This window comes from Staurois parvus, unplaced genomic scaffold (genome assembly GCF_062004578.1).
Source record: "Staurois parvus isolate SC_StPar_1 unplaced genomic scaffold, SC_StPar_1.0 ptg000436l, whole genome shotgun sequence".
NCBI classification, from domain to species: domain Eukaryota; kingdom Metazoa; phylum Chordata; class Amphibia; order Anura; family Ranidae; genus Staurois; species Staurois parvus.
This window is the reverse complement of record NW_028318232.1, coordinates 4,748,463-5,011,968: the sequence shown is the minus strand read 5'-3', so window position 1 is coordinate 5,011,968 and position 263,506 is coordinate 4,748,463. Positions and strand designations below refer to the sequence as shown.

The following is a 263,506-nucleotide window of genomic DNA, read 5'->3' as shown; positions in this document are numbered from 1 at the left end:
GCAAATTTTAAAGTAAGTCCTTTAAAATAAGGTGCTCTAAATACGGATATATACATTGTTACAATGAAGGAAATAAGTATTTGATCCCCTGCTGACTTTGAATATTTGCCCATGCACAAAGAAATGATCAGTCTAAAAATCGAATGGTAGGTGTATTGTAACACAGAGAGACAGAATAGCCACAAAAAATTCAAAAGAAATGCATGTCTAACAAATTATTCACTGATTTGCATGTCCATGAGGGAAATAAGTATTTGATCCCCTATCATTCAGCAGGATTTCTGGCTACCAGATGTCTTTCATACAGGTAACAAGCTGAGATTAGAAGCAGTCTCTTAAAAGGAGTGCTGTTAATCTCATTGTGTTACCTGTATAAAAGACACCTGTCCACAGGAGCAATCAAACAATCAGATTCCAAACTCTCCACCATGGCAAAGACCAAAGAGCTGTTCAAGGATGTCAGGGACAAGATTATAGACCTACACAAGGCTGGACTGGGCTACCAAGCTATCGCCAAGTAGGTTGGTGAGAAGCTGACAACAGTTGGTGCAATCATTTGAAAATGGAAGAAACACAAAACAACTGTCAATCTCCCTAGGTCTGGTGCACCATGCAAGATCTCACCCCGTGGAGTGTCAACAATCATGAGAACAGTGAGGAATCATCCCAGAACCACACATGAGGATCTTGTCAATGATCTCCAGGCAGCTGGGACCACAGTCACCAAGAAAACAATTGGTAACACACTACACCGACAAGGATTGAAATCCTGTAGTGCCCCCAAGGTCCCTCAGCTCAAGAAAGTACATGTCCAGGCCGTCTGAAGTTTGCCACTGAACATCTGAATGATGCAGAGGAGGACTGGTTGAAAGTATTGTGGTCAGATGAGACCAAAATCGAGTTCTTTGGCATCAACTCAACTCGCCGTGTTTGGATGAGGAGGAATGCTGCCTATGACCCCAAGAACACCATCCCAACTGTCAAACATGGTGGTGGAAACATTCTGCTTTGGGGTTGTTTTTCTGCTAAGGGGACAGGACAACTGCACCGCATCAAAAAGACAATGGAAAGGCAATGTACCATCAACTCTTGGGTGAGAACCTTCTTCCCTCAGCCAAGGCATTGAAACTGGGTCGTGGATGGATGTTCCAACATGACAATGACCCAAAACACACGGCCAAGGCAACAAAGGAGTGGCTCAAGAAGAAGCACATTAAGGTCCTGGAGTGGCCTAGCCAGTCTCCAGACCTTAATCCAATTGAAAATCTGCGGAGAGAGCTGAAAGTTTGAGTTGCCAAACGTCAGCCACCAAACCTTAATGACTTGGAGAGGTTCTGCCAAGAGGAGTAGGCCAAAATCCCACCTGAGATATGTGCAAACCTGGTGGTCAACTACAGGAAACGTCTGACCTCTGTAATTGCCAACAAGGGATTTGCCACCAAGTACTAAGTGATGTTTTGTGAAGGGGATCAAATACTTATTTCCCTCATGAACATGCAAATCAGTGCATAATTTGTTAGACATGCATTTCTGTTGAATTTTTTGTTGCTATTCTGTCTTTCAGTGTTACAATACACCTACCATTCGATTTTTAGACTGATCATTTCTTTGTGAGTGGGCAAACATTAAAAATCAGCAGGGGATCAAATACTTATTTCTTTCCCTGTATATCTGACACACAGCGATCCTTTAGCCACCACATTTGATACACCTGAAGGAGTGGTAATAAAACTTTCCTTGGTAGATAATCATAATGAAATAGATTCCCAGGTTTGATTTTCCTCAACTCTCCCTGATTGATTCCGGGTGGGACTGCTATGTAGAGTATGGAGACACATATGTATGGGCAATTTGTGCACACATATTGGGGTCAATGTAGACAACAGCCAGTTAGCCTGTCAGAATGTCTTTAGGAGTGTGGGAGGAGACCAAAGTACACAGAGGAAACACAAATTTGAAGCTGGGCCTATAGTTTAAGTAGATGCAGAGTAGTGTAGAATTCAGGTGGTGGTTGGTGTTCCTGTAAAAACATTTCACCCTAATTAAAAAAAAAAAAAACGAAAAAAAAAGTTTTTCTTTAGTGTTAGGTCAGATCACTAGGGATCATGGATTTACCTGTTCAGAAATCTATAACGGGCTACAGTATATGGGTGTTGTTGTTAGTTATGGAATGTTGGACTGACAGCGTTAGCAACACACCTGCCTTGATGTCAACCAGAAGCATGTTGGAGAAAGGAGACAAAAGCTTTTGACAGCAGCAACCGTCAGTAAACACTTTGCCACAGATCAGAAGCTGAACTGTTGGTGCAAGTTCCACCTGCTCTAAAGGTCAATTACCTGAATTGTTCCCTCTACTATCATGGTCAAGTACCTGAACTGTCATGATGGTCAAGTCAAAAATTCCATCTACCATGGTGGTCAAGCGTATGCATGTCTATGACTTGTGGACTGTAATAGTCTGGAGGATAAAATGGACGTTGTATTCCACAGTTCTTTGAGTTCTACAGCATTGCAATTGCTGTACTGCAGCTGCAATCTGATCATCGGATGTCTAAGACTCTGTTGTCCAGATATGGAGAACTGTGACAAGCTTCTATGCTTCTAAACTCTTGGAAGTCTGATGTTCATGTCTGCTCCTGTGCTTTCGAATTCTTGCATGGAAAAGTTTGGTGTTCTTTTGTCAGTCCAACTTGTAGGGATTTTTTTTTATATTTTTTGAATTTTGGATATTTTTATATTTTTCAGCCTTAACATAGCCAAATGAGATTTTCTGTGTAGGTAAATCAGATAGGGTAAGTAGGCATCTACATTTTTCATTTAAGGCAAATTTAACCGGGGGGGGGGGGGGGTGGAAGAACAAAATTATTTATTTACAATAATTAGCTGCTCTCTGTTTTTGTTTTTTTTTTGTAATTCCTTTATTTATAAATTCTTTGCAAAGTGGCCAAAATACGTACAATATGCAGTACAGAAAAGTTATATAGCAAATGGAAGTATATGGCCGAACATAACCAATAATCAAATAAACACACAGCAAACCGAGATAGACATGAAAAAGGTAAAGTCAAGTGCATGGTACTGTGTGGCCCCGACCGGATGGTATGCCAATGGTCTAAATACAGGTACCAACAACACAGGCCACACAGCCAACCGGCCAACCAAAGAGCGCAGACATGTGGAATTGAGAACCCACCAGGTTGGGAAAACAACAATAAAAAAAATTTATGGTTACACAGGGGAGTCACAAAAAAAAAGGGAAAAAGGAAAAAAAACAGGGTGCAGAGGGAAGAAGAAAGGGGCAAAAGGGAAAAGGCGGGTGTAGTAGGGGAAAGAAACCAGGAAAAAAGGGGGAAAGAAAAAGAAGCGTGAAAAAAAAGGACCAGACAGGAAAGGACCAATAAAAGAAAAAGGCAGAGAAGGTAGAAAAGGTTAACGAATCAGCCCTCCCATCCCGGGGACCGGATCAGCAACCAAACCAAGACAAGCCAGACATCCAAGCCCTTCAGTCTGACTCAGAGGACGCCTAAAGATAAGAGTCAGTATAGACAAAACATTGCCATGGTCTCCAAGTGTCTCGAAAAACGTCCCCTCGATCATACAGAGAGACTGAAAGGTCCTCCATATCGCGCAGCTCATTAAATTTAGATAACCAAAAGGACCTCATAGGTGGGTGCATAGATCCCCAGCACAGGGGAATACAAGCCTTGGCCATGTTGAGCAATTGAATCATGAGAGAGGCCTCATATTTTTTAATGGGGCGGTCTACAAGGTGCAGCAAGCATACTGCTGGATCACAAGCCACATCGACACTCGTCAGATCCTTAATGGTGCTAGCCACCATTTGCCAAAAGGGTTTGATTTTAGGGCAGGCCCTGAATATATGCAGTATCGTACTGTGGTCAGTGCTGCATCTCCAACACAGGTCCGAAACTTGCGGGAAAATGTGGTGTAGGGACACTATAGTATCTGGTCAGGATCTTATAACCAGTTTCCTGGACCCTGGAGGCAATGGATGACTTCTGCGCAAAGTGAAGAATTCTCTCTGTGTCCGTGAGGTGGATGCCCAGATCACCCTCCCAATGGGTAAGAAAAGTAGGTGTAAAGTCGTCCTGAGGACTACTCAGGGCAGAATAAAGAGTTGAAAGACAATGCCGAATGGGTTCTCTCTTATGGCAGATATTCTCCAACACTGTAAGATGGTGGCTGATCCCCGGGGAGTGGGAGCAACACCAAAAGGAAATGGTGAAGTCGTAGACTGTTCCAAAAGGCCAGCGGGGGATCCTCAGCCGTCAACAGAGCAGAGGGAGTGAGATTGCCATCCATATCCAGGAAGTCAAAAAGATGTAAGTGTCCCGAAACCACCAGGCGTTGGAACTGGGGGTCCTACAGACCTGATGGAAATTCAGGGTTCTTCAAGACAGGGAGAATGGGGAAGGGCAACGGAGAGAGGGAGGAGTTACGAAAGGTCTCTCGAGACACCAGTAAAGTGTGGGGTGGACCGTCAGAGCCCTAGGTAATTTCTACAGAATCCAAGGCCAGATTTTGGCAGTACCCCAAGAATCTTCCAGCTCCAAAGCCACCCAAATTTATTTTCATTATGGCAATGCCAATCTACCAGTCTCGTCAAGTGGGCTGCTCTGTAATAAGCCCCGAAGGTCCGGAAGGCCAAGCCCCCCATGATGCTTGGGCAGATGTAAGAGCCGAAGCTGGAGAAGGGGGTTTCCGATGGAACCAAACTAAATCTCTGAAGAGGGCATGCATCCTCTTGAAAAATAGGGGTGGCAAACGAATGGTAAGAGCCTGGAGAAGGTAGAGGATCCGGCTGGGGAAGCAGAGTCATTTTAAATGCATTACAGCGCCCAAACCACATGAGGGCAAGGGAATACCAACGCAACAGGTCCAATCTCATATACTGCAAAAGCAATTCAAAATGAGCCAAATAGAGAGCAGCCGGGTCAGGAGTATGTGGACCCCCAAATAGCAAATGGAATCAGAAGCCCCTTGTAAAGGGAACAGAGGGCGAAGATGACTCACCACATCATCCGGCACCGAGATATTAAGAACTGCGGATTTTGAAAAGATAATCTTGAAAAAAAGGACAAGGAGCCAAAACACACAAAAAGCATTTACCAGGGATGGCAAGGAAGTAAGCGGATCAGTTAAAAAGATCAAATTGTCTGTGAAAGCTGCCACTTTGAGGGCCCATGAAGGCTTCACAAAGCCAGGGATGCTGGAATCTCGCCGAATTGTGCAAAGGAAAGGTTTTAACAAGAGCACTAAGATTAGTGGGGAGAGCGGGCAGCCTTGTCGGGTGCCATTCGTAATGACAAAGAAGTCGGACCTAGTTGCATTAACCTTAACAGCAGCGGAAGGACAAGAATAAAGAGAGGAGATCCATGATAACATGGTTGGCCCAACGCCAATATATCGTAGGGTAGCTAGGAAAAATTGCCAAATAACCCGATCAAAGGCCTTCTCTGCATCCGTAGACAGCAAAAGAAGGGGGTGGCGAGAGGTCCTGGCTGCATGAATAAGGTTAAGAACTCTAGTCGTGTTGTCTCGGTTCCCGTAGAGCAGTGGTTCTCAACATTTCTAATGCCGCGACCCTTTAATACAGTTCCTCATGTTGTGGTGACCCCCAACCATAAAATTAGTTGTGTTGCTACTTCATAACTGTAATTTTGCAGTGGGAGGACTAGTGCCAAATCACTGATATCAGTGGGATGAATAGTGTCCCATCGTTGGTATCAGTGGGAGGAATAGTGCCCCATCATTGGTATCAGTGGGAGGAATAGTGCCCCATCATTGGTATCAGTGGGAGGAATAGTGCCCCATCATTGGTATCAGTGGGAGGAATAGTGCCCCATCATTGGTATCAGTGGGAGGAACAGTGCCCCATCATTGGTATCAGTGGGAGGAATAGTGTCCCATCTTTGGTGTCATTGGGAGTAATAGTGCCACATCGTTGGTGTCAGTGGGAGGAATAGTGCCCCATCACTGATATCAGTGGGAGGAATAGTGCCACATCACTGATGTCAGTGGGAGGAATAGTGTCCCATCATTGGTTTCAGTGGGAGGAATAGTGCCCCATCATTGGTGTCAGTGTGGGAGGAATAGTGCCATCATTGATGTCAGTGTGTGTGTGTGTGTGGGGGGGGGGGAATAGTGCCCCATTATTGGTGTCAGTGGGAGGGGTAGTGCCACATCACTGATGTCAGTGGGAGGAATAGTGTCCCAGCATTGATGTCTGTGGGAGGAATAGTGTCCCATCATTGGTGTCTGTGGGAGGAATAGTGTCCCATCATTGGTATCAGTGGGAGGAATAGTGTCCCATCTTTGGTGTCAGTGGGAGGAATAGTGCCCCATCCTTGGTATCAGTGGGAGGAATAGTGCCCCATCATTGGTGTCAGTGGGAGGAATAGTGCCCCTTCATTGGTGTCAGTGGGAGGAATAGTGCCCCATCATTGGTATCAGTGGGAGGAATAGTGTCCCATCATTGGTATCAGTGGGAGGAATAGTGTCCCATCATTGGTATCAGTGGGAGGAATAGTGTCCCATCATTGGTATCAGTGGGAGGAATAGTGTCCCATCTTTGGTATCAGTGGGAGGAATAGTGCCCCTTCATTGGTATCAGTGGGAGGAATAGTGTCCCATCTTTGGTATCAGTGGGAGGAATAGTGCCCCATCATTGGTGTCTGTGGTAGGAATAGTGTCCCATCTTTGGTATCAGTGGGAGGAATAGTGCCCCTTCATTGGTATCAGTGGGAGGAATAGTGCCCCATCATTGGTGTCAGTGTGGGAGGAATAGTGCCCCATCATTGATGTCAGTGTGGTGGCGGGGGGGGGAATAGTGTCCCATCCTTGGTGTCAGTGGGGGGAGGAATAGTGCCCCATCCTTGGTGTCAGTGGGGGGAGGAATAGTGCCCCATCCTTGGTGTCAGTGGGGGGAGGAATAGTGTCCCATCCTTGGTGTCAGTGGGGGGAGGAATAGTGTCCCATCCTTGGTGTCAGTGGGGGGAGGAATAGTGTCCCATCCTTGGTGTCAGTGGGGGGAGGAATAGTGTCCCATCCTTGGTGTCAGTGGGGGGGAGGAATAGTGTCCCATCGTTGGTGTCAGTGGGGGGAGGAATAGTGCCCCATCGTTGGTGTCAGTGGGGGGAGGAATAGTGCCCCATCGTTGGTGTCAGTGGGGGGAGGAATAGTGCCCCATCGTTGGTGTCAGTGGGGGGAGGAATAGTGCCCCATCGTTGGTGTCAGTGGGGGGAGGAATAGTGCCCCATCGTTGGTGTCAGTGGGGGGAGGAATAGTGCCCCATCGTTGGTGTCAGTGGGGGGAGGAATAGTGCCCCATCGTTGGTGTCAGTGGGGGGAGGAATAGTGCCCCATCGTTGGTGTCAGTGGGGGGAGGAATAGTGTCCCATCGTTGGTGTCAGTGGGGGGAGGAATAGTGCCTCATTGTTGGTGTATGTGTGGGAGAAATAGTGCCCCATCATTGGTATTAGTGACACCAATGATGGGGCACTATTCCTCCCACTGACACCAATGATACTTACCTTGCTGACCCCTGCTCCAGCCTGGGCTCGCTCCCTCCCTCTCCCATCTACAGCAGCAACAAAATTTGCACAGTACAAACACTTACCGATCAGCTGTCTTCCTTCTCTGGCCGCTCTCCTCTTCACTCGCTCCGGCAGCTCCCTTACTCAGTCTTCTTTGATCTACGCGCACTGCCGCTCGGCTCCTCCTCTCCAAGCTCCACCTCCTTGCCTGTGATTGGCCGCCTGTGTGCCTCTCCTGAGCTACAGTTCCGGTGGCCAATCACCGGCGAGGAGGCAGAGCTGTTGAGTGATCCCGGAGGTGTGGCCAGGTGACAGGGGCAGCATGTCATCACGCCCACACATCGCCTAAGACAGATAGAGGAGCGGTGTCTCGGTTCCTAAGACCATCGGAAATATGTGTTTTCCGATGGTCTTAGGCAACCCCACAGGTTGAGAACCGCTGCCATAGAGGAACAAACCCTGCCTGATCCCGATGGATGAGAGAAGAGAGATGAGGGAGCAATTAGCCAAAATCCTGGCAAACAATTTCAGATCCGAGTTCAATAGACCGATCGGTCTATAATTCCCACACCTGGAGGAGTCTTTACTCTCTTTAGGTAAAAGAGATATGTACGCCCTGAGGGTGTCACGCGGCATGTGTTGCCCCTGGACAATAGAGTTGAGAGCCAGGACCAAGTGGGGGGAAAGAACATCAAAAAAAGTCTTATAACAGGTCGGGGTAAAGCCATCAGGGCTGGGAGCCTTCTTGGGCTTCAACTGGGCCAATGCCACTCCGAGTTCCTCTATCATGATTGGCGCCTCCATCTCTGCACAAAGCTCCGGGGCAAGGGACGGCATGCCTGAGGCTGAAATGTAGGAAAGGAGCGAGGGCAACACCTGTGAAGGGGGGGGGGGGTATCTGCAGAGGAGAGACCTAGGTTGTATAGATCATGGTAGAATCTATGTAATTCAGCAGCCGTATTGGTGGATGTGGTCAATTTCTTTCCCGAGGAAGTTTAAATGTGTGGAATATTAGTTCGGGTCCGAGGGCCTCTGAGAGCCCTTGCCAACAAAGTGCCTGGATTATTGGAGAATCCATACATAGAGCGACGGGCCCACGCTAACGTTTGCTTTGTCTTGAGATAGAGAAGAGACTGCAAGTCCTCATGAACTCTAGAGAGTTCAAGGTAGGTGGCCTGTGCTAAGGACTCTTTATGAGAGCCATCAAGCCTCCTCAAGTCCTGCAGAAGACTGTCAATTTGTCGAGAGCGCTCCCACTTAAGATGCGCACCAACCTGGATCAGATGTCCCGAACCACCGGTTTGTGTGCTTCCCACACTATAAGCTGGTTATCCACCGAGTCATTATTGATCATATACAAAGGTATACTGCACATCCTGAATCAATCACTTCAGCAATAAGAACTGACCCAATGGATCCAACTGCACCGAGACATACGACCAGGGCACCGAACCCCCAATCAAAATACTGACGCCTTTCGAATTTAGAGATGGGGAGGAACTGTGATACACCCACGGGAAGTCCCGATTGGTTAATTTTGGAATATGATCACATTTAAAGTGCGTTTCCTGGAGAAAGGCAATTTGAGTCTCTTTTTGAGGTCAGTCAGCAGCCACGAACGTTTCTCCGGGGTATTGAGACCCCTGGTATTAAGAGTGGTGATCTTCAGGGAGCCCATGGCCGAAAGAGGACTCAAGCAACTATCAAGTAGGTAGAAGGGCCGAGAACAGGTGCCCGAGGATGGGAGAGACAACCGCAGAACAAAGGAAGAAAGGGGAGAAACGGAGCCCCCAGAAATTAAAGTAAGGAAGAAAAAGAAAGAAAGAAAAAGAAAAGGGCAAGAATAAGGGAGGGAGAAGTAAAGAGAGGGAATACGAGTGGGGAAAGAGAAATGCCCAAAGAAGGGGAAAAGAGGAGAGAAGAATAGGAAGGAGACCGAGAATAAAAGGTGAAGCGGGAGAGATGGGAGGGGTGAGCGGGGAGGGAAAGAAAAGGAAAGGGAAAGAAGGGAGGTAGAATGGGAAATATCTACAATGAAAGACAAAATCCTGGGAGAGTGAGCAAGGCACCTCCACAAGGATCGGCCCTATGGGGAGTCAAATCAGAACCCTAGGCGAGTGAGGCCAGAGAAAAAAAAAGAAGATAGGAAGAAACACCAAAGATAAGAATGAAGGAGTTCCACAGACAAAGGACCAAAAATAACAAAGTATAAAACATAGACATGAGCCAAACCGCCCCAAACCACCACAGGTTAGGGACATAAAAGCACATCGGTCCTCAACCACTGGAGAAGAGGAGAGGACGCCACCAAGCCTGCCAAGGGCGCAAAAATTGTGAAGCAGCCCCGTCAACAATGTGGGGCGACCAATCCTCAACCCAAGGGCTCAAGAGGACTAAAAACACCCTCCCACCCATCAAACCAGGTACCAGACTGCATAATACGAGATCAAAAATAAATAAGGCTATATAATGAATAAATCAACATCATAGCAACAGAATAATAACATGGAAGCTGAAGAGGATGGCTGCCAGGAACCCCCCCCCCCCCCAAGGCGCCCCCCACACACTGAAAAGAGCGGTGGTAAGCCAAACAACATTACAGCCACACCATGGCAGAAATGACTGACAAGGTGTCATGACTGTCAGGGCGGGCATCAGAGGAACAAAAGGGAGAGAGAGGGGTCCCCCCACAGCCAAACCAAGATATTATACCATAGATCATTAATAAGCATGAGTAACAATATCCCCACCCTCGTAACAGAGAAGGCAGAGCAGCAGGACAGTAGAACTAGGAGGTGAACAGCCCCACATATGCAACCCCTGGGAGCAGAGGCCACCATTATAAAGTAAGAAAAAAAAAAAAGTCTGAGTTTTGTTGACTCATGCTTACAAAAAGAGCCCCCCTGTATACAAAAAACAAATGGGGAAGGGAGTAGGAGACCCCCTCACCCAACTTCTGGCTAGCTATAATAAACTTAAGTCAAGTCTGTAGCAGCAGCACAGCTAATCAATACACAGAAGAAGCAGCTGTGGGCCTAAGAGGTCTCCTAACAGATTCCTGGCTGGAAGCTCTGGACCATGGCGTCCGAATCCTCTGTGGCCGTGGAAATGAAGCAGGTGGTATGTTCGGGGTATAATAGAGAGTCAAGCCAATTTGGCTCCTCAACAGCAGATATGCTCAGGAAAGCGAACAATTCGCACAGCTGATCCGGGGAGCAAAGGGAAAAGTCAAACCCCGACTTGCGGATGATGAAGTGAAATGGATGGCCCCACCGGTACGTTGCCTCAGCCTCACGGATCACCTCCAACAGGTTCCGAAGCATCCCCGCATTACGGGGATGTATGGAAAGATCAAGGTATATCTCGTGGCACCATCAAAGTCTATGGGACCTGCAGTCCAAGTGCGACACAGTATTTCTTCCTTTATAGTGTAAAAATTAACCCTACAGAGGACATCTCTGGCAGGGAGCAGAGGGGCTGATTTAGCTTGATATATAGGAGGCTGAGAGGGTCCCAAGATATGGTGCACCCGGTCAAGTTCTAACTCTTTGGGGCTTTTCCAGTAATTGATTGAGAATGGCAATAACAGTAGCATGTAGATTCGCCCAAGTGGTAGCCTCAGGGATCAACGCAGCCAGAGATTGTTGCAGCGATTACGGGTTTCCTCATCATCTAAATGGAGGTGGGCATCTATGAGATGGCGCCTAAAGGCCTGCTGATTAGCCTCAATGGCGGACAATCTTGCCTCAGTAGTAGTAGAGAAACTTTCCAGATCTGTCACCCTCTCCCCCACAGCGTCCACTTGCTGACATAAGTCATGTAGTTCACGGGACAGGGCATTAACAATAGAAGTTGCCATGGCCTGATGGTATTGTTTAGTTGGTCCACCATGAGGGCCCGAACAGATCTCACCATATGTCCATTTTCTTCTCCCTCCCCATCTGCGGGTAGTGGAGAGTCCTCCGGGGAGAGGGAGGGTGGGTGAGGAGATCGAGGAGGCTGGTCCGGTGGGCGCCGGGTTCCCCAAAATAGAAGGGGCACATCCCGACTGCGAGGGCTTCTTGGCCGCGGCCGAGCCAGCAGAGCTAGGCTGCGATGGCGCCATCATGGAGGAGGCCACGGGAGAAGAGAGAGAGAGCAGGCGAAGAAAATAGTGGGTGATCTCTCCCCCCCGTATGCTCCCAGCGGTATGAAGCCTCCGGTCCCAAGGAATGTGAGAGCAGCCCCCCCCCCTCTACTGTTGACATGTTGCCTTTATGTACAGTTGGAGGCATCATTGTATGACACCAAGCTGTGCAGTGGAATAACGTCCTTACAGGATGTCTTCAACTTACAAGCTGACCTCAATGCACTGTTTAAATTGGGCAACTATCTGGAAAATGAGGTTTAATGTTGATAAATGTAAGGTTATGCACTTGGGGGCTAAGAATATGCATGCATCATACATACTAGGGGGGAGTACAACTGGGGAAATCAATGGTGGAGAAGGATCTGGGGGCTCTGGTAGATCACAAGCTTAATAAATGGCATGCAATGCCAAGCTGCAGTTTCTAAAGCAAGCAAAATCCTCTCTTGTATTAAAAGAGGTATAGACTGCAGAGAGAGAGATATCATATAACCCCTGTACAAATCATTAGTAAGACCTCATCTGGAATATGCAGTTTAGTTTTGGGCACCAATTCACTAAAAGAGCATTGGGGAACTGGAGAAAATACAGATAAGGGCAACCAAACTGATAAGAGGCATGGAGGAGCTCAGCTATGAAGAAAGATTAGAGGAACTGAATTTATTCTCTCTTGAGAATAGGAGATTAGGGGGGGGGGGATATGAGCAACATGTATAAATACATCAATGGTTCATATAGTGAACTCGGTGTAGAGCTATTCACCCTGAGGTCATCACAGAGGAAAAGAAATTTAATCTCCAAACACGGAAAGGTTTCTTAACAGTGAGAGCTGTGAAAATGTGGAATAGACTCCCTCAAGAGTTGGTTTTGGCCAGCTCAACTGATTGCTTTAAAAAAGGCTTGGATTCTTTCCTAGATACACAGAATATAACTGGATACTAACATTTATAGGTAAAGTTGATCCAGAGAACATTCGATTGCCTCTCGGGGGATCAGGAAGTAATTTTTTTCCCTGCAGGAGCAAATTGGATCATGCTTGGCTGGATTTTTTTTTTTGCCTTCCTCTGGATCAACTGTGGGTATAGGATTATAACTTTTGTTTTTTTTTTTTAAATGGTTGAACTGAATGGACTTTTGTCTTTTTTCAGCCAGACTAACTATGTAACTAACTATGTAACTACGTATATATTTGTGAGCCAGGGTATGGAGTGATGGGGAAATTGTATATTTTATATTTCCTTATTAATGTTGGCCTCACATATGTTTAAGAACGCCTCCAAGCCTTGGTTAAAGAGCTATACGAGGACAAGGTCTGATTACCTTAAATAACAAAGGAATATAACTATTTGGAAATGCCAAACCACTGCTTTCCTTTTTGTTTGCATGGGGGGTGGGTTGTTAATTGCTTACACACAAGTCCAGTATATAATGCACAGCTAGACTGGAAATATTTGTCTCATCTCAGAGCTGCAATAAGCATTACTTGTATCTGTCATTACTTGTAATAAATGTTTTACTTATAAGTATTTGTGTGATCCTAACAAAACAGGTACCCAGTTCTCAGAGCGGGCCCAGCCTGTACTAGGAAGCTGTCATGTATGTGGAAGCTTCCCACATTGCACTGTATCCCTGGCTGCATTTAGCTGTGTGCTGAGAGATTCCCCAGCTGAAAGCTGAATGTAAATTGGATCCAGCTGATGTCATTACCAATAGCAATGCGGATATCCGGTAAATATCTTGTCACTGGGTGGGTGTAGCCTGATGGGGATCTGGGAGACTACCAACCCATCAGGCCTACTGTATGTTTGATTGGCAGCACACAACAGTGTTGGAATCCAAAAGCTGTATTAGACCGAATAGCGGCTATGGATCTCCCCACCTCTTTGTGCTCAAAATTCATGCAGAGCTGGTGGGTCCAAGAGACCAAGTCTCTCGGTTCCCCTCAGACTCCCCCCGCCCAGTACAAAACTGCTCAAACATGTGTCCGCAGTGTGAAGGATGCAGTAGCCTACCAGGGAATGTAGGAGGATCTAGTGACTGAAATTTAAATGGCATCTAGCCACTTGAAGACTGCAATAAGTACATTTATGTCAGTACTTCCAAGTGATTATACCAGGATAATGCCGGGTATTTTGTTTTGATTTCTGTGGGTGATTGGCTTTTTTATGTAAAGCCATCCTAGCGGCTAATTAGCTGGATTGCTTTTACAGGAAGAAAGGTCGCCCCCCGCGCTTTTAAAGCGTTGCCTATGAAGATTTTGCAATACCATAGTTTGGTGTCATTCCGTGAGCGTGCACGATTTTAAAGCGTGACATGTTAGGTATCTATTTACTTGGCGTAACACCATCTTTTATAATTAACCAAAAATTGGGTATTATGTTTGTGTGTATTAAAATTCATTAAAGCCATATTTTATTCAATAAATTTGCAATAAAAAAACTGCTTCTCAAATACTGTGTAACATAAAAAAATTGCAAAACCCAACATATTATTCTCTAGGGCGTCTGCTAATATATACACTCACTGGCCTCTTTGTTAGGTACATCTGTTCAATTAGTTGGTAACACAAACTGCTAATCAGCTAATCATGGCATGGCAGCAACTCAATGTATTTAGGCATCTAGACATGATGAAGACGACTTGCTAAAGTTCAAACCGAGCATCAGAATGGGGAAAAAAGGGGAATTTACTGACTTTTAACGTGGCATGGTTGTTGGTGCCAGATGGGCTGATCTGAGTATTTCAAAAACTGCTGATCTACTGGGATTTTCACACACAACCATCTCTAGGGTTTACAGAGAATGGTCCGAAAAAGAGAAAATATCCAGTGAGCGGCAGTTGTGAGTACAAAAATGCCTTGTTGATCAGAGGAGAATGGGCAGACTGGTTTGAGATGATAGAAAAACAGCAACTCAAATAACCACTTGTTACAACCAAGGTATGCAGGATACCATCTCTGAACGCTCATGTTGAACCTTAAATCAGATGGGCTACAGCAGCAAAATACCACTCCGGGTGCCAATCCTGTCAGCTAAGAACAGGAAACAGAGGCTACAATTCGCACTGACTCACCAAAATTGGACAATAGAAGATTGGAAAAATGTTGCCTGGTTTGATGAGTCTCGATTTCCGCTGCAACATTCAGTTTGCAGGGTCAGATTTTTGTGTAAACATGAAAGCATGTATCTATCCTGCCTTGTATCAATGGTTCAGGCTGGTGGTGTAATTGTATGGGGGATATTTTCTTGACACACTTTGGGCCACTTAGTACCAATTAAGCATCTTTTAAACACCACAGCCTGAGTATTGTTGCTGACCATGTCCATCCCTTTATGACTACAGTGTACCCATCTTCTGCTGGCTACTTCCAGCAGGATAATGCACCAAGTCACAAAGCTCAAATCATCTCAAACGGTTTTCTTGAACGAGACAATGAGTTCACTGTACTCTACTGGCCTCCATATTCACCAGATCTCAATCTAGTAGAGCATCTTTGGGATGTGGTGAAAAGGGAAATATGAATCATGGATGTGCAGCCGAAAAATCTGCAGCAACTGCGTGATGCTACCATGTCAATGTGGACCAAAATCTCTGAGGAATGTTTCCAACACCTTGTTGAATCTATGCTTCGAAGAATTAAGACAGTTCTGAAGGCAAAAGGGGGTCCAACCATGTACTAGCAAGGTGTATCTAATAAAGTGGCCGGTGAGTGTGTGTATGTATGTATACAGTTGCAAGAAAAAGTATGTGAACCCCTTGGGATTACGTGGAGTTTTGCATGAATTGGGCATAAAATGTGCTCTGAACGTCATCTAAGTCACAACAATAGAAGAACACAGTCTGCTGAACATAATACTACACAAACATTAGATGTTGCCATGGTTTAATTGCACATAACATGTAAACATTCACAGTGCAGGGAGGAAAAAGTATGTGAGACCCTAGCTTAATGACTTGTCCCAGAGCTAATTGGAGCCAGGAGTGAGCCAACCTTGACTCCAATCAGTGTGATGATATTGGATGTATTGCTGACAGCTGTCCTGCCCTTAAAAAACACACACCTGTTTTGGGTTTACTGGTTTCAAGAAGCACTGTCTGATGTGAACCATGCCTCGCAGAAAAGAGCTCTCAGAAGACCTACGATCAAGAATTGTTGACTTGCATGAAGCTGGAAAGGGTTACAAAAGTATCTCCAAAAGCCTTGATGTTCATGTGTCCACGGTAAGACAGACTGTCTACAAATGGAGAAAGTTTAGCACTGTTGCTACTCTCCCTAGGCGCGGTCGTCATGTAAAAATGACTGCAAGAGCACAGCGCAGAATGCTGCATGAGGTAAAGAACAATCCCAGAGTGTCAGCTAAAGACCTACAGAAATCTCTGGCACATGCTAACATTTTTGTTGACACATCTACAATAAGGAAAACATTAAACAAGAATGGAGTACATGGGAGTACACCACGGAGGAAGCCATTGCTGTCCAAAAAGAATATTGCAGCACGTTTGAAGTTTGCAAAAGAGCACCTGGATGTTCCACAGCACTACTGGCAAAATATACTGTGGACAGATGAAACCAAGATTGAGTTGTTTGGGAAGAACACACAACACTATGTGTGGAGAAAAAAAGGCACAGCACACCAACATCAAAACCTCATCCCCACTGTAAAACATGGCGGAGGGAGCATCATGGTTTGGGGCTGCTTTGCTGCCTCAGGGCCTGGACGGATTGTTGTCATTGATGGGAAAATGAATTCCAGAGTTTATCAAGACATTTTGCAGGAAAATGTACGACCATCTGTCCGCCAACTGAAGCTCCGCAGAGGATGGGTGATGCAACAGGACAATGACCCAAAGCATACAAGTAATTCAGCAAAACAATGGCTGCAACAGCACAGAATACGCCTTCTGCAGTGGCCCAGTCAGAGTCCTGACCTCAACCCAATTGAAATGCTGTGGCATGACCTTAAGAGAGCGATTCACACCAGACATCCCAATAATATTGCTACACTGAAACAGTTTTGTGAAGAGGAGTGGTCCAAAATTACTCCAGATCGTTGTGCAGGTCTGATCTGCAACTACAGGAAACGTTTGGTTGAGGTTATTGCTGCCAAAGGAGGGTCAACCAGTTATTAAGTCCAAAGGTTCACATACTTTTTCCTCCCTGCACTGTGAATGTTTACATGTTATTTGCAATTAAACCATGGCAACATCTAATGTTTGTGTAGTATTATGTTCAGCAGACTGTGTTCTTCTATTGTTGTGACTTAGATGACGTTCAGAGCACATTTTATGCCCAATTCATGCAAAACTCCACGTAATCCCAAGGGGTTCACATACTTTTTCTTGCAACTGTATATATATAAGTGCACAACGGTGATCAGGGACGTACTGAACTGCATACTGGGATGATTGGATTATTGGCTGCAATGCACATATATGGTAATGATTTTGTTGTTACTCAAAATATGATTTTTTTTCTGCAGTGCTTGATACTATGTTGCAAGTAGTAGTGGTTAATGATTTAACCCTTCATTTACTGATATATGTGGAGCTGTAAAATGACATCATAGTAAATTCTACAGAAACGATGGAAACATTACTGTCAAGGTCCTACCTTTCCCCAGAGATTATGCTGCTCCATGTGCTGGCATCCATCTTAGGTTTCTGCAAACCATGGTGGGAGCCTTTTATGCTTTCAGGCCTCTGCGGTCCATCCCCCAGAGGGGCGTGGTTGATCACATTTAAGCCTGTTGTTTGCACTTGCTCTTTGCATTTGTGTCCTGTATGATTGTGTTGCAACAAGTTCTTGTTCTACTCTCGTGGCTCTCCTGGAAACCGACTTGGCTTTGACTAAGACTATTCTCAGCCCTATCCCTTTATCTGACCTCCCGTTGCTGAACCCGGCTTGTGACCTATGTATTCTTGCCTACCGTCCGGTACTGTCTGTCCCGCTGTTATCGACCCAGCCTGTCCGACTATGCTATCGTTTTCCATCTGGTTCCCACCAGCTATATGCCATTGGCGGCGGCCATTACTGCAGCTGGGGTTACTCGGGGGCCGCGACCTGGTCCCTGGCTGTGTCAAGTCCATCCCCACCATCAGGGGCCCTGGTGAAAGGCAGCCTTGGGCTTAGACTCCGCACCCTGAGGGACTCCGGTCTGTGGGTGGTGGCTGTCGTCAGTCGGTGCGTGACCCTACCATTAGGCCTGCCTGTCCATTCCACCGCTCCTGCCCTGACAATTACTCAAATTAATAGGAATAGATTTACTGATTTCATACAGTACATGTAGTTAGGTCCATATATAATTGGACACAGGCACAATTTTGTTTTTTTTTCAGGTATTTACCAACACATATTCAAGCTATAGTTATATAATGGATATGGGCTGAAAGTGCACACTCTCTGGTTTAATTTGAGGTTATGTACATCCAAATTGGAGGAAGGGTTTAGGAATTACAGCTCTTAGCAGTAGCCATCCCCCCTTTTTCAAGGGACCAAAAGTACCGTATTTTTCGCTCCATAAGACGCACCTGACCATAAGACGCGCCTAGGTTTTAGAGGAGAAAAACAACAAAAAAAAACATTTTTTGAACCAATGGACTGCAGACATAGTACAGGAAGTGACCAGACACTGCGGAAACAGTACAGGAGATGACCAGAGACTGCAGACAGTACAGGAGATGGACCAGAGACTGCGGACACAGTACAGGAGATGGACCAGAGACTGCGGCCACAGTACAGGAGATGGACCAGAGACTGCGGGCACAGTACAGGAGATGGACCAGATACTGCGGACACAGTACAGGGGATGACCAGAGGCTGCGGACACAGTACAGGAGATGACCAGAGGCTGCGGACACAGTACAGGAGATGACCAGAGGCTGCGGACACAGTACAGGAGATGACCAGAGGCTGCGGACACAGTACAGGAGATGACCATAGACTGCGGACACAGTACAGGAGATGACCAGAGACTGCGGACACAGTACAGGAGATGACCAGAGACTGCGGACACAGTACAGGAGATGACCAGAGACTGCGGACACAGTACAGGAGATGACCAGAGACTGCGGACACAGTACAGGAGATGACCAGAGACTGCGGACACAGTACAGGAGATGACCAGAGACTGCGGACACAGTACAGGAGATGACCACAGACTGACATTTTCCCCCCTTTTTTGGGGGGAAAAAAGTGCGTCTTATGGAGCAAAAAATACGGTAATTGGAAAATTTTATATAATCATAAATAAAATGTTCATTTTTAATATTTTGTTGAGAATCCCTTACTGGAAATGACTGCCTGAAGTCTGGAACCCATGGACATTACCAAAGACTGGGTTTCCTCCTTTCTGATGCTTTGCCAGACTCTAACTGCAGCTGTCTTCAGTTGTTCTTTGTTTATGGGTCATTCTGCCTTTATGTTCTCCTTCAGCAAGTGAAATGCATGCACAATTGGGTTGAGATCAGGTGATTGACTCAGCCATTGCAGAATATTCACCTTCTTTTCCTTCAATAGCTCCTGGGTTGCTTTTGCAGTGTGTTTTGGATCATTGTCCATCTGAACTCTGAAGCGCCGTCCAATCAACTTTGCTGCATTTGACTGAATCTGGGCTGACAGTATATCTCTATACACTGCAGAATTCATCCGGCTGCTTCTGTCACATCATCAATAAACACCAATGACCCAGTGCCACTGGAAGCCATGCATCACACTGCCTCCACCATGTTTTACAGATGACGTTGTGTGCTTTGGATCATGAGCTATTCCAAGCCTTCTCCACACTTTTTTCTTCCCATCATTCTGGTACAGAATAATCTTAGTTTCATCCATCCAAAGAATGCTTTTGCAGAACCGGTCTGGCTTTTTTAGATGTTTTTTGGCAAAGTCTAATTTGGCTTTTCTATTCTTCAGGCTTATAAATGGTTTGCACCTTGTGGTGAACCCTCTGTATTTGCTCTTGTGAAGTCTTCTCTTGATTGTAGACTTTGACAATGATACGCCCACCTCCTGGAGAGTGTCCTTCACTTGTCTGAATGTTGTGAATGGGTTTTTCTTTACCATAGAGAGGATCCTGCGATCATCCACCACTGTTGTCTTCCGTGGACGTCCATACCTTTTTATGGTGCTGAGCTCACCAGTGCGTTCTTCTTTCCTCAGAATGTACCAAACTGTTGATTTGGCCACTCCTAATGTTGCTGCTATTTCTCTGATGGATTTGTTTCATTTTTGAAGCCTTACAATGACCCATTTCACTTGCATGGACAGCTCCTTTGAACGGATGATGTTAGTTCACAGCAATAGATTCCAAACGCAAATACAACACTTTGAATTAACTCCAGACCTTTTACCTGCTTAATTGATGAAGAAATAAAAAAGGAGTAGCCCACACCTGGCCATAAAACAGCCTTTGATTCAATTGTCCAATTACTTTTGGTCCCTTGAAAAAGGGGGGATGGCTACTCTTAACTGTAATTCCTAAATCCTTCCTCCAATTTGGATTCACATATCCTCAAATTAAACCTGAGAGTGTGCACTTTCAGCCCATATCCATTATAGAACTATAGCTTGAATATGTTTTGGTAAATACCTGAAAAAAACTAAAATTGTGCCTGTGTCCAAATATATATGGACCTAACTGTATGTGTAAAGCACTACATTTTGAACTGTTTTATTAGGAACCTGGAAAATAATGTTTAAAAAATGAAGATTAAAAAAATGTAGAACAAAAATTACAAACGCCAAGGAAAAAATTAATGCATTTCTGATAATAATGTGGTTAATATTGATCTGCATGGGGATTATGGCTGGAATAGAATGGTTACACATCCCATACAAATAAAATTTCACCTTTTTAGATACAAATATGGATAACATTAATTTTATATATGGGGATTATGGGGGGAATATCATGGTAACTCTTAACCTATTTTGGATAAGCAAATGCATAGAATTAGTTTTCTACGTGAGGATTATGGGTGCATTTTTGTGGATACACATGCAAGGATCATATTTCATCTATTTCTGAAAAGATTATAGATATAGTTATATTTCTACATGGGGATTATGGGTGGAATGTCAAGGTTAAACATGCCTAGGAACACATTTGACCTCTTTCTGATAAGAATATGAAAATAGATATTTGTCTACATGGGGATTATGGGTAAAATAGCATGGTTAAACATGCCTAGGAACACATTTGACCTCCTTCTGATAAGAATATGAGAATAGCTATATTTCTACACGGGTATTATGACTGAAATATTGTTTAACATGCCTAGGAACACATTTGACCCCTTATTTTTCTACATGGGGATTATGGGTGGAATATCATGGTAAACATTCATAGGAACACAGTTGATCCCTTTCTTATAAGAACATGACAATTAGAGATGAGCGAATCGAACATGACGAAGTGGAATTCGTTCCGAAGATTTGGAAAAATTCTATTCGCGACGAATCCGAAGATTAGCAAACTTCGGATGCACGAATCGAATTTTCCCAAAAATGGCGGCGACATGTGTGGCGACGGAGAAAATGGACAGAGAAGATGGGGCGGGGATCTCTGGGAAGGCGCGCAGACAAGGCGCGCTGACCCATAATGCATTCATGACATGTGATCGCATTAGCCAATCAGCAGCCAGCCAGCACTGTGTAATGGTGGAGCTATAAATCGCAGCCTCCGGTCATTCAAGAGAGACAGACCTGTGTGTATTAAGGGACAGAGTTAGGGCCACAGAATCGTTACTCAGGGACACAGAATCGTTACTCAGGGACACAGAATCGTTACTTAGGGCCACAGCTATCAAAGAATCGAAAATTTAAAGTGACATACACCCTTTTTTTTTTTGGTGGCTGTCGTGCACAGTTGGTGCTGCAGTTTGCCGATTGTGCAAAATAAACTGACTTTCTGCTTCACAACCACTATTGTACGTTCAAAGAGTTAAATCCATTTACACGCCAGCTGGCGGTAATATTTTTTGGGTGATTAGTGCATTCCAGTGACCTAAACGTACAGTTTCCAGCCAACGGCAAGCTGCAATTGACCGATTGTGCTAAATAAACTGACTTTCTGCTTCACAACCACTATTGTACGTTCAAAGAGTTAAATCCATATACACACCGGGTGGCGGTAATATTTTTAGGGTGATTAGTGCATTCCAGTGACATAAACGTACAGTTTCCAGCCAACGGCAAGCTGCAATTGACCGATTGTGCTAAATAAACTGACTTTCTGCTTCACAACCACTATTGTACGTTCAAAGAGTTAAATCCATTTACACGCCGGCTGGCGGTAATATTTTTTGGGTGATTAGTGCATTCCAGTGACATAAACGTACAGTTTCCAGCCAACGGCAAGCTGCAATTGACCGATTGTGCTAAATAAACTGACTTTCTGCTTCACAACCACTATTGTACGTTCAAAGAGTTAAATCCATTTACACGCCGGCTGGCGGTAATATTTTTTGGGTGATTAGTGCATTCCAGTGACATAAACGTACAGTTTACAGCCAACGGCAAGCTGCAATTGACCGATTGTGTACAATAAACTGACTTTCTGCTTCACAACCACTATTGTACTTTCAAAGAGTTAAATCCATTTACACGCCGGCTGGCGGTAATATTTTTTGGGTGATTAGTGCATTCCAGTGACATAAACGTACAGTTTCCAGCCAACGGCAAGCTGCAATTGACCGATTGTGCTAAATAAACTGACTTTCTGCTTCACAACCACTATTGTACGTTCAAAGAGTTAAATCTGGTTTTATTTTTGGGGTGCTTATTGAATTAAAGAGTATGTCAGACAACACGCAGAGGAGTGGCAGAGGAGGCAATGTTTCAGGAGCGAGCAGACGTGGCAGCAGAGGAAGGGGTCGAGGCAGCACTAGTCGCAGCCAGAGGCCAGTGCTCCCGGTGTCATCCAGCGGTCGTGTCTCCACCGACAACCCTGCCGTCATCGATTGGTTGACTCGGTCGTCTTCCTCTTCCCAGGTCACCTCTGACACCTACAGCCAACGGTCGGTGGGTACGTCAGACACAACCGTTAGTTGGCATGGCCCGGGAGCAAGCCCACTGAAATCACGTGTCCTCGACCTGCCCCTGTCCTTTGGTGTTCCCTCACCAAGCGAAGTATCGCATGCTGTGGGCTCAGCCCCACTGTACAGTGAGGAAGAGCTAACAGAGGGCGGTCAGGAACGGGGGGAGACATCCGCCTCTTCAGCAGCCAGGCGAAGAAGTACGGGCGAGGAGAGTGGCTCGGTAGCCGGTCTAGAGACAGGTCTGTCTCCTGACCCACACGCAGCCGAGGGGGCTAGTAGTGACACGGAGACCCTAATTGATGATGATGAGGCTGATCGCACTTGGCAGCCTCGTCGTCATCAGGCTATTGCTTCCGCATCATCAGGAGAAGAGGGTGCCAGCTTGGCAGCGAGCAAAACAGTCGGTGGGTTGCCCAGGAGGCAGCAGGGTCGCAGCAGTGTCAGTGGAGGCAAACGGCCACGGAGTAGAGCACCAGCTCCACTGCAGCCTACCACCACGGCCAGTAGTGGTGCCGGTGTGCACGGAGGAAGTAGCAGTCAGCCAGTGAGGAGTAGCGGGGGCAAAGTTTCCTACTCGGCGGTGTGGCAATTTTTCGTCAAGCCGCCCGAGGAAGTAAACGTAGCCGTATGTCGACTATGTGGCCAGAAAGTCAAGCATGGCCAGGGGGCCAATGTTGGGACTACAGCGTTGCGTCAGCATATGCAGCGTCGCCATTCGGTGGCCTGGGAAAACCGTGATAAAGATACGGCGGTTCTGCCTGCCCCAGCCCCCGCTCCATCACCCGCTCCGTTACTTGCTCCGTCACCCGACGTCAATTGCCCTCTATCAGCCAGTCAAGGCTCCAACACCTCTGCTGAGGGGAGTTGTCGCTCGTTGGCATCTTCCGCTCGTTCAGATGCTCCTTCTCCTGCTACTCCTCTTCACGGATTCCGTCAGCAGTCTTTCTTGGAATCCGTTTCCAAGAGACAACAGTTTGCGAGCACGCACCCGACGGTGCAGAAGCTGAACGTCCTCCTGTCCAAGTTGCTGGTGCTGCAGTCCCTCCCTTTCCAAGTGGTGGACTCAGCACCTTTCCGAGAAATGATGGCTTGTGCCGAGCCGCGGTGGAGAGTGCCAAGCCGGCATTTCTTTGCCGAAAAGGCAGTGCCAGCCCTGCATTCACATGTAGAAGAGATGGTGGGCCAGTCTTTGAGCATGTCGGTCTCTGCCAAAGTGCACGGCAGCGCCGACGTGTGGAGCTGTAACTACGGTCAGGGACAGTACATGTCATTTACGGCCCACTGGGTGAACGTGGTGCCGGCACAGCCGCACCAGCAACTTGGACAGGTCACGCCGCTTTTGCCTCCACGTTTGCACGTCCTTGGTCCAGCAAAGATGTCCGCCTCTACCACCTCTTCTTCCGCCGTGTCCTCAGCCGCCACCCCCGTGCCAAGTCCCATTACCCGACCGGCATATCACATGTGCAGGGCGCAACGGTGTCACGCTGTGCTGCACCTGGTATGCCTTGGCGAACGTAGTCACACAGGGGAGGAACTTCTGAGTGTAATGAACAGAGAAATCGACAGATGGCTGTCTCCGCGCAAACTGAAAATCGGAACCATGTTGACCGACAACGGAAAGAACATGGTGTCTGCTCTGCGTCAAGGAAGGTTGTGCCATGTGCCATGCATGGCTCACGTGTTCAATCTGGTTGTCAAGCGGTTCCTAAAATCCACCATCCCACTGCAAGACATCCTTAAAATATCACGTAAACTTTGCATGCATTTCAGCCATTCCTACACCGCAAAGCACACCCTCCTTGAGCTGCAGCGGCAGAACGGAATTCCACAGCATCGCCTGATCTGCGACGTTGCAACAAGGTGGAATTCAACCCTACATATGTTAGACCGCCTTTACGAACAGCGAAAAGCCATCACCGATTTCCTGACGTTACAAGCGGATAAAGGTACTCCCCTGTGTAACTTAGATGTCAGCCATTGGCAGCTCATGCGTGACACCTGCCGCTTGCTCAGGCCCTTTGAGGAGGCCACGCTATTTGTGAGTCGGCAGGACTATGGGATGAACGACGTCATTCCTCTGTTGCACGTCCTGGAACAAATGCTGTTAACAATGGCTGGTCAGGGTGCGGTAGACGTGGCGCACAGATCTCAACGCCACATGACCCCTGTGGGGGCAGGACAGGAAGAAGAGGAGGAGGTAGAGGAGGACATTGGTGCTCAGGAATTATTGAGTGAAATGGGTGGTTTTTCCACTCAGCGGACAGGAGTGGAGGAGCAGGAGCATCTGGTAGAGGAGGAGGAGGAGACAGAGGACCCAGACGCACCGTGGCAGTATGCTGTGGAGATGGAGGCAGGGAGTCCCTCTCATTCCTTGGCACAAATGGCCCATAGCATGCTCGGTTGCTTGCGTAGCGACAGCCGAATAATAACCATCAGACAGAGGGATGACTTTTGGCTGTCCACCTTGTTGGACCCTCGCTACCGTTCAAAAATGGTGGCCTTTTTCACACCTGCTGAGAGGGAGGCCAAAATAAAGTACTATAAAAACCACCTATGTAGTCAGTTGGTCTCTGCCTTTCTGCGCCAACGTCCATCCTCAGACACTGTGGGCCCTGTGCGCTCGCGTTCCGCTGCCATGGCAGCAGGGGAGGGGTGGGGTGGTAGGAGCAGTGGCAGCTCCACCAGCAGCGGCTGCCTCAGTCTGCAGTCGATGATGAGTAGCTTTCTTCACCAGCGCAGTGAGGAAACTACTAACCAGCCGCAGCAGCAGCAGCAGCATGAGGTGGACCTGGAGCAGGACCTCAAACAACAGGCTTGGGCCTACTTGGACAGCACCCTGCCAACCGAGGTAGACAATCCCCTTGACTACTGGGCAACGAAACTTGACCTTTGGCCCCAACTAGCTGAATTTGCCCTTGAAAGGCTGTCATGCCCGGCCAGTAGCGTGGCATCGGAGCGCGTGTTTAGTGTGGCAGGAGGTATTGTAACTCCGCGGAGGACACGACTGTCCACCCAAAGTGTGGAGAGACTCACGTTTGTGAAAATGAATCAGGCGTGGATTAGTCTGGATTTCAAACCACCAGTTCCTGACACAACTGACTAAATCCGCCATGAATCATGCCCCAAACATGTTATTAGGGACAAATGGAAGACCTCCACCTGATCCGTACATTTGTATATATATTTTATTGAGAGGCTGCTGGTCGGCCGACTCATGTTTTGCACATTTTTAATGACTTATACTCTGCAGGTCGGGCCCCTCATGAATTGGGGTTTTTAAATTATTTATACTTCGCTGGACGACCGTCACATGAATTGAACCTTTTTAATGACTTATACTCTGCTGGTCGGGCCCCTCATGAATTGGTGTTTTTAAATTATTTATATGTCGCTGGACGACTGTCACATGAATTTAAACTTTTTAATTATTTATAGTCGACCAGTTCCAGACCGATGGAATAGCAATTTTTTTAAATATTTATTTGACACGTGTTGTCCATCTCATCAATGAGGTGGACTGTTTATTTATTGGCCACGGTTTGGCCCCCTCCTGTTTCTTACATTGTTAACTTGTTGTATCGGTCACGGTTTGGCCACATGTTTGGTTGTCTTGTTAAGATTTTCTGTAATGTACACAGTTACGCTTGACTTGTCGACTTTCCACAATCTACTAAGGTATAGCATCGCATCAAAGTTTTTTTTTTTTTTTTTTGGTCTAAACCATTTCTTATAATGTCAATTTGTAGGATACGCCGCTGTAAGGCGACCTACTTTTTTGTCACTGTGTAGACATCTATTTATAGGCCGATGTTTGGCCAGAAAGATATATTTAGTAATAACCTAGCCGTTCAAGCCGCTCACTGAACACCTCGGGAATTGCTTTGTATATCTGTCACCTTAGGGGCCGCTGTCTGGCGACATAATTTTTTGTCACTGTGTAGACATCTATTTATAGGCCGATGTTTGGCCACAAAAATATATTTAGTAATAACCTAGCCGTTCAGGCCGCTCCCTGAACACCTCGGGAATTGCTTTGTATATCTGTCGCCTTAGAGGCCGCTGTCTGAACAGCTCATGAATTGCTTTCTATATGTGTCACCTTTGAGGCCGCTGGCTGGACAGCTGATGAATTGATTTGTATATATGTACTTATTGTCCGCTGTCCAGACAGCTCATGAATTACTTTTTGTATATAGCCTTCCAAACCACTCTCAGAATAAGTCATGATATTCATGCTGTGTATAGCCTTATAGGCCAATGGTCAATCAAGTCATGATTGTTATAGTGTGTATAGCCTTATAGGCCGCTGTCTTTACAACTTTATAATTCCATGCAGTATATAGCCCTATCGGCCACTTTCTGGCATCCAGTTGCTGTAGCCCCCATCACCACACTGTGCCACGGGCCCCTGTACCGCCTTCTCATACTGCTGCCAGATCCATCCTCTGTCATGTGCGTCTTTGTCGTCTGCTCACGCTGCTGGGTTCCAGTTTTAAACCTAGGCCTGTGTATGGCTTCCGAATACTGCTGCCTCCACCACCACCCTGCGCCATGTGCCTCTGTCGTCTGCTCACGCTGCTGACGGCTTCCGCTTTTTAACCTAGGCCTGTGTATGGCTTCCGAATACTGCTGCCTCCACCGCCACCCTGCGCCATGTGCCTCTGTCGTCTGCTCACGCTGCTGACGGCTTCCGCTTTTTAAACTAGTCCTGTGTATGTCTTCCGAATACTGCTGCCTCCACCGCCACCCTGCGCCACTTTCGGGTCTCCTCACACTGCTGCCAGGTCCATACTGATTCATGGCCCCCTGTACCGGCTCCTCATGAACGTGGTTCAGCGGGTTTGCATCGCTTAACGGCAAATCGTTGACAAACGCTGGGACGTTCAGTGTTGTGCGCATTAAGCCAGACACCAAAGGGCAGCACAGACCTGTTATTACTCGCTCAAGCATGGCTGAACAAAACCAGTCTCTACCACAAATTGGACCCAGACCTGCCCAGGGTCTCGTAACTAGATTGCACGGAGGAGTAGAGTCCGTTATCGGAATTAAATAGACAAAACGCCACACCAAAAAGAGTGGCCATTTCCAACACTTATTCCAGAAAGAGGAACAACCCGTTTCATATACGGCCCGTAGACGTTTCACGTCTGCCCCATTCAGTCGATTTAAGACGCAAGCTCCACTTCCTGTGGTCTCTGACCGTCGATATACCTTTAAGTGTCAGCTTTGAAGCTATATTCCCTCCGGAGCACTGACACTGGTGCCCTTCCGTCAACATGCCTTTAAGTTTCAGTTTTCAACCATATTCCCCACAGAAGCCAAACTCTTGGGTATCCCAGAAGCTGCTCAGCGGGTCAGGGCAATAAAGCTCCCGGTTCGCAGGTTGTTCCATCTTATGGATGTAAGTACGACGGTATATGATCTTCTTCGCACCCACGGCATCACCTCATAGAATCTCTGCATTGCATCTGCAATCACAACGCTGACTTCCCGGATCGCCACTCAGCCATTGGACTCTTGATAGTCGTCTCCCCACGCTGCTGCTGGGGGGACTTTTTAACATAGGCCTCTGTATGGCCTTTAATTGAAGCTGCTTACGCTCCGCCACTCTGCCATGGGCCTCTTGGGTATCCCAGAAGCTGCTCAGCGGGTCAGGGCAATAAAGCTCCCGGTTCGCAGGTTGTTCCGTCTTATGGATGGAAGTACGACGGTATATGATCTTCTTCGCACCCACGGCATCACCTCATAGAATCTCTGCATTGCATCTGCAATCACAACGCTGACTTCCCGGATCGCCACTCAGCCATTGGACTCTTGATAGTCGTCTCCCCACACTGCTGCTGGGGGGACTTTTTAACATAGGCCTGTGTATGGCCTTCAATTGAAGCTGCTTCTGCTCCGCCACTCTGCCATTGGACTCTTGATAGTCGTCTCCCCACACTGCTGCTGGGGGGACTTTTTAACATAGGCCTGTGTATGGCCTTCAATTTAAGCTGCTTCTGCTCCGCCACTCTGCCATTGGACTCTTGATAGTCGTCTCCCCACACTGCTGCTGGGGGGACTTTTTAACATAGGCCTCTGTATGGCCTTCAATTTAAGCTGCTTACGCTTCGCCACTCTGCCATGGGCCCCTGTACCACCTCCTCTTGCTGCTGCCAGGTCCAGAGTGTGTCATGGGTCCCTGTACGGCCTCCCATTGCTGCTGACTTCATCGCCAGACTCTGCCATGTGCCACTTTCAGGTCTCCTTACACTGTTGGTGGGTTCCATTTTGTGATAGGGTGCTGTATGGCCTTCCATTGCTGCTGCCTCCACCGCCACGTGCCTCTGTCGTCTGCTCACGCTGCTGACGGCTTCCGCTTTTTAACCGAGGCCTGTGTTTGGCTTCCGAATACTGCTGCATCCACCGCCACCCTGCGCCATGTGTCTCTGTCGTCTGCTCACGCTGCTGACGGCTTCCGCTATTTAACCTAGGCCTGTGTATGGCTTCAGAATAATGCTGCCTACACCGCCACCCTGCGCCATGTGCCTCTGTCGTCTGCTCACGCTGCTGCCAGGTCCATACTGATTCATGGCCCCCTGTACCGGCTCCTCATGAACGTGGTTCAGCGGGTTTGCATCACTTAACGGCAAATCGTTGACAAACGCTGGGACGTTCAGTGTTGTGCGCATTAAGCCAGACACCAAAGGGCAGCACAGACCTGTTATTACTCGCTCAAGCATGGCTGAACAAAACCAGTCTCTACCACAAATTGGACCCAGACCTGCCCAGGGTCTCGTAAGTAGATTGCACGGAGGAGTAGAGTTCGTTATTGGAATTAACTGTGAGGGACTTTTAAACCTAGGCCTGTGTATGGCCTTCAATTGAAGCTGCTTCTGCTCCGCCACTCTGCCATTGGACTCTTGATAGTCGTCTCCCCACGCTGCTGCTGGGGGGACTTTTTAACATAGGCCTCTGTATGGCCTTCAATTTTAGCTGCTTACGCTCCGCCACTCTGCCATGGGCCCCTGCACCGACTCCTCATGCTGCTGCCAGGCCCGTAATCTGTCATGGGCCCCTGTACCGCCTCCTCATGCTGCTGCCAGGTCCAGAGTGTCTCATGGGTCCCTGTACGGCCTCCCATTGCTGCTGTCTCCATCGCCACACTCTGCCATGTGCCACTTTCAGGTCTCCTCACACTGCTGGTGGGTTCCATTTTGTCATAGGGTGCTGTATGGCCTCCCATTGCTGCTGCCTCCACCGCCACACTGTGGCTCCACACTCTGGTTTTGGCCCCGTGACTGCCCAAATGAGTGAAGTGTGCGGTGATTCTAAGATCGACGGCACTCATCTGCATGTCATACTGACTGACAGTATTATTTCTCTTCCCCAGCAGACTCCAAGGGTATTTAAATTAAAGGTACAGTGTTCTGCACTAATATAAAGGCTCTCTGAAGCCTAGAAACACCCTTTTTATAAGTTAAATTCGCAGCGAATATATTCGGCTCGAAGCGAATTTATTCGGCGAATTCGGCGAATCAGCCGAACCGAATTTTTGAATAATTCGCTCATCTCTAATGACAATGGCTATTTTTCTGCATGGGGATTATGGGTGGAGTATTGTGGATACACATGCCAAGGACCATATTTGATTTATTTCTGAAATAATTATAGGTATAGTTATTTTTATACATGGGGATTATGGGTGGACTATCATGGTTAAACATGCCTAGGAACACATTTGACCTGTTTCTGATAAAAATGTGAGAATAGCTTTTTTTTCTACATGGGGATTATGGGTGGATTATTGTGGATACGTATGGCAAGAACCATATTTTACCTATTTCTGAAAAAAATATGGGCATAATTATTTTTCTACATGGGGATTATGGGTGGAATATCATGGTAAACATGCCTAGGAACACATTTGACCCCTTTCTAAAAAGAACGTGACAATAGCTTTTTTTCTGCATATGGATTATGGGTGGATTACTGTGGATACACATGCCAAGGACCATATTTGACCTATTTCCGAAATAATTATAGGTATAGTTATTTTCTACATGGGTAACATGGGTGGAATAACATGGTAAACATGCCAAGGAACAAATTTATTTTTCTACATGGGGATTATGGGTGGATGATTACAGATACATATACCAAGGACCATGTTTTACATGTTTCTCCTAAGAATTTGGGTATAGTTATTTTTATATATGGGGATTATGGATGGAATATCATGGTTAAACTTGCCTATTAACACATTTGAACCCTTTCTGATAAGAATATGAGAATAGCTATTTTTCTACATGGGGATTATGAATGGAATATTGTTTTTAACATGCATAGGAACACATTTTTTACCCCTTTCTGATAAAAAATATAATAGTTATTTTTCTACATGGGGATTATGGGTGTATGATTATGTATACGTATGGCAAGAACCATATTTTACCTGTTTGTGAAAAAATTATGGGCACAATTATTTTTCTACATGGGGATTATGGGTGGAATATCATGGTAACTCTTAACCTATTTCGGATAAGCAAATGCATATAATTATTTTTCTACATGGGGATTATGGGTGCATTTTTGTTGATACACATGCCAAGGATCATATTTCATCTATTTCTGAAAAGATTATGGGTATAGTTATTTTTCTACATGGGGATTATGGGTGGAATAGCATGGTTAAACATGCCTAGGAACACAGTTGACCTCTTTCTGATAAGAATATGAAAATAGATATTTGTCTACATGGGGATTATGGGTAAAATATCATGGTTAACCTCTTGCCAACCGCGCATAGCCGAATGACGGATTCACCGCGGCCGGCCAGTTCTGGGTGGACGTCATATGACGTCCTCCCAGAACGCGCTCTCCTGCGCGCCCCAGGGGGCGCGCACCCGGCGATCTCCGTGATCGCTGTGTCCTACGGACACAGCTGATCACGTGATGTGGTAAAAGGCCAATCACAGCGCCCTTTTACCACGTGATCAGCGGTGTCCAATGACACGCTGATCACAGGGAAATGCAAGTGCCGGTTCTCGGCTGCACTTTCCTCACGCTGTCAGATCATGAGGAAAGTACTGCCGAGAACCGGCAGTTGTCAGAGCGGGGATCGGCACCGATCATCAGTGCCCCGATGATCGGTGCCCAGCAGTGACACCCGCAAGTTCTGCCCAGCAGTGCGCCCACTAGCTCCGCCCACCCGTGCCCCCACCTGTGCCCAGCAGTGCACCTACCTGTGCCCAGAAGTGCCACCTACATGTGCCCAGCAGTGCCACCCACCTGTGCCCACCCACCTGTGCCCACCAGTGCCACCCACCTGTGCCACCCACCTGTGCCCACCCACCAGTGCTGCCCACCAGTGCCGCCCACCAGTGCAGCCCAGCAGTGCTGCCAGTCAGTGCCACCAGTCAGTGCCCAGGGGTTGTGCCAGTCAGTGCCGCCAGTCAGTGCACAGCAGTGATGCCAGTCAGTGCCGTCTATCAGTACCCATAATCAGTGTCACCTATCAGTGCTGCATATCAGTGCCGCCTATCCGTGACCCCTAATTAGTGCTGTCTATCAGTGCCGCCTATCCGTGCCACCTCATTAGTACTGCCTATCAGTGCCCTTTAGTGCTGCCTATCAGTGCCCATCAGTGCCGCCTATCAGTGCCCATCAGTGCTGCCTCATCAACGCACATCAGTGAAGGAGAAAAAATACCTGTTTGAAAAATTTTATAAAAGAAACAAATAAACTTTTTTTTTTTTCAAATTTTTTGCACTTTTTTTATTTATAGCGCAAAAAGTAAAGTGCCCAGTGGCGATTAAATACCACCAAAAGAAAGCTCTATTTGTAAGAAAAAAATGATCAAAATTTCATATGGGTACAATGTTGCATGACCGCGCAATTGTCAAAGTGCGGCAGCGCTGAAAGCTGAAAATTGGCCTGGTAAGGAAGGGGGTATAAGTGCCTGGTAGGCAAGTGGTTAAACATGCCTAGGAACACATTTGACCTCCTTCTGATAAGAATATGAGAATAGCTATATTTCTACATGGGTATTATGACTGAAATATTGTTTAACATGCCTAGGAACACATTTGACCCCTTTCTGATAAAAACATGATAAAAGTTATTTTTCTACATGGGGATTATGGGTGGGTTATTGTGGAAACACATGCCAAGGACTACATTTGACCTATTTCTGAAATAATTATAGGTAAAGTTATTTTCTACATGGGTAATATGGGTGGAATATCATGGTAAACATGCCTAGGAACACATTTGATTTGTTTCTGATAAGAATTGGAGAATAGCCATTGTTCTACATGGGGATTATGTGTGTATTATTGCAGATACACATGGCAAGAACCATATTTGACATATTTCTGAAACAATTATGGGCATAATTATTTTCTACATGGGGATTATGGGTGGAATATCATGGTCAAACATGCCTAGGAATATATTTGACCTGTTTCTGATAATATGAGAATAGTTACTTTTCTGCATGGGGATTATGGGTGAATGATTGCAGATACATATGCCAAGGACCATATTTGACTTGTTTCTCCTACGAATTTGGGTATAGTTATTTTTCTATATGGGGATGAAGGATGGTATATCATGGTTAAGCATGCTTAGGAACACATTTGACCCCTTTTTGAGTTATTTTTAGAGATGAGCGAATCGAACTTGGCGAAGTGGAATTCGTTTCGAAGATTAGGAAAAATTTGATTCCGCCGAATCCGAAAATTAGCAGACTTCGGATGCGCGAATCGAAATTTTCCAAAAATGGCGGCGACATGTGTGGCGACGGAGCGGGGATCTCTGGGAAGGCGCGCAGACAAGGCGCGCTGACCCATAATGCATTCATTCATGACATGTGATCGCATTAGCCAATCAGCAGCCAGCCAGCCAGCACTATGTAATGGTCAAGCTATAAATTGCGGCCATCTTAGAATTCTCCATTAGCCTCCGGTCATTCAAGAGAGACAGACCTCTCTGTATTAGGGACAGAGTTAGGGCCAAAGAGACTTTAGGGCCACAGAATCGTTACTCAGGGACACAGAACTGTTACTCAGGGACACAGAATTGTTACTCAGGGAAAGACACAGAATTGTTACTCAGGGACACAGAATTGTTACTCAGGGACAGACACAGAATTGTTACTCAGGGACACAGAATTGTTACTCAGGGACAGACACAGAATTGTTACTGAGGGACACAGAATTGTTACTGAGGGACACAGAATTGTTACTCAGGGACACAGAATTGTTACTCAGGGACACAGAACTGTTACTCAGGGACACAGAATTGTTACTCAGGGACACAGAATTGTTACTCAGGGACACAGAATTGTTACTCAGGGACACAGAATTGTTACTGAGGAACACAGAATTGTTACTGAGGGACACAGAATTGTTACTGAGGGACACAGAATTGTTACTGAGGGACAGACACAGAATTGTTACTGAGGGACACAGAAGTGTTACTGAGGGACACAGAAGTGTTACTGAGGGACACAGAAGTGTTACTCAGGGACACAGAAGTGTTACTCAGGGACACAGAAGTGTTACTCAGGGACACAGAAGTGTTACTCAGGGACACAGAACTTTTACTCAGGGAAACAGAACTGTTACTCAGGGACACAGAACTGTTACTCAGGGACACAGAACTGTTACTCAGGGACACAGAACTGTTACTCAGGGACACAGAACTGTTACTCAGGGACAGACACAGAATTGTTACTGAAATATTGAAATATGAAATATTACTAGGGACACAGAATTATTACTGAGGGACACAGAATTGTTACTGAGGGACACAGAATTGTTACTCAGGGACACAGAATTGTTACTCAGGGACACAGAACTGTTACTCAGGGACACAGAACTGTTACTCAGGGACACAGAACTGTTACTCAGGGACACAGAATTGTTACTCAGGGACACAGAATTGTTACTCAGGGACAGACACAGAATTGTTACTGAGGGACACAGAATTGTTACTCAGGGACAGACACAGAATTGTTACTGAGGGACACAGAATTGTTACTGAGGGACACAGAATTGTTACTGAGGGACAGACACAGAATTGTTACTGAGGGACAGACACAGAATTGTTACTCAGGGACACAGAATTGTTACTCAGGGACACAGAATTGTTACTCAGGGACACAGAACTGTTACTCAGGGACACAGAACTGTTACTCAGGGACACAGAACTGTTACTCAGGGACAGACACAGAACTGTTACTCAGGGACAGACACAGAATTGTTACTCAGGGACACAGAATTGTTACTCAGGGACACAGAATTGTTACTCAGGGACACAGAATTGTTACTCAGGGACAGACACAGAATTGTTACTCAGGGACACAGAATTGTTACTCAGGGACACAGAACTGTTACTCAGGGACACAGAATTGTTACTCAGGGACAGACACAGAATTGTTACTGAGGGACACAGAATTGTTACTCAGGGACACAGAATTGTTACTCAGGGACAGACACAGAATTGTTACTCAGGGACACAGAATTGTTACTCAGGGACAGACACAGAATTGTTACTCAGGGACACAGAATTGTTACTCAGGGACACAGAATTGTTACTCAGGGACAGACACAGAATTGTTACTCAGGGACAGACACAGAATTGTTACTCAGGGACACAGAATTGTTACTCAGGGACAGACACAGAATTGTTACTGAGGGACACAGAATTGTTACTGAGGGACACAGAATTGTTACTGAGGGACAGACACAGAATTGTTACTGAGGGACACAGAATTGTTACTCAGGGACAGACACAGAATTGTTACTCAGGGACACAGAATCGTTGAATTAAAGAGTATGTCAGACAACACGCAGAGGAGTGGCAGAGGAGGCAATGTTTCAGGAGCGAGCAGACGTGGCAGCAGAGGAAGGGGTCGAGGCAGCACTAGTCGCAGCCAGAGGCCAGTGCTCCCGGTGTCATCCAGCGATCGTGTCTCCACCGACAACCCTGCCGTCATCGATTGGTTGGCTCGGTCGTCTTCCTCTTCCCAGGTCACCTCTGACACCTACAGCCAACGGTCGGTGGGTACGTCAGACACAACCGTTAGTTGGCATGGCCCGGGAGCAAGCCCACTGAAATCACGTGTCCTCTACCTGCCCCTGTCCTTTGGTGTTCCCTCACCAAGCGAAGTATCGCATGCTGTGGGCTCAGCCCCACTGTACAGTGAGGAAGAGCTAACAGAGGGCGGTCAGGAACAGGGGGAGACAGCCGCCTCTTCAGCAGCCAGGCAAAGAAGTACTGGCGAGGAGAGTGGCTCGGTAGCCGGTCTAGAGACAGGTCTGTCTCCTGACCCACACGCAGCCGAGGGGGCTAGTAGTGAGGCGGAGACCCTAATTGATGATGATGAGGCTGATCGCACTTGGCAGCCTCGTCGTCATCAGGCTATTGCTTCCGCATCATCAGGAGAAGAGGGTGCCAGCTTGGCAGCGAGCAAAACAGTCGGTGGGTTGCCCAGGAGGCAGCAGGGTCGCAGCAGTGTCAGTGGAGGCAAACGGCCACGGAGTAGAGCACCAGCTCAACTGCAGCCTACCACCACGGCCAGTAGTGGTGCCGGTGTACACGGAGGAAGTAGCAGGCAGCCAGTGAGGAGTAGCGGGGGCAAAGTTTCCTACTCGGCGGTGTGGCAATTTTTCGTCAAGCCGCCCGAGGAAGTAAACGTAGCCGTATGTCGACTATGTGGCCAGAAAGTCAAGCGTGGCCAGGGGGCCCATGTCTCCATCGCCACACTCTGCCATGTGCCACTTTCAGGTCTCCTCACACTGCTGGTGGGTTCCATTTTGTCATAGGGTGCTGGCAGATTACGGGCCTCCCATTGCTGCTGCCAGGCCCGTAATCTGTCATGGGCCCCTGTACCGCCTCCTCATGCTGCTGCCAGGCCCGTAATCTGTCATGGGTCCCTGTACGGCCTCCCATTGCTGCTGTCTCTATCGCCACACTCTGCCATGTACCACTTTCAGGTCTCCTCACACTGCTAGTGGGTTCCATTTTGTCATAGGGTGCTGGCAGATTACGGGCCTCCCATTGCTGCTGCCAGGCCCGTAATCTGTCATGGGCCCCTGTACCGCCTCCTCATGCTGCTGCCAGGTCCAGAGTGTGTCATGGGTCCCTGTACGGCCTCCCATTGCTGCTGTCTCCATCGCCACACTCTGCCATGTGCCACTTTCAGGTCTCCTCACACTGCTGGTGGGTTCCATTTTGTCATAGGGTGCTGGCAGATTACGGGCCTCCCATTGCTGCTGCCAGGCCCGTAATCTGCCATGGGCCCCCGTACCGACTCCTCATGCTGTGACGTTGCAACAAGGTGGAATTCAACCCTACATATGTTAGACCGCCTTTACGAACAGCGAAAGGCCATCACCGATTTCCTGATGTTACAAGCGGATAAAGGTACTCCCCTGTGTAACTTAGATGTCAGCCATTGGCAGCTCATGCGTGACACCTGCCGCTTGCTCAGGCCCTTTGAGGAGGCCACGCTATTCGTGAGTCGGCAGGACTATGGGATGAACGTCGTCATTCCTCTGTTGCACGTCCTGGAACAAATGCTGTTAACAATGGCTGGTCAGGGTGCGGTAGACGTGGCGCACAGATCTCAACGCCACATGACCCCTGTGGGGGCAGGACAGGAAGAAGAGGAGGAGGTAGAGGAGGACATTGGTGCTCAGGAATTATTGAGTGAAATGGGTGGTTTTTCCACTCAGCGGACAGGAGTGGAGGAGCAGGAGCATCTGGTAGAGGAGGAGGAGGAGACAGAGGACCCAGACGCACCGTGGCAGTATGCTATGGAGATGGAGGCAGGGAGTCCCTCGCATTCCTTGGCACAAATGGCCCATAGCATGCTCGGTTGCTTGCGTAGCGACAGCCGAATAATAACCATCAGACAGAGGGATGACTTTTGGCTGTCCACCTTGTTGGACCCTCGCTACCGTTCAAAAATGGTGGCCTTTTTCACACCTGCTGAGAGGGAGGCCAAAATAACGTACTATAAAAACCACCTATGTAGTCAGTTGGTCTCTGCCTTTCTGCGCCAACGTCCATCCTCAGACACTGTGGGCCCTGTGCGCTCGCGTTCCGCTGCCATGGCAGCAGGGGAGGGGTGGGGTGGTAGGAGCAGTGGCAGCTCCACCAGCAGCGGCTGCCTCAGTCTGCAGTCGATGATGAGTAGCTTTCTTCACCAGCGCAGTGAGGAAACTACTAACCAGCCGCAGCAGCAGCAGCATCAGGTGGACCTGGAGCAGGACCTCAAACAACAGGCTTGGGCCTACTTGGATAGCACCCTGCCAACCGAGGTAGACAATCCCCTTGACTACTGGGCAACGAAACTTGACCTTTGGCACCAACTAGCTGAATTTGCCCTTGAAAGGCTGTCATGCTCGGCCAGTAGCGTGGCATCGGAGCGCGTTTAGTGCGGCAGGAGGTATTGTAACTCCGCGGAGGACACGACTGTCCACCCAAAGTGTGGAGAGACTCACGTTTGTGAAAATGAATCAGGCGTGGATTAGTCTGGATTTCAAACCACCAGTTCCTGACACAACTGACTAAATCCGCCATGAATCATGCCCCAAACATGTTATTTTTAACATAGGCCTCTGTATGGCCTTCAATTTAAGCTGCTTACGCTTCGCCACTCTGCCATGGGCCCCTGTACCGCCTCCTCATGCTGCTGTCAGGTCCAGAGTGTCTCATGGGTCCCTGTACGGCCTCCCATTGCTGCTGTCTCCATCGCCACACTCTGCCATGTGCCACTTTCAGGTCTCCTCACACTGCTGGTGGGTTCCATTTTGTCATAGGGTGCTGGCAGATTACGGGCCTCCCATTGCTGCTGCCAGGCCCGTAATCTGCCATGGGCCCCCGTACCGCCTCCTCATGCTGCTGCCAGGTCCAGAGTGTCTCATGGGTCCCTGTACGGCCTCCCATTGCTGCTGTCTCCATTGCCACACTCTGCCATGTGCCACTTTCAGGTCTCCTCACACTGCTGGTGGGTTCCATTTTGTCATAGGGTGCTGGCAGATTACGGGCCTCCCATTGCTGCTGCCAGGCCCGTAATCTGTCATGGGCCCCTGTACCGCCTCCTCATGCTGCTGCCAGGCCCGTAATCTGTCATGGGTCCCTGTACGGCCTCCCATTGCTGCTGTCTCCATCGCCACACTCTGCCATGTGCCACTTTCAGGTCTCCTCGCACTGCTGGTGGGTTCCATTTGTCATAGGGTGCTGGCAGATTACGGGCCTCCCATTGCTGCTGCCAGGCCCGTAATCTGCTATGGGCCCCCGTACCGACTCCTCATGCTGCTGCCAGGCCCGTAATCTGTCATGGGCCCCTGTACCGCCTCCTCATGCTGCTGCCAGGTCCAGAGTGTGTCATGGGTCCCTGTACGGCCTCCCATTGCTGCTGTCTCCATCGCCACACTCTGCCATGTGCCACTTTCAGGTCTCCTCACACTGCTGGTGGGTTCCATTTTGTCATAGGGTGCTGGCAGATTACGGGCCTCCCATTGCTGCTGCCAGGCCCGTAATCTGTCATGGGCCCCTGTACCGCCTCCTCATGCTGCTGCCAGGCCCGTAATCTGTCATGGGTCCCTGTACGGCCTCCCATTGCTGCTGTCTCCATCGCCACACTCTGCCATGTACCACTTTCAGGTCTCCTCACACTGCTAGTGGGTTCCATTTTGTCATAGGGTGCTGGCAGATTACGGGCCTCCCATTGCTGCTGCCAGGCCCGTAATCTGTCATGGGCCCCTGTACCGCCTCCTCATGCTGCTGCCAGGTCCAGAGTGTCTCATGGGTCCCTGTACGGCCTCCCATTGCTGCTGTCTCCATCGCCACACTCTGCCATGTGCCACTTTCAGGTCTCCTCACACTGCTGGTGGGTTCCATTTTGTCATAGGGTGCTGGCAGATTACGGGCCTCCCATTGCTGCTGCCAGGCCCGTAATCTGTCATGGGCCCCTGTACCGCCTCCTCATGCTGCTGCCAGGTCCAGAGTCTCTCATGGGTCCCTGTACGGCCTCCCATTGCTGCTGTCTCCATCGCCACACTCTGCCATGTGCCACTTTCAGGTCTCCTCACACTGCTGGTGGGTTCCATTTTGTCATAGGGTGCTGGCAGATTACGGGCCTCCCATTGCTGCTGCCAGGCCCGTAATCTGCCATGGGCCCCCGTACCGCCTCCTCATGCTGCTGCCAGGTCCAGAGTGTCTCATGGGTCCCTGTACGGCCTCCCATTGCTGCTGTCTCCATTGCCACACTCTGCCATGTGCCACTTTCAGGTCTCCTCACACTGCTGGTGGGTTCCATTTTGTCATAGGGTGCTGGCAGATTACGGGCCTCCCATTGCTGCTGCCAGGCCCGTAATCTGCCATGGGCCCCCGTACCGACTCCTCATGCTGCTGCCAGGCCCGTAATCTGCCATGGGCCCCCGTACCGCCTCCTCATGCTGCTGCCAGGTCCAGAGTGTCTCATGGGTCCCTGTACGGCCTCCCATTGCTGCTGTCTCCATCGCCACACTCTGCCATGTGCCCCTTTCAGGTCTCCTCACACTGCTGGTGGGTTCCATTTTGTCATAGGGTGCTGGCAGATTACGGGCCTCCCATTGCTGCTGCCAGGCCCGTAATTGCCATGGGCCCCCGTACCGACTCCTCATGCTGCTGCCAGGCCCGTAATCTGTCATGGGCCCCTGTACCGCCTCCTCATGCTGCTGCCAGGTCCAGAGTCTCTCATGGGTCCCTGTACGGCCTCCCATTGCTGCTGTCTCCATCGCCACACTCTGCCATGTGCCACTTTCAGGTCTCCTCACACTGCTGGTGGGTTCCATTTTGTCATAGGGTGCTGGCAGATTACGGGCCTCCCATTGCTGCTGCCAGGCCCGTAATCTGCCATGGGCCCCCGTACCGACTCCTCATGCTGCTGCCAGGCCCGTAATCTGTCATGGGCCCCTGTACCGCCTCCTCATGCTGCTGCCAGGTCCAGAGTGTCTCATGGGTCCCTGTATGGCCTCCCATTGCTGCTGTCTCCATCGCCACACTCTGCCATGTGCCACTTTCAGGTCTCCTCACACTGCTGGTGGGTTCCATTTTGTCATAGGGTGCTGGCAGATTACGGGCCTCCCATTGCTGCTGCCAGGCCCGTAATCTGCCATGGGCCCCCATACCGACTCCTCATGCTGCTGCCAGGCCCGTAATCTGCCATGGGCCCCCGTACTGCCTCCTCATGCTGCTGCCAGGTCCAGAGTGTCTCATGGGTCCCTGTACGGCCTCCCATTGCTGCTGTCTCCATCGCCACACTCTGCCATGTGCCACTTTCAGGTCTCCTCACACTGCTGGTGGGTTCCATTTTGTCATAGGGTGCTGGCAGATTACGGGCCTCCCATTGCTGCTGCCAGGCCCGTAATCTGCCATGGTCCCCCGTACCGACTCCTCATGCTGCTGCCAGGCCCGTAATCTGTCATGGGCCCCTGTACCGCCTCCTCATGCTGCTGCCAGGTCCAGAGTGTCTCATGGGTCCCTGTACGGCCTCCCATTGCTGCTGTCTCCATCGCCACACTCTGCCATGTGCCACTTTCAGGTCTCCTCACACTGCTGGTGGGTTCCATTTTGTCATAGGGTGCTGTATGGCCTCCCATTGCTGCTGCCTCCACCGCCACACTGTGGCTCCACACTCTGGTTTTGGCCCCGTGACTGCCCAAATGAGTGAAGTGTGCGGTGATTCTAAGATCGACGGCACTCATCTGCATGTCATACTGACTGACAGTATTATTTCTCTTCCCCAGCAGACTCCAAGGGCATTTAAATTAAGGGTACAGTGTTCTGCACTAATATAAAGGCTCTCTGAAGCCTAGAAACACCCTTTTTATAAGTTAATTTTGCAGCGAATATATTCGCCTCAAATCGAATTTATTCCTCGAATCAGCCGAATCGAATTTTTGAATACTTCGCTCATCTCTAGTTATTTTCTACAAAGGGATTATGGGGTGGAATATTGCTTGTTAATATGCCTAAAAACACATTTTACCCCTTTCTGATAAAAAAATATGAGAATAGGGGGAATATCATGGTAACTCTTAACCTATTTCGGATAAGCAAATGCATAGAATTAGTTTTCTACGTGAGGATTATGGGTGCATTTTTGTGGATACACATGCAAGGATCATATTTCATCTATTTCTGAAATGATTATAGATATAGTTATATTTCTACATGGGGATTATGGGTGGAATGTCAAGGTTAAACATGCCTAGGAACACATTTGACCTCTTTCTGATAAGAATATGAAAATAGATATTTGTCTACATGGGATTATGGGTGTAATATCATGCTTAAACATGCCTAGCAACACATTTGACTTGTTTCTGATAAGAATATGAGAATAGGGGGATTATGGGTGTATTATCATTTTAGTTACACATGCCAAGGGCCATATTTGACATCTTTCTCCTAAGAAAATGGATATAGTTATTTTTATATATGGGGATTATGGGTGGAATATCATGGTTAAACATGCCTAGAAACACATTTGCCCCTCTCTGATAAAAATATGAAAATAGATATTTTTCTACATGGGTTTGTTTTGGTGGATAAACATGCCAAGGTCCATTTTTGACCTATTTCTGAAATGATTATGGGTTTAGTTAGATTTATACATGGAGATTATGGGTGGAATATCATGGCTAAACATACTTAGGAACACATTTGACTTGTTTCTGATAAGAATATGAGAACAATTATTTTTTTTACATGGGTATTATGGGTGTATTTACATGCCAAGGACTGTATTTAACCTGTTTCTCATAAGAATATGGGTATAGTTGCTTTTCTACATGGGGATTATGGGTGGAATATCATGGTTAAACATAGGAACACATTTGACCTGTTTATGATGATATTAGAATAGTTATTTTTCTACATGGGGATTATGGGTGAATGATTGTGGATACACATGCCAAGGACCATATTTGACCAGTTTCCCATAACAATATGGGTATAGTTATTTTTCTACATGGAATTATGGGTGGAATATCATGTGTAAACATGCCTAGCAACACATTTGACTTGTTTCTGATAAGAATATGAGAATAGTTATTTTTCTACATGGGGATTATGGGTGGATTTTTATGAACACACATGCCAAGGACCATATTTGACCTATTTCTGAAAGGATTATGGGTATAGTTATTTTTCTACATGGAGGGATTGTAGGTGCATTATTGTGGATACATATGCCAAGGACTATATTTGACCTATTTCTGATAACAACATATTTTTCCACATGGGGAAAATAAGTAGAATATCACGTTTACACATCCCACATAATACATTTTACCATTTTAGATAAGAATATGGGTAAAATTACTTTTATTTATTGGGATTATGGGAGCAATATCATGGGTACACATCCAGCATAAAATATATAACCCGTTTCTTATAGGATTATGGGAATTATTATTATTGTACATGTTTTATATTGCGCCAACAGTTTGCACAGTATTTCACAACATGAGGGCAGACAGTACACTTAGAAATACAATTCAATACAGGTGGAATCAGAGGGCCTTGCTCCTTAGAGTTTACAATCTAAAAGGGACAGATAGGTGATACAAAAGGTAATAATGGGGGGGGGGAATGAGCTGATGCATAAAATAAATGTATAGTTAAGTGGAGGAAGAGCAGGCTTCTCTGAAAAAAAAAAGCCTAAAAGTGGAATATAATTTTTTTTTATGTGGGGATTATGGGTAGAGTATCATGGTTACACATCCCACGTAATATACAGTCATGGAAAAAATATTGGCACCCCTGCATTTGTCAGATAATGCACCACTTCACCCAGAATTTTGTTGCAATGGCAAATGTGGCATTCTCATGTGTTTCTTTTGTTTGTATTGGTACGACACAAAAAAGTGGAGAAACAAAAAGCCAAATCTAACACATTCCACACAAAACTCCATAAATGGACTGAACAAAATTATCTGTACCCTCAAATTAGTATTTAGCAGCACACCCCTTTGAAAATATAACTGAACTCAATATGCTTCCTGTAACCATCAATGAGTTTCTTACATCTCTCTACTGGAATTTTGGACCACTCTTCTTTTGCCAACTGCTCCAGGTATCTCAGATTGGAATGGTTCCTTTTCCCATTTGCTGTTTTGAGATCTCTCCACAGGTGCTCTATGGGAATGAGATCTGGACTCATTGCTTGCTAGTTCATTATTCTCCAGTGGTTTGTTTGAAACCATTTCTGGGTGCTTTTTGACGTATGCTTTGGGTCATTGTCCTGCAGTAAGACCCATGACCCCTGACGGAGACCCAACTTTCTGATACTGGGCTCTACATTGCAACCAAGAATTCTTTGGTAGACTTCAGATTTCATAATGCCATGCACACAGTCAAGATATCCAGTGCTTGAAGAAGAAAAGCAACCCTAAAACATCAGTGACCCCCCACCATTGTGACGGTAGGGACTGTATTCTTTTCTTTAAAGGCCTCATTACTCTTTCTGAAAACAGTAAAATGATGGGCTTTACCAAAAAGGTGTAATTTTGTTTTGTCATTCTCCCAAAAGGGCTTTGGCTTCCTCAGGTAAGTTTTGGCAAAACCCAATCTGGCTTTTTTTAGGTTTCTGTGACAGCAGTGGGAACTTCCTGGGTCTCCTATCATAGCGTCTCTTTTCATTCAGATGGCGATGTATAGTACGAGCTGACAGTTGTACCCTCAGCTTGAATTTGTCTGGAAGTTGATCGATGTACTTTAGCCACCAATCGAACAATCCTTTGTTCAATCTTTGATAATTTTTTCTCTCTCAACCATTTCCAGGGAGATTAGTTACATTGCCTTGGCATTGTAGCTAATGGTCCAGGGATCATTAATGCTCCAGGATCATTAAAATCTCTGGAGATGGACTTGCAACCTTGAAATTGGCCATGCTCTTCCACAATTTTTGTTCTCCAACCCTCAGATACCATTTTAAGTGGTTGCCGGTGAGATTGCTATATTTTCAGCACCTGTTAATTGATACAGGTGAGTTTAATTACAAATTACAGGAGCATTACAAACTTGGAATGCAATTATTTCTTACAATTTTAAGAAAGTGCCAATAATTTTGTCCAGTCCATTTTTTAAGGTTTGGCGTGGAATGTGTCAGATTCGGGTTTTTGTTTCTCCACTTTTTTGTGTCATACCAACACAAACAAGTGGAAATAAACATGAGAATGCCTAAACATTTGTAGTTGCAATGATTTTCAGGGCAAAGGGGTCAATGGGTCAAAGGTGTTACTAGACATGTATAACCATGATTTTCCACTCATAATCCCCATGTAGACAAATACCTATACCCATATTCTTATCAGAAAAAAAGTCAAATGTGTTCCTAGGCATGTTTCACCATTATATTCCACCCATAGTCCTCATGTATAGAAATAGCAATACCCATAATAATTTCAGAAATAGTCCAAATATGGTCTTTGGTATGTGTATCCTCAATATTCCACCCATAATCCCATTGCAGAAAGATAACTATTCTCATATTCTTATTAGAAAAAGGTCACATATATTCCTTGGCATGTGCATGTACAATCATCCACCCATTATCCCCATGTAGAAAAATAGCTAATCTCAAATTCTTATCAGAAACAAGTCAAATATGTTCCTAGGCATGTTTAGCCATGATATTCCACCCATAATCTCCATGTATAAATATAACTAAACCCATAATCATTTCAGAAATAGGTCAAAAATGGACCTTGGCATGTTTATCCACCAAAACAAACCCATGTAGAAAAATATCTATTTTCATATTTTTATCAGAAAAGGGTCAAATGTGTTTCTAGGCATGTTTAACCATAATATTCCACCCATAATCCCCAAGTAGAAAATAACTATGCCCATATTTCTTTTCAGAAATAGGTCAAATATGGTTCTTGCCATGTGTATCCACAATAATACCCCCATAATTCCCATGTAGAAAAAATACTATTCTCACATTTTTATCAGAAACAGGTCAAATGTGTTCCTAGGCATGTTTAACCATGATAGTCCACCCATAATCCCCATGTATAAAAATAACTATACCTATAATTATTTCAGAAATAAGTCAAATATGGTCCTTGGCATGTGTATCCACAATACTCCACCCATAATCCCCATGCAGAAAAATAGCCATTGTCATGTTCTTATAAGAAAGGGATCAACTGTGTTCCTATGAATGTTTACCATGATATTCCACCCATAATCCCCATGTAGAAAAATAATGCCAATAATTTTTTCATAAATTGGTAAAATATGGTTCTTGCCATAAGTATCCAGAATAATACACCCATAATCTCCATGTAGAAAAATAACTATGTTTTTTTTTTATCAGAAAGAGGTTTAATGTGTTCCTAGGCATGTTAAACAATATTCCACTCATAATCCCCATGTAGAAAAATAGCTTTTCCCATATTCCTATCAGAAACAAGTCAAATGTGTACCTTGGCCTGTTTACCATAATATTCTACACATATTATCCATGTACAAAATAACTATATAATTATTTGAGAAATACAGTCATGTCCATAAATATTGGGACATTGACACAATTCTAACATTTTTGGCTCTATACACCACCACAATGGATTTGTAATGAAACGAACAAGATGTGCTTTAAATGCAGACTGTCAGCTTTAATTTGAGGGTATTTACATCCAAATCAGGTGAACAGTGTAGGAATTACAACAGTTTGCATATGTGCCTCCCACTTGTTAAGGGACCAAAAGTAATGGGACAATTGGCTTCTCAGCTGTTCCATGGCCAGGTGTGTGTTATTCCCTCATTATCCCAATTACAATGAGCAGATAAAAGGTCCAGAGTTTGTTTCAAGTGAGCTATTTGCATTTGGAATCTGTTGCTGTCAACTCTCAAGATGAGATCCAAAGAGCTGTCACTATCAGTGAAGCAAGCCATCATTAGGCTGAAAAAACAAAACAAACCCATAAGAGATAGCAAAAACATTAGGCGTGGCCAAAACAACTGTTTGGAACATTCTTAAAAAGAAGGAACACACTGGTGAGCTAGGCAACACCAAAAGACCCGGAAGACCACGGAAAACAACTGTGGTGGATGACCGAAGAATTCTTTCCCTGGTGAAGAAAACACCCTTCACAACAGTTGGCCAGATCAAGAACACTCTCCAGGAGGTAGGTGTATGTGTGTAAAGTCAACAATCAAGAGAAGACTTCACCAGAGTGAATACAGAGGGTTCACCACAAGATGTAAACCATTGGTGAGCCTCAAAAACAGGAAGGCCAGATTAGAGTTTGCCAAACGACATCTAAAAAAGCCTTCACAGTTCTGGAACAACATCCTATGGGCAGATGAGACCAAGATCAACTTCTACCAGAGTGATGAGAAGAGAAGAGTATGGAGAATGAAAGGAACTGCTCATGATCCTAAGCAATATTATCTGCTCATATTCAGCCAAATGCTTCAGAACTCATTGGACGCCACTTCACAGTGCAGATGGACAATGACCCAAAGCATACTGCAAAAGCAACCAAAGAGTTTTTTAAGGGAAAGAAGTGGAATGTTATGCAATAGCCAAGTCAATCACCTGACCTGAATCCGATTGAGCATGCATTTCACTTGCTGAAGACAAAACTGAAGGGAAAATGCCCCAAGAACAAGCAGGAACTGAAGACAGTTGCAGAAGAGGCCTGGCAGAGCATCACCAGGGATGAAACCCAGCATCTGGTGAAGTCTATGCGTTCCATACTTCAGGCTGTAATTGACTGCAAAGGATTTGCAACCAAGTATTAAAAAAGTAAAAGTTTGATTTATCATTATTATTCTGTCCCATTACTTTTGGTCCCTTAACAAGTGGGAGGCACATATGCAAACTGTTGTAATTCCTACACCGCTCATTTGACCTCTTTCTGATAATATAAGAATGGTTATTTTTCTGCATGGGGATTATGAGTGGATGATTGTGAACACACATGCCAAGGACCATATTTGACCTACAGTCAGGACCATAAATATTGGGACATTGGCACAATTCTAACATTTTTGGCTCTATACACCACCACAATGGATTTGAAATGAAACGAACAAGATGTGCTTTAACTGCAGACTGTCAGCTTTAATTTGAGGGTATTTACATCCAAATCATTCTTATATTATCAGAAAGAGGTCAAATGTGTTCCTAGGCATGTTTAACCATGGTAATTCACCCATAATCTCCATGTAAAAAAATAACTATACACATAATCATTTCAGAAATAGGTAAATATGATCCTCGGCATGTATATCCACAATAACCCACCCATAATCCAATGTAGAAAAATAGCTATTTTCATATTACACTGTTCAACAGGTAAAAAGATTTGGGCATAAAATTAGCTAATCTTACATAATTTTGGGGTGCTGAAAATGAAAATGACCCTAAAAAATGTTGATTGGCTCTAGTTTCCATGATATATTCACTAGAGATGAGCGAGTTATTCAAAAATTCGATTTGGCTGATTCGCCGAATTTTCGGAATAAATTCGATTCGATGCGAATTTATTCGATTCGATGCGAATTTATTCGATTCGATGCGAATTTATTCTCTGAGAATTTAACTTATTAAAAGGGTTTCTAGGCTTCAGAGAGCCTTTATATTAGTGCAGAACACTGTACCTTTAATTGAAATGCCCTTGGAGTCTGCTGGGGAAGAGAAATAATACTGTCAGTCAGTATGACATGCAGATGAGTGCCGTCGATCTTAGAATCACCGCACACTTCACTCATTTGGGCAGTCACGGGGCACGACGAAGAAGATGAAGAAGAAGAAGAAGAAGAAGAATGAAAAGAAGAAGAATGAAAAGAAGAAGAAGAAGAATGAAAAGAAGAAGAAGAAGAATGAAAAGAAGAAGAAGAATGAAAAGAAGAAGAAGAAGAAGAATGAAAAGAAGAAGAAGAAGAATGAAAAGAAGAAGAAGAAGAATGAAAAGAAGAAGAAGAAGAAGAAGAATGAAAAGAAGAATGAAAAGAAGAAGAAGAAGAATGAAAAGAAGAAGAAGAAGAATGAAAAGAAGAAGAAGAAGAAGAATGAAAAGAAGAAGAAGAAGAAGAATGAAAAGAAGAAGAAGAAGAAGAATGAAAAGAAGAATGAAAAGAAGAAGAAGAAGAATGAAAAGAAGAAGAAGAATGAAAAGAAGAAGAAGAAGAAGAATGAAAAGAAGAAGAAGAAGAATGAAAAGAAGAAGAAGAAGAAGAATGAAAAGAAGAAGAAGAAGAATGAAAAGAAGAAGAAGAAGAAGAAGAATGAAAAGAAGAAGAAGAATGAAAAGAAGAAGAAGAAGAAGAATGAAAAGAAGAAGAAGAAGAAGAATGAAAAGAAGAATGAAAAGAAGAATGAAAAGAAGAATGAAAAGAAGAAGAATGAAAAGAAGAAGAATGAAAAGAAGAAGAAGAAGAATGAAAAGAAGAAGAAGAATGAAAAGAAGAAGAAGAATGAAAAGAAGAAGAAAAAGAATGAAAAGAAGAATGAAAAGAAGAAGAAGAAGAATGAAAAGAAGAAGAAGAAGAATGAAAAGAAGAAGAATGAAAAGAAGAAGAATGAAAAGAAGAAGAAGAAGAAGTAGGATGAGGATGAAGAAGAAGAAGAAGTAGAAGAAGAAGAAGAAGTAGGATGAGGATGAAGAAGAAGAAGAAGTAGGATGAGGATGAAGAAGAAGAAGTAGGATGAGGATGAAGAAGAAGAAGTAGGATGAGGATGAAGAAGAAGAAGTAGGATGAGGATGAAGAAGAAGAAGGATGAGGATGAAGAAGAAGAAGAAGTAGGATGAGGATGAAGAAGTAGAAGAAGAAGTAGGATGAGGATGAAGAAGTAGAAGAAGAAGTAGGATGAGGATGAAGAAGAATTCCATTCCAGCAAAAAGTGTATCTGCAGAGAGCTCCGCTATTTCTGACAGTTCTCTGACAGTTCCTTCACATTTACAGCGGTTGAAACATTGTATCTATTTGTTTCCGAATAAAAACATCTGTATCCTAAATGGAAACAAATAGATACAATGTTTCAACTGCTGTAAATGTGAAGGAACTGTCAGAGAACTTTCAGAAATAGCGGAGCTCTCTGCAGGGACACTTTTTGCCGGCTGTAGAAGGGATGAAAATCGGCGGATCGGGGAAAATTCGATTCGTGCATCCGAAGTTTGCTAATATTCGGATTCGACGCGAATCGAATTTTTCCTAATATTCGAAACGAATTCCACTTCGCCAGGTTCGATTCGCTCATCTCTAATATTCACCCATCTAATGACGTAAGCCATTCAAAATTATGATGCAACTTCAGCTGCATATTGCGCAATTGATACTGGTGACCAATAGAAAATTGCATGTATACTGAGATGATGCAATATTAGCCTTTAATTGCATCACTTCACTGCATAAAAGCTGCAGTATCTGTAGCTGATTGTAGTTCGACAGCGTCTTTACATTTCGTTTTATGCTTATATAGGCTACTCAGTAATGCCTCGAACTTGTGTGAATAAAGCAGATAATTTCTGCTATATCTGCGGTGAAATAACTTTTATCTCACAAAAAAGGAGGATAACAGGAATGATTAAGAAAGCCTACAACTTGTATTTTGGCTGCAAGATAGGAGACCAGGACAAGAGCTGGGCACCACATATATGCTGCAATTCTTGTGGGACGGCACTGGAGCAATGGTTGAATGGAAAAAAGGCATCTATGCCTTTCGCTGTGCCAATGATTTGGAGAGAGCCAACAGATCATGTTAGTAATTGCTACTTTTGTAGGGTGCCTCCAATTGTAAAAGGGCTAAATAAGAAGAAAAAGTTATCTGTGCACTATCCAAATATTCCATCGGCAATACGTCCAGTTCCTCATGGAGAGGGGCTACCAATTCCTAAAGCACCAGAATCCTTCGTGGTTGAGTCAAGTGAGGAAGAACCTGAAGCGTGTAGTCACGTGCAGTTGTAAGAGATAGCCCTGTCCTCGAATACAAGAGAAAAGCCAAGAGAAGCAAAACCGACACAAACTGAAGACAAAACTAGTGAGAATCCTAAGTATTAAAATGATTCAACTTAGCTTATGGCTATAATTTTTCTTGGTAATCCTATGCAATATATTATGCCATTTAGGCTTTGTTATGTAGTCAATATCACTTGCTTTATATTTGTGGAAAGACATCTATCTATATAATTATTGTGCATTATGTAGTCATTACGCCTATAGTAGAAAACTTTCCGTTTACAGAAAAACTAGAGCCAATTGACAAATTTCATTGTTATATTTGAACTCAGAATGTGAAATTCATTAAGAAATGGATCCTTTTGTTTCCAAAACTGGCAAAAAATAAAAATTTGTTGAACAGTGTTATCAGAAAGGGGTCAAATGTGTTCCTAGGCATGTTTAACCATGAAATCCAACCCATAATCCCCATGTAGAAAAATAATTATACCCATAATCTTTTCAGAAATAGATGAAATATGATGCTTAGCATGTGTATCCACAAAAATGCACCCATAATCCCCATGTAGGAAAATACATACAGTTGTGACCAAAATTATTCAACCCCCACTGAAATTGAGTGTTTTGGCCAGTTTGACATTGCTTTTGATCATTCAGTCATCTTGCTTACATTTACATTAAAGAGGCACTTGTAGGTCAGACAAATATAACATAACAGTTATAATGAAATAACCACAAATGTCTTTTCTGTGCTCACAGCATTATCAGTTTTATTCAACCCCCAAGTGACATTCAATCTTAGTACTTAGTACAGCATCCTTTTACAGTTATAACAGCTTTTAAACGTGAAGCATAGCTTGACACAAGTGTCTTGCAGCGATCTACGGGTATCTTCGCCCATTCTTCATGGGCAAAGGCCTCCAGTTCAGTCACATTCTTAGGCTTGCGCACTGCAACTGCTTTCTTTAAGTCCCACCAGAGGTTCTCAATCGGATTTAAGTCTGGTGACTGCGATGGCCACTCCAAAATGTTCCAGCCTTTCCTCTGCAACCATGCTCTAGTGGACTTGGAGGTATGCTTGGGATCATTGTCCTGTTGAAAGGTCCAACGTCTCCCAAGCCTCAGGTGTGTGACGGACTGCATCACGTTTCCATCCAATATCTCCTGGTACTGAAGAGAATTCATGGTACCTTGCACACGCTGAAGCTTCCCTGTACCTGCAGAAGCAAAACAGCCCCAAAGCATGATTGACCCTCCACCATGCTTCACAGTAGGCAAGGTGTTCTTTTCATCATAGGCCTTGTTCTTCCTCCTCCAAACATAGCGTTGATCCATGGGCCCAAACAGTTCTAATTTTGTTTCATCAGTCCACAGAACACTATCCCACAACTTTTGTGGTTTGTCCACATGGCTTTTGGCATACTGCAGTCGACTCTTCTTATTCTTTGGAGACAGCAAGGGGGTACGCCTGGGAGTTCTGGCACGGAGGCCTTCATTACGCAGTGTGCGTCTTATTGTCTGGGCTGAAACTTCTGTACCCACATCTGACAAATCTTTTCTCAGTTCCTCAGCAGTCACACGGGGACTTCTCTCCACTCTACGCTTCAGGTAGCGCACAGCAGTCGAAGTCAGCATCTTCTTTCTGCCACGACCAGGTAGCGTTTCAACAGTGCCCTTTGCCTTGAATTTGCGAATGATGCTTCCTAAGGTGTCTCTTGGTATGTTTAACATCTTTGCAATCTTCTTATAGCCATTGCCCTTCCTGTGAAGAGAAATCACCTCTTCTCTTGTCTTCCTGGACCATTCTCTTGCCTTCACCATGTTTGTAACCACACCAGTAAATGTCTAGAAGGAGCTGAGTATCACAGTCATTTTAAAGCTGCCTAATTGGTGCTTATTATGCTTGATTGCTGCTCGGTGACATCCACAGGTGTTTTCAATACCTGATGGAAAGCACCTGTATGAACCTCTGTTCTTCAGAGTGGTAGTCTTTAAGGGGTTGAATAATTGTGGCAATGAAGAAACCACATAAGAACCATTTACTACTGTATTACATAAACAATTGATGTCATTTTAGTTGCATTTGGGTAGTTACAACGTCCTTGTAGGATTTGATTCTGAATACAATTCCAAATGTACACTATAGTCCCTAAACCCCTTTACAGCATTGGGGGTTGAATAATTTTGGTCACAACTGTATATGCATTTGCTTATCCGAAATAGGTTAAGAGTTACATGAATAATATAAATACTTGTGAGCTACTAAGTGGTATTAAAAAAATAAATTAATACTAACAACTATAATAGTGGTGCCTCAACACTAATACACATATCCATAAAACTGTGCAAAATTGATTAAAAATAAATTTGATGTGTGTCACGCTCCACCTACTAATTATATCCATGAAATAAATATATACTTCCTACACCTAACATGAATAGTACTAAAACTAATATATTAATAAATAAATCACTCTAAAAATGTATATTTGTGATATAATAAAATTGTATATATATACACCAATGTGCTAATCAGTAAATGCAATAAAAATGTGCCAAACTGACAATAAAGATTCCAATATTGAGAAATGTGCAAAAAATTATTATTCAATGTGCAATAAGTGCAAGGATAATAAAAAAATTATAAAAATGTGCAATTTGTGCTAAGGATGAAGTTTAAAAAAAAAAAAGTCCACTCTGTGATGCTAATCTTGCTGTGCAGAAAAATTATTGCGCTCACCTCACTTATAGCCAAACCGTTAAGTAAGGCTAAAAATGCTTTTTGTCCTTAATTGGACCAGATGGTATTTTTCATGCTGAAAAATAGTGTATCAGGATGATGATGGATGGACTGTAATGACACCCTTCTCCCACTGGGGTCTCCTGGACTCTCTCCTGGCCTCACTGGATGGAAAGGGTTTTCTCCCCTTGTCCTGCAGGGGTCTGTATACTGCCTCCACCTCTCCGTATATTAAGTTATCATGTAAAGAAATAGATACATAGCGCCTTATCCCTTATAGAATGCTTTATTTAAAACTGTTAAATTGCGCACTCACATGATATAAATATGATAAAGCTCTGTATGAAAACGTATGCCTCAGTGTGTGCTCAAGCACACTGTCTGTACTCGCTGTACTGTCGATCTGAATGGTATTGTGACGTCAGAGCCCCTCCCCTACGCGTTACGCCACCGGGTCACGTGGCTTCATCAGGGGGATTCAATAGGACGCCACAACGCTGGTATCCTTATATAGGGTATCCAGGCGCAATTTTGCCGAAGTCCGCATCAGCGCGGCCATCTTTTTGGGGCCAAATACCGCTGTTAATATACCGACAATGCATAACAGTTATGCATTGTACATATTACATACGGAAAAATCTATATACTAAATACACATCCTCTTATTACTCTGAACTGATGTCACTGGTACTGGTAAGAGTTACCATGATATTCCCCCCATAAATAAAAGTAATTTTACCCATATTTTTATCTAAAAAAGTGAAATTGAATTTGTATGGGATGTGTAACCATTATATTCCAGCCATAATCCCCATGCAGATCAATATTAACCACATTGTTATCAGAAATGCATTACTTTTTTCCTTGGCGTTTGTAATTTTTAATCTTAATTTTTTGTTCATCTTCATTTTTTAAACATTTTCTAGGTTCCTAATAAAACAGTTCAAAATTTAGTGCTTTACACATACAGTTAGGTCCATATATATTTGGACACAGGCACAATTTTTTTTTTTTTTTCAGGTATTTACCAAAACATCCAAGCTATAAAAGTTATGGACGTCCACTGACAACAGTCGTGGATGATCGCAGGATCCTCTCTATGGTAAAGAAAAACCTATTCACAACATCCAGAAAAATGAAGGACACTCTCCAGAAGGTGGGCGTATCATTGTCAAAGTCTACAATCAAGAGAAGACTTCACGAGAGCAAATACAGAGGGTTCACCACAAGGTGCAAACCATTCAAAAGCTTGAAGAACAGAAAAGCCAGATTAGACTTTGCCAAAAAACACCCAAAAAGCCAGACTGGTTCTGGAAAAGTATTCTTTGGACGGATGAAACTAAGATTAATGTGTACCAAAATGATGGGAAGAAAAAAGTGTGGAGAAGGCTTGGAACAGCTCATGATCCAAAGCACACAACGTCATCTGTAAAACATGGTGGAGGCAGTGTGATGGCATGGGCATGCATGGCTTCCAATGGTACTGAAAAAAAAACTAAAATTGTGCCTGTGTCCAAACATACAGATGAAAGTCAAAAAATTTGAATACCGTGCAAAAGTTCATTTATTTCAGTAATGCAACTTAAAAGGTGAAACTAATATATGAGACTCATTACATGCAAAGCAAGATAGTTCAAGCTTTGATTTGTCATAATTGTGATGATTATGGCTTACAGCCCATGAAAACCCCAAATCCACAATCTCAGAAAATTAGAATATTACATGCAATCAATAAAACAAGGATTGTACATAGCACAATATCGGACCTCTGAAAAGTATAAGCATGCATATGTAACGCAGTACTTGGTTTGGGCCCCTTTTGCAGCAATTACTGCCTCAATGTGGCGTGGCATGGAAGCTATCAGCCTGTGGCACTGCTGAGGTGTTATGGAAGACCAGGATGCTTCAATAGCGGCCTTCAGCTCTTCTGCATTGTTCGGTCTCATGTCTCATCTTTCTCTTGGCAATGCCAAGGCGAGTTTGCTGGCCAATCAAGCACAGTAATCCCACGGTCATTGAACCAGATTTTGGTGCTTTTGTCAGTGTGGGCAGGTGCCAAGTCCTGCTGGAAAATGAAGTCAGCATCCCCATAAAGCCCGTCTGCGGAAGGAAGCATGAAGTGCTCCAAAATCTCCTGGTAGACGGCTGCATTGACCCTGGACTTAATGAAGCACAGTGGACCAACACCAGCAGGTTACATGGCTCCCCAAATCAACACAGACTGTGGAAACTTCACACTGGACTCCCTTTGCAGGTGTTATGGCTTAATGAGCTGATTAGAGTGGGACACTTTGAGCCTAGAATATTGCACCTTTTCACAATATTCTCATTTTCTGAGATTGTGGATTTGGGGTTTTCATGAGCTGTAAGCCATAATCATCACAATTATGAGAAATCACGGCTTGAACTATCTTGCTTTGCATGTAATGAGTCTATCTCATATATTAGTTTCACGTTTTAAGTTGCATTACTGAAATAAATGAACTTTTGCACGATATTCTAATTTTTTCGAGTTTCACCTGTATATGGACCTAACTACATGCACTGTATGAAATCAGTAAGTCTATTCCTATTAATATATTGAGTAATGTTTCCATTATGTCTGCATAATTTACTATGATGCCATTTTAGAGCTGCACATATCAGTAAGTGAAGAGTTAAACATTAACCAATACTACCTGCAACAAAGTATCAAGCACTGCAGAAAAGAAAATCATATTTTGAGCAACAACCAAATCCTTACCATGTATGTGTGTAAAATATACTGACACCCAGTGAGAGTGCTGAGCATTGCAGCCAATAATCCCATCATTCCCACATGCAGTTTAGTATGTCCCTGGAGATCAATCTCAGTGCACAGCAATCAGGCCCTCGCAAGGGCGGACTGACCATTTGGAAACTCGGGCACTGCCAGAGGGCCGGGGTCAGTAGGGGGACCCATGAAATGCCACTGGTACCTTTTTCATAGGCTTTTTTGAGTTTGGGCAAGGACACAGGGGCCCCATGATCCCTTATTGCCCAGGGGCCCCATGAGCTGTCAGTCCGCCCCTGAGCCCTCCTATATATAAATATATCTTTGGGGGTTCCAAGTCATTTTCTAGCAAAAATTACCGATTTTTACATGTAAAAAAAAAATGTCAAAAAAAGACCTGGTCTCAAAGTGGCTCGGCCACCCTTGAAGATTCCCTCCATATGCCCTGAATACGCCCTTTTCTCATGCTCTGTATTTTACACACACATGGCTTCCACTCAGCTCCATCAAGTTTCCCAGCCTCTTCCCCACATTCCCGGCTCTATCCATCAGTCTCCTATCCTCCGCCTTCCCGGCAGCTCTGCGGAGCGACTAGTGAGCGCGCACTACACCTGCTCACAGGGCTACGTGCACGAGCCAATGGGCTGGTTCGTGTACCGGTCATGTGACCGTGACATCGGCGGAGGTCCTAGAGCGCTGTGAGTTGTGGAGTCAGAATGGCGGCGGATGGAGACTTCCTGCTGAGATACCGAGCGGTGTCCAACAAGCTAAAGAAGTGCGTTGTTCCCACTAGGAGTGTTTTATCTGTTGTAGTCCCGGGGAGAGCAGGCCAAGACGCCGACAATGGTTCCCTGCTCCCTATATGTGCCTTGACATCCCTGCATTGTGATCTCTAGGGGTGACAGTAGCAGACCTATCAGAGGAATTTCTGACATCTACTACAGTCAGGGTTCTACTCTTCTGAATGGGATGTTATGCAGACCAGTGGCGTCCCGCGGGGGGTGCGTCCTCACCTATTGACTCCTAATGCACGGGGTGACACCGGACCCTCTCCACGAAAAGGTAAGTTGTAAAGCAAGTCAACAATCCCCGCAGGATGGATCGGATCTGCGGATTGGGGAGCATAGTGGATTGGACTCTGATCCGTTATGCTCAGTCCGCAGATCCGAACCATCCTGCGGGGATCGTCGGCATGCAACCTATACGGGGTGACACCGGACCCTCTCCACTAAAAGGTAAGTTGTAAAGCAAGCCAACAATCCCCGCAGGATGGATCGGATCTGCGGATTGGGGAGCATAGTGGATTGGACTCTGATCCGTTATGCTCAGTCCGCAGATCCGATCCATCCTGCGGGGATCGTCGGCATGCAACCTATACGGGGTGACACCGGACCCGCTCCACTAAAAGGTAAGTTGTAAAGCAAGCCGACAATCCCCGCAGGATGGATTGGATCAGCGCATTGGGGAGCATAATGAATCAGAGTCCAATTCATTATGCTCAATCCGCAGATCCAATCCATTTTGCAGGGATCGTCACAGGGAGTGTCGCCAAGTGTTATCGCACCGGGTGACACCAAACCTAGGGACGCCCCTGATGCAGACCATACATAATACAATCTGATTGTTAAGTCTCAGTCTTTGTACACGTTACAGTCTGACCGTACGACCGACTTTTCTACAAAAACTCTGTAATGGGAGGAAACACCTTAAAGAGGAGCTCCAGTCTTCCCCCGAAAAATTATAAGTCAGCAGCTACAAATACTGTAGCTGCTGACTGTAATATAAGGACACTTCCCTGTCCAGGGATGCAACGATGTCCTCGTCTGAGCTGATACGTCATCAGGTGCAGGAGCCGGCAACTGGGGTAAAGGAAAGTGGCAATGAAGCCTTCTAGCTTCACAACTGGTTTCCTACTACGCATACACGCATGTGACTGGACCTGCATTTTTCTGGGACCTGTATGTGGCCCAGCAAGCTGCTGGGGGAAGGAGGAGGGGCCAAAAGGTAGCTGCGGGATGCTACCTGGAAGTGAGAATGGGTACCTGTCAAAGCCAGGTACCCACCCCAAAAAGTGCCAAATGTGGGAGGGGTGGAGGCAAACAAGCAGAGCTCCTTTTTGGTGAAGTTCCACTTTATCCCTGGTTCACACTGATGCAATGCGAAATTTGCAGCGTTTTCTGTGCGAATTCCGCACCGCATAAGAATCGCACTCCGTTCATGTTAACAGCACCCTGAAAGCGGTCCCGGAAACGCAGTGTGATGTGCAGAATCGGATTGCATAGGTGTGAATACGCATGCGATATGATCCTAGTGTGGACCAAAAAAAGGGTCCTGCACGTTTTTGGTGCGATTAGAGCCATACAAAATGTATGGCTCCAATTGCACCACACACAAATCACATGTGATTTGCACAGGAATGCGGTGCGGTTACTGTGCGAATCACGTGATATACTGCATCGCATATTTGTGAACCCAGGCTTAAATTGGTTGTCAAGGCAGAAAGATTTTACCTTTCTGCATTAAGGTAAAAACACCTCCTGCATGCAGCTTCCCCCTCAGCTCCCCCGCCCAATCTTGATCCAGCGATGTGCACAAGGGCAGAGTTTTCCTCAGCTCTCTCTCTCCTCATTGGCTCAGATAGAGCAATGGGAGCTAGTGGCTCCTGCTGCTGTCAACCACAGCCAGTGATGATAGAGCGAGCGGTCAATAAACACACAAGGCTGGTTCAGGAGTGAGCCGCATGAGGGCGAACATGGAGGAAAATTGGGTCTGCTCTGTGCAAAACCATTACACAGAGCATTTACAATCACTTAAAATATCCAATCAGATAGATTCTTGTTATACGTAGTTGTTGGTAGATCTAAATGAGATTATTAAATCAGATTGTAAAGTGTGTGGCGAGCTTCAGATCTACCAAAAGCTAAATAGTGCCAGGGCCTTCTTGATTTGATACCACCTGAATTGATTGTGCAGGTTTGTCTTCATATTACATAGTTTAGTAACTGTAAAGAATATTATACAATCAGATTGTATAGTGTATGGCCAGATTTCAGCAGATCATATCTGCGTCACTGGTATTTATTGTAGGGATCTGAACTCATTCTAGATGACCATTTTGATTTTGCAAACTTCTTTCACTTCAACTGATTTTTTTTTTTTCCCACCAGTGTAACTTGATGAAATCACCTTCATGCATTTTGGTTTTCCTGTTTTTCATTATAGGAGATTTCTCCGCAAGCCGAATGTTGCTGAAGCCAGTGAGCAGTTTGGTGAGTAATGTCTTGTGTTTTACATGATTAGTAATCAGTAGTACAGATAACACAGAATGTTTCACGTGTTTATGTTTCCATAACTATTCTATAAAGCCCTCCTCTGGGCACTTTTATAAAATGGGCCACAGTTATAGTAAAATGACAAGGTATTGTACAATATCAAATGTTTTATTTTTTTTTAAAATAGATATTAGTTCTATTCCCTGTGTCATTGTTTGCCTCACTTTGTAATGGCAGATTGATTCTCCTAGGTCCATGTATTCATTTACCTAGCTTGTCCCTATTTTCAAAAGGGACAGGCAACTTTTCTTCATAGTCACATTGGTTAAATTACTACAACTTGAAAGTGCAAAATCTGCAATTTATATTTGCTAAAATGATTGCACTTCCATGTTCTGTATTGTGGAAGACCAGATAAAATGAATGCAAGCTCCTGGGTTTAGTAACACTTTAAGTTTTGACAAAAAAAATCCCCCAAAAAACTGGAAGCTGATTGGCTTCTATGCAGAGGTGCACCAGATTTTGCACTCTCCGGTTTTCGTTAACCAACCCCACTGTGTCCAATCCATGCCTTGCCATTTTCTCTGCTTTGCATCACAAATGTGGCAGTGCTAATGTGATAGAACTATGATCTCTCCGGAACTTGCTCTGCCTGTTTGTGTCTGTGTCAGAATTATTAGTTCTCACCTTCACAAGCACTAGACTGAGAGATCCAGGGATTGTGGAATACATAGTTTCTTCACGGGACATGTCAGTTGTTAAACTACAAACTAGGACAACAGGATATTACTTCTATATAGTTCAACTTGTAATTAAACAAGCACAGTCAGCGCTCAGGTCCACAGGGAATAATCCATAGAGTTCACAAAGCAGGTAGATGGATGGCAAGAAAGATGGATGAGAGAAACACACTCTGCCCGGCAGCTCCTAGCCAGTGGATCTGGGTAATCCCTCACAAGCATACAAAGGAAACAGAGCAGGGTGCCAGATTAGTGTATACTTAAAACAACACTTTAATTCCATATCTCACTTAGTGAGATATGGAATTAAAGTATTATTTTTAACTATACACTAATCTGGCGCCCTGCTCTGTTTTCTTTGTATTACTTTTATTACTTTGAGTGTGGAGAAACCACTATAGTTGGATTACCTTATACTTACAAGAAAGCAGTTCTTCAGTGTGGAAAAAAAAAAATAAAAGTCAGCAGCTACAAATATTGTAGCTGCTGACTTTTAATAAAAGGACACTTATCTTTCCAGGGATCTAGCACCATCATCACCCAGGCTAGTTCTTTACTAGTCTTTGGGTTCCCGGCGCCGCCATCCTAAATGTGGGCAGTCGGCTATACTGCTTGTGGCTTCACAGCTAGCTGCCTACTGTGCCTGGTCCCCCAGTCTTGTGGGACCTATGACGTATCCCAGAAAACTGTGGGGAGGAAGGGGGGGAGGAGAACTTCTACTTGGATCCAAGCTAAAGTGGGAGCAGGTAGCTGTCAAAACTAGGTACCCTCTCACCTCTTCCCCCCCCCCCCCCCCCCCGTAAAAAAAAAATAGCATGCCAAATACGGTAGAGGAGGACTCCCCTTTTGAGTGAAGTTCTGCTTTAAGGACTATCCGTAATTTTCTTTCACATCCCTTTATATATGTGGTATTGAGTTTTATATTGAGCTCCAGGTTTAACTTGGCCTGCTTAGTTCCATTTACGTTACTTTTGTTCTTAAACTACAGACAGAGATCATGCATTAACCTGTGCAGTCCCACACTGCGTGCCTCATGTTGGAATGGTACCAGCTGATTGGCGTAGAGCAAATGTAGTCCAGTGAGTAGTGATAAATGATTCATTCTCTGAGTGATCTACAGTTGTGAGTGGTGGACCCCAGTGCTCTGTCTTGGGCCAATGCTGATTAGTTTGTTTATTAATAATGTAGAGGTTGGAATTAAAGTGATTCTAAAGGCTTATTTTTTCTTAAGAAAAAAATAACAAACATGTCTATACTTACCGTCCGTGTGCAGTGGTTTGGCACAGCACAGCCTGGATCCTCCTCTTATGGGGTCCTCCGCAGGCTCTCCTGGCCCCTCCTTCTTGTCGGGTGCCCCCACAGCAAGCAGCTTGCTATGGGGGCACCCGCTGCTTTGTGTTTCCATTCACGCACAGAGACGGAGCTCAGCCCTGTCCCCTCTCTCTTCTCATTGGTTCACTGGCTGTGATTGACAGCAGTGAGAGCCAATGGCTCCCGCTTCCATCTCAGCCAATGAGAAGAGGGAGTCCTGGGATAGCCGAGACTCCAGTGCACATCGCTGGATTGAGAGGGGGCTTAGGTGAGTATTAGGGGGGACTGGGGGTGATGCTGCACACAGAAACTCTTTTACCTTCATGCATAGAATGCATGAAGGTAAAAAAACATTCAGCCTTTAGAAACACTTTAAGAGCTCAGTTTTAGTGTTTGCTGATGACACGAAATTACACAGGGAAATTATATCAGCAAAGGATATATCATTACAGAAAGATCCTAAAGTGGATGTTCAGTCAAAAGCTAACTAAGGCTAAACTTACTCCCACCCCTACTCTAAGTCTTTTCTATCTAACCCTGTAAAGAAAAGATCCGTATACTTGCCTATTCTGAAACTGCTCTGGTCCGACCCTATGATCAGCTGTCAGCGACAGCAACCATTGTAAGCGATCTCTCCTTTACAAAGAAGCCGCAGCTGAGAGTCATGTGACTGAACCGGAGCGTCTTCAGAATAGGTAAGTGTACAGACCTTTTCTTTACAGAGTTAGATAGAATAGGCTTAGAATTGAGGTTGTGAGTAGGGTTTAGCCTTGGTTAGATTCTGACTGAACTTCCACTTTAATACGATAGGGAGTTGGCAGTTGAGGTTCAATATCAAGAAATGTAAAGTTATGCGCTTGGGTGCCAAATATACACATGAATGAAAACTATACTTTAGGAGGGGCTCCCCTGGATGACTCAGTGAAGGAAAAGGATCTGGGGGTACTTGTAAATCACAGTCTTAGTATTTTTTTCTGCTGACTTTGTATGCTATTTCTGTCAGGCATTAAAAAGGGCATACATCCCAGAGCTAAATCAATAATTCTACCCCTTTACAAAACCCTGGTTCAGCCTCATTCTGAATATGCAGTTCCGTTTTGGTCTCCAATACTTAGGAAAGATGTTGTTGAATTAGAAAGGGTTCAGTGAAGGGCAACAAACTTAATATGGAGGATGGAGAAAATCAGTTATGAGGATCGATTACACAGATTAGCTGTTCACTCTGGAGAATAGGTGCTTAACCACCTCAGTATCGCCATACGTATGTATACAGTGTCGTATTGAGATGGGTATACTGGGATCATGGTTGAGGCTACAACCGTGATCCCGGTATCATTTTTTACATTTGACGTTTCTCTTTTTTTGGTAAAAGCAATCTGAGCAGCTACACATCTGCTGGATCACCTCTATAGGCAATGGCGGTTACTGCCGCCACCTTTCCCAGGCTCTCCCATCCAATTGGGGATCTCGGGACCTCTCTGACCGGCAGCATCTAGTGCACTGTACAGAGAGAGGGCAACTGACATGTTCCTCTCTCTCTCTATAAGATCAGAAACAGGAAGCAACAAGGATTTAGTCACTTTCGGTTTTTCTTTACAAGCTGTTACCAGCTTGTGAAGTAAGGTTAAACTGGCATCCTTCAAAGGCATTTAAAGTGTTGCTTATACAGTATCTCCCAGAAGTGAAGTACACCCCTCACGTTTTTGTAAATATTTTATATCTTTTCATGTGACAACACTGAAGAAATTACACTTTGCTACAATGTGCAGTAGTGAGTGTACAGCTTGTATAACAGTGTAAATTTGCTGTCCCCTCAAAATAACTCAACACGTCCATTAATGTCAAAACCACTGGCAACAAAAATGAGTAAACCCCTTGCCAAGACCCTGAAACTGAGCTGCAGCATGGTGGCCAAGACCATACAGTGGTTTAACAGGACAGGTTCCACTCCGAACAGGCCTTTCCATGGTCAACCAAAGATGTTGAGTGCACATGCTCAGCGTCATATCCAGAGGTTGTCTTTGGGAAATAGACATATGAGTGCTGCCAGCATTGCTGTAGAGGTTGAGGGGGTAGGGGGTCATCCTGTTCCACAGTAATGCACAATTTTAAGCAAAACGTTTGGTATCTGTTTACTTGTAAGTAATATTTTTGTATTTTTTCCAACAGAATAGCATTTGAAAAACCCCTGCGCAAATATTGTGTGACAAACAAAAGCATAACACCCACCATTTTATTCTCTATGGCTTTTGCTTAAAAATATATTTACTATAATTATTTATGTTCAGGGGTTCTAAGTAATTTTCTAAAACAAAAATGCAGATTTTTACATGTTTGACAGAAGCAATTGAGTACTGTCCGTGATACTGTTTTTATTTGCACTAACATACAATTTTGAGGACAAGCTTTCGGGGAATGTCCCCTTCTTCAAGGTCCAAGCAGTACTGTTACAAAGTTTTATCAGAATGTTAGAAGAGATGTGGGGATTGAGAAAGAAAAAAAAAAGCAGAAAGAAACACAAGCCGAAAGGTTAGCCTAGAGATAAGACACAGCAAAGCAAAAGCAAAGATGGGGGGGCGGGGGAGAATAACACTCACAGAGGGAGTCATAAAAATGTCAGATAATGATTGAGGAATCCTATGTCCAAATTAAGGCCGTTCTCTTGTGTCAAATAGAATTATCATTCTTAGTTCAAAAGTTTTTCTTTCCTGAATGGATTTGAAATTTCCTTTAAGAACTAAAACATTGAGGTCTTCCATAATGTGGTCTGGTTGTGCGAAATGGTGTCCCACAGGTGTGCAAAGGTCATCTTTTTTTATGTTCCTTGATGGTATGTCTGTGCAAATTCATCCTTGTTTGCAACTTCTGTCCTGTTTTGCCAACATAAGATCCTTTGCTACACTTTCTGCATCTGTTAGTGGGTTTCCTGTATATTGAGGTGTGAAGGGTATCATCCCTAATGTATACTGTGGTGTCTAGGAAGTTGACGTGTGTGGGAGTATTCCATTTTTAGTTTGATTGATGGATGAAATAAAAAACGCTGCAAACTGTGCAACAAAATCAATCCATCAAAAAGTGTCAGACACTCAAAATGGATCTTCAATATCTCCGGATCATACAGCTGCACCTGCAGTAATGTTGTGCACCTTATCCAGTGCAGAAAGTGTAGCAAAGGATCTTATGTTACCGTGTTTTTTTCAGGACAATTGGGCTTTCATTTGGTGGTAAATGGTAATGGATATCTCCTGATTTTTTTTTTTTTTTATTCTCAAAGGAAAACTGACCCAAAATAGTAAAAAAAAAAAATCATTTTTTTATTTAGCTGTGTGTTTCTTGTTACTAGCATAACCTACCACCAAAGAACAATATTTTTTTTTTTTTAATCCTGACCTTTGTCTCTGACATTTTGACATTGACCCAAACAATAACCCTGGCACTGAACTAGATCAAACCTTGATCTAGGTATTTTTTTCTTTATTTTTTATTTTATTTTTTTTATATTTATTTATCTTTTTTTTTTTTCTTTAACAAACATTTCTTTTTCTCTCTATGCCATGAGTTAGAGAGATACAATGTATCTCTCTTCTCCATTTATAGAGAGAGAGAAAAAACAAGGGGGCCGGGCTGCACAGTGACTGATCACTGTGATAGCCAATTAGAGGCTATCACAGCGATCATGTGACCCGAAATTGGGAGTCCCGGGTCCCGATTGTTAGAACGAGACCTGGGGCTCTCAGTGACACCATGGTCTTTTGCTGGGAGCGTGCAGTGCAGCGTGCTCTCCGCACAAAGACAGGTACGCAAATATGTGGCCCCACGGAAAAAAGCCCAGTTCCGTGAGGACACATATTTGTGTGACGGTGTCAAGGGGTTGAAGGAGCTGCAGGAATATCTGGCAAGTACTGGCTGTGTGTTACATGTGACAACAATCTCCCATATTCTTCATATGTCTGGGCTATGGGGTAGAGTGGCAAGATGGAAGCCTTTTCTTATGAAGAAAAACATCCAAGCCCGGCTAAATTTTGCCAAAACACATCTGAAGTCTCCCAAAAGCATGAGGGAAAATGTGTTATGATCTGATGAAACCAAAGTTGAACTTTGTGGCCATAATTCCAAAAGATATGTTTGGTGCAAAAACAGCACTGCACATCACCAAAAGAACACCATACCCACAGTGGAACATGGTGGTGGCAGCATCATGCTTTGGGGCTGTTTTTCTTCAGCTGGAACTGGGGTCTTAGTGAGGGTAGAGGGAATTATGAACAGTTCCAAATACCAGTCAATATTGGCACAAAACCTTCAGGCTTCTACTAGAAAGCTGAACCTGAAGCGGAGCAGTGACCCAAAGCATACATCCAAATCAACAAAGGAATGCCTTTACTAGAAGAAGGTTAAAGTTTTGGAATGGCCCAGCCAGAACCTAGACCTGAATCCATTGAATATCTGTGGGGTGATCTGAAGAGGGCTGTGCACAGGAGATGCCCTCACAATCTGATAGATTTGGAGTGTTTTTGCAAGGAAGAGTGGGCAAATATTGCCAAGTCAAGATGTGCCATGCTGATAGACTCATACCCAAAAAGACTTAGTGCTGTAATAAAATCAAAAGGTGCTTCAACAAAGTATTAAGGGTGTGCACACTTATACAACCACATTACTTTAGTTTTATTTTTACTTCCCTCTACCTAAAAGATTTCAGTTTGTTGTTCAACTGAATTGTTCAGTTTATAAGTTACATTAACGGTGGAAAAAGTTATGAATTATTGATCTTTGTCTCATTTTTTTACATCACAGACACCTGACATTTTAACAGGGGTGTGTAGACTTTTTATATCAACTGTACATTCCACATTAATAATTTTGCTACCAAAATTAGCGTGTGCGGTAAATTGCCTTCAGCATTGTCCCTCCTTTTTCTTGCTTGAGGCTGCCATTTTGTTGAAGTCTAGAGCAGTCATTTCCTTATTGGATACTCTTCCCCCCCCTCCTTGGTCTCAAAATCTATTTGTCACCTTAAATTAAAATATGTACTTTTCCAGCCTTGACTGTATGTCTTGGCTCAGTTAGAGAGGAAGGCTGACAGAAGCTTTAGTGCCTAAGTTCACAGGCTGCCATGAGGGAGAAAGGAGATAATATCAGAGAGATAAGATAAGAAACTATCCTTGTAAGTTTAACTGTTTTATGTCTCCATGGCAGCAGAGTTTGTCCTGTCACCTCTCCTAGTTTTCTTTTATCCCTCCCCAATCTGTGTTCCGCCACACAATCTGTGTCATTTCTGTTGCTTTCTTTCCCCTTCAGCAACAGCAAATCTTAAAGCTGTCAGCTGATTGGCCTCTAGTGACTCTAATTTTAGGCACAATGCCAAGAATGGAGAGCAACTGAGCATATGCAGAGCAGGGTGAGACAGTGTATTACTGGATTTTAATCAATATAGAAACTTATATCTAATGTTTTGCATAGCTATACCTGCAAAAGGGACCAGCCTGAAGCGATCTATCAGGACTTAATTTCCTGAGTAAAGTTCCACTTTAAAGCGGCACTAAACCCACAGACTTACCGGTTTCCCAAAACCCTTAAATTCAACGCATGCCATGAATGTTAACTGTTGTAATTACTAGGATGCTTATGTTATCTCTCAGCTCAACTGTCAAGCTGTCCCATGGCTGGAATCATAACTGACCATGTGCAGCACCATGTCTAATAAAGATCCAACAGAGGCAAAGATGGCAGCTTCCTTGGCTGTAAAGGAAGTGAACGTATTGTTCAGTTGACTCCATTACAATGTACAAATATATCAAATGTGATTTCACTAACTGTAATAAACTGTTTAGTCTGAGGTCAAGTGAGTGAAGAGGGCACATGGCCAAAATTTTAGGTTAGAAGAAAAAAGATTTATATTGTGGGAAAGTGTTCTTTACTGTTAGAGCAGGGGAAATGTGGAACTCCCCCCCCCCCTTCCCCCCAGGAGGTGGTAATAGTTGAGATTGTTTACAACTTCAAAATATTTTACAGGTCTTGCTCAGGAAGCAGAATATACAATGGGAATAGTTTGAGAGTAAAAAACACACACAGATTGACCTGTGTCTTTTTCAACCTTTTAAACCAGGTAATTGTGCTTGAAGACAAACAGAAACTTCTGACACAGGAATGTGAAGATTTACTCTACTATAGGCTGTGCGTATAGGGCAACAAATTACACCATGAAACTAGATTTTATGCACATCTTACACTGGTGAAAACACAAGGTGCAGGAGGCGTTTATAATGCCTTTAAAAAAGCAGATCAGGGTTCAATACCCCCTCCCCTCTCTCCAGAATTGTTTCCTGCTGTAACTCCATTTCACCACTAGAAGTCACCACAATGTCTATGCTCAGATGGTAAGGGCCCATTCACATAGCCTAGCCCAGGGGTAGGCAACCTGCGGCTCTCTAGCTTTTGTGGAACTACATTTCCCATGAGGCATTGCAAAGATTACAAAACTGACAGTTACAGCTATGACTTGCAGAGGCATGATGGAACTTGTAGTCCTGCGGCTCTCAGGTTGCCTACCCCTGGCCTAGCCCAATGCAGTCCCAACTTATATCCAATTCAAAAAACCCTGTTCCTTATCATGGCATTTCACATCACTGCTCTGCAGTGGTGTATGATGCAGAAAAGCTCACGTAACGTTTCAATAAAGTTCTAAGAATAAAAGGTTAAAGTATGATGTGCTATTTACATTGGCACCACAGTCTTCACATCGCACACCAGTGCCTATTTGGCAGTGTGCATTGCTGGTGTGTTGTAGCTGTGTGTTCAGCTTTTTTCCAGAGTTGATGACTGACTGATTTCCATGTGCATTTTTCTGTTAGGTCAGCTGGCAAAGGAGCTTAAACAGCAGGACTGTCTTCAGTATGCTGGGTTCTGTAACTTGGCAATGGCCCGGTGAGTTTTGCTTCTACAAATACAAGTTTGTACTTGATTCTATAGAAACTGTTCATCAGATAGTACAGTGGACATCTTTGCTACATCTTCAGAAATCATAGTTGCAGGATAAGTTGCCTAAAAAAGGCTATTGTTTTCAATGAATGTTGAAAATTGATATTTGGACTTTTTTTTAGAAGATATAAATAAATTTGAATATTTCATCTATTAAAGAAAACAAGATAAAATATCAGAAGCATTGTTGGCTAAATGTTGGGGAATGACTTTCATGAATAAATCGAGCACATATTTAATTACAATACACAGGTAGACTAATGTCCAGTTTAATTAAATGCGTATTCACACTTGAACAATTTGTTGCAATGTCTGAACACACATTAAAGTCATATTAAAGGATATTAAAAAGAAACAAACATGTCATACTTACCTGCTCTGTGCAGTGGTTTTGCACAGAGTAGCCCTGATCCTCCACTTCCTGGATCCCCTGTCGGCGCTCCTGGTCCCTCCCTCCTACTGAGTGCCACCAGAGGAAGCAGCTTGCTATGGGGGCACCCAAGCAGGCTAATTCCTGAGCCACTGCTCTATGTATCCATTCACACACAGAGCCGCGGTTTTGCCCCACTCTTTCCTCACTGGCTTACTAGCTATTTTAGCCAGTGAGGAGGGAGAGTCCCTGGAGAGCCAAGGCTTTCATGCACAACGCTGGATTGCGATGGGGCTCAGATAAGTATTGGGTGGGGGGGGGGGGGGGGGGGCACTGCTGCACACTGAAGGTTTTTTTTACCTTCATGCATAGAACACAAAAAGTTGCAATGAAAATACAATTCCATGCCAGGTAAAATAATAGTAACATCTAGGTCATCAATAGCATAATGAAGTTACATAAAACAGTGCAGTACTAGAGCGAATCCAAGAAATAAGCATTGATATGGATATTGCAGGCAATAAGATAAAATCCAATGGCAAACAGTAATATAAGAAAGGCATACGCTTTCACATAATGTATGCTTAACAATCAGTTTCTCCAAGAACTAGGGAGAGTGATGCCATAAGGGACTTCAGGGGAAGGGGGAAGGAATAAGGGATAAGGAATAACAGAGGAGCAGGAGAACCTGATAGTATGGGAGCAAGGTGTCTCTTAAGAGATGGGGGAGGGATGAGGGGAGGTGGGGGAAGATTAAGGAGCTGGAATAAAATTGGAGAATGAGAAAGAGAAGAGGATGGAGAAAGGAAAGAGACCAGGGTAATGGTGAAGGAAAGTCAAGGGACACCCCTCTCCCAGGCGAGAATCCGGGGGAGGAGGGGAATCACAGTGGTGGACATCTCATTGAGATGGGCATTGTGTAAATAAAATAGTGCCATGGTCTCCAAGTTTCAGTGAACAACTCCTCTGTGTTGCACAGCGTAGCTGTGAGGTCTTCCATGTCCCATAGTTCACTTATGCAAACCATAGAGCTTTTGTCAGCTGGATAACATCTCTCCAGCAAAAGGGAATACAGGCCTTAGCAGCATTCAGAAGTTGTATAGCAAGGGAGGCCTTGTACTTTTTAACAGGTCTCTCTGTCAGGTGCAGCATGTAAGCCTGCGGGTTGTCACGCAAGTTGCTAAATGGTATCAGTCACCCCCTGCCGAAATGGCTTAATTTTCAGACATTGCCAAAAAATGTGGATCATAGAGCCATCTTCTGTGCCACAGTGCCAGCATCAGCTGGAGACCTTGGGGGAGATACGGTGAAGCATGGCAGGGACCTTGTAACATCTGGTAAGGATTTTGTAGCTAGTCTCCTGAACTCTTGTGGCAATGGAGGATTTTTGGGTGAAATACAGGATTTTCTCTCTTTGCTTTGCCGTGAGTTGTAAGCCTAGATCAGTTTCCTATTTGGTGAGGAAGGATGGCACAACGTCTTCCCCTGGATAGATCAGTGAAGCATAGATCTGAGAAAGGGAATGATGTACAGGTTCCCTCCTGTAACACAAGGGCCCTAGTCCCGTGAGTGGCCATAAGATGCAAGGAGAGAGGGAACACTGATGAAGAAAGTACCGTAGTTGAAGCCCACCCCAGAAATCTAAGGGAGGTTCGGCAAGTTGGGTGAGCTCTGTAGAGGTTAGGGCACCCTCAGAGTTTAGAATGTCTTTCAGGTGAGTATAGCCTGAAGTTTTCAGGCAAAGAAATTACGGATTGTTGAGACCTGGGGTGAATTCGGGGTTGTGCAGGATGGGAATTATAGGTGAAGGTTGTGGACTGAGGAGTTATGGAACATCTCCTGTGAGATCAGAAGAGTACTACCAAGGGTATGGTGTGCACAGAGATCTATGGGCAATAGAGAGGATATCCATGGCCAACCCAGTGCCCTGTGAATCCTCTAATTCCATGGTAACCCAGTGCTTGACTTCTCCATGGCAGTGCCAGTCAACCAACCTGGTAAGATGGGTTGCACGGTAGTGAGAGAGCTTAGGTAAGGAGAGGCGCTGCAAGGCAAGACGGGGTTTCTTCGGGGACCAAACAAAATTCCTGAAATGGAAGCTAATTATTAGAAATCAGTTTGAATTAAAAGTGTTCATATAACTCAAACCTTTTTTTTCTAGCTTGGATAAAGCGAGTAAGGGTTACAAACCTCATTAACTGCATCTACGGGCAAAATGTAAAATCATTTATTAATTTCCTCATCGAATTTCATTTATTTATAGCTTACTGCTATTAATCAGAATAATTTTAACGTTAAAAATACACAGAGCCTGCCTTCTGAACTACAGAGGTGCTGAGAGGAGGAGTTTCAGGAGGCCTAGTCAGTACTAGAATCAGTGTTTTCAGGCTGCAAGGTACCATGGGATATGTAGTCATGGAAATTGAAGTAAAGTAAACCAAAGAAATGGGCAGAGAAGTGACAAATCATGCAGGGAATCCAGGAAATTGTGGAAAGAGATGGTTAGCAGACAGGCAGAACTCACAACATAAAAGGAGATTTTTCAAGCAAGCTTATATTGGATTTCAAAAATAACTATTGTTTGTACTTTTTATAATTCTGATGTTAAAAAATAAAAGTGTATGCTGTGACTATGGATCTCCTTTAAAGGAGAAGTACAGCCAAAGCTCTTTTGGCTGTACTTCTGTGGATTACAGGAGTGTAGTCCATTCCAGTGACCCGTTTTCAGCTGACAGAGGGCTGAAGCCCGCTGTTGGCTCACGTCACTCAGCCGGTCCAGGATGGGGAAAGATCCAAACTTCAAAGTCAGGATCCAACCCAGAGTCTGGAGCGGCACCTGGCTCAACCTCCTAGTGATCTGCTAAGAGCCTGAGCCAGCCGCTCCCTCCTCCTCCACAGCCCAGTGCTCCAGTGAGCGCAGGGGGGGGGGGGGGGGCAAAGCAGAAAATGGTGACTGACAGTCCCACAGTCAGATCAGTGGTGAAAAGTTCTCATACTTACAGCCGGCAGGGGACAGATGCAGCATCGGATAGATGCTGCATCCTCCAGGTAGGTATGATTGGGCAAAAAATAAAATACCACACTTCTCTTTTAAGTTTCTATTGTTGTGTCCCCAGTAGGCGTTGTCACCTAGTGACCATTGTCACCAAAATAGAAATAGAAATCTATAATTTTACAGAACAAGAGGGGAGGAAGTGAATGGAAATCTCCCTATTAAGAAAAAAAAATCTGACAGATTGTAACCCTTCTCTACTCTATCCAAAATAAAAACATACATTGCCTATAAACTGAAAGTGTCACCGAACCTATTATTAAAAAAATAAACGATATTGCATACCATAGATTCTGTTTGTCTGTGTCCCTCTAAAAAAAGTATTGGCCAACACCTACCAAAGTGGTAGTAAACCTAAAAACACAAATGCAGGGGTGTGGAAATTTTTGAAAAAAACTATTTGTCCAGTGACTAAATCTGGGTCCCAATCTACTTGTCCCGTATGACAATCTACTTGTCCAGATAAAAAAAAAAACAAACATTTTTGCCAAAACCGTATTTAAATCTCAGGTGCTTTTAGGAATGTCTGCGGCTTTATGGCGACTTAAACATTTAATTTTTTTTAACATTGCGCTGTATATCTCCTCCTCCAAGGGAGAGACCTTGCAGTGTAATGAGCACCGACTGGGTGCTCCTCAGGAATGGATAGTGTCGGGCTTATCCTTTATCACTGCCTTTTTTGCAGACGTTTAAAAAATCATTTTAGGCTTGAAGATTACACAAAACCCCCAAACATATTTTTTGAAAGCAGAGATCCTAGAGAATAAAATAGTGGTAGTTCCAATTTTTCATACCGCACAATATTACCGCAAAGGTCTAGGAAATGCCAAATTTCAGTAAAAAAATACACTTGTTAATTTTAGGGCACAAAAAAGCAATACGTTACCCTATTTTTTGGTAAGATATAAAAGATGAGGTTGCACCAAGTAGATATCCAACATGTCAAATCTTAAATTTGCATGCACTTGTGAAATGGCAACAAACTTCAGTACCCTAAATTTTCTATAGGCGACTTTTTTAAAATTCTTATAGATCATCAGTATAATGTTATGGAGGAGGTCTTTTGCTAGAATTATTGCTCTCATTCTGTATGCACGGCAAAACAGTGGATATAAAAAGTCTAAACACCCCTATTTAATGTGACCTATAAACTGTACAACTCAGTTGAAAAACAAACTGAAATCTTTGCGGGGGAGTAAACATAAAAAACTAAAATAATGCAGTTGCATAAGTGTGCACACCCTCATAACTGGGGATGTAGCTGTGTTCATAATTAAGCAATTACATTCAAAATCATGTTTAATAGGAGTCAGTACACACCTGCCATCATTTAAAGTGCCTCTGATTAACCCCAAATAAAGTTCAGCTGTTTTAGTTGGTCTCTCGTGACATTTTCTTAGTTGCATCCTACAGCAAAAGCCATGGTCTGCAGAGACCTTCCAAAGCATCAAAGGGATCTCATTGTTAAAAGGTATAAGTCAGGAGAAGGGTACAAAAGAATTTCCAAGGCATTATATATACCATGGAACACAGTGAAGACAATCATCATAAAGTGGAGAAAATATGGTGCAACAGTGACATTACCAAGAACTGGACATCGATCCAAAATTGATGAAAAGACGAGAAGAAAACTGGTCTGGGAGGCTGCCAAGAGGACTACAACAACATTAAAGGAGCTGCAGGAATATCTGGCAAGTACTGGCTTTGGTACATGTAACAACAATTTCCCATATTCTTCATATGTTTGGGCTAGGGGGTAGAATGGCAAGATGGAAGCCTGGCTATATTTTGCAGAAACATATCTGAAGTCTCCCCAAAGCATGTGGGAAAATGTGTTATGGTCTGATGAAACCAAGGTTGAACTTTTTGGCCATAATTCCAAAAGATATGTTTGGCGCAAAAACAACACTGCACATCACCAAAAAACACCATACCCACAGTGAAGCATGGTGATGGCAGCATTATACTTTGGGGCTGTTTTTCTTCAACTGAAACTGGGGCCTTAGTCAAGGTAGAGGGAATTATGAACAGTTCCAAATACCAGTCAATATTGGCACAAAACCTTCAGGCTTCTGCTAGAAAGCTGAACATGAAGAGGAACTTCATCTTTTCACCACGACCACTACCCAAAGCATACATCCAAATCAACAAAGAAATGGCTTCACCAGAAGAGATTAATGTTGTGGAATGACCCAGTCAGAGCCCAGACCTGAATCCGATTGAAAATCTGTGGAGTGATCTGAAGAGGGCTGTGCACAGGAGATGCTCTCGCAATCTGACAGATTTGGAGTGTTTTTGCAAGGAAGAGTGGGCAAATATTGCCAATTCAAGATGTGCCATGCTGATAGACTCATACCCAAAAAGACTGAGTTCTGTAATAAAATCAAAAGGTGCTTCAACAAAGTATTAGTTTAAGGGTGTGCACACTTATGCAGCCATATTAGTTTCGTTTTTTATTTTTACTTCTCTCCACCTAAAAGATTTCAGTTTGTTGTTCAACTACAGTTGTACAGTTACATTAAAGGTGGAAAATTTTCTGAAATGATTGATCTTTGTCTAATTTTTTTACATCACAGAAAACTGATATTTTAACGTTTTCATGCATAGGCACCCCAGTGCGTGCTTTTTACGTTTCTACGTGCATATATGTAGGGGGTGGGAAGGGCTTCAAATTTTTTTTGTTCGAGGGATGTTATGTGCTTGGGTGTTAATTTTTGGTGACAGGTCTCTTTATTGAGACAGCCAGGGTCTAAAAGACCTTCATGTCTCCCCTGAGTGTAATTCAGTGTACATCACACTGCATTACATTCTTTCCTAGCCTCAATGGCTGGGAAATCTGTAAACGGGAACCCAGAAGTGACGTCATAACGTTACGTCCGAGTTAGGACAAGAAGGGGAAGGGAGTGGACGTGTCCGCTCTCCTCCCTCCTCTCTAGCCACCGGTGAATGTCGAACCAGTCCTGGCCCACAGATGGGCAAGCAGAGCCTGGGAGACATAGCGGGAAGGGGGAGGTTTGTATGGGACGGGGTGGAGGCTGGCACCATAGTGGGCTGTGTGAAAGGAATCGGCCGCCCAAATGCTTTCACCTGACAGGTGAGCCCTGCTGGTTTCCCGAAGCAGGGCTAAAGGTTAACAAAACTACCTGCACGGTGCCCGGAACTACATGTTCCAGGCATCGGGCATCGGAAATTTAAGGAATTTTTCTTTATTTTATGTTTATCCAGCCAGTAATACAATTCCTGTCTTAGCATGTCGGCATTCTAGATAAAGCGGTAAAGCAGATAACATTGGACAGCAGCATGGGTCAGCATGATGGAAGAATAATATTAAGCTGCCCATACAAGGAACACAATTCTACTGGCTCAGCAGTAACCAGCTGAATTTTTAACTATGTATGGGCACAGTGCTTGTACAGAAGTCGATCTACCAGTTAACTTCTGTACAACTGCATTGCAGGCAAATTTTCTCTCTATCGGCACGAGCAGCTTCACTGACTTATTAACTGTTTACTGTCCTCCACTAATCTTGAGCAGTTAAAAACGATACTAAAAATTAATTTTATTTTGTAAAATAATAAACATGTTATACTTACTTGCTCTGTGTGGTGGTTTTGCAAAGAGCCGCCCGGATCCTCCTCTTCTCGGGTGCCCTGCCGGCGATCCTGGCTGCTCCTTTCTGTCGGGTGCCCCCATAGCAAGCAGGTGTGTTCCTGAGCAGCTGCTCTGTGTGTCCATTCACACACGGAGCCGCGGCTTGGCCCCATCCCCTCTCTATTTCATTGGCTGACTGACTGTGATTGACAGCAGCTCCCGCTTGCTGTCTCAGTCAATGAGGAGGCAGAGGCCCGGGACAGCCGAGGCTGTCGTGCACATCACTGGATTGCGATGGGGCTCAGGTAAGTATTGAGGGGGCTGTTGGGGGGGTGCTGCACACAGGTTTTTTACCTTCATGCATAAAGTTAAAAAAAACCTTCAGCCTTTGTAACCACTTTATCTGTTTGTAGGAAATTTTTTATTTTGGAAATTGGATTTGCTGCTGCCTTCTGTCACTTGGTTGTACTTTCAAAGAAGGATTACTGACTTGATCTTGCAGAGCTGGTTTAGGTAGAGTGGAGCAGCCCAGCAATACTATCCAATTTTACATTGGGTTCAGGCATAACGATGTCTGCAGTCTCTGACCATTCCTTGTATTATGTCTGCAGTCTCTGACCATTTCTTGTAATATGTCTGCAGTCTCTGACCATTTCTTGTATGATATCTGCAGTCTCTGACCGTCTCTTGTAGTATGTCTGCAGTCTCTGACCGTCTCTTGTAGTATGTCTGCAGTCTCTGACCGTCTCTTGTAATATGTCTGCAGTCTCTGACCGTCTCTTGTAGTATGTCTGCAGTCTCTGACCATCTCTTGTGTGTCTGCAGTCTGCAGACATACTACAAGAGACAGTCAGAGACTGCAGACACACAAGAGATGGTCAGAGACTGCAGACATACTACAAGAGACAGTCAGAGTCTCTGACCGTCTCTTGTGTGTCTGCAGTCTCTGACCGTCTCTTGTAGCATGTCTGCAGTCTCTGACCGTCTCTTGTGTGTCTGCAGTCTCTGACCATCTCCATTTCATGCGTATTTAGGGGTGAAATTAGGGGTGGAGCAGTGTAGGGGTTGGGTGGCACAACTGGTGCTGAGTAACTCTTAAGGCCTGGCTAGTAGCTTTGGACTTGAAATTTTCAGCCCTGTTTTTAAAATTTCATTGTACCATAGTTAATAGAACTGGATATCTTGTTTTATGCTGACAGGATTTTTTTCATGACTTCTGATCCAGAATTTCTGCTGAGACTGATTAGTTCATTTTTGTGGATTCTGTGTTAGGTCTCGCTCACACAGTCATACTTGAGCGTACACCCTTGTGAAGGCTATATTTCATCTGCACAGGTGTTCCGTGCATCCGCGTGCTGGTGTGAACTGGCCCCTAGCCAGTACGAACGGATCTTACAGCGGAGGGGGGGGGGGGTTACACACAATTCAGTGGCTACAGCCACAGGAATTGTGTATAAAACTGACAGGCATACTCCTGCCTGTCAGGTGGAAGCAGTCGGTGGCTGCGCTGCTGCCCAATTGCTTCCACACACCCTGGTAATGGCACTCCCCTGTGTACACCCACCTCTGCCATGTATTCCTAGCTCTGCTTGCCCGTCTGCAGGCCCAGGGACAACATGGCGGGTGCCGGTGAGTGAACAGGAGATAGGACAGTGCACGTGTGTCTCCCTTTCTTGCCGTGACCTGGAAAGCAACGTGTATGAAGTCACTTCCGGGTGAACCTGTCGCTTTTTTCACTATTCCAGCCGGGGAGGAATGTGATGCAATGGGATGTGCATTGCTATATATTCAGTGGAGCCCAGAGGAGACATTGCAAAAATATAAAGCCACACCCAAGCACATAACATTCCTCCCCCCCCCCAAAAAAAAAATGTTGAGCGCCTCTGCCCCATCCCCCCTATTCCACGGGTGCACACAAATTTAAGGTTTGATGTGTATCTATTACTCGGCGCAACCTCGTCTTTTATATTTTACCAAAAATTTTGATAATGTAGTGAATTTGTTTTGCATAAAACAAAGGGGCGCCATCCCAAACCATCAAATTTAATAAAGGGAAAGCAGCTCTTTACAGTGTGAAAACACTGTGTAAAAAAAAATCATCAATAATAAAAAGGCTCTATTCCCACTTAAATAATTCTCAATGCAACTCAAAATAATATATAAATACAAATCTTCATAGAGGCAATAATCACATGCTTTATGTATTTATATATTATTTTGAGTTGTATTGAGCATTATTTCACTGTAATTGGGAATAGCGCCTTTTTTTTTTTAGTGATGATTTGTTGCATTTGCTTGCCCTAAAATTCACTTTTAGTGTGTTTTTTTTTTTTTACTGAAATTTTGCATTTCGTAGACCTTTCACAATATCGTGTGGCATAAGAAATTGGAACAACTACTGTTTTATTCTCTTTCAGAAAATATATAATGTTTCGGGGTTTTGTGTAATATTCAGGCCTAAAATTATTTTTTAAATGTGTGCAAAAAATGCAATTAGGGCTCTGGCAGTGAAAGGATTAAACATAATGTTTGTTACATTTTTAGCATTTTTTAATTGTCAGTGATATATTGTTTGATACAGGTGTGAACAAACATTGTTTAATGCACCGGGAGAAGCCATGGCTCTGACCGAAGCTGCCCGCCTGTTCCTGCAAGAGGAAAAGGAGACTCAACGTTTACGATGCCCTGGTTTTGAGGAGCATTTGCAGGCAGCTATCAACTGCTACAGCTTTGCTATCAAGGTAGACTGTTGATGTTTTTCTGGGTCAGACTGCAGCTCTTCGTTTTTACCAACCATTCAATTCTTGCTAGTTTTATACATTTGCACCATTTTTCACATTCCAGGCTAGGAGGCTAGAAAAACCTAATGCATATGTCATTATCTCTGTAAACATTTCAAGAAATTTAAAATGGGCCATGTTGTGTGTGCTTTGAATTGATTTCAATTGGATTTCAATTGAATTTCATTTTTATATTTCCATTCTTTGTTTGAGCCATGTCCTTTATATATACTTGTCATTTAAAGTGGTTTAAAGTCAAACGGCACTTAAAATGTGACATTTTTATTTTTTTTTTCTTGGGGCGGGTACCTATTTCTGACAGGTAACTGCTCCACTTCTGCTCAGATCACCTAGGCCCGCCCACAACCTCCTTGATAATGTCACAGGTCCCAGGAGGCTGTGGGTCCACTTGAGAAAGTGCAGCACTATTCATGCATATGCAATGGGAAACCAGCTGTGAAGCACCAACAAATCATAGCTGGCTTCCCTTATCCAAAATGGCAGCACCGGGGACCTGAAGACTGGTGAAGAACAGTTTTGGGTGAGAACAGCGCTTGATCACTGGACTAGTTAAGTGCATGTGCAATAAAAGTCAGCTGCTACACCTTTACTAAGTACATGTTTGTATTTTGTCTTTTGCTAAAAATAAAAATTATTGAAAAGAAAGGTCAGCAGCTACAGTATTTATAGATACAGACTTTTATTTTTTTTTTCCCGAGCAAAGTTCCACTTTCAAGTATAACTAAAAGCAAAACATTTTTTTTTTCGTTTTGGATGGAGTGGAGAGAGATTACTGTCTGTGGCCCATTAAGCAAATTCACCCTCTCTATTTGCCCTGCTTACCATTATCACTGAAAGTGAAAGTAAAGAAAATCCCAAATTTTGGGTTGTCCCCAGAAAAGTAATAGAGGGGAATTAGCTTCGCTTTAAGTAATATGTGAGATTTAGGAACACTGTAATCCAGGAGCAAGATAAATCCAGAGGTGTGAAAAATGTAACCGAATGCAAACTGGTTACCAGGCCATATTCAGGGATGTAGACTGTCATTAGAAACAAAACACAACTTTTGTTTAGGCCAGATTTCTTAACATACTTTTGCATTTATCCTTTCCAGGTATACATCGAACTGAATCAGCCTGTGATGGCAGCTAGCTTATGTTTAGAACTGGGAAATGCATTAAAGGTATTTCACACTCAAGCTTTCTTTGGTATTTTTTATTTAATTGCCCATCATTGATATTGTTGGTTTTAGAGAGTCGGTATACTTTCAGGACTTAGCCTCTTGCTTATCCCTGCAGACTGCACACCCTGTATTCTTGAAGCAACTGCTTCTGGTCACCACTAGAGGGCGCTGAAGGGAAGAAAAGCAGCAGGCTGCTCATTTATCCCAATACAAAGTCTGTTTCTTGCCTGCCCTTTGGCTCCTCTAGTAAATTCCTGTGTATCAACAAATCATGTACCTTGGAGTTTACAGGCTGCAAACGCAAGTATAAACAATGTGTACTCAACGTGCCCTTATTTATTATGTTCAGTGCTTTCTCTTTCCTTTAAATTCTTAACAGCACACCACAATACACACTATTTGTTGCAGTGTAGAAAAAATGTGACATGGCCTCTTTTTTTTTTCTCTGTTGGCCCTGTGACTTTTTTTTTTCAATGGGATGCATAAATGCAACGCATGCCTTAATGAACACTTTTGTATGCATACCCTCTCACCCCTTCAGCTCTTTGGACCTGTCTAGTATGTCCAGAGGTTAAAAGATGTTCACGGGTGCAGTAGCAGCTGTGAGAATATTTTAGTTTTGTTCATCTGGATCACAGCTTTTCTTTAATGACCCGGGCAGCTATAAAGCCACTCATTAGCTTTCACTTAACCTGCGGGTGGCAGATTTAAAAAGTGTTTAAAAATGCACAATACACTAAATTGTATGCTCTAAACTGAGGAGCTGTAAAGGCATTTAAGGCTGCATTCACACAGGCATTTAGCCATACTGCACATCCCAGCAGTAAGAACCTACTGATTGACAGCTATATATGGATAGCTGTAGCTGCTGAGTTTGCACAGTGCAATGACAAGCTGTCTGTGGCTGCAACTATTTATGAAGTTGATCCATTGCAGGTAATCACTGGCTCTGCAAACAGTTATGAATAGCTGTGGCTTCTGACAGCCAGTCATTGCATTGTACGAGTTTGGTAGGTTCAGCTATTCATATAGAGCTGTCAATCCAAGCTGCAGGAATCCGTAAGACTGATAATTTTGGGTACTTTTTGACATTTTGCAGGTGCATGTAGTTTTGAGGCTTATCTATTTACTCAGAGCTAACTGATCTTTTATTTTATACAAAAAGAATTGGGGCTCATATTGTATTTGTGTGCACTAAAATGTATTTTAGTGTATGTTTTTCCTGATAATATAGATTTGATAAACAGTTATGCAAATATCTTGCCACATAAAATTGCAACAAATGTCTTTATATTCCACAGGGCTTTTGTGTTTATATAATCTAAAATGTTCTGGGGTTTTAAATAATTTTATAGCCAAAAATGTAGATTTTAAAATGTGTGTGAAAAATTAAAACAATTCGTCGAGAGGGGAGGTGGTTAATTTATGGGAATGTTTGTACTGTGTTTTCTGTTTAGTGGAATACAATATATGATATTCAGTCTGTTAAGTTTAAGGGTTGTGACAAAATGAATATTTTTGTTTTAAGGATATGAACAAGCTGGGCGAAGCTTTAGTTTATTTCCAACGGGCAGCAGAGTTACAAACACAGGTTCCTATCGAATGCCTTCTCTCTCTGGGATATGTGGCATCTTGTAAAATATTGACACGTGAGTAGAAATATTGTTTGTTTGCTCCCAGTAAAGCACACCAGTGCATACCAGCACTAGAATAGAGTATTTATCCATGGCTTGACTAATTCCTTTAAGGCTGGTCATCTGGTAAGTATATTTTTCAGGTACTTTTTTTTTTTTTTTTTTTTTAGCAGTGCTAGTTTTGTTACATTTCAATTGCTTGCTGCAGTGTGAACCATAAACTGCAGTATTTGATCAAATGATTTTATGGTTTGTGAGTTGTATGAAAATACAACAGTTACATTTTATATTTTATTCTGTTCATAAATGTATGCTGCTGTAGTAACATTGTTGTCAATTAAATAAAACTATAATAAAGTGGCTCAGGACAAGAACACATTGGGGTTGGTTTACTAAAGGCAATCCAGACTGTTGACTTTGCAAGAAAAGTTTCCACTGAGCTTAATAAATTAGGTAATGCTCTGCTGGCTTCCATCACCCAATCATGTGGAAACAAAAATGCTGTTTTCTTTATCGTACATCACGGGACAGAGAGCAAGCTATAATAATGACTGTGGGTTATATGCCGCCCTTTAGGTGAATGGACACTTGCGGACCAATGAAACAGGAAGTCCTCCCCCATATAATCCCTCCTACAATGGAAGTTTTTTCGCTAGTTTCTGTAAGATGGATGTTCACTGAACATATGCTGCATATGCTCTGTGAAGCATACTGGGAGGTCTGGAATTATTCTACTGAGAGTCAAGGGCCTCAGTCGGATCCATTTGAATAGCTTTTAGCCAAAACGGATGGTACCCGAGCCTTGCTGGATAAGGAGAAGAATCCTTGGGGTTTTGCTTGTAATGCGGTTTTTCTACAGCGCTGGAAGGGGAAGTCGGCCACAATGTTTACATAGAATGCTGTTTGTACATGTGAGCTGCTGCAGTCTCTGCTACCTCTGCTGCTACCGCTGCTGGACCCTGAAAGGGTTGGCCAGGACACAGGGCAGGTTATTCTAAGGGCACGTGAGTACTTTCCTGGGAGGGTCGGCCAGTTAGGCAGGAGGATTGTGTACATGCTAACTCCTTTTTTCAGTGGACCGCATTGGAGTGTGTTGCTTCACTTTATGCAGGTCTATTGTAAATGCTGTGTTTTGATTAAATTCTTACACAGTTCTTGTAACGCTAGTGGAGGTAATGTCACCCAGAAAGCAGTGTGGTGGAGGCACAGCAAGAAGGGGTGCAAATGTACCACCGCCAGGTCCTGTGGAGGCTAGTCGAAGATCCGCTGTGTTATCTTCTCCTGAAAGACCAGGGGCAACAGGTCAGTCTGAGCTGCTGCGTTTATCCAGCATTGTTGCTACTACCGGTCCGTCTGCTTTGGTGTGCGTAACTAAGGAGGATCTTTCAACAGCCTTGGCACGGTTAGAAGACAAGATTGCTGGGATGGTTTCATCGGTGGTTTCAAGGTGGTAAGAAGCGGGAAAGATCCCCTTCTTTGGACCCACCAGTTCTTGAACAAGAGTGAGTGGAACCTGAGAATGAAGATGCAGTAGAAGATCTTGAAGAGGGTCAGGCAATTGATTCTCTGTCAGAGGAGTCGCAGCTTGATGAGAAGCAGGGGGTTTCTGTTTCTCAGTCACAGAAGTTATTAGTTAAGACCCTTACTGATATGGTCCAGTCAGGTTTCAAGTTACCCCAGTAGAGGCATCTGAGGTCTATTATTCCTCTTTGGGATCACTAAAGCCACCTCAAAGTATTCAAGCTTTTCCGGTGCACCCTCTTTTGTATCACGTTATGTATGCTGACTGGGAGCACCCAGACAGAGGTTTTTCTTCCGCCTAATAGATTCTCCGTTTTGTATCCTATGGAGGAGAAGTTTGTCAGAAAGTGGGGCATGGCGGGGGTGGACACAGCTTTGTCTTCCCTGAATAAGCATTTAACTTGCCCTGTGGATAATGCTCAGGTGTTTAAGGATCCGCAGATAAAAAATTAGAATTGCTCCTCAAAACTTCTTTTTCCCTGGCACGGGCTGCTGCACAACAAGCAGTTGCTGCTATCAGTATCTGTCAGAGTCTGAATGAACATTTCAAATAGGTGGTTTAAAGACCATCTATTTTGGAGGAGAATACGGCTGTGGATTTTGCAGATTTACCCACAGGCCTTGTGTTTTGCAGTTGATGTCCTTAAGGATTCAATTCAGCAGATCTCTCGCATGGCCCTTCTTTCGGTACACACGCGCAGGGTATGTGGTTGAAGAGTTAGGCAGCAGAACTTACATGACAAAAAATGTTGGCAGGTTTTCCCTTTCATGGAGCATGTTTGTTTGGAGAGGACCTAGACAAATAGATCCAGAAGATCTCAGGGTGAAAAAAATATGCTTTTACCCTTTAAGAGAAAGTCCAAACGCACAACCTTTAAGGTGCCAGTCACTTCTGTAGTTGGTGCTTCTTTCATTACGCAAGCATTTCACAGTACACAGGGCACTGCATCTAGGGGAAAATTTCAGGGCCAGAAGAAACCCTGGGTGCAGAATCCTTCCAGGTCAGAATCAAAGTCCACTTCATTGTGAAGGGGCACCCCCACTTGTGCGGGTGGGGGGAATACTTTTGTTTTTTTCAGAGATCTGGGAAGAGCTGATCCAGGACAAATTGATCACTGCTACAGTTGCTCAGAGGTGCAAACCGGAATTTCTTAAGGTCCAGTGTATTCACAAATCCACTGACTGGCTGTTGTCCCAAGGTGTGATTGTGAAGGTTCAAGCGGATGAAAGGTTCCAGGAATTTTATTCAAACCTATTCACAGTTCCAAAGCCATATGGGGATGTAAGACCTATTCTAGACTTAAAGGGGTTGAACCGGTTCTTAAAGATTTGTTCATTTCGGATGGAGTCAGTCCGGTCAGTAGCTGCATTTTTACAAAAGGGAGACTTTCTAGCATCCATAGACATCATGGACATATACCTGCATGTGCCAATATTTCCAGCTCATCAAAGGTTTCTGCAGTTTGCAATAGAAACTTGACATTTTCAGTTTATTGCACTACCTTTTGGGCCAGCCACAGCTCTGTTTACTAAGATTTTGGCTCCAGTTCTGGGGCTGCACAGAACTCAAGAATATTGATTTTAGGTTTTCTGGATGATCTACTGCTCAGGGGTCAGTCTGGTCCACGCCTGAGAAAAAAATGTGGCTCTTGCGATCCATGCTCTGAAACACTTGGGCTGGGTGCTCACCTTCGAGAAGTCAGCCCTGGAGCCAGTACAGAGTCTAGAGTATTTGGGATTGATCCTAGACACTGTTCAGTCAAAGGTGTTTCTATCTGCAGGAAAGGGCCACACCCTGAGTGATCAGGTTTGGAGTTTGAGGAGCAAGAAGTATCCTTCTCTGCATGAGGTTAATGGGGAAGATGGTATCCTCATTCAAGGCAGTGCCCTATGCGCAGTTCCACTTAAGGCTTTGCATGGGACAAAAAGATTCTAGCACTGGATTACCACATGTTTGTCCTCCCGGGTGCTGCAAAGCTTGAATTGGTGGTTGGAAGCTCAGAATTTGGAAAAGGGAAGATCTTTCCCACCAGTGATTTGAAAGCTGGTAACAACCAATGCCAGCCTCTCAGGTTGGGTGGCTGTTCTAGAAGGGACCAAAAATCCAGAGGATGTGGTCGCTGCAAGAAAAGATCCTTCCTATCAATATCCTGGAGCTTCGGGCGGTGCGGCTTGCCCTGAGATATTGGATGACCAGGCTTCAGGGTCCAGTCCGACAATGCTACAGCAGTGGCATACATCAACCACCAAGGCGGTACCAAGAGCTGGAGAGCTCGGGAAGGTAGATCAGATTCTGGCTTGGGCAGAAGGGCATGTTCCAATTCTGTTAGCAGTATTCATTCCAGGGATAGAGAATTGGCAGGCGAACTACCTCAGTCATCAGGGGTTGTTTCTGGGGGAATGGGCTCTGCATCCCGAGGTGTTCTCGGCAATCTGCCAGTGTTGGGGGTACCTGGATGTAGATCTATTGGTGTCCAGGTTCAAGACCAAATGTGGACAGGTTTGTGTCTAGGACCCTCTTGCAGTAGGGGTAGATGACTTGATGATACCGTGGGATCAGTTTTTCCTAAGATATGCTTTCCCCCCGATTCAGCTAATCCCACGGCTATTACGCAGAATTTGAGACAAGGTGGTTTCCGGTGATATTAGTGCACCAACCTGGCCCAGGAGGTGTTGTTACGTAGACATTGTCAGGCTAGCAGAGGGCGATCCATGGCCTCTGCCAGATCGGTCAGACCTGCTGTCTCAGGGACATATATTGCCCCCAGCTTTACGGTCGCTGAATTTGACGGCATGGCTGTTGAGAAATATGTGATCGGGAGAATTTTTTCTTTTCTCCAATCAGGAGTAGAAAAAAAGTTGGCTGTTGGTATTATTTAGGGTCAGGTTTCAGCCTTAGCTGTTTTCTCCCAAGGACCGATTGCTTCTCACTCTTTGTTTCGTTCTTTTTTCAGGGAGTGATGTGTACTGTTTCTCCTGTCAGACAGACCCTGTGTCCTTGGGACCTGAACTTGGTCTTGGCAGTTTTACAGAAACCACCATTTCAACCTATCCGGGAGATTCCGTTAGTTCTGCTAACTGAAAAGGTTCTGTTTTTGATGGCAATCACTGCAAGAAGGGCATCGGAGTTGTCAGCTCTTTCTTGTAGGGAACCATTTTTGATTTTACAAAAAAGGATAAGGTGCCAAGCGTGGTTTCTAGTTTTCATCTTAATTAGGCCATTGTTCTGCCTTCATTATTTCCTAGGCCTCGGTCTGCAAAAGAAAGATCTTTGCATGCCCTGGATGTGGTTTGGGCAATAAGGGTCTTTTTGAGAATGACAGTGAGCAGATTAGAAAGGCTGATTCCTTGTTTATTTTGCCAGTAGGACCCAGGAGAGGACAGGCGGCATCCAAATCAACAATTTCTAAGTGGATTCGTCAGTTAATCATTCAAGCCTATGGTTTGGAGAGCAAGGTTCCACTCTTTCGGGTGACAGCACACTCTACCAGCAGTGTGGAGGCATCTTGGGCTATCCACCACCAGGCGTTAGTTGCTCAGGTTTGCAAGGCTGCTACATGGTCTTCGGTTCATACAGTCACAAGGTTTTACCAGGTGGATGTCAGAGCCATGGAGGATTCTGCCTTTGGCCGCAGTGTTTTACAAACAGCTGAATAGCTCCTTGTAAACGGTGGTTATTGTGATGTCACCTACCCAACAAAGTTATTGCTTTGGGACGTTCCACATAGTCATTATTATGGACTGCTCTGTGTCCCGTGATGTACGATAAAGAAAATAGATTTTTTTTCTACATACTTATCTGTAAAATCCATTTCTTGGAGTACGTCATGGGACCTAGGGGTCCCTTCCCTCTTTCTGTATTTTCATTCTTTGCTTTGAACCCCGGTGTAGGAGGGGTTATATGGAGGAGGACTTCCTGTTTGATTGGTTGACCAGTGTCCATTCACCTATAGGTGGCATGTAACCCACGTAGTCATTTTTGCCTGCTTTGTGTCCCGTGATGTACTCCAAGAAATGGATTTTACAGGTAAGTATGTAGAGAAAAATCCAATTTTTTTTGGGGTGGGGGGGAATTTTCTATAGTAGACATTGACACATCGAAATAGTACAATAGAAATAATAAAACCTGGGCAAATAGAAACAATAAAACGGACAAAGTTTGCCTAGTACACATCAATGCCCAGTGACAAGAGCCATTGCCAAAGGGGGGGTGCATGAAGGTATTAAACCCCTGGGGCTCCATTAGTAAAACAAGGTAGAGGCACTAGCTGGGAGTGCTGCTTGTTGATTAAAGTGTGTGCCTCAGTACAAAAGAGAAGTGGGGGATGCTCTTCAGTAGATGGTGAGAATGTAAAAAAGGAGGGGGGATAGAGGGGTAAGGTTGGGTATAGGTTGAGGAAGAAAGACCAGGAGAGGAGAGGATAGTTGAAGAGAGAATTTGACTAGGGAGGGAAGAGAGAGAGTGAAAGAGGGACCAGTCATGAATGACTGTCCCAAGTGGGTCTGGAGCTGGTCATAGCAATAGTGAGTAGCGGGGTTGATTACATCGAGAGTAGGGTATGATCTATGCTCAGGCAATCATTGTAGGATATCCATGGATCCCAAACCTTCACACTTGTGGTGTGAGAGCCCTCCAGAATGTAAGTAAGTTTCTCATGGACCATGGTGTCCATAAATCATTGTTGAACCTTGGTGAAGTTCAAAAATGTTTGACGCCAGGCCCTGGCTATTATCTGCCTGGCTACCAGGAACAAGAACTCCATCAGCTTCCTCTGCTTAGTAGAGATTTTCGGGATTGACCTATGTAGTAGGGCATCCCATGGATTGTGGGCCAGGGAGGTGTTTAAAATTGCTCTGATCATGGCGTATACCCGTGTCCAGAAGCAGGTTGCTTTGGGGCTGGACCACCAAATGTAGAGAAAGGTGCCTTGCTCCCTCCAATCAAGAAAACACATTGTGGGGAAGCAAACTCTGCTAAAATGTTTTGTGAGCATTTGTGGGAGGCAAACCATATCTTGTTCCATGCATTTTGGTAATTTACGGGGGCCTAAAGAGTCAAGGAGGGAGGTATGAAGATCAGAAACCATACCCTTCAAATGGGGTCTTTGCAGCAAAGGTTCTTAAAGGGGGTCAGGCATTTGGGATGTCTTGAGTGATATCTGAGTAGGCTGCAAATATGCAAATTTATTTGGACATATCTAAAGGCGTCATTTGCGGGCAATAGCCAGTGATCCTGGGGATACTGAAAGGATTTGATCCTGTCAAGGGCAAGGAGTTTGTAGATGTATTTAGTGCCTCTTGTGTGCCACCAGTGAAAGGCCAATTGGTTTCTGGCCTGGGAGGAATTGAGAGGTATCCAGGATGCCCATGAGAAGCAAATGGGGGGAGATCAGTATCATGTATTTGATTAGGTCCCATTGGCAGAAAGAATGTAGTAAAGATGGATTAGGGAGCTTGGATCTATGACAATGAGGGATACATAGGAGAATGTAAATGGGAAGTGGGGAGCAATCAGCCCTTACCAAATTCAGTTGACATATCACTGGCAGTGTGAAGGGGGGTGCAATTTGAGCCACAAAGTAGTAAAGCTTGAGGTTAAGTACCACCAGGGCTCCCGCCACTTCATGCTGTTAAAGGACTGGAACAGAAAGTCAGGACCTGCAATGAAGCCAAATGAAGTGAGGAAATTTACATTGTTCAATTCTCAAAATGCGGCCAGGTATGGGAACTGAAAAGGCCCTAAAGTAGTAAAGAAAAATGCAGTTTTTTTCTGGAAAGAACGTGTTGGATTCTGCAGTATCTTCAGCTAGTGCATTCTCTTCACTATACCAGAGACCATCCACGGGGAGGTGTCTTTTTTGCAGAGGCCACTTTTTTGTTAAAAATTTAATTTTAGCGGCACTCACTTTAAAGCTGAACTCTAGGCAAGGAGCTAAACATAGATGAAATACATATATGAGAACTGTTTTATCTGACAAATTATTTGGTTTTCTGTTTATCCATTCCTGAGTTTTACACTGCTCTGCTGCATAGCACATTTTTGTCTAGAGGGTGAGGGGACCTTACGTTTTTATGTTGGAGTTTCACTTTCACTTACAGGTCCCACCCCCCACCCTGGGGACTGGACAGTGAAAGAAGAAGTATGATGAGCTCATTTCTTTGCCTCTGTACTCTCTCCTCCCATCACATACTCCCTGAATTCCTGGTCTTGTTGTTTTGCTCCTCCTTTACTCTTTCTGAGCAGTGCTGTACATGGAATGCAAGTTTGCTGATACCATTCAAATGTTGGTACTGACATTGCATGCATTAAAAAAAAATCCACCTGGGGTTCAGCTTTAAAAGAAATATTTCCTTAAGAAAACATTGATCCTTCGATTTGCTATTTCTCCTTCTAAGAAGGGTAAACATGACAACCAAATACTAGTTTCATGGTTGTCATGTTTACCTTTTTGCTTTAATACTTTGTGTCTCTTACCTGAACCATGCATGCATATAAGGTTGTATGACTTTACAGATGTTCATACTACTTCTAGGTCAGTGACTCAAACCTTGTTGAACCGAGTTTTTTGGCTGTCGGCAGCACATGCATTTTTTATTTTCTTTCTTTACGTTATAAACTGTGCTAGCAAATAAATGTCTTCTGTATTCTATTTAATTAATTGGAATTTCCTATTATTCTCTGCAGGAGATTATGATGGAGCTCTTGCAGTATTCACAGAGATGCAGTTGCTTGCTCAAGAAAAGGGTCTGCCTGCACCAGGAAGCAGTCTACCAGTAGGTAAGTATTTAATGGGACTTCTACAACTGAGCACAGTACTTTGTATTGTTTTACATGTACTTGAATGTATGCTGTTTTCCATTTTCTAGGACAATAGATCTGCAAACAAATGTTTGAAATATTGTTTTATTATAGTACAGTCAGGTCCATAAATATTGGGACATCGACACAATTCTAACATTTTTGGCTCTATACACCACCACAATGGATTTTAAATGAAATGAACAAGATGTGCTTTAACTGCAGACTGTCAGCTTTAATTTGAGGGTATTTACATCCAAAACAGGTGAACGGTGTAGGAATTACAACAGTTTGCATATGTGCCTCCCACTTGTTAAGAAACCAAAAGTAATGGGACAATTGGCTTCTCAGCTGTTCCATGGCCAGGTGTGTGTTATTCCCTCATTATCCCAATTACAATGAGCAGATAAAAGGTCCAGAGTTCATTTCAAGTGTGCTGTTTGCATTTGGAATCTGTTGCTGTCAACTCTCAAGATGAGATCCAAAGAGCTGTCACTATCAGTGAAGCAAGCCATCATTAGGCTGAAAAAACAACACAAACCCATCAGAGAGATAGCAAAAACATTAGGCGTGGCCAAAACAACTGTTTGGAACATTCTTAAAAAGAAGGAACGCATCGGTGAGCTCAGCAACACCAAAAGACCCGGAAGACCACGGAAAACAACTGTGGTGGATGACCGAAGAATTCTTTCCCTGGTGAAGAAAACACCCTTCACAACAGTTGGCCAGATCAAGAACACTCTCCAGGAGGTAGGTGTATGTGTGTAAAGTCAACAATCAAGAGAAGACTTCACCAGAGTGAATACAGAGGGTTCACCACAAGATGGAAACCATTGGTGAGCCTCAAAAACAGGAAGGCCAGATTAGAGTTTGCCAAACGACATCTAAAAAAGCCTTCACAGTTCTGGAACAACATCCTATGGACAGATGAGACCAAGATCAACTTGTACCAGAGTGATGGGAAGAGAAGAGTATGGAGAAGGAAAGGAACTGCTCATGATCCTAAGCATACCACCTCATCAGTGAAGCATGGTGGTGGTAGTGTCATGGCGTGGGCATGTATGGCTGCCAATGGAACTGGTTCTCTTGTATTTATTGATGATGTGACTGCTGACAAAAGCAGCAAGATGAATTCTGAAGTGTTTCGGGCAATATTATCTGCTCATATTCAGCCAAATGCTTCAGAACTCATTGGACGCCGCTTCACAGTGCAGATGGACAATGACCCAAAGCATACTGCAAAAGCAACCAAAGAGTTTTTTAAGGGAAAGAAGTGGAATATTATGCAATGGCCAAGTCAATCACCTGACCTGAATCCGATTGAGCATGCATTTCACTTGCTGAAGACAAAACTGAAGGGAAAATGCCCCAAGAACAAGCAGGAACTGAAGACAGTTGCAGTAGAGGCCTGGCAGAGCATCACCAGGGATGAAACCTAGCGTCTGGTGATGTTTATGCGTTCCAGACTTCAGGCTGTAATTGACTGCAAAGGATTTGCAACCAAGTATTGAAAAGTGAAAGTTTGATTTATGATTATTATTCTGTCCCATTACTTTTGGTCCCTTAACAAGTGGGAGGCACATATGCAAACTGTTGTAATTCCTACACCGTTCACCTGATCTGGATGTAAATACCCTCAAATTAAAGCTGACAGTCTGCAGTTAAAGCACATCTTGTTCGTTTCATTTCAAATCCATTGTGGTGGTGTATAGACCAGAAATGTTAGAATTGTGTCGATGTCCCAATATTTATGGACCTGACTGTATATTAAAGAATAAAGTGGAATGTTGAAAATGCTAGTTATAATGCAATATAAAAAAAAAGAAAAACAATTCAGAAAAAAGCTAAGGAGGGGTGAATGTCCTCTCAGGATTAGGCCAATCCTTATGTAGTGCACATTCAATTTGTGCATGGATGACAAAAGTCTTTTTCATTTTTTCAGGCCTCTTGTTGCCCATAAGGGCTTGTTTTATCTGGGAAGAATTAGGTGCTGCTAGGCAAAAACAAGTTCACGCTGCTTCATAGTGTCAACAATGCAGAACATTTGTTTGAGAAGCCATAGAATGTGACTCTTAAAATGCAGCAATTGAAGAATCTTCTGCAGCTTCTGTTACAATATCTGTGTCCCCATCCTTTTCCTCCACTTCATCTTCAAACAGTTTTGAAGGATCCAACTCTGATTCATGAGTCATGGTAGAAAGAGAGGAATTGTAATGTTTTTGTTACCTAGAAAACAAAGGTTCTAGGAGTGCCAAAGTTTTCCAAATTCAGGCATCGTGACAGAGAAATAAAATCTTTATTTGTTAGATAGACTGCATGGTGTGCATGCCTGAGAGGAAGTTAGAATCAGAGGAGGGGAACAGTATCATATTAGCACATTCAACCAAGACAAGAGAATGCTATCACTCAGAGTGGTGTTCTGAATTTCCTGACACTTGTTAGTTGGCCCATTGTTCTCCGCTCCCTGGCACCTGTGGTCTCTTATTGTTAAAATGGGGGGATCTCTGGTGGAGTACTCACAGAATGGGATGTCTAAGGAGTTGGGTTTTGTGTGTCTGGAATGCTGGACCCACAATAACCCAGGTGCTGACCTTGTTCCTGTGGTTGGGTCAGTGTAGCAGAGGGCAGCTGGGAGAACAGCAAATATGCTGTTGCATTTTCAGTGCAGCAGCCAGGAGGTGTGTTGTGACATTATCATAATCCTGAGACCAAGTCTGGATGGGAGGAAAAATTCCAAATTTAAAATTAAGTAAAATATTACTTATTGCACCGAACAGTTACAGGGACAACAAGGAGTAATACAATAAAATGAACAACTCCCTATTTCTCTGCCTATGTCTGTGGATTGTGTTTCTGGCCTATAATAGCCTGGAACCCTTTCTCACCTTATCCACGTTGCCTTTGCTCATTACGAGTCCAAGCTTTGCCCATCACAGTGGGCATACCTTTGAAGGGGACTTTAGGGTCTTTGAACTTGGAGATGGATCACGGCACTGGACTGGTATAACACTCTGCAGCTAACTACACAGGTTGCACCAAGGTGAGTGCCAGCACAGGATCCAGTGTCTGAAGCAAACATTGAAGGTCAGCCCCACACAGTGGGGTCTGGGTAGAGTCCCCAAAGTATAATACTAAAGGCTACTTATATGGAAACTGGTAGGCCAGGGCAATAAGCAGTCAGATCCTGAGAAGTTTCGGAAGAAAAACGCAATGGTTAAAAAGGAAAAACTTCTGCAGGGGACCATTGCCCAAGGCACTAGCAGAAAATTGAGTTTCAGACTGATTGGCGTTATGTTAGTGCGCATTAGGGGCAGCCCTAGCAGGTTTTTTGTCAATGTGCAGTCACCTAAAGGTAGTCTTTGAATACAAGCCCAGTGTCCTGTACTGTATGAGTAAAATCATTTTTCTAGTAGGATGTGGAAGGGTCAGAAACTATGTTCTAATGTTTTTACTACTGTCTGTGTCCAGGCAATGGATGTCAAAACAGGTGAGGGGAAATTCCCTTGATTAAAAAAAAAAAAAAAACTTTCTTCAACCCTTTTAAAATAAAATATTGGATGTGTCGCACTCCTCACAAAGTATATAGTGATATGTAATATATATAGAAATAAATAAATGTAAATAAATATTACATAAATATTAATTCATGATGGTGTGATTTAAATTAAATTTTAAAAAACTCCCAGTGCTATAATTAATTAAATTATAATTAACTAAAAAATATTTAATAATGTGAAAGAAATGATGTATTCAAATTATGTAAACAAAACGTGAAAATGGACAAAGGAACCTCCATATACAATATTATATATGTGCAAAAAATTGGTATGTGCAAAAATGCAAATATTGTCCAAAACAGTTATACAGGCAGTCCCCGAGTTAAGTACATTCGGCTTACGTAATACTCATACTTACGTACACTTCCCTCGGGACCGGAAGTCAAGCTGTCAGCATTCTTGTGCAGCAAGCTGATAAGAGACTAGCTGATAAGAGACATCAGAGAGACATAAGAGACAGAGACATCCATTGCTCGTTACTTGTGGGGCTAGCAGTGTCTGCCCACTATCTCCAAAGTGATTTAAGACTGTCTGTCTGCACCTCCGGGGAGAGGAAAGGAGAGGCTGTCAGGCTGCTCACTGAAGTGATCCTCCGTCTGTGCAGGGGGGAGGGGGCAGCGTGTGCTGTGTAAAGGAGAGCAGAGTTCTCTCATACAGTACATTACAGTACAGTGTATTTTTACCCTGCAATAATGCCTCCAAAGCAAAAAGCTGATGCAAGTGCTGGCACAGCAAAGAAAAGAAAAACAATCTCCTTGGAAGATAAAGTAGAAATAATAAAGAGATCAGAGAGTGGTGAAAAATCATCATCCATTTGCAAAGCATATGGTTATGCTCCGTCAACAATTTCAACAATTTTAAAAGATAAGAGTAGAATAATGGAGCATGTAAAATGTAAAACATAAAAGTTAAATATGTTAAGGCAAACATGTGTCCAAGCTGCAGTTCTTATGCAAAACACCAGTTTAGAGCCTCTTGAGGTTTTACTGCTTTCTGTAACCTTATTACAAAAACGTAATCTAATATCCTGTCGTTTGGTTAGTAGTTAGTGCTTATAAAAGTGCCTGATTCAACTTATGAACAAATTCGACTTATGAACAAACCTACAGTCCCTATCTTGTACGTAACCCGGGGACTGCCTGTATACAAAAAATATATATATATAATAAAGTGCAATATCCAAATAAATAAATAATGATAAAAACTGTGCAAATAATATATTATGATCACTTCACTTATGCAACCTAAAGTAGTGATTCAGGCTATATCCTTCTTATCCTTAACTTAAGTGACATATAATTGTCCCAATCTGTTTATACAGATATATGGAAAGTATATTGTTGTTAAGGTAGACTGTGGTTTTACTTTCCTTCCACTAGATGGCCTCCCAGTTTCTTCTGGGTTGTGAGGGCTGGATGGATGGATATGGATATCTCCCCTCCTGGTGTCCGAGGTCTATCTCCTATCTCCTCTTCCTCCCCTGTACTCCTCCGATTTAGGCCATGAAAAAGAAAAATTCCCACATGGTGCTTTATCCTTAATAAAAGGTTTTAATGCGTCTCCAGACAAATGCAAACTCACATTCCACAGGATAATACAGAGCGTTTTTTTAAATGTGTGCCCTCGCACAAAGACAGTACTCGCCGTTCCGCTGATAGTGGCGTCGTGACGTCAGAGCCCCTCCCCTACGCGTTGCGCCACAGGGTCACGTGGCTTCCTCAGGGGGATGTAATATGACGCCATGACGCTTCTGCCCTTATATAGGCCATTCCAGCGCCATTTTCTCGGAGTCCGCACGGAGGCGGCCATCTCTATGGGGCCAGATAATTACTGCTATTCATGCAATGTGTACACAGGAGTCCTGCATGGCACCCACAATCGTCAGATGCAATGCTTTCTAGGCTCCTAGTAAAAAAAAAAAATAAAATACTTTTTATATATATTAAAATAATAATACTTTTTTTTTCCTGGAAAAAGATGTGCATTTATTATTTTTATTAAAAAAAGGTGAACATATCCTTTTAATTCCACCAAAAGAAAGCTCTATTCATGTGAAAAAAAATATCAATTTGATTTGTGTACAGTGTTACATGATCAAGCAATTGGCAGTTAAAGTAGCACAGTGAGTAGCAAAATGTGCCCTGGTCATGGAGGTCCAAAAATGTAGTATGGTAAATTATTTTATGACGTCTTCAAGAAAATGCTTTATATATACATAATGCTAAGCCATTTCTCTCTTCAACAGACTTTTAGTAACTCATTACAAAGTAAAGTTTAGCTACAAAATATTGCAGAAATTGATAAAATAGCACATGTAGAAACTTCACCGGATCCATGTGATAAAATGTCTAGTAAATTGATAAAGAAAATTTTGAACAATAAATTAACAAATAATGCACAGGAGTGAAAATAATACAGTAGATGTTCATGAATTGGGCTTTTATGTGTTTAGTTAAATATGTTGCATTGCAGGAGCATTTTTGGATATTATAGCAAAATGTGAAGTGTCACGTGTCCTCCTCCTCATGCTGTTGCAGGTAAGCAGGAAATTCTGTAATTCTAATTTATCTATATTTCATGGACAGCTCTTGCAACAAAGAAATTGAAAATTGATACGTGTTCTGTTGTGATACATATCAGATCTATACAACCTTATTGCCACAGCAGGTTAACCACTTGCCGCCCTGCCACTGTAGAAATACGGAGGCAGGGCAGCACTGGCAGGCAAAATCACGTTTTAAAACGTGTGTTTTGTAAACAGATAGGGGGCACGCGCGAGGCGTGCCGTCGCCCTATCTGTCCCGCCGATCACCGCCGCGGATGTCAGTCGCCGGGTCACAGCCGGTCCTTAGCGGCTGTTTCCCGGCGATCGGCGGTAAACAGTGACAGAGAGCACAGCTGCAGTAGCTGTGCTGTCTGTCACTTCCTTGTCATCTCGAGGACGAGCTGATCGAGACAGAAGAGTTTCTCTCTCCCGATCAACCTTGTCCTGTCCAGCCCACACCCCGCCCCCTAGTAAAACACTCCCCTGACTCAGATAAGCCTTCCCTGCAAAATAAAGTTAACCCCTTCCTCCCTAGTGCCATTAGTACAGTGTCAGTGTTTTTCTTTTTGCACTGATCACTGTATTAGTGTTTTTGGGGATGTCAGTGACCCCAAGTCAGTACCTCCCAATGTCAGAATGTCCGCCGCAGTCCCGCCATAAGTCGCTGGTCGCTGCCATAAGTCACTGATCGCCGCCATAATTCACTGATCGCCGCCATTATTAGTATAAAAAAAACCCTAAAAATCCCAGTATCTTTCCCGCCATTTGTAAACGCTATACCTTTCACGTAAACCAATTAATTTACACTTATTGTTATTTTTTTTTAGCAAAGACATGTCGCAGAATGCATTTTGGCAGAAATTTATGACTAAATTTGATTTTTGCTTTTTTTTTTTACTGGACATGTTTTATAGCAAAAAGTCCAAAATATTGTTTTTTTTTTCCTCCAAATTGTCAGCCTTTTTTTTTATAGCGCAAAAAATAAAAACCACACAGGCGATCAAATACCACCAAAAGAAATCTCAATTTGTGGGGAAAAAAAGGATGTAAATTTCATTTATGTACCGTATTGCATGACCGCGCAATTGTCCGTTAAGCTAGCGCAGCGCTGTACAGCAGAAAAATGGCGTAAGTTGCAGTATTTATGCCATAGTTTGTAGATGCTATAACTTTCACACAAAGCAATCAATATACACTCATTGGGATTTTTTTTACCAAAAACATATAGCAGAATACATTTTGGCCTAAATTTATAACCAATTTTGAGTTTACTATATATTTTTTTATAGCTGAAAGTAAAAAATATTGTTTTTCTTCAAAATTTGTGGCCTTTTTTTGTTTATAGTGTGAAAAATAAAAAGAGCACAGATGATCAAATACCACCGAAAGAAAGCTCTATTTGTGTAAAAAAAAAAAGGACGTAAATTTCGTTTGGGTGCAGCATTGCATGACCGCGCAATTATCAGTTGAATTAGTGCAGCGCCGAGTAGCAAAAAGAGGCCTGGTCATTGAGGGGGGTAAATCCTCTGGAGCTCAGGTGGTTAAATACCTTGTCAATTGATACAAATGATTGAAAAGTGCTATCAGCATAGAACATAATCTCAACCAACAGTTTTATAACTTATCTTGAATGGCAAAATGATTAGTCTAACCTACTTGTATGAAAAATGTGCCCATATATGGCCATCCATAGATGTCTTTTTGTTCTGTAACATCTTTTAAACATCCACCAGTAATCCTTAAGCAAACCATTAAAAAACAACTTAAACCAAAATGTTATTGCCTTTTATGTCCTTATTGGGCCAATTTCACAATCAGTCTCTGTCAGGACTGGAGATAATGTTGAAAACCTTTGTAAAACTACTTGCGGAACCCCCCCACAACCAAAACCACCCCCACCCCCCACGCAATGTACTGCCCGTGCAGGCACAGCGACGTACTGGTAGATCGATTTCTGCTTTCTGGTTTAGGTGACACACTTGCGCAATTGTACATGGCGGGAATCTGTCAGAAGAACGGCTCTGTGCAGTTACAGCTCAGTGCTCTGTGCTATAAATCAACACAGAGCTCTGTACAAAGGGAACGTTCTCTCTGTTGCTTCAAAGGGATAAGAAACAGAGATCTTTTAGTAAAAGCAGCACAACAGCACATAATAAACACATTGTTAGGTACACCTTTATTCTTTGATTGCCCGAGATGTAAACCCCTTCCAGCCAGTGTCATTAGTACAGTGACAGTGTATATTATTATCAATGTATTAGTGTCACTGGAGATGTCAGCGGAAGTTAGTCAGGTCCCCTCAGCGTCAGTTAGTGTCAGATTGCCCACAGCACTGATCGCTGATCACCGTCAATAACAAAAAATAAATAAAAATTCCAATATATATCCAGTAGTTTGTAGATATTATAACTTTCATGCAAGCTAATCAATATACACTTTTTGGGATTTTTTAACCAAAGACATGTAGCAGAATATTTTTTCGCCAAAATGTATGAAGACATTTTATATTTTTATTGGATATATTATAGCAGAAAGTAAAAAATATTGGGGTTTTTTTTTTGTTTGTTTTTTTAATTTTAGGTCTTTGTTTATATTGCAAAACATTTTTTAAAAACCTTGTGGTGATCAAATACCACCAAAAGAAAGGCCTATTTGTGTAAAAAAAATTATATAAATTGTTTGGTTACAGCGTTGCATGAGCACACATTACCAGTTAAAGTAGCGCAGTTCTAATAGGAAAAAAATAGCCTGGTCACAAAAGGGGCTAAAACATTCCAGAGCTTAAGTGGTTAATAGGGGCACAGGGAAAAACAAAAACCCCTCTTTTAGTAGAGCAGGTAAGAATAGAGCATGTGACAATATGTTTATTACTGTTTGTCTTCCTGTTCAATGATGATTGCACTTCCTGTTTCAGATACAGGCACTACAGGGGAAAAAAAATTGAGGAAAATCTCCCCAAAGTCACAATAGAGAAAAGACCTGCTGTAAATGTTAACTCTTGCCCCACTCTGTCCAATCAACAATTTTCGCTGTAGTTAGGCATTAAGAAAATGTAAATTCCAAATAGAAGCTGTACTCCTCACAGTACTCAGACTTTTAATGATGCATGTATCCGAATGAATGCATTTCACATGCTTTTAGAGCGCGGACAGTCAAATAAGGCATATACGAAAACAGGTTTCATTAATGCTTAACATAATGTACAGTTACACAATTTCATGATAGTTTTCCTCAGCACAATGCCATCCTGTTCGCACACACAGATGGGACAACAATACCAGAAGCAAAATGCTAATTCTTGAAGCTGCTGGTCATCAGCCATCAAGAAAATATGTATAATATATCCAAATGTTGTATTCAAACCATTGGGGGGGTTAACCACTTGCCTTCGACAGCATTTACCCCCTTCCTGACCAAGCCATTTTTTTGCGCTACGGCGCTACGTTACTTTAACTGACAATTGTGCGGTCATGGAATGCTGCACCCAAATGAAATTTACATCTCTTTTTTACCACGAGTAGAGCTTTCTTTCGGTGGTATTTCATCACCTGTGTGTTTTTATTTTTTGCACTATAAAAAAAAAAAAGACAGTTTTGAGAAATAACCAATATTTTTAACTTTTTGCTATTAAACATTTCCAGTAAAAAAAATGAAAAAAAATCAGTGTCATAAATTTAGGCCAAAATGTATTTTGCTACATGTCTTTGCTAAAAAAAAATCCCAATAAAAGTAAATTCATTCGTTTACATGAACGTTATAGCATTTAGGAATGGCGGTATATATACTGGAATTTTTTTTCACTAGTAATGGCAGCGATCAGCGACTTATAGCGGGACTGCGGCAGTCATTCTGACATTGGGGGGAAGAACTGACTTGGTGTGCTAACAAAAAGCATTAACACTGTACTAATGGCACTGGGCAGGAAGGGGTTAACATCTCGTGCAATCAATGGGTTAACTGTGTGCTGTATGCTGTTTTACATCGACACAATTCTAACATTTTTGGCTCTATACACAACCACAATGGATTTGAAATGAAATGAACAAGATGTGCTTTAACTGCAGACTGTCGGCTTTAATTTGAGGGTATTTACATCCAAATCAGGTGAACGGTGTAGGAATTACAACAGTTTGCATATGTGCCTCCCACTTGTTAAGGGACCAAAAGTAATGGGACAATTGGCTTCTCAGCTGTTCCATGGCCAGGTATGTGTTATTCCCTCATTATCCCAATTACAATGAGCAGATAAAAGGTCCAGAGTTCATTTCAAGTGTGCTATTTGCATTTGGTATCTGTTGCTGTCAACTCTCAAGATGAGATCCAAAGAGCTGTCACTATCAGTGAAGCAATCCATCATTAGGCTGAAAAAACAACACAAACCCATCAGAGAGATAGCAAAAACATTAGGCGTGGCCAAAACAACTGTTTGGAACATTCTTAAAAAGAAGGAACGCACCAGTGAGCTCAGCAACACCAAAAGACCCGGAAGACCACGGAAAACAACTGTGGTGGATGACCGAAGAATTCTTTCCCTGGTGAAGAAAACACCCTTCACAACAGTTGGCCAGATCAAGAACACTCTCCAGGAGGTAGGTGTATGTGTGTCAAAGTCAACAATCAAGAGAAGACTTCACCAGAGTGAATACAGAGGATTCACCAGAAGATATAAACCATTGGTGAGCCTCAAAAACAGGAAGGCCAGATTAGAGTTTGCCAAACGACTTCTAAAAAAGCCTTCACAGTTCTGGAACAACATCCTATGGACAGATGAGACCAAGATCAACTTGTACCAGAGTGATGGGAAGAGAAGAGTATGGAGAAGGAAAGGAACTGTTCTTGATCCTAAGCATACCACCTCATCAGTGATGCATGCTGGTGGTAGTGTCATGGTGTGGGCATGTATGGCTGCCAATGGAACTGGTTCTCTTGTATTTATTGATGATGTGACTGCTGACAAAAGCAGCAGGATGAATTCTGAAGTGTTTCAGGCAATATTATCTGCTCATATTCAGCCAAATGCTTCAGAACTCATTGGACGCCGCTTCACAGTGCAGATGGACAATGACCCAAAGCATACTGCAAAAGCAACCAAAGAGTTTTTTAAGGGAAAGAAGTGGAATGTTCATGTAAACCAATTAATTTACTTGTATTGGGATTTTTTTAGCAGAATACATTTTGGCCTAAATATATGACAAAATTAGATTTTTAAAATTTTTTTACTGGACATGTTTAATAGCAAAGTCAAAAATATAGTTATTTTTCCTCAAAATTGTCGGTCTGTCTTTTTTTTTTATTGCGCAAAACATAAAAAAACATAGACATAAATGTAGACACAACTACTGAATGGCACTGCTACAATAAAATATACATAACAAAATAATTAAAGTATGGTTTTTAAAAAAAACACCTAGGTGGATGTAGCATTGATCCAGTGCTGCATCTGTCCCCACCAGCTCTGCACTGAGAACTGAGTGATCAAACACCACTGATCGCTCTGTTCTCCCCTCCGCTCTGTGCAGAGAGAGGTGACTGTCGGTCATTGTCAACACAGAAGTGCAGAACGAACTGCACTCCTGTGATCCAAAGGAGAAGTAAACAAAAAAACCAAAGGTGATCAAATACCACCTAAAGAAAGCTCTATTCGTGGGAAGAAAAAAAAAAGGAAGTAAATTTCATTTGGGTGCAGTGTTGCATGACCGCGCAATTGTCAGTTAAATTAACGAAGCGCCGTATCGCAAAAAATGGCCTGGTCAGGAAGGGGGGTAAATTCTCTGGAGGGCAAGTGGTTAAACGTCTTCATTTTATATAGTTTGAATAACATGATATATATATATATATATATATATATATATATATATATATATACAGTCATGGCCGAAATTGTTGGCACCCTTGATATTTTTCCTGAAAATCAAGTATTTCACACAAAAAAGGTATTGCATTAACACATGTTTTGCTATACACATGTTTATTCCCTTTGTATGTATTGGAACAAATATAAAACAGAGGCAGAAAAGCAAATATGACATAATGTCACACAAAACCCCAAAAATGGGCTGGACAAAAGTATTGGCACCCTTAACTTAATATTTGGTTGCACACCCTTTGGAAAACATAACTGAAATCAGTCGCTTCCTATAACCATCAATAAGCTTCTGACACCTCTCACCCGGAATTTTGGACCACTCTTCCTTTGCAAACAGCTCCAGGTCTCTCTTATTGGAAGGACACCTTTTCCCAACAGCAATTTTAAGATCTCTCCACAGGTGTTCAATGGGATTTAGATCTGGGCTCATTGCTGGCCACTTCAGAACTCTCCAGCGCTTCTTTGCCATCCATTTCTGAGTGCTTTTTGACGTATGTTTGGGGTCATTGTCCTGCTGGAAGACCCAGGATCTTGGACGCAAACCCAGCTTTCTGACACTGGGCCCTACAGTGCGACCCAAAATCCTTTGGTAATCCTCAGATTTCATGATGCCTTGCACACAGTCAAGGCACCCAGTGCCAGAGGCAGCAAAACAACCCCAAAACATCATTGAACCTCCACCATATTTTACCGTAGGTACTGTGTTTTGTTCTTTGTAGGCCTCATTCCGTTTTCGGTAAACAGTAGAATGATGTGCTTTACCGAAAAGCTCTATCTTGGCCTCATCTGTCCACAAGACGTTTTCCCAGAAGGCTTTTGGCTTACTCAAGTACATTTTGGCAAACTGTAGTCTTGCTTTTTTATGTCTCTGTGTCAGCAGTGGGGTCCTCCTGGGTCTCCTGCCATAGCGTTTCATTTCATTTAAATGTCGACGGATAGTTCGCGCTGACACTGATGCTCCCTGAGCCTGCAGGACAGCTTGAATGTCTTTGGAACATGTTTGGGGCTGCTTATCCACCATCCGGACTATTCTGCGTTGCAATCTTTCATCAATTTTCCTCATCCGTCCACGACCAGGGAGATTAGCTACAGTGCCATGGGTTGCAAACTTCTTGATAATGTTGCGCACTGTGGACAAAGGCAAATCTAGTTCTCTGGAGATGGACTTGTAACCTTGAGATTGTTGATATTTTGCCACAATTTTGGTTCTCAGGTCCTCAGACAGTTCTCGTCTCCTCTTTCTGTTGTCCATGCTTAGTGTGGCACAGACAGACACACAATGCAAAGGTTAAGTGAACGTCTCTCCTTTTTATCTGCTTTCAGGTGTGATTTCTATATTGCCCACACCTGTTACTTGCCCCAGGTGAGTTTACAGGAGCATCACATGCTTGTAACATTCTTATTTATCCGCAGTTGTGAAAGGGTGCCAATACTTTTGTCCAGCCCATTTTTGGAGGTTTGTGTGACATTATGTCGAATTTGCTTTCTTTCCTCCCTTTTTTTGTTTTGTCCCAATACACACAAAGGGAATAAACATGTGTATAGCAAAACATGTGTTAATGCAATACGTTTCGTGAGAAATACATGATTTCCTGGAGAAATATCAAGGGTGCCAACAATTTCGGCCATGACTGTATATATATATATATATATACACAGTCAGGTCCATAAATATTGGGACATCGACACAATTCTAACATTTTTGGCTCTATACACCACCACAATGGATTTGAAATGAAACAAACAAGATGTGCTTTAACTGCAGACTGTCAGCTTTAATTTGAGGGTATTTATATCCAAATCAGTTGAACGGTGTAGGAATTACAACAGTTTGCATATGTGCCTCCCACTTTTTAAGGGACCAAAAGTAATGGGACAATTGGCTTCTCAGCTGTTCCATGGCCAGGTGTGTGTTATTCCCTCATTATCCCAATTACAATGAGCAGATAAAAGGTCCAGAGTTCATTTCAAGTGTGCTATTTGCGTTTGGAATCTGTTGCTGTCAACTGTCGAGATAAAATCCAAAGAGCTGTCACCATCAGTGAAGCAAGCCATCATTAGGCTGAAAAAACAAAACAAACCCATCAGAGAGATAGCAAAAACATTAGGTATGGCCAAAACAACTGTTTGGAACATTCTTAAAAAGAAGGAACGCACCGGTGAGCTCAGCAGCACCAAAAGACCTGGAAGACCACGGAAAACAACTGTGGGGGATGACTGAAGAATTCTTTCCCTGGTGAAGAAAACACCCTTCACAACAGTTGGCCAGATCAAGAACACGCTCCAGGAGGTAGGTGTATGTGTGTCAAAGTCAACAATCAAGAGAAGACTTCACCAGAGTGAATACAGAGGGTTCACCACAAGATGGAAACCATTGGTGAGCCTCAAAAACAGGAAGGCCAGATTAGAGTTTGCCAAACGACATCTAAAAAAGCCTTCACAGTTCTGGAGCAACATTCTATGGACAGATGAGACCAAGATCAACTTGTACCAGAGTGATGGAAAGACAAGAGTATGGAGAAGGAAAGGAACTGCTCATGATCCTAAGCATACCACCTCATCAGTGAAGCATGGTGGTGGTAGTGTCAAGGCGTAGGCATGTATGGCTGCCCATGGAACTGCTTCTCTTGTATTTATTGATGATGTGACTGCTGACAAAAGCAGCCGGATGAATTGTGAAGTGTTTCGGGCAATATTATCTGCTCATATTCAGCCAAATGCTTCAGAACTCATTGGACACCGCTTCACAGTGCAGATGGACAATGACCCAAAGCAGACTGCAAAAGCAACCAAAGAGTTTTTTAAGGGAAAGAAGTGGAATGTTATGCAATGGCCAAGTCAATCACCTGACCTGAATCCGATTGAGCATGCATTTCACTTGCTGAAGACAAAACTGCCCCAAGAACAAGCAGGAACTGAAGACAGTTGCAGTAGAGGCCTATCAGTGCATCACCAGGGATGAAACCCAGCATCTGCTGATGTCTATGCGTTCCACACTTCAGGCTGTTTTGACTGCAAAGGATTTGCAACCAAGTATTAAAAAGTGAAAGTTTGATTTATGATTATTATTCTGTCCCATTACTTTTGGTCCCTTAATAAGTGGGAGGCACATATGCAAACTGTTGTCATTCCTACACCGTTCACCTGATTTGGATGTAAATACCCTCAAATTAAAGCTGACAGTCTGCAGTTAAAGCACATCTTGTTCGTTTCATTTCAAATCCATTGTGGTGGTGTATAGAGCCAAAAATGTTAGAATTGTGTCGATGTCCCAATATTTATGGACCTGACTGTATATATATATATATATATATATATATATATATAATCAATCATTGTAAAATAACATATTCCACACTTCTTTTCTTTTTTTTCCGGAAGTGAAAGAAGGCTTTGGAAAAAAACAGGCTTTTTTCCAGGCTGTCCCATCTTTAGTTAAACCTCAATGATTTTTGTGTTTTTGATTATTTTGTATGTAAGAGGATGAGTCACAAGATAGATCTAAATTCTTTGAAGAAAACTTTTTAGGGCCGGTTCACAACAGGAATCACACAGGAATGCATTTTTCTGTGCAGTTCACATGCAATAAGATTTGAGCCTATTAGTTTTGAATTGGGCTGAACCACACTGGACTACACAAAAGTAGTGCATGCATTACTTTACAAAAACACGCTACAACTGGATTGCATGGTACTTCCGTATTATGCGATCCGCTGCAGGCAAATGCTGTGCATTTGTGACCTGTGGGGTGTTGTTAACTTAGCATAGAGACCTGCTGCAGATTGCAACTGCAGTGCGTTTTGAATGCGATGTGGGAAACGCACACAGAACATGGATTTCCCACACCATGTTCTAGTGTAAACGGGCACTTAAAGCAGGTTTATGGGAGACTCCAGCATAATGAAAAGTATCTTTGGTAACAAAAATATTTTCTTTAGTCTGTGATGGCCAGCTTTTGAAAAAAGGAAGCTTGAATAAAGTTACATAGTTAATCTGGTTGAAAAAAGACACAAGTCCATCTACTTCAACCCACAGAAGAAAGAAAACAAGTTATTACATCATTGTTACAATTCAAAGGTTATGTGTGTGTGTTTAACAAATAGTGTTTGGTCTGTTGTGTTTTTAATCTCTCAAAATAATGTGAAACCCAGAACAAGGAGGGGGGATTTTTTGGGGGATCTGGTCAAGACTTGGAAAAATAGTAGACTTAGAATGATTGCTGGATACTCCAAAAGACCTTGCTCAGTTATTTATTTCTATTGCTAATTGTGGGATGGCCAACAATAACATCAGGTTTTCTGCATATGAGCCCACTATCCTTTCCTGTTTTCTCTCTCTCTTGAACCTACAGTACTCATGGTACAATGTACCTACAGTACCAATGGTATAATGCAATGTTGTCTGTATTTTAAGTGTTGTTTGCTTAGGTCGCATCTGAACTATAGTAACTTTTCTTAACGTAAGATTTTCTCTTTTTTCAGCCGCCCCCTCAAAAACTACTACCTGAACATGCACAAACTCTAGAGAAGTATGACTGGGAAGCTTTTGACAGTCACAACCATGGTGAGAACCCCCACCCCTTACCCCTTTCCCCTTCAACTTGTGCACGCTTGTGAACAGATGCCCACACACCTAGTTTAGAATATTGTCTCTCACTGCCATTTCTGTTACCATTACATTTCCAAATGTCATCTGGAGCTGGAATCCTCCAGTAATATCAGCAGCCCTCCCTCAACCATAAGGGATGATTGACAGCCCAGTATACGTACTAAGACTGTAGCTCTGAGTAGCATAGAGAGGCTACTTTCCAGAACATTTATTGGACAGAACTGAAACAAGCAAGTATATAAAGACAAGTAAATAACTCGGTATAGGGTAGCAGCTACATCCTTGCAATCTGCTGAAATACTTTACCAGATCGTGTAAACTTCAATAAATCTTAATTTTATTATTAGCTGATTCACACTACCTGTGCTTTGGTAGCACAACAATCACACACTGGTGAATTTTAAATGTGTGTTGCACTGCGCTGCAAAAAATGCAACTAGGCTTACATTTTTATGTGTTACAGCCCATTCATTATAAATAGTGTGCCTAACACAATGTGCCTCAACTACTGTTACACATTGTGTTCAGGTGTGATTGAGCTATACAAATTCAGGCACTGATAACATAACCACTTTAATGCAGCCATAAAGCTTTATCCCACCCCCGCTTTACTCTCTTTGTTGGTGCAGAAGTATACTTATCACATTGATGGACTACTAAAGGACCCTGGACAGAGATGGGGCAGGAGCTGAATTTCCTACTACAAGTTTAAATGTACCGTATTTTCCGGCGTATAAGACGACTGGGCGTATAAGACGACCCCCTACTTTTCCTGTTAAAATATAGGGTTTGAGCTATACTCGCCGTATAAGACTACCCCTCTTCCAACGCGCCCCATCATTGGTGTCAGTGGGGAGGAGGAATAGTGCCCCATCATTGGTGTCAGTGGGGAGGAGGAATAGTGCCCCATCATTGGTGTCAGTGGGGAGGAGGAATAGTGCCCCATCGTTGGTGTCAGTGGGGGAGGAATAATACCCCATTGTTGGTGTCAGTGGGGGAGGAATAGTGCCCCATCATTGGTGTCAGTGGGGGAGGAATAGTGCCCCATCATTGGTATCAGTGGGGAGAAAAGTGCCCCATCATTGGTGTCAGTGGGGGAGGAATAGTGCCCCATCGTTGGTGTCAGTGGGGGAGGAATAGTGCCCCATCATTGGTATCAGTGGGGAGAAAAGTTCCCCATCATTGGTGTCAGTGGGGGAGGAATAGTGCCCCATCGTTGGTGTCAGTGGGGAGGAGGAATAGTGCCCCATCATTGGTGTCAGTGGGGGAGGAGTAGTGCCCCATCATTGGTATCAGTGGGGAGAAAAGTGCCCCATCATTGGTGTCAGTGGGGGAGGAATAGTGCCCCATCATTGGTATCAGTGGGGAGAAAAGTGCCCCATCGTTGGTGTCAGTGGGGGAGGAATAGTGCCCCATCGTTGGTGTCAGTGGGGGAGGAATAGTGCCCCATCGTTGGTGTCAGTGGGGAGGAGGAATAGTGCCCCATCGTTGGTGTCAGTGGGGGAGGAACAGTACCTCATCGTTGGTGTCAGTGTGGAGGAGGAATAGTGCCCCATCGTTAGTGTCAGTGGGGGAGAGGAGCGGCTGCTCCTTCTTTCAGTTCGGCCGCTTGATTTTCGCGGGGCCGTTCGGCTCCGCCTCCTCGCCGGTGATTGGTCACCTGTGTGCCTTTCCAGTGCTGGCGCCCAATCATCGGTGAGGAGGCGGAGCCGAGCGGGCGGCGGGGACCATCGAGCGGCCGAACTGAAAGAAGGAGCAGCCGCGCTTCCTGGACTGGATCGTCGTGGGACCGGGACCGGAGCCAGGTAAGGTACAGCAGCCCCTCTGCCCACCCCTGTACTTGGTGTCCGTTGGAGGAGGAGGGGGGGCGGCGCCGCCCCTCGAAAAAGTGCCGCCCTGACACCGGCTCGCCGTATACCGGCGTATAAGACGACCCCCGACTTTTCAAAAGATTTTCACGGGTTGAAAAGTCGTCTTATACGCCGGCAAATACGGTAGTTAAAAGGGTGCCTTTTGGTTTTGGGACTTGTGTAGCATTGTAAGAGATTGCTGCAGGAGTGAGTAGACTTCCTTTCAGCTCCCAGTTTAGGCAGTTTAGCAACATGATAGCGATCTTCATGTAAAATAAACCTATAAGTGTATTTCATATACTTTTTTTATGTAATAAAAGCTTTATCCTAAGATAGGGACTGGGGCTTTTCATAAACTTTTGAGGGTTATAACTCAGTGCACTGTAAATGTTTAGCTTTCTTGTTTTAGTTAGTCTCATTCTGTGATTAGTATAGAGATGAGAGTACCACCCTGGGAAGAGTATTCTGGCTCAGATTAGTAATATGTTGGCTTTTCTTGTTTAGGAGGTTTCCTCCTTGTAATTATTTGACCCAAACCACTGACATTATAAAGGTGTACTAGTATTAATAAGGTGTGCTAGAATTAAAAAATAACTAGTTATGTTGTGTTGAGATTTGTAAGACAATTATTGTTAATACCCACTTAAATGTAATCTGAACACTAATACATAGTAAAGTTCTATTGCAGCTTTTAAGGAAGATGTTGACAAATGAAAAATACAACTGTTTATAAAAAAATATATTGTACATAGGCATAAATGAAGACACAACTACTAAATGGCACTGCTACAATAAAATATACATAAAAAAATAATTAAAAGGGAAGTATGGGGTTTAAAAAAACAACTAGGTGGATATAGCATTGATCCAGTGGTGCATCTGTCCTCACCAGCTCTGCACTGAGAACTGAGTGATCAAACACCACTGATTGCTCAGTTCTCTCCTCCGCTCTGTGCAGAGAGTTATGACTGTCAGTCACCAGCTCTCTGCTCCTCCCCGTCTTTGCTCACTGGAGCACCTGGCTGTGCAGGGGGCAGGAGCGGCTGGCTCAGGCTTTCAGCATCTCACTGAGAGGCTGAGCCAGCTGCTGATGCAGGCATCTGGGTTTATCCTGAATATAAAGTCACAATCTTTCCTGAGCCTGGACCGGGGTAAAAATGGAACACAGAAGTGCAGAACGAACTGTGCTCCTGTGATCCAAAGGAGAAGTAGGGCAAAAAAAAAAACAGCTTTAGCTTTACCTCTCCCTTAGGAAGGCCATACCTGTGTGAGAGAGACCCAAACAATATACAGATATGTAACTGGTAAAATAAGTATTAAACACGTCACAATTTTTCTCAGTAAATCTATTTCTAAAGTTGCTTTGGCATGAAATTTTCACCACATGTTGGTAACAACCCATGCAATCCATTTATACAAAGAAACCAAAACAAATAAGTTCATAAATTAAGTTATGTGTACTAAAATGGAATGACACAGTCAGGAAAAAGTATTGAACACTTCAAGAAAGGGAGGTTCAAAAAGGCATGGAAATCCAGGACACCAGCTGAAAACTATCAGCAATTAGAAAGCAATCCTGCCCCTTGTCAGTGAAAATTAATATCAACTGGCTCAGTCTCAACTGATGGCCTATAACAAGGTGTCTCATTACCAAGGTGTCACATAGAAAACATCTCATGATGCATAAAAGCAAAGCGCTCTCTCAAGACCTTCACAGACTTATTCTTGCTACACATGCTGATGGCTTTAGTTACAGAAGGATTTCTAAACTTCTGAATGTTCCAGTGAGCACTGTTGGGGCCATAATCTGGAAGTGGAAGGAACATTTCACCATAAACTGGCCATGACCAGGTGCTCCTCCGAAGATTTCTGACAGAGGAGTGAAAAGAATTATCAGAAGAGTTGTTTAGCAGGTGTATTTGTTTCAAAGTAAACAATAAATAATGCACTCAACCGCCATGGCCTGTATGCACGTTCACTATGCAAGACTCCATTGCTAAAGAAAAAGCATGTTGAAGCTTGTTAAAGTTTGCTGCACAACATTTAGACAAGCCTGTGAAATACTGGGAGTCTGGTCAGATGAGACTGAAATTGAACTCTTTGGATGCCATAATACACACCATGTTTGGAGGTCAAATGTCACTGCACATCACCCCAAAAACACCATACCAACATTGACGCTTGGAGGTGGGAACATTATGATGTGGAGCTGTTTTTCAGAAGACGGTACTGTCAAAATTCATATGGGTGAAGTAAGGATGAATGGAAAAATGTACCAAGACATTCTTGATAAAAATCTGCTGCCATCTACCAGGATGATGAAGATTAAAACGGGTGGACATTTCAGCAAGACAATGATCCCAAACAAAAAGCCAAGGAAACAAGTGGTTTCAGAGAAAGAAAATAAAGCTGCTAGAATGACCCAGCCAATCACTTGACTTGAATCCAAAAGAAAATCTATGTAAAGAACTAAAGATCACAATTCATAAAAGAGGCCCACTGAACCTTCAAGATTTGAAGACTGTTTGTGTGGAAGAATGGGCCAAAATCACACCTGAGCAATGCATGCAACTAGTTTCTCCATACAGGAGACGTCTTGAAGCTGTCATTACCAACAAGGAATTTTGTACGAAGTATTAAATAAATTTCAGTTAGCGTGTTCAATACTTTTCCCTGCGTCATTCCTTTTTATTACACATAAATTAATTTGAGCTGACAATTGCGCGGTCATGCAAGGTTGTACATAAATGAGATGTATGTCCTTTTTTCCCACAAACAGAGCTTTTGGTGGTATTTGATCACCTGTGCATTTTTTATTTTTTGCTCTATAAACAAAAAAAGACCAACAATTTTGATAAAAACAAAATTTTTTTTAATTTTTGCTCTAAAACATATCCAGTAAAAAATGTTTAAATAAAATTTCTTTATAAATTTAGTCAAAATTTATTCTGCTACATGTCTTTGTTAAAAAAAATTCCAATATGTGTAAATTATTGGTTTACTTGAAAGTTATAGCGTCTGCAAATGGCGGTATATATACTGGAAATTTTTTTTTTTACTAGTAATGGAAGTGATCAGCGACTTATTGCGGGACTGCGGCGGGCATTCCTACACTGGGGGGGGGGGGACTGACTAACTGCTACTGACATCTCCAGTGACACTAATACAGTGATCAGTGCTAATAAAAAGCACTGTCACTGTACTAGTGACACTGGGCAGGAAGGGGTTAACATCTGGGGTGATCAACGGGTTAACAGTGTGCTGTATTGTGTTTTACATAGTGTGCTGTGTGTGTTTTACTATGTAAACACGCTGCTTTGTATTGCTCTGCTGTGCAGAGCAATACAAAGTAGTCTGTGTGGACAGGGGAGAGATCTGTGTTGTTTACATACAGGCCTCTCCCCTGCAAGCTCCGCCGATGATCACCAAGTCCCGGCCGAGAATATCATATATGTGTGATTTTGCGCATCCTTCCCGCCCTGTAGCAGTACTTATGCTATAGGGCGGTCGGGAAGCGGTTAAAGATCTTTACAAAATTCCACGGTCAGGCTTTTCTCCTTCAAGTTCTTCTGCTCTAATCATTTGCATCCTCATGTTTAGTTTGTTCTCTCTCTCTTCTGTCTCACACACTGCATTGATAACATTTCAGATTATAATAAAAACACGAGGTTGACACAAGAGAGTGCAAAGTCTGGTGCAGTTCTGATTGGCTACCATGCACAGCTGCACCAGATTTTGCACCCTCGGGTTCTAGTAAATCAACCCCAATGTATGCACTAGCCAGTGTTTGAATAATCGCGTTAGAATAGTTGTTTTCCAGTATTTGCCTTTTAATGTGTCATTTATTAATTTATATGCTTCAATTTAAGCCCTACTCACTGATTTACTTTTTTTCCAGTGAACTATTTGACAGAAGAAGTGTTTCTGCTATTACAATCTGTTGTGGCAAGTATTATTTCCCTGTGTCTCAAACATAGCATATTCCTAATAACGTAAGGGCTGTTATTGCAGGAAATTTTTTAATCTTCTCCAAAGCACGTCAACCCTGGGCTTTGCATTTAGGTGTAAAAACAATCGCTGATGAACCATGTAAGAATTGGGTCTCTCTGGACCATTGCTGAAAATTAAAAGAGAAGTGTGGGTTTCATTTAAAAAAAAAAGCTTTAAGACTGAGAACTGAGTGATCAAACACTGCTGATCACTCAGCTCTTGGTCTTCAGTCTACACTACAGTGAGCCAGTGATTGACATTCTCTCTGCTCTGCCCCACCATTCCAGTGCTCACTGGATCGCCGGACTGTGGAGCGGACAGGAGAGGTTGGCCCAGGCTCTTAGTGGCTCGCTGAGAGACTGAGCCAGATGCTAGTCCAGGTGTCTAGATGGATCCCGACCATATGGTAGCTATCTTTTCAGGGCCTGGACCGGCTCTGTGAAAGAACTGCACTCCTGTGATAAATAGTAGAAGTTCAGACAAAAATCGCCATGACTCCTGCAGGCCTGTTGATATATATGTGTGCTCAACAGTGCTGTGGTAGTTAATTGAATACTTGTAGTTGATTAATTCACAGAACTCTGTGAATGAATGATGGGACCATGTGAGCATAGCCCTGCAGGACTGTGCTCTTTTCAAAAAGTGACTGTTGTCACACAGAGGGCTCAAATCACCGAGCCGCTGCAGGATCCTTCAAGAAGTGATAACAGGAAATTCCAATGCTGGTAGTGTTTATTGGAAAGGATGTTGGAACTTGTAGTTTTCCCATTCACAAAATACTGTGAATGAGTGACACGGCCGGGTGGGCGGAGCCCTGCACGGCCACATTTATAAAACAAATTGTGACAGCTAGCAAGGGAGAAGATCCCCCTCTAGCTGTCACAACAGGGGAGCAGGGGCTGGTCCTTTCGTAACATGTTATAACCTGAATATGATGCTTTTGAAATTTTATTTAAGTGTGTAAAAGCTTTTAAAGATCCTCTTCACTTTGCTTTCAGATGGCATGCCAGGAAAATGATATTGAGTCTCTTAAAGTACTTCAAGTTGAACTTTGGTGAGTGCTACAGTGCTCTATAATTGTGTAATTGTGTGCATTAGTCAAATCAAAGATACATTTGTACATTTTCTAGTTACCTAATAGTTTAAGCTGTTTGATAGGAAGTTTAAGTGTTTTCAACTGTTAATGTGTAAGACATGTTATAGCTGCTTTTCAGAAAATGTGTAGGACCTCTAGCTTTCCCTTTACAGGGTTAATCCTTGTGTTTAATCTTTGTAAAGGCCTTCAAGGAATATTCAAACACTGAGCAGCCTATTATTGATGTTATGCAATTCTTCTCTTCATCCACTCTGTGCAACAGATATTATGCAATCTTGTGTTGAGCTTTAATGTGAAACTCAAAGCTTCTATCCACAAAGGCTTACTTAGCTTAATGTTCGTGTTTCAGGCAGATAAAAAGATATGATTTTTGAAAAATGAATTCTTAAAGTATAGCTTGATTTTAAATGTATTTATTTAAAGTTCATCAAGCTTTGAAATGCAGTGATCATTCTTGTAAGATAGGTGAACTTTCGTTACTAGCATTAGAAGTGAATGATTTACTTTGTTAGAATCAAAGTGCACCTGTCACCAACTCATAGGGAAAAATGCGGATAATGCATTTTTTTTCTTAAGCTTACCCCATGTTCAGTATAATGCTACTTCTGTAGTCTAACAGTACTTAACTGGTGTAGGAAACATCTGCCTGTCATTTGTAGTGCTGGGAGCTACTACTGCTTCTCATACACCTTGCATAACAGACTATAAAGTGCAGTTACCACTTCCCTTCATTCAAAAGTGGGCAGGGTCAGCTTGGTCTGACTGAAAATTTTCAGATGCTTTTATAAGCTAGCATTGGAAGTTCCTGTTATCACTTCCTAAAGGATAATTTCACCTCTGAGAACATGTTCTCGCTCCTGCAGTGGCTCGGTGATCCGAGCCCTCTGTGTGACAGCAGTACGGGAGAAGTTCCCCATACCAAATGTCACTTTTGAATGAAAAGCTCCACCCACCATCATTCATTCACAGAGTTCTGTTAATGAATCGGCAAGTACCGACATCCTTTGCGGATGTCGGCTTGTAGTTCTGTATGAACTACCATGGCACTGTTGAGCACTGTGGTAGTTCATTGATTCTTCCTGTCAGTGTGAAACTGACTGCTTGAACAATGTATGGGCAGACAGCTTACACTAACAGTCTGCAGGAGTCCTGTTGGCACCAGCGATCTGCTGATTGTTGGTGCAATGCTTTGCAGGCTCCTAAAACATAAATAAATACATACATTAAAAAAAATAGTAAATGCACATTTTTTTACCTGAAAAAAAAGGTGCATTTATTTATTTATTTTAAAGGGGAACTTATCCTTTAAGGATAACTCTAAATTGGCCTGTCCTTACTCATGAGATGCTTTGGATTGAGGCAGTGAGGACAGTTTATAGTTAGCCTGAGCCTTGTGTTTCCTCAGTGTTGACCATAGAACAGTGGTTCTTAATCGTTTTGAGTCACAGACCCCTTTTAAGAAACTGATTAAAGCTACGGACTACTCCTGTAGAAATATTTACATAAACACACAAAGTAAAGTATTAAAAAAAACTCACTACTTTTCATGCAAAAATTAATGGCAACCCATTAGAAAAATACAATTAACTTGTGCTGATTAAACAAAAGAATTTTAACTCTGCTCAAATCTTCTACTAGAAAATAAGACTTAGCAAATGCTATTATGGAGTGGTACAAAATGGCAGCTGTGCAGAGAATGATGATACCTAAATGGTATACATGGGCCAACAACGAGTCAAAAGACACTTAGCGGTCAGCACTATAGGCAGTGGCAGGGTGCATTTTCTTTAATTTCTTTCAATAGGTAACCACTTATTGAGACAAGGGATGGGCTGGTATAGTGAATGTGTGCTATTTTTTATCTGACCCTTCACAGACCCCTTGAAACCCATCTGTGGAAGCCAGGTTAAGAACCCCTGCCTTAGAGTTTGTTCCATTATCTGATATCCTTTAATCACCTCCCGTCCCGAGAGAAGGAGAAATGATTGCTTTTCCATCCTTTATGGGTGTAAAAGCAATCACTGTAAAAAAAAAAAAAAAAAAATCTTCATCACCCCCCACAAGTAGTACAGTGTCACCATGACAGTATGTAAAAAAAAAATTAAAAAAATGTTTAAAAATTATAATTTTTGGTTATAAACTAATTTGGGTTATTTTGTTTTTACTAAAAATATTACTGAATAAGTATTGGCCAAGATTTATGATGTAATATTTATTTGCAAAATTTTATAAGAAAAACACTTTTTTTCTAAATTTTTGGACTTTTTATATAGCAAAAAAAATAAAAAATACCACCAAAATAAAGTTTTATCTGTCTCAAAAAATTCATATGGGTACAGTGTTGCATGACCGCGCAATTGTCATTCAAAGTGTGCTAGTACTGAAAGCTGAAAATTGGCCTGGACAGGAAGGGGGTAAAAGTGTCCAGACTGGAAGTGGTTAAACAATTCTTTTCATAAAGTTACAACTCCTGAAAACTACTGGAACAATCCTGATAATAGGATTATTATATTAGCATTCCATTTTGAGTATGCTTCTTCAGTCCATTAGTGTTGCTTCTTTATGACTAATAGTAGGAAGCAATAGGTCATGGATTTCTGTCATTTTAATAGTTATATGCCCTATTCCATCAATGCTAACACACTTTTTGTCTACCTTGTAGGCCACTTTTAACAGCTGAACAGAACCACTTACTACATCTTGTTCTAAAAGAAATGATTTCTCCTTCTGGTCAAGGCATTTGAACCTTTTATATGGTTGCTTGGTAAATTTGCTTTATTTAAAGTTACTTTATGACATGAACACATTGCTTTTGGAAAAAAAAACCTTCAACAAAGACCATCTGCATCCTCTCTAACTAGCCAATAGTGTGTGTATAAATAATTATAGATATTGATGTGAGTACTCAACAGTTATTGGTAGGCATTCCTTTTGTTTAAAATCCAGCATTTAGTTTGGCGACTGTTCCTTAATATTATGTCAGTCCTGTACTAAACCACTCAATACATGCCTTAAATTAGTGCTGATTACATTGACTCACTAAGCCTGCAGAATTGTTACTGTGACTGCAGCTGCTTCTGTACACTGTATCCTCTGCAAGCTGTGGCACCATGCCCCAAGTCTGTCTGAAAATGTGCCCTTCACTTTTGTATCATGTACTTGTAATTAATTTAACGAGTTGTGATAGGGTTTGCATAAGAATCATACTTTGTCTGATGATCACTCTTAGCCCTGACAGTCATGGCTGCCTCAGGGTCTGACCATTGCTACCCTAACAGCATGCCAATATCATGCTGTTTCCAATCTACTGAGTGTGCATAACAGTAAAAAAGAACAGAATATCTCTAGTTTCTTCACTCTTCTAACTACAGGGCTCTGCTACTCAATATTGATAGGCATACTAAGGACATTTTACACAGCGAGTCTTATCACCATGAGGTAAGGCAGTTGATAGGATAGCTTTGATGTCACCTTTTAGCTTATGGCCAAGATTCAGCCTCAAACAAATAAAATCTAAATATAGGAGCAAATATAAATATTATATATGTAAGCCTAGACCAGGGGTAGGCAACCTGCGGCTCTCTATCTGTTGTGGAACTACATCTCCCATGAGGCATTGCAACATTACAAAACTGACAGTTACAGCTATGACTTGCAGAGGCATGATTGAACTTGTAGTCCTGCAACAGCTGGAGAGCCGCAGGTTGCCTACCCCTGGCCTAGACAGTTATACATTTAAGAATGAATATTTGGATTGTTGCATAAGCCTGGTTGTGACTAGATCTCTTGTTTTACAACCCTATGGGATCATGCATTATTTATTATGATGTAGTTGTGTTTCACCTTTTTTAAATGCTAAAAAACATACCATTATATTTCTGCACTAGTTGTAGTTTGTACAGTTGTGATTATGTTAGTGTGTTATGTTTATAATTTATTATTGCAGGCACTAAATGTATCAAAGCAAACACTTTCAATAATTGGCCTGTCTTTATTAACTGGCATTGCTTTTAATAAACTACATTGTAATGATTACTTTACACTTCCTTGATTTTTATTGTAAAGGTATACATTATGCAATAAAATTACTGAATGGAAACAATTTTGTTTTTTTATAATAATATGGCATGTATTTATAATGTTTGTGCTCAGTCTAAACATGCATTTGTTTGTGCAGAATTTTTCAGTTTGTGGGTTACCTGTGGCAAACAAGATGAGCTCAGTCGCAGCTAAACCATACTTAAATATCTGTTATGTATAAGATTTTCTCAAGGTTTTTTTTTTTTTTTTAATGGTATTGTTTTTTAAAGCTGGCCATACATGGTCCAGTTTTTTTCCTTCAGCCAATGGGCTGAACAGAAAAGTTAAACTGATTTCCCTATCCACATATTTTAGGTGGCTGGGGGAATCCTCCCCACTGCACTATTGTACTCTTACAGTGGGAAGACACTCCCACTGTCAGAATACACAGATCAGCACTGCAGCCATTGGCTAGGGAACTTTTGATTTGCTCTGTCCATGTGCACCTTTCCCTTTTTTTCTAGTTTTAAGTTGATCTGAGTGCCAGAGGACTTGCAAGCCTCTGCTATTACTCAAAAGCAGAAGGAACTCATGACTGATGTGGTATGCTTGATGCTGAAGTTGAAAGATCAGCCTCTTGCTACTGCTCTTTTTGGCTTCTACAAGCCATGCCATGTGCTAAGGTGTTCCCTCTCCGCCCTTTTTTTGTTGATTTCATTTATAAGCATTAGAAACACCCTGAACAGCTGTTCCTCCCCTCTGAAACATTTCCTTGCACTTTACCCCTTGGTAGAGGAATTTGTTTGAAAATGGTTTATGCCGTGAGTAGTGCAGATTCCCAGTTTCTATCCCAAAGTGGTTAGCCTTCCAGTGGAAGGTGCTCCTTCATTCAAGGACCCTGCAGTCAAACGCAATGAGGCCTTGTGCCCGTCTGTGTTTCTACCATACCCATTTCTGCCATGCATTCAGTGTTATTTCTTTCACTCTTAGCCCAGACTCTCCAGTTGATTGGTCCAAATTCTGCATGCGAGATCTGGCCAATGCAGCATTCTGACTGGCTGATGGTGGACTGCACAGGAAACATAGCCCTCACATTAAACGCAACAGGAAGTGAGAGAAAATCTAAAACTGCAATCCAGACATAAATAGGAGATATAAAAAAAAACGCCTAGTAGAGGAACCTAGAATTACTTTCTATTGCTGTATTGTGTCTCTGTTTCCTTCACTTCCTCTCTGGTGAAACTGTTTCTCCATCACAGTAGGTGATAGGGATCCCCAGGTAGCAGTAAAAACCTGAAAGGGGTCCTAATCGTTCCCCACTTTATCCCAAAAAATGTAATGGCTGGACATATTGTTTTAAGGGCAGCAAACAAACCAAAATTCAATCTGCAAGATTCTTCCCCTGGATTCAGAGAGCATGGGTCAATTGTAGATATTGATAATAGCATTGACTTGGTAGGGGGAACTCTGCCTGTAGTTGAGCAAAAGTTTTTAACTCTAAGCCTTCAAACAACTGTGAAAGGTATTTGACCCCAGCCATAATCCATAGGGAATAGTTAGAGAGTTTCTCAACCTCACTATAAAATCGGTTACACCAGATGGGTGTATAGGAAAAAAAAGCCAGTAATGCTCAACCTATTTATAACTGCACTCCAAAGCTTTATTAACAAGTGGATCATAGGGCAATGTGGAGGGGCCATGGGAAGATCCATTTCCAACTGAGATAAAGCAAGAGCAATCTGAAAGAAATGAACTAGTAGACCCTGGGAGGGATCAGGTGTGAATGGCACTTCCCATCCTGTTAGGTGTTGCAGTTGAGCAACTAGAAAATATGTCAGGGAGTGAGGGACAGCCATGCCACCCAGATCCTTAGGGAGTTGTAATGTTGCCAATGTAATTCAAACTATGCTATTCCTCCAAATCAGTGCATGATATTGATAGTCTATACCAGGGGTCTCCAAGCTTTTAAAATATAGGACCAGTTTACTGTCCTTCAGACTTTGAGGGGGCCGAACTGTGACCATGGAAGAGGGTAGATTGCCAAACTAAACAGCAGCATTCAATGTATTGAGGAGGGATGGTAAAAGAGAATCACTATGTCTCTATAGGTAAACCATCAGTACGCAGAGATTTGCTACTGGCCATTTTGGTGGCTGCTAATAATTCCTCTGATGTAATCGGTGCATTCAGCATTGTGAGAGCTCTGGGCCGTACGGTTGGAAGGGAGGTACTGGTGATCTTTACAAGCATACTGTATACACAGGGCTATCAGTGCATGCCAGGTATATGCTATATACACTATATTGCCTAAAGTATTGGGACACCCCTCTAAATCATTTGATTCAAGTGTTCCAATCACCTGCATGGCCACAGGTGTATAAAATCAAGCACCTAGTGCAGACTGCTTCTACAAACATTTGTGAAAGAATGGGTCACCCTCAGTGAATTCAAGCGTGTTACTGTGATAGGCTGTCACCTGTGCAATAAGTCCACCCATGAAATTTCCTTGCTACTAAATATTCCAAGGTGGTATTATAGGCCTTGTAAAATGACAGAGGGGGTCAGCGCATGCTATATAGTGTGTGTGTGTGTGTATGTATGTGTGTGTATATATATATATATATATATATATATATATATATATATATATATATATACACACACAGCGCTCAGCACAAATGAGTACACCCCTTTTGAAAAATAAGATTTTAATCAATATCTCAATGAACACAAGAACAATTTCCAACATTTTGACAAGACTGAGTTTTATAGAACATTTGTTTAGCTCATTAAATGAATAGTAAGGTTAATAATATAACTTGGATTACAAAATCCTCAGTTTTACTCAAATTAGTTGATGCAAACCTAACACTCCACAACAAAAAGAACTACATCTAGTATTTTGTATGACATCCATGATTTGTAAGGACAGCACCAAGTCTTCTAGGCATGGAATAAACAAGTTGGCAACATATTGCAACATCTATATTTTTCCATTATTCAAGAACGACCTCTTTTAGAGCCTGGATGCTGGATGAAAAGTAATGCTCGACTTGTCTCTTAAGAATTCCCCATATGTGTTCGATTGGGTTCAGATCAGGAGACATACTCAATCAGTTTCACCCTGTTGTTCTTCAGAAATGCAACGGTGGCCTTAGATCATTGTCATGTTGGAAAAGTACATGACGACCAAGGGCACAGAGTGATGGTAGCATTTTCTCTTTGAATATAGAGCAGTACACCTGTGAATTCATGATGCCATCAATGAAATGCAGCTCCCCGACACCAGCACTCATGCAGCCCCACAGAAGGATACTGCCACCACCATGTTTTACTGTAGGCACCATGCAAGTTTCTTTGTACTCCTCACCTTTGTGACACCATGCAGTTTTGAAGCCATCAGTTCCAAAAACATTTATCTTTGTCTCATCACTACGAAGTAGAGTCCCAGAGTCTTCTTTTCAGCATGGGCCCTGGCAAATTCTAGGTGGGCTTTTTTGTGCATGGGCTTTAGGAGAGGCTTCCTTTCTGGACAACAACCATGCTTGCCATTCCTCTGCAGTGTACGCCGTACTGTGCACAGGAAACCATAACCCCAGTTTGGCTTTCTACTTCTTTAGCTAACTGCAGTGAACTTGCATTGGTGATTTTCATCAACCCTTCTCATCAGAAGACGCTTCTGTCAAGGTATTAGGAACTACCATGGACTGCCTGGATGTCTTTGTGGGATGGTTACAGTTCCATCTTTGTTAACTTTTTCTATAACTTTTGCTACAGTTATCTGACTGATAAGTAAAGCTTTGCTGATCTTCTTGTAGCCTTCACCTTTCTTGTGTGTGGTGCCATTGCTGACAGCAATAGCAATGGCCCTTTTATAATCAACTGGCTGCTGGACACCTGTTTAACCACTAGCCTACAGGGCACTTATACCCCCTTCCTGTCCAGGCCAATTTCCAGCTTTCAGTGCTGTTGCACTTTGAATGACAATTGCGCGGTCATGCAACACTGTACCCATATGAAATTTTTATAATTTTTTTGTGACAGATAGAGCTTTATTTTGGTGGTATTTAATCACCTCTGGGTTTTTTATTTTTTTCTTAAACAAACCAGAAACCACTGAAAATTTTGAAAAAAAAGTTTTCTTAGTTTTTGTTATACAATTTTGTAAATAAGTGATTTTTCTCCTTCACTGATGTGCGCTAATGAGACTGCAGTGATGGGCACTGATAGGCTGCACTGATGAGGCAGTGGTAGGTGGCACTGATGGGCATTGACAGGTATCCCTGATGGGCACTGAAAGGCAGCACGCATATATGGCACTGACTGGCACTGATAGGCGGCACTTACTGGCACTGTTAGGTGGCACTGATAGGTGGCACTGACTGGCATTGATAGGTGGCACTGATGGCTGACACTGAAAGGAAGCTCAGATGGGCACTGATATGTGGCATTGATGTGGCACTGAAATATGGCACTGATGGGCACTGGCAGGTGGCATGGATGAGCACTGAGAGCTGGCACTGATGGACACTGACAGGTGGCGCTGCTGGGGCTACACAGATCATCAGGGCACACTGATCATCAGTGCTCTGATGATCTGTGTACATGTCCCCTCCGAGGAATGCCGATTACCGGCTCTCCTCACAAGCTGTCAGCGTGACAGCTCGTGGGGAGAGAAATGCCGATAACCGGCATTTCCCTGTTTACATGTGATCAGCTGTGATTGGACACACCTGATCACATGACCGAGCCGACATCTTCAGCTCTTTCTGTGGATCGTTGATCCGCTGTGTCTGAGGGAGCCGTGCATGCGCAGTTAGAATGGGAGGACGTCATATGACGTCCTCCCAGAACGAGAGAACTGCCTTGCGTCCGTCATTTTACTATATGGCAGGCAGGAGGTGGTTAATAAATAATTAGACTTGCCTGTAGTTGAATTCTAGTTAATTAGGATTTTGATGTCTAAAATTTAGCTTTTCTCCTAAGACTTTCATTAGGGTGTATTCATTTTTTCAACACGGCCTTGAATGAATTTGTTAGGAAAAATACTTTGTGCAAATTAACAAATCTTGTTTGCAATCAATGGCCCACATTGGTGGGAGTATTTTGTAGTATAGGGTCCCATAGAAAATGTTGATTCTGAAAGGAAAGTAAAGGTTTTCTAACTAATCTGTATGGATGTACTCATTTATGCTGAGCACTGTGTGTATGTATGTGTGTGTGTATGTGTATATATATATATATATATATATAGATAGATAGATTATATATATATATATATATATATATATATAGATATGTATATACACACATTCATACATACACACAAACACAGTATATACATACCCCCCGATTTCAAAACAGTTGGGACGCTGTGTAAAGTCTACATAATAACAGAATGCAATGATATGCAAATCTCATCAACACATATTTTATTCACAATAGAAAAGCATATCAAGTTTTTAAAGTGAGAATATGTAGTATTTTAAAAAATTAATAAGGTAGTTTTAAAATGGATGGCAGCAAGACGTCTCAAAAAAGTTGGGCTAGGGCAATAAAAAGCTTCCAAAGTGCAACCCTAATTCTAAAAAATTTGGGATAGAGCCAAGTTTACCACGGTGTAGCATCCCCTCCTTGTTTAACAACACTGTAAAGATTTGGGGAAATGAGAGGACCGGTTGCTGGAGTTTTGGGAGAGGAATGTTGTCCCATTCTTGCCTGAGCATATGCTGCTCAAAAACCTCAATATACACTATATTGGCAAAAGTATTAGGACGCCTGCCTTTACACGCACATGAACTTGAATGGCATCCAAGGGTTCAATATTGAGTTGGCCCACCCTTTGCAGCTGTAACAGCTCCAACTCTTCTGGGAAGGCTGTCCACAAGGTTTAGGAATGAGCCTATGGGAATGTTTGACCATTCTTCAAGAAGAGCATTTGTGAGGTCAGGCACTGATGTCGGACGAGAAGGCCTGGCTTGCAGTATCCACTCTAATTCATCCCAAAGGTGTTCTATCGGGTTGAGGTCATGACTGTGTGCAGGCCAGTCATTTTCCTCCATCCCAAACTCACTCATCCATGTCTTTATGGACCTTGCTTTGTGCACTGGTGCGCAGTCATGTTGGAACAGGGAGGGGCCATCCCCAAACTGTTCCCACAAAGTTGGGAGCATGAAATTGTCCAAAATGTCTTGGTATGCTGATGCCTTAAGAGTTCCCTTCTCTAGAACTAAGGGGCCAAGCCCAATCCCTGAAAAACAACCCCACACCATAATCCCCCCTCAACCAAACTTTACACTTGGCATAATGCAGTCAGGAAAATACAGTTCTCCTGGCAACCGCCAAACCCAGACCTGTCCATCGGATTTCCAGACAGAGAAGCGTGATTGGCCACTCCAGAGAACAGATCTCTACTGCTCTAGAGTCTAGTGGTGCTTTACACCACTGCATCTGATGCTTTGCATTGCACTTGGTGATGTAAGGCTTGGATGTAGATGCTCGGCCGTGGAAACCCACTCCATGAAGCTCTCTACACACTGTTGTGCTAATCTGAAGACCACACGAAGTTTGGAGGGCTTTAGCTATTGACTCTGCAGACGGTTGGCGACTTGACCACACTTGAATTCACTGAGCTCCTGAGTTACCCATTTTTTGACAAGTGTTTGTAGAAGCAGTCTGCATGCCTAGGTGCTTGATTTTAAACATCTGTGGCCATGGAGGTGATTGGAAAACCTGAAGCCAATAATTTGGAGGGATGTCCCAATATTTTATGCAATATAGTGTATCTTTCAGCATTGTTCCTGTGCTGTGGCCGCCAATTTCAAAATTACCTAATTTTTTCTTCTGATTTTTTTTTTTTCTTCTTGCAGATCATAATTCAAGCTTCAGTGTTTAGATCACTTACTGACAACTTAGCAGCTTTCTATGTGCCAGTCTTATGAAGTTTATATCCATCTCATACAGTTTCACATTGACAGCCTTACATTATTATTCTGTCTTCATTTGGTAAAATTCCACTACCAATTTTCCAGCTCAGATGAACTCCCTTTTCAATGAAACTGATAAAAATTGTATTATTTCTTGGTTATATGCACAACTGCTAGCCGATTTACAGTACAAGCACCTGATCTCTTGCCATGCCGTGGGAAATGGGAAGCAGATATTGGATTAATTGATGGGGACCGGTGAGAGCAGGTACTTACAGCTAGCCCTTTAGTTTCGGCATCAGCAGCTCACAATTATCACACTTGTTTATATTTCATTGTGCCTATAGGACATTGCTTTAACTTCATGCTTGGGGAAGGCTGTACTCCCCTATATGGAAAGAATAGGTAGATAGTGAGTGCACAAGCAGAAGCAGCAGCTCTCACAAAAGGATAACCCGTTATATCCTCAAAAAGATAAAAAAGGAAAGAAAGTGCAGCGTTCATAAAAAAGTATAGCGATGATGAATATCTCAATGCTATAGTGTTATAAATGAATAGATGACTACAATACCTGGTTATTGTAGTCATTTATAACGCTATAGCATTGAGATATTCATCATCGCTATACTTCTTTATGAGAGCTGCACTTTCTTTTCTTTGGTACTCCCCTATATGCCTTAAGTGTCAGGCCCACCCTGGTGATCTACTGCATATGCTGTGGCAATGCCCTAAATTAGTGCTTTATTGGACCAATGTGGTCCAGGTTATTATTCAAGTATACCAAGTACAATTGAACTTGCACCCACTGACCTGCCTACTTGGCAGTTTAGAAGAGAAACTATATCCTACTCCAGTGTATGTGGCCCTCACTAGACTATTTTACTTGGCCAGGAAACTGATAGGACAGTATTGGTTGTCTTCTCAGGCACCAACCTGCCAACAATTGATTCCACAGGTTAATCTGACCCTTATTCAGGAGCTAAACACTTACTGTATTATCATAGAAATGCACCCAAAACATTTATGAGTATTTGTCAATGCTGGTTGGATAGTCCGAGAGTAGCTCCCCCTCAACTCACTCTTAATGGAGAGTCCCTATGACTGGAGTAGCAATCTAGTACGACTGCAAAGTGAGTTGATACAATACTTTATCCCTGATTCCCCTCTTTGGAAGGCCTGTGTAAGGGTGTTGGATTGTTCTGGTATGGTTGATACTCTGAACTGTTTGTTTAATTGTTCTTGTATTTTTTATACATACAATATGACAATGCTACTAAGGTTTACTTATGCCAAAACTGGTCTGGAGAATAATAGGATAAAATGAACAATATTCCTTTTATTGTTTTCACTTATGTTGTTGGCTACTGTTGAAAAGTATGTACTCTTTAAAACTCTGACATGTACATTTTTGACTTAGTTGTACTGTTTCCTGTTTGTGGGGTTTACACCCCAGTGGTACATTGTTTAGTTAAAAACATTTCTGATTAAAAATTTGTTTTTACCAAAACAGTGATATTCATCTATAGGTATAGGCACTCACTATTCACATAGTGAACAAGCAAACATTTCCCAAGTCTGTATTTTATCATGAAGCTAGTTGGCCTGGACTGTACAACAAATATTGTATGTGCAGACACGCACATGCTGGTTTCTACAACATAGTCTCTTCTCAGTCCCATAAGCAATCATTGCATGGGATATTACTATCTGAGGTGTCCGTTTATGACACAGAGAATAGCTGCGATTCAGAGGATCGCAGCTATTCTCTGGTCATTCACAGTTTATGATACTCAGGAGATCAGCGGAGAATATGTTCAGCCCTTCACTGGAGATCTGTGTTCTCCCTCCAGATTCTCCAGCCCAGAGCTGGAGAATCAGAGGGACTGCAAACTAAGCAGCGATAATTTACCTCTGCTTAGTAAACTGATCTTTTACTGTAATCTTGCGAGATTATAGTAAAATCAGCTGTTTTCCAGCGTTTGTAGACCGTTCTCCAGCGTTTGTAGACCGTTCTGCCTTCGTTCGGAGAACTGCTTCATAAAAGGCATTCACAGGAGAACTGTGTTCTCCGAGAATGCCGGAGAACTGAGCAGTGATCATTTACCGCTGGTTCATAAACGGACACCTGAATACATAAACGAATCAAGTGATTATTAATAATCACAATGGTTTTTCTCATGGGTTACGTGGTAACTATTGACCCTGTTGTGTGCCACTGTTGTGTCACAAACTGTTAGAGCCTTCTACCATCCACATGCTTTGTGCTGGAAAAAAAGACATTGCTAAGGACACTGTTATAATACAGCTATTCTGGCTTAGATTTCCTCAAGAGTGTGAACATTTTCCTTCCTCTTCAAATTCACATTACATAGCATAGGGACAGAATGAGAATATAGGCAGTATATGCCAGCTCTCTCTACTAGTATCATGTTCTGTCACACAGCTTCATCAATGATATTGGAACATTGATCTACATCACATTCGATTGTTATTTGTATTAACCAAATTTTTTAGCACCCGTGAAACCTTTTTCTTTTCCAATATTTAACTTTTAGTATGCAAACATATTTAACATTCTTCAAAGCAGGTGGAGGATATCGTAGATCTACTAATGAATAATACCTTGACCCTTAGGCTCATCCACATTACTTATGAGGGGGGGGGGGAGAGAGAGTTTACAATATTTTAATATTTATGCAATAAAGTGTAATGGTCAAATGCCCACCGATCCGATCTGCTCAGATGAAAGGGAACAGATCTCCTGCAGTTTGTTTTTAGCGGATCAGTTTGGAGGTACGTGGGTGTAAACGGAGACAAATCCATTCCATAGAGGAGAGTGGAGGGTGTGATCGACTATGCCTGAAAAATTGACAGGCAGACTCGATCAGACCGGTAGTGTGAAAGGGACCTTAATTGTTAGTGTAACATTAAAATAGAAGTATTGGTTTCCTTTTTTTAGCTTCATCCTATTCCTTGTGAACTGTAAAATCTATCCAGCCCTCTGAGAAGTGCACCCTTTCTGTTAAAAAGTGCCTGTGGGAGGGACTACAGCCTTCTCTGGATTTTTATGCTGACAATCTTGTCTATCTCCATCTCCTTTCCTTCTGATGTGCTTGATTGATGTTGGCTCTGGTCTTGTCTGCTCTCTCCCCATCCCCCTCCCTCCTTCTCTCACACAACACACAGCTCAGATCGATTCTCTTACAGACAGCCTCTATCTGCACACTGTGTAGCTGCCTGCTATTCTGCAGTTCTGACATGTTCCCAGATAAACACGGCTGTGCAGCATATCGTGCAGATAAAGGCTGTCTGTAAGAGAATCAGTCTGAATTTCCTGTTGTGTGAGAGGAAGAAGGAGGGGGAGAGGAGCTGTGCTACTTGTATTGAGGCTGTGAGCAGTACAGGGATGTGAAGAGCCCAACGGGCACAGCTTACAAGGAACATGGAGGGCACAACTGAAAGCTGGGGGAGGGGACAAACATCCCCAACACCTCCCCCTAGATTCAGCGATGTCTGTACCACTTATGTATTTTCGACTATGCATAGGAGTAGCACAGTGCTTAAACTATTTGACTTTTCAGGTGTTTGTCTGTTCAGTAGGTGTGGCCACATCTCCCAGTGGAGGAGGAAAAGAAGGAGGGGACGGTTTGTAGTTTAAGTTGTAACTGCCCCCTCTAAATTTCAAAACAGCCAATGGACCGTTATAGGGACCTACATGACGAATGAAGTGCTACTGCTAGAAAAACAAAAGGACAGAGGAAAAAAAATAACTGATTCATGATTATGGTGATTTCTCAATTTCTCTTTTATTCATTGACAGACACAGCATCTTCCATTCTCTACCATAGGGTTTATAGCGCCACCTACAGGAGTAGGACACTAGGCAGAAAAAAAAACTTGGCACCGCCTATGCAGTCCTGGTTGATACAAACCCCTCTCTGCATTGACAATTCAGTTTTTTCTGCCTAGTGTTCAGAAGCAGTGACCTTGCTCCCTGCTGGGACCTGTGCTTCCGTAGGATTTTTTTCTTTTTTCTCAGTTTTCCTGTGGAGACCTTGAATCAACAGCTGGGCGACAGGCTGAATAATATAGATCCAGTGGTCACTATAGCCTGGCCAGTGAGCGTGTGCAGACCCTAGCCAAGTGCTGGGTGGGCCGCAATGTGTGCCATCCTGGACAGGGGCGGCCACCGAGTTAAACACCTAGCAGGGGTACATATGACTGGGCTCTGGATATCACCTTGGCTAACAGGCCCCTACTTCAGTGGAGAGGTGGTTCTGTCTCTGGAGTGTACCCACAGCCTCCCTGGATTGGAAGTAGCATTTTCCCTTCTGGGTGCGGTGCGGGGCGTGGGTGCTCCCTGGGATTATTGGCTCTGCAGGGTCCCCTTCTCCATGCCAGACCCCTCATAATGCCGGATTTGCCGAATTTTGGTCTGGGCTACCTTTCTGGGTACTAGCACTTACCTTGGGATTGTGAGCCATGCTGTTTTCCAGCTCTGGCAGGTGGTGTTGCCTGCCTTGCCTTGGGGGGTGATGGGCGCCATGTGATGCTGTTGTCTGGCGGTCCTGTGGCTGGTTCAGCTGGCTTACTGTGTCTTTTTCCCAGTAACCATTTTTCCAAAGACCTTGTTGCCATGAGCAGCGGCCATTTACCTGTAGCCCAGCAGTAGTCTGTTCTAATGTATTGGACTCTGCTGTGCCTGGGCTCTGGGGGCGGGGCTACAGTGGCCATTGTCTTGGGGTCTGAATTTCCTCCCCCTCTAGCAGCCTTGTCATACAGCCCGGCAGTCATGTTTTTGGTGTCTGCATTGCCTCAGTTTCTCCCACCTCTCACTGTTTGCATTGCTTTGGAACATCCCTATAGTCAAGAATGCAAGACGCTGTGTCCATCAATGAACGAAAGAGAAAACAAGATTTATTTTTTTTTCAGTTCATTGATGGACAGAGCACCCATCCCTCTATGGATTTATTTTTCATCTTCTTACACTGCTGGTTATTAACTGGATTTCCTATGCAGAGAGGGGGTTTATATCTGCCAGGACTACCCATAGGTTATGCCAAGTTTCTTTTTCTACCTGGTGTCTTACTCCTGTAGGTGGCGCTATAAACACCGTGTTTGAGAATGACAGACACTGTGTCTGTCAATGAACTCAGAGAAAGGGATTGTACGGTGAGTAACAAAAAAAAATCCCGTTATTTGTGAACAGGGGCGGACTGACAACTCATGGGGCCCCCGGGCAATAGGGGATCATGGGGCCCCTGTGTCCTGGCCCACACCCTTAAAAAGCCTATGAAAAAGCCAATGAAAGGTACCAGGAGCATCTCATAGGGCCCCCTACTGTCCTCGGGCAGTGCCCGAGTGCTTAAATGGTCAGACCGCCCCATTTGTGAATTATTTAGCCTATCCCATACTACTCCTTTAAGATAAGTTAAGGACGAATTTGCATGTACTCTCACACAGTAAACGCAAATCTTTTTAACACATTTTGGAAATGGGATTATAGGGTAATTGGATATTTTGGGGTTTGTTTACTGATTTAATTTCTCTTTTTACTATAATTTTTGTTTTAAATGGGGGTCAGAATGACAACATTTCCAGTGATACCTCTGCAGAAATAGATCACTTATACTAATGAAATAAGTCCTGCTGTTATCAGTAAGCAATTGCTTACTATTGTACCAAACTGTTGCTACAGTGTAGGCAGAATACAGAGGGACCTAGTTGCCAAGCTTGAGTGAGCACAGCTAGTGTGGGGAATGCTGGGCATACATGGTTATTTACACATTTAAAGTTGGGTACAACCAAGGTCCTTGGTACTGGTAACTTTAACCAACTACTTTGAACATTTGTACTATGCTCAACTTCTCCTCCCTGCACTTGTTTTGCAATATTTATAAGCTATTCCCCACTTTCATTTAAATGACAATGACTTGTTTTTACAGGAGCACATTTTTCTGCTCCTATGTAAATTATTACTCACAAAAGTGGCATTCTGAAGCAAAGTAAAAATAAAATAAACTATGTTACTATGTAACCCCTTAGTCACCCTTAGGTAACCCTAATTAACTGCTTACTCCCCATCTTTCTATTATTTTACTGACATTGTTTTTTGCATTCATATTTGTATATCATTTTCATTTCTTTGTTCCTTAATTCTTATAGTTATCCCTACAAAAAGAAGTATAAAATAGAAAAAAGCCTTTATTTAATTTAAAATGTATTTCTTTGCTTTGTCATAGAAACAAAGATTTAGTGTGAGCTACAGGAAAAAATATAGGATAAAATGTGCTTTTTTAATCAACTGGGACTTATTTTAAAACTAACTGGTCAAACTAGAAACATTTATTTATTATATCTTTTGTTTATGAATAACATAAAAAAACAAAAATGGCTATGGAATAAGGATGCTATATATTTGTTTATGAATGTGGAAGTGGCTTTAGATTTTAGCCCTGGTTCACATGTGGTGCGGAGTTTGCAGTGTTTTCATTGTGAATTCCGCACTGTTTTAGAATCGCACCCCATTCATGCGAACCCCTACAGAAGTGTATGTTAAGTTAACAACACCTCAAAAGAGGTCCAGAAAACACTGTGCAATGTGCAGAATCAGATTGCATAGGTGTGAATATCCATGCGATCCGATTCTAGTGCAAACCCAAAAAAGGGTCCTGCACATTTTTGGTGTGGGTACGGTGTGATTAGAGCCATAGAAAATGTATGGCTCCAATCACACCGCACACAAATCGCATGTGATTTGCATAGGAATGCAGTGCTGTTCCTGTGCGAATCACATGCGATATACCGCAGTGCACATATGTGAACCTAGGCTAAAGTTTCTTATGGAGCAGATACAAACATGAAAGATTCTGTGCTTAGCGTGTGTGTATATATATATGTATATTTATTTATATATATATATATATATATATATATATACAGTTGTGTCCAAAATTATTCAACCCCCACTGAAATTGAGTGTTTTGGCCAGTTTGACATTGCTTTTGATCATTCAGTCATCTTGCTTACATTTACATTAAAGAGGCACTTGTAGGTCAGACAAATATAACATAACAGTTATAATGAAATAACCACAAATGTCTTTTCTGTGCTCACAGCATTATCAGTTTTATTCAACCCCCAAGTGACATTCAATCTTAGTACTTAGTACAGCATCCTTTTACAGTTATAACAGCTTTTAAACGTGAAGCATAGCTTGACACAAGTGTCTTGCAGCGATCTACGGGTATCTTCGCCCATTCTTCATGGGCAAAGGCCTCCAGTTCAGTCACATTCTTAGGCTTGCGCACTGCAACTGCTTTCTTTAAGTCCCACCAGAGGTTCTCAATCGGATTTAAGTCTGGTGACTGCGATGGCCACTCCAAAATGTTCCAGCCTTTCCTCTGCAACCATGCTCTAGTGGACTTGGAGGTATGCTTGGGATCATTGTCCTGTTGAAAGGTCCAACGTCTCCCAAGCCTCAGGTGTGTGACGGACTGCATCACGTTTCCATCCAATATCTCCTGGTACTGAAGAGAATTCATGGTACCTTGCACACGCTGAAGCTTCCCTGTACCTGCAGAAGCAAAACAGCCCCAAAGCATGATTGACCCTCCACCATGCTTCACAGTAGGCAAGGTGTTCTTTTCATCATAGGCCTTGTTCTTCCTCCTCCAAACATAGCGTTGATCCATGGGCCCAAACAGTTCTAATTTTGTTTCATCAGTCCACAGAACACTATCCCACAACTTTTGTGGTTTGTCCACATGGCTTTTGGCATACTGCAGTCGACTCTTCTTATTCTTTGGAGACAGCAAGGGGGTACGCCTGGGAGTTCTGGCACGGAGGCCTTCATTACGCAGTGTGCGTCTTATTGTCTGGGCTGAAACTTCTGTACCCACATCTGACAAATCTTTTCTCAGTTCCTCAGCAGTCACACGGGGACTTCTCTCCACTCTACGCTTCAGGTAGCGCACAGCAGTCGAAGTCAGCATCTTCTTTCTGCCACGACCAGGTAGCGTTTCAACAGTGCCCTTTGCCTTGAATTTGCGAATGATGCTTCCTAAGGTGTCTCTTGGTATGTTTAACATCTTTGCAATCTTCTTATAGCCATTGCCCTTCCTGTGAAGAGAAATCACCTCTTCTCTTGTCTTCCTGGACCATTCTCTTGCCTTCACCATGTTTGTAACCACACCAGTAAATGTCTAGAAGGAGCTGAGTATCACAGTCATTTTAAAGCTGCCTAATTGGTGCTTATTATGCTTGATTGCTGCTCGGTGACATCCACAGGTGTTTTCAATACCTGATGGAAAGCACCTGTATGAACCTCTGTTCTTCAGAGTGGTAGTCTTTAAGGGGTTGAATAATTGTGGCAATGAAGAAACCACATAAGAACCATTTACTACTGTATTACATAAACAATTGATGTCATTTTAGTTGCATTTGGGTAGTTACAACGTCCTTGTAGGATTTGATTCTGAATACAATTCCAAATGTACACTATAGTCCCTAAACCCCTTTACAGCATTGGGGGTTGAATAATTTTGGACACAACTGTATATATATATATACACACACAGTATATTAATAAATATATTACAGAAATTGTAAGTTGCTTAGAATGCTTTATTGCCTTCCCATAGTTGCTTGATTTACCAAAAGAAAATTTGAGATTTTATTAAAATAAGATTTGTTTTAATATCTATCAGTCCACTTGGCTTTATATAGTACACTCTAATATTTTTCCCATCTAAATCTCAATATGATCTGATCTACAGATAATTGTGCTGCTCCCTGAAGCCATTATTGCAAAAAAATATGAATAGTGCAGCAAAGACTATATGTAGGATCAGTCGTAAAAGTGAATGAAAAGGGTTTAGGTGCAAACAGCTGGGACATGATTGTGTTTTGGATTAGGAACCTCCATTACCCTGCAACAGATGTTTGTGATTTCACAGCAATGAGTCGAGTTGGTCTGTGGGCTCTGGGATTAGATAGGCACAGCAACAGAATTATAAGTAGTTTGTTGCCTTCAAAGCTTTATGCACACAGTTCCTTCTTACTCATTCTGTGATACACATAGAAAATATTGGATGTGCCAACATATATTGGAATACCATGAATCTTCCCTCAGAAGTTGCTTCATCTACAAGATTCCTACAGAAGACAACATCAGTAAGTTTATATGTTTCACCACATTTATACTAAGATGTATCCTGTAGTGCTGGTGATGTTTTTCAAACTGTGGGGTATATAAAGTCTTTTCACAGTATATTTCCCTTACACAATATGCCTGTAAAGTATTTCGTGTTTTCTATTATTGCTTTTGATCACTTTGTGGCTATTTTACTTTATTTTTTAATATTTATATTCGCTGTATGTTTTTACATCCCTGGGCATCCTATTGATTACCTTTAATATAAATGAAATATGAAAAGATGTTTGCTGCAGCATATATAGTATTTATACAAAGATGGATAAATATACATAAAAGTGTACATGCAACTTAGAATTAGGAAACATAGGGCACATGTCACTAAAGCTTATAGCATGTGTTGTCAGTCACATGACCACATATCGCATGCCATACTGAAAATGTCAATTCACTATTTCTAGTATGTGGTATTTACCGAAAATAGCAAAAACATTCGGTAAATACCTCATAAAAAGACCTTAAAGTCAATTCACAAAAGGAAATAAATAATGCATGCGGTAATTAAGTAGTGGTCCAGGCATGCGGTATATACTGTTATCTGTCAGTACTGTTATGGGTTGTTAATGAATGGATGGCTGCAGAGTTCCTAACAATCTATGAGTCATCAGCTGTCAGCGGGGTTCCCCACTGACAGCTGAATGTAAAAAACAAAATAACAAAATTGCTGGCAATTAACAAAATCATTTAAAAAACGACGTGGGATCCCCCCCTCCATCCATACCAAGCCCTTCGGGTCTGGTTTGGATTTTCAGGGGAACCCCCACGCCAACATTTTTTTTTAAATGGCATGGGGTCCCCCCCTAAATCCATACCAGACCCTTATCCGAGCATGCACCCTGGCAGGTCAGGAAAGGAGGGGGACGAGCGGGTGCCCTCCCTCCTGAACTATACCAGGCCACATGCTCTCAACATGGGGGGGTGCTTTGGGACAGGGGGGCTCCCTCCCAAAGCACCTTGCCCCCATGTTGATGGAGACAAGGGCCTCTCCTGCACAACCCTGGCCGGTGGTTGTGTGGGTCTGCGGGCTTGGGGCTTATCGGAATCTGGAAGCCTCCTTTAACAAGGGGGCCCCAGATCCTGCCCCCCCACGTAAATGAGTATGGGTTACATGGTACCTCTACCCATTCACAAAATAAAATACTGTAGTGTGAAAAACGACAGGAGACAGGCTTTGACAAATCCTTTATTAAAAGAAAGAAAATAAAAGAATGTCCCCCGAAGTAGATCCAGTGTCATTCATGATGCCCGCCGTCGCTACCCGATAAAAAAAAATGGCTCTGCTCCCGACACTGGCTCCCAGTCATCTGACTGCTCCGCTGGCTTGACAGTTCTTAAATATGTAAGGGGAGGGGCCACCCAGTGACATCACGCATGTGACCCCACCCCATGTGACATGACCCAGCATGCTCCAGTCGATGTCACATGAATCGGGGTCACATGGGTGATGTCACTAGGTGGCCCCACCCCTTACATATTTCAGAACTGTCAAGCCAGCGGAGCAGTCAGACGGCCGGGAGCCAGCATCGGGAGCTGAGCCTTTTTTTTTTCTTTTTTCGGGTAGCGGTGGGCATCATGAATGACGTTGGATCTACTTCAGGGGACATTCTTTTATTTTCCTTCTTTTAATAAAGGACTTGTCAAAGCCTGTCTGTTTTTTTTTTGTGAATGGGTAGCGGTATCATGCACCCCATACTCATTCACATAGAGGAGGGAGCCAGGATCTGGGGGCCCCCTTCTTAAAGGTTGCTTCCAGATTCTGATAAGCCCCCCACCCGCATACCCACACAGCCACCGGCCAGGATTGTGGGGAAGAGGCCTTGTCCCCATCAACATGGGGCAAGGTGCTTCAGGGGGGAGCCCCCCTTCCCCAAAGCAACCCCCCATGTTGAGGGCATGTGGCCTGGTATGGTTCAGGTTCGCTCGTCCCCCTCTTTCCTGCCCTGCTGGGCTGCATGCTCGGGTAAGTGTCTGGTATGGATTTTAGGGGGGACCCCCATGCCATCTTTTAAAAAATTTTGGTGTGGGGTTTCCCCTCAATCCATATTATACCTGAAGGGCTTGGTATGGATGGGGGGGGGGTCCCCATGCTGTTTTTTTAAATTATTTTTTTAATTGCCGACAATTCTTTCTTTTACATTTAGCTGTCAGTGGGGAATGCCACTGACAGCTGAAACATTAACACATGGTTTTCACTACTAAAATATCGCATGACTTGAAAAAATAACTCAATATTTTAGTAGTGTTTTTTAGCGAATTCAAATCTTTTTTTTTGAATGCTCCAACATCCACCAGCTCCGTGATGTCGTCATGGAGGAGTGGAAGAGGACTCCAGTGGCAACCTGTGAAGCTCTGGTAAACTCCATGCCCAAGAGGGTTAAGGCAGTGCTGGAAAATAATGGTGGCCACACAACATATTGACACTTTGGGCCCAATTTGGACATTTTCACTTAGGGGTTTACTCACTTTTGTTGCCAGCGGTTTAGACATTAGTGGCTGTGTGTTGAGTTATTTTGAGGGGACAGCAAATTTACACTGTTGTACAAGCTGTACACTCACTACTTTACATTGTAGCAAAGTGTCATTTCTCCAGTGTTGTCATATGAAAAGATCTAATAAAATATTTACAAAAATGTGAGGGGTGTACTCACTTCTGTTAGATGATGTATGTTAAAGTACAATCAAAAGGACTTAATGAAGACCTGGAAATCCAACATGGTGTAACACCTCCTCTCCCTCTACATCACACCCTGTAAGTACTCTACAGGGTCTTTCTTGTCAGCCCGTAAGCACCATGATTAGTTCAATCACCCTGCCTTTTGAAAGTTGCCTCATTATATTGCAGATGTACAACCCATGCAACACCCTACCAAAATAATTAAAAACAAACTAGAATGCAGATAATAACGGGAAAATAGTACAGCTGACAAGGGCAGACCTGCCATAAAAGCGGTATATAATGAATCCCATGCGGAGTAATAATTCACTATTATAGTGGATGCAATTATTTTTATTAAGATCACATGGATCATGGAAAGGTAGACATTTATATCATGGTGAACACATTGTCAATCATGAAAGTAAAATCAGAAAAATAAAAGCAAAAAACAAATAAACGTTCTGCGTTTTCACTTAGCTGCATATATGACAAAAAGAGCCAGATTTGAATAGGCAAAGACTGTTTCTGTATTCATTATAGAAAGTCCATTTATTGAAACCAGATATGTATGTATCTTCAGTATTCTTAATCTGTATCTTCTATCTTTAGAGGTATCAAAGTAATTCCTTCCAATTCCTCAATATATGCTGATGGAAGCATGAGTAGCAGAAATCCTGAAGAATAAATGTACAATGAATACAAAGATCATGGAATAATTGCTAAATGCCAGTCATGAACTTGCAGTATCAAGATGAATCCTATTAGTAAATCGTATGGCCACTAATGGAGGAATAAAACATGATAAATTTATATATTACCTTCTTAGCAAATCATCATCATTACTTGGATTGATTAAAGTAGATTCAAAGTGTGTGGCCAATATCAATCGGCCGATATTTCTTATATAAGGTATTTTCAGTGGATAGCAGTAATTATGGCTCTAAAACAAATAAACAAATGTTATGGCATCAAATTCATACAAAAATCATGGGCAATTCCAAATGAAGGAAATAATTATCCTATTAGAGACCATAGTGTTTCCACTGATGAGATATACATCTGTGTAAATCCTCTGTAGAGATGAGAGTTATGTATCCTCCTTGATACCAAAAAATTGTTGAACTATAGTAGAGATATCTTGATTGTGCACTAAGGCACTAAACATATAAGTAACTAGCCTATTAGGGCTCCAAATATTCCTCTTTTATGTAAGAGCAAGGCGGTTCCTTTAAAGGGTTCTTAGGACTGGTTGTCCCGTTTTGCATATGATAATGCTTATGAGATAAAAAAAATCAGTATTCACCTGTAAAAGGCCCAAAAATTTCTCTATATATGAGTGCTGGGATTCCCAATTGAGGCTCAGAACATATAAGTCCCGTGTCGCTTAATTAGCAAGGTACAACTTAGCTCTATTCAAGGGTTACTTGCCACCGGTGGAAGTGATATAATGCTACTTGAATTTGAAATGAACTCCCGGGAGTCATAAGTACGAGTGGTTTTCTGTCTTGCCTCGTGTTTGTCCAAGATGGAGGCATATGGCTTGCCTCTTTCCCCTCATGGACATCGCAGCATGGAAAGACGCAGAGCGTGATGATGTCACTACGTTGACGCGTTTCGTCCGACAGTCATCGCGGACTTCGTCACAACTGGGAGGGAATGACTCTTCTCATTCCTTTTATAGTGCACAATTTGCATATTTCCATCATTTTGTCGCCCTCTTGTGTTGAAATGTCATCACTACATTGTTAGTCCAAATTTAATTATAAAATAAATATGATTGGCATTGAGCATTGAAGAATGGCTATACATTAGATTGAGGGTCAGATAGTATTACTAATAGTTGATTTACACCAGATGACAATAATAAGATAACAAAATATTCACTTTTTACCATTTTCAGAACAATTAATATCATTTATATGAAATAATATAGCTCATTTCACAATGGAATAATCATATAGGGATTTATTTCAGGAATATTTTAAAATTTACTTCAGTGTTTAAACCATGTGGTATTAAGGTTCCTAGTGTATAAATACAAAATTTCTCCTTTTGCAGAAGAATTTTATCAAAATCTCCTCTTCTAGAAGAAATATTTAAAAGGAAATACCTTTTACTTTTAGGCCATCAGTTTTACCTTGGTGTACTTCCTTAAAATGTTGAGCTAAGGGATTTTCCCTTTCTTTATCATTTTTATTTTTATATTTATTTTTAATATCCCTTATATGTTCACTAATACATATTTTTAATGGTCTTTTTGTTTTTCCTATATAAAATTTCTTACATGGGCATTCTAACATTTAAATTACTCTACTGCTAGAGCAATTTATAAAATTCTTAATTTCATAGGTTTTGGAATCACCTACATTGTGGAATCTGTTAGTTTTATGAACATAGGGACAGATCTGACAATGACCACAAGGATACGTACCTGTGGTATTACCCATTTTTGTTAACCAGTTTTCTTTCGGAATCTTTTTAAATTCTGATTGTACCAATATATCGTTCAAATTAGAAGTTCTTTTAACAACCATCTGTGCTTTATCACCCACTATTTGTGCTATCCCTGGATTCATGGTTAGTAAGTGCCAATGCGAATCTAATACTTTTTAAACTTTCCATTGTTGTCCATATTTTGTTATGAACCTTACAGGTTCATTTTGTTATTTTTTTATTATTAGATTTAGTATTCGTATTAGTAAGCAATTTCTTTCTAGCTTTACGTGAAGCCTTGCATTTTGCTTTTCTCAGGGTTCTATGTGAATAACCCCTTTCTCTGAATCTCTGATAGAGTTGTGCTGCTTCTATTTGAAATTTAATTTCATCTGTACAGTTCCTTCTAATTCTAAGGAATTGACCAACTGGTATACCTTGTTTCAATGTTTCAGGGTGACGACTAGTTGCATGTAAGAGGATATTAGCTGCTGTCTCTTTTCTAAATGTTTTTGTTATCAATGTATTCTCATGGATTGAGATAGATAAATCCAGAAAATAAATTTCCTTATAATCAAAAGTATATGTTAGTTTAATATTTCTCTCATTTAAATTTAAACTAATAAGAAATTCTTGTAATTGTTCAACCTCTCCTTCCCAAACCATGAGTATATAATCAATGTATCTGAGCCATTGGGTGACGTAGCTCTTATACAGTGTTGAAGTGTATACTAAATCCTCCTCCCATAGTCCCAGATGAAGACAGGCATAAGCTGGGGCCCAAGGGGCTCCCATAGATGTTCCTCAAATTTGTTGATAGAATGTACCAAAAAATTGGAAACAATTGTGTGATAGCATAAATTCTAAAAAATCAAGAATCAGTTCATTCTGAGCCCCCATTTCTGGATATTGTACCTCCAAAAAGTAAGCTACTGCTTTAAGTCCCCATTTATGGGGAATTGAGGTATATAAGGATTCCACATCTATACCAACCAATAAAGCCCCTCTGGAACCTCAATATCTTCTATTTTAAATAGAACATCTCTTGTATCTTTAACATAAGATTGCAGGCCGGTTGCTAGATCCTTAATAAGATTGTCTATGAATTTACCAACTGTTTCCAAAGGGCCATTTACTGCTGATACTATAGGGCGACCCGGTGGTTGAAGTGGGTTTTTATGTATTTTCGGAATTATATAGAAAGTGGGAATATTATATATATCAATATTAAGCATATCATATTCTTGTTTGGTCAACAGATTAGCTTCATAGGCCCAAATAATTTTTCTATTTAAGATATTTACTATTTTGTTGAATAGATTTTCACACAATCTATGATATGTATTTAGATCGTTTAATTGCCTTTTAATTTCTTTTTCATAATCTTCACTTTCCATAAGCACCACATTTCCTCCTTTGTCACTTCTTTTAATTACTATCTCTTTGGCATTACGTAATTCATCAAGGGCTATTCTTTCCTCCTTAGTTAAATTGTCTAAGTTTTTTTTCTATTTATAAGTCGTTTGGTTTAAGAATCCACACCCTATTAGTGGTGAGTCGGGGAAATGCATATTAATGGGTGGATACCCCGGGAGTTTTGAAACTTTTTTGTAGAAAATATTACAGCAACAACATTTTTTCATTCATCCTTTTTTTTCTTTGACTTTTATTTTAAGAGTATCTCACAAGTACATTCTTCAAGTACGCTAATAATATTTAAGATGTAATTATGGAGCTTTGACACCATTTTTCACACTAGATTTATAGTAAGGTATACTCTTACAGTGATTATAAAAAGTCTACACCCCTGTTAAAATGTCAGGTGTCTGTGATGTAAGAAAATGAGACAGATAAATAATTTCAGAACTTTTTCCCCCTTTAATGTAACATATAAACTGTACAATTCAGTTGAACAACAAACTGAAATCTTTTAGGTGGAGGGAAGTAAAAATAAAACTAAAATAATGTGATTGCATAAACTAATACTTTGTTGAAGATTTTATTACAGCACTCAGTCTTTTTGGGTGTGAGTCTTCCAGCATGGCACATCTTGACTTGGCAATATTTTCCAACTCTTCCTTGCAAAAACAGTCAGATTGCGAGGGCATCTCCTGTGCACAGCCCTCTTCAGATCACCTGACAGATTTTTGATCGGCTTCAGGTCTGGGCTCTTGCTGGACCATTCCAAAACTTTAATCTTCTTCTGGTGAAGCCATTCCTTTGTTGATTTGGATGTATGCTTTGGGTTGTTGTCATGCTGAAAGATGAAGTTCCTCTTCATGTTTAGCTTTCTAGCAGAAGCCTGAAGGTTTTGTGCCAATATTGACTGGTATTTGGAACTGTTTATAATTCCCTCTACCTTTGTAAGAAAAAGGCTTCCATCTTGCCACTCTACCCCATAGCCCAGACATATGAAGAATACGGAAGATTGCTGTCACATGTACCACACAGCTAGTACTTGCCAGATATTCCTGCAGCTCCTTTAATGTACCTGTAGGCCTCTTGGCAGACTGCCAGACCAGTTTTCTTCTCATCTTTTCATCAATTTTGGAGGAACGTCCAGTTCTTGGTAATGTCACTGTTGCGCCATATTTTCTCCACTTGATGATGACTGTCTTCACTGTGTTCCATGGTATATCTAATGCCTTGGAAATTCTTTTGTACCCTTCTCCTGACTGATTCCTTTTAACAATGAGATCCCTCTGATGCTTTGGAAGCTCTCTGCAGACCATGGCTTTTGTTGTAGGATACAACTAAGAAAGTGCCAGAAAAGACCTACTGGAACAGCTGAACTTTATTTGGGATTAATCAGAGGCACTTTAAATGATGGCAGGTGTGTGCTGACTCCTATTTAACATGATTTTAAATGTGATTGCTTAATTCTGAACACAGCTACATCTCCAGCTATAAGAGGGTGTGCACACTTATGCAACCACATTATTTTAGTTTTTTATGTTTATCCCCACCCCCCCCAAAAGAGTTGTACAGTTTATAGGTCGCATTAAAGTTGGAAAAAGTTCTGAAATTATTTATTTTTGTCTCATGTTTTACATCACAGAAACCTAACATTTTAACAGGGGTGTGTAGACTTTTTGTATTCACTGCATATATATATATCTATGTGATTTTACATTTCCAGGTAGGGGGCGTGTGCGCAAGAGATTCCCCGCCGGCACTCGGCGAACGCTGAGGAACAGTGACAGGGGAAAGACCTGTGCGTAAACAACACAGGTCTCTTACCTGCCAGCAGTAACATGCTGCTGTGTACTTCTCTGCACAGTAGAGAAATACACAGTAGAATGTTTACATAGTAAAACAATCACAGCACATACAGTAAAACACAGCACAGCACGCAGTTCACCCTTTGATCACCCCAGATGTTAACCCCTTCCTGCCCAGTGTCAGTAGTACAGTGTCAGTGCTTTTTATTAGCACTGATCACTATATTAGTGTCATTGGGATGTCAGTGACAGCTAGTCAGTTCCCCCCAGTGTCAGAATGCCCGCTGCAGTCCCGCTATAAGTCGCTAATCACTCCCATTACTAGTATAAAAAGAAAAAATTACAGTATTAGACTGCCATTTGTATATGCTATAACTTTCATGTAAACCAATTAATTTATATGTATTGGGATTTTTTTTAGCAAAGACATGTAGCAGAATACATTTTTGCCTAAATTTATAAAAAAATTAGATTTTTAAAATTTTTTAACTGGATATGTTTTATAGCAAAAAGTAAAAAATTATTTTTTTTTCAAAATTGTCGGGTCTTTTTTTGTTTATAGCGCAAAAAAAAAAAAACACAGAGGTGATCAAATACCACTAAAAGAAACCTCTGTTTGTGGGAAAAAAAGGACAAAAATGTCATTTGGGTTCAGTATTGCATAACCGCGCAATTGTCAAAGTAACGCAGCGCCATATTGCAAAAAATGGCCTGGTCAGGAAGGGGGGTAAATCCTCTGGAGGGCAAGTGGTCAAAGAGGAGCTTCAACCTCCCCTCCAAAAAATTAGGCAGCAGCTACAAATACTGTAGTTGCTGAGTTGTAATAAAAGGACACTTACCTGTCCAGGGATCTAGCTCTGTCCTCACCTGGGCCAGTTTTGCACTGGTCTTTGAGTCCCCTAGACTCTGCATGTTTACTAAGGGAAACTGTCTGTGAGGCCTTGCAGCTTCACAGCTGGCTTTCCACTGCGCATGCGCTTTGTGAATGGTCCCGCAGTCTTTTGGGACCTGTAACATATCTGAGAAGGCTGTGGAAAAAAAGGGGGGGGGGGCGGTGATATTCCACTCAGATCACCTAGGCAATCTGGGCAGATTTGGGAAGTGGGAGCAGGGAGAGAGGAGGCAAGAAAAGCAGAACTTCTCCTCTTGGTTGACGATCTGCTTTAATTTCCATGTACGCATTAAGTCTCCTCTTTTTCAAACTCTGTCCTTCATTTTATACACTTGAATTGACATTTAAAAGACGTGAACATTAATGAAACTGTGCCTCTCACTGGATAAAGGTTTATTTTTTAATTCTCTGTCCAAGCTAGGCTCTACACTCTATGTGATATACTGCTCACTGCAAGTGGTTTATTTAGCCCCCCCCCCCATCTCCCAAGCAATAGAGAGAAAGGTACTCATCTTTACAGCTCCAGACATCCCCGGGAACGAGAGTCAGGCTCTATATAAACCATCAAGCAGACCACAGCCTCTCTCTGATCCCACCTGGTTCCCATGGCTCGCATGTCTCTTCTGTAATCCCTACTTCTGGGGGCAGCTGCTGCCCCCCTGAAAGATGCCGCCCTAAGCAAGTGCCTTGTTTGCCTTGTGGTAAATATGCCCCTGCTGATTGATCACTTTCCAGGTTTTAACCATATACAAAAAGGATAAGTGATGATACTCTATCTCTGATTTCATATTTATAGGCTGTGTATTGGCAACTAAACTGATTCCTTGGTGAGTTAAGACAAATTCAGGAGCAATATACACTGTATTATTGTAGATCATAACTGTGACTTTACTGTAATTGTTTAGGTGTGATGGATGCATCTGTTACATTTTATTAATCGTTAGGATAGAATTGACTTCCATATTGACAGGAAAGTAAGCAGAGTCAGACTGGGGTATCTGGGTCCCACAAGCAAAAATGAATGAGTGAAACTGTTCCCATGATCTTAAAATGGCTTGGATATTTCAAGAGACATGTTAAAGATACCGCTAATATGTTACAAAACTGCCCACAGTTATACATAATTCTATCAAATCACCATGTTACGCATCTGTTAGAGACAGTACACATTATAAAAGACTTACTAGAGACAATGCTGCCATGTTATATGATGTAGGAGGAATGTTATGAATGAAAGAAAAATCATGTTACTACTAACAGAGATGTCATGTTACAATAGACAATCAGGCTAAAAGAACACAAGGAGGGTGCACCAGCCTCATGCATTGCCTAAGGTACCATTTACTTGAATATATAAAACAATGCAAAACTCACAAATCCAGTTGAGTATCAGGCCTAAATACCTAAAGCAAAACAAATCCCAACAATAGACTCAAACCAGAACTGTAGGTAGGCATGGACAACATTACAAACTAGGACCAGGTGATGTGTTTTGCAGCGTATACTCTCTTTTTCAGAGCTAACAGACTGCAGATTTGCAAGTGTTTAAATAGTAGTATGGATTAGTAATAGGCCACACCCACAAAATCTCAATGAGGGTTAGTTTTCACAATTCAGCTAAGAGATTAAGAACAAAACAGGGCAGGAAGCGTTCACGTGCAGCCAAGGAAAATTGTCACTTACTGATCTGGCTCTGCACCACCCAGGAGCAAAGATAGTCAACCACAGCAGGATGGGCTCTTTTCTCTGCCCGGGCACCCCACTTGCTCCCCTACAACCAAGCAGTGGATGGGGAAGATTTCAGGTTCCAAATATGATGGTGCATGGACCCATGCCACCATGCAGCCACATGCTCAGCCTCCAAGTTGGTGATGGCTTCGGCAGCTGATACTGCAATCTCTTCACCGGAACTCCCAGACAATCAGTACAGCTCGTCTAATGACAGTGCAGCTGCTTTTGCACCAGGTAATCAACCTGAAGAGACCTGCAGACATACTGCTTTGCTTGAGAAATTGAAACTATTACTACTGTACAAAGAGAACTGTTAGTGGCTACTGAACAGCTTATAAACACTGTGTCCAGAGAAATTTGAGATCTGGGCACACACAATGATCTTGAGGGAAAAATGGATAGTGCAGTTACTGCTATTGTATGCAATGAACCTGACCTAGATATAATTAAAGCTGACATAACGGAGGCTTATATTAAAGAAGAAGACTTGGAAAACCGTAACATGCGGGACAACTGGGCAACTTCAGCATTTGCAACATACCAGAGCATGTAGATTATCTCATCTCCTTGGTCATTGCCATCATTCAGAAACGGCTCCCATATATTCCAATTGAGAGGCTTAAATGTGACAATACATATGGCTCTTGGTCAAAGAAAAAAAAAATTTATGCTATTCAGGTCCATATAGATAAGATGACCACCTTACGCTCCAAACACAGCCTAGTCCATGCTTGTAGACAACTGAATCCCAGAATGAAGGATTATACCCACTATTCTGCTCCCCACGACTGTTTTTCACGTATTGATCACTTTTTTGTTAACCCCCAATTCCTTCCTTCTCTTATAAAAGCCAAAATCACTTTGGTCCCAGAGTCAGACCATTTCAATGCACTTCCCTCACTCCTAGCTCATCTTCTTTGTGTGGGGTATTAATGACTCCTTACACTCACACTTATCTACAGCTACTTCTTTTGCCAATGACCTCAAAAGCTACTTTGCTTTTTATGAGAATTCAGTTTCCTCTACTGTTTCCTTATGGGAAGGCTTCCATACAGGAGTCTATTATCCTATTAGTCTCAAGAAAGAAAGAGAAGTTAAAATCATGGAGCTCTCATCCCAGCTGGTGCATCTCAAATCTGCTTGGAAGAAATGCCCTTTTTCATCTCTCCACAAGCAGGTGCCCCCTACTAGAGTGGAACTTAAGGTTCTACTTTTATCAGACTACATCTTCCAGGTGGAACCCTGCCACCATTGTGGACTGCTTTTGTTCCATTCTATCCATATTCCTCTCATAGGAAATGAGAGATAAAATGGATGCTGATGTCACAATTCCTGAAATACTTCAATCCATTAAATCTCTTAAACCCTCTAAAGCCCCCAGCTTGGATAGTTTTTCAATACTCTTACAAAACCTATGCAGATTTCCTTGCCCTACATTTACCCAGTTTATGCAACCATTTAAAATCCCATCCAGATGTATTTTTCATCTCCCTCAGGGCCCATATGACAATATTGCCAAAACTAGACAGAGACCACCTGGACCCCACAACTATTGTTCTATATCCCTACACAATATATGTAGACATCAAATTATTGCCCAAAGTATTGACTTCTAGGCTACATTTTTTCCTTACCACCCTGATACATAAGGACCAGGTAGGCTTCATTTCAAATAAACAAGCTTCTGACAACACCCATAAGGTGATCCATCTCATACAATCACAACAAATTACATGGCATGTTATTAGCACTCAACATACATAAAGCCTTCAATGCTATCTCTTGGGAGTATTTATATTACGTACTGCTACTGTCAAACATTCAAACTTTCATTCTGCTACTTTCCCTGTTGAGAAAGAAACCCGTCAGGGATGCCCCCTCTCTCAAATTTTATTGGTCCTTGCCCTAGAACCTTTGGTGCACCTTATCAGAATGAATCCCAATATCCATGGACTACAGTCTGGCCATCATACTTATAGAGTCAGCTTTTTGCTGACAATTTCTTGCTGACCCGACACAACCTACCTATCATATCTTTACCGACTCTACTGTCCACTTAAACTCTTTCACTCATATTTCCAGTCTGTACATAAATGAGGTAAATTAGTAGACCCTAAAATCGCCCCATATCTAAACCGGGGCATGCAACGTTTAGATCGCCATTCAAATTCACATGGGGTGATAATTGAAATACCTCGGTATCCAGATCACCCTGTATTAGTCTAATTTATATTTAGCCAATTATCTCCCAACTATCTGCCAACTTAAAGCTCAAATAGCATCTTAGACCAGACATTCCATTTCATAAATGGGGAGGATCGACTCAAATTAATGTTAGCCCAAAAATCTTTTGCACCGTCTCGATTCTAGTTTCCCCCTTTGCTATTAAATCCTTTCAAAACCATATTATGTCCTTTATTTGGTTTAACAACAGACCTAGAATCCCCAGGCAAACTATGTAAATCCACAGATGTCATTGAGGCCTGAGAGTCCCAATTTTTTTTTAAATATTACCAAGCTGCCCAAATTACTCCTCTTATCACCATATATGCACTAGTGAGGCTCTTTTCTAGGTGGAATTGGAAGCTACTTCCTGCACCCCTATAAACCTCACACCATTACCTTGAACCAGAGGTGGACTGACAACTCATGGGGCCCCCGGGCAATAGGGGGATCATGGGGCCCCTGTGTCCATGCCCAAATTCAAAAAAGCCTATGAAAAAGGTACCAGGGGCATCTCATAGGGCCCCCTACTGACCCTGAGCCCTCGGCAGTGCCCAAGTTTCCAAATGGTCAGTCCGCACCTGCCTTGAACATCTCCTATTTTACTACCACCCATGTTAAGCTCTCTGATTAAACATATTCTGAAAGTCTGGGGTGACCAATTCTAGTAATTTGCTTTCCACTTACCTCCCCCTTCTATCTCTGATGGGCAAGTCACTTTTCCCACCAGGGCTTGAATCTGCTGCTGCCTTCCATTGGCAGACCTTACATGGCCGAAATGCTTCCTCTCTTGTGCTGGAGAAAGACTCCCATGGCCAGTCATCTAGGACAGATTAAAATTGCCCTTAAGTAACTCTTTAGGTAAACCCAAATTAGACACTGGATTGTTTTTCTCATATGAGATAAATACCTTTCTACCACTTTGACTACCTTTTGAGCATATTTCCCATTGTCATTCCTTGACTTTTAAACTAATTTTCTAAAGTATATTCTAATCTTAATCTCTTACCGTCACCCAGTACACACACTTATGTAGCAAAATGGTAGGAAGACTTAAAAGCTAACAAAGCAAACAAAAGACTGGTCTGATACGTGGGCTACTACTGCTTCCTCCACTATTAACGTCACCTTTCTTGAATCAGCATATCAACCATATGGTACCTTGTTTCCTTCCAGACTTGTCCTTATGTTCCCTGGACACTGTAACATACCTGGTGGTGGAGCCTGACGTGTGGAGGTTGGCTTCTCTTACACTTCCAGCTCAGGAGTCCTGGTAATGTGACAGGAGCGCCTGACTAGTTTTCTGTTGCAGGATGCAGGAGAGCAGCGCGTGCATAGCTGTAAAGCAGGCTAGGCTTTGCAGAAGAACAGACTGTGTTCAAGACGAGTATGTGGTGCGTTGCTGTAGAGCAGGCTGTGCTGGTGGACAAATAGTCAAGTCAGGCCAGGGTCGGTAATAGTAGGCAGATGGGCAGATAAACAGAAGGAGCAGGTACAGACAAAATCCAGGGACAAGTCAGGGGTCGGTACAGACAGCTTTCAGGCAGGGTCATAGGCAGATCAAGTCAGTATCAGGAAGTCAACACAGGAACAGGTATCAGATGCTTTAGGGAACGTATTAGACCAACCGGCAAGGACTTCATGCCATAGTGCAGCTTAAATAGCCTTCCTGGTGCCACGTTCATTTGCGCATGCATATTTGATCATGCAGGTTCATTCATGCACTTGCACCTACGATCCGGCCACAGGCAGAGTTCCTCAATCCCAGGCGTCTGTGTACCTGGATATTCCTTTCCTGACAGACACACAGGTCTTTCCTTTAGAGGATGCCAAACTGCTGGTAATGTTTTTCATATATGGTGGTCTTGTCCAATGCTTAGCTGCTTTTGAACCCTTGGTTAGCCCTTTTACATTTCAAACTTCTAAATATTACTAAAAGACAATTTAAACTGGCTCTTTTTGTTCTATTGGCTTCTAAATTAATGATAGCTAGGACATGGCAAAAGCTATTCACTCACTTCTCTGAAACTGAATGAAACTCATATATAACATTTGCTTTGTTAATGAACAGATAACTAATTTCCTTACTAACAGCTATGAGAAGTTTCTCAAGATTTGAGACCCATGGATCACATACCGTCATCCCAATATCTTCTCACAAAACTTAACCGCTTTATAAAGCACTTGCACGGTTGTTTGGCACATCCTGCATAATGCTTTCCCCTTCATCCTTACCCAGCGTTTCTTTCCCTTCCCATTTCTCTCCTTTTTTTTCTCTATCTATATTTCCTCTTTTAACTTGTTCCTTAGAAACATGTAAATGCCACATTACCCAGTGCCATTCACTCTTTAGCAACGCAACACTTTGTATATTGGATTTCATTTGGTTTATTGTCTGCCGATCCTGTACACATCTGTTTCATGGACATCTACTTGTATCATTTGTAATTTTTATATGACAAAACCAATAAACATAGTGAAATGAAAAAACAAAATATAAACTTTGAAAGTGATGGAATTGATACAGTGGTATAAAAATATAAAACTTTCAATGCAAAATAAGTTATCAAATCAAGATCCTAATAATGATCCAAAATAGCACAGGAAAGTCACAAAACTGATACAGATACCAGTGAAAGCATATTATTCCTTCCAAAAGATATGTACTGTATGCTCTCACTAGTGTATGTCATATTTGAGAGCTGTGGCTCAACACCCAGCAAATTACTCCTATTACCCCCATATCCTTGTATCTCTTGGTTTTCTGAAAATTCCACTGGCCTTGTGTCAGGGAGCGAGGAGCCAGACACACAAGGAGGTGCAATTAAAGATAGGTTTATTATACAAAAACAAGGCAGAGTCTATGCAAGTCCAACAGCAACAGCAGGTGACTTGGTAGAACAGAAGCCAGGAAGGATGATCGCCAGAGCCGGGGTCAGAAGCCAGGAAGGATGGTCGCCAGAGCCAGGGTCAGAGGCCAGGAAGGAGTCTTGCCAAAGCCGAGTCGGTATCAAGGAGAGTAATGAGAAACAAAACAGGAGCTTGCTGCTGTGCAACAGACATGACACGAATGCAATGGACAGCTACAAACAGCAGACTTATATGTGATAAGCCGCCACCTCCTGGGGGAAGAGCCGCAGAGGGCTGAAAGCATAAAGGATCCCACAATGCTTTGCAGACACCTAAGATGGATCCCAGCACATGGAGCAACACAAGCCCTGAGGAAAGGTAGGATCTTGACAGTACCTCCTCCTCAAGGGCCCCTCCCCCTCCGCTGCTCAACATAAGGCTTCTGGGGAAAGCGGGCGTGAAAAGCGCGGAGGACCATAACCACGCCAATGGACCAGGAACTGCACCCGACCATGGACCAACCAAGAGTCCAGGATGCGGCTCACCTCATACTCCTCATGACCGTCAACCCTGATAGGACGAGGCGGAGAGGCAGTAAAGCGATTACAGACCAGAGGCTTCAACAGGGATACGTGGAAGACATTGGAGATACGCATCCCAGGAGGAAGAGCAAGGGCATAGGCAACCGGGTTCACCCTGCGGAGGATGCGGAAAGGACCAACAAAACGGAGAGCCAGTTTCGGTGCGGGCACCAGAAGATTGAGGTTACAAGTGGACAACCACACCCGATCTCTGACCTGGTATGAAGGAGCGGGCAACCGTCTACGATCAGCCTGGAGCTTCTGGCGCTGAGCTGAGTCCTTCAAGGACCTCTGGATCTGCCCCCACGAGGAACGCAGGTCAGCAAGATGGTTATGTCCTGTGGCGAGAACAATTCAGGCAATACAGCGGGTTGGAACCCATAGTTGGCCATGAAGGGAGACATCCCGGAGGAGGAGTTGACAGCCGAGTTCCTTGCAAACTCTGCCCATGGCAAGAGATCGACCCAATTGTCTTGATGGTCTGAGATATAGCAGCGAAGGAATTGTTCCAGGGCCTGGTTGGAACGCTCCACAGCCCCATTGGACTGGGGGTGGTAGGCCGAAGAGAAGGAGAGCTTGATACCCAACTGGGAGCAGAAGCTGGACACAAACTGGCTCCCACGGTCCGAGACAATCACCTTAGGCAACCCATGCAAGCAAGAGATCTCCCTGGCAAAAACCGTAGCCAGTTCTTGCGCAGTCGGTAATTTCTTGAATTGAACACAATGGCACATCTTGGAGAAACGATCAATGACCAGAATGACCATATGGCCTCAAGACGTAGGGAGGTCTACAATAAAATCCATGCCCAGGTGTGACCAGGGACGCTCCCCATTGGGAATGGGTTGCAGAAGGCCCAATGGAAGATGCAGAGGAGATTTATTCTGGGCACAGACAGAACATGCCGCTACATATGAGGTGATGTCGGAACGGAGAGATGGCCACCAGAATAAACGAGAAACGACCCAGGACAACTGGGTCCTCCCCGGATGACCGGCAGTCTTGGAATCATGGTAGGTATGCAGCAAGCGGGTGCGCAATCCCTCAGGCACGAAACATCTACCAGCCGGTCTCTCAGAGGGAGCATCAGTTTGAGCCGCCAAAATCTGCTCCCCAAGGGGAGAAGTCAGGCTGGTACAAATGGCAGCCAGGATCTGATCCGGTGGTATGAGTCCTCAGGCTCAGAGTCCTCCCTGGACAGCTCAGAGTATTGCTGCGACAAGGCATCAGCCCTGACATTCTTGGAGCCAGGCAAATAGGAGACCACATAGTTAAAACACGACAAGAACAGTGCCCATCTGGCCTGACGGGGCGTCAACCTCTTAGCTTCTGAGAGATACGTCAGGTTCTTGTGGTCAGTGAGAATGAGAACCGGAACTGCAGAACCCTCGAGCAGGTGCCTCCATTCCTTGAGAGCCTGAATAATGGCCAACAACTCCCTGTCACCAATCTGGTAGTTGCATTCTGCGGAGGAAAGCTTCCTGGCGTAGAACCCACAGGGAAGTAGGGGTCCATCGGCCGACCGACGCTGAGACAGGAGGGTGCCTACTCCCGTCTCAGATGCATCAACCTTGAGGACAAAAGGCAAAAGGCAAAGGCGGATTTCAGAGCTTCGAAAGCTAAGATGGCCTCGGATGACCACTCGTGGGGCTTACTGCCCTTCTTGGTCAGATCTGAGAGAGGCTTGGCCAGCGTGGAGAAGTTCCTGATAAACTTCCGATAATAGTTGGCGAATCCCAAAAAGCGCTGAATGGACCGAAGACCACTGGGACGAGGCTGCTGCAGAACTGCTGAAACCTTCTGAGGGTCCATGGAAAATCCCACAGCGGAAATGATGTAGCCCAAAAAAGGCAACCTGGGATCGGTGAAATTCACACTTCTCGAGCTTGCAGAAAAGCTCGTCCTCACGTAACCGTTGCAGCACCCGCTTAACATCCTGGATATAAGACTCCATAGACGCAGAGTAAACCAGGATGTCGTCCAAGTAAACCACCACGCACTGCTGCAACAAGTCACGAAAGACATCATTATTGAACTCTTGAAAGACCACGGGCGCGTTACACAACCCGAAGGGCATAACCAGGGATTCATAGTGGCCGGTTCTGGTGTTGAACGCGGTCTTCCACTCGTCGCCCTCCTTGATCCGTACGAGGTTGTACGCAGCCCTAAGGTCGAGTTTAGTAAAGACCGTTGCTCCCTTGAGGCGGTCGAACAACTCGGTAATCAACGGAATTGGGTAAGCATTCTTAATCGTGATTCGATTGAGACCCCTAAAATCAATGCAAGGCCTCAATTCACCACCCTTCTTTTTCACGAAGAAAAAGCCAGCTCCTGCTGGAGAAGTAGACTTGCGAATGTGCCCCAGGGAAAGCGCATCTGCAACCTACTCCTCCATGGCCTGATTCTCCGCAACCGAAAGAGGATACACCCTGCCACGCAGAGGAGTGGCACCGGGTTGTAAGGTTATGGCACAATCGTATGGACGATGAGGAGGCAGAGCACCAGCGTGCACCTTGTCAAACACGTCCAGGTACTCCCCATAGTCAGTGGGCAACACAGAGTCCAAGGAGGCACACAACACCTTAACAGGTCCACAGATGCAACCGGCCCCACACTGTGGAGACCACGAGAAAATCTCGGCCTACCGCCAATCAAAGGTCGGATTGTGCTTCTGAAGCCAGGGATATCCCAAAACCACGGAGTAGTGCGGGGAAGAAATTACCTGGAAACAGGCCAACTCCCTGTGAACAGCCCCAATAGCTACTTCAACCGGCAGGGTCTCAAGGGTAACTTGCAGCGGTTGCAGGGGCCTGACATCTATCGCCTCGAGGACCAATGGAGTAACTCGAGCCTGCAGAGGAATGGAGTACTGGGCAGCAAACGAACGGTCCATAAACAACCCGCCAGCACCAGAGTCTACCAACGCCTTGGCCGTCACCGAGCCTTCCACCCAAGAGAGGACAACGGTGATTAGCGGTTTATCTTTGCGGGAAACTGGGGACAAGGAAACTCCACCCAAGATCTGCCCCGGACAGGATCTCAGGTGCGAGCGTTTCCCGGAAGGACCAGACAGGACTGCCGAAAATGCCCACCAAGACCACAGTACAGGCAGTGACCCTCCCGACGCCGAGAGGAAAGGCAAGCAAACCCCAGCTGCATGGGCTCACCGCCAGACAAGCCATCCCCAGGAGGTGTGGGAGGAGAGGGAGGAACGGGTTGGACAGAAAACGTAGGTGCCAATTGGTTAGGATGCCTCCCCAGACGCTTCATAAGTGAAGGCCTCTGTCTGAGTTTGGCGTCAATCAGGATTAGGAAGGAAATTAGTACTTCTAGCTCCACAGGCAGTTTTTTGGCTGCAATCTCATCCTTCAATGCATCTGAGAGACCATGAGAGAAAGCAGCCACCAGATCCTCATTGTTCCAACCCACCTCTGCCTCCAGGGTACAAAATTCTATGGCGTACTCAGCAACGGTTCGTGAACCCTGATGCATGGACATGAGCAGCTTAGCAGGAGAGGCGGAGCAAGCAGGCACATCAAATACCGTACAGAAGGAGGCAACAAAACCGGCAAACTCGTGAATCACAGGGTTATCATTCTCCCATAAGGGATTTGCCCAGGCCAAGGCCTTGTCCAAGAGCAGCGAGATTAGGAAGCCCACCTTTGACCTCTCAGTAGGAAAAGCGTGGGGTATCAATTCAAAATATATGCTTACTTAGTTAAGGAAACCCCGACACTGACTCGGCTCACCCCCAAAGCGCTGTGGAAGGGGGGCTGAACCAGTCATACCTCTGGGCACCGCAGGTGCGGCAGCAGATGCGGAGGTATGCGCAATAACCGGAGCAACAGCGGGAGCAACCACAGGAGTGATAACCGGCCTATTAGCACCAGGAGTAAGGTGCACTGTGCGTGCAAGCAGCATCTGGAACGCCTGAGCGAACTGATCCAACAAGAGATCCTGCTGATCAAGTCTGGCAACCAACATAGGGAGCGAGGGTGTACCTGCACCGTCAGGATTCATGGCATTCGTGTAGTGTCAGGGAGCGAGGAGCCAGACACACAAGGAGGTGCAATTAAAGGTAGGTTTATTATACAAAAACAAGACAGAGTCTATGCAATTCCAATGAGGAATTCCAATTGAAATGTGAGGTACAGAGACCTTTTCTTAAAGGTACATATGAAGATTAGTGATTTATTTACTATGGCCATGTTTGTGGGGCTTTTTTTTGCTGGCTGTTCAGCTGTTACTCTAAAATACGACATACACGACAAGAGCATATATATCTTTTGGTGTTTTATAAGGAATCATATGCTCTTATCAGTATCTGTATCAGTCTATTTTGTATCATAATTAGGATCTTGGTTTGGCAACTGATTTTTATCTTTATCACTATTCTTTTGTATCTTTATACCACTGTATCATTTCCATCACTTTCAGTGTTTATGTGTTTGTTTTGCTTTTAATCTCTTTGCTGAATTATGAACCCTCTACTGCACTGAATTTTTTTGGGGGTGTGGCCTATTACTAATCCATACTACTGTTTAAGCACATTCAAGTCTTCAGTCAGATACCTCTGAAGAAGTGGATATATCCCTTGAAACACATTCTAGTTCTGCTTAGTGATGTTGCTGATGCTTACCTACATTTGTGGTTAGAGTCTTTTGTTGGATTTTATTTTGCTTTATGTATTTAAGCCCAATAGCTAACTGGGTTTGTGAGTATAATGCATTGCTTTTGAATATTCAAGTAAATGGCACCTTAGGTAATGCACAAGGCTGGTGCATCCAGTTTCGCCCATATCCAAAGAGGGCAGCAAGCCCTCAGATGCAGCTGGATTACCATATATTGCTGAAGCTAGAAATGAAGACTGTCACCTTTTGGTTTTTCATCTAAATTGTTACCTGATGCACTTTAGTTCAGAACAGTGGATTTTTGTGTGTAGAAATTAAGGCTAGGTTGACACTACTGTGTGTCAGCAATACGCACAAAATTGCAAGTTTCCCAGCGCACACAGAAATGCTCTAGTGTTTAACCATTTCAATACCGGGCAATTTTACCCCTTCCTGCCCAGGCCATTTTTCAGCGCTCTCACACTTTGAATAACAATTGCGCGGTCATACAACATTGTACCCAAACTAAAATTTTATCATTTTCTTCACACAACTAGAGCTTTCTTTTGGTGGTAATTAATCACCGCCGGGGTTTTTATTTTTTGCTAAATTAACAAAAAAAGACCAAAAATTTTGAAAAAAAAACACGTTTTTCTTTGTTTCTGTTAAAAAAGTTTACAAATAAATAATTATTCTTCATAAATTTAGGCCGAGATGTATTCTGCTACATGTCTTTGGTGAAAATAACCCAAATTAGGATGTATTATTTAGTTTGTAAGAAAGTTATAGAGTTCACAAACTATGGTATAGATCTGAATATTGATCAATCCTGAAGTACTGACAGCCAATCTAATTTCTTGAGGTCCAAGAATGTCAGAATAGTACAGATATCCCCCAAATGACCCCTTTTTGCAGAGTAGACAGTCCGACGTACTTCATAAGAGGAATGGCAAGTTTTTTGAAGTTGTATTTTTTTTGTCATAATTTTTCGGAAAATGAAAAAATTAAAAAAATTATTTTCACAATTTGTTTTTTTTTTACATACTGTCACCAGTGCAGTACAGCGTCATCATATGACTGGCATGGCGGTGAACAGGGACACTGACTGGTGACAGTATGAAAAAAAAAAAAATATATATTTTTTATTTTTTTTTATTTTTTATTATTTTTAATTTTTTATTAAATTTTTTTTATTTTTTTAAGATTTTGTTTTCATATTTTACTATGACCAAAGTAGTGTACTACTTTGGGGAAGTGATCAGTATTTTTTATTTTTTTACACAATTTACTTATAGCAAAGAATTACTTTGCTATAATCAAGCATTTACCTGAATGACATCGATTCATTCAGGTTTTTTTTTTTTTTTTTGTGCTTAGCTGTGATTTGGCCATAGCTAATCACATGACATGTGCATGTTACCTGCTGTGACCATTCACAGCTAGGCACTAGTATACATTGGATGGCATGAATGAAGCCATCCATTGTATACAACTGTCATGTGACCTGCTGTGATTGGTCACAGCAGGTCACATGGCACTGGCAACGGGGGCCGGTACTCAGATCTGTCATCAGCCGTGTCCGAGGTACACGGCCTGGTGACAGATCGCGCCACTGCATGGCTCTGCAGCCGTGCGAACTGCGCATGTGCGAGAGGACGCCAAATGGCGTGCACCCGGAAAGGTAATACATTTTTGCCACCGCCAAACGGCTATAGGCCGGGCGGCTAATGGTTAACAGATGCATGGCAGTGCTATTATGTGTTAAAAGCACCTCCACGCATCTGGAAACATGCATGTTTTTGCATACTGCATAGTGCTGCATCATGATGCAGTTCATGTTGTGTGTTTTCAGAAAAGAGTCAGGGACTTTTCTGTGTTTCACTTGCTTAGGACAGCCCATTGAAATTAATGGTCTGCCTTACACACAATGCTCAGAAACACACTTGATTGCACCTGTAGGTATGAACCAAGCCTTGGACCACAGTACAAGAAAGAGGATAATCAAATTATCAATAGCAGCTGAGCCATATTTCCAAACACCATATTGCTGGAATATACTATAAATGAATTAACTGTCAAATGCAAGAAATTGTTCATGAGTTTTTAGTTGACAATCTAATCTGCCAAAAGATAATGCAATCAAAATAGTAAAATAGCAAATGATAATGAAAAAGATCAAAGATAACGAGAGCAAAATAAACAGGGAAGAGAAGGAGGAAAGAGGAATTAATTGAGACGGGGGTTTAAGGAAATTAGCTTACTGACTGAGGGGGAACCCATGCATCTTTGGCTCCTAAAACATAGAACCTGTGAGGGAACAATGCCAGTGGCCTCTATTTCCTAGGTGGCCTCTAGGAGAGAAAGTACAGGACTATATGCAGAGTACAACCAACATTAAAGTGTGCACTGGTGGTAAAAGAGGAAGAGGATTATGGTCACATGGACTGTATGCAGATCAGGGGCGGACTGACAAATCATGGGGCCCCCGGGCAATAGTGGATCATGGGGCCCCTGTGTCCTTGCCCAAACTCAAAAAAGCCTATGAAAAAGGTACCAGGAGCATCTCATGGGGCCCCCTACTGACCCCAGGCCCTCGGGCAGTGCCCGAGTTTCCAAATGGTCAGTCCGCCCCTGATATGACTACTAAGACATGCTCATTGTATGGTAAGTAAAGCATCTCTGATGACTTTATGGACCTTACCATTGCAGGTCTTGGACAATCCTTATGGGTATAAATGATTTGTTTGTATAAGTAAACAGCTCAGAGATCAATTGGGCCCTAGTTGCTGGTAAGGCAGACACCCAAAACTTATCTATAGGTTCACTGGGTACAAAAATCAAATTTTGTCAAAAATTTAGGCCAAAATGTATTCTTCTACATGTATTTGCTAAAAAAAAAAAAAAACAATATGTGTAAATTAATTGGTTTACGTGAAAGCTATAGTGTTTTCCAAATGGCAGGGGCATCTCATGGGGCCCCCTACTGACCCCGGGCCCTCGGACAGTGCCCGAGTTTCCAAATGGTCAGTCCGTCCCTGATGCAGATCCATATATATCTATATGGGCTAAATGAGCTGTTGGTGGTAAAACAAGGGAGATATACTGGCCTGAAGTAATTTATAGCTGGCAAGCTATAACACAATATTAAATCAGTGTATATCCATATACAGTTGTGCTTAAAAGTTTGCATACCCTGACAGGAATCATGTGGTTGTTTCAAGAAGCACAATACAACGATACTTGAACAAAAATTAGCTGCACGGTCAAGCTGACAGAAAGAAGCCTTTACTGCTCCAATGCCATAAAAAAGCCCAGGTACAATATGCCCAACAACACCTTGGCATGCCTCACAGCTTCTGGCACACTGTAATCTGAAGTGACTAGACCAAAATAGAGCTCTATGGTCACAACCCTATATGCTATGTTTGGAGAGGATTCAACAAGGCTCATAGTGACAAGAATACCATCCCTACTGTGAAGCACGGTGGTGGCTCACTGATGTTTTGGGGGGGGGGGGTTCTCTAAAGGCACAGGGAATCTTGTGAAAATTGATGGCAAGATGTTATCAAAATATATTGGCAGACAATTTGCATTCTTCTGCACAAATGCTGCGCATGCAATGCTCTTGGCCTTTCCAGCACAACAATGATCCTAAGCACAAGGCCAGGATGACACTCCAGTGGTTACATCAGAAAAAGGGGAAGGTTCTGGAGTGGCAATCACAGTCTCCTGATCTTAATATCACCAAGCCATTCTGGGGAGATCTCAATTGTGCGACCAAAGACTTTTCATGACCTGGATGCATTTTGCCAAGACAAATGGGCAGCTATACCACCTGCAAGAATTTAGGGCTTCATAGATAACTATTACAACAGACTGCATGCTGTCATTGGTGCTATAGGGGGTAATACAAATTATTAAGAACTAAAGGTATGAAGACTTTTAAACAGGAGTTATTTCATTTGTTTACTTGTTGCCATGTTTTGTATTATGTTTGTGCCTTTCTGTTATGACCTATAGTTGAATATATATCCCGTCAGAAATAAAATGAATGTATTTTGCCTGCTCATTCATGTTTTTTAATAAAATGGTACATACTGTATACAATTCCCCAATGGTATGCAAGATTTTGAGCACAACTGCATATCTATCTAGCAGGGCAGATACAGTTGTGTTCGAAATAATAGCAGTCAGACATCACTAACCTGATCAATCACTGTTTTTGGTAGAAATGATATTTCTACATGGCAAATAATTTACTAGCAGGTGTAGTAGAGTAATAGAAATCCAACAGACCCAACAGTCATGACATGCATGCTGCTGATTCTGTGTAATTGAATCACTAATTGAAAGAGGCATGTTCAAAATAATAGCAGTGTGGAGTTCTATTAGTGAGGTCATTCATTCTTTGAAAAACAGGTGGCAATTATTGCCCTTATTTAAGGAAGGAAGGCAGCAAATGTTGTACATGCTGGTTACAGTGCATTTCTCTCTGAAATTCTGAGGAAAATGGGTCGTTCCAGACATTGTTCAGAAGAACAGCGTACCTTGATTAAAAAGTTGATTGGAGAGGAGAAAACCTATAAAGAAGTGCAGAAAATGATAGGCTGCTCAGCTAAAATGATTGCAAATGCTTTAAAATGGCAACCAAAACCTGAAAGACGTGGAAGAAAGCGAAAAACTACCATTCGAATGGATAGAAGAATAGCCAAAATGGCAAGGACTCAGCCAACAATCAGCTCCATGAAGATCAAAGAAGGTGTAAAGTTACCTGTGAGTACTGTTACAATTAGAAGACGCCTATGTGAAGCCAAGCTATCTGCAAGAAGCCCCCGCAAAGTCCCACTGTTGAAAAAAAGACGTGCTGAAGAGGTTACAATTTGCCAAAGAGCACATTGACTGGCCTAAAGAGAAATGGCGCAACATTTTGTGGACTGATGAAAGTAAGATTGTTCTTTTTGGGTCTAGTGGCCGGAGACAGTTTGTCAGACGACCCCCAAACACTGAATTCAAGCCACAGTACACTGTGAAGACAGTGAAGCATGGTTGCGCAAGCATCATGATATGGGGATGTTTCTCATACTACGGTGTTGGGCCTATTTATTGCATACCAGGGATCATGGATCAGTTTGAATACATCAGAATACTTGAAGAGGTCATGCTGCCTTATGCTGAAGAAGAAATGCCCTTGAAGTGGGTGTTCCAACAAGACAACGACCCCAAACACATCAGTAAATGTGGAACATCTTGGTTCCAGACCAACAAGATTGACGTTATGGAGTGGCCAGCCCAATCCCCGGATCTTAATCCAATAGAAAACTTGTGGGGTGACATCAAAAATGCAGTTCCTGAGGCAAAACCAAGAAATACAGAAGAACTGTGGAATGTAGTCCAATCATCCTGGGCTGGAATACCTGTTCACAGGTGCCAGAATTTGGTTGACTCCATGCAACACAGATGTACAGCAGTTCTCAGAAACAGTGCTTATACAACTAAATATTAATCAAGTGATTCAAAGGAAAGCAAAATCTTCAAACATTTTTCAGTTTATATCGTGAATGTTTGAGTTTGTAAAAAAGAATACAAACACTGCTATTTTTTTGAACAGTCTAATATTCACTTTTCTTAAATTTTTTTAGAGGAACAACACAAATTTGATATATTTTTCTTCATGTTTTGATTTGGAATAGAATGTGTAGTGTTCCCAATGCATTTGTGTGTATGGAAATAAAAGCTATTAGAAGAATGTTGAGCTTTATTCACTTTTTTCAACACACTGCTATTATTTTGAACACAGCTGTATATGGATACTGCAAATGCAAAAGGTATAAGTCCCTCATATATACTGATCCATGCAGCTATGTTCTCAAGCCAGCATACATTTTTATGTAGTGATCTTAACACACTTATAGTTGCACCTCTCTACAACTTGTGGTATGTCTGCTTATATATACACCACACACCTCAAACAGAAGGCTGTTAGTTCAGCAGGAAGTGTGGATGCCAAGGGCCATGTGATCCATGAGTGGGAACAGTTAGAGAGGACACAGGACCATGTGATTAGTGAGCGGGAGCATTAGAGGAAAATGCCAGGGGCTTTGTGATTGGCGAGTAGTATCAGGAAGAAGAGAGGCCTGGGGCCATGTGATCAGTGAGTAGAAGATCCCAAACAGTAGGGAAACAACTAGTGATCAAAATAGAATAAAGTTAGGAAGGAAGATGACCATAAAAATTGTATAAAATATAATTCCTAATTTTTCCTGGATTATCCCCATTAAGCTAGTGGGCAACGGGAGTGGTGATGGGACTTCTGCGCCATGTATACATTCCTTGAACAACCATTTGTGGGCAAACACTGTTGCGCAAAATGTGAGCAAGTTGTTTCCTTGGAAACCCAAATCCTCAATCCAAGAAAGCAATACTGGCAAGTTTTGTCAACCTGACAGGGAGTGTAGACTGTACCCATTGTGCCAGTAAAGCGGAGAGTAGAGATATGAAGGGGCAGGCACCAGAAGAGGGTAGCTGGGTGACAAATAGAAGATGGGGTAGAGAGAAAAGCGTTAAAGAGGCCAGTCCTGAGTTAACATATCTCAATGAATATGCCCAGTTGTGTGATGTTGAGGATATTCATTCAGGAGTGGCAGTTAGGATGAGGACAAGTTTACAGGAAAAGATAGACAGATACTGGTGAAGGGGGACTTATTTATTAGAAGGACAGATAGGGCAATCTGTCACAAAGACCATGATCATCTAACAGTATGCTGTTTACTGGGTGCTCGGGTTTGGCACATCGCTGATCAGATGGACAGATTGTTGGGCAGGGCTGGGGAGGACCCAGCTGTCATGGTACACATTGTTACCAATGACTAAGTTAGAGAAATATGGAGAATCCTAAAAAGTGATTTCAGAGATTTAGGTGCAATATTACCATTTCTCTTCCTTAGGATGTACTTCTACATCTTTGGACAGGAGCAGTAAGATCTGGACATTGGCTGCAGCCATGACCCAGACAATTTCTTCACCTGGCAATTTCCTACAAAGTAAAATTTACATAATTAGTCTGGCTGAAAAAAGACACAAGTGCATCTAGTTCAACCATAAAAGGGAAGAAGAAAAATTATTTATAATCCTATAAACACAGTTGATCCAGAGGAAGACAAAAAACTCCAGTCAGTGCCCATGACTGCAGCCTCATTAGCGCACATCACTGAAGGAGAAAAATCACTTATTTACAAAATTTTATAACAAAAACTAAGAAAAAACGTTTTTCTTCCCAACATTTTCAGTAGTTTTTGGTATGTTTAAGAAAAAATAAAAAACCCAGAGGTGATTAAATACCAACAAAATAAAGCTCTGTCACAAAAATTATAAAAATTTCATATGGGTACAGTGTTGCATGACCGCACGATTGTCATTCAAAATGCAACAGCGCTGAAAGCTGGAAATTGGCCTGGGCAGGAAGGGGGTATAAGTGCCCTGTAGGCTAGTGGTTAAACATATTTTATTAGAATTTTTGACATATAGTACAATAAACCAGCAAAAAACTAGATAATAGCAAATAGTGAACATATTCTACCATACACCCAAGCTCATATCAAAGTGAAGTACACTGTGAACATTTTCCAAAGAACTAGAGTAGAATAACACTTTTGTATGTGATAAATATTCAACACAGGCTTGCTTGTGAAGGGTTTCGCTTGAGATTACTTGTGGCCCTATTCCCCCTATGCTGAATCATATGATGAAAAATAAGAGGCAAAGGAGGCAAAAGAGGACTGAGAAGTGAAGATATCTAGCTATAAGGATACATGTGTGTCCTGCAAAAGTGGGTCTCCCTAACACTCTGCCAGTGCACCAAAGCAGAACCTGCCAATTAGAAGGTCCATCCACTGAGTCTTAAACAGTATGAATAAAGCAGATCTTAGCAGGGTAATTACCATGAAAGGACAGGTGAACTATAAACAACTTAACATGACCCAGGGGGAAAGGGGTGAAAAGAATGGGGGGGGGGCTAAGGGAAGGGATGGTGGGAATGAATAGGAGTGGGGGGGAGACGGGGGGAGGTAAGAAAAGGAAGGGCGGTAGAGAGGGGGTGGAAAGGAAGGGTAAGGGAGGGATAGGGGGTATAAAGGTAGTGGGAGAAACCATATCACTAGAAAGTTTCAGTAATGATTTGTTTTTAAACCCTCAGGTTAAATAAAGAGTGAGAATCTGTCCTGATAGTACAGGTTGGTTGCTAGTGGAAAGAAGAAAGAGAGCAAGTTGAGTGAGAAGACTAAATGGTGCAATATTTCAGGCCCTGAGTTGCAGCATTAAGTGAGCTCTGCTCAGTTATTGGCAGCATCATGTTCATAGAGGCTCCCAATTTATTCTGGAAACAGTTGGTCTACTTGTTTTGGGATAGTTCCATATCCAGCTTTTCTTTGTATAAAAGTCCCAAAAGTTATTTTTTAACATCATTTACTGTGGGGTTGGGTATCCATTTCTTTAGAATAACTCACTTTGCCACTATAAAGCAGGTTGACGACCAGGCCCTATTGCTGCGGGAAGCTGTTGGTGGAGATCGCATAGAACCAGAGGGAGGGGGTTCGAAGTACCCAAAGAGTAATGTGAAAGGTTTATGGTGGGGTCAGTGTTCAGAGATCAGTGCTGCAAAGTTTTCTACTTGGTCCCAGAAATCAGAAATTGGGCAAGTCCAGAATCGATGATAAAGTGTTGGCCTTGGGCTGCCGCACAAAGGACATTGTTGTTCTTGGTGTGTGGTTTTGGCTGACAGGAAAGGGATGTAGGCAAGATGCATAATTCTCAATTGAGTTTCTTGCCATGTTTTGTTGGTGATGAAAGCACATGTGTTGTAGCAGGCCAGAATCCGATTGACAGTGTCTGCCGATTTTAATTCCTTGTTCAGGCAGAGACTGAGGAGGACTGAAGAGGTTTTGTGATGCAAGAAAGTATAGGGTGGTAGATGTCCGAAATTTTGCATTGCTGTTGGCCAATACGGGTATCAATCAGAGAAGTCTGAAATCTCTGAGTTTTGTTAGGGCATGCCTTAGTAATATAGTCCACCAGTTGTTGAGCATATTAGAAATGGAGAGCAGGTAGGCAGTGAGATTTCATGATCTATGGGTACGGTAGAGTGACACCAGTGGTTTTGTAATGGATTGTGCAGTCTCAGTTACCCCTTGGGAGACCCATACATTGTAGGCTGTATACTGTTGTGCTTGTGGAAACACTGGGTTTCCTCGAATCGGGAGGTGGGTGGAGACCCACAGTGATAGATCCAGTTTGCTTCTAAGTCCTCTTCAAGCTATGTTGTGTCTCGTAAAAGTAAGTTATTCCATAAATGGCTGGGAAGGAGATGTAATTTACAGAGCAGCCAGGTTTTATGCGCCTACCATTTGGGATTCAGCATCATAATTGGTGTATCTGTTAACCCAAGAGAGCCAATTAAGACTTACACATAAAACACATAACAAGTTCTATACCCTAATGTTTGGCAGGTTTGCCCCACCCTCGCTCCACGGGAGAGGCAATTTGTTTAGGGAGATATGAGGTCACCTTCCTTGCCATAAAAAGGGGGTTAGGGCTTTGTTAGGCCGTTGTAGATCTTTGTGACAAATTAGAAGGGGAATGGTCTGCAATGGATGTAGAAGATGCATGATGTTGACCATCCTGAATAGATGACATCTCCTGGAGAGCGAGATCGAGAGGCCCACCCATGTCTCCAGCTCTCCTATGATTTTTATGATTACTGGGGGGTAATTTAGATGGTACAGGGAGGATGGCACTCTCCCTATACAGTATTAATGCCCAAGCGTGTGATGTGACCTTGGCAATAGGGAACACTGACTCACTAGCCCAGGGGGGGCAGCTGGAATGATAGAGAGGAAGTACCTTACTTTTTGAGAAGTGTATATGTAGCCCAGAGCAGAGTCTAAAGCATGTAAAAATGTCATAGATGAAACGCATACCTGACTGTGGGTCCAATGTAAAAATTAGTATATCGTCTTCAAAAAAGTGCTAGCAGCAGTTCCTGTTGACCTATACGCACTCCATGGAGCTGTGATTTAAGTAATAGATATCACGACAAGGGCTCTACGCTGGATTAAAGAGTAGTGGTGAAAGAGGGCAACTTTGTCTTGTGCCTTTGTAGAGTTTGATGGTGTTTGAGATGTGTCCCGCTGCACTCACGTTTACTGAAGGGGCCGAGTACATAAATGAGATCAGGTGTTGATAAGTGTAAGGTTATACACTTGGGGGCTAAGAATATGCATGCATCCTACATACTAGGGGGAGTACAACTGGAGGAATCAATGGTGGAGAAGGATCTGGGCGTTCTGGTAGACCACAAGCTTAATAATGGCATGCAATGCCAAGCTGCAGTTTCTAAAGCAAGAAAAATCCTCTCTTGTATTAAAAGAGGTATAGACTCCAGAGAAAGAGATATCATATTACCCCTGTGCAAATCATTAGTAAGACCTCATCTGGAATATGCAGTTCAGTTTTGGGCACCAAATCCCAAAAAGAACATTAGGGAACTGGAGAAAGTACAGAGAAGGGCAACCAAACTGATAAGAGGCATGGAGGAGCTCAGCTATGAGGAAAGATTAGAGGAACTTAATTTATTCTCTCTTGAGAAGAGGAGATTAAGGGGGGATATGATCAACATGTATAAATACATCAGTGGCTCATATAGTGAACTTGATGTAGAGCTATTCACCCTGAGGTCATCACAGAGGACAAGGAGGCACTCTTTACATTTGGAGGAAAAGAAATTTAATCTCCAAACCCAGAAACGTTTCTTCACAATGAGAGCTGTGAAAATGTGGAATAGATTACCTCAAGAGTTGGTTCTGGCCAGCTCAGTGGATTGCTTTAACCACTTGCCTATAGGGCACTTATGCCCCCTTCCTGCCCAGGCCTGTTTTCAGCTTTCAGTGCTGTCTCACTTTGAATGACAATTGAGCGGTCATGCAACACTGTACCCATATGACATTTTTAGCATTTTTTTTGAGACAGATAGAGCTTTCTTTTGGTGGTATTTAATCACCTCTAGGTTTTTTATTTTTTGCTAAACAAACCAAAAACAACAGAAATTTTGAAAAAAAAACGTTTTTTCTTAGTTTTTGTTATAAAATTTTGTAAATAAGTGATTTTTCTCCTTCACTGATGTGTGCTAATGAGGCTGCAGTCATGGGCACTGATAGGCTGCACTGATGGACACTGATAGGTGGCACTGATGGGCACTGATGAGGAGGCACTAGTAGGTGGCACTGATGGGCATTGGCAGGCATCACTGATGGGCAGCACCAGGGGCAAACTGACCATTTGGAAACTCGGGCACCGCCCGAGGGCCCTGTGTCAGTAGGGGGCCCCATGAGATGCCCCTGGTACCTTTTTCATAGGTTTTTTTTAGTTTGGGCAAGGACACAGAGGCCCCATGATCCCCTATTGCCCGGGGGCCCCATGAGTTGTCAGTCTGCCCCTGGGCAGCACTCATATATTAAAATGGGGTAAAAGACCAGCGCTTGGTCTGAGGGATTCAAGCTGCTAGCATGAAGGTAAACCTCGTATAACCTCCTCATTGAAAATAAAAACAGCAAAAATGCAGCGCTTGAGCATGTAGTAAGAAGAATTGGCGTGTGCACATCAGAATTAAAAGAAATACATTGAAGGTATAACATGCACCAAATTAAACGTACAAATTAATGTAAACAATGGACGGGTAAGTATTAATAATTCATCCGTCCAAACAAAGTGCATATAGTGATAGGGATGTTAGAGTCATTAGAAGTACATCCGTGTGCCAATCAAATTCGTGACTTCCGTGATAGGAGAATAGCTGCAAAACGCACTAACCAGATAGCGCAAGAAAAAGCGCATTGGAGTATAATGACCTACTCCTGGTCACAGCCAAAAGATCATCAGTGAAGGGACCTCAGGAACACCTTTGCATTAATCATGCCGTCTCCTACCACCAGGGGGAGTACGCCTCCTTACAGTAACACGAATTTGCCTTATATCGTCTTTCGCCTGGGGTGGTGTGCTTTCATATCAGGAGATCACCTTAGGGACTCAGCAATAAGACCCAAAAGAGAGAAATCTTGATAGTGTCTTAGGGATAAGGATACCTCTCATACCACTTGTTACCCACATGGTCCATGCATCTGACTATCGGCCATCTTTTTGGATTCTGTGAATCAGCTTTTCTGGATATCATTATGTAAGTGTGCTACTTGTTCTTTAGCAATCTCTTGAATAAAAATTACTACACTATCAAAATTTCTCTCTTTTGGGTCTTATTGCTGAGTCCCTAAGGTGATCTCCTGATATGAAAGCACACCACCCCGGGCGAAAGACGATATAAGGCAAATTCGTGTTACTGTAAGGAGGCGTACTCCCCCTGGTGGTAGGAGACGGCATGATTGATGCAAAGGTGTTCCTGAGGTCCCTTCGCTGATGATCTTTTGGCTGTGACCAGGAGTAGGTCATTATACTCCAATGCGCTTTTTCTTGCGCTATCTGGTTAGTGCGTTTTGCAGCTATTCTCCTATCACGGAAGTCACGAATTTGATTGGCACACGGATGTACTTCTAATGACTCTAACATCCCTATCACTATATGCACTTTGTTTGGACGGATGAATTATTAATACTTACCCGTCCATTGTTTACATTAATTTGTACGTTTAATTTGGTGCATGTTATACCTTCAATGTATTTCTTTTAATTCTGATGTGCACACGCCAATTCTTCTTACTACATGCTCAAGCGCTGCATTTTTGATGTTTTTAAGCACTCATATATGGCACTGCTAGGCGGCACTGATAGGCGGCACTGACGGGCACTGATAGGTGGCACTCATGCGCACTGATAGGCAGCACTGACTGTCACTGATAGGCGGCACTGACTGGAACTGATAGGTGGCACTGATTGGCAGCACTGATAGGTTGGACTAACTGGCATTGATAGGTGGCACTGATAGGTGACACTGAAAGGCAGCACAGATGGGCACTGATATGTGAAATTGATGTGCACTGCTAGGCACTGATATGTGACATTGATAAGGCACTGATGGGCACTGGCAGGTGGCATTGATGAGCACTGACAGGTGGCACTGCTGGGGCTACACTGATGATCAGTGCCCTGATGATCAGTGTACATGTCCCCTCCGAGGAATGCTGATTACTGGCTCTCCTCTCGAGCTGTCAGCATGATTTCTCATGAGGAGAGAAATGCTGATAACCGGCATTTCCCTATTTACATGCGATCAGCTGTGATTGGACACAGCTGATCACATGACCGAGCTGACATCTTCAGCTCTTTCCGTTGATCGGTGACCACCGATTGCCATGCTGCGCTCTCCCAGAGTCGCGCACACGCGGTTAGAGTGGGTGGACATAATATGACGTCCTCCCAGAACGAGAGAACCACCTTGCGCCCGTCATTACCTTATATGGCGGGCGGGAGTAGGTTAAAAAAGGTCTGGATTCTTTCTTAGATACACAGAATATAACTGGATACTAACATTTATAGGTAAAGTTGATCCAGGGAATATCCGATTGCCTCTCGGGGGATCAGGAAGGGATTTTTTTCCCTGCAGGAGCAAATTGGATCATGCTTTGCTGGGTTTTTTTTTTGCCTTCGTCTGGATCAACTGTGGGTATAGGATTATAACTTTTTTTTTTTTTTTATTGGTTGAACTGGATGGAGTTTTGTTTTTTTCAGCCAGACTAACTATGTAACTATGTGTTGGAAAGGACCTCTGAAGGACGAGCTCCAGCCATTGAAAGCTTACATTGTCGAAAGCTTTTTTGGCATCTAATGTAACTATGACTATGTTCTCAAGAAAGCTGGTCACTGCATGCTCCAAGACCGCAAGCACGTTCCTAATGTTAGAAGTTGCTGACCTGCCTTCTATAAAGCCAGCTTGTGCCAGATGTACAGTGGGTATAGAAAAGAATCACCCCCCTTTAAAATATTTACATTTTGTCGCTTTGCAGCCTGAAATAAAGACAGACATCATTTTTGTTTTATCCAGCTGTATTTACTCAGTGCAACTTATAACATCCAAGTGAAAGATATAACATCAACATGTCAGAAAAAAAAATAAGAAAAACAGAATCACTAAGTCAGATAAAGGATCACCTCCTTGTGTCAGTATTTTGTTGAACCACCATTTGCTTTAATTACAGCCTTTAGTCTGCTGGGATATAATTATCTAAATATTATTGCGCTATTGTGAAAATAATATAAAAAAAACACCCAATGTTGTTTTATTCATAACTAATAATAGGACAGTCAATGAATGCCAATATCCATGCACAAATCACCAAAAAGTGACCCAAAAAAAGTTCAAAGGAAACATCTCTCAGGGATCAAGATACATGTTAATATGTGTAATCATGTCCACCGTATTCATCAAGTTGTATGACCAAGTGACACGTGCTCTCCACCGCAAAACATATTGCCTCTTACTGGATAGCTAGACCCCAAATTATAGGTGGTCTAACAATACGTAATGCTGTACATGTTTTGCTTGATTAATTTCTCAGCATGGGGAAGGCGTTATGGTGGCCACAGTGAGTTTGTAAAACTCGGTTGTGTAACTGCCAGGGCCCAGAGCCTTGCCATTGGCTATTGTAAATATCACCTTGGTCACATCCTGGGTTGTTATAGGGACGTTGAGAAATTCTAAAAGAGTAGGATCTACTGTCGGGAGAGAGACTTAAAGGGGCTTCTGCTTCCCGTCGATTGGGTCTTTGCCATATAGATTTGCATAGAATGATTCCAGCATCTGATTGATATTTTTGGAAGATGAGGTGAGGCAGCCCTAAGCATCTTAAAGTGATGAGATATGGGTAAGTGTGTGGGGGTCCCTGCACAACCGCAAAGAAAAAGGAGGGGTATAATAAATAAGACTGTATTGGTATGTACTCAAGAGATAAAACTATTATTTACTACTGATTCGGCCACATCTTAAGTATGCCATCCAGTTCTAGTCACTTGTCCTCAGGAAAGGATGTGTTACAACTCAAAAGTGTCCAGAGAAGGGCAAAAGAGCCGATAAGGGGACAGGAGGACCTCAGTTCTGAGGAACGACTACAATCATTAAACTTATTCTCCCTGGAGAAGAGGCACTTAAGAGGAGATATAGAGCTATCCCAGTTGGAGATTGTGAAAGAATTGAATGAAAATGGGAGGAACATGCAGTCATGGGCAAAAATATTGGCATCCCTGCATTTTTGTAAGATAATGTACCACTTTGCCCAGAAAATTGTTGCAATTACAAATGTTTAGGCATTCTCATGTTTATTTCTTTTGTTTGTATCGGTATGATATAAAAATGTAAAAAATAATTGCATTCCAAGTTTGTGATGCTCCTGTAATTTGTAATTAAACTCACCTGTATTAATTAATAGATCTTAATGTTCCTGTGTGCACAACATTGTCCAGAAGTTTACAGCCCATGGCATTGTAGCTAATTTCCCTGGACATGGACGAAATAGAAAAACTTGATCAAAGATTGAAACGAAGAATTGTTCGAATGGTGGATAAAGAACTTTGATCAACTTCCAGACAAATTCAAGGTGACCTTCAGGCACAGGGTACAACTGTGTAAGCTTGCACTATACGTTGCAATTTGAATAAAAAGGGATGCTATGGTAGGAGACCCAGGAGGACCCCACTGCTGACACAGAAACAAAAAAAGCCAGATTGGAGTTTGCAAAACTTTCCTGTGGAATCCAAAATCCTTTTGGGAGAATGTGCCGTGGACAGACAAAACAAAATTGCAGCTTTTTGGTAAAGCCCATCATTCTACTGTTTTCAGAAAAAGCAATGAGAACAGAATACAGTCCCTACAGTCACACATGGTGGAAGTCCACTGATGTTTTGGGGTTGCTTTGCTGCTTCAGCATGGCATTATGAAATCTGAAGACTACCAAAGAATTCTGGGGTGCAATGTAGGGCCCAGTGTCAGAAAGTTGGGTCTCTGTCAGAGGTCATGGGTCTTACAGCAGAACAATGACCCAAAGTCAAAAAGCACCCAGAAATGGTTTAAGACAAAGCGCTGGAGAGTACTGAACTGGCCAGCAATGAATCCAGATCTCAATCCCATAGAGCACCTGTTGAGAGATTTCAAAACAGCAGCTTGGAAAAGGAACCCTTCCAATCTGAGAGACATGGAGCAGTTGGAGAAAGAAGAGTGGTCCAAAATTCCAGTAGAGAGGTGTAAGAAACTCTGTGGTGGTTACAGGAAGCGATTGATTTCAGTTATTTTTTCCAAGGGGTGTGCTACCAAATATTAAATTGAGGATGCCAATAATTTTGTCCAGTCCATTTTTGAGGTTTTACATGAAATGTGTCAGATTTGGCTTTTTGTTTCTCCACTTTTTTGTTTCCTACAAATACAAACAAAAGAAATAAACATGAGAATGCCTTAACATTTGTAATTGCAACAATTTTGTGGGTGAAGTGGTGCATTATCTGAAAATTAAAGAACCAAATTGTGGGTTGCCCAAAGAAATAAAAGAAAAAAAATTCCAATGGGGTCACTAGTTCTGAAGAGTCTGGAGACAACTAGGGATTTGTATCACTTTGAAGAGGTTTCCTCTCACTTCCTGTTTTGGCTATTGGACAGTAAATGAAGGGAAATCTCCCCAAAATCTGCTTTGAATTTGGCTGGATTTTTACACTAGATGACCTGATTGACAAATGTATACAGTTGACCACTCTAGTATTATTTAGTTTATAACATGTTATTTTTTTTTTCTTTATTTTAGATTGAACTCAAAGAAGTTGTTCATTGGCGTCGTGCTGTCATGGCTGTGAGCTTCAACTTAGTATCCCTCACACTCTCCACTATAGCCCTGCTTAGCAGCTATTGGTGTGAAGGTACCCAGAAAGTTCCAAAGCCTCTTTGTGGGAATGGTAAGGCTACCAAATGCATAGTTGTTCCAATAGCAGTGGAGAGTGTCAATGCATCTGGGCAAGATGTGGTCCATTATAGCTGGGAGACTGGAGATGACAGGTTTGCTTTCCGCTATTTTCATACCGGGATCTGGTATTCGTGTGAGGAGAACATCTTAGGTACAGGTAAGCAAACAATATGCTTTTTGTGTTAACAGCAGGCATTTGAAATTTTATAATGTTTAATGTTGGTCATTCTTGATTAAAGGTTAAGTACACTTTAAGTTTAATACCCTTTTTTCCTTTGCCATGCTGCATGCTTAGAGTTTTTGCTGATGCAGCTCAGTGCAATACTTACCTTCTGCCAGTCTGGATCTTCTTCCCACAGACTTTTATGGGGCTTTCTAACAAGGCAAAAGATGCTTGAGAGACAGTCCCAAAGAAGTACATATTATGGCGAGCTGGGGCTGCAAGAACTAAGTATGCACTTGGGATTGGGTGGGAATGGAGGAGGGACAAAAATGGTAAAATCATTTAGTTTGTAATATACCTAAAGTGATCCTGTCACAAAAGGGTTACTTCTACACACAGTTTGTAATGGAAGAGGCAATATATGTACCTTTCTGGAAAATCAAGTTTTGAAGTAGCACTTTCAGTAATACTTAATTGCCACTGGGTTTTGTTTTAATTATTTGCTATAAAAAATAGCCAAAAATTAAAAAAAAACCATGTGTTTCTTAGTTTCTGCTATACAGGTTTACAAATAAATACTTTTTCTTCATAAATATAGGCCAAAATGTACTATGCTACATTTCTTTGGTAAAAAAAAATACAAATAAGTGTATATTTGTTTAGTCTGTTTGAAAGTTCTGAAGTCTACAAAGATAGTATATATATATTGTAGGGTTTGGCTCAGGTGGGGGATCACCTTCCCTAGGAAAAAGGTAGTCCAGACGGCAGATATTTCTTAAAAATCTGACTTGTAGCCAGTTTTATTTAAAAGGTTCCATGCATCATTAACAAAATAGAACAGACAATAAACCCTCGCCATCCAGGCACTAACTAAACAGAGGAGATTTCCTATCTCACAGGTAAAGGGCTTCTCCCTGTCACCAACAAATCAAAACTGTATGCATACCTTTTCCTTTCTTGTGCAATGCAAACTCTTTCATTCACAGCTCTCCTGCTGGTGGTCATCAGTGGACCACAAAATCCGGTCTGGAGACGACTTTGCCAAAGTGGTCTGGAAAACCCGGACAAGACTCCACTTTAGTCTCCCAGATATGAGCGCATGCGAGGTGACACATAGCGTCCATCAATCACCTCGCCTTTCATAATGTTACAATATACATATATATATATATATATATATATATATATATATATATATATATATATATATACAGTTAGGTCCATGTATATTTGGACACAGGCACAATTTTGTTTTTTTCAGGTATTTACCAAAACATATTCAAGCTATAATTATAATAACTGGATATGGGCTGAAAGTGCACACTCTTGGGTGTAATTTGAGGGTATGTACATCCAAACTGGAGGAATGGTTTAGGAATTACAGCTCTTAAGAGTAGCCATCCCCCATTTTAAAGACACCAACAGTAATTGGACAATTGAATGAAAAACTGTTTCATGGCCAGGTGTGGGCTACTCCATCGTTATTTCTTCATCTTCGTCTTTGGTAATGTCCATTAGTTCCAGACTTCAGGCAGTCATTGCCAGTAAAGGATTCTCAACAAAATTTTAAAAATTAACATTTTATTTATATATATATTAATTTGTCCAATTACATTTGAGCCCCTGAAAATGGAGGAACTGTGTATAAAAATGGTTGCAGTTCCTAAAGTTTGTACCTGATATTTATGTTCAACCCCTTGAATTAAAGCTGAAAGTCTGCACATCAAATTCATTTGGATTGTTTCGTTTTAATGTATTCTGGTGGCATACAGAGCCACAGAGCCAAAAGTATGAAAATTGTGCTTGTGTCCAAATATATATGGACCTAACTGTATGTATATATATATATATATATATATATATATATATATATATATATATATATATATTTAAAAAATTATTAATCCTGATGTACTGCCTGCCTATCTCACTTCTTGAGGCCCTAAAATGCCAGGACAGTACAAATACCCACCAAATTGTGTCTCCTGCTATGACTGGTCATTGCTTCAGTTATTCTGTATGTTACAGGATCTGCGTATCCACATTGTTTTACCTATGCATAATTCTGCTGGTACAGTAATATTATTGTTGATTCTGTAAACTCTGTTCATTGTCTTGACAATAAAACTTGTTTGGATTTAAAAACAAAACCCAAATACCCACCAAATTACCCTTTTTCTGGAAAGTAGACAACCCAAGGTATTTAGTAAAAGTAATGGTGAGTTTTTTAAAGTTGTAACTTTTTTGGCACAATCAAGAAATTACATTTTTTTTTTTCACAAAGTTGTAATTTTAAGTTATTTCTCACACACAGCAAAGGCATACTTATAATTACACCCCAAAACACATTCTACTTTGACTCCCAAGTATGGGAATACCACTCTTGTGAGACTTTCAGTCTAGATGCATGGAGGGGCTCAAAATACAAGGAGAAGAGCATCGTTGGGCTTTTAAGGAACATAAATTAAGCATCAGATTTCCTGATTACCTGTCACATTTTTGGAGGGAAACATCCACAAAATTACCCCATTTTGGAATGCAAACACTCCAAGGTATATTCTGAAAGGCATAATGAGTATTTGGAATGTCATTTTTTGCCATTTTTTTTTGAAAATGAAGACAAGAAAATATTCTTTTTACCACAAAGTTGTCAATTAATAAAAATATTTTTAACACACAGCATTGATATACTTAGAATTACACACCAAAAAACATTATGCTACTTCTCCCGAGTATTCACATGCTTGAGACCTTTTCACAGCCTAGCCACATAAAGGGGTCCAAAATCCAAGGAACACCTTCATGCATTCCAGGGACATAAATTACATATTTTGAGGCCCCGGAGTACCAGGATAGTGGACACACCCACAAAATCACCACATTTTGGAAAGAAAACACCCCAAGACTCCTTTCTAAGAGATATTGTAAGTCTTTTAAAGACTTCTTTTTTTGCCAGTGTTTGGAAAATGCGGAAAGAACATGAAAATTATTTTTGACACAAAGTGTCAATTTAATAGGCAATTTCTCACACACAGCATGGGCATACTTAGAATTGCACCCCAAAACACATTCCACTCCTCCTCCTAAGTATGGCGATACCACGCATGTGAGACTTTTTAAGTGTCTGGACTGATTATGTACCAAACATTGTATCTTATGTATCACACAAATCAACCAACTGTGTCAATAAAAAGTATGTACTGTAATGGTTGCATCTGTAAGTGATCAGGGAATATAGCTTTGTGTAGCATCACCTACAGCAATCTCAGTTCCTATAAGCTAAGCAAGCCTTGCCTACCGGTACATGGCTGCCCTCAGGAATTCCATGTTCACTGGCCAAGAAGTACAGGAAGCAGAAGAAAGGAATAAAAAGGAATTCTGTTGATTCCAGGAGTGCAGTTGTCTGCAGGGAATGGTTGGGATTGGGGTCTTACAAGAACATAGCCAAAGGGATGTGCAGGTGGGTCAGTTTAGGCACACACAGACATATGGTCAGCAAACAGGCAAAGGATTGGTCCAATAAATCAAACAAAAAGTAAAGTGCTTACCACCACACAATACAAACCATTGGTGTAATCTGCAAACATCTAATATAGTGTACACCTGTCCGGCTGTGACATCACCAGATACTGTAAGTGAAGACCCAAGTCCTGCCTCAACATTTTTCATCATGAGGCGTCCTCAGGAAGCTCTCCAGCTGCCATATTACTGATGTCTTTTATCCCCCCTACAGTGGATATAAAAAGTCTACACACCCCTGTTAAAATGTCAGGTTTCTGTGATGTAAAAAATGAAACAAAGATAAATCATTTCAGTACTTTTTCCACCTTTAATGTAACCTATAAACTGTACAACTCAGTTGAACAACAAACTGAAATTTTTTAGGTGGAGGGAAATAAAAATAAAAAACTAAAATAATATGGTTGCATAAGTGTGCACACCCTTAAACTAACTAATACTTTGTTGAAGCACCTTTTGATTTTCTTACAGCACTCAGTCTTTTTGGGTATGAATCTATCAGCATGGCACATCTTGATTTGGAAATATTTGCCCACTCTTCCTTTCAAAAACACTCCAAATCTGTCAGATTGTGAGGGCATCCCCTTGTGCACAGCCCTCTTCAGATCGCCCCGCAGATTTTCGATCGTATTCAGGTCTGGGCTCTGGCTGGGCCATTCCAAAACATTAATCTTCTGGTGAAGCCATTCCTTTTGTTGATTTGGATGTATGCTTTGGGTCATTGTCATGCTGAAAGATGAAGTTCCTCTTCATGTTCAGCTTTCTAGCAGAAGCCTGAAGGTTTTGTGCCAATATTGACTGGTATTTGGAACTGTTCATAAATCCCTCTACTGTGACTAAGGCCCCAGTTCCAGCTGAAGAAAACCACTCAAACCATGATGCTGCCATCACCATGCTTCACTGTGGGTATGGTGTTCTTCATCAGACTGTAACACATTTTCCGACATGCTTTTGGGAGACTTCAGATGTGTTTTTGCAAAATTTACCAGCCTTGGGTGTTTTTATTCATAAGAAATGCTTCCATTTTGCCACTCTACCCCATAGCCCAGACATATGAAGAATACGGGAGATTGTTGTCACATGTACCACCCAGCCAGCAATTGCTAGATATTCCTTCAGCTCCTTTAATGTTGCTGTAGGCCTCTTGGCAGCCTCCCAGGCCAGTTTTCTTCTTGTCTTTTCATCAATTTTGGAGGGACATCCAGTTCTTGGTAATGTCACTGTTACGCCACATTTTCTCCAATTGATGATGACTGTCTTCACTGAGTTCCATGGTATATCTAATGCCTTGGAAATTCTTTTGTACCCTTCTCCTGACTAATACCTTTTAACCATGGGATCCCTCTGATGCTTTGAAAACTCTCTGCAGACCATGGCTTTTGCTTTAGGATGCGACTAAGAAAATGTCAGGAATGACCTACTAGAACAGCTGAACTTTATTTGGGGTTAATCAGAGGCACTTTAAATGATGGCAGGTGTGTACTGACTCCTGTTTAACATGATTTTGAATGTGATTGCTTTATTCTGAACACAGCTACATCCCCAGTTATAAGAGGGTGTGCACACTTATGCAACCACATTATTTTTTTATGTTTACTTCCCCCCCTAAAAGATTTCAGTTTGTTTTTCAATTGAGTTGTACAGTTTATAGGTCACATTAAAGGTGGAACAAGTTCTGAAATTATTTATCTTTGTTTAATTTTTTTTACATCACAGAAACCTGACATTTAACACGGGTGTGTAGACTTTTTATATCCACTGTATATCAGGGGTGTCAAACTGGTGGCCCTCCAGCTGTTTCCAAGCTACCCCAATTTGCTAGGACAGTCCCAAGATTTGATTTAAATCACGGTGATCTAAATCTGTGCTGAATCTCAGAGCCCAGTACCAGGACAAGTTCCGGCACTGGTCTCCAGGTACTTGCCTAACAGTGAGCTACAGCAACTAGCCTGACAGGGGTGTGCTAGCTAACCCTGCATCTCTTGTAGGGTGCCCCGGTCCCACACACAGTGATCGCCTACTCTGTGACAGCCAGCATCACTGACTGCCTGCACACCTCACAGCAGAGCAGAACTCACTGAAGCTGCCTATTACCTTGAATAGAACATTTCCACTCTGTAAAAGAAACATAGTGAATACAAGGAAGGTGCCCTTAGGTGTATTTTTTCAGTACCCTTGGCCTGCCATGTAGAACCTCTTGCGATTTTCTGTTGGTTGTTTAATATGATAGATAGGCTTCAGCAGTGGAAGGGGGTAGGAGGTTGGTCAATGGATTAACCTTATACAGTATATGCATATTAGAATAACTCCCATTGAAGAATAACAAAGCTTGGCTGTAAAATGGGCTTAGTAAATTGGTGACTCAGCAAATAAGCAATGAATAATTCATGAGACACTTTGTTACCACTTGATAAATATGCTCCTATGTATTTAATATAAGTGGTCCTACATAACATTAATTCAATTAGTATCATTACCAATGTAAAATTGTGGTAAATTTTCATAGTATGTTTATGTTGTACTTTGTTACAATATACAGTATATATATATATATACAGTATATTATAGAAATGCTTAGCAGTCCATTAATGGCTTACAGTTTAGCATAATTCAATGTTGCAATGATGTACTTATTGTAATTATTGCAGATGAGAAGTGCAGAAGTTTTTTAGAATTAACGCCACCAGCTGAAAGAGGTATGTATATTTTTTATGTCTGTTTATATCATATTCCAAGGACGTTGTTTTAACTACTTTTATGAGATGAATACTGGTGTAATCATTAAGGCTAATTCAATGCCAACTGCTATGTTTTTAGGAAAGTAAATTGTTAAATGATTTCCATCCTTAAATTTGATTAAAAAATAAGTAGCACACTAATTACCAGTACATTACATAATTTATGTGCCAAAGATTGATTTACTGATGTTGATGATGTTTTTCAGTTTTAGGCACACTCTGTTATGAAATTTTTTTATTGATGGTTGTTATATTAGGGTTTTTTGTTGTACCATTTACAACATGAAGAATTTCATTTTATATTAAATTGTTTGTTTTCATGTGTATTATTTCAGTTTTATGGTTAATGGTGTAATGGTATCTACTAACCATGTGTCAATTCCAAAAATGAACCCATTACATATTATCACTTACTATCTGATATTTCTTTATCTTTGTTTCTAGGTATGTATACATGTAGGTGTATATGTGTGTATTTTTGAATGCACATATATGTATATATGTGCATAGTTGCCAACATTTCAAAAAAAGTTTTGGGAACACTTTTTCTTCCTGTATGACCAGAAAGACAGTGTAGGTGGAGCAGTATGTTAATTAGGGGTGGAGCATTCATTAATGGGTGTGACCTAATAAGAAAAAGAGGATTATGAAGCGTGCTGCGCCAAAAATGGGTGTGATTTAAACTCCGCTAAAAATTGGGCGTGTCTTAAAGGGGGTGTGGTTAAACAGAGTCTGAGATTCTCTTGGTATCCCCCCCATGCAATTTTGCTCTCCACCCCAACATCCCAAAAAACAAATAAACACAATCATAGACTTATCTAAAAAAAACTTAATGCAAACATAAAGAACTGGTTCACACACACTGATTGTTTGCTAGAAGTTACAGCACATCATTACCACTCACTGATTGGTTTCTAGAGGTTACTGCAGTTAGTACAGGACTATGGTCTGAGACTGCAGGCATAGTACAGGAGTTGGTAAGAGACTGCAGGCATAGTAAAGGAGATGGTCAGAGACTGCATACATGGGATGGTCAGAGACTGCAGGTGTAGTACAAGAGATGGTCAGAGACTACATACCTGGCACAAGAGATGATCAGAGACTGCAAACAGTGGCACATGGGACGGTCAGAGACTGCGTACAGGGCACAAGAGAAGGTCAGAGGCTGCAGACACGGCGCAAGGGATGGTCAGAGACTGCGGAAACAGTGCAAGGGATGGACAGAGGCTGCAGACATGGTGCAAGGGATGGACAGAGACTGCGGGCATGGTGTAAGGGATGGACGGAGACTGCGGACATGATGCAAGGGATGGACAGAGACTGCGGACATGATACAAGGGATGGACAGAGACTGCGGACACGGCGCAAGGGATAGACAGAGACTGCGGACATGGCACAAGGGATGGATAGTGACTGCAGACATGAGGCAAGGGATGGACAGAGACTGCGGACACAGCACAAGGGATGGACAGAGACTGCAGACACGAGGCAAGGGATGGACAGAGACTGCGGACACGGCACAAGGGATGGACAGAGACTGCAGACACGAGGCAAGGGATGGACAGAGACTGCGGTCATGATGCAAGGGATGGACAAAGACTGCAGACACGAGGCAAGGGATGGACAGAGACTGTGGTCATGACGCAAGGGATGGACAAAGACTGCAGACATAGGACAAGGGATAGAGAGACTGCGGATACGGTGCAAGGGATGGACAGAGACTGCAGACCTGGCACAAGGGATGGACAGAGACTGTGGACACGGCGCCTGAAATTTACAAACTGTCCCTAAACATACAAACAGTTGGCAACCCTGCATACACACTTACTACATTCACACATGCTACATACACACATGCTAAATATACATACACTACATACGTCCCACCAGCACAGCACTTACCTTCATTGCTCACGCTGCCCTAGGTAAAAGGAGGGGCCGGGCCCGATTTGTGAGGCTGACCACACCCCCTCCCACCCGCTCACACTGCCAAGCCTCACGGGGAGTCCTCAATCAGAGAGCCTGGACAGAGGAGGGAGGGAGGAGGAGGGAGAGGGAAGGACGAGTGATCAGTCCTCACATCTCTCTGTTCAGAAGCACAAAAATTGTGGCGTCTGCTGCCTGGTACAGGGGACACGCAATCCGGGAAATATTTCCTATTTTCGGGACGGAGCCTGGGACGAAGACCGGCTGTGACAGGGCTGTAGCCTCCCTAGCAGTCTGATTATGTCCATATTTCTGTGCTCAAAACGGTACTTTTTTTGCATGGAAATATGTAGTTTTTTTTTTTTTTTTGGTGAGATTTTTTTTCTATTTCAATGGTTTTGATTAATTTTTAAACAGTATAAAAGAGAGGCAATAAAACATGCCCACGCAGGGGCTATCAATTGCACAGATAAAAAAAATGCAAAATAAAAAAAAAAGGAAAAACAGTGCTCTAATGCCAACAGGGCAAAAGGTACGCCCACACAGAGGCTATCAATGGCACATAAATTACAAAACATTACTGTAACTGACTATAACAACTAAATGCAGCAGGCCAGTCACACCAAAACAAAGAAAGAATGAAAAAAGAAGAAAGAGGGGAAGAAAAAAAAAAAAGGTGAGGGGCAAGGGGCAGGGGTCCAAGAGCGCCAATACCGAAAGCCATTACATCCCCAGACTAGCCGGGGAGAGTGTGGGAAAGGCATATTGCAACCACGGCTCCCATATTTTCAAAAATGTATGTTGGGAGTCGTTGCGGATACTCGACATCTGTTCGTTGAGCATCATAGTGGTCATACGATCCCGCCATACTGGTCATACGATACCGCCATAAGGTCATACTGGACTCTTCCAGGCCTGAGCAATTGTTCTAGTGGCCGATAAAAACAGATAGGAAGCCAACTTCTGCTGATGAGCCAAGAGGCCCGGTATGGGGCAATGAAGCAAAGCATACCGAGCATCCCGGCGGATGGAGAGATGGAACAAGGTGAAAAGGAGGCCAAACACACGAGACCAAAAACGAAACAGTCTCGGGCATGACCACCAGATATGCAATACATCTCCACGATGGCCACAACCCCGAAAACATTGATCACTACAGGCAGGGTTAGCCCGGGCCAACCGAGCCGGAACCCAGTACCAGCGAAACAATACCTTATAGGCTGCCTCCAGCGTGGTCGTATTAAATGAGCATTTAGCTATGAGTGACCAGGCCTTATTCCAGTCCTCCGGATCCACGGCCACTCCCAGGTCGCGCTCCCACTGAACGACATATGAAAGAGAAGTATGCGGCGAGCGTCTATTCAAAGCTGCATAAAGAAGGGAAGTAAGGCCTGGGGCACCTGGCCGTTGTTGGCAAAGCTGTTCAAAGGCATATTTCTGGTACGGGAAGACAGACGTGCCCCGCAATGAGATCAGCCAATGCCGCAATTGAAGGTAACGAAAAAACTCCGCCGGAGGGACATCCCGTGACTCCCGAAGAGAATTCCAGGTAGGGAAGGACCGAGAGGTCAAAAAGTGTCGTACCTGGGAAAAACCATTGGTCACCCACCAAGAAAACGCCCTTGGTTGATCTAAACCTGGTGGGAAGAGGGGGTTGTTAGTGATTGGGAGCAATGGCAAAAAAGGTGACATTAGGCCACTGGAGTAACGTACCGAGTCCCACACTTGCAAGCCATGGAGCACAATCGGACTCAGTGCCGTGGGACGCAGGGCAGAGGGAAGCCATAGAAGTGTCGATATCGCAATAGGGGCACAATTAGGTAGTTCCAGGAGGACCCAGAGAGGTATGTCTGAGGAAGCATGCAACATAGATAGCGGGGCGATCTGGCTCGCCTGATAATATTTAGTAACATTGGGAACCCCAAGGCCACCCTGAAGTCTATGGACAAAAAGCGTAGTTCTGGAAACTCTGGGGCGTTTATTGGCCCAGATAAAACGCATAATCTTTGCCTGAAGCAACCGAAGGAAATGAGGAGGAACCCGCACTGGGAGGGTGCGAAAATAGTATAGCAGTTTCGGCAAGATGGTCATTTTTACTGAATTAATCCGTCCAATCCATGACAGGTGTGGAAATTGCCAAGAATGCATAAGAGAGGACACAGAGCGAATCAGTGGATAGTAGTTTGCAGCAAACAGTGAGTCATAGGTGGGGGTCAAGCTGATGCCTAGATATTCAAGAGAAGAAGAAGCCCATTTATAAGGGAAGTGGGACTGTAGGTGCGAAATCAAATCTGAGGCCAAAGTAATATTAGGCGCGACAGTCTTATCCAAATTGATACAGAGACCCGAAATCAAGGAGAAGCGCTCAAGAACCTGTTGCAAATTTGGAAGCGTCGTCAAGGGGTTAGTGAGAGTCAAGAGGGCATCGTCTGCAAAAAGGTTCAACTTGAACTCCTGTCCAGCGTATGGAACCCCCGAAATATTGCAATCAGTCCGGAGCGCCATTGCCAACGGCTCAAGCGCCAGGACAAAGAGTGCTGGGGACAGGGGGCATCCCTGTCTCGTACCTCGCCAAATAGGAAAGGAATCTGAGAAATACCCAGCGTATTTAACGGAAGCCAACGGGGAAGAATACAAGCGAGACAGCACAAACCGCAGATAGTCCCAGGATAGAGAATCAAAGGCTTTATATATGTCTAAGGACAGTAAGAATCCCGGTATTTTCTGTTGTTGTAGAAAATGTATAAGATGAACCACCTTACGAACATTATCACCCGCCTGTCTCCCAGGGATGAAACCCACTTGATCCCTGTGAATCAGGCTACGCAAATATTTATTGATACGACAGCTGAGAATCTTGCCTAATATCTTCAGGTCTTCATTAAGAAGAGAAATGGGCCGAAAGGCTTGCGGTTCCTGCACATCATCGGCTGTCTTAGGAATCATAGAGATATGAGCTCTAAGCGCGTCTGGAGAGGGCAAGGAGCCCTGTCGTAACTCATTAAAATAATCAGTCAAGAAGGGTGCTAACAGAGTTGCAAATTTCTTATAGTAGAGGCCGGAAAAGCCATCTGGACCTGGGGCCGCGGTGGATCGTAGAGATTTAATAGCTTGTAGCACCTCCAGTACGGTAACACCGGCATTGAGGGCCTTCTGCGCTGCCTCAGATAGTCCAGGGAGTTGGAGGTCTTGAAAAAATGCCTCTGCCTGAGCCACAGGGAAGGGATCTGGTTTAGCATAAAGATGCGAGAAAAAGTCCGCAAAACGGGAGACAATCTGCTGGGGATTAGAAGTACAGCCACCCACGGGAAGTCGCAATCGGATCGGTTTGTGGGGTTTCCCCACAGAATTGAGTTTCCTGGCCAGCATCGGACCAGGCTTATTCGCACAGGAATAAAATTTGTGTTTGGTCCAACGCAGGGCCCGCTCCGCCTCTGAAAAGGCGAGTAGATCCAACTCTGCTGCCAGGGTGTCCCGGGCACGTTTACGGGCCATGGATGGGAATGACTTCCAACGAGCGTCCGCAGAGAAATATGTAGTTTTTTATTGTAGGCCTGTAATTTTCAGGAATAACTCACTGAAATCTGTCCAAACAAAAGTCTAGTAAACATCCCGGGTATGTTAAAATTTGAAACACGAAATCATAAATTAAAATTTAATAAATAATATAAATAATATAATAATACTAAATTTAATTCAATAATATAATTAAACCAAAAACACTGACATTTGAAATATAGTACCAAGTTCGCACATCACTGAGCAAAGTTGCAAAATCGTTTTCAGTGTCTGATGACGAATTTCCCCACGAATCATTATCACTCAATTCTGCAAGTGGTTCTGATTTACTATCGCTGTTCTCTCGCTGGTCTAAAACCGCTTTTGACCTAAAGGGACGCTTTTTGGACGCCATGGACTTTTCTCATTTTCATAGCAGAAAGAACAGAAAAAATGTAGGCAGGGCACAAGACAAAGCACTCGGGACAAAATGTATGTGAAATGGTTTGATACAGTAATGTTTTACTATGTGAATTTAGTGAATGTCACTTTTACAACTTTCACATTTCCCGCCGTTCCGTCCCCCGTACGTCGCAGGGAACGGAACCCGGAAGACAAATGCCGGCATCGGCCGGCGGACATTGCGGGAGCGTAGGACAAGGTAAGTGAAGAAGAGATCCCAGGGCAGCGCTGCAAGATATTCCCGAGTGTAGCTCGGGGTTACCGCCTGTGGTGCTGAAACTTTACCCTGAGCTACACTTGGGAATACCGCCAGGGAGGTTAAAACAGTTGGCAACTATGTGTATGCTATCCATGATGTCTTATGCTTATTAGGCACATGATTTTATCAGTTACACTTATATTTACATTAACTTATGTTTTCTTGTAGCCCTGATGAAAGGGGAGTTCCTTTGACCCCCAAAATGCTTTGGCTGACTTTTAGCACAATACCAATAAATTAATTTTGAACTCTTATCTTTTGGTCTATGTATGCACTCTTTTTGGCTACTGATGTTGAAGGCTTACACACATCCAGGTTTCCTGTATGTTTCTGAAGTCCCAATCCTGGATTACAGTATATCTCTGGTTCCCTTTGTGGTGATCCATGGGAAATTCACACAGATAAAGGTTAAAGTTTAGAAAAACAATGATTAACACTTTCAGTTAAAGGGTAATTGCACATAATTTCCCCTCCACTGTAATGTTTTCTTTTCAATAGATTTTTATTTTGATAGAAGTTATAAGGAAACAAGACAGGGTGGTGAGGTGTTGTCTCTCTAAAATAGAGCACATATAACCTCAAATCAGCCCCAATGCATGCAACTTCAGACTGCAGATCAGCCCCAATTCCTGCACTTTCAGACTTTTGATGAGCCCCACTTTCAGCACCTTCACACCTCAGATCAGTCCCAATGCTGGCAGCCGCAGACCACACATCAGCTCTAATGCATGCAGCTTCAGATTGCAGTTCGGCCACAATTCCTGCACCTTCAGCCTGGGTTCACATATATGCAGTGCGATATATTGGAAGTGATTCGCACAGGAATTGCACTGCATGCCTGTGCAAATCACATGTGATTTGTGTGCGGTGCGATTGGAGCCATACATTTTGTATGGCTGTATTCGCACCATACCGGCACCAAAACGTGCAGGACCCTTTTTTGGCTCCGCACTAGAATCAGATCACATAGGCATTCACACCTATGTGATCCGATTCTGCACATCGCACCGTGTTTTGTGGATCGCTTTCAGGGCGTTGTTAACTTAACATACACATCCGCAGTGGTTCGCATGAACGAGGTTCGAATCTGATGTGGTGCAGATTTTGCACTGAAAACGCTGCGAATTCCGCACCGCATCAGTGTGAACCAGGGCTCAGACCCCAATTCAGCTTCATGATATATGATTTATCAGACCTCAAAAAACAAAGCAGTGCTCAATAAGCCAGTTACAAAGCAGTATGTACAAATTCAATTATAAAGGAGTACTTAGAAAGCCAGTTACAAAGCAGTATATACAAAGCCAGTTACAAAGCAGTACTTAAAAGGCCAATTATAAAGCAGTGTGTACAAATCCAGCTACAAAGCAGTACTCACAAAGCCAGTTACTATATAAAGAAGTACTCATAATTCCAGTTATACTTACTGCTCTAGAAATGGCTTTGTGAGTACTGAAAAGCCAATTAAAAAGCAGTATGTGCAAAGCCAGTTACAAAGCAGTAAATACAAAGCCAGTTACAAAGCATTAAGTACAAAGCCAGTTACAAAGCATCAAGTACAAAGCCAGTTACAAAGCAGTAAATACGAAGCCAGTTACAAAGCTGTATACGCAAAGCCAGTTACAAAACAGAATGCGCAAAGTCAGTTATAAAACTGAGGAAATGGAGGAACTGATTTCTGTAGTAAGAACATCCCGAGAGATTCAGGAAAACATGGGCATGCTGGAGTCATTTTAAATCCACTCCTACCTATCATCTAACAGTACACGATTAACCGAGACCCTCTGGCTGAATGTCTAACTACAATTCTGTAGGGGGAAATACCCTGATAACCGAGGATACTTCTCTCACACATAAGGATGGTCTGTAGATCTACATCTCAACATGCCTTCTGGGGTTCTTGATCCACGTGTTACCCCACTGACCGATCCTGTACGTATCATATTTTAAGCTTTAGTACTACCTGTCTGGCTTGGCTAATACATGAGGATGTAATCCCTTCTACCCCCCCTCTTTTTTTTGTTTTCTTTCTTTTTTTTTCTCTCCCCCCCAACATCTCACCCTACAATTCTATCTCTTACTGTCTTTCTTTCTAACCTGCTTTTTTCACACCTGTTATTTACCTGTATCACTTATTCTCTACCAACCAAATAGAGCATTTACCTGCACACAGATATGACTAACTTCAACCATAGCACATACTCTAGTTATAATTATGTAAACAATGACCTTCACAGTACCCAATGCTTTCCCTACCCCTACCCCTATCATCACAATACCTCACCATTTAAAAAGTTGATGAGAGTCAAGACGAGATAACTTTCACCAACATCACTTCATCCATTTTCCTCTTGGTATCCACCATTTTGCATTGTATGATTGATGTAATGTCCTACACCATTTCGTCATGTATGACTGTTTACAATTTGTCCCGTCTGCGAAACGGGAAGCAACATGTCATGTCTATGTTTTGACTGTGATCTATGGCTGTACATGCGCTAAATGCTTTTTTGTCTTCTCTTATAACAATAAAGTATTTTTGGAAAAAAAAAGTACAAAGCCAGTTGCAAAGCAGTAATGCAAAGCCAGATACAATGCAGTATTTACAAAGCCAGTTACAAAGTAGTACATACAAAGCCAGTTGCAAAGCAGTAAATACAAAGCCAGTTACAAAGCAGTATGTACAAAGCCAGTTACAAAGCAGTACGTACAAAGCCAGTTACAAAGCAGTAAATACTGTACAAAGCCAGTTACAAAGCAGTATGTACAAAGCCAATTACAAAGCAGTACATAAAAAGCCAGTTACAAAGCAGTATGTACAAAATCAGTTAGAAAGCAGTACATAAAAAGCCAGTTACAAAACAGTAAATACAAAGCCAGTTACAAAGCCAGATACAATGCAATATTTACAAAGCCAGTTACAAAGCAGTATGTGCAAATCCAGTTACAAAACAGTGTGTACAAAACCAGTTACAATGCAGTATGCGCAATGCCAGTTACAAAGCAGTATGCGCAATGCCAGTTACAAAGCAGTATGTACTTTCTAAGCCAGTTACGGCTTTGTGTACACTGCTTTCTAACTGGCTTTAAATGTACTGCTTTGTAACTGGCTTTGTACGTACTGCTTTGAACCTGGTTTGTAGACACTGCTTTGTAACTGGCTTTGTATGTACTTTGTAACTGGCTTTGTATTTACTGCTTTGTAACTGGCTTTGTATGTACTTTGTAACTGGCTTTGCATGTACTGCTTTGTGTGTGTACAAAGTCAGGTGCAAATCAGTAAATACAAAGCCAGTTACATAATAAATATAAAAGGCCTTGAAGTACCGCTTTGTAACTACTTAGTAGTACTTACCAAGCCTGTAATAAAGTAGTAGTAACAAAGCCAACAATTTCATCCACAACTTCAGCTTTTCTAACTATAATGATCTCCACCACTGTTTTAGCCATGCGCACAGAGAGCACCCAGAGACAGCAGATATACACTGATTAGAAAAAGCTGGTCTAAAATAATTAAAGAACAGATAAGAAACAAAATAATTGACATGTATCAGTCTGGAAAGAATTACAAAGCCACTTCTAAGGCTTTGGGATTCCAGCAAATCATAGTGAGAGCCATTATCCAGAAATGGAAAAAACTTGCAACAGTGGTGAACCTTCCCAGGAGTGACCGGCCTACCAAAATTACTCCAAGAGCACAATGACAACTCATCAAGTAGGTCATAAAAGAACCCAGAACAACATCTAAAGAACTGCAGGCCTCACTTGCCTCGGTTAAGGTCAGTGTTCATGATTTAATAAGAGACAGGGCAAAAATGGCATCCATGGAAGAGTTCCAAAAAGAACCAAAAAGAACACAAAAACTCATCTCATATTTGCCAAAAACCATCTTGATTATCCCCAAGACTGTTGGGCAAATATTCTGTGGACTGATAAGACAAAAGCTGAACTTTTCGGAAGGTGTTGGCCTGTTACACCTGGTGCAAAACTAACACAGCAATTCATAAAAAGAACATCATACCAACAGTCAAACATGTTGATGGTAGTGTGATGGCCTGGGGCTGCTTTGCAACTTCAGGACCTGGACGACTTGCCATAATTGATGGAACCACCAGTTCTGTGCTCTACCAGAAAATCCTGAAGAATGTCCGGCCATCAGTTTGTGACCTCAAGCTCAAGCACACTTGGGTTATGAAGCAGGACAATGATCTGAAACACACCAGCAAGATTGAGATGCTGTAGCATGATCTCAGCATGATCTCAAACAGGCCGTTAATGCTCAAAAACCCTCCACTGTGGCTAAATTGAACCAATTTTGTAAAGAAGAGTGGGCCAAAATTCCTCCACAGCAATGTGAAAGACTCATTGCCAGTTATTGCAAACGCTTGACTGCAGTTGTTGCTGCCAAGGATATTAGGTTTAGGGGGCCAATTACATTTTCTCAAAACGCCAGGCAGGTTTGGACAACTTTTTTTCCCTTAATAAATGAAATCATCATTTTAAAAACTGCATTTTGTATTTACTTGGGTTATCGTTGTGTAATATTAAAATTTGTTTGATGATCTGAAAATCAGGAAGTGGGAAAATACTTTTTCACAGCACTGTAGTTAGGAAAGTATATTATATTTAATTGTTTTAAACTTTTTTTTTTACATTTCTTCAGTTGCTTCCTGGTTTCTGGCTTGGGCCAATATGATGTAATTTATCCCATGAATCTTCATGGGCATCTTTTTTCCTTTCATCTGGAGGAGGGGAGGAGTGGCTTTCTAATCCAAGCACTCCATCCTACCTGTTTGCCTGACCTAAGGACAGATGGATTCCAGGTTGTAAATGCTACATGAATCATCTGCCATTACTTAAGATGGCCATGGCTAAGAATGCTGGGGGGGGGGGGTAAAGTTTGGAGTCATGGATAGGTGGGTAAGTTTGCTTTGAATATTAAATTTACTGCATTTGATACTCTCTTCATTGCAATACCTCTGTTCAGATACGTGACCTCTTTTTGCATTGTATTTTTTCTTTACAAATACAAATAAAGAATGTATTTTAAAAAAATGATTTAAATAGCGTTTTCAGTTTGTGGTTCTCAGATACAGTTCCACTTTAACACTACTGGTAAGATATCTTCTTTTTTTCTCTCTGTAAAGATAAACAAAAAAGCTCTAAATTGGAGCAAAAAGAAGACGCGTTGTGACTGAGTTTCCACCAGGGGGAGTGCTCACTGTTGTTCCCGAGATGTGCTTGCTCTTTTTGTTTTCGGCCACTAGAGGGAGTGCGGCCGGAAATGGAAGTCGGCCATATTTGGTTTATCTGGAGGCCAGGACCCACCCACATGTGGCTGCTGCTGCTGAGAAATCTCTTGTGGCCAGGACACAGAATGGACTATTCTATAGTACTCCCGTGGATCAGTCAGTTAGGAGCCAAACTAGGTGTCTCATAAAGCAGCATTTGCATTGAGCGTTTTTACTTCAGCACACTACTTGCATAGCTGTATCATTGTGATCTGTGTAACTAGTGAAATTATGTCTTCCAGAATGTGGAGTGGGGGGGTGCAGCAGAGTGCAGCAGGAAAGGGCACTAATGTACCACCTCCAAGTCCTGAGGAACGTAGCTGAAGGTCCACTGTAATATCCTCTCCTGACAGGGCAGAAGCAACTGGGCAGTCTGAAACGCTGCGTTTATCTGGCATTGTGGCTACTACCGGGCCTTCTGCCTAAGCATATGTAACCAAGGATGATCTTGCTTCAGCCTTAGTGGGTTTAGAAGATAAGATCGCTGGGATGATTGCATTAGTTTCTCAGGGGACTATAAAGCGATATAGATCCCCATCACTAAACCACCAATCCTGAAGCAGGAATGGGTGTGGCCTGAGGATGAGGAAGAGCTGGAGGCAGTAGAATTACTTTCTGAGGAGTCACAGCTTGAGGAGAAGCAGGAGATCTCTGCCTCCCAAGTCTCAGAGATTTTTAGCCCAAGATCTCAATGATATGGTACGATCTGGATTCAGGCTACCTCAGATAGAAACCTCTGAGGTTACTTATTCTTCCCTGGGCTCTTTTAAGCTGTCACAGAGTACTCAGGCCTTTCCGGTGCATCCTCTTCTGGAGGAAATTATGTATGCTGACTGGGATCACCCAGATAGGGTTTTTGTTCCACCAAAGAGGTTTTCTGTTTTGTACCCCATGGAACAAAAGTATGTTAAGAAATGGGGGTTGCCTGTAGTGGATGCAGCTGTTTCATCCCTGAATAAATCTTTAACGTCCTGTGGATAATGTACAGGTTTTCAAGGACTCAGCAGATAAGAAGCTGGAGTGTCTTCTTAAGGCCTCCTTCTCCATGGCAGGTGCTGCTACACAGACAGCTGTGGCAGCTATTGGCATTTTCCAAAATCTTTCTGTGTCAAGCAACGGACTGGGAGACTGTCAATGCAGGGGTAATGCTTGGCCGAGGATTTGGAGGATGTTCCACGTGCTTTGTGTTTCGTGGTTGATGCTCTTAAGGATTCAATTCAGCAAATTTCTCGCTTGGCCCTCTTATCGGTACACATGCACAAGGTTTTGTGGCTGAAGAGTTGGTCAGCAGAACTGCAATGCAAAAAATTGTTGGCAGGTTTTCCCTTTCATGGGGAACGGCTGTTTTGGGATGATTTGGACAAATATATCCAAAAGATTTCAGGGGTAAAAGTATTCTTTTACCCTCTAAGAGGAAACTCAAACACCCTTCTTTTAAGGTGTCAGGGGCTTCGGTAGCTGGACCCTCATCTACCAGGCAGTCGTTTTTCACCACACACAGGTCCCAGCCTCCAGGGGTAGATCTCAGAATCAAAACCCAAGGAGGCCCTGGGTACAACAGTTATCTAACACAGATCCAAAGTCCGCCCCTTTATGAAGGGGCGCCTCCACTTGTTCGGATGGGGGGGAAGGCTTTTGAATTTTGTGGCCGCATGGAGGGCTCTAATCCAAGACAAATGGGTCATTTACACACTCTCTAGGGCACAGACTAGAATTTTGGGTATTTCCCTCTCCCCAGTTTCTAAGATTTATTTCAGGCACTCAATTGTCTATTGGCTAAAGAAGTAATCACGGAGGTTCCAGCAGGCGAAAGATTTCAAGAGTTTATTCAAACCTATTTACAGTCTCAAAACAAAATGGGGATGTAAGGCCATTTTGGACCTCAAGGGGCTAAATCAGTTCCTAATTGTCTGATCCTTTCGTATGGAATTGGTTCGGTCAGTAGTGGCTTCCCTACAGGAGGGATATTTTTTGGTGTCCATACACATCAAGGACTCATACCTGTGTGTACCGATATTCATTCCTCACCAAAGATTAATGCAGCATAAAAGTAGAGGCTCAGCATTTCCAGCTCATAGCACTACTGTTTGGGCTGGTCACGGCTTCCAGAGTTTTCACAAAAATTCTTGCTCCAGTGTTGGGGCTACACAGAACTTGGGAAGTATCGGTCACAGGTTATCTAGATGATCTCTTGCTCAGAAATCGCTTAGTGCCATATCTGAATCAGGATGTGGTGCTTACGATGCAGATCCTGGAACAGCTGTGCTGGGTGCTCAACCTCAAGAAGTCGGCCCTAGAACCAGTGCAAAGCCTGGAGTATTTGGGAATGGTCCTAGACACGGTTCAGGCAAAGGTATTTCTGCCTCCAGGGAAACATTGCGCCCTGAGGAATGAGGTTTGCAGTCTGGAGGCCAAGAGGTATCCTTCAATTCGCCTCTGTATGAGGTTGCTGGGGAAGATGGTGTCCTCATTCGAGGCTATTCCCTATGCTCAATTCCACTCCAGACTGCTGAAAATGTACATTCTGTCTGCTTGGAACAAAAAGATTCCGCCCCTGGATTACTGCATATCTCTTGTCTCCAGAGGTGCAGCAGAGCCTGAATTGGTGGTTGATGGTTATGAGTGAGTTCACAATTTGGAGAAGGGAAGATCCTTTCGGCCAGTGGAGTGGAAGTTGGTAACCACCAATGCAAGCCATTCAGTTTGGCAGGCTGTTCTGGAGGAGGCCACAGTTCAGGGAACATGGCTTTCACGGGAAAGGGTTCTTCCCATCAATGTTTTGGAACTTTGAGCAGTGAGGCTGGCTCTGTATTCTGACTCAGATTTTTGTGATAGCAATTTATCCCTTGTGAGACCTCTCTGCCTAGCCTGTATAAGCAGATATAATCACTGTGGACAATCCTTATGAGATAGCTGAACTCACCAATACTGTGTTCATCCAGAAGTTGCTTTATTCTGTACATGTGAAACAGGATACAGCAGAATGAATGGTTTCCAGTATTATGCGGTCAAAAGATGATACTTTCTGTAGCATACTATGCAGAATACATGTGTCCCTGTTACATGTGGACTGTTAGCTGCCTCCATGACACAGAAAGTGCTGAACTCAAGAAGAAGGGAGGAGCTTCATATACAAAGGAACTGTGTCAGAGATCTCAGGGAGGTAATATAAAACAAATGCATTACCAAATAAGGCCACTGGATGGCAGCATAACTAACTATAGAAATATCCATAGGAAATGGTACAAAGAATAAACTATATGAATTCTCATGTACATTAACATAAATATTAACTGTGTAACAGCATACTCCCTGTCTGGCATTGTAAATGTCACTATTTAAACCATAACGGTAGTTATACAATTGCAAATAAACAACAGCGCAATTTGCTTGATGTCTTGAAGACCTGAAAGACATAAAAAAGAGAACATGCATACAGTGCAACAATTATAACGTAAGGCTTCAAGTTGTATCAATTAAAGTTCAAGACACTTCCTTCTTGAAGTCACAGGTTGGATCCAGCAGCATACGCAAGCAAGTTCATTCTCCAAAGGGCAACAGCAGAACAAGTTCTGTGATAGGTCTGCTAAAAGTCTTTACAGTCCCTTGTCTTGCAACTTTCACCTCCACCTTGCGTACCTTGCCGTCATCACTAGGAATGCTCTTTACAATGAGTCCCATAGGCCACTCAATTCTTTCAGCTTGCTGGTCCTTCAGCAGAACAAGATCTCCAACTTTAATGTTAGGGTTCAGGCGTTGCCATTTTCTGCGTCCTTGCAGAGTAGAAATATACTCCATTCTCCAACGATTCCAGAAACGGTTGGAGAGGTGTTGTACTCGCTTCCACTGGTCATGGCACAGATTTCCTGTTTTAAAGTTTCCAGGTGGAACAGGAACGGACCCAAGCTTCTGGGTAAGTAGAGTAGCTGGGGTAAGGATAGTTGGGGTCTCTGGATCTGTAGAAACTGGAACAAGTGGTCTTGAATTGATTATGGCAGATGCTTCTGAGAAGATGTGAAGCTCTTTTCCCTGACTTGTAGCAAGGGAAGCTGAGGTGTAACAGCGTGGTATACTGATTCCATCTAAGGCATGCAGAGATTGTTTCCAGGACTCCCACTTTGGAAGCTTGTCTGTAGGCAGTGGAGCATCCCAATCTTTAATAGACTCTGAGAACTGTCTAAGTAAGGCTTTACCTTGTATGGTGATGGGAGCCACAAATCCCAATGGATCGTACAAGCTGTTCACCACTGACAGAACACCACGCTTAGTAAATGGTTTGTCTGCAGAGCCGACTTGAAAACCGAAGGTATCTTTTAATAAGTCCCACCGTAGGCCCAGACTTCTCTGTATAGGTGGCATGTCCATCCCAAGATTTAAATCTTTAAACCCAGTGGCATGATCGCCAGGTTGAAAGGCTTTCATAACAGCGACACTATTCGAGGCAATCTTGTGTAGTCTGAGGTTAGCCTCGGAAAGCATACCTTGTGTCCTTTGGAGCAGGTCTATGGCTTCTTCGTCTGTAGGTAAAGACTTAAGTCCATCGTCAACATAAAAGTCTCTCTCAACGAAGTGTCGAGCATCCGCACCATACTCCTTTTCTCCATCAAGGGCAGTCCTTCGTAAACCATATGTTGCAACAGCGGGTTAGGGACTATTTCCAAAAACATGTACCTTCATGCGGTATTCAATTATCTCATTGTCCATGTTGTTGTTACGGTGCCACAGAAACCTTAGGAGGTTCCTATGGTCTTCACGTACAATGAAGCAATGAAACATTTGCTCAATATCAGCAGTTATGGCAACTGGTTCTCTGCTAAATCTCATAAGTATACCTACAAGGTTGTTGGTTAGATTCGGGCCAGTGAGAAGAACATCGTTCAGGGATACGCCTTGATGCTTGGCACTGGAGTCAAATACTACCCTGATTTGTTTTGGCTTACGTGGATGATACACTCCAAAGAAAGGCAGGTACCAGCACTCATCGTGTCTTTGAAGTGGTGGTGCTGGTTCAGCGTGATCATTGTCAAAGATCCTTTTCATAAAAGCGATGAAATGTTCCTTCATTTCAGGCCTGTTCTTTAGTGTTCGTTGAAGTGAGTTGAATCTGGATAGAGCCTGTTCACGTTTGGTTGGGAGTGTGGCCCTTGCAGCATGAAGAGGTAATGGTGCGATCCAGCTGTTAGACTCATCCTGGAAGAATTCTTTGTCCATTATTTTGATGAACTGTCTATCTTCGACTGACAAGGCTATTTTGTTGTCATCACTTGTAGTACAAAACACTGTGGTACCTAGGTTGTCATCACAAAGAACAGGAGTAACATCAGGTACTTGGATGATGTCAAGAGGCTTCTCCTTTACTTCATAATGGTGAGGGCACTGTTTGAAGTGGGATGCACGTCCATTTCCCAACATGTAAGTTTTGAAGGAGTGGATCTGAGATGACATTCTGTCCAGGCATACATCGCCCACTATTACCCAGCCTAGGTCAAGTCTTTGTGCATAAGGGGCATCGTCAGGTCCATCGCATTGGTTGCGTACTTTATGTACTCTGAGAATGTCTCTTCCTAGCAGGACCAAGATTTCAGCACTCTTGTCCATCGCAGGAATCTCATCACCAAGGTGCCTTAAGTGAGGATGATGATATGCAGCTTCTGGAGTAGGAATCTCTTCTCTTTCATCTGGTATCTGATCACACTCAACTAATGTTGGGAGGGGTATGCCTTCTCCATCCTTGATATGAGAGACCATGAATCCATCGACCCTTCTGCCAAAGGTCTCTACACGACCAGAACAGGTTCTGAGAGTATACGGTGTGGCGTGACCTTCTAAGCCAAAGATCTCAAAGAATTTAGGCTTAACCAGAGATCTGTTGCTCTGTTCATCTATTATGGCATACTAGCAGCTTCCTCAGGATGATCCTTTGGGTATATCTTGACTAGGCATATCTTGGCACAGCATTTGTGATCCAGTCCCTCTCCACAGACTTCTGTACATGAAGAAGAAACATTACTTTTGGCTAGATCATGACTTTGTTGCTCCCCGCCATAATTTGAGACAGGGGTTGAGGTAGGTAGCTGCTGCGGGTTGTCTGGAAGTGGAGTAGGATGCATGGCTGTAACAAGTCTGCCACTACCGCATTCTGTGCACTTGATGACAACTTTACAGTCTTTAGCAAAGTGGTTATAAGAAGCACAGCACTTGTAGCATATTCCAAGTTTCTGGAGAATCTCCCTGAGCTCTTGTAAAGGCTTTGCCCTAAGCCCACGACATTTCTTAAGAGGGTGAGGCTTCTTGTGAATAGGACACTGACGATTAGGGTCTTTATCTCTGGCATCCACAATGCCTTGGTCAGTAGGTGAGGTTGTGGAGGGTGAGATGTCTGTCCTTTTAACAGATATTGCTCTAGTACAGTCTCTACGTTTAGCTGCTGTGTTATCATACCTTGATGATGATGAGGATGAAGCAGGCAAGTTTGGTTCACTGAAGCTGAAGCTGGGATCGTTTCTCGTCCAGGCTTGATCACTAATGAACCTGCAAAAGTATGAGAATGGAGGAAAGGATACGTTATAGTCTCTTTTGTACCTTGAGCCCTGTTGTGCCCATTTCTCTTGCAGGCCGTATGGCAGTTTAGACACCACTGGGTTGACACCATGAGCGGTGTCCAGGAAGCTTAGTCCAGATAGACGTGGGTCTGTCTTTGCCAACTCTAGCTCCATGAGGAGGTCACTTAGATCTTGGAGCTTGCGATAGTCTCTGTTTCCTATTTTTGGGAAGTTTTGCAGTCTCTTGAATAGAGCGCTCTCTATGGCTTCAGAGCTACCATAGGCTTGCTCAAGTCTTGCCCATGCAGCAACAAGACCTGCGTCTGGGTGGTCAACATGTACTGTTCTCAGTCTTTTAACACGATCTGCAGATTCTGGTCCCAGCCACTTTATGAGCAAATCAAGTTCTTCCTTAGTAGTAAGGTTGAGATCAGCAATAGCAGCCTTGAAGGTTGATCTCCAGGCCCTGTAGCTCTCTGGACAGTCGTCAAACCTTGAGAGGCTGGTGTTAATGAGCTCACGGCGAATCATATATCTGGCAAAGTCATTCAAATCTGATCTCTCACTCTTTGGTGCCAAAGTAACTTGTGGAACCCCTTGGGTGTGAAAGTTCTCTGGTGATGTAGGGTGAGGTTTACCAGGGTAAAATGATGTTGCATGAGCGTTTAACTGTGGTGTAGTCTCTAAGGCTTGTGCTGGCTGTGGCTTGAGCTGCGACTTGTCACTGGAAGTCACCTTGTTGTTGGCAGGAGTTGATGTGGTTTGCTGCATAGATGTACTTGTGTTGTAGATTTGAAGAGGCTTAGGCATATGGAGCTGAGAGGTCTCTGTGTTGAGAGTCAGAACAGTAATGTTAGTAGAAGGTACAGTAGATGACTCTGTATCTTCGCACATGTTGTGCTTTAATACGTATTCACTGGTGCGTTCAACTGGATCTTCCAGTTCTGCTGGGATAAGGCAGTCTGAATTAGTACTTTGTCCCATTGCTTGTTCAAGGACTTTCAGTCTTGCTAGGGAAGCTGCTTCCTCCCCTTCCATCTGCAGAACCTTTATTTGGGAATCTGCCTCTGCTTGTTGAGAAGCCATTTGTGCTTGGAGAGCTTTGCTTTTAGCTTCCATCTCTGCTTGCTGAGCTTTGCTTTTAGCTTCCATCTCTGCTTGCTGAGCTATCATCTCTGCTTGTTGAGCTATCTTGCGTGCTTCTACCTCTGCTTCCTTTCTGGTAAAAGAGCTTTGCGCCTTTTTTGATTCAGCATCAGCGCGGGCCTCTATTAGCTTATCGCTTAATGTCCAACTTCTGGAGCGAGAGGATCTAGAAGAAAGTGCAGTGCGCTTGGTTGAGGTGGATCTGTGAGATCTGGTCTCCTGCAGTTGAGTAATGCGGAGTTCTACTTTAAACTTAGCATTTTGCACTGCAAGATCCCTTTGTTGGTTTAGTGCATCGGTCCTGGTCAGTTCTGCTGAAGAATCCTCTATATTAGAGTCCTGCAAGAAAGCTGAGTATTTTACAGACAGCCGCTGGTAGCGTTCATACGCAGCAGATAGGCGATTTATAGAGTCTCTTAATTCAGCTGGTTGATCATTAAAGTGTGACAAAACTGACATGCATTGTGAAGTTCGGTCCCAGAGGTCTGACAGATTACTGGAGAACTCATCTCTAGTGGCTTCATAGTTTTCCCTGAGTTTCTGTGTTGGTTTTATTGTACGTTTGGGTTTTATGCTCTGTTCGGGAATGTCTGCAGAATCTGTTCCCTGTATGTCTGCTGGTTCAGAGGAATGATGTATCTGCGTTGGTTCGGCCATAAAGGAGTGTTCAGAGCCTTGTCTAGACATTTTTTACTGTTCTGCAAAAATTGGTACTGTCTCTTTAAGAAGACGAATAGCAGCTTAGACAGGTGGGGTAACACAGTTCAATGCAGAGAAATAGTTTTCAACATTCACATGAAGTGCAGTAAGCTTGTGCGACCATGTGCTTTGCAAGATGGCGGATGGCACTGAGCTTGATTGCAGATTAGGCACACACATATACACAGCAGGCTGTAGGGATTCTATGCATCTTTTGACTATTCTGACTCAGATTGTTGTGATAGCGATTTATCCCTTGTGAGACCTCTCTGCCTAGCCTGTATAAGCAGATATAATCACTGTGGACAATCCTTATCAGATAGTTGAACTCACCAATACTGTGTTCATCCAGAAGTTGCTTTATTCTGTACATGTGAAACAGGATACAGCAGAATGAATGGTTTCCAGTATTATACGGTCAAAAGATGATACTTTCTGTAGCGTACTATGCAGAATACATGTGTCCCTGTTACATGTGGTCTGTTAGCTGCCTCCATGACACAGGAAGTGCTGAACTCAAGAAGAAGGGAGGAGCTTCATATACAAAGGAACTGTGTCAGAGATCTCTGGGAGGTAATATAAAACAAATGCATTACCAAATAAGGCCACTGGATGGCAGCATAACTAACTATAGAAATATCCATAGGAAATGGTACAAAGAATAAACTATATGAATTCTCATGTACATTAACATAAATATTAACTGTGTAACAGCATACTCTGAGATATTGGATATCCAGGCTTCAAGGTTTGCCTGTAAGGATTCAGTCGGACAATGCCACAGCATCAACCACCAGGGTGGCAGCAGGAGTCAAGGTGCCCAAAAGGAGGTGAACTATATTCTGACCTGGGCAGAGAGATACTGTATGTTCAAAGTCTGTCAGCAGTGTTCATTCCAGGGGTGGAAAATTGGCAGGCAGATTATTTCAGTAACCAGCAGTTGATTCCAGGGGAATGGCTTTGCATCCTCATGTTTTCAAGGAAGTCAGCCAGCAATGGGGTTGCCTGGATCTAGATCTCTTGGCATCCAGGTTCAACAACACGTTCGATCTTTTGTGTCCAGGGTAAGGGACCCTCTCACAGCAGGGGTAGACGCCTTAGTGATACCTTGGAACCAGTTCTTACTGATTTATGCCTTTCCTCTGATCCAGCTGCTGGCACATCTCTTATGCAGGATTCGGAAGGAGTCTATTCCAGCTATACTGATTGCTCCAGCCTGGCCCAGGAGGGCCTGGTACACGGACATAATGAAGATGGCAGTAGACGGGCAGTGGGCCCTGCCGTATCTGCAAGACCTGTTGTCTCCAGGTCCTATATTGCACCTAGCTTTACAGTCATTAAATTTGACAGCATGGCTATTGAAATATAGATTCTGAAAGATAGGGGAGTGTTGGATTCTGTCATCCCCATCTTGTTGTGTGCTAGAAAGGAAATTTCCTGGAACATGTATTACAGAACCTGGAAGTCTTACATTGCCTAGTGTGAGGTTCACAAATGGCACCCACGAAAGTATGTGATTGGTAGTATTCTGTTGTTTCTTCAAACAGGGTTGCAGAAGAATTTGGCTGTTGATACCATTAAGGGCCAGGTTTCAGCATTAGCTATTTTATTAGGCAGTAATGCATACAATTGTGTTATGAATCATTCATACAGCCAAAAACCTTTCAGGCAAAATTAAGCCATTCATGGATGGATATATTTGCTAGTTTTTTTTAAATAATTTTTATTATTGCTAAATGTTATTGTATACTTTTAACAGGCAGCTGGATCCATGAAACACATTTTGCATTATTCACTTCTAATGCTTAACAAAATTATGCTTTTTTATTTACCCATTTTAGGAATTCTATGGCTGTCCTTGGGTTCTGAGCTGATGTACATTACACTATTGGTAATTAGCTTTGGGCTTCTGCTACTGGAAATTTTATACACTGGGAATCCTGTATGTGGAATGAAGCTCAATGCATTTGCAGCAATGTCCTCAGTACTTTCAGGTAATGATATTTTATAACATTGTAAAAGTGACATTAAACTGAGCAAATGAAATGTGTATTAGGGACTCTTTAATAACTGGCATAGTACCACTGAATTGGCGAAAGGCCAATGTGGTTCCTTTATTTAAAAAGGGGTCAAAGTCTTTACCAAGTAAATATAGACCTGTTAGTTTAACTTTTATAGTTGGGAAGATGTTGGAAAATTTAATTAAAGATCACATAGATGAGTTCTTTCTGAAAAAAAAAAATATTTAAAAAAACAGACAGCATGTATCCATGAAAGACAGAAGTTGTCAAACAAATCTGATTTCTTTTTATGAAGAGGTGAGCAAAACCTTGGACAGAGGGGTGGTGGTGGACGTGGTATACTTGGATTTTGCAAAAGCATTTGACACAGTTCCCCACACACGGGTAATGTGTAAGTCTACAGGCTTGGAAAAATCAGTTTGTAAATGGATAACAAAATTGGCTAAAAGGTCGTATTCAGAGAGTAGGGGGTAATGATTCATACTGTGAATGGTCTAGGGTTGTTAGTGGTGTACCCAAAGGTTCAGTTTTGGGAATTCTTACTTTTTGCTATATTTATAAATGATATAGGATCTGGGATTAAAGTACCATTTCAGTCTTTGCAGATGACACCAAGCTATACAGTGGAATAATGTCCTTACAGGATGTCTCCAACTTACAAGCCGACCTCAATGCACTGTTTAATTGGGCAACTATGTGGCAAATGAGGCTTAATGTTGATAAATGTAAAGCTATGCATGCAACATACATACTAGGGGGGTACAACTGGAGGAATAAATGGTGGAGAAGGATCTGGGAGTTCTGGTAGATCATAAGCTTAATAATAGCAAGCAATGCCAAGCTGCGGTTTCTAAAGCGCACAAAATCCTTTCTTGTATTAAGAGAGGTATAGACTCCAGAGAGAAAGATATAATTTTGCCCCTGTACAAATTGTTAGTAAGACCTCATCTGGAATATGCAGCTCAGTTTTGGGTACCGGTTCACAAAAAGGATGCCAGGGAACTGGAGAAAATGCAGACAAGGGCAAGCAAAGAGGCATGGAGGAGATCAGCTATGAGGAACGATTAAAGGAACAGAATGTATTCTCTCTTCAAAAAAAGAGATTAAGGGGGGATATGATCAACATATATAAATACATAGGAGGTCCATATAGTGAACTTAGTGTAGAATTATTCACCCTGAGGTCATCACAGAGGATAAGGGGGCACTCTCTACGTCTGGAGGAAAAGAGATTTAATCTTAAAAATAGAAAGGTTTCTTCACAGTGAGAGCTGTGAAAATGTGGAATAGACTTGCTCAAGAGCTGGTTCTGGCCAACTCAGTAGATTGCTTTAAAAAAGGTCTGGATTCTTTCCTAAATGTACATAGTATAACTGAATACTAACATTTATAGGTAAAGTTGATCTAGGCAATATCTGATTGCCTCTTGGGGCATAAGGATACCCACTTCAGAAACTATTCAAAGCTTAAAGCTGAACTCCAGGCAAAGAGCTAAATACTCAAAGTGCATATATGGCAGGTGTCTTACTTGCCAAAGCTTTAGTATTTCTGACCATCCAGTCCTGCGAGAGTCAGGTAACCTGACATTTTTCTGCTGCAGTTAAACAATAAAGCTAGCTCACCTTCTTGCCTCCAGACTGTGATTGGACAATGACTAAGCATCATTAACCCATCACATTGTTACTTGTTTTTCCTCCTATCAGAATGTTCCTTGTCAGAACTTGTGTATGCAGCACACCTGATTGCCCAAACTGCTACCCTTGCCTGTCCCAGTCCAAGTGCTTTTGTGCAGGGGATTAGAAGAAGCTGATGACCAGTTACATTCAGGAGCTTAACCCCTTGGCTCCGGCGCCTCCCGGCCTTTTAAGGGTTTCAGAAGCTGGGAGGCAGGGCAGGGTGGTTTTAGGGTCATGTAACCGCCGTGATTCGCTGCCACGGCGGTCACATGATCAGGAAAGTTTCCGATCGAAAGTGGAGATCGGGACCTTTCCGTCACTACCAGACATGTGTGCTGGGAGCGCTCAGGGCATGCGCTCTCAGCACATATGTTTTTCTTAATTGCACGCAAATGTGCGGCCGCTTGGCTTCAAGACTCAGATGCTGGGAGGCCGCACATTTGCGTGTGGCCAGTGCGAAGAGGTTAAATTAGTTGAATAGAAAAAAAATATATTATTTTTAATTAAAACATGTTTTTTTACACCTGCATGGAGATAAGCTTGAATCTGAACTAACAATGTATCGCTCATAATTGCTGTTTGCATTCTTTGTTATTCTTGTCCATAACAACCAATCAACTTCCAGCTGCCATTTCTACAGTTTTTAACTTGAATTTGAAACAAGGACTTTGGCTGGTTACTGTGGCCAAGAAATATTCTTGTTAGCACATTCTTGTAAGCCCATTAGTGTTTTAGAGCAAGGTATTGTTCGCCTGGCTAGTTCAGTATACTGACAAAGTTCCCTGAACTGTAGTTTATTATTGGACAATGATTTTATATACTTATTTACTTGATTTTAATTACTGTCCCTAAGATCTGAGTACCTTATCTTGTTCCTTTCATGTAAAACAAGCTTTTGGAATGACAATAAGTTAGCATTATCCTTTTGATATCACTGTAGTAGGGAGTATTGAATTCCTTAGGTATTAAAACAGTTGTAAATCCCAAACAATCTAAAACATTAAAGCCTCCTAAACAAAATGTAATAGTTAAATGTGTTTTTTTTTATTTTTATAAAAGCTACATTATCTCAAAAATATATGCTGATCCTTCCTTGTGTTGGCAATGATCTACAGTCTCATTGTAACATTGCAGTCACATTAGGCATAACAACACTTCAATAGAAATTAAATCCACACACAATTTACTTGATGTTCCAGCACCCAGTGCCAATGGTCACCATAATAAATAGAGGGGTGAATCTCCCCAGCAGGGACACTCTTTCAAAAACAAAAAAGTAGGCCTTTATACATACTCCAACGTAGTGTAACTGTGAAGAAAAAGTCAGAATAACACTAAGTTATAGAAAGGCTGACTGCAGGCCAATAAAAACCTGTGGTTGTGTCCAGGATGGGAAGTATGTACAGTATGTCCCAGATTTGGGTAGTTTACTTAACCTCCTTGGCGGTATTCCCCAGTGTAGCTCGGGGTAAAATTTCAGTACCAAGAGCGGTAACCCCGAGCTACACTCGGGCTTACCATGCGACGTTGCTCAGGGAGTCCCTGCAGCACTTACCTTGTCCTTCGCTCCCGCGATGTGTCCCCTGCAGCGTCCCCGGCCATCTCCTCCGGCCGATGCCGGCATCCGGCTTCCGTGTTCGGGTCCCTGTGACGTCGGGACGTACGGGCGCCAGAACCGGCGGCAAATTTGAAATTTTTAAAAAGTGTCATTTTTTAAAAAATGATTATTATATACTAAAACATTGCTGTTTCAATGCATTTCACATATATTTTGTCCCTACTGCTTTGTCCTGTGCCCTGCCTGCATTTTGACTGTTCTTTCTGCCTGGAAACTTAGAAAAGTCCATGGCGTCCAAAAAGCGTCCCTTTATGTCAAAAGCGGTTGTAGACCAGCTAGAGAACAGCGATAGTAAATCAGAACCACTTGCAGAATTGAGTGATAATGATTCATGGGGACATTCGTCATCAGACACTGAAAACGATTTTGTGACTTTGCTCAGCGATGTGCGAATTTGCCTCTGTATTTCAAATTTCAGTGTTTTTGGTTTGATTATATTATTGAATTAAATATATTATTATTATATTATTATTTTTTTTTATTATTTATTAAATTATAATTTATGATTTCGTGTTTCAAGTTTTATCATATCCGGAATGTTTACTAGACTCTTGTTCAGACAGATTTCAGTGAGTTATTCCTAAAAATTACAGCCTACAATAAAAAACTACATATTTCCATGCAAAAAAATGGTACCGCTTTCAGCACAAAAAATCGGAAATAATCATACCGCCAAGGAGGTTAAAGAAGAATTCCAGGATGGACAAAAGAAATCACCCATTAGTACACCCCCCTGCACAAAACGCTAAACAGTTAATACATTTGTGAAAATCCTTACCATTTAGGAGAAATGTCTAATTTGAATTTTCATGACCTCACTTCGGTAATTCAAAAGATAACAGCATCTGCCCTTCCAAGGAGGAGGTATAACAGCAGGGATTACATCATATCCTCTCCTTTCTGCAGTAAAAGGAAACTACAGTTCCCATCATCCACAGGGAATTGTACTGAGTGTGGGTGGGTACACTGGGCCTGTACATGTTGAATGTGTCTGAGAGTCTTGGTTCGTCCACCATTGCTTCCTGGAGAAAGGACTACAGAAGGGATGTGCCAAGACCAGTGGCTGGGGGAATAGGAGGCATAGCAGCCACTGGTCTTACAAACAGGAAACCAAAGACAATTAATGGTTTGATTTGAAAGTGAATAGGCTATTTCAAAGCAACTACTAAGTGAACCAGAAGATGGATGACATTTACAGTGAAGGTAGGAAATCAGCAACAAGGACATGTAAAGACATTTTTGCCCAGTGTTCTGCTTTAATATATATATATATTTTCTATTAGGTAGGAGAGCAGAGGTTTTTTGGAGCTGGATGATTAGGCAACATGTCCAGCTGAAGTGGGGCTTTTTGTTTTGGGCTCTATGTAAACTCCCAGCCTACTCAGGGATTTTCCTCCACCCTGGAACTAGTTTCTGGACATGTCAAACAGAGGAGAACTGGACCAAAGCTGGCCATAGACAGATCAAAATTTGGCTGGTTGAGCAGGAACCAGCTTAATCAACTTCAGTACAACCAGCCAGCCATTTTTTTTGTACGATTACTCCCGCCGGCTGTAGTGGGCAGCAGTAATCATTGTATTCTGATGGTGGGAAAACATCCCCATGTCAAAATAAAATAGCGCAGCAGGAGGGATTCCCCATCAACATATTCAGTGTTGATGGGGGAATTAAGTGATTTCATGGTTGAAGGAAAGAAAATTGCTTAATGTATGGTCAGCCTAATTGTGGTAAACATACTGTTCTAGTTTGGTGAGACTTAGCTTGTGTGGTGAGGACTTTTATTGCAGAACATTAGATGTGTAGCACTACCCCCTTAGGAGTCACTAGAAGATTTGGGTCCCCCTATAATCCTGCACAGCCAGGCATTATACAACCTCATAAAAGATTGCATCCAGAGTCAGAAATCAGTCCTTGAACTTTGGTTTTGTTGTTTTATTTAGGGGATTTGAACTGGGATGGGGTTAGGGGTATACAGGATGCCCGAGGGAACTGATGAACTAAGGACAACTTCCTGGAACTATTTACAAGCCTTCTCTGCAGCACAGTCTCTGTTGGAGAGCTAGCCAGTGTCTCTTTAGTGTACCACCCCAGATCCAAGATGAACTTCTCCTCTTCACCCAACAATCTGGAGGTATCCCTGAACCGGGGATCTGGTTTCTGCCACTTTAAGAGATAGACAATCACTGGTAGGTGGCTAATCTGGTTTTCCACCAGAGTGCTCCTTCCCCTATCCACCCAGGGAGTGTACTTGTACTCACTTAAATCCTCTCCTGTACTGCTGGTGGGTTGATGGCTGCTACCAGACTTATCAGCTGGGCCGCTCCTTCCCTGCCATACAGGTGGTCCTCTCTCAGGGGGCTGGGGAGCTCTGAGCTTTCCTAATTTCCAGCTTCAGGCCTGCAGGTAGGTCCCATCTCACTGAGCCTCCTCGCAGCCTCCTTCTTTCAGCCTCACATCATCTCTACTGTCTTCCAACCAAACTCTCCTGCAGAGCAGGCTCCAACACTTTTAAGGGTGTCCCAGCCTCTTTCCAACCTCCTGTTGCGTATTGGCTAGGATCCCTCAAGAGTGCCTCGAGCCACTCCTCAGATCCACCCACTGCCTCTAGGGCCTTCCTCCAAAGTCCTAGAGCAGGGGGAAATTCCAGAGTGGCTGGCCTGCAGAGCCTCTCAGCCCTGACCACAATTTGACCCCATTCTGGCTATTACACCTGGGCTGATGCTCAGCCCCTGTCTAAGCATTTGAGTCTAGCCCCCCCCCCCCCCAGCTAAATAAGCATTGGTAGATTTTTTTTTTTTAGGTTTGTTAGCCAGGGACCCTGTAGCCTGTGGCAAGTTTTTTTTTGTTTTAATTTTGTTTTCTGTTTTTGCTCTTATGTATAGTGTCTATTTGGTCTTTCAGCGATAGCTGTTTGCTAAGCCTATTTAAAGTGTGAATTCATCCAGGAGGCACACACACCCTGTTCCTGGGCTTATCCCTAACAGTACAAACCCACTATTTCCACCTGATTTAATTTATAGAAAAAAGGATTTATTTCTCTAAAACTGACATCCCAACATTGTCAACTCTGCCTGTCCCCCTACTCTGTATGTTCCTCTTCATGTTCATATATTGATTTATTTCCCAGCAAAATAAGGCTGCAGGCTTGAATCCCAAGTATCTGCCAGCAAACTGTGTACAGCTAAAGGACAATTGAAAGATGTAGCTTTGGAGCTACGTTAGTAGGAACTGACAATCCAGCTATCACGTACCTGGTGTTAGAGGCCAATGGAGAGAGGGCTTCCCTTGCGGCTAAGTTCCAGACTCCCCTGGATATGGGACAGAAGGAGTCAGGCCCAAAGTAGCACAGGTCACCTGTAGAAGTGCTTGTCAGAGGTACACCCAAGAGCACAGCTGATGCACTGGAATGGTGTCTGCAGACAGGTGGCGCCCATGAGAGGTATGCAGACCTTCAGGATAGCAGAGGACCACAGAGTAGTTGGTTCAAAGCCAAGGTCAGATGCTGGGTGGAGATTGGAGCAGACGTAGTCAATAGAATAGCCGGGATCATACACAGGAAAGCAAGTGAGAATATCTATTAGCAAAGCCGAGGTCAGATCAGGAGAGCAGGTGAGAATATCTATTAGCCAAGCCGAGGTCAGATCAGGAGTCAGGCAGAAAAGACAGGTCCAGGAACAAGCCAAATTGGTAACAGTAGATCACAGTAGCAAGGGAACATGGACAAAGGTACTGGGGAGCCAGAGATCAACCAGCAATCTGAGGGAGTGATGGGCTTCCTTATAAAGGCTGTCTGGCACCAAACTGAGCTAATGCGGGCATAACTATGTGCCAGTGTGTATGCATGTTCCAGCTCGTGTCTGTGCGCCAATGCGCATAGATTTTTGCCAGCGTGCATTTCTGCAGCCATGCAAAGTACTGGCAGGAATGCCAGATCTCCAAGTACCTCTGCTGTGGACAGAGCCCTGACACCAGCAGCTGCCCCTGCAAGAATTGTAGGGAATGATGTCACAGGCTGTAATAAAAGCTGTTTCTCGCTACAAAAACAATGTAACAGGAAAAAAAATAATAATGCTAGGATATGATCCAGAGGGGAAGGGAGAAGTTTAGGTTAAATCTGTGCAATGCCTAGATTCTATGTGCACCAGTTTTAGTAAATCTCCCCCTTTGTTTTCACAATAGCTCTAGAAGTATGTGTGTGAGATGATTTTTTTTGCAATCGTTAAGGCACATTCAAACAGGCGATCAAGCCCTGTCCCCAGAGCCTCTGGCAGATGCATGTGCATCCACCTCGGCACTGCGTGTAGGCAGCCCACAGACATTGATGCACACGCAGCATCTGCATGAACACAAAGTTTGACATGTGGACCAGCGGCTCTGCACAGAGGATGGGTTTAAACACCTGACTGAATGAGCCCTTAAAATTGAAGGCCAGGCACTACATGGATGCCAGGGAAAACAAGTACCTCCCTATTACCTGGTGGATACTTTAAATGTGCTTATTCCAGGCCCAGAAAATTGAGTTTTTATTGCTTCTGTGTGCAAGAAAAAGAAACAGCTTAGGTATATTGTAATTAAAATAAAGAATATGTATATTCTTTATTTTCCTTCCACATTGAGAGTATCTGTTACTGTAAGTCACTATCCATTCCTAAGGCTTGAGGAGAATTAAAGGATAAGTTCACCTTTGAAACATGTTACATGTTCCACCTGGTTTTAGGTAACATGTTCCCATAGCTGCAGCCGTGCCTGCTGCCCCCCCCTCCCTCTGAAAGATAGTACTGGGAGAAGTTTCCCATACTACCTGTCAGATTTGAAAACAGAGCGGCCGTGCGGGACTCCGCCCATGCAGGTCACCTCACTCATTCACAGAGTTCCTTGAATGAGTGCCCACAAGTCCCGGCAGTCTTAGTGGTTGTCGGCTTGTAGTTTTCAATGAACTACCAAGGTGCTGTGGAGCACGTTGGTAGTTTATTGAAGCATCCTGTCAGAATATCTGCTTGCCTACACATCCCGTATGTCAAGCAGATATTCAGACAGGTCTGCAGGAGACCTGCATGGTATCAGCAATCTGCTGAGTGCTGGTGCAATGCTTTACAGACTCCTGCAGACAAAAATAATAATGCACATTTTATTACCTGAAAAATTCTCTGTGGCATGGATTTAAGTATCGACAAACAGTATTCTTCATCAATCCGGCTCCAACTTTCTTTTATTGCAGTTGCCAAATCAGCTTTACAGGTTGGAGCCTTGTCATAGACCATTTTCTTTAATTTACACCACAGATTTTCAGTTGGATTGAGGTCCGGACTATTTGCAGGCCATGCCATTGACATTATGGCCCTGATTTACTAAGAATAGAGTCTACCAGTAGACGCTGAACATTCAGGCAGACTCAATTCAAAAAGTCTAGACCTGTCAGTCTTCTGAAAGGCGTCTAGCAAACTCATTGAAAAGCGTCTACTTGTAGACTCTTTCCTCTTAGTAAATGTGGAATTGTGTCAGGCACATTTTTAGGTGCAATACCGGATATGTTCACTAGATGGTGCACAACCGCGGGCTTTGGCATTTTTCTGTTTGCATATGAGAATGCTTAGAATGTAAAATAAAAAGTACACCTATATATTTTTTTTTTTTTGTTTTTTTGCTGTTTCTCCAAAATGATCAGACAACTAATGCATTAATGAATGCCATACATTCTATTTTGTAATGTTAAACATTTTCACACTTATATCTTAAATAATTTGGAATGTCTAGTTCTAAGTTCCCAATATAATGATATAGCTTCCTTCTCTTTAATCATGTAACTATTCTATGTTAAGGTATTAATGCGCATGGGTTATACACATCACACATCTGGGGGTGCAGCGGTATGCTGGCAGCTATGGGTTAGTCATCCAGCTCCATCCATCCATCAGGGTGGATGCCAAAATGGTCCTGGGGAGGAATTAGCTCAGCCACAGGAGCCAGAAAGGTGCTGAATAGTGTAGTACACCCGCTTTATCATTTTTAAACAATGTAACTATTCTACATTGGAGCTCAAACTCTGTCTCCCACAGTGGCTTAGTGGTTAGAACTCAGAACTTACAACACTTGGGTCATGGGTTCTAATCCCAGTCATGGCTGCATCACAGTTTGCATGCTTTCCCTGTATGGATGTGTTTCTGCCAAAACTCCAAAAACATCCAGTTAGGTTAATTTGGCCTAGTACATGGTGGTGTTTCTGTCCTTAGATTAGAATCTCCTTGACATTTATGAATGTTAAAAAAATGGAGATCAATTTTCTGGGTTGTGTCAGTGACAGTAATATTGATCAATCAATTAAGATTTTGCCTAATGACTACAAAGTGGAAAGGGGCTGAATCTTACCTGCATCCTGTTCTTCTGACAAGTTGGAAATGTGCAAGTTTCATGCTGTGTATATTTTATTGAAACTTTTTTTTATCTTCTTTTAAACCTGTCTCCTTAAACAACTTGACCCCCTCCCCCACCCCATCATCACCTGTCCCATATGCAAATCTATGGATCACTGCCCCACTCTTTTTAACTATTTATTTACTGATCAAGTGAATGTGTCTCATTTTCTATCAGCTGCAGCTCAGACCTCACATTATTATACGATTGCTGATTGTATCTCACCAATAGTCTGATTGAATTCACAATTCCTGGTCAGTCCCACTCCCTTACCTCTAATAATCCCTAGGATCAGTTCACACTACATGTGTTTCAGTTGCTTTTTAAGCATCACAAAAAAGGTTATATGGTTGTCAATGTCATAGTTCACATCAGCGCTTGCATTTTCAGTGCATTGCAGGTGCTGTAAACAAAGTTGACCACGCTGCATTGTTTATGCACAGAACTGTACTGGAACACATTGAAACGCCCTTGAATGTACTAAAACGCACATGTCCCTAATTAAATTGAATAAAAAGAAAGTAGAAAAAACTAACTGGATCCAAAAATGCAATGCAACGTGTCCAAAATGCATCCAAAATGTACTGGAACACACTAAACATGCATGCCAAAAGGGCATGCAAAAACGCATCAGGAACACATCTAGACTGTTTCTATAGTGTGAACTGGCCCTTAGAACTTGTTCACACCATTGGTGGTGCAGAAACGCATGCATGAACACACATTTTCCAGCACAGCAAAGAAATGCAATTGCCTTTGCAAATGTGTGCAGGTACCATGATGAAAACGTAATTGCACATACACACGTCTATTAAAAACAGACCCATTCACAGCCACCAAAACACATGGCACCACACTACTGTGCGGTTAGGTGCAACACACTTTAAAAATATTATGCCTGCAGTATTTTTGCATGTTCCCACACGTTAGGCAGCCCATTGAAATTAATGAGCTGAGGAAAAAAACAGTAAAAAATGCCCCATTCCCACAGGTCCTCTGGCCTGTACAGCATGATTGAGTGGGTTGTTCATGTGGCTAGAGCCACCTGTTACACTATGGGGACACAGCAGCTGTATGAACACAGGTTTTAATCTGACAGGTGTCAAGGCATGGGGAAGTGGCCCTGAATGCTCAGTGTCTGTGTTCAGGGCTGTACACCTGCACCCATATGCTTGTCAAATTATGACCTGCAACATTTCCATAGTGTAACATAGGTTGCCTGCAAATGGCGATAGCCACAAAAACAAACCACTGTTTACCACTCTACAGGCCACAATTACACCTCAATTACACACATAGCTTTATTTATGAACTCAGTACAGTTTTATCATTTAGATTTCACAGGAATGTGGTTGGGATTATGTCCATTAATAATGTTTTTAGTGTATTTTTACCATAAATATAATCTGGATATTTTCTCTGGCGGTGGGGGCCCGTGATATCTAACAGTGGCCCTGGGTGTATGCTTGTGTTTGTGCCACCTGTATGGTTAGGAAGAACCTTTGCTATGTACCTCAATGGATCTAGGAATTGGACATGACATGTTTTCAAGTGAAAATACAACAATTATTAGTAATGTTTCCCCAGCAAATGAGGATCAGCTCCTTGGTGGAGAACAGCGATCTCGCCATGTCCAGATGTGGTCTGGAATTCCACAAACGAACAATTCACAAAACTAAAAAATAGCCTTACAAATTACCACTAAACTCTCCTAACTACACTCCCATCCACTAACACTCCCCACTACCACTTCCGGGTGCGTGCAAACATCCTTCTGCAAACGTCATGACGTATTTCCGGTATGACAGCTGCTCTAGCGCCTCCTCCAACAGCTGTCCTGGCGTTTATTTGTGCACCATAGGAATTTTACATGGGGCTCCATTGTGTATATGACATTCGCCAATATATTTTTGCAGTTCTATTGTGGATTTGGCATTGGTGAATGTATGCTTGCAGCTATACTGTGTGTATGACATTGGCAAATATATATTTGCCAGTAAAGGCCCAAAGTCAACATAAATTGGGGGGCCCAATTTATTACTGTTAAGAGGATTGTAGAAAAAGAATAGCTAGCTTCACATTTTAGTTTGGACAAACTTGCATATGTGCACTCTAACAAGGAAGATTTGAGCATATTATATAGCTAACAAAAATAAGTGTTAGGGGTGCTAGTACATTTATTCATTTCAGATACTTACATAGCGCTGTCAATTTATGCAGCGCTTTACATATATATGTGGTAAATTCACATCAGTCCCTAACCCTCAAGGGGCGTACTAGCTAAGGCCCCTAACTTACATTCATACATATACTAGGGCCAATTTTGACAGGATCCAATTAACCTACCAGCATGTCTTTAGAGTGTGGGAGGAAACCAGAGTACCTGGAGGAAACACAGGCACAGGGAGAACATGCAAACTCCAGGCAGGAGGTGCCATGGTTGGGATTCACACCAGCAACCCTAGTACTGCCAGGTGGAAGTGCTAACCATTTAGCCACTGTGCTACATTCAACTAGAACATGAAATAATCCCCCCACAAAATACATAGTCCAAATGTTTATTGATCAAATACACATTCCACATTTATTTGGACAGCAACAAGTAGGTACATTCAATATCTTGAAAAAAAAGCAGAATTGATGTTGCTAAAATAGAACGGTCCTGCTCATAAGAGCCTACAATCTAAAAGACTATACTTTTAATGAACTGTGCTTTCACAGGTTACAGCAGGAAACAAACAGTTAATATGAATCACTTAGGCTTATCCACAAAACAAGCTGCAGATCAAAATATCAATATAAAAATACATGTGCACCAAAATAAAAACACCTCCCACCTCCCCAAATCCCCCACACATACATTTCTCATCAGGTTTGTCTGAAAATTGCATTTCAGTCTAAATAAAGCAAACTTGGAAGAGCAGAGCAATTGACATGTGTTAGGATTGCAATGCAAAGATAATAAACACACAATCATTGTACAAGAACACACAAACACACCTTAGAAGGAAGAACATGCAAAACATTTACAGCCCACATCAAAACACAGCGTGAGTGTGGCCTGGGGCAATTCACCACAATCTCTTCCTCTCCCAAACCAACACAGACAAGGACTTGCAGAAAATAATGTGGCCTATACAAGGCAAAAGATCAGCCACTACTGCATCTCTTTATATAAGGTAGGCCACACCCACCACTGTCATTCATTTGGTCAGAGAAAGTGTTTGCACCTGATTAATTCTCTTCCCACCTGCGTTAACCCTTGGTATACAGGCCCCACAAATCAGAGTCAGAAAGAAAGCCACAGTGAAGTGTACCTGTGCAGCATACAACAGAACATTGAACAGGGATGTGAAAGGGAACCCTATTGGCAATATTTCTTGGCCCTATGGGCACAATTCACTCCAGATTATCGCATGAGTTAAGGCAGTCACATGACCACATCTCGCATGCAATACTGAAAATGTCAATTCACTTTTGCTAGTATGCAGCATTTCCCATAAATTGGAAAACACTCAGGAAATCAAACATAAAAAGACCTTACACCCCGGTCACATCAAAGTCGAGTTAGAAATTGTGCGACGTACAGTGAAGATGCTGATTTCCTCGCGATTTGCAAGACATGTGACACAGATATCTATGCAAATTGCCAAAAAAGTAGTACTTGTACTACTTTAGAAATCAGTGTCGGAATCGCATGTTTGGCAAAAAAATTGGCCGATTTTAGACCCATCTAAAGCAGGCCATAGATGGTTCTAAAATTGGCCAATTTTAGATTCATCTATGGCCTGCTTTAGATGGGTTTAAAAAAAAAATCGGCCGATTTTAGATTCATCTATGGCCTGCTTTATTTTCGGGCCGTTAGTGAGTTAATTGGTCGGCCGTTTTTTGTTTTTTTTGTACATTTTGTTTATCGGTAAATTTGGATAAAAATCGGCCGATTTTGCCGATCGGCCGATTTTCGCGGCAATGATCGGCAAATTGGCTGATCTTTTTATCGATAAAAAATCTGCACATGAGCCGTGACCTGCCAGAAAAAGAAGAAAAAGAAGAAGAAAAAGAAAAATGGCCAACGTTACCACCAACGTTAAAATAAATTGGCCGATTTTCACCCATCTATGGCTGGCAAATTTAATAGCAAAGTAATTACTTCTGTCCCTGCAGAGAGCTGCGCTATTATATTTGACATTAAAAGTATAGTGGTTGCAACATTGTATCTATTTGTATCCGAATAAAAACATCTATATCCGAAATGGATACAAATAGATCCCGCCCCCCCCCCCCCTACGTGAATGAGCTACTAATTCACAAAAAAAGCAAAAGTGTAGTGTAAAAAAAAAACAGTACAGGGTCTTTGACAAGTCCTTTAATAAAACAATGTCCCCCGAAGTAGATCCAACGTCAATCACGATGTCACAGCGGCGATGCGACTCATCCACGTGGGGGGGGCCAGGCTCTGGGGGCCCCCTCGTTAAAGGGGGCTTCCAGATTCTGATAAGCCCCCCGCCCACAGACCCCCACAACCGCTGGCCAGGGTTGTGGGGAAGAGGCCCTTGTCCTCATCAACATGGGGACAAGGTGCTTTGGGGGGGAGAGCCCCCCTGCCCCAAAGCACCCCTCCCCATGTTGAGGGCATGTGGCCTGGTATGGTTCAGGGGGGGGCGCTCGCTCGTCCCCCCCCCCTTTCCTGACCTGCCAGGCTGCATGCTCGGATAAGGGTCTGGTATGGATTTTAGGGGGAACCGCACACTATTTTTTCTTTAATTTTGGCATGGAGTTCCCCCTTAATATCCATACCAGACCTGAAGGGCTTGGTATGGATGGGAGGGGGGACCCCATGCAGTTTTTTTTTTTATTGCAGACCTTTATTTTTACATTCATCTGTTTTTTTCACACAGTAGACACGATCTTTTGCCAGCTGTCAGTAGACTCCACACAGAGATTTACTACTGAACAGCGTCTAAAAAGAAAGCGCCCACGGAAGACGTCTAAGATGTGTTCTGCACATGCGCATTTCTATCAGCCATAGACGCTGTAAAAGCGTCTAGTTTTTTAATGTGACGACTAGCTTTAAAAAAACTATTTTTTACACATTTAAAATTTTTTTTGAAATGTCAGATATTGTTTAAAGTGAAGTCCTGATATTTGGCAAAGCAAATATCAATGGAAACATGTCTCTGCAGTGATTTTTCATGGTGTTAGATGTGCTTCTTAGCACGTCTGCTTTTTGGGTCTGCTTCCTGGACTGTGCCTAGTTAGTAAATTCGATTTGGCGTCTACCTGTAGACGCTTTCCTTAGTAAATGTCTTTGCCATCTAAAAGTAGACGGTCGCTATGAAAAAGTAGACGCTAGCCCATGGAAATGCGCCTAGGCTCAATAGTAAATTTGGGTCTATATGTCTTTCTTGAGGGAAAGTTTTCACGGCTTTCGCCCTATGGCAAGATGCATTATCATCCTGAAAAATTTTGTCATCATCACCAAACATCCTTTCAATTGATGGAATAAGAAAAGTGTTCACATCTCAATATAAACTTGTGCATTTATTGAAGAATTAATGATTGTCATCCTCTGTACTTTTACCTGACTTGCAACCCCATATCATCAATGATTGTGGAAAGTTTTCTTCAGGCGGTCATCTTTACACATTTCTTTAGAACGACACCAAACAAAAGTTCCAGCATCATCACCCTGCCCAATGCAGATTCGTAATTCATCACTGAATATTACTTTCATCCAGTCATCCACAGTCAATGATTGCTTTTCTTTAGCCTATCGTAACCTTGCTTTTTTCTGTTTAGGTGTTGATGGTTTTCATTTGGCTTTTCTGTATGTAAATCCCATTTTTTTTTTAGGCAATGTCTTACAGTTCAGTCACAGATATTGACTCCAGTTTGTGCCCATTTGTTCTTCATTTGTTTTGTTGTGCATTTTCTGTTTTCAAAGTATACTGCTTTAAGTTTTCTATCTTGACACTTTGATGTCTTCCTTGGTCTATCAGTACGCTTCCCTTTTACAACCTTCCCATTTTCCCACCAAGGTGTGCAAGCACTCTTTTTTTAACTGCAGACTATTTAGCAGATGTAATCTGATGCAGATGTTTGTTTTAGAACTGCAAAGTACATGGCGATTCCATAATATTTTCCTCACAATTGAGCGATTCCATATTTTTTTCCTCTGCTTCATCTACAAAAACAGTTGCAATTGACTACAGTTTTCTTTCTTTTTTCTTTTTTATGTTTTTTTAAGTGTTTCTTAAAGTCAGAAGGTTGGAATGTTAAATGAAAATAGTTTTGAGTCATGTCTGTGATTGTTTTTTTTTTTTTTAAACAATTAAACATTTGAATGAACATTTTTCAAGAGTGGAAATTCCATACTTTTTGCCAGGGGTTGCAGAAAAACATGCATTTTAGTAATTCTTAAAGAATGAAATATCAACATAGACAGCCCAGTGTATTTAAGTGTATCACTCTTATCTTTTTTACAGAGTGTATCACTCTGTAAAAAAAATTAAAGTCAGCAGCTACAAAAACTGTAGCTGCTGACTTTTAAAAAACAGCCAATCACCTGTCCCATGATCCCGCGTTGCCCCCGCCACGGCTCATTTCACCGGCTGTCCTGTATTCCAGGCGCCGGCATCCTCAGTGTGGGCACTCGGCTGTGACAGCTTGCGGCTTCACAGCTGGGTGCCCACCGCACATGTGCTAGTAGCGCTGCACTTCCTGAATGGTCGTCTTCTAGGACCTGTCACGTGTCCCACAAGACTTCAGGGAGGGAGGGTAGGAGGACAACTTCCGCTTCCAATCGCCTATGTGATCGCAGTGGAAGTGGGAGCGGTTACCTGTCAAATTCAGGTACCCATTCCCCCTCCCCCACTCCCCAAAGGTGCCAATCCTTAATGGGGAGCGGGGGACCAATCTTTAAAGTGGAACTTCTCCCTTTGGGTGGAACTCCACTTTAAATTGGCATAGGTGGATTCTGGACCGAGGAGTGTGTCTCTCAGTGTAGCTCGGTATCCTCAGCAACTATCCATGTTTCTACAAGTGGTGGGGAGAAGCGCCTTGGTACTTTAAACAGTAAAGCTGCTACGCACAAATGAGGTACCAATAACCCCTAAAAGTCCATGATAAAAATATACAGAGTGCAGCGCTCAACATATAACGAAAATCATAAATAGTGTAATAGTATAAAAAGTCCTCCTGCAAAAAGATGTAAGAGAATGGGTGCTCAGGTGATCAGGTGACTTGATCCTGGTATCCGTGCACGTATGTGATAAAGTAATGCGCACTCACCAGACCCGCATATCCCATGCGCCTTAGTATATATATGGTACAGATGTCATCCGGTATTGGGTGATCCTTCCTCAGCTGTATGTAAGGCTGGTGGTCCACTCCCCCTTAGGAGTCCCCCTAGTGAGAGGTAAGGTCCGGATCCAAGTCCCTCCGGTGTATCCAGGAGTAGGTCTGCAAATCAAAATGCTCCCCCAGGGGGTAACAAAGATACTCCCATAGTGTAGTAGTTGGTGATAAAGCAAGGTTTATTGAAAACAAGGCATAAAAACGTTGCAGACAGTTATTGATCAACAACTAACCGTCTGAGTAGTTAAGATGGCCGCCAGAGCTCCGCGTTGCTCTGACGGCGTGACTTCACGGCGTGTTATGGCTCCTCCTTACGCGTGTCGTGCTCCAGCACGTCTTCAGAGGGGGGTTGCCACGTTTTTATGCCTTATTTTCAATAAACCTTGCTTTATCACCAACTACTACACTATGGGAGTATCTTTGTTACCCCCTGGGGGAGCATTTTGATTTGCAGACCTACTCCTGGATACACCGGAGGGACTTGGATCCGGACCTTACCTCTCACTAGGGGGACTCCTAAGGGGGAGTGGACCACCAGCCTTACATACAGCTGAGGGAGGATCACCCAATACCGGATGACATCTGTACCATATATATACTAAGGCGCATGGGATATGCGGGTCTGGTGAGTGCGCATTACTTTATCACATACGTGCACGGATACCAGGATCAAGTCACCTGATCACCTGAGCACCCATTCTCTTACATCTTTTTGCAGGAGGACTTTTTATACTATTACACTATTTATGATTTTCGTTATATGTTGAGCGCTGCACTCTGTATATTTTTATCCATGTTTCTACTTGAGACAATGAGTAGCGTGTTTTCTCAGGCTTTTCCCCTTTCACCACAAGGGCATTGCTATGTTTATGACAAGCCAAGAAGCGCCCATTGTAAGTCTCTTTAAACAGCTATATCAGAATACTTTCCCACCTAACCACATTTTTAGTCATGTTAGTACCCAAGAAAAGTAGATCTCCCTGTCCCTCCTTTGACATTGATATCAGTGAGCTTTCTATCCCAGTGACTGACCAGGACAGAAAGGTACCTGGACTGATCTACAACAGCCCCCACAGAGTTCCTGAAGGGCCTAGAACAACTGTGCACCAAGATTGCATCACAATTAACTCAACTCCTCACCCAAGAAATGACAGCATTAGACAGTTGAACAGATGCGCTGAAATCTAAATATGATGAGCTTTGTAAGACACATAATCTTTTAAGATCTTAAGTTGAATTTCTGAGAGCAAAGCACTCTTACAATTTAATCTGAAAACCTGGACAACAGAATAGAATCAACTACAGCTGTATTTGTACATCGGGCTTTCTCCCATCAGAGATTACCAGATGCACCTGCACACTAAAGAGTGTTCTCCAGATTGCCAGACCCTGAAACTAGCCCACTTTTTTGAATGACACAATTTTCAAATTTATTATGACTATTTCCCTTTTTTGAGTAGGTACAGGCAGGGCTGGTGCTTCCACTAGGCAAACTAGGCCAGTTTTCAAGATAGGTGCTCTGCTCCCAGGAGGAATAGAGAAGGAGGAAAAAGATGTATTAGAAGCACTTGCAGGCTAATGGCTATGCTGTGTCTGGGAGGAGAAGAGGACAAGGGGGTGCATTAGCACACTTGCAGGCAAAAGGCTACTCTGCACCCAGGATAACTAATTAGAGAAAGGCTTTGTCAGCCACTTTAATACCAACTAAGTAATGAGCCACTGGCAGGGTGGTTCCCCAGAGCCTCTCAATGTGCCTTTATCACATTATAGAAGGAAGAAGTGAAACAGAATGAAGAGGAGATGGAAGAGAAGAAAGGTGAAGAGGGGTAGAGGGAGAAAAGGATGAGGTGGAAGAGTACACATTAGCAAGACTCATTACCTGCTACCTCCATGTGGCTGCATCTCTACCTCTCCTTTTGGGCTTGCTGACATTTTTTTATGGTTCTTATCATCAGAAGGGCAGGAGGCCTATGGTCATAGAATTTTATTTAATTGTTGTTACTGCCTGCTCTTGCCCTGGCTGTAGGTTTTCCCTCATTGGTTTTCTGCTACTGTCTTCCCTTTTGTTATGGAAGGGGGACAGTCTAATGCCATAGGTTTTCCTCCTGTCTCCAGTGCACAGACTTAATTAAATAAATAAATATGAAAAATTACAACTGGCTACTGAGGTTATGCTTGTAAAGCAGAGGAATTGAAGACATGCCTGATTTCTGCTGTGTGCAGCCCAACCACTGCATCAATTAAAAAAAAAAAAACAGAATGAAAAAAAATACATGAACACTGAAAACTTAAAAAAAAAACAACAAAAATAAAAAATTGGAATTTGCAACTCTGGGGAAACCCAAAAGTGCCAAAACAGATTGGGGTCCTTGAAAAGATCTATGGGGGTGCTGGGGTGGGTTATGCCCCCCTCAGGTTTCAGTTGTGCCCCCCCAGGCCGGGTGCCCCCTCCTCCCATGTACTTTGTGCTGTGCCCGCTGAGCTTTCCCCCCCATCCCTGCACTCAAGGCCACCCGCATCTAAAGTAATCAGTCCAGACAGGATTGGCAGAGAGGAGAGAGCAGGGAGGAAATGTGGGCTCTCTGTGATCTCCCCCTCCTGTCATAACAGGGTTCCTCCATACAACAGGTTACATAAGATCACTATTACATCCGACGGTACATGGCTTCAGTACCTGACCCCATCCACATTTCCAAGAGTTGAGCAGTCTTTGGAGGAGATGGGGGCAGGTAATGAAGCCGTCTACCATCAGATGTAATAGTGATCCTATGTAACCTGCTGTATGGAGGATTGCTGTTATGACAGGAGGGGGAGATCACAGAGAGCCGCATCTCCTCACTACTCCACTACTCCTGCTCCCTCATGTAAGATTGGGGGAGGGGGAGCTTGTGGAGGAGGGGTTGGGTGGGGGCTATTAGTGCTAGGAAGGATAATTGGGGGGGATGTGTTAGGAGGCAGGATTGGGGAAGATTCGCGCTAAGAGTGGGGAATTGGGGGGGGGGAGTTGTGCTAGAAAGGGGATTTGGGAGGGGGGTCAATTTGTGCTAGGAAGAGGGAAATGGAGGGGGGGGGGTTAGTGTTATGCGGGGGAATTGGGGGTGATATGTGCTACTAGGGTGATTTGGGTAAGCAGGGATTTGTGCTGGGAATGGTAATTTGTAGGCGGTTGTGGTAGGAGGAGGAATTTGGGGGGGGGTGTTCTAGAAGGGGGAATGGGGGGAATTTGTACTAGTAGGGGGATTTGTACTAGGAGGGGTGATTTGTACTAGGAGGGAATTTGTACTAGAAGGGGGGATTGGGGGGGGCGATTTGTACTCGGGGAAATATTTGTGCTAGGAGGAGGGATTTAGGGGGGAGTATTTTGTTCTAGGAGGGGATATTTGAGGGGAGGATTTACGCTAGGAGTGGGGATTTGGGGGAGAGGGTTTGTGCTAGAAATTGAGGAATTTGTACTAGGAGGGGTGATTTTAGGAGAAAATGTGTACTAGAAGGGGGGATTTGAGGAGAGGATTTATGCTAGGAGTGGGGATTTGGGGGACAGGGTTTGTGCTAGGAGGGGGGATTTGGATGGAAAGAGGATGTGTGTTAGGAGAGGTGATTTTTGGGACACGGATGATTTTTTAGGGACTGATGGGATTTGAGCTGGAAGGTGGGATTGGGGGGCAAATAATTGTGCTGATAGGGGGGTTTGGACTGTGAGGATGGAGAATATTTGCTTTTTTGTTTGAGTAGAATCTGGGCTTGCAGAAGGGATTTATGCTTAGGGGTAATCATGTTGGTTAGTGCTGTTTTTTTTGGGGTTTTTTGGGCAGTTTGTGACCTTCAACTTGAATGCTGGATGACCTTGTCCTGGCACAGCCCGCACTGCACACAAGGCACTCAACAGATCTTTTCCTCCCCACATAACATATAGCTGAGATCAGATTCCACACAGCGTCGATCTGCACAATGTGTAGCTAGCTGCAGTTGCTGTTCTGACCTGTGAAATCCCCTGACTGGATTGGCAGCTGCAGTAGCCAGCTACACACTGTGTGGAGGGATACTGATCTCAGCTATGTGAGGAGGAGGAGATCTCTTAAGTTCCCTACCAACAGTGACCCTGTCCTCAACTCTGCTGACCACTGTTTTCCGCCAGGTTGACTCCTGTACCCTGCCCTGCTAACCCCTGTCCTTTGCACTGCTGACTCCTATCTTCTTTGCTGTTTACCCCTGTCTGCTGCCATGCTAACCCCTGTACACTGCCCTCTAAACTGCCCCCTAACATTTTTACTGCACCCCCAAATCAGACAGGCTAGATCTGGCCCTGTTGGTGTCTCTCCAAGTCTGCAGTATCAATCTCCTGAGTTTACACTCTGTATTCAGGTGCTGGCAGAGATAGAGCACATCTCAATCCAAGATACACTATAGCATCCAAGTTTTGCGGCAGACAATATTCAACTCCAGTATGAAGTAAATAAGGCTTCAGCTGAAATCCCAGCCCATCTGTCTTGCTGCTCTAACATCTTTTATTCACATTTGTCCTCTATGATTAAGCCAAAGTGGGCGAAACATGTCAGAGGGGTGTGACCGATGGATGGGCATTTGAACTGAAGCCTGTCATACATTTATTTCATACTGGAGTTGAAAACAGTGTGCAACACTGCTTGTATGCTATACTATATTTGGGGCAACCCAGGCCAGGACATTTACACCAGTTTTATAGACGTTTCCTATTGATCAAAAGCTGTATTATTAATATTTTGTTTTGTTAAGAGTGCATTTTCTATAGCTGTTAGATCTGTTTTGGTTGCTACTTCTACTGTTCAATCCAGGCCTATTACTATTTTTTTATTTTTTATTTAAATATTTATTAAATTTTTCATTTTAATACAAATACCCAAAAAGGGAAACAATTCACATATAAATAAACATTTATAACATTTCTACATTTCCCCTTCTAAAAACGCTTTTCTTTCCCATCCCACCCCGACCCTTCCCACCCCTCCTCCCCCCTCCTCCCCCTCTGCAGACTCTAACCCATTCTAATTTCTCAAGGCTTATTAATTTTTAGCTAACATCCTAGTTCATAGTTTCCTATATTTCTCTTTCAATCCTGCTTTTTCCCACTTTTCCCATCTCATATAATAAACTCCCATGCTATCTTCCTGCATATGGTATGATCTTACCATTCTACCTATCTGGTTTACTCTATTAATCCAGTCTTCCTCCTTCGGTACCTCAGTTTTCTGCCAAAACTTGGGTATCAACCCTTTCGCCGCATTTAGGAAGTACCAGACGCCTGAGTTTTTGTATTTATTTACAGATGTCTCCACATTATGTAGGAGGCACGTCGTTGGGTCTAACCCTATGTCAATTTCAGTTATTTCTTCAATCAATTTGACTATTACCTTCCAAAAAACCTGGATTTTCGGACATTCCCACCATATGTGATACACCGTGCCTATCTCTCCACATCCTCTCCAACACATTTTTGAATTTTCCCCATTCATCTTGTGCTCAACACTCGGTGTAATGTGCCATCGTGCCACACACTTATAGTTAATCTCAACCTCTCTCATACTAACATTCTCGTGTATCAATCTAAACATCTTTCTCTGTTTGTCCTCGTCAAGCCCAACTTCCATGTCCCTTTCCCATTTTGTTATAAAACTTAACTTTGTGTTTGTGTCTAATTCTGTGAGTATTCTATAGGTTTTTGAAATACCGTGCTTCCCATCCCTTCGTGTTTCTAACAGCCTTTCAAACATATTCCACTTCTGTTTTAATCTCAGGGGTTTCGGGAGGTTTCCAATAAAACATTTCAATTGATGATATTTCCACTCATCTATTCTAATAAAGATATCTCCCTTCTTCTCTATTAATTCTTTAAGTGATCTCAATTCCCCCTCCACCAGAACATCTCTCAGTTGGGTATCCTCCTTTCTAAACCATCTCCCTGATATCTTATCCTTTCCCGGGGGAAAGTACTCAGTGTTTGTGAGAGGCATTAGTATAGAATTAAATTCCCATTTCATGTTTTTGTGTAAATTGTCCCATACCCTTAAAACATTTAAAGTGTAAATACTTGTGCTTTCTTTAATTCCTCTAAACTGTGCTGGAACCCATATCATCTGACTCAATCTAATTCCACTAAGATCATTTTCAATTGTTACCCAACTTTTCCCCTTATGGTTAAATGTCCAGTCATATATTCTTGCTAAAACCACTGCTTTATAGTATCTCTTGACATCTGGTAGACCCAATCCCCCTTTCTCTTTAGTCCTACTCAATGTTTCATATGCTATTCTAGGTTTTTTATTCTTCCATATGTATCTTGTTAACATTTTTTTTATTATCTTAAAGAAGGCCTCTGGAATTTTAATTGGTACCATTTGAAATCTATACAATATTTTAGGCATAATTACCATTTTGACTAGGTTTATACGTCCTATCCAGGATGGGTTTCCTCCTTCTAGTCTTTTTAAATCTTCCTTGATCTCGTTTATCAAAGAAATATAGTTTAATCTATACAAATGCTTAGATGAGGCAGTGAGTTTTATTCCTAGGTATTTTATCTCTTTTTCTCTCCATATAAAGGGGAATTCTTTTTGTAGTTTTTCTTTTTCATTCTTTGATATATTAATATTCAAGATCTCTGTTTTCGTTGGATTAATTTTTAGATTTGATAGTTACCGTACTCCTTCAGAATCTTTATTATATTTGGGAGAGTTATTCGGGGATTCCCCACATAGAACAATAAGTCGTCCGCAAAGGCCGCTACTTTATGTTCTATAGTTTCTATCTGAATTCCCTTTACCGCTCCACTGTTCCTTATTATTGACAACAGAGGTTCGAGTGACAACACATATAGTAAAGGGGACAGTGGGCAACCCTGTCTTGTTCCATTAGACATTCCAATGGGTTCTGATCTCTCCCCATTTACCGTGATGATTGCAGTAGGCTCCCTATATAATTTGCTTATCCACTCACGCATTCTATCACCTATCCCCAGCACTTTTAAGTTGTCCATCATAAAGCCCCAGTCCACTCTATCAAATGCCTTCTCTGCATCAATTGACAAGAGCACCACCGGGGCTTTCCCTTTTCTACTTTTCTGAATAAGCATCAGGGTTCTCAAGCCGTTATCTGTACCCTCTCTCCCAGGTACGAAGCCCACCTGATCTCCATGGATCCATTCAGGCATTAGATCTTTCAACCTGTTTGCTAAAACCTTTGCATACAGTTTGGTATCTGTGTTCAATAATGAAATAGGTCTATACCTGGAGCACTGAGATGGGTCTTTTCCCTCCTTATGAATAAGTACTACATGGGCCTGTAAAGATTCTCTCCTCACTTCCATCCCACCTCCCAAAGCATTCATATACTTTTCCAGCTTGGGTAACAGCACTTCACTAAATTTTTATAGTACTTAACTGTATAGCCATCCGGGCCTGGGCTTCCCCCCCCCCCCCCCGTGCTTCTTAATGCTGTTTTAATTTCTTCCTGGGAAATTTCCACATCCAAGGAGTTCAACTGTGCTTCACTTAGTTTTGGTAATCCCGCGTTTTTTAAATATATCATCTTTTTTTCATTGATTCCCTCTTGAGCTTCTTTTAGAGGACCTTGGGGACTAATATTATATAGCTTTCTGTAATACTCCGTAAACACTTTAATAATCTCTTTAGTTGAGTGGGCCAACTCCCCCTTAGGACTTTTTATCTTTTCTATATAGTTCCTATTTTTCTTTTTATTCAAAGCTCTCATTAGATATTTTCCTGGTCTATCTCCCCATCTATATCTCTCATTTAAAACCCTGTTGTATACTCTTCTCTTCTCCTCATCCATCAACCTCTCTAGCTCATCTTTTTTATCCATTAACTTCTGTCTTGTATCTTTTGTTATTTTCTTTTTAGGGATCTGCTCCAGGTCCAGTATTTCTTTTAGAAGCCCACTGACCCTCTCTCTTCTTTCTTTATTCTTCCTTGCTCCCGCCGCAATCAAGATTCCTCTTATAAATACCTTGTGACTTTCCCAAACTGTAGCTATCGATACTTCCTCTGTTTCGATACTTCCTCTTTAAAATAAACCTTAATCTCTTTCTCGATTTTCTGAGCTAAGTCCTCATCCAGAAGAAGAGCCTCATTTAACCTCCACCCTAATCCTCCAGTCCACCTTCTTCCCCATCCCATTTTCATTACGACCGGGGCATGATCCGAGAACGTTCTTGTCTCTATATCAATTTTAACCAGATGTTCTATAAGTTGATGGTCTATTAAGATGTAATCTAATCTCGAGTATATCTCGTGTGCATTAGAGAAGAAGGTATAGTCTCTGTCTTTCATATGCATTATTCTCCAGATGTCCACTAGTTGATATTCATGCATCACTTTTTTCAAAGCTCTCAGAGACCTACTCCCCTCTCTTTGCACAGAGGAGGTATTATCCTTTTGTGGGTCCATACAGAAATTTAAGTCTCCTGCAACTATCAAATGCCCTTTTTTAAATTCCATTAATTTTTTCAACAGACCCTTCATATACATCTCCGGGTTTTTATTAGGGCAGTATATATTGGCTAAAGTACACTCAATCCCCTGAAGTTTACCTTTTAAGAATAAAAATCTCCCCTCCGGATCGGTTCTTCTGTCCTGTAGCTCAAATCTCATATTCTTTGCCAAACCTATTGCAACCCCTTTTGCTCTTTTAATTGGAGAGCCTGCGTAATACCATATTGGATAGTATTTAGATTTCAATTTCACATTTGCCTCTATCTCAAAGTGCGTCTCCTGTAAAAATACCACTGACGTTGCCCTATGATGTAGTTCCTTAAACAACTTAAATCTCTTCCCTGGACAACTCAACCCGTTCACATTATAGGTTATAAACTGTATTTCTTCCATCCTTCCCAGTTCGCTCCATCGCTCTTCCAAATTGCCTCTTCCTCTTTACCCCTACTGTCATGCAGAGTGTTAACCCAATACCTCCTCCCCTCCCTCCCTCCAACCCAACTCCCATCCCCCCCTCCCCCCATCCCTCGATCTTTTTTTCCCCCCTACCCATATTTAGGCTTGAATACTGCCTATAAATCATTTGTGGATCTATTTCCCTCCACTGATTTGATGCTTTGGGCGTAAGCTCCACCCATGGCCGGCTAGCCTCTCCTTCGACCTCCCTAGATCCCCTCTCTTTATCCACAGGAGAATACAAAAATCTTTACTTCCCCCCTCAACCGAAGCTCCCGAGGGATTACCATTTCAACAAAGGTAGGGCCTGGGGGGTCGAGAGAGATAGAAGAGAGGAAAGAGAAAAAAAACAAAATATTTTTCTCAATTTTCCCTCCCGTCTCTCCCCACCCCCGGGCCTCCCCTCCCCCCGACCCGCTGCCAGTCCTCTTTTCTTGTATCTTCTGTTTCCCTTCTTTCTTTTTCTTCTTCTTTCCACCCCACTATCGCCATTCTTTGCAGTTTCAGTCTGTCACAGAAATCCCTCAGTTCCTCCGGGTATCTCAAATATACTGTTACACCATTTTTCCAGCCAATTAAACAAGCTGGGGTACCCCATCTATACTGAACGTTCTGTTTTCTCATTTGTTCCAACAAGGGTCTCAGGGATCTCCTTCTCCATAGGGTCTCTGGTGTTAGGTCCGCATAAATTTGGATATTTAAGTCTCCATACTTAATTAATGATCTTTCTTTAATCTTCCTCCATATCTCATCTTTGACCCCAAATTTTTGGAACTGGACCACTGTATCTCTTGATCTTTCCTTCTCCGCAGCTTGATTAAACTTTCTTATTCTAAACACTCCATCCAGTTTAATCCCATCTGTTTCAGGTCTGTCTCTTATGGAGTTTAGAATTTTTACAACTAGGTCATATAGTGATTCCCCTTTTACTTGCTCTGGAATTCCTCGAACTTTAAGGTTACATCTTCTTTCTTTATTTTCTTGAACTTCCATCCTATAGAGCAATTTTTTCTGGGTATTCTCCAAGTAAGTTATTTTTTTCACTAGATTATCTATGGTTTGGGCCTGGTTTTTAACTTTTTCCTCTGTTTCTTCCACTCTCGATAGCAGGTGTCCTAGATCATTCCGCACAACTGTCATTTCTTGCTTTATCATTTTTTCCAAATTTTGAAACATTTCTATCATCTCCTTTTTATTTGGTGCTTGTAGTTCACCGTCTAATTCTTTTTTTTCCAAGCCCACTGTTGTTAGGTGGCTACAGCTACTATTCATACCCATTGATAATCTAGGACTGTTCCCAGAGAAATGTCCATTTCCCCTTTTGCGCTTGCGCCTTGGGCCCTTTCTGGCGTAATATTTCCCTGCGATGTAAATTTCTTTATCGTACCTGTTTGAGACCCTTTGGGCCCTGTTCCCTTAGGACCTTTGTTCTTCATTTCCTCTAAATCTCTGATTTCTTCTTTTATTCTCAAGATTAAATTATATCAGTCCTTTAATTTATACACCAGACAAAACCTGCTGTTTTCCCTTATATTTTTACTCTTCCTAGGACACCTGGAGCTCTTCTCATCTTCTCTTTCTTAGCCCAGGGAATCCTCCCCTCCTCTCCTTCACCCCTAGATTTCCCATAGCACTCGGGGTTCCCCCATACGATAAGCCCCCAGCAGCTCTCACTCACCCTTCTTCTTCTCCAAGCAGTGGCTCCGAGCTTAAGGGATAGGGCTTTCGCAGCAGCTCAGTCCAAGGGGGGATTCCTCTGGGTTTCACTCCTCTCCTCGTGCCCTTTGTTCAAGATCTTCACAAGAAAGAAGGGTAGCTCTCTTCACTCTATTGGGTCACTCAGACCCAGGATCCTTCCCTCAAGAGTCCTCCGCAGCCGGACCCCCACTCCCAACAACATCACTCCTCCTGTGGTCTCACGGATTTCCAGTCATGTAGTGCAGGGGGGAGCCGGCGTGTCACTGCCGCTCTGACAGGGAACCGGCTGGCGTCTCTGCCTCCCAGTAGTGCTTTGCGGCGAGCAGCGTGCTCACACCGCCCTGCTTCGATTCCCGGCAACCCGACAGCTGCACTGGAATCTCCGCAGCGAGTTCTCCTCCCGGAGGTCCGTGCCCGCTCTCCTCTCCCTTCACCGCGCCAGTCTCTCCCCGCTTGGAGCCCTCCTCAGTCAGGTAGGGCTTCTCTTCATGAGGGTCTCGGGAGGGTCAGTTTGGAGGTTATCGGAGAGAACTCACATCGTGCTCTCCGTCGCCGCCATGTTTAGGCTCCACCCCTCATTCCCCAAGATACAGCTTAAAGGTACTGTATCTCCAAAAAATTTAGTTTGAAGGACTTTTTTTTTTCCTATTCACTGTGTGGTATTTTTTAAATGTCCCCCATGGCAGCCTTGAAAATGGCCTGAATTTAGAATTTAGTAGAGTTGTCCATTGAATAGACTTTGTTGATGTTCACTGAGGTTCAGAATTTGCAGATTTAAAGCAGAATTCAACAAACTTCCTGAAAATCGACCCGGGGCAGACACACTATCTGCTTCCCCCACTTACCAGAAAAACCTGCTCCATTTCAGCAGTTCCTGGTGACTGATTTTGACCATTATACACCCTATTTAAACCCTCTGTAAAAAGTATGTCTCCTCTGCTTTGACCATACTTCCTGTTGGTCAGTTTTTTTTAAAGAGGCAGCTGTATTAAGAGGCACACTTTGTACCCCTGTCATTCATTGTTAAGGTACCTAACTACTAGGATATTTTCCCATTGCAATTGACATATTGTGGTGGTAAAACTTCCTAATAGTTTAACTCTATAAGGAATGATGGGGGAAACATGCCCCCAAAATCCATGGGATGCAAATTTACTATTCATAGCAGCATCTGTGCAATAGTGGAGCAATAGTTGGGAACTGAAGTTCATCAGCATCCTGCTAAAGCTCAGTGTTATATTAACGAACCAGTATATTTATTTTTTATCAACAGAAACTGAGCAGTTTAATAGTGTAACAGTGAGCAAGAGGACACCTGACTTCCTCCTCCATTTATTGCTATTATAATTATCTTATCGAATGTAACATTTATTCCATAGCACATACATACACAAAATAGAAATTGAAATCATTAAATAAAACATTCCACTCAACAAATTACAGCAATCCAAGATTCACACTTACTCCATGTCAGAGCTGAGCTCCTGCTACTTAATGAGCAGCTACAGTATTTTCTTTCAGTGCTCAGAAGCTGCTCAGTTGTCGGTTAATTACCAGCTACTCGTTGTCTCCACAGAGACTCACCTGGATACCATCACCTTCCTCATTAGTCCAGCTGAACTACCCAGAATTACCCTAAGTTTGTGGCTCCTATAAAAGGGTATTTTATATTCCTGCTTGCTCTACTTCTGCTGCCAAGAGCCTCATTTTCTTGGCTTCGCCAATTATCAGATAGTCATAATTTCTCTTCTCTGGTCAAACCCCTGACTGATATGACCAGAGGAAAACCCACAGAATTGGTTCCAGGATTCCAGTAAAGCCTCTGAATCCCTCAAGGCTGCCTTTGCTGCAGCCCCAGTGCTGGTACATCCTGATCCTACATTACCCTTCATTCTTGAGGTTGATGCGCCTGAGACTGGAGTAGGCGCTCTCTTGTCTCAACGTCCTACCCCTGTGGGCTCTATGCATCTCCCCAGCAGAATGCAATTACGAAATTGGGGACAGCCATCATTTTAGCTCTTAAAGAATGGAGGCATCTCCTCGAGGGTACTACTGTGCCGTTCCTCATTTTGACTGACCATAAGAATCTTACATTCTTGTCTGAAGCTAAAAGTTTATCTCCTAGAAGGGTTTGGTGGGCCCTTTTTCAACTACATAGTCTCATTCTTACCCGTATGAAGAATATAAGGGCAGATGAATTATTGCAACTGTTTTTCTCCTTTTCCAAATGGAGTTTGTTCCTACTACTGGGATACCTCTGGATCGCATTTCAGCCACTAGTCGCACTAGTCTCACTTCACCTTTGGGTGAGAGAACTCTGGCTTCTCAAATCCAGCCTGGTTCATGATTCCTGACACTCCAAAACTAAACCCATTTATGAAATGGCCTGAATTCCTCCAGTTTAATCCATAATGTGCTTTTCTGTCTCAATGAAGTCTATTCTTCTATTCAGCTTCGATAAGGGGAAGACAGGGAGGTAAGGGGGTCCTATCCTTCCCCACAGGGTCTTAGACATGGGCATTAACACTGAGTGTCTGGGGCACATTATCCACATGTTTTGCCTGGTGCTGTGGGTCCCAATGCCACCCATGTTTCTCTGTTGCCTGTGGCTGCCCTACATGTTGCTTCTTGGCAGCCCTATTTTCTTTTCCAGTTTTTTTATTGATATTTTTCCAATAAGATTGACAACCAAACAAAGAAAAGAAGAGAGGTAATGGACAATAAAGGAACATTTCCAGTGGATTCACACTAGAATTAGTTGATGCTCCATATTAGAAATTGTTGACAACTCATTCTTCATGTATGCAGTATCTGACCATTGTAAGTTGTTTTCCTGTTCCATAGACTTATAAGTTTCATATTAATGTGATAAGAAATCAACCCATAAATTTACAAACAAAAAGAAGAGAAGAAAACAGAAGGGGAAGAAAGGGATAAATGTGAAGAAGAAAAGTATTCTAGTAAGCTGCATCTCTCTGTTTCATCTGTTTTGCATACCCTTTTAAAAGAGTTAGTTATTAAGTATCAGAGATATATTGTACTAAGGGGTTCCATGTTTTCTCAAATAAACCAATTTTGTAATGCAAAATAGCAGACAATTCTTCATTTATCATTAACCGTATTAATTTAGTATTTATTAGTGAGATTAAGATAGACGAAGATTTCAATGACCTAACAATTGCCACCCATGCCGCCAGAAATATGAATTAAATTTGTTTTTACTTTGTCTCCGCTTCTCCTCTATGGATTGGTTCAAAAGGTCTTGCCATGGAGATTTTTAAAGGTTGATCTGTGTTATAGAATGTATGAAGTTATTTATATACCCAAATCCAAAACCACTTATCCAAAGGGCATGTCCACCTGATATGATATGCTGAGCCTTAATACTGCATCCCCAAAAGCAATTAGGGGATGTAACAGAGATATAGGAAACAATCCTTGTAGGTATCATGTACCACCCTAAAAGCACCTTATTGTTAGCTTCTACACTGCTAACAAAAATTAAAGGAACACTTTTTAATCAGAGTATAGCATCAAGTCAGTTAAACTCCTGGGATATTGATCTGGTCAGTTAAGTAGCAGAGTGGGTAGTTAATCTGTTTCAGCTGCTTTGGTGTTAATGAATAGATGGGTAACAATGAGACAACCCCCAAAACAGGAATTTTTTTCCCTACTCATCTTTTCCGACTGTTTTTCACTAGTGTTTCATTTGATTAGTGTTAGTGTCACTACTGGTAGCACAAGGTGATACCTGGAGCCTACAGAGGTTGCACAGGCAGTCCATCCAGGATGGCACAATTAATACATACAATTGCCAGAAGGTTTGCTGTGTCTCCCAGCACAGTCTCAAGAGCATGGAGGAGATTCCAGGAGACAGGCAGTTACTCTAGGAGAACTAGACAGGGCCGTAGAAGGTCCTTAACCTATCAGCAGGGCCAGTATCTGCTCCTATGTGCAAAGAGGAGCAGGATGAACACTGCCAGAGCCCTACAAAATGGCCTCCAGCAGGCCACTGGTGTTACTGTTTCTGACTAAACAATCAGGAACAGACTTCATGAGGATGGCTTGAGGACCCAACGTACCCTAGTGGGCCCTGTACTCACTGCCCAGCACCATAGAACTTGATTGGCATTTGCCACTGAACACCAGAATTGGCAGGTCCACCACTGGCACCCTGTGCTTTTCACAGATGAGAGCAGGTTCACACTGAGCACATATGACAGACGTGAAAGGGTCTGGAGAAGCCATAGAGAATGTTATGCTACCTGTAACATTGTTCAGCATGACCGTTTTGATGGTGGGTCAATGATGGTCTGGGGAGGCATATCCATGGAGGGATGCACAGACCTCTACAGGCTAGACAATGGCACCCTGACTGCCTTTACGTTTTGGGATGAAATCCTTGGACCCATTGTCAGACCCTACGCTGGGTTCCTCCTGGTTCACGACAATGCCCGGCCTCATGTGGAGAGAGTATGCAAGCATTTCCTGGAGGATGAATGAATTGATACCATTGAATGTCCCCCACACTAGCCTGACCTAAATTCAATAGAACACCTCTGGGATATCATGTTTCCGTCCATCAAATGCCACCAGGTTGCACCTCAGACTGTCCAAGAGCTCATTGATGCCCTTGTCCAGATCTGGGAGGAAATACCCCAGGACACCATCCATCATATCATTAGGAGCATGCCCCAACTTTGTCAGGCATGCAAACAAACACGTGGGCCAGTGGGCCATACAAACCTACTGAGTACCACTTGGAGTTGCTGCAATGAGATTTCAGCAAAATGGACTAGTCTATTGCATCATTTTTACACTTTTCAGGGTGTCTTTGAATTCAGTCCTCTGTAGGTTGATAATTTTCATTTCCACCAAACGATGGGGCATCCTTACGTTCCTAACATATTACCGAGCCCATATCAGTATAGATATCCAGCATGATATTTTTCCCCATTGAGATCTGATGTGTTTTCAAAGTGTTCCTTTACTTTTTTTGAACAGTGTATAACTGAAATGTTAATGTATGGCTTAGAGACAGTGATAGCCATTTCATGCAGATCTTTGCCCAAATCATGCTCCCACCTAATCAAATTATGTAGTTTTTCAAATTTCAAATTAGGCATGGTATAGATTGCTGAAATTTGACCAGGTATTTTGTCAACATTTCTACAGAGATGTTCTTGAATGTCATAGTTGTCAAATCTGGTTGCCTCTTTAGGTTATGTAAGAAATGCTTTATTTGGACATAAGGATAGTGTTCCACTGCAGGCAATTGATATGTTTCTTGTAGATATTGCTTTGGTAAGATACCCTGATCATTGCAGAGATTAACTATTTGAAAAAAAACCCTTGTTAGTCCACCACATAAAGTTAGATGGTGTAAGACCTGGGGTGAAAGCTGGACTGTGTAATATAAGAGCTAGTGGACTATGGTAGGAGTTGATGTTATGAGGATAAGGGTAGATAAAAAATTGGAGGCTGCTCCTTAATTGACATCCACACAAGATGACAAATCAGTAGACATCTAAATTGGATTTGATTTGATGAATGGAACTTAATGAGATTAGATACCTGGCTAGAAGTGTTTTATTAAGTCAGGTACACCCTGGCTTCCCTTCTGTTTGGGGGTGTATAAGGTCTGCTTAGTCACCTTGGGTCTTTTGTCTCTCCATATGAATTTGAGAAATGTGTTTTGGAGTGATTTAAAATCTCAGCTTGGGGTCCCTAATGGCAAGATTCTACACAGGTACACTATTCTAGGAAGGATCTTCATCTTCACAGAGAGTATTCTATAACCAATAACAGTGAAGAGCTCCTTAATAAAAATTACTAAATGTTGACTCAGAATGTGCACATACACATCAAAGCTCATAAAGTATTCAATTATCATATAGCATGTGCAGTAAATTAAAGAAAACAGAGAAAATGTGAAAACAGTTCCAGATATCATCCAATTTAGTTGTAAGTGTCCAAAAAAAACAAGCCACCGCAGTTCATGTGCCTCCAATAAAGGTAAATCTTCCACAGTATCAGAAATCTTCCACCATGGACTACCACCAAAGAATGTCACCCATGTGGCCAATTGGGTGTCTCCTCACCTGATGTGGTGAACCCCTTAAAATAATCAAGGTGGTCAGAAGTGCTTTTAATCACATTGGCAACAGATGAGCAGCACCCAGGTCACATACGCAGGTATGTGTCTCTGTGCATTGTGAGTGTTACTCCTATTTATTTATTTTTATTAAAAAGTCACTGGCAATGCTACACTATTGGATCTTCTTTGCATATATCTCTTTGAGCTTTTTTTGTGCAAGAGCTGCAGAATATGGAAATGTGACCTTGCTGCTCATCTGTTGCCTATGTGATTAAAACAGTTTCGACCACCCTGATTATTTTAAGGGGTCCATAGCATTAGATGAGGAGACACCAGACTGGGTACATGGGTGATATTCTATTAGTATTGTTGTGTATATGCACATTCTGAGTCAACATTTGGTCATTTTTATTAACCTCTTCCCATCCGCCCTATAGCAGAAATACTGCTACAGGGCAGCACGGATGCACAAAATCAAATATATATACATGTGATTTTGCACTTCTGAGTAGGGAGCGTGCACCCTACCCGTGCCGCCATTCACGGCCATGGCTGTCAATCACCGGGTACCACTGATTACTCACCTGTGCCCGTTGATTGCCGAGGATCTCTGATGGGGAGGAGAACTGTTTATAAACAAAGCAGTTCTCCTCCCTGTCAGCTCGTACTCGCACTGCTTTGCATGGCTGTCCACAGCACAGCCATACAAAGCAGTGTGCTTACAGTAAAACTCAAACACACGGCCCCATAGTAAAACGCACCCAGCACACAGTTAACCCTTTGATCACCCTCATGTTAACCCCTTCCTGCCTAGTGCCATTAGTACAGTGTCAGTGTTTTTTTAGCACTGATGTCAATGGGGATGTCAGTGACACCAAGTCAGTTCCGTCCTAGTGTCAGAATGCCTGCCGCAGTCCTGCTATAAGTTGCTGCTCGCTGCCATTACTTGTAAAAATAAAAAAAATTAATAATTCCAGTATATATACCGCCATTTGGAAAACACTATAGCTTTCACGTAAACCAATTAATTTACACATATTGGGGTTTTTTTTTTTTTTAGCAAAGACATGTAGAAGAATACATTTTGGCCTAAATTTTTGACAAAATTTGATTTTTGTACCCAGTGAACCTATAGATAAGTTTTGGGTGTCTGCCTTACCAGCAAATAGGGCCCAATTGATCTCTGAGCTGTTTACTTATACAAACAAATCATTTATACCCATAAGGATTGTCCAAGACCTGCAATGGTAAGGTCCATAAAGTCAACAGAGATGCTTTACTTACCATACAATGAGCATGTCTTAGTAGTCATATCAGGGGCGGACTGACCATTTGGAAACTCGGGCACTGCCCGAGGGCCTGGGGTCAGTAGGGGGCCCCATGAGATGCTCCTGGTACCTTTTTCATAGGCTTTTTTGAGTTTGGGCAAGGACACAGGGGCCCCATGATCCCCTATTGCCCGGGGGCCCGATGAGTTGTCAGTCCGCCCCTGAGGCATATGTATTTTACATTTCTGACCATGCTCTTGTCTGTATTTGAAATTGTATCCATTTAATACTTTTAGGGCTTGACTCAATAAATGTTTCTTACATACTTCTGACAGCTATGCACAGACTCAAATTTTAAGTTTTAATTTTTTCAAACCTTGAGATGTCAGCTGGATAAACCATCATAATCTGAGAGAACTAAACCCTCCCAGAAAAAAATTCCTATGCCCCTGGTACTTGGATAATTATGCTAGAGATCAAAGTATGCAAAATCAGCACATTTTGTTTAGTCCTGTAAAACTGATGTTTTGGCAAATTCCAGCTCATTATGGGTACAATATTTAATCTAACTAAAGAGATTTCGTGGTACTGAAATTCCTGAAATTAATTTGTGTTAAATAACACCCTTACATCCTTCTTCCCTTCTTGGAAATGTCACATTTAATCCACACCGATAATGTCTGAATTAAGCATGTGGCCAAACATGACCTGGAAATCCAGTTGTAGATGGTAGAAAGCTAGATAAGACAGAAACAATCGCATTGGCTGATAATTACTTATGTTATATACATTGCTGGCACTATGTCACATGTGTAAGGGATGGGGATTAAAAAAGTTGCTTAGATAAATCCTTACTTTTATTGCTGAGCATTCTTCAGACAGTCAAGAGTACATGTATACATTGACATGTATTTAGATAACTTATTTGTAGAATTAGTGACGCCATTGTAAAACAAATTGTACTGCATAAGCAGTATTCTCAGCATTTTAAATAAGAAATCTGTCTTTGATTTCAGCACACTATAATTGTATGTATACTGGCAGCATGTTGTGTTGCTTAGCAACAAATCTTTTGCATTTACTATCAGATTCCTAGGATCAGTTGTTAGATCTATTTAACAGCCTTTTCAGCTGAAGAAATGTTTAACAATTTGCATTTTTTGAATTAAAAAAGAAACATTTATTGAGTCAAGCCCTGAAGGTATTAAATGGATACAATTTCAAATACAGACAACAGCATGGTCAGAAATGTAAAATACATATGACTACTAAGACATGCTCATTGTTTGGTAAGTACAGCATCTCTGTTGACTTTATGAACCTTACCAGTATTATATACCATGGAAATAGGAACCAGACTTTCTCTTCATGTGTAGCGTGAAAAGGGAATGAGAAGGTAGGCTAGTATTGAATGTTTAACTTAAGTCTCCATCACCCTGTTATAGGTCATGCTGAAATAAGAGTATTATAGTCTACTGTACGCGCTTAGAGAGTGCATTGCAGGTCTTGCCCCAACCATTTCTTCTAACATTTTATAGTATTTCTTGGACTATCCTTATGGATATAGATAATTTGCTTGTATGAGAAAACAGCTCAGAGATCAATTGGGCTCTAGTTGGTGGTAGGGCAGACACCCAAAATGTAGCTATAGGTTCACTGGCTACAAATAGTGTTTCTTGAAGAAAGAAAGAATCATACCTAGGGGCTATGTCTCAAATATGTCTAAGCCAGGCCATAGATAGATGCAATTTTCTTTCCTGCAACCAACGGCTGGAAGACTCCCCTTCCAGGACAGACTGACATCTCCATTACAGACCCCTCAACACAGACCACCCCACCAAGCACAAACCCCTCAGCAAAGACTGATTGCCCCAGCACAAACTGACCCTCCCCTGCACAGACTGATCCCCCAGCACACGCCCCTTCACCACAGACTGAATTCCTCCCAGCATAGACCTAACCTCCAGCAGAGACTAACCCCCTCAGAACACAGATTGACCCCATTCACTACAAACTGACTTCCCCAGCAAAGACTCCTCAAAAGAGACTGAATTCCTCCAGCACAGGCCCCCCAACAGAGACCCCCCCCCCCCCAGAGCAGACCAGCCCCTCCAGCAAAATCCCCTCAGCACAGATCAGTCCTCCCAGCACAGACCCCTCAGTACAGATCAATCTCCTCAGCTCATAACCCCTCATCACAGATGGACCCCTCCAGTACAGAAACACTCCCCTTATCACATATTGCCCCAGAAACATTCCTAAATCCCCCCTCCCCAATGCAGACCCCTTAGTACAGACATCCCCCTCCCCCGTACAGACTCACCCCATCCCCCACCTCACCAGGTTAGAGAACCCTAAGAACAGACACCCTCCACCTATGCTCACCCACTGAGCTATGGCCGTCTCTGAAGCAAAAACAAAAAAACACTTGCACAGATCTTACATGGAGAACCAGCATTTCTGTATAACTTGACATCTGTCACATTCCTAGGCACTGTCTATTGCAACCTTGACTTCAGCTTCACTGATCCACTAATAAAACTTTTCCTACCACACAGGCAGGTTTTAGTTGGCCTTCTCTGACCCCCAAAATGCCTATTGGTATTTCTTTGTCACTGGTAGCAGCAAGCAGAGTGGTGTGCAAGCAAAGTGCTGATCCACTTCCTTGAACAAGAATTGGGGCTATTGCACTACATTTTATACTTTAGAGGTGTAATAGAGATGTGCAGGAAGACAAAATTTGTTTCATTTTGGATTCATTTGTTAAAGTGGAAGTAAACTCCCACTGGACACTTGTACCTACAGGCAAGCTTATAATAAAGATTAGCTGTAGGTACAAGGAATATCTCCTAAACATACACCATTAAGGAGATATTCAGTGTCTCTGCAGCCAATGCAGCCACCGTCACATGTGCTCTGAAGGAACTGCATATACGTGCCATTCCTTCAGAGCACCTGCCGTGGCCAAGACTTATCCCAGTTCGCCAATCAAGCGGCCAGATCCCGTGAACCTGGAAGGAAGACCAGGTGGAGATGGAAGCCCTTTCATTAGTGACAGCGCACCGCTGGAGGGCTTAATTCTAAGGCAAGTCTTTCATAATGTGCTAGTATGTGATGCGGTACCCGAAAAGCCTCAATATTATAAGCAGGGCTTTTTTTCCAGTGGGAACACAGGTGAATGCAGTTCTGGTACCTCCAGCACTGAAGATATGTTATGGCAAGGGAGGTGGGAGGGTCTATGGATGCTGGCTGCTGGGGGATCTATTGTCACTGGTGGGGATCTATTTTTGCATGGTGGTCTATTGTTGCTGTGGAGGTCTGTTGTTGCCAGAAAGATCTATTGTGGCTTGCTAATGGGAAATCTGTTGCTGCTCGTAGTCTATTATTGCTGGGGTGGGATTATGTTGTGGTTGTCCATTGTTGCTGGTGGAGGGCGTTATCGTTGTTGCCTGCAAGGGATCTTTTTTCTTGTTATCATTAACAATTTACATACAAAATAATACTTGGCTCTGTATCAGGGGTGGACTGACCATTTGGAAACTCGGGCACTGCCCGATGGCCCGGGGTCAGTAGGGGGCCCCATGAGATGCCCCTGGTGCCTTTTTCATACGCTTTTTCGAGTTTGGGCAAGGACACAGGGGCCCCAGGATCCCCTATTGCCCGGGGGCATGAGTTGTCAGTCCGCCCCTGCTCTGTATTCACTAAAAGGAGCAGTACTGGAAGATGGGTAGGGGGTGGGACTAGAGGATGGTGCTCAGAGATGGGGAGTGGGGGGGGGGGGCAAGGGGGGTGGAAACAACAAAGAAGGGGGATTTCCTGCTACTATTCTCTGAGAAAAAAAATCCCTGATTATAAGGATGTGATTGTGTTATATGTATACATTTAGGGATGTGGTGCTCTGGTCACCCATCACACTGAAATGAAATGTATCTCTTTCTGAATAGCTGGCAGCAGGAGGCTGGGTCTGGGCTCAGACATTCTTTTCAATACATTGAAGTTCTTTCAGTACATGACAAATGGCAGAGGAGAGCAGAAGGAGACACAGAACTGCACAGCATAGCTTCAGAATGCACAGAAGTAGGTGGCTTCAGTGCTGGATTTAACTCCCCTATAGGATTGCCCATAATACAGGCTTCAGTCTGGGCTGGAGCTACAGCAGTACAAACAAACAAAGAAATTTAATGTTTTCAAATCACTGCACAGACCCGAGTGCATTATTTACTGGGTCACCTTCGGAATTCAGCCAGGAGTTTCCACCTCTTGTGATGAGATGAAGTGAGTCTGACTAAATACTACTGAGAGAAATAAAGCGTAAAGCACCACCACTATAAATTAGGAAGCAGGTGGTCACTATGTACGTTAAGAATTACAAATTGTGCATAGAAAGTTTATGCAGCACTAACACTAATTGATGCTTAATCAGAATTAGTGTGAAATTTCAACAAATTCGTGATTTAGCATTCATCAAAATTTTATCAAAATAACCTCCTGATTTTTACCTTTCATCATGGCCCAAAATATAAATAAATTTAAACATACTTAAAAAGAAAAAAAAAAAGCCATAAATGTGTAGCTTTTTAAATCATCCGCACTATGTACTGGTCTTACTGGCCTTGTGACATGGACTGTGAAAGATGAGGCTAGACATTACCCTTTCCTTCAAGAATATGGAACTTTGAAGGAAGGCTGTGCCAAGTTAAAAGAAAATGGAAATCCCAGCTGCACACCAAACAACCCATCAAGCTAAATACTCACTGTGTGACAAACCTACTCCCAAGTTTTGTTTCCAGACAGTTGGCACAATTTGCCTAGCAAGCTATGTCTTAATGTTGTCACATTTTTTAAAATGCACCATTTCAGTGCATGCCTTCTAACACTTCGTGCAACTATTTGCAACCTTCATACTGTGCAGCTACATGACAATATTATACAAAAACATGTTACAATTGTAGGGAATGTACAGTACATCTGAACAGAAAGTTGATTGCTTACAATTTTACAATATGGTGCATAATAATTGTTTAACTAGATTTTGGCAGGAAAATTAGGTCACCATTTAAGAGTGGGTTTTTATCACACAGTGGATATGTAGCTTGATAGATTATTATGTACATTTGTCATTTTCTGGCTGATGAAGGGGACCCTGAATAGGCCTGTTTTATTAAAGTTTGACACTAATGGTGACTTTATGATAATGTTTAAAGCCTGAATTGCTGGTGATATGTGATTTATGGCAGTGTCAAATTGACACATCCTTTTCAATCCATTTGTACTGCCAGCCATACTGCATATGAATAGGGTTTTTTTTTATTGGGACCCATTCTAGTTTTGTTATTTAAGGTTTTTCAACAATTAAAAAAAGTCCAAATAGAAGCTTGAAAATTAGAAGAGTCAGCGAGTCAAATATGCACCCAGTGTTATAAGATTAAAAGGTTGCTCCTTTTTCTTCACTATTGCATAAAAACCCCAAAAACAAAATACACAAAAACATGTGAAACTAAACAAAAGAGGAAATACAGTTATTTTTTGCCTATTAGTTAGGACATTTATTTTATGTTATTTTTAAAACATAATGTGTGATCATGATCAGTGGTTTTGGGGTAAACAAATAGCAGAAAAAAATGCGTATAAAATGTTTTGTGCACCATTCCATTGCGATTTTTCTTTTTTGGGTGGTTTTTTTTTTTTTTTTTGAAAAAAAAAGGGAAGACAAAGAGTACAAATAACAACTTACTGAAAGAAGAAATACACTATTTTGTTTTTTTTTTTACTATATTTTATTGTTATGTATCAGAAACCAAAATACACAGCTGAGAACCATTCAAAGGCCTAAAATGTTATAAAAACAACCTTAAACCATTGTATGTTTACCTTCGCCATCTCCTTCAGTGAATTTCACCTATAGGCAAAAACTTGCAGAGATTTTGGCAAAGTGAAATCAGCAAGTTGCAGCCACTTCTAATTGTACATCACTTGAATATCTAAAGAGACTTTGAAAAAGTTAAAGCTTTTATATAGATGAAACCAGTTTGTTTTTTCCTTTAATTTTTTTCCCTAATATAGTATTCTTCTCCCAGATTGAATATTTTAGTATTCTGTGTGATATTGTGTAGCTCAATGTGGTTGATGCATTTTTAGTGAGACATGTCAGTCCGAACTTCAGTTGCTTGGCAGCCCATAATTGTTAGGTAAAAGCAAAGGAAAAGTTTCAGCAAATATTCCCACACAGGGGATTTTCTACCTTCAGCAAAACAACAGATCACTGAAAATACTGAGCCAACTGGCTCTCTTGTCAGCAGCACTGCTGCTCTCTTTGGTATCCCAGACAAAGGATTCTTCAGGCTTATGCAGCCTATTAACACAGCACCTTGCCGTACAGGCCCGTTCTTGGCCTACAGATATGGTTCTCCTAGCACTCCAGGTTCTCTCACTCTTCTCGGGAGCACAGGACTCCCTCTTGCCCCCTCTGTGGCATCCCTAGTCACCTCAGCTTTCTCAATCTCTCCAGACTATCATAATTGTCCTGACTCTCCCAGTCCTGTGAGCAGGAAGTCTCCCCCAACATAGGGTCTCATCTCCCGAGAAAGTACACCTCTCCTGTCTGGAACACACCACTATCTTCACACTGACTGTGTCTATGAATGGCACTCCTGTGCATTCACACAAGCTCAGATGTCTCACAAAGTCCATATACAGGATTGAAGGTTCCTTCCTACCTGAGACACTTTGGAACCTTCAAACTCCAGTCCCCAATCCAAGATTACAAAACCTGGAGAAAGCTTAAAACACAGTTTTCTCTGCTTATAACAAACACCCTGGAGCTTTGCATTAAGCCCTAATTCGAATCCTGTGCCATTTCTACAAAAAATTCACATAGTGGCAAGGCCTCACACTGTCACATCTTCTAAAGCCCTCTCCATTACACATCTAGCTTTGTTATAGTCTATCCGAAGGCAGTGAAAATTGTGTGGTTTGTAAATAAAAATGACACATTATTTTAACATTTTTCATTTAATGAATCTAATAGTTGTATTTCTTAATGTGTTTTGCCTGCAGGATTGCTGGGGATGGTGGCACACATGATGTATACTCAGGTTTTCCAAGCCACTGTTAGCTTGGGACCAGAAGACTGGAGACCACATTCATGGGATTATGGATGGGCGTTTTAGTAAGTTTTTTTTTTTAATTTATTCTCAAAAAATAGAAGTACAAAGCTTAAATAGGAACTAGATGCAAAATATAAGGTCTGGTGTTTACATATGTTAACTTTACATTTGGAGCAGTACTTTTTGGAAGAAAAAGTTATTCTCCACAAAATAGTGGGCCTGCTACAGAAACAAAAGTCAGCCTGGGACATAGCTTTACCTTGGTGTCTAGGTGTCATAAGTAGAGATGAGCGAATCGAACCAGGCGAACCGGAATTCGATACGAATTTCAGGAAAAATTCGATTCGCGTCGAATCCGAATATTTGCCTACTTCGGGTGCGCGAATCGGATTTTTCCCGATCAGCCGGCAAAAGTGTCCCTGCAGAGAGCTCCGCTATTTCTGACAGTTCTCTGACAGAAGGAACACATGTACAGCGGTTGAAACATTGTATCTATTAGTTTCCATTTAGGATACAGATGTTTCAACCGCTGTACATGTGAAGAAGCTGTCAGAGAACTGTCAGAAATAGAGGAACTCTGCACATACACTTTTTGCCGGTTTGGAATTCTTATTTTCATCCTACTTCTTCTTCTTCTTCTACTTCTTTATCCTCATCCTCAGATAGAAGAAGAAGAGGATGAGGATGAGGATGAAGAAGAAGAAGAAGAAGTAGGATGAAAATAAGAATAATTCCAAGCCGGCAAAAAGTGTATGTGCAGAGTTCCTCTATTCTGCAGATACACTTAGAGGAGCTCTGCAGATACACTTAGAGGAGCTCTGCACATACACTTTTTGCCGGCTTGGAATTAATCTTATTTTCATCCTACTTCTTCTTCTTCTTCTTCATCCTCATCCTCATCCTCAGAAGAAGAAGAAGAGGATGAGGATGAAGAAGAAGAAGAAGAAGAAGTAGGATGAAAATAAGAATAATTCCAAGCCGGCAAAAAGTGTATGTGCAGGGTTCCTCTATTCTGCAGATACACTTAGAGGAGCTCTGCAGATACACTTAGAGGAGCTCTGCACATACACTTTTTGCCGGATTGGAATTAATCTTATTTTCATCCTACTTCTTCTTCTTCTTCTTCATCCTCATCCTCAGAAGAAGAAGAAGAGGATGAGGATGAGGATGAAGAAGAAGAAGAAGAAGAAGAAGTAGGATGAAAATAAGAATAATTCCAAGCCGGCAAAAAGTGTATGTGCAGAGTTCCTCTATTCTGCAGATACACTTAGAGGAGCTCTGCAGATACACTTAGAGGAGCTCTGCAGATACACTTAGAGGAGCTCTGCACATACACTTTTTGCCGGCTTGGAATTAATCTTATTTTCATCCTACTTCTTCTTCTTCTTCATCCTCATCCTCAGAAGAAGAAGAGGATGAGGATGAGGATGAAGAAGAAGAAGAAGAAGAAGAAGAAGTAGGATGAAAATAAGAATAATTCCAAGCTGGCAAAAAGTGAATGTGCAGAGTTCCTCTATTCTGCAGATACACTTAGAGGAGCTCTGCAGATACACTTAGAGGAGCTCTGCACATACACTTTTTGCCGGCTTGGAATTAATCTTATTTTCATCCTACTTCTTCTTCTTCTTCATCCTCATCCTCAGAAGAAGAAGAAGAGGATGAGGATGAGGATGAAGAAGAAGAAGAAGAAGAAGAAGAAGAAGAAGGATGAAAATAAGAATAATTCCAAGCCGGCAAAAAGTGTATGTGCAGAGTTCCTCTATTCTGCAGATACACTTAGAGGAGCTCTGCAGATACACTTAGAGGAGCTCTGCACATACACTTTTTGCCGGCTTGGAATTAATCTTATTTTCATCCTACTTCTTCTTCTTCTTCATCCTCATCCTCATCCTCAGAAGAAGAAGAGGATGAGGATGAAGAAGAAGAAGAAGAAGAAGAAGAAGTAGGATGAAAATAAGAATAATTCCAAGCCGGCAAAAAGTGTATCTGCAGAGCTCCTCTAAGTGTATCTGCAGAATGTCATTTATGGAAACAAATAGATACAATGTTTCAACCGCTGTATGGAGTGAATGTCCCACAACTGTCAGAAATAGACTATTTATGACAGTTCTGGGACATTCCCTCCATACAGCGGTTGAAACCGCTGTATGGAGTGAATGTCCCACAACTGTCAGAAATAGACTATTTATGACAGTTCTGGGACATTCCCTCCATACAGCGGTTGAAACCGCTGTATGGAGTGAATGTCCCACAACTGTCAGAAATAGACTATTTATGACAGTTCTGGGACATTCCTTCCATACAGCGGTTGAAACATTGTATCTATTTGTTTCCATAAATGGATCCATTTATGGAAACAAATAGATACAATGTTTCAACCGCTGTATGGAGGGAATGTCCCAGAACTGTCAGAAATAGACTATTTATGACAGTTCTGGGACATTCCCTCCATACAGCGGTTGAAACCGCTGTATGGAGTGAATGTCCCACAACTGTCAGAAATAGACTATTTCTGACAGTTCTGGGACATTCCCTCCATACAGCGGTTGAAACCGCTGTATGGAGTGAATGCCCCACAACTGTCAGAAATAGACTATTTATGACAGTTCTGGGACATTCCCTCCATACAGCGGTTGAAACCGCTGTATGGAGGGAATGTCCCACAACTGTCAGAAATAGACTATTTCTGACAGTTCTGGGACATTCACTCCATACATGTCCCAGAACTGTCAGAAATAGACTATTTCTGACAGTTCTGGGACATTCCCTCCATACAGCGGTTGAAACCGCTGTATGGAGTGAATGTCACAGAACTGTCAGAAATAGACAGAAACTGTCACAGAACTGTCCTTCTTCTCATCCTTCTCCTTCTTCTCATCCTTCTTCTCATCCTTCTTCTCATCCTTCTCCTTCTTCTCATCCTTCTCCTTCTTCTCATCCTTCTCCTTCTCCTTCTTCTCATCCTTCTCCTTCTTCTCATCCTTCTTCTCATCCTTCTCCTTCTCATTCTTCTTCTCATCCTTCTCCTTCTTCTCATCCTTCTTCTCATCCTTCTCCTTCTTCTCATCCTTCTTCTCATCCTTCTCCTTCTTCTCATCCTTCTCCTTCTTCTCATCCTTCTCCTTCTCCTTCTTCTCATCCTTCTCCTTCTCCTTCTTCTCATCCTTCTCCTCCTTCTCCTTCTCCTTCTCCTTCTTCTCATCCTTCTCCTTCTTCTCATCCTTCTCCTTCTTCTCATCCTTCTCCTTCTCCTTCTTCTCATCCTTCTCCTTCTTCTCATCCCTCTCCTTCTCCTTCTTCTCATCCTTCTCCTTCCTCATCTCCAAGGGCATTTAAATTAAAGGTACAGTGTTCTGCACTAATTTAAAGGCTCTCTGAAGCCTAGAAACCCTTTTTATAAGTTAACTTCGTAGCGAATTAATTCGCATCGAATCGAATTTCTTCCTGGAATTCGCCGAATCAGCCGAATCGAATTTTTGAAAAATTCGCTCATCTCTAGTCATAAGCTACAGGCTTTGCATTGTGATCAGGAATTTTAAACCTGCCTGACTTTTGGAAAATGGAATTTTACAATATTTTTTTTAATATAACCTACCACTACATATGTAGGTAAACAGCTTGTTTTATCATGGCTAGAATTATTTAAGTGCATTGTCTGGAGAAATTCTATAAATAAATCAATGACATTCCTTTTTGTTAATAATTGTATTTTAGCACAGCTTGGGCTTCCTTCACCTGCTGCATGATTTCAGCTGTCACAACACTCAATACCTACACCAAAACTGTTTTGGAATTTAGGAGAAACCAGAGGGCATTTGAGCATAGTTTGAAAGAGCAGACATGCTTTTTAAACCACAAACAGGTGAACTTTTATAGAGACAAGCCAATACATTCTGTGTCAGAGAGTGTGGACTTCTATTCAGAGCTTCAGAAGAAAGTTCTGCTGAGAGACCATTCAATGGATCTAGAAGATGTTGAAGAGTCCATGGAGGAGGAACATTGTTAAACTACGGCGGAATTCAAGTGGTGAGCAGTTCGTCATGGAATCCTTTGCACAAGTATTTGTATGTTAATACATCTCCCATAACCTGACTTATTTATGACTATAGGCATTTATTGGCCAGCAGGACTGGCTGATATTGAATGGAAATATAAAATAATTTGGATGTGTATGTGAATATTATCAGCTCACTGGAAATACTCGTGGTAATGTGTGTTGATTTTTTTTTTTTATGTATTTTTGGTTATTTGTTGTTATATTTGTACATTGAGTAGCCATATAAAATGAGTGAATAATAGTAAGCTTACTCTGCTGGTAAGTCTGATGGGTTCTAATCTACTAGCTTCTCTTTTTTATGTTTTAAGTATATAAATTAAACTCATCCCCTCTTATGTGAATAATTCCAACCCAGTACACCAACCAATATTCCTCAACATCCAATTGTAGCACTTACACAAAATACAGTTACAAAAAAAAGTTACAAATTACAAAATGTTAGAAAAACTATCTTTCCTTTTTTTCTTCATTGCCCCCAGAATTTCTTGCTTCTGTAAATGGCTTACTGTTTCTCCCAGACGTCTGCACTAAGATACAAGTCAAATGTTTGGCATCCCCTGCAGTAGAAAGACTCGTTTTGGTGAGATATTCTAAAAAGGTTAAATACTTCTAAAGGGATTCAGACACTGCAGCTTTTCTCATCAAAACACTGGGAATGCACCATCTGATTATAAAATTCTCATTAAGAATCAGTATCCAAAAGTCATAGTGGAACAAACAGCTATTTCTTCAGAACAGAAAAAGTTTGGAGTGTGCAAAAAAAAGTTTGTTAAAACCCATGCAATGTACATTGATCACCCAGAGGGGATTGTTTATTTTGTCAAACAAATGTGGGGTCTCCCTTTAAAGTGAGATTCTCAGTCTTACTGAATCTCCTTAGAGATTTATTAGAATAAGTAGGCATTTGAAGTCTGGGAGCTTTTCCAGAGCCCATTTCCCACACTATCATTTTTAGTTATTTCATTGACTTAACAGAAGCATTATTATACAATTTATTATACAATTTATTCTTGTGAGCCACAACATATCCTATTGAGTGAATAATAACAGCATGGGTTTTGAGTTGTGGGAATAGCTTTGATTTTTCAGTACACTTATTATCAACTTCAGTAAGATTCAATCATTCTACTACACATGGGGGAGATATTCAAACTTTGATATTTCTTTTTTTTTTTTTTTTTAAGGAAAAGTCATGATTGGTTATATACAGTATATTTTTAATATGATTGTGAATGTTTTGTTTTAATAAAGATTGTCTTAACCTATTGAGTGATTTTTTTTTTGTTTATGTTTGACTTCTCCAGTCACATGTATTAATTAAAAGTCCAAATGACTGATATCAGCAAGTAAGGGAAGGGGGGTGGCAGATGTTCAGCCCTACAGTCATGGAGATGCCAGCTTTTCTGACTGTGGTGCCAGGTTGGTATTAATTTTGCAGGGCCCCTATGTACAGTATTGTTTAATATATTTTAATAAAACAAAAGCATAGAAGGAAAGAAATGGAAAAACAAAGAAAAATGTGGTTGAACAGATTTATACAGCAAATGTATCTATCTCAAATGGGATGAACTGAATACTTATTTGTGCTCAGTAACTATGGAAGTTGTGATTACTGCATTTTTAGCAGATGAGCAATTGTGCTTTATTGTTCGGTTCAGTGCAAGCCTGACTCAATATAGTCCAGCATTTAATAGACATGTAGATGTTATCTGAGCAGTCAATCAGCAGGGTTGATATATACACTTAACCCCTTGGCGACCTTTAAGGATTTCAGAGGCCGGGAGGCAGGCGGGGTTTTAAAGTCATATGACCATCGTGATTCGCCATCACGGCGGTCACATGTTCTGGAAAGGTCCAGATCGAAAGAGGAGATCGGGACCTTTCCATGAGTACCGGACATGCGTACTGGGAGCGCGGAGGGCGTGCGCTCTCAGCACATATGTTTTTTCTTAATTGCACGCAAATGTGTGGCCACTCAGCGTCAAGGCCCAGACCCCGGGAGGCCACATATTTGTGTGCGGCCGGCATGAAGAGGTGAAAATATAGAAAGCAGCATATTGGAAAGACTTACAAGTGTGAATATGAAATTGCGCCGTTTAAAGTATGAAAGCCTAAACAAATAAGAATCTGAAACTCATAAAAATACTATCAGACAGAATTTCTAGTAATAGCTAATAATAATAAGTGCTTGCTGGAAACATAATTTATTTTCCTGTAACACACTTGTAGAACATGAAACAGCTTATATCCACTTCACTTTTCATTAACCTAGTTAAAATGTGTTCACACCATAGCATAGCACTTACCCTTACAAGAATAACATGCACTTGCTGGCGAGAGTTTATCAATTGTACTGTGCCACACTGCAGTTTGTTTACATACAAAGGAGGATCAGATCACCGTAATGCGGGCCTAGGGGTGGGAATTTTGGAAGGGAGATCTCACTGTTTGCGCATCCTAGACATATACAAAGTTAGGGGTTGTTTCAGTGCACCATACTCAATGTATACCTGTAATAGGTTTGGGTGGACTGATCCAGTAATAAACGAATACAATTTTGGCTTTTAATACAAACTTGGAGATCAGCTTTATTCATGTCATACAAGCTGCTCTTTATTATCATGCATCATTGTATCATGTTTTGTGAAGGAGGGGCACAAAAAAAGCAGGAAACTTTTAATACAAAGAACACAAGTATCTGTTCCTGTGTTAAATCACAACACAGCATAACGTACTGAGAAATAGTCCATATATGTTTCCTGTGTTCATATGAATTACCTGCCTGCAACGTTCCTTTACTTCCTGTATAGGAGTTGTTTCTCAGTCCTCATGCACGTTTTTACAGCTGCTGTTTTAGGCTTTTGGTGTTTTTTTCTACAGACAGTAAACTCCTCAGCATATATAATAGAAAAAACTTTCTGCGCCGCTATAGGTATAGATAGGACTATTAAAAAAAGCTGCAAACACCTAGATCTAGACACCACTAGCAGAAGGAAACAAAACAAAAAAATGGTGTTGCGCTAATATCAATAATACTAAGGACACAATAATTCGAAGAGTGTGGAGACAGAAAAAATAACCCTAAAACAGAGGTGATAAGTATAAAGGCCTGAATCCAGACCTAATTAGGTGCAATATAAACTGTGACAAAGACCACGTGGGTAATAATCAGCAAGTGAACATAAATAATACATAACAATGTAAAGGTCTGAACCCAGACCAAACTAAGTGCAATAAACATTGTGATGAAATACAACATGAACAATAATCACCAAATGAACATAAATATTGTACTCAACATAATAGGACTAGCATGTCCTGAATAAAAGTGCACACCATGCAAAGAAAACTGTGCCAATATCAAATGGCAAAAATTTGTGCAAAACTAATAATACAAGGTGCATGAAACTATAAATGCATGAAACTATAAATGCATCATAAATAATACATAAAAATGTAAAGGCCTGAAACCAGACCAAACTAAGTGCAATATGGATTGTGATGAAAACAACGTGCATAATAGTCAACAAGTGAACATAAATGATGTATTCAATGTAATAGGACTAACACATTCTAAATAAAAGGGCACAAAAAGCTCCTTGTAAAGAAAACTGTGACAATCAAAAAGCAAAGAAATATATGTGCAAAACTAATCATACAAGGTACATGAAACTAAAAATGCACCTTATAATCAGGATTGATGCCAGTGAAAAACGCACAGTGGAAATAAACGTGAGTCAATAAGCGCAAAAAATTATTAAAGCAAAGTGACATATAGCAAATAATGAGTGACCATCAAAATAAACATAAGTGATCATCAAATCGGCTTAAAGTCCATGTAAATAGACCGCCAACTCCAAACGAACAAAGCAACAGGGTGAAATGAATGATAAATCTGTCACTGGTTAACCTCCTTGGTGGTATTCCCGAGTGTAGCTCGGGGTAACATTTCAGTACCACAAATGGTAACCCCGAGCTACACTCGGGAATACCATGCGGCACTGCTCCGGCATTTGTTCTTCACTTACCTTACCCTGCGCTCCCACGATGTGTCCCCTGCAGCGTCCCCGGCCATCTCCTCCGGCTGATGCCGGCATCCGGCTTCTGTGTCCTGTCCCTGTGACGTCGGGACGTACGGGCGCCGCTGGCGGCGGAAAATTTTAAAATTTTAAAAAATGTCTTTTTTTTTTTTACATTTTACATAGTAAAACATTGCTGTCTCAACCAATTTCACATACATTTTGTCCCTAATGCTTTGTCCTGCGCCCTGCCTGCATTTTGTCTGTTCTTTCTGCCTGGAAACTGAGAAACGTCCATGGCATCCAAAAAGTGTCCCTTTAGGTCAAAAGCGGTTTAGATCAGCTATGAGAACAGCCATAGTAAATCAGAACCACTTACAGAATTGAGTGATAATGATTTGTGGGGAAATTCGTCATCAGACACTGAAAACGATTTTGCGACTTTGCTCAGCAATGTGCTAACTTGGCGCTATATTTCACATTTCAGTGTTTTTGGTTTGATTATATTATTGAATTAAATGTATTATTATTATATTATTATTTTTTATGATTATTTATTAAATTATAATTTATGATTACGTGTTTCAAATTTTATCCTACCCGGGATGTTTACTAGACTCTTGTTCGGACAGATTTCAGTGAGTTATTCCTAAGAATTACAGGCCTACAATAAAAAAACTACATATTTCCATGCAAAAAAATGGTACCGCTTTCAGCACCAAAAATCGGAAAGAATCATACCGCCAAGGAGGTTAAACTCCTCAGCATGTTATCCTGTGTCCATGCACACACAGACTCTAATCAGTGTATTTTGACAGGGGAGTTTTTTGACCGCCCCAGAACTAGAGGGTTTCTAGAGGAATTTTCTGGCTGTAAAAACACTCTAACAATGAAAAACATGGCAAAACTTGGTAAAATGCTCTAAAAAGTGGCAACCTGGCATCTTTGGACTTTTTTTGAGCAAAAAAAATGTTTTTTTTGGTAAAAAACCGCTAAAAATGCAAAAGCAAGAAAAGCGGCAAAACGCAGCTAAACGCTAATGCAAAAACACTAAAAAAGCTAAAAAAAATCACGTTTTCAATGTGAATTTACACAGCTAACATTACCAGCGTTATTAAAACGTCCAAGTGCATGGAGCCTTAATGTTGCAAAGGCTAGTCAGGCATTGATATAGACAATTATTATTAGAGAGGACTTATATAGCACCAATGGTTTGCGCAGCGCTTTACAATATAAAGGGAGACAGTACAGCTACAATACAATCAAAAGAAGAGAATTAAGTGGGCCCTTCTCATAAGAGCTTACACTCTAATAGGGTGGAGCAAGTGGTACAAAAGATTATAAGTTTGGGGGATGAGCTAATGAAAGTGATAAATGTCTATTTAGAGGCATGATAGGCTTCCCTGAAGAGATGAGTTTTCAGGTTTGCCTAGTAGGGGATAGCCAGACAGATTGAGGTAGTGAGCTGCAGAGGATGGGAGAGGCTCTGGCAAGGTCCTGGATACAAGGGAGCTTGAGAGCTGGAGGTCATGAGAGGAGTGGTGAGGACGGTTTGGGTGATATTTGGAAACAAGATTGGTGATGTAGCTTGGGGCAGAGTTGTGAATTGCTTTGTATGTTGTTGTTAGTATTTTGAATTTAGTTCACTGGGAATCGGAAACCAGTGGAGGGATTGGCAGTGAGGGGTGGCAGACACTGAGTGGTTGGTAAGGTAGATGATCCTGGCAGCAGAATTCATGATATACTGAAGAGGGGATAGCCTATGAATAGGTAGGCCTATGAAAAGGCAGTTGTACTAGTCAGGGCGAGAGTTAACAAGGGAGTGAACGAGTTGATTGGTGGGTTCGTTGGTTAAAAAAGAGTGAATTTTAGAGATATTAGGGAGGTGAAGTCTATAAGCTTTTGACATCGATTGGATTTGGGGCTGAAAAGATAGGTCAGAGACTAGGATTACATCTAGTACCCTGGCTTGAGGGAAGGGACTGAGTTGTATTATTGATTTTGATGGGAAAGTCAAATAGGAGTGCACGAAGGAGAGGGAATATTATCAGCTCAGTTTTATAGAGATTTAGTTTAAGGATGTGGTGTGACATCCATGCTGATATGTCAGTTAGTAAGTTAGAGGAGACAGAAGGAGTGAGGTGAGGAGTACAGAGATAGAGTTGGGTGTCATCGGCATAAAGGTGGTTTTTGAAGCCATAGAAAGTTATCAGGTGATCAAGACAGGAGGAGATAGAGAAGAAAAGGGGTCCAAGAGCCTTGGGCAACCCATACAGAAAAAGGAAGTGGTAAGTGAGTTGTAGTAGGGCAGTTTCTGTGGAGTGCTGCGAATGTTAAGCCAGATTGTAAGGAGTCAAGAAGGTTGTTTTGAGTGAGGTAGGAGCAAAGACAGTTGTAGACTAAGCATTCTAAAAGTTTAGAGTTGAAGGGGGTCAAGGCGATGGGTCTAAAGTTGTTCAGGTTGGTGGGGTTCAGTGAGGGCTTTTTAAATATGGGAGTGATCTATGCAAGCTTCAAGGGGGGAGGGGAAGGTGCCAGTAGAGAACGAGAGATTGAAGATGTGAGTGAGAGCGCATAGGATAGAAAAAGAGGGTGACCGTAGTAGTTGTGAGGGAACAGGATCCAGGTAACAATTGGTTAGGTGGGAACAGTTTAGTAACAGTTTAGTAACCTTTTCACTAGTAGCCGTGTCAAAAGAGGAAAGTATTAACTGTGCTGTTGAACAAGGTATGTTAAGTGGGGAAGACATCTTTATAGTGGAAGGGATTTGATTTATTTATGTTTTGGCTATGGGATATAGCTCAAAAGTTACATTTTGAATAGAATAAAAACCTTTATGGGCAAAAGAACTCAAAGAAATTAACAGCAGTAATGTTTAGATTTCTATAGCAATCAGGAAACCCCAACAATCTAATTATTTTGGTCCTAATGATCTGAACAGGATTTTTTTCTCTATACACATGCAGAAGTATGCGTGGATGGTCAATATTGTTTTTGCAATACACAGCTACAATTCTGGATGTTATCAGTTCATAAATCTGGAAATTCAGCTAAAATGTTCATGCATATTTATAGGAATTTCTTTTAACAATATTTTAACAGATCTTTCAACCACAAATGTATTTCTGTGACTAACCTTGGGTAGCAAGCAATCAAGGTTTTGGAAAATAAAATTGCTTCTTGGCCTACTTGCCCTTACAGAGGAAGGGGATTAAAGGCAGTTTGCTTACTTACATACAGATTGCAGGTGTCAGGGGGCAGGACACACCACCCTAGTTAAAATATTTGGGAGCATAAAAATTGCTCTGCCTCTCCACTGACAATACAGCACAGCCACATCATCAGGAATAAAACCCCAACCCCCACCCTAGTCACAAATTACAATTCATCAGACACAGCTTAGGCAGCATTTGTTTGTACAGTTTATGCATGAAATAGCAGGCAGCCCAGGAACAATTTCCCAAAGTCCCAGTATATTCCTGTAATACTGAAGTTTTTGCTCACATCAGTACTGACTCCAACACTTCTAAACTCCTCTTTTGCGAGCAACTCAAAGGGCAGCACCAACCAAAAGTTGTTGACGCAGGTGGGCACCAGGCTGGCATAGTAGTCACACTGCTAAGAACAGGAAGAGGAAGTGTCTATTCCTTATAGAACTCCTGATCCTGCCTGCAGGAACAAGTGTGGGCAGTGCTACAGGCAAAGTGGGCGGCAAAGCCATGAGTCAGCCTATGGAAGGGAATAGTGTATGGCAAACAGTGTAGAGCACTAGCATTGCACTGCACAGCATAACAAAATGATGGATGGGTGTGTTGATCCTGGGACTCAAGTCTCCCAGCAGGAGTGTCCTGGATGCCCAATGCAAATTATGCTGCTAATCCCTATAATAATATGCAAACATTATCTCAGAAAGAAAATGAGAAGATATTGAGCCATGTCCCCCTCAAGACTGTTTATTATACACAAACATACAATACCATGGTAATATAACACCGTAAACTAGAAAATCTACAATTTCTGGGGAAATTGTGTGAAGTGTTCTTGCCTCCACCAGTAGTTTACAACTGGAGTGGGCGGAGTAACTGGGTGGAGTGGCTTGTCACTCTGCTGGCTGCTCACACACCTGGGTTTCTATGGCAACTCACTCTACAGCAAGGGCAGATAAAAGCAGTTAAAAACAAACTGCTCCAACTTGCTCACTTCACTGGTGGTTGCCATCTTCAAACAGTTGTATAAATCCTACACCAAAGAGCTTTATATTGTGAGAATCACAAGACCCAGACCTACATTTTGATGCATAGTATGTCTCTGAAATATTAAAAATGAAGGCACAGTCGCAGTTTAGAAACTGCCCTTCAAATTTGAGGTGGCTAGAGTGGAGTTTCAATGAATGTCAATTGGCGGTGTGAGTTGCAAACAAATGGTCATATTGTGAAAACTATCAGGACTATGGCTTAGCCGTGGACATTTTTAGTGGCAGCAGGGATAGCTGAACGTTTTGATATAAGATTTGTGTAGGTGGGCTTGAAAATGAGGGAGTGATGGCAGTTTAGAAATCATGTCCTGATTTTTCAGCTCACACTCTAGCTTTTGTCAGCTCCCACTCTAGTTTTGAACATTCCGCCATTCATTCCTATGGGACCAATTTCACCACAAAAACGCAGATATTTCGTGAACCATTCGGCGAAACGTTCCACAAAGTAATAGTGCACCGATCGGGAACAATCCGCACGTTTCGGTATATTAATATCCATGTAGTGTAAAAACTGTGGGAGGAGTTAGATAGATCATGTAGAATATACAGAAAACCCTTTACTTTGCACAAAAACTATAATTATGACGTTCATGTAATTCATATTCCTAAAGTCATGTCAACATTGTAGCTGTAACTTTTCAAAGGGACACATACAGCCACAGTATCACAATTTATGGCCCCATAGCATCTGAGTGACAGACAAGTAGATGACAGTAGAGTGTCCCTTTCAATAATGAAATGATAATAAGCACATCCACCACATCTAGTGACACCTCCATTTCTCTTACATAATGGATCTGTTTCTTTTTATAAGTACACATTATTCTGAGCCAGCTGGCTCATAGGAATTCCCTGAGAGATATGATTTAATGTGAACCCTATAATTACAGTTTTCGGAGTTTTGGCTTCTCTATATACTCTTCATGACCTGTCATTGAAGACCAAGGTGCTTGGGACATGCTTTCTGGTTTGTGAACAGGTATTTTCTGATGCACATTTTGTTTTTGCACCTGGTGGATGGTATACATGGTGTCCTTTTCAGATAAACAGAATACCAATTAAGACATGGACATTCTATTCATCCATGATTTAGTACATTTCTCCCAATATACAGTACTTGTATGAGACTGGTTAATCCCATGTCTGACAGGCTATGTAGGCCTGCACAAATGTCCATTTTTTATTCTGCGAGTTGAGCATTTTCAATACTGTGACTACTTAAATCTGTAGTTTCTCATCATGGCCTTGGATACTTTTTGAAACTTCACATTCATACATTTTGATATTTGTCTCTCATTATAAGGTTCTTTGATTTCAGGATGTGGCCTGTCCTGGAGATTCTAGTTTATGCTCTGGCCCATTTTACAACATTTACAATGTATATGAGGGATATTTTATTGATATTTTTTCCCTTTCCACAAAAATGTATACAATTCTGCACCTAGTGCGTTAAGATATCAACAAGAAAATCACTCTCATATTAACTTGATATATGATATAAAACAAATGTTAGTCCCCAAAAAAGCTGCACCACCACTATAATTGCACATTTAAACAGGAAGACGCACTTCTCTATGTTTGCAGTCTTCAAAAACAGATCTTCTGTTAAGTTCAATTCTCCTGCAAGAGACTAGGGAAGGCCAGAGGCATGAACCCCACAGGAGAGGAATTAGTTGGCCCAGCTATTCCAATAGTACACAGTGACCAGGTTCTTGCAATAAAATAGCACTCATGAAGCCAGGGGAGCAGCTGTGCCCATTCACCTTCCTCCAGGTACCTTCTAGTGAGACTGTGTGGATTGGATCCTTAGATGAAGTCTCAGGGTGTTGGAGATACTTTCAGGTGCAGGCCTTCGACTCTGCCATAGTTTGGACCTCTTTGAACAACAGCTTGAATCAATAGAATTTTTCAGGGTGGTGTAGCCACCTTCACATGAACAGGTGGAATCCCTTCAACAGACAGTCCCTTCTGTTCTAAAGCTTAATGATTTATGTGCTCCCCATCCACCTTCTGGGCCCACCCATCCAGGGATTAGCTGCAGCAAGATAAATATTTATGCTCCCCATTTTCCTTGCTTCACTCCCTATGTTCTAGAACTCTCTAGAAGGCAGGGGAGAGCAATCAAACGTGCAGCCCGTGAAAACCAAAACAACCAACAGAAATCTACAATTGCTCCACTGATTACAGAGGATCCCAAAAGAACTAAATTTGCCCAACAGCCTAGCAAAATCACTAGGAGGGTGCTACACAAACATGATCTGTCTACCTTCATAATGAACAGCAAAAATTTTACCTAAAATACATAGAGTTAAAAGAGGACCTTGCAGTACAATGCAGAGTCTAATTATGATGTCTGGGGCCCCTTCCCTAGAAAAAAATTTGTCTGATAGTATGTCCTGTAAAAAGAAAAAATAACTTTTTTTTTTTTTTTTTTTACTTCTTTCCCCTCATCTTTTGCAATACTTGGTATAATGTCACTATCCTTCAAAGTAGATCCTGCTGGAGAATGATGAGTATCTAAAACCTCACAAGAAGACACAACTGTCCAGAGCAAGAGTGTCTTTTTATATGATTTAGGCTGTTTTTCTATTCTCTAAAATCTCACCCGTGGAGCATAACATCATCTTCGCCTGAAGCTGGCAGTAAGGTAAGTACAAAATATTTTTTCTTTTCATGCACAATTTTCGGGATTTGGACATGCTATGTGCCACTTTCTTAAAATTACTTCATAGTCATATGTCACAGGCAGTAGAAACAGATCATGGAAAGGTCCAGAAATTGGGGAGCTCTCCGTTTACATTCTGTTGTTTCACTGGAGTAAGACAATAGGGGAATGATTCCAGCAATAAATAATTGTTATTAGTAAAAATTTGGAAAGGTTTGAACTTCTGCCATAATTTGGTTCTTGGCTGTGTCTGCTTAGAAAAACTATTACACTTTCTGAAGTGGTAAGAAATCTCACCAAAGGGGATACAGGTGGCAATAACAACTTGTCAAAATCATTCCATATGCTATTCAAAGCATTTTTGGTTGGAGTTTAATATTTTAAAGTAGTTTTAAAACCTAAACATTCTCTTACTTTAATGCATTCTTTGTATTAATGTAAAAATGTTTAGGTAGCAGTATTCCCCCTCTCACCTCCCCCCTTCCCTTTATACTTACCTGAGGCCTCACTGGAACCAGCCCATCTGCAGCTCCTCTCTCCTCTCACTTCCTGGTCTCACAGGCTTTGCTGAGGCAGTGGGAGCCACTGTCAGTCAAATTCTGTGAGGAGGAGGGAGTTGGGGAGCGAGCCTGCATGCGTGCCCCCATAACGAGCAGCTTGCTATAGGGGCACACCAAGAGGAAGAGCCAGGAGTGCCTGTAGGGGACCCTAGAAGAAGAGGTTTGGGGCAGCTCTTTACAATTCCATTGCACAGAGCAGGTAAGTATAGACCCGTATGTTATTTAACCATTTGCCGCCCGCCATATGGCCGAATGGCGGCCGGCAAATTTTATCAGCATTCTGGGTGGACGCCATATGAGCAGATCGCGCTCCTGCAGAGCCGCGCAGTGGCTCAGACACGGCCGATGACAGATCTGAGTATCGGCCCCCGTTGCCGGTACCATGTGACCTGCTGTGACCAATCACAGCAGGTCACATGACAGTTGTATAAAATGGATGGCTTCATTCATGCCATCCATTGTATACTAGTGTCTAGCTGTGTATGGTCACAGCTAATCACATGCACATGTCATGTGATTAGCTGTGGCCAAATCACAGCTAAGCACAAAAAAAAAAAAAAATCCTGAATGAATCAATGTCATTCAGGTAAATGCTTGCTTATAGCAAAGTAATTCTTTGCTATAAGCAAATTGTGTAAAAAAAAAAAATACTGATTACTTCCCCAAAGTAGTACAATGTTACTATGGTAACATTGTACTACTTTGGTCATAGTGAAATATGAAAAAAAAATCTTAACAAAATAAAAAAAAATTTAATAAAAAATTAAAAATAATAAAAAAAATAAAAAAAAATATATATATTTTTTCATACTGTCACCAGTCAGTGTCCCTGATCACCGCCATGTCAGTTATATGATGATGCTGTACTGCACTGGTGACAATATGTAAAAAAAAAATAGTGGAACTAATTTTTTTAATTTTTTCATTTTCCGAAAAATTATGACAAAAAAAATACAACTTCAAAAAACTCGCCGTGCCTCTTATGAAGTACGTTGGACTGTCTACTTTGCAAAAAGGGGTCATTTGGGGGATATCTGTACTGTTCTGACATTCTTGGACCTCAAGAAATTAGATTGGCTGTCAGTACTTCAGGATTGATCAATATTCAGATCTATACCATAGTTTGTGAACTCTATAACCTTCCTACAAACTAAAAAATACATCCTAATTTGGGTTATTTTCACCAAAGACATGTAGCAGAATACATCTTGGCCTAAATTTATGAAGAACAATTATTTATTTGCAAACATTTATAACAGAAACAAAGAAAAACGTGTGTTTTTTTCAAAATTTTTTGTCTTTTTTTGTTAATTTAGCAAAAAATAAAAACCCCGGCAGTGATTAAATACCACCAAAAGAAAGCTCTAGTTGTGTGAAGAAAATGATAAAATTTTAGTCTGGGTACAATGTTGTATGACCGCGCAATTGTCATTCAAAGTGTGAGAGCGCTGAAACCTGAAAACTGGAATTGGTTAAACATAAATTTGAGTTTACAATCACTTTAAGGAGCAGGCACAGTTTAAGTGTTAAGATGATCATAACTCATATTGGTAGGTGGTAATTGTGGGATCATGGGTGCTTTATGGTAAATTAAAGTCTGTTATGGGTGCAGAAAGATGAGCATTGAAATGTCTGCTACTAGATTTTGGGTAACATACAGCATACAGACAAGCAATCAGTGGAAATTATATTAGTGAATTTTCATTTTTACAATTAAGTCATTAACATCCATTTGTACATATGTTTTCCTAGCTATTTGCAGTTTTAGATCTTGCTGTACAAAATAAGGACTAAACAGTACCAGTTTAATGAAGGAAGTTTATTTTCCCCTCTTGGCTCTGCACACATGGCATGCATGCTAACCTTCACTACATAATCTCCAATAAACAAATCACGTTTTTTCTCTGTAATCCAGGGATTAGGTGTTCCCCTAGAAAACTGCAGGGAAATTAGTTATGAATAGAGATTCAAACCATTGAATTACTGGTCTCAACAAAGTCAAGGATTATAGGAATCATTCTTTTTTTTAAATCCCTGTGACAGTGTGACCTATGATTTGATCACATAAAATTATGACATAAAATTGCCTCTTTTTCTGTGTATTTTATTACATGGCTTCACATATTCACAGTAGACACAATAGTCCAGGGGCATTGCTAGAATGTGAAAGACCTAGGGCACCTTGAGGCACACAGGGGAAAATACACTCACTGGCCTCTTTATTAGGTATATCTGTTTAATTGCTTGGTAACACAAATTGCCAATCAGGCAATCACATGGCAACAACTCAACGCATTTAGGCATCTGGACGTGATGAAGACGCGCAAAAGCGCGCATTAGAGATACACGCAGTTCACCCATTTTGGTTTCAACCTCCATCTTGGCGAAGGGACTAACCATCCTGAAATATATTTTCCTGCATCCTCCCCCCTTCCCTCTCTGTTCAGCCACAGCGACATCTGGTTGTGGGTCACTAGCAGGCTAGAGCAGCAGGGGGCCCAGAGCTACAAAGCCCCCAAGAGAGACAGAGCCGCTCTGCCCAAGAACCTGTGGAATCTCTCACCTCGTAACAGAGATAAGGCAGCTTCTCCCAGGAATTGAAAGAGGTTTTAACCTCATAAAACCTAGCAGCGTAGGTGACAGAATTAAATGAACATTCCTCAAGTCAGTTTTTCCCCTATGTTTCATATCATGGATTATGAAAGATGTTGGTTCTAATTCAGAGTCCGCCCGACGATCCCTCCCTAAACAGAGTATTGGTCAGTTACTCAGAGCCACCCCCCTGCTGGGGGACTTTAAAACACAGGATAGCAGGCCTAAAAAGTTAAGTTGAAGACATCTCCCAATTCTTAACATCAATATACCACCTGGGGAGACCCTTTCACTCTGAAATGTGATCTGCTTCCATTCAAGGCTTAAATGGCAAGTAACTTAACCCTTTAACTTCTCCCTGTTATCTCTTTGCTGTGCTATGCTGTTTTCTATGTATATATATATATATATATATATCTCTTAGTTACATCTTTTTCTGTAAATATTTTATTGCACCTGTTTGACTCTTTTAGTAATAAATCATTCTTTCTGAAAGTGTTAGACTGTTTCTAAAGCGCTTAATTGCAATTTACAAATTCCTGCCTCTAAAGAGACGCTACTGTGTGTGTTTAATCCTCTGCCCAATCGGCCTGCGGTGACCGTATTGAACAGACGACTTTTCAACCATTATAGTGTATATTTGATAAAGAGAGTTTCCTCTTTCTCTGTACAAAAAAGGGGTGGTGGTAGTGTGTAAGGGTCAGTTGCGTAATTAACCTGACCCAGTAACAAGCGCATCCAGGCTTCAGGCAGAGATTGAAATCTATTAGCTGGAAAATCGCTGTGTAGGGTGTAGCTGGGTGTGGCATTGTTACGCACTTCACATCGCGGTCTGGATCGGCCAGTACTTTGGTCACAAGTTTGGTGAGAAGGTCTGGGGTCTGACGCCGCGATAGTGACAAAGACAACTTGCTGAAGTTCAAAATGAGCATCAGAATGGGGAAGAAAGGGGATTTAAGTAACTTTTAACCACTTACCCGCCGCGTGATTTTGCATTTACGGGTAGGGGGTGCGCGCGAGCTGCTCATGCACCCTACCCGCACTGCTGGTTGCGGCCCTGGGTGTCAATCAACGGCTCCCGGATGGTGATTACCTGACAGCGCCCGGTGATTGCTGAGAATCACCGACTGGGAAGAGGGCTGCTTTATTTACCAAATAAAATGAATTGCGGTTGTATTGGTCCACAGAAACTATGAGTATTCCATCACTTCAGTTTTTCAGGATATAAACAGCACCATTTTAAATTGGGAAAGCATCTGATCACACCGATCTTGGTTTGATTACATAATGTAAGGGCAGAGGAGAGAAATAGAGTCTAATAGACCCCAGATTTCTCAAAAAAGAATATATGACAATGCCCATTGAAGTTATAGGGTATATCTGCATTCCCTGTGATAGCATTAAAAGTGATTAAAAAAAAATGAAAGGGACAGTGTAAAAATAATTTAAAAAATCAAAATAACTTAAAAAAAAGCACCCTCGCCCCTTGCGTGTGCACCTGCGTGTGCAAGCGTTGACCCTGTGCCAGTATATAAACAGTGGTTGCACCATGCATGTGAGGTATCGCCACGGATGTCAAATCAAGGGCAGTAATTCTAGCACTAGCTTGTAAAGTCTTTTAAAGCGTTGTCTATGGATATTAAAAATGTATGCAGTTTGTCGCCATTGCACGGGGCACGCGCAGTTTTAAAGCATGTCATGTTTGGTATCTATTTACTCAGAGTACCATCTTCTTTTATATTTTACTAAATAACTGGCCAATATATTGTGTTTTTGTGCATTAAAAGTAAAAAAAAGTATATATTTTTTTAAAAAAATTGTGTTTGAAAAATCGCAGTGCGAGTACTATGTAACATAAAAAATTTCAGCACCCACCATTTTATTCACTAGGTTGCCTGCTTTAAAAAAATTTCTATTGGGGGCGTGTCCAAGATGGCGACCGGAGCGGCCGCATAATCGCAAGCTCCGGCGCCCTGCATCTCCATCCACTGCCATCCGGACAGCAGAGAGCCATTAGCGGGCACCGGAGTCCTCCCTGACCCTGCCTGCACCTGAAGGAGGGGAGCGGAGTGATTTTAGTCCCCCTCGGCGTTGGCAGATACTCACTGCCCATTGCGGCCTACCACGGCCGGCCGCGATCCCTCTCCTCGTGTTATCCACTGCCATCCGGGCCAGGGGGAGCCTCTAGTGGGCATCGGAGGACTCCCCTGTCCTCACTGCACCTGGAGGAGGGGAGGGAATCGATTTTGGCCCCTCTCTGCAGCGGTTGACGTATCCGGCCTGTTGAGGCCTGCCGTGCCTGGCCACAGCAGCATTAGGCCTCAGCTCCCAGTACCATCCACCCTTGAATGTGAGTACAGCCAGTGGGGGGAGTGCAGCCAGTCCCATCAGATCCCCCACCAAGACCCCTGAGCCTGTACCAGTTGTCTGGGGCCTGTTACGAGGTGATTGTGGCCCCTGTTGGGCCTGGAGGCTTGTGGGGACCTGCGGCTGTCTGGGAGCCGGGTGTCTGGGCTCCATGTGCTCCTTTTGACCAGCTCTGGGTTCTGGAGCCCTGGAGATCCTGACCCTGCACCCTATTACTTAAAACCACGCAGCTGCTACCCGCATAAACCCATATGCTGAATCTCATTTTTACAATATGGAAGCTGTGTCTGGAAACCTGATTGCATCTATGTACCTATACTCTCGCATCAGTACCGGGCGTTATAGCTCCCCTGGGGTCATTACCATCCCTGGCTATACAAAATTTCAATTGATCACCCCCAGGAGAGTTTCTGCATGCTGTTCACCAAGAAGAAAAGTAGGGGTAATGCTCAGAAATCCCTTACGACGTATTTAATGAAAACGCACGAGATTGGCAGCATGTCTCAGGATATCACTGAACGAGCATCTCCTTCCGGTTCCATACAGGATACCGCAGCCCATCTTTCAGCTCAGGACAGTGAGAATACACAGCAACTTACAAAGGGGGACTTGGAGTCTTTCCTGGCAACTATGTACACCAAGTTGGCCGCCAAGTTCTAATCAGAACTCCACAAGAGCACAAACGTTCTCTCTCAGGAAATAGCTGCGTTAGGCTCCAGAACTGACCGTTTAGAAACCAAACACGATGAGCTCAGCCTAGCTTAGGGCGAGCTCTCCAGAGATCACGATCATTTACAAACCGCCTTTATGCAGCTGCAGGCACAGGTTGAGGATCTAGACCAGTGATGGCGAACCCGTGGCACGCGTGCCACAGCCGGCACGCCGAGCCTTATCTGTGGGCACGCCAGGAGAATCCAGCGGCGCGCTGTCTTCCCGGCTGTAGTGTGCGTGACAGCCGGGTCCCAAGTGCGCATGCACAAGAAGCAGTGCTCTTTGTGAATGGTAAGGCGGTACCTGGGACACATGACAGATCCCAGAAGCCGCCGGACCAATCACAAAGCGCAGCGCTTCTCGCGCATGCGCACTGGGCATCCGGCTGTCCGACGAGCGCCCACACTACAGAAGCCGGGAAGACTACAGAAGCCGGGAAGACAACGCGCGGCTGGATAAAGGAACAGGTAAGATAAAAAAAAAAACTCTGCGGAAGTAAGAGCGGGTACCTGTCAAATTCAGGTACCCGCTCCCCCTCCCTCCTCAAAGGTCAGCAGTCATCTCTGTACTGTCCGCAGTCTCTGGTCATCCCTGTGCTGTCCGCAGTCTCTGGTCATCCCTGTGCTGTCCGCAGTCTCTGGTCA

At 42.5% G+C, this 263,506-nt stretch overlaps 2 protein-coding genes and 1 pseudogene across 3 annotated transcripts; 2 read left to right on the top strand and 1 right to left on the bottom strand.

The window, feature by feature from the left end:
- The first annotated feature begins 56,806 nt into the window (after nucleotides 1-56,806).
- On the top strand, nucleotides 56,807-116,945 carry LOC149454178 (40-kDa huntingtin-associated protein-like). 2 transcript variants are annotated; one of them, XM_089687699.1, is made up of 12 exons: nucleotides 56,807-56,945; nucleotides 59,393-59,439; nucleotides 68,342-68,414; nucleotides 78,063-78,222; nucleotides 79,376-79,444; nucleotides 80,973-81,093; nucleotides 89,285-89,377; nucleotides 95,428-95,492; nucleotides 105,848-105,929; nucleotides 111,723-111,769; nucleotides 112,813-112,868; nucleotides 115,573-116,945. In XM_089687699.1, the coding sequence occupies exons 1-12, from the start codon at nucleotides 56,887-56,889 to the stop codon at nucleotides 115,652-115,654; spliced, it is 954 nt and encodes a 317-aa protein (XP_089543825.1). In that variant the 5' UTR covers nucleotides 56,807-56,886; the 3' UTR covers nucleotides 115,655-116,945. The 2 variants fall into 2 exon arrangements, with proteins under 2 accessions (XP_089543825.1, XP_089543826.1); XM_089687700.1 differs by having other exon boundaries at nucleotides 56,815-56,945; nucleotides 68,347-68,414.
- Nucleotides 116,946-132,859: 15,914 nt separating this feature from the next.
- GSG1 (germ cell associated 1) lies at nucleotides 132,860-246,958 on the top strand. The gene is made up of 6 exons (XM_089687698.1): nucleotides 132,860-133,030; nucleotides 171,051-171,363; nucleotides 177,537-177,584; nucleotides 199,288-199,440; nucleotides 241,587-241,698; nucleotides 245,351-246,958. Exons 1-6 carry the CDS (start codon nucleotides 132,974-132,976, stop codon nucleotides 245,640-245,642), a joined length of 975 nt encoding a protein of 324 aa, XP_089543824.1. The 5' UTR covers nucleotides 132,860-132,973; the 3' UTR covers nucleotides 245,643-246,958.
- Nucleotides 136,541-142,292, bottom strand: LOC149454177 (uncharacterized; annotated as a pseudogene).
- Nucleotides 246,959-263,506: the final 16,548 nt, after the last annotated feature.

Bases quoted from the DNA above. Each gene is read 5' to 3' on its own strand.
- GSG1 (XM_089687698.1), top strand. From the start codon at position 132,974: ATGAATCTTCCCTCAGAAGTTGCTTCATCTACAAGATTCCTACAGAAG. The intron at 177,585-199,287 runs GTATGTATATTT...TACCCATTTTAG, and splicing joins AACGCCACCAGCTGAAAGAG to GAATTCTATGGCTGTCCTTG. The intron at 199,441-241,586 runs GTAATGATATTT...TTTTGCCTGCAG, and splicing joins AATGTCCTCAGTACTTTCAG to GATTGCTGGGGATGGTGGCA.
- LOC149454178 (XM_089687699.1), top strand. From the start codon at position 56,887: ATGGCGGCGGATGGAGACTTCCTGCTGAGATACCGAGCGGTGTCCAAC. The intron at 68,415-78,062 runs GTGAGTTTTGCT...TGTTTGATACAG, and splicing joins TGTAACTTGGCAATGGCCCG to GTGTGAACAAACATTGTTTA. The intron at 95,493-105,847 runs GTAAGCAGGAAA...CTCTTTTTTCAG, and splicing joins TCCTCCTCATGCTGTTGCAG to CCGCCCCCTCAAAAACTACT.